The sequence below is a fragment of the Schistocerca nitens genome, chromosome 8, assembly GCF_023898315.1.
Source record: "Schistocerca nitens isolate TAMUIC-IGC-003100 chromosome 8, iqSchNite1.1, whole genome shotgun sequence".
Classification (NCBI taxonomy): domain Eukaryota; kingdom Metazoa; phylum Arthropoda; class Insecta; order Orthoptera; family Acrididae; genus Schistocerca; species Schistocerca nitens.
The window spans coordinates 556,177,285-556,465,642 of NC_064621.1; the positions used below are offsets into that span (position 1 = coordinate 556,177,285).

Genomic DNA, 288,358 nt, shown 5'->3' on the forward strand with positions numbered 1-288,358 from the left:
CATTTGCTCACTCATTGATCGTATTACTTTGTTTAATTTAATGTCAGGATTTATTTCGAGCTATGTGACATATTGCCAGATTTGCTATCATGTCAGGGTTTTCAAGGAAGGTGTTGGATTTGCGTGACACCTTACAAGCGCAGTGGCACAGCTATCAGAGTGCAGTCTGTGTCTACCCTTCAGTAGGGAATGCTGACGGAGGGCTAAGTGTAGCACAAACGTGTGAACTAGCAGGAAACCGTGCCAAGGACATGCACTCGTGTTTCCTACACCAACAGAATGAGTTTGAAAGGAGTCAAATTGTGACCTTCACAGTGGCGGGATGTCCTTCGGAGAATTGCCGCACATATTGGACGTGCTGCATCAGCTGTGGAGCGATGCTGATATAAGTGATCACGTGAAGATTCTCACATCCGTAGACGATGTTCTGGACGTCCACACAGCGCAGACGCCCGCCAGGGTCGTAGTGCTGTAAGGGCTGCAGTGGGAGGGGTTCCCCCCCCTCCCACCCCCTCTGCATCAGACCATACCTCCTCTGGTTTTAGTTTATGTATCCCAACCTGGGATGTTCGTTTCCCACGCACTGGAGTAAAACTTTACATATAATTTAAATTTGTGGAGCCGAACACTGAAAGTTTTTAATACAGTCTTACTATTAATACTATTAATATGTTTGCTTATTAATTTTGAGAAAGTGTTATGTAGTAATTAAGCACTTTAAAACATTTAGAACTAAATCATCATTCTCATGTTGTTATTGTTGCTTTCGTGTAAGGTGCGTCATCCGTTTACTTGCGAGCTTGCGAGGGAAGTCGTGTGGCAGTCATACCCCAGCAGTCGTACCGCAGTGTTGGGTGAGCTGGGGGCTGGAAGTCCCACCCCGGGCGCTGACACAGGGTGGTGACCGGCCCGGTACCTGTGCGAACATTTACCGTTAGGCCACCTTTTGGCAACGGTATGGCGCGGACTAACGCGCCTGGAACGAAAGCACACATTACTAAATAACGCACCATCGTCTGCTTCTAGTTCCTAGGATACTATTTCGTGCACCTTCTTTAAATACTCTTCTCTTCCATCATCGTTTTCTTTTCCTTTGGTTTTCATTTCCGTTGTTAGCTGCATGTCCAAGTACCAAGTAGGCCGCCGCTGCGATACTTTATCATCCTTTATACTGCAAGACCGACACACGTGTGGCACAAATTCTGCTGCTTTGGTATAAATTAACCTGCCGCATGCAACATACGCCGCAAGATGTTGCCTGTTGTAGCATGCTACAAGACGACGCACGCCACATTTCCGTAGCTTGCCACAAAGTTGCAAGACGTCGCCTCAGAGTAAACGTGGCTTTAGAGCCAGGTCTGTATTGTATGGTGGATGTGATGTGTTGCGTACGAAACTAAAACCTGCAATCAGATCCAAACGTCGTGGAAAACTGTGAAGAGGTGTCATCCTGCAGCAAGATAACGCTCGCCCACATTCTGCCAAACTGACAGCAGACGCAATAAAGGAGTTGAGATTCGAGGTGCTGGAACATCCACCATACAGTCCAGACCTGGCACCAACCGATTTTCACATGTTTGGACCCTTAACGGAAGCACAAAAGGGAAGAAGATTTGAAAGTGATGAAGACGTCATTGCTGCGGTGCAAAATTGGTTACAGATGGAACCGAAAAACGTATTTTCTGATGAAATAAAAAAAACCCTCGTAAAACGTCGGGAAAAGTCCATTGAACTCCAGGGAGTTTACGTAGAAAAATAACGCATGTTTCAGTTTTCTGTCATCAGAATAAGTGCAGCTTTTCACAAATGTGCCTTTACTTTTGAATTCCCGTCATATACCTGTATGTAGATGATTTTGTAAATAAGCTTTACCTATAATGTACTTTTAAAGATATAACAAGGGATGGCTTTTCTGATAGTGCATACGCGTGAATAGTGAGTTTCGGCATTAACATCTATTTATAAATAACTGTTTAACCATGGGTAACGCCACGGTCCAAGCTAGTAACATATGTAATTATACTAACCCCCTAAGACATCCCCCCCCCCCACTGGTAAAAGCACAAATCGCACACTAAATGCAAATGATGGTCGTCTGCGCGTAAGATACAGACCTGTGAGCGCTGGAGTGCATCTGTCCAAGACACACCGGCCCCACAGCAGGACACCTCTCGTACACCTTTGGTGTTTCTGGAGGGGCGCTAACCAGCTCTCAATACGTGCAGAATGTCGTTAGACCCGTTATTTTGCCGTTATTGCAACAGGAAGTTGCTGTGTTGTCCAAAAAGGGTAATACCGCTCACGCGTTACCCCTGAAACTCAACGTGCTCCGCAAGACGTGCAGCAACTTCCCTGACCGGCATGATCTCCGATCTCCAATCGAGCACACGTGGGATGATTATGATGGGACGAGAACTGACTCGTGTGACTCGTCAACCAACAACTTTTCCAGAACTGAGGGAATATGTCGAACAGGCGTAGCATAACTTATCTCAGGACTGCATTCGTCATCTGTAAGATCGACTGGATGTGAGAATCAGCGCCTGCATTGCCGCCTGTGGAGGCTACACCGCGTAGTTATATGTACACTACTGGCCATTAAAATTCCTACACCAAGAAAAAATGCAGATGATAAACGGGTATTCAGTGGACAAATATATTATACTAGAACTGACGTGTGACTACATTTTCACACAATTTGGGTGCATAGATCCTGAGAAATTAGTACCCAGAACAACCACCTCTGCCCTTAATAACGGTCTCGATACGCCTGGGCATTGAGTCAAACAGAGCTTGGATGGCGTGTACAGGTACAGCTGCCCATGCAGCTTCAACACGATACCACAATTCATCAAGAGTAGTGACTGGCGTATTGTGACGAGCCAGTTGCTCGGCCACCATTGACCAGATGTTTTCAATTCGTGAGAGATCTGGAGAATGTGCTGGCCAGGCCAGCAGTCGAACATTTTCTGTATCCAGAAAGGCCCGTACAGGACATGCAACATGAGGTCCTGCATTATCTTGCTGAAAGGATGGGTTTCGCAAGGATCGAATGAAGGGTAGAGTCACGGATCGTAACACATCTGAAATGTAGCGTCCACTGTTCAAAGTACCGTCAATGCGAACAAGAAGTGACTGAGACGTGTAACCAATGGCAACCCATACCATCACGCCGGGTGATACGCCAGTATGGCGATGACGAATACACGTTTCCAATGTGCGTTCACCGCGATGTCGCCAAACACGGATGCGACCATCAGGATGCTGTAAACAGAACCTGGATTCATAACACAAAATGAAGTTTTGCCATTCGTGCACCCAGGTTCGTCGTTGAGTACACCATCACAGGCGCTCCTGTCTGTGATGCAGCGTCAAGGGTAACCGCAGCCATAGTCTCCGAGCTGATAGTCCATGCTGCTGCAAACGTCGTCTAACTGCTCGTGCAGATGGTTGTTGTGTTGCAAACGTCCCCATCTGTTGACTCAGGGATCGAGTCGTGGTTGCACGATCGGTTACAGTCATGGGGATAAGATGCCTGTCATCTCGACTGCTCGTGATACGAGGCCGTTGGGATCCAGCACGGCGTTCCATATTACCCTACTGAACCCACCGATTCCATATTCTGCTAACAATCATTGCATCTCGACCAACGCGAGCAGCAATGTCGCGATACGATAAACTGCAATCGCGATAGGCTGCAATCCGACCTTTATCAAAGTCGGAAACGTGATGGTACGCATTTCTCCTCCTTACACGAGGCATCACAACAACGTTTCACCAGGCAACGCCGGTCGACTGCTGTTTGTGTATGAGAAATCGGTTGGAAAGTGTTCTCATGTCAGCACATTGTAGGTGTCGCCACCGGTGCCAACCTTGTGTGAATGCTCTGAAAAGCTAATCATTTGCATATCACAGCATCTTCTTCCTGTCGGTTAAATTTCGCGTCTGTAACACGTCATCTTCGTGGCGTAGCAATTTTAATGGCCAGTAGTGTATTTCAACGTGGGTCGATGCCTGGTACCTCAGAACCACTTGTGCTATTGATCTGTAAATGTAATCATTTCACATACTCCATATGACCTGTTGCAACAATACATCTTGAGTGAATTGGGAACGTCTGAAAGGGTGTACATTTTTTTTCAGGCAGTGTATATCATTAAATCCACCTATCGATGGTGACCAATGAAAACATGGTAATTCCATTTTGTTAAATTTTTCAGGAGAAGCAAAAACGGTTTCTTAAAAAATATATAATGTGACACAGATGATGTTGCTATATGTTCTAACATTCTGCGTGGTGTCTGTTTGTTCTATATCGTGTCTCCCTACCACTTTCGCGCAACGACGCTCTGAGCGTGTTTTTTATGGAAATGACTAGTTTGAACCTGGGACCTGTTGCTGGTAAGGAGACGCCAGACCACACATGACATGTAGAATTCAGAAGAGTTCAGTGAGACTAGCGATGATATAACCAAATACTTAATGATTTCAGCGTCAGCTCCACTGCACTCCCTGTAAAAGAATCTTCATACTAACTAAATTTAGTGGAAGGGGTTCAAGGCTTTCCTACTTTTAGTTAGCTGGTAAAATAACGTCGAAAAAGCAGTTAAGTTTACCATTGGAAATTTTATTCTACTCACAAAACATTGTTTATAAATTGCACTATGATAAAAGGAAATGTTTTAATACAGGATGATTAAAACCAACTGCGTTCAACAAAAATGTGAACGAATATTCCCTGAGTGGGTTTCCAAGTTCAACAATGGATCGAAGGATGACCTATGCCATATCACATCTATAATCTAGGTTTAAATTAAGTTTCACAAAAGAGAAAACTATCAAAATGGTCTACAGTGACCCTAAATAATCTTTAATTACTTATCTAACTTGTCGTAAATTACAGTGGCTGATGTGGCTTCTCAATAATTATATAACAGAAAAATCATCGCGTTTCAGATTTTTACTTCAAGTAGCAAATGTGAACACCATGAGCTTTAATTGACGATCGACACTAGTATTACGCAAAAAGGGGGTGTAACAGATGAGACTCCTGCAGTTCTGAGTGAAGCTTTGTGCGCTGTTATGCGGCATCGTGTGCGTTCATTACCTTCTCGGTGTTCGTCAGGGGGCGGCGGCCGGCGCAGCTCCGTCCAGCTCGCCGTCTCGGAAACAACTCTCTCCTAACTCCTCCTTACTACAAGATTCCGAAGTTGGTTAAAAAAAACTGTCTGGCTGTGTTTTCATCTGACCAATCAGGGTCTCAATGTTAACCTTAAGCTCCGCCTACAAAAATTCTGTCCATCCAATGAGAAACGTTATACTTTTCGTGGTGGGGCAATGTTTTTAAAGTTTGCAACGTAACAGAGACGCGAAACAGTCTCACGCTAAAACTTGCAGCTGGTGTGGTCCTTTTAGTGTTATTGTAAGATCTTTGCTGTTCTTCTAGAGGGCTCTATCTTTTAACATGGGCTGGGGGGTGGTCCTGACGTAACAGAGACGCGAAAAAGTCTCACGCTAAAACTTGCGGTTGGGGTGGCCCTTTTTGTGTTATCGTAAGATCTATACTGTTCTTCTGGAGGGCTCTAGCTTTTAACATGGTCTGGGGGGGGGGGTGGTCCTGACGTAACAGAGACGCGAAAAAGTCTCACGCTAAAACTTGCAGTTGGGGTGGTCCTAGCGGTTAGCTGGCGACGTGGGTGTCCGTCCCTTGTCGTAGGGCCTTCCAGCTTAACACGGTTCTGCTCTCGGCTTCTGTTCTCGTTTCTCCCCTCGGAACTGCGTCTGTCTCACGGTGGGAAGGTATGACACGCATTTAGGCATTCTTGTGTTAGTCTGTGGTATTCCATTTGCTCACCCGTTACTTGATTACTTTGGTTAATTTAATGTCACGATTTATTCGGAGCTATGTGACATACTACTGGATTTGCTATCATGTCAGGGTTTTCATGGAAGGTGTTGGATTTGCCTGACACCTTACAATGTGTAACTACGTAGTGAAAACCTAGAGACAGATTAGAGAAAGCCATGCAGTTTCAAATCTCTCTTTGATAATGAGGTTACTGTTTACTGGAATCACGAGGCTTTCGCAGAAGATGGAGTTATCATTGCCTAGCATCGATATTTGAGCGTTGGTTGTGTCTAGTTGTGTTCATGAATGAGAGCGTTTGTGTTGCAGTTGCCATGGTAACAAGAGCTTTGGTTCTCAAGTGGAGCAACTGACATCTAGTGATAAATTTGTAGCGCATAGTCAGTAGCAGGAGTACAGTCCCATCTACACTGAAGCGCCAAAGAAACTGGTATAGACATGCGTATTAAAATACAATATAAACACTCAGAATACAGCGCTGTGGTTGGCAAAGCCTATATAAGACAAGTATCTGGCGCAGTTGTAAGATCGGTTACTGCTGCCACAATGGCAGGTTATCAAGATTTAAGCGAGTTTGAACGTGGTGTTATAGTCGGCGCATGAGCGATAGGACACAGGATCTCCGTGGTAGCGATGAAGTGGGGATTTTCCCATACGACTATTTCACGCGCGTACCGTGAAAATTTCACGGGTGTACCGTGAATATTTCACGAGTGTGCCGTGAATATTTCACGAGTGTGACGTGAATATCAGGAATCCGGTAAAACATCAAATCTCCGACATTGCTGCCGCCGGAAAAAGATCCTGCAAGAACGGGACCAACGACAACTGAAGAGAATCGTTCAACGTGGCAGAAGTGCAACCATTCCGCAAAATGCTGCAGACATCCATGTCAGGCTATCAACAAGTGTCAGCGTGCGAACCATTCGAGAAAACAACATCAATATGGGCTTTTGGAGCCAAAGGCCCAGTCATGTACTCTTGATGACTGCACGACAAATGGCTCTACGCCTCGCCTGAGCCTATCAACCCTGACATTGGACTGTTGGTGACTGTAAACATATTGCCTAGTCGGACGATTCTCCTTTCAAATTGTATCGAGCGAATGGGCGTGTACGGGTATGGAGACAACCTCATAAATCCATGGACCCTGCAAGTCAGCAGAGGACTCTTCAAGCTGGAGCAGCCTGTAATGGTGTGGGGTGTGTGCAGCTGGACTGATATGGAATCCCTGATACGTCTAGATACGACTCTGACAGGTGACATGTACGTAAGCATCCTGTCCGACCACCTTCGTCCATTCATAACCATCGTGCATTCCTACGGATTTGGGCAATTCCAGCAGGACAATGCGACAACACACAAATAAAGAATTCCAGAAGGAGATTTTCATTCTGCAGCGGAGTATGCGCTGATATGAAACATCCTGGCAGATTAAAACTGTGTGCCGGACCGAGACTCGAACTCGGGACCTTTGCCTTTCGCAGGCAAGTGCTCTACCAACTGAGCTACCCAAGCACGACTCACGCCCCGTCCTCACAGCTTTACTTCTGCCAGTATCTCATCTCCTACCTTCCAAACTTTACAGAAGCTCTCCTGCAAACCCTGCAGAACTAGCACTCCTGGAAGAAAGGATATTGCGGAGACATGGCTTAACAACAGCCTGGGGGATGTTTCCAGAATGGGATTTTCACTCTGCAGCGGAGTGTGCGCTGATATGAACCGGTCCGGCACACAGTTTTAAACTTCCAGGAAGTTTCAAGTCAAGAATTGTTACGAAATGGCTCCAGCAACACTCTTCTGAGTTCAAACACTTCCGCTGGCCAACAAACTCGCCAGACACGAACATTATTGAGTATATCTGGGATGACTTGGAAAGTGCTGTTCAGAAGAAATCTCCATCCCCTCGTGCTCTTACGGAATTATGGACAGCCCTGCAGAATTCAAAGTGTCGATTGCCTTCAGCACTACTTCAGACATTAGTGGAGTCCATGCCACGTCGTGTTGCGGCATTTCAGCTTGCTCCTGGGTTCCCTGCATGATATTAAGCAAGTGTACCAATTTCTTTGGCTCTTCAGTGCAGTTACAGAAGAAAAAGCTATTGCAAGTTTAGTTCAGTTTAAAATAACCGTTAAGGTGACTAAAAGTCGTTTTTCCATCGTTCCAGAAACGTCAAGTGATCACAGTTCACTTATTTTTTTATTGTAAAAGGTATCTCTCGATTTCTGGCATATCCCTATGCACAAAGCGAGTAATATGAGGAGAACAACGTGCGCCGAGCTCGGACTCATTCCATTTTTAACGGCTCGGCCCGTCTGGCGGAATGTTGCAATTACTAGCGCCCTCGTGGGTCGGCGGCAACTGCGCATGCGCCGCCCCCCCTCCCCCCTCCCTGCGACACGTCACGGGCGGCGCGCAGTCTGGGCTGCCTGCAGACTACATCCACCAGGCCGGGCCTTCCAGAGGCGCGGCGTTGCCAGTTGTCGCGTCTGCCGCTTCCGGCGCTCAATCCCGGGCAGGCGCAAGGCGTAGCTGCTGGGAGCGCTGCGAATAGCTCGGCACGAGGGCGTTTACCCGACTGCAGGCGCGGGAACCTGGAGTACCGACAGCGTATCTTACAACATATGTCAGAAGAAGATGGGATGCTAACACACACAAGCACTGCACATTGGTTTCAGAACTGTCATTAACTTGCTCTGAAGGTGATGGCGTGAACATAACCACAAGTACGAGATCATACAGCTATGGGCATCTGTATTACTAAAGTTGACGCGGACCTGCACGAGTTTTGTGACGTCTCTTCCTACTAAATGTAACTCCGTCTTGCGTTCGGGAGCGTGGGACAGTGGCTGGTCGACGAAATTTAATAATACTGTAGTGGTTTATCTTGTAGTGAAGTCGAAGTAGATACTCCGTGCGAACTGGTATGGGTGGAGGTTATACTTAACAGCCGAACTAAGTTAATAATTGGCTCCTTCTACCGACCCCCAGACTCCGATGATATAGTTGCGGAACAGTTCAGAGAAAATTTGAGTCTCGTAACAAATAAATACCCCACTCACACAGTTATAGTTGGTGGGGACTTCAACTTTCCCTCGATATGTTGGCAAAAATACTTGTTCAAAACCGGTGGTAGGCAGAAAACATCTTCCGAGATTGTCCTAAATGCTTTCTCCGAAAATTATTTCGAGCAGTTAGTCCACGAACCCACGCGAATTGTAAATGGTTGCGAAAACACACTTGACCTCTTAGCCACAAACAATCCAGAGCTGATAGAGAGCATCACGACTGATACAGGGATTAGTGATCACAAGGTCGTTGTAGCTAGGCTCAATACCGTTTCTTCCAAATCCACCAGAAACAAACGCAAAATAATTTTATTTAAAAAAAGCGGATAAAGTGTCACTAGAAGCCTTCCTAACAGACAATCTCCATTCCTTCCGAACTGACTATGCAAATGTAGACGAGATGTGGCTCAAATTCAAAGATATAGTAGCAACAGCAATTGAGAGATTCATACCTCATAAATTGGTAAGAGATGGAACTGATCCCCCGTGGTACACAAAACAGGTCCGAATTCTGTTGCAGAGGCAACGGTAAAAGCATGCGAAGTTCAGAACAACGCGAAATCCCGAAGATGGGCTAAAATTTACAGACGCGCAAAATTTGGCACGGACTTCAATGCGAGATGCCTTTAATAGGTTCCACAACGAAACATTGTCTCGAAATTTGGTAGAAAATCCGAAGAAATTCTGGTCGTATGTAAAGTACACAAGAGGCAAGACGAAGTCAATACCTTCGCTGCGCAGTGCCGATGGTACTGTTACCGACGACTGTGCCGCTAAAGCGGAGTTATTGAACGCAATTTTCCGAAATTCCTTCACCAGGGAAGATGGTTGGAATATTCCAGAATTTGAAACACGAACAGCTGCTAGCATGAGTTTCTTAGAAGTAGTACACAAGAGGCAAGATGCTAAGTAACTCAAATCGCTTGATACGGGAAAGTCTTCAGGACCAGATTGTATACCGATTAGATTCCTTTCAGATTACGCTGATACAATAGCTCCCTACTTAGCACTCATATACAACCGCTCGCTCACCGATAGATCTGTACCTACAGATTGGAAAATTGTGCAGGTCGCACCAGTGTTTAAGAAGGGTAGTAGGAGTAATCCATCTAACTACAGACCTATATCATTTGTCGGTTTTGCAGTAGGGTTTTGGAGCATATACTGTATTCAAACATTATGAATCACCTCGAAGGGAACGATCTATTGATACGTAATCAGCATGGTTTCAGAAAACATCGTTCTTGTGCAACGCAGCTAGCTCTTTATTCGCACGAAGTAATGGCCGCTATCGACAGGAGATCTCAAGTTGATTCCGTATTTTTAGATTTCCGGAAAGCTTTTGACACCGTTCCTCACAAGCGACTTCTAATCAAGCTGCGGGCCTATGGAGTATCGTCTCAGTTGTGCGACTGGATTCGTGATTTCCTGTCAGGAAGGTCGCAGTTCGTAGTAATAGACGGCAAATCATCGAGTAAAACTGAAGTGATATCAGGTGTTCCCCAGGGAAGCGTCCTGGGACCTCTGCTGTTCCTGATCTATATAAATAACCTGGGTGACAATCTGAGCAGTTCTCTTAGGTTGTTCGCAGATGATGCTGTAATTTACCGTCTAGTAAGGTCATCCGAAGACCAGTATCAGTTGCAAAGCGATTTAGAAAAGATTGCTGTATGGTGTGGCAAGTGGCAGTTGACGCTAAATAACGAAAAGTGTGAGGTGATCCACATGAGTTCCAATAGAAATCCGTTGGAATTCGATTACCCGATAAATAGTACAATTCTCAAGGCTGTCAATTCAACTAAGTACCTGGGTGTTAAAATTACGAACAACTTCAGTTGGAAAGACCACATAGATAATATTGTGGGGAAGGCGAGCCAAAGGTTGCGTTTCATTGGCAGGACACTTAGAAGATGCAACAAGTCCACTAAAGAGACAGCTAACACTACACTCGTTCGTCCTCTGTTAGAATATTGCTGCGCGGTGTGGGATCCTTACCAGGTGGGATTGACGGAGGACATCGAAAGGGTGCAGAAAAGGGCAGCTCGTTTTGTATTATCACGAAGTAGGGGAGAGAGTGAGGCACATATGATACGCGAATTGGGATGGAAGTTATTACAGCAAAGACGTTTTTCGTCGCGGCGAGATCTATTTACGAAATTTCAGTCACCAACATTCTCTTCCGAATGCGAAAATATTTTGTTGAGCCCAACCTACATAGGTAGGAATGATCATCAAAATAAAATAAGAGAAATCAGAGCTCGAACAGAAAGGTTTAGGTGTTCGTTTTTCCCGCGCGCTGTTCGGGAGTGGAATGGTAGAGAGATAGTATGATTGTGGTTCGACGAACCCTCTGCCAAGCACTTAAATGTGAATTGCAGAGTAGTCATGTAGATGTAGATGTATATGTAGATGTATCAAAAGCCGTTATTCCAATTTTTTTATTAGACAACTAGTTTCGACCTTTCGATCACGTCATCTTGAGGCCTGTCGAATGAATGACACCGAGTACCAGTCGTACAGGCACAAGACAATGCACCAATAATCGTTTCTGGTTCCGCAGATATGCGAACTTCATAAGGATGTGTGCTCTTCACACACGTGACAGCAACTGTCAAATGAACAGTCACGCGGTCTACATCTACATCTACATCTTCATCCATACTGCGTAAGCCACCTGACGGTGTGTGGGGGAGGGTACTTGGAGTACCTCTATCGCTTCTTCCTTCTATTCCAGTCTCGTATTGTTCGTGGAAGGAAGGATTGTCGGTATGCCTCTGTGTGGGCTCTAATCTCTCTGATTTTATCCTCGTGGTCTCTTCGCGAGATATACGTAGGAGGGAGCAATATACTGCTTGACTCCTCGGTGAAGGTATGTTCTCGAAACTTCAACAAAAACCCGTACCGAGCTACTGAGCGTCTCTTCTGCAGAGTCTTCCACTGGAATTTATCTATCATCTCCGTAACGCTTTCGCGATTACTAAATGATCCTGTAACGAAGCGCGCTGCTCTCCGTTGGATCTTCTCTATCTCTTCTATCAACCCTATCTGGTACGGATCCCACACTGCTGAGCAGTATTCAAGCAGTGGGCGAACAAGTGTACTGTAACCTACTTCCTTTGTTTTCGGATTGCATTTCCTTAGGATTCTTCCAATGAATCTCTGCTTTACCGACGATCAACTTTATACGATCATTCCATTTTAAATCACTCCTAATGCATACTCCCAGATAATTTATGGAATTAACTGCTTCCAGTTGCTGACCTGCTGTATTGTAGCTAAATGATAAGGGATCTTTGTTTCTATGTATTCGCAGCACATTACACTTGTCTACATTGAGATTCAATTGCCATTCCCTGCGCCATGCGTCAATTCGCTGCAGTTCCTCCTGCATTTCAGTACAATTTCCCATTGTTACAACCTCTCGATATATCACAGTATCATCTGCAAAAAGCCTCAGTGAACTTCCGATGTCATCCACAAGGTCATTTATGTATATTGTGAATAGCAACGGTCCTACGACACTCCCCTGCGGCACACCTGAAATCACTCTTACTTCGGAAGACTTCTCTCCATTGAGAATCTCATTCTGTGTTCTGTTACCTAGGAACTCTTCAATCCAATCACACAATTGGTCTGATAGTCCATTGTGCTCTTACTTTGTTCATTAAACGACTGTGGGGAACTGTATCAAACGCCTTGCGGAAGTCAATAAACACGGCATCTACTTGGGAACCCGTGTCTATGGCCCTCTGAGTCTCGTGGACGAATAGCGCTAGGTGGGTTTCACACGATCGTCTTTTTCGAAACCCATGCTGGTTCCTACAGAGTAGATTTCTAGTCTCCAGAAAAGTCATTATACTCGAACATAATGCGTGTTCCAAAATTCTACAACTGATCAACGTTAGAGATATAGGTCTATAGTTCAGCACATTTGTTCGACGTCCCTTCTTGAAAACGGGGATGACTGTTTCGATATCTACCATTTTGTCATCTGTGCGACAATCTAGAGAAGGAACTACAGTGCAGTCTTCCTCTGTGAAACAGCTTTGGAAAAAGACATTTAGTATTTCGGCTTTTAGTCTGTCATACTCTGTTTCAGTACCATTTTGGTCACAGAGTGTCTGGACATTTTGTTTTGATCCACCTACTGCTTTGACATAGGACCAAAATTTCTTAGGATTTTCTGCCAAGTCAGTACACTGAACTTCACTTTCGAATTCGTTGAACGCCTCTCGCATAGCCCTCCTCACACTACATTTCGCTTCGTGTAATTTATGTTTGTCTGCAAGGCCTTGGCTATGTTTATGTTTGCTGTGAAGTTGCCTTTGCTTCCGTAACAATTTTGTAACTCGGTTGTTGTACCACGGTGGCTCTTTTCCATCTCTTACGATCTTGCTAGGCACATACTCATCTAACACATATTGTACGACTGTTTTGAACTTTGTCCACTGATCCTCAACACCCTCTGTACTTCAGACAGAACTTTTGTGTTGAGCTGTCAAGTACTCTGAAACATGGAACTTTGCTAAGATGTCGTCTTGCACAAATTCGCACGCTGTTGCGACGCAATGGAACATTGGAGGTACTAACAGGCCGGACCTGAACAACGGTGTCAATATAAAGGCTAGTGATCATTATGTCATCATAGCTACTATGGTTACGAAAGTTAATAAATTAGTTAAGGAGCCTAGGAAAGTGTTTCTGTTACAAAGTGCAGATAAGCAATTGTTAGCATCTCACTTTGTTCCAGTAAGCTGGACGAAGAGGAATTACGGGCAAAGCTTAAATAGATCGTAACTCATGCTCCGGGCGAGTATGTGCCCTGTAAGTGGATTAAGGAGAGAAAGGAACCACCATAGTTTAGCAACGAAATCTGGAAAATGCTGAGATGCGGCCGGAATGGGATGCTAGGCAAGCGACGTACAATGACGGCCAGTAAATTTTTTATACAATCCAGAAGCCACCTGGAATGTCTCGGGCAGTGATGCGGAAGCACCAGCCGAAGTCACATCAGCCATCTTGTTCTTGCGATTTTTAACGCGAACGTTTCCAGTGGGTAGACTTGTATGAAGCGAAAGAAGAAGAATTTGTTCTAGAAGGTTCGACAGTAATAACCAAACTTGAGTTTGTGGTTGGCCAGAGCGTTTTTAGAGTGGCAAGAGTAGGAGTAGGAACAGAGCGAGCTAAATCTATGATTTTCCCGCTATTACACAGGGAGAAGGTAACCAGAGGTGAGCTGGAGGTCCAACAGTTTCCAGCAAAGAGAGTCGTCAGAGCCACCGATCTGGAGAAATCTATCTTAGCAACCAAGCTGGCCTTGTGCTGCATAAGACTTCTGTTACAGGCAGGCATAGAGAAATTCGCTGTTCGTTTTAGACGATTCTGGACGTCGTGTCTTGGCTGTAAGCTCTTGTCTTGAGGCTGGCATACAATTTTTTGGAGACCTCTTTCTCTGTTATATACTTACGATCAAGACATTCCTGAATTTGCCTCTTTGGCTGGCAACACACGTCACATGTTGGTAGTTGGCAGTGAAGCTGTTTGAGAGATTAGCAGTTTCTGGACAGCAGTCTGCTGTCTGAGGATTTTAGTTTCAGCGCTGTAAACACTGAGAGGCCGCAGCTTTTGCTTTCGAGAAAGGTCACTGAGCGCCGCCAGCACGCTGTCTGAGATGGTGCAGTCACCATCCACTCCCGCATTCAGTGCAGAGAGTTTAAAATATTGAGATCACTTGCAAAATGTTTCTCCTCTGAGGTTTCGAGTCAAGCGCTGAGAGTAGGTTCTTCTCGTTTTTCAGTAACGAAGCAAAGGCAGTCATTCCGTACGGAGACTCTTAGATCGCGTTATTCACAACTGGGCACAGTTAGGCAGAAAATAACCAATATTAGTTTACTGTACTCACTTCATGTCTTTGTGTCTGCCGGATATTATGTAAGTTGCGGGGTGTAAAGTATTGAACTATATGAAATAAAATCGTCATAACTTCTGAACGGTTTGCGTTAGGACGTTCAAATTTTCACGGCTGGCCCGCGGAGGGAATTGGTATGGTCTGTATGTTTTGCATTAGCGACGAATCCCATTTTCATTTTGATGGGTTCGTCAATCAGCAAAACTGGCGCATCTGGGGGACTGAGAATCCGCTTTTCGTGATCGAGAAGTGGTGTGTAATGTCCAGTCACGGAATAATCGATGCTCTGTTCCTAGATGGGACGGTGACTAGCTAACCTTACGTGAATGTTTTGGAAGATGATTTCATACCTATCATCAAAAGTGACCCTGATTTCGACAAGATGTGGTTCATTCAAGACGGAGTTAGACCCCATCGAAACAGGAGAGTGTTTGAAGTCCTGGAGGAGCACTTTGGGGACCGTATTCTGGCTCTGGGGTACGCAGAGGCCACTGGCATGAGCATTCCCCGGATCTGAACACATGCGACACCTGTACAGCAGTAGCCCCAAAACCATTCCTCAACTGAAAACGGCCATTCAGGAGCTCATTGACAGTATCGATGTTCCGACACTTCAGCGGGTCAGGCAGAATTTCGCTATTCGTCTGCGCCACATCATCGCCAATGATGGCAGCCATATCGAACATGTCATAAAATAAGTTCGAATAACTTTAGTGACGTTTACAAGTTGAATAAAGTGTGTACACACTGCAGGTTGTAAGTAATTTACGGTTTTTTCATATAGTTCAATAATTGTCATTCTATGTTTATTGTTCATGTTCGCCTTCTGTGTTTTACTCCAAATGAATTGTTTTGCCAAGACTAAAATTTATCCTTTCAGTAGAGGCGTAGTTCACCTCCATTATTTAATTTGCTCTTATGTTCTGTATCTACACTGCTGGCCACCATAAATGCAACACCCTGAAGGAAGCATCCGAATCAAGTGAAATTTACACCATGGGTTTGCAGCGATGAGATATGCAACTGATTAGAATTTCAGCGCAGACGCACATCACGCGCGCCTGTGGCGCCACCTCATAGCCCCATTTAAGGCTTGGCGATTTCGACGAGTGTACGTTCGGCACGTGTGTTTACCTTGTGGTTGTTTCACAAGACGATCAGTTATGCCTCGTAGACAACAGCGAACATCGTTTGATCAAGTATCCGAGTTCGACAGAGGAAGGATATTGGCTTACCGAGATTGTGGATTATCATACAGAGAAATCGCTAGTCGTGTTGGACGAAACCAAACAACTGTAATGCGGATATGTGACCGTTGGATCGAGGAGGGTACGACGGACCGACGTGGTCGATCGCATTCACCTCGGTGCACCACTGCACGTGCTGATAGGCAAATTGTGCGCATGGCAGTGACGGATCGCTCAGTGACATCCCGAACCATAGCACAGCACATTGCGTCTGTAACGCATCATCCAGTGTCTGCGCGTACCATTCGACGCCGTTTACAGCAGAGTGGTCTGTCCGCAAGACGTCCATTGCTTCGTCTACCGTTGACGGAGAACCACAGACGTCTCCGTCGCCAATGGTGTGATGACAGACGGATGTGGACGGCAGAATGGAATGACGTTGTCTTTACTGACGAGGCACGCTTCTGTCTGTAGCACCACGATGGTCGGATTCGAGTGTGGAGACACCGTGGAGAGAGGATGCTGGACAGCTGCATTATGCACTGCCACACTGGTCTTGCACCGGGTATTATGGTATGGGGCGGTATTGGATATTACTCTCGCACGCCTCTAGTACGCATTGCCGGTACTTTAAATAGCCGGCGCTACATATCCGAGGTGCTGGAGCCAGTTGTCCTTCCTTACCTTCAGGGCTCGGCCACAGCCATATTTCAACAGGATAATGCGCGACCACACGTGGCACGCATTGTCCAAAGGTTCTTCGTCAATAACCAGATTGAAGTGCTTTCCTGGCCGGCTCGCTCTCCGGATCTTTCGCCGATAGAAAACATGTGGTCCATGGTTGCTCAACGAGTGACCCAGATTACATCCCCAGCTGCCACACCAGATGATCTTTGGCAACGTGTGGAAGCTGCTTGGGCTGCTGTACCCCAGGAACACATCCAACGTCTCTTTGACTCAATGCCGAGACGTGTGGCAGCGGTGATCTCCAACAATGGCGGCTACTCTGGCTACTGATTCTGGCAGGAACCACATGTCACAGACGTCTGTAAACGTAATCATTTGATTCTTGGTCAACATGTTATCTACAAAATAAATTTTGTTATGCTACCTCTTGTCTTTCTTGGTGTTGCATTTACGGTGGCCAGCAGTGTATTAAATATCGGTAGTTGGTCTGTGTCAGCAGTGCATGAGACTGAATATTTGATTAACCTCGTATTCGGTGGAACAATCCGTTGGATAAATTCACGTTGCAGGGTAGTCTTTCTGGACAAAAGTTAATATTTCCTATAACTTGTGCTCTAAACTTGTCTTCCAGGGTGTGCTTATGAGTCATAGGTCCACCTTTTATGATAGCGTTTTAAAAATTCCATTGCGTAATTAATATACTGATAGATACCCTTAGTTCGTACATCTCGAAACGCTACGTTAGAGAGGTATAAAATCAATATATACAGATAACTAAGTAGCCGAATGACTTGGAGAGTGTTAGAGTTGAAAGTGTCTGAGTGCCCTGATGCTCAAGTACTGCATCAACATGGTGTCCGTAATCTCTGTGCCGCGACCTATGCCCTTCGAGACATATATATTCTTTCTAACTCCAGTATTTGTCAGGGTCATATCAGCGCATCAGGAACTCAGTGCTAAGGCTGTTTGATGCATGTATCGTTGCTAACGAATGGCATTTCGAACATTTCATTTAGAGAAATGTTTAGTGCTGTAACCAAGAGGGTATTTTGAATATTTTGTGTAAGAAAGGGCGTGCCTTTGAAGAATTCAAATACCTGGGTTCCACACTGACTAATAGAAGTGAAGTGACGAAGGAAGTGCATCAAGGAATAATAAAAGCTAATCGCATGTTTTTTTTCCGTCTGAACAACTGCTTCAGGTCACAACAGATGTTGTTGTTGTTGTGGTCTTCAGTCGTGAGACTGGTTTGATGCAGCTCTCCATGCTACCCTATCCTGTGCAAGCTTCTTCATCTCCCAGTACCTACTGAAACCTACATCCTTCTGAATCTGATTAGTGTATTCATCTCTTGGTCTCCCTCTACGATTTTTACCCTCCACGCTGCCCTCCAATACTAAATCGGTGATCCCTTGATGCCTCAGAACATGTCCTACCAACCGATCCCTTCTTCTAGTCAAGTTGTGCCACAAACTTCTCTTCTCCCCAATCCTATTCAATGCCTCCTCATTAGTTATGTGATCTACCATCTAACTTCAGCATTCTTCTATAGCACCACATTTCGAAAGCTTCTATTCTCTTCTTGTCTAAACTGTTTATCGTCCACGTTTCACTTTCATACATGGCTACACTCCACACAAATACTTTCAGAAACGACTTCCTGACACTTAAATCTATACTCGATGTTAACAAATTTCTCTTCTTCAGAAACGCTTTCCTTACCATTGCCAGTCTACATTTTATATCCTCTCTACTTCGACCATCGTCAGTTATTTTGCTCCCCAAAGAGCAAAACTCCTTTACTACTTTAAGGGTCTCACTTCCTAATCTAACTCCCTTAGCATCACCCGACTTAATTCAACTATATTCCATCATCCTCGTTTTGCTCTTGTTGATGTTCATCTTATATCCTCCTTTCAAGACACTATCGGATCCATTCAACTGCTCTTCCAAGTCCTTTGCTGTCTCTGACAGAATTACAATGTCATCGGCGAACCTCAACGTTTTTATTTCCTCTCCATGGATTTTAATACCTACTCCGAATTTTTCTTTTGTTTTCTTTACTGCTTGCTCAATATACAGATTGAATAACATCGTGGAGAGGCTACAACCCTGTCTCACTCCCTTCCCAACCACTGCTTCCCTTTCATGCCCCTCGACTCTTATAACTGCCATCTGCTTTCTGTACAAATTGTAAATAGCGTTTCGCTCCCTGTATTTTACCCCTGCCACCTTTAGAATTTGAAAGAGAGTATTCCAGTCAAAATTGTCAAAAGCTTTCTCTAAGTCTACAAATGCTAGAAACGTAGGTTTGCCTTTCCTTAATCTTTCTTCTAAGATAAGTCGTAGGGTCAGTATTGCATCACGTGTTCCAACATTTCTACGGAATCCAAACTGATCTTCCCCGAGGTCGGCTTCTACCAGTTTTACCATTCGTCTGTAAAGAATTTGCGTTAGTATTTGGCAGCCGTGACTTATTAAACTGATAGTTTGGTAATTTTCACATCTGTCACATCTTTGGGATTGGAATTATTATATTCTTCTTGAAGGCTGAATAGATATGACAGAAGAATAAGATCCAGCTGTGCATCCTAGCACGGCCGGTACATTTAACAGGGGCTTTCAACAAGTGATGCAACACATTTTTTTCTGGTTTTATTCACCAATACACCGTATTATTCCCCGTTCTTTTGAGTAAGAAACCCTATTTTCTAACATAATCTCCGTTCAGTGCAACGGCTTTAACCCACCTTACAGGGAGAACCTGCACGGAACCACCCCAGTGGTCGACGCCGGAGGCAGCGCCTCGCTGCACCAATATAAGCTGCCCGCCACCCAAGTACTGCTTCCCGCAGAGTGCGTCCTTTATAGCGCGAAAGAGACGGGAGTCGGAAAGTGCGAGATCCGGTGGTTGAGGAAGAGCAGTCGAGTGAAGTCTTGTGCGCTCTTACGGGTGCGCAGACTTGCGTGAGATTTTGCGTTTTCGTGGAGAAAAACAGTTCGTTTTCATCTTTGTGGGCACAAATACACAGAAGCCGTTTCCTCGGTATCCTGATGGTGCCGCAACACACTCCCGCGTTTATCGTTGCACCGTGAGGGCAGATATCACACAGAAAAAACCCTGCTGAGCCTCAGAACACCGCCGCCATACTTAACCGGCTTTGAACTTTTTCTTCGGGGGAGAGGCAGTGCGGCGCCACTCCACGGATTTCCATTTTGTTTCCGGCTGGAAGTGATGAATCCATATTTCAACACCTGTGACGACGTTCGACAAAAAGTCGTCACTATCAGCCTCGAAACGCTCAAGCACTTCCTGACAGACGGTTCTTCACTGCTTGTTACGGCCTTCTATTAGGCGGCGAGGAGCCCACATCTGGTGCACACACCTGGTCTCAGCACTGCCGACAGAGACGTTCAGTGCAGCGGAGTGTTTTTTTGTGATCCGTCGACAACCTGGAGCGAGTGTGTCCGCACGTTCCAGTGCTGCTGGAGTCACAGCTGCGCCGGTCGGCACGCAGGAGATCGGACACGTCTGTGCGGCCTTTTGCGATGACGACAGGCACCTCGCCCGACGACTCGCCGTGCTTCTGTTGGCTTCCAGGGCTCTGTAGAAACTTTGCAAGTGCCTATGAATATCTATGATACTCTGATGAAGAAGATGTTTGGTTTGTGGGGCGCTCAACTGAGCGGTCATCAGCGCCCATACAAAGTTCCAATTTTTACACATTCCCGTTTTTAAGCAGTACAATCTAGATGTAACACCATAGCTCTTATGCTGTACGGATTTATTTTGCTTTTGTTTTATTTAAAGTTACATCGTTGATCTTCTGTAAATTTTGTTTGACTGAATAGAGAACAAGAAATTGTATACTCCTTTCTTTGTTTAAAACTTTGATGTTGTAGTTTGATTCTATGCAATGTAGTATATCTGTCATTTAAATTCTTTATCCCATTTGAAGGGAACAAAACTTACTGTATATAATTGTAATTCCTGTGTGAATAATTTTTTGTAGAAATGTCAATATGTGCAAATGTTCTGTTTTATTTAATGTATTTGGTCACTGTTATGTAAACTGCTGATCCTCGCTTAGGGTTCTTAGTTATTCTGTGTATAAGAGGTAGTGTGGTTCCCCTCGGGAACGGAACTGTGTAGCGCGCGCAAATTGTGGTTGGCCTAGGTAGAAAAGGTGGAAAAAGAGTCAGTCGGGGACGAGCTACCAAACTGCGAACTGCCATGTAAAAGTTGCATATTGTGCTGGTTCCGAGAGAGGCATTTTCTGCCACTTTCCAATGCCTCGGATGGATGGATAAATAGCTGGAACGATTCTGGAATTGGTATCCATCATCACCACCAAGAAGGGACAGAGCCCAGCAATTCTGCCTGCGAATCCACTTACCAACATGCAGTTGCCACCACATTGCGCAATCACTGTAACGGAATACTATAATGATGTACAGTAAAGGATCAGCTTATTGGATGTGTTAGTGTGCTCAAATATAACTTTTAACTGAATTTATGTACCTACCTTGATTTCTTCCCTGTCACAACACCTTTCAGGTTCCTCTCCGTTTAAACTATGATTACCGAGTGTCCTAGTTTGTGGAAAAAATGAAAGCCTCAAAACATGAAATAATGTTGTTTGATCTTTGATGAGAAGAGAATATTCAGATTTATTGTGAATTTAGTGAAATTGTGGGAGGCAGTAAATGTAGTCTTGTGAAATTTCAAAGTCACGTATTTCACCATTTACTTGAAAGTAGAAGACTGTGGTAATAAAGACAATTTGCTGTTTCTTTTATAAATTAAAGTTCTTAAAATTGAGGCTTATAAAGTTTTGCTTACTTAATGATCATAGTGCTACCTGTAGTAAATTTTAAAAGGTGAGTCAGTTTCTTGCAATTTTGTCAACATTGTGTTTCACTGTAGTAAAAGTGGAAAACTGCAATAGTAGAAAATTATACGTTCATGATTACTAAGCGTTTGTCTCTCTTGTGTATTGGAAGTGCATATTAATAGTATAACTGGATCCACAGATTGTCTATTGTGCTAATGCTAGGTAACAAGTAACGGGAAGAACACTATTTACGAAAACCTTAATTTCCTTATTCAAAAGATAGTGAGAAGCAACCTGTTAGTGGATTCCAATTAACTTTCATTTTAAATAGTAAAATATTTAACTGAGAGAGACTTAACCTATGTCCAATTTATGATTCTGCAGTGAATGTCAATAGTAATGTTATAAAGACCATTCAGTTTGAACAAGCCCTGAAAGTAATAGTATGTTTCGGTATCTATTATATTTTTGCAAATAGTTTGTGCTGCTCTGGCTGTTAGCTTCAATCTTACCATAAACATACGTATGTGTCAGAGTTCATTGCCCTCGCGTGTTGCCAACTCTAGGTTGTGTTTGTCCGTTCAAGTTACTCATACCTACTTTCTTAAACGAGAACGTTAATCTTTGTCTTGCCTAATTAGGCTGGCGACCGCTTTCCTTATTCTTTAAACAGTATAGATAGGCAAAAATATTGTTTGTTACAGTTTAAATATTTACGTAATTCTGACTTTCACTTCCGATAAGCCGCCTCCGTTAGGTACAACACGGTCAACACAACAAAATTCCTCTCAGAGGGTAACACTGCTCTGTTGCTTTATACCATAATTGCTTTAATAAGATATTTTTATTTCACGACCTGCCTCCAACTTTAAGGTTATGGTATAGCAGTAGCGGACAGGAGTGTTATATAGCCACTGTCACGAATGTTGACTGTGATGATGATGATGGAATGATGAGGACAACACAAACACGCAGTCCCCGGGCAGAGAAAATCCCCATCCCGACCGGAATTCGAACCTGGGACCCCGTGATCCACAGGCAGGCTAGCCATGAGCTGCTCTGATTTTCCGCCAAAGGGAACTCAACTTGCAGTTCTCTGTTTGGAACGCACCTCCTTTGATACGCCATTTTGAAGGCTTCGCACAACGCCGACTCTGATCGGAAATTCATGAAACTATAGGGGCTGAAGCGGGAATTTTCTACGATATCCCAAAATAAATTTCGCATTTTTTCAACAGAAACTGCCCGAGAAAAAAAAGGTGTTGCATTACTTGTTGAATCTCTCTGTTTCATGGTTCTGAAACCTGGGCGACTTCAGCGACAACTAAAGAAGCAATCTATGCCTTCAAGAGGAAGGTACTTCTAAAGATCTATGGAGCCGTCTATATTACCATGGAAGATAAATGGGAACGAAGAACGAAAGAAGCACTGCACCAGCGGTTTGGAAAGCCACACATTGGCCGAATAGTACGGAACAAGAGGCTACAGTGGTTGAGGTAGAGACCTCACGATATATCACTATCTGCGGTAGATACGTCCTTCGTCGTGACCGACTGACCTCCCTGTTGTGCTTTGTATAATGTGTTCTTTTATGTTTTTTGAAGGCCGCTGTTTCTTCTCCTTTTGTAGTATGCTTATTTCTTTAGTTTTTCTGCTGTAGGACCCAAAGGAACGTCAATGCAATAAATGATTATGATGATCTAAGAAAACGTTTCATGAGGTACTGTTATATTCTGTTTCTATGTGTTTCCCATGATTAAACTGCTTATGAAGACAAGTAGAAAACGAGCCCTAACATGAAAGTCAAGCGTTTTCTGGACCCTTGTCTATGTCACATATTTTCTCCTCTACACGTTTCCTGAAAGTTCGGTCACGCCTATCTGTTAGACATAATATGTCACATCAAAAGAATCAGGGCAACATGACTTTTAGTGTCTGCCGTTATCCACTGAGCAATAATTCAGAACTGGGTATGTTACCAAATTATACCTTTATCTTTCACAAATTAAGTACACAATAAAACTTCATTACGTCCTCGATCGTTTACATAAAAAGAACTGAAATATCCGAACAGGTGCCGAAAACAAAATGAAAAAAATCATTTATCCCGACTTTCTAGGTGCTTTTCATTGGACTTTGAGAGCTTCAACAATGTATACATCATCCGAGAGCGTTTATCACTGCCTCACATCTTCGTGGCATACTCCGTATAAGTCAACGGAGGTCCCCCTGTGGTATCCGTTCCCAGCCTTCAGTGAGAACCCACGGGAGTTCTTGGAGAGTCTGTGGTGGAAAAGGACGACCGCCAACACGTCTACAGAGAACGTGTGTCAAGCGTGTCCCACATATGCAGGATGGGGTTTAGGCCGACACTCAAGGACAGTCATATCATCACTTCAATGTCCAAGCTTTGCGAGACATCCCTGTCGGCGCCCGCCAGTGGGCCCTGGTATCAGAATGAATTCAGGGCCACCACCGCAGGCAGGATCAACCGTATGGTCCAACAGGATCTGTTCGATGTACTACCTTGCGGTAAGTGAACTAATGGACAATGAAAAGATCCGTACGGCTGGCAACACTGAAGCCTCCCCACAACATCGCAGAATCTTGGAAATTTCCAGGACAGCGTTGGGAGGCACCGCTCAGCGATTGTCTCCACACACGAACACGGCCATCACCTTGCGTGATAATATATCTGCAGCAGTCTGTGAATACCACATTTCGCCAGTCACATGTTCTAACACGCCCGTGAGTACGAATGAATGGGGTCCTTTTAACTGTTTGTCGTTCCTTGACCGTGCGCCCTGTCCACACCACGTACCTGACAATCCCGCGGCGGTCGTACTGTTCTGCTCCACACTGCTCCTGGCTTGCCTGAAATTATGTATCGAAATATACAGGCGGGTTTACGGGAGCCACTCAACGTTAAAACACAGCACTGTTCTACGTCTGGTATGAACAACTATATTCTGAGACGATAAAAGAAAATCGCAGGTTACATTGTTTACATTCTAATTCATAAGTGTTTATCCCAATTACTGGATGATTGTTGTTGTTGTTGTGGTCTTCAGTCCTGAGACTGGTTTGATGCAGCTCTCCATGCTACTCTATCCTGTGCAAGCTCCTTCATCTCCCAGTACCTACTGCAACCTACATCCTTCTGAATCTGCTTAGTGTATTCATATCTTGGTCTCCCTCTACGATTTTTACCCTCCACGCTGCCCTCCAATGCTAAATTTGTGATCCCTTGATGCCTCAAAACATGTCCTACCAACCGATCCCTTCTTCTAGTCAAGTTGTGCCACAAACTTCTCTTCTCCCCAATCCTATTCAATACCTCCTCATTAGTTACGTGATCTACCCACCTTATCTTCAGCATTCTTCTGTAGCACCACATTTCGAAAGCTTCTATTCTCTTCTTGTCCACACTAGTTATCGTCCATGTTTCACTTCCATACATGGCTACACTCCATACAAATACTTTCAGAAACTACTTCCTGACACTTAAAAATATACTCGATGTTAACAGATTTCTCTTCTTCAGAAACGATTTCCTTGCCATTGCCAGTCTACATTTTATATCCTCTCTACTTCGACCATCATCAGTTATTTTACTCCCTAAATAGCAGAACTCCTTTACTACTTTAAGTGTCTCATTTCCTAATCTAATTCCCTCAGCATCAGCCGATTTAATTTGACTACTGGATGATTATCTGTCCATAAAAATCACTAGGACGAGCGTACGCATAACCGAACACGGCGCTGATGATTGTTGATAAGGCGGAAGCCGAATGAGCGCACGAAAGTTCTTACGCTCGTCACGCATACACAGATATTTGGCACCAGTCCTCCTTGACACTAGTAATGATATAGCACTGTTCGTAAAGTTAATTTTTCACTTCTCAGTACGAGCGCGCGCGTAACCGTCGCGGCGCAGCTGATTGTTGATGATGCGAAACGCGATTGACCGAACGCACGTTCTCACGCTCGCTACAAGACACTGGCACTTGACTGCACTCTTTTATGGTAACTAATTTCTACTGATTCACATCAGTTCATTCTGGGAGACCGAACACGGCACGGATGATCGATGCTGTGCGACACGCAACGAGAGGATGCACAAACACGTTATCGACGGCACTGCTCATTTTTAATTACATCTTGACGCACTTTCCTCTGAATCACTTCCATATTTCATGATTTTACCGTAATAGCACTGGTAGCAACACTTCAAGTTCCGCACTAACAATGCCTCTCACATGCAGAGCTACACACTACACAACATATCAGTTCCGTGTCCCGTGCTCGACTCTCTACAGACGCGGCTGCCCACAAAGATACTCCACAACTAAACCAGCGATATGACAATACCCTTACAATGTGAACGACAGAACTGAATGTGAACTGCAAGATATTGTGTGAAGTGGGGTACCCAGGTAGGACATCTGGATCGTATGATTTTTTTTTCTCGTAACCTGTTCATTACAGTCTGATCAGACACACCTGCTCCCATGGCCCTTCTGAGATCGTCTTGCAGTGCTCTGGCGGTATCCATACGACACCGCAATATATCTGTATTCTAGTGCCGCTGTAAAGCGTCGGCGACCTCGCCCAACTTGCTTTGTGTTCTGACCTGTCTACTGAGGAAGTGGCGCATTCGGGAGGACGACGGTTCAAACTGGCGTCCGGCCATCCTGATTTAGGTTTTTCGTGCTTTCCCTTAATCGCTTCAGGCAAATGCATGAATGGTTCCTTTGACAGAGCACAGCCGATTTCCTTCCCCATCCTTCCCAAATCTGATGGGACCGATGCACTGGATATTTGGTCCCCTCCCCCAAGTCAACCAGCCAACCAACTGATCAGCCTCCCAGTAGTGTGTCCGCAGCCTGTGGTTGACACACGGTGGCGCATTGGCATCTGCAGCAACACGACCGAAAGTCCATCCTTTTTTGATCAAACGGACTACCCCTGCCATCTGCGATGCATTAACATGGCGTAATGCATGTGATTGGGTGAATACAACGTCGACATATGACAACTGCCATCTGTGTGCCTCACTAGAAGACAATGGGACACCAGCCCTGAGTTTCTTCTGAGGGGATCATCTACATCTACATCTACATCTATATGATTACTGTGCAATTCACATTTAAGTGCTTGGCAGAGGGTTCTTCGAACCACAATCATACTATCTCTCTACCATTCCACTCCCGAACAGCGCCGGGAAAAACGAACACCTAAACCTTTATGTTAGAGCTCTGATTTCTCTTATTTTATTTTAATGATGATTCCTACCTGTGTAGGTTGGGCTCAACAAAATATTTTCGCATTCGGAAGAGAAAGTTGGTGATTGAAATTTCGTAAATAGATCTCGCCGCGACGAAAAACGTCTTTGCTTTAATGACTTCCATCCCAACTCGCGTATCATATCTGCCACACTCTCTCCCCTATTACGTGATAATACAAAACGAGCTGCCCTTTTTTGCACCCTTTCGATGTCCTCCGTCAATCCCACCTGGTAAGGATCCCACACCGCGCAGCAATATTCTAACAGAGGACGAACGAGTGTAGTGTAAGGTGTCTCTTTAGTGGACTTGTTGCATCTTCTAAGTGTCCTGCCAATGAAACGTAACCTTTGGCTCGCCTTCCCCACAATATTATCGATGTGGTCTTTCCAACTGAAGTTGTTCGTAATTTTTACAACCAGGTACTTAGTTGAATTGACAGCCTAGAGAATAGTTCCATTTATCGAGTGATCGAATTCTAACGGATTTCTTTTGGAACTCATGTGGATCACCTCACACTTTTCGTTATTTAGCGTCAACTGCCACCTGCCACACCTTACAGCAATCTTTTCTAAATCGCTTTGCAACTGATACTGGTCTTCGGATGACCTTACTAGACGGTAAATTACAGCATCATCTGCGAACAACCTAAGAGAACTGCTCAGATTGTCACCCAGGTCATTTATGTAGATCAGGAACAGCAGAGGTTATTAAAACATAGTCAATAGGTGGCGAATGATTTTAATTGATGTCTACATTGAAAGCGAAGATCTCAAGCTTTGATGTAAGACCACACCTACCATCTGTATCAAATTAGATTAAACGTACTGTATGCCGTAACACATGTTGCCATAACTCTTTTGAACAGTTTATGTACAGGGTGTTCTCTCCTAAGAGTCGTCACGCGCTTTTTCTGTGCTATTTTGGCAGGTACTTGCAATATCGTTTTATGAATCTGTAGGTGGAGTCATCGTAAGTAAATGCTACTTATCACGTCACTCACGCAACGTCCAGTATGGACGAAAATCGTCCGTTTGTTTTCCGTTACAAATAAAAGGGTTTTAAAAGCGGAATTTTACGTGCTCATTCGATGGAGCGATCCCAGGTTAGTCTGGCACAATATTCGTGTTACCGATATGCGTCAAGATGGACAGTAAAACAAGAAGAATAACCAGAACTGCAGCAGCGGCTGAGCAGCGCTGCTACCTCAATGCGGTAGTGCGTAGGGCGGTCTAAGGCGGTGCTGCCGGTTCTGGAGTACTGCTTACCCTCCGTGTTTTACTGCCTCCCTTAATACAGGGTGGCGCACGAAATGTGTTACCATTTTGTTTTTGTATATAAAATTTATTGTCAATACAATATGAAAGGAACATATACTACAATGAAGAGCCGTCCATGGAGATTTGTTCTAGCTCAGCACATGCGTCCTAACTTCCTTCAAACGAGCACTGAAGTTAGTGATTACCCTACGGCACGTGTCTTCCGTAATTTCACTGCAAGCTTGAAGAATAATTCTTCTGAGATCCATTAAATCACGTGGACGTTTCGGGAAAATTTTTTCCTTTAGGTACCCCCAAAGAAAAAAGTCGAATGGATTGAGGTCTGGACTATTGGGGGGAGGGGGGGGGGGAATTTTATCCGTCATTGAAGCGACCTGGAAACCTGAGTGAAATGATCCGCATGTCGAAATGCTCGTGTAAAAACTCCAACACAGTGTTTGCAGTATGTGGCCTTGCTCCATCTTGCATGAACCACTGCGTGTTGAAGGGCAAGGCAGTAGCAAGTAGTTGTGGAATGAAGCTATTGCGAAGCATGCTCAAATGACGCTCGCTGTTCACAGTTTCTTCAAAGAAGAAGGGTCCAATAAGTCCGTGACTGGAAATTGCTGCCCACGGTGTAATCCTCGGAGCATAATGTTGTCGTTCGTGAAGCACTTATGGGTTTTCAGTGGCCCAAAAGCGTACATTTTTTTTAACCACACTGTCTAAATGAAAATGCGCCTCGTCTGAATACCAAACGTTGTTGAGAGTTTCTTCCCTATCCTCCGCCCACTGAGCAAACAGCAGTCTCTGCTGCTTGTGTTCTTCAGTGAGCTTCTGTGCACAGGTCATCTTGTATGGGTACATATGGGGGTCACTTTTAAGAATGCGTTGAACGGAGCGTCTGGATATTCCCAGTTGCACTGCTGCCTTTCTACACGATTTCCCGGGACTTCTCTGTGCGGCAACTCGTACCGCTTCAATATTCTCCGGCGAACAAACAGGCTTAGGCCGAGGTCGCTTCGCTTCCAATACTGTTCCTTCCTGTACAAATTTATCGTACAACCTGTGGATGGTCTTCTTGCAAGGGACCCATCGTGTGTTAAACTGTTGTCGAAAACGCCTCTGAGTCGAAGGTTTTTCGTTTCAAGAAAAAGTAACACAATTGCCGATCGTTGCTGTGACGTCAGTCTTCCATTGTCAGCCATAACTGCTTATTAGTCTCCTAGCGGCAGTATCGTGAATTATACGTCATTTCGTAACTCATTTGTTTTTCCAAGCTCTGCTGGTACTGCTGTAGAGATCCCAGCGGGATATTTAATGTGCGTCGTAAGTTGTGAAAGAAGCAATTGGTAACACATTTCGTGCGCCACCCTGTACATACTGATAAAACAAATATCGCCCTAGACTAATCTGGGACTGCTCTACAGAATAGGTATGTAAAACTTCCTTCAGAAATAATTTTGTTTGTAGAGGTAAAGGTGGATAAATGGCCCCTACTCTGTTTTTTTTTATATAACACCTTTTATTTTTAGTATAATCACCTAAAATTAACATAAAACATTTCTCTAGTATGTCCTGTAATAGTTACGACATGTTTTGGTCCAACTTTTTAATATTTAAAACAAAATTTTATTTTTTTCCTGATACTCTGCATTTTGTTGCGTCAAGAAATTGTGCTGGTAATATGGGCCCCAAGGTAGTTTGAAATAAAAAGAAACAAAAATTTGAAAAATATGATTTAATTTAATTTTTATGTATAATGAAAGAAAGATTCACTCTGAACATTGTTAATTAGTCTACTGCTGGGATGATTTTCACAGCCTACGCCTAGCCTATTTACAATAGTCACACACATAAGCATCTTTTTCGCATCCAGCGCATTCGTTTTGAGCCCACATCTCACAGGTTATACACTGGACCCAAAGTTCACCTTTTGTGTCCTTTGAAAAAAATCCCTTCACAAAATAGACATACAGCGTCATCAACATCAGGGACAGAAACACCAACTTTTTATTTCTTGTGCAAAGCTGGTAGGCCATGCGCCTGACGTCATTTCTGGTAAGGCCGTAGAATTTGGATTCCATAATGAGAAGATATTTAACCAGTTCGTCCTCAAGTCCCTGTGGTAAAACCGGTGGAGAGCCTTTGGAGCGTAGAACAAGGGACAGAGTACACTTTAACTGCTTTTTTCAACCCCATTTTTTCTCTTTAATAGCATTTGCCATATTTGCTTTGTCTCACGATTGCCGTTTCGATTTTTTTGGGGATACAAGATGTGTTCGAGGCATCTGAAACATAGAGTAGCAATATCTGATTGATTTTACGGGGCCCATAATACCAGCAGCAAAAGGGGCCCATATATCCACCCTCGCCATCTTGGGAAAAACGATCTTGCCTACGGTTAGTTTGGTTCGCAACCGACGTTAATTAACGTAAAACGGTATCCCAACAGCAAGTCAAATACGTACCTTACCTTAGTTCTACTAATAACATGTTAGAAATTTGAGTTTTATTCAAATAAACACTAACCTTTCAAACTTTTGATGACAGCGAAAAAATTCACAGCACAACTACTCACAAACCATGACAGCTTCTACGTCTGCGCACTGTACAGTGAAGTTTGGCAACTAGTTTTAGTAGTTCGTGTGCTCTCCGCTAGAATTCGTGGCCTGTACTTCCAAATATGTAGGGGGCCCATAATACCAGCAGGGGCCCATTTTTCCACCTTTGCCTCTAATAGGAAACAACCGACGATTTCCGTCGATGGTGGAAGTCGTGTGAGAGACTTGATGAGCGGTGTTTATTTGGGATGACTCCAGCTACATGTAGCAACAATAAAATTGCAAATATCTGCCGAAACACCGGAGAAAAAGCGCATGACGACTTCTGGAGAGACACGCTATACATAACGTCACCACTATTGTGGATTTTTGCCGAGGGTACTTCACTAATTTGAAAGTTAATCCTGTGGGGGCTGTTATATAACACGAATGGGAATGAAGCAGAATTTACTAGAGTTCTAACAACATTTATTTTTTAAAAGAAAAAAAAACAGACATAAATTATGCTAAACAAGTTATTGATTAAATACTGTAAACAAGTAACAGTTGGTTTTAGTGTACAATGGACAAGGATCCTCGGTGGCAGAAGTGAGTCAAGTACTCTGGCCATAAAAATGTGGATAACGCAATCTGAACTGATCTGACGCTGAGCAGACTTTGGTTGATCAAAACTACTGAAGTTTCACTACATAGGTGCAGCTGAGAGCAAGTGGCGATTGAGATCTGTACGCCCTGACAAGGCCGGAGCGGCAGTACGTTACCCTGTTTGCTTCATGCAGCGATGTAACTTGCAGCTGGCGAGCTGTGTGCGGCGGAGGTAAGATATGAGCACCTGTGAATCGATCGCGTCCACGAAAGAAATGCAAAAATCTCACGGTCTAGCGATCAGGCAGACGAATTTACTCTCTACCAGAGCCCTGAAATCGTGGTAGATTTAAGTGTGTGACACACCCGTTCGATGGTCATACCAAGGACCAATTTGACTCTCTTATACGACTGAGTGCACAAGGATACCAAACATCAAGACTGGTAAACCAAAAACAAATAAGTGTGTCCTCGGCAAATGGAGCAATCCTAGACATTTGAAGTCAAACTGTTGGTACAATAAGAACTTCACCACAGGTTCCCCAGTCTAAACTACTCACAAGCGAAGTCAGTCTTAGGACAGGTCTCAAGTACCAACCAGACGTGCCAGGGGCTTCGACAAGAAGTCCACTACCAGACCAAAGTCCAGAAAAAAAAATCCTTTTTCCCACAAAGTGCACGAACGAGACCACCTTCACGCCATCTTGAGTCAATCATAGGGCTCTAGAGGCACTAAATCTCCCCTCCCACATGACAGCACAAACTCCTGTCGAATTACGGTAAGAGTTAAGAAACCTGTGTCTCGAGAAAAAAAAAAAAAAAAAAAAAAAGAAACCGCCAATTACTGGCTTCTTTAAGTTTTCACAGAGTGGGAAGATGATCTTCTCTGAAGTCGCATCACTTCCCACGGCAACAAGCGAACACATACAATCTTAAAGATCTCTATCTAAATCACCTGTGCCTTGGAGCTTGTTAGTCCTCGCTATGAGCCATAATAAAGATTCTGTGTGTAAACGTTTCTCAGACGCTGGAGTTTCTCATACAACCAAGGTGGGTCACAGGCCTATTTGCTCCACTGTATAGATGCGTCCCTTCAGTCTGTTGCCCCCAGCGCAGTCTTCAGCTGGCGCCAATGCAGGTATCACGGCATTGTTCTGCTGGAGACCTGTATCAATGAGGGGCTGCTCTGTCTGCCCTGTATGGCTGTGGGCCTGTCTGGGAAGATTGACTGAGGGATAGGCTTTCCGTCAATTGCTTCCAACTCCCAACATGCCGTTTCTACGAGCTAAGAACCATAAAAATACCACATGCTTCTAGTGCCCTACCAGGCTCCTTCAACATCTGTGAAGGCTGTTAAATTTCTAGAGTCTTGCTCAGGGTGCATCAGGTTGTAACAAAATCTTTAATAATTTTCTGTGTACAAAAAATAGGTGAGAGAGTAAATTGTCCTCTCTCAAATTTTGTGAAATTGCAGTTTCAATGCAGTTTGACCAAATGCAGTTTGACCATAGATTGTAAACTGTCGCAGAAAGCCATGTTCAATATCTTTTTCAAAGTTTTAATGCTGCCATTTTTAGTATTTGAAAAGTATCTGAAGTAACTAATAGTTCGACATGACAAGCAGGGTACATTGCTCATTTTCGTTCGCTTATGTCATATTGTATCATATTTTTGAAGAACTATTCCCATTCTCAAAGGATATTCTTGGCTCAGAAATCGATGGTTCAGGCAATAAGTGGTGTAAGTACGCAAAACTCTTGTTGACTCCTGTTCATTAGTCTGGGTATTCCGTCATTGGCCTATCAATATATATATATATATATATATATATATATATGTTTTGCTATTGGTTCTTGTTAACAGTATCACCTTATTCCCAAGAATTAGCAGCTTTCACTCAGTTAATACTAGACAGAAATTCAATCTGCATATGGATCGTGCTTCCTTGACCCTTGCGCAGTTAGGTGCACAGTATACTACCTCATCCAATTTCAATAAGCTACCACAGGAATTCAAAAATCTTAGCAGTAATACACGCGCTTACACACCAAAACCGAAGGGTTTCCTCACCGCTCACTCCTTCTATCCTGTCGTGGAGTTCCTTGAAAAACTAAGCTGATTCCTGTGGTACATTGCTGGTTGCGTTTACATAAACTTGTGGATTGTCTTTCTTTCGAGTTGATAAACATTTTATTTGATCTGTTATTACTTTTACAGTACTGGCCATTAAAATTGCTACACCACGAAGATGACGTGCTACAGACGCGAAATTTAACCGACAGGAAGAAGATACTGTGATATGCAAATGATTAGCTTTTCAGAGCATTCACACAAGCTTGGCGCCGGTGGCGACACCTACAACGTGCTGACAAGAGGAAAGTTTACAGCCGATTTCTGATACAGAAACGGCAGTTGACCGGCATTGCCTGGTGAAACGTTGTTGTGATGCCTCGTTAAGGAGGAGAGATGCGTTCCATCACGTTTCCGACTTTGATAAAGGTCGGATTGTAGCCTATCGCGATTGCGGTTTATCGTATCGTGACATTGCTGCTCGCGTTGGTCGAGATCCAATGACTGTTAGCAGAATATGGAATCGGTGGGTTCAGGAGGGTAATACGGAACGCTGTGCTGGATCCCAACGGCCTCGTATCACTAGCAGTCGAGATGACAGGCATCTTATCCACATGGCTGTAACGGATCGTGCAGCCACGTCCCGATCCCTGAGTCAACAGATGGGGACGTTTGCAACACAACAACCACCTGCACGAACAGTTCGACGACGTTTGCAGCAGCATGCACTATCAGCTCAGAGACCATGGCTGCGGTTACCCTTGACGCTGCATCACAGACAGAAGCGTCTGCGATGGTGTACCCAACGACGAACCTGGGTGCACGAATGGCAAAACGTCATTTTTTCGGATGAATCCAGGTTCTGTTCACAGCATCATGATAGTCGCACCCGCGTTTGGCGACATCGCGGTGAACGCACATTGCAAGCGTGTATTCGTGATCACCATACTGGCGTATTACCCGGCGTGATGGTATGGGGTGCCATTGGTTACACGTCTCGGTCACCTCTTGTTCGCACTGACGGCACTTGGAACAGTGGACGTTACATTTCATATGTGTTACGACCCGTGGCTGTACGCTTCATTCGATCCCTGCGAAACCCCACATTTCGGCAGGATAATGCACGACCGCATGTTGCAGGTCCTGTACGGGCCTTTCTGGATACAGAAAATGTTCGACTGCTGCCCTGGCCAGCACATTCTTTCAGACCTCTCACCAATTGAAAACGTCTGGTCAGTGGTGGCCAAGCAACTGGCTCGTCACAATACGCCAGTCACTACTCTTGATGAACTGTGGTATCGTGTTGAAGCTGCATGGGCAGCTGTACCTGTACACGCCATCCAAGCTATGTTTGACTCAATGCCCAAGCGTATCAAGGCCGTTATTACGGCCAGAGGTGGTGGTTCTGGGTACTGATTTCTCAGGATCTATGCACCCAAATTGTGTGCAAATGTAATCACATGTCAGTTCTAGGATAATATATTTGTCCAATGAGTACTGTTTCGGAATACTGTGGACCTCAGGTGTGGCAGAGGCCCTAGTATCACCAGGGGGCATGCCGTGTGCGGTGGAAGCGTCTGCTGGGCGAAGCGGCGCATTCCGCTGCAGGCCCCGTGCCGCCAGAGTCCCGGCGCCGGCGGCGGATCGATGGGCAGCGCGGCGAGGGGCGCCTCCCCCCCCCCCTCCCGGCCAACACACCACCCCCGCCCCTCTCCCGTCACCCCCTGCCGCGCCAAGGCCGGCGCGGCGCCGCCACCGCAACTTCTGCAGACTCGCCGCCCGCCCAACGGCGCGTCGCGTCGTTTCCGCCGCCCTCGAGCGCTGGGCTGAGCTCCTCGCCCTCATTCTGCGGAGCTGGAGGCCGCGGACCCTCAAAACCGCACTCTGAGGCGAAAGCGTCTGTCCGCTCGTTGGTCGAACTTCCTCGTGTTACAAAATATCGTCGTTTTTGAGCCGCTAAAATCTAACAGCGTAGGCCTCAATAATGATAATTAAAAGCAACAGCTGTATTGTAATCCAACGTAGTTTATTCAAAATATGCTACCAGTTCCGACGCCAAAAAGCGTCATCTTTAGGTGCCAATCATAAACTACCATCAACGTACGAATCGCACTGACAAAGACCAATGGAGTCTCTAAATGGAAACAGTACAATTTACTAAGCATATACGCCGTATACGCTAGCGTATGGGCTTGGTACTACTGCTAAGATACAGAATACGGTAGAGTTTGGCCTCGCTGGACACGACTTTGATCGTTGACTTGATTTTTGGTCTGTGGGGCGCTCAACGGCGTTGTTATCAGCGCCGGTATAAAGTCCCAATCTTTCCACTGTACAGTCTCGCCATCTTCCTGAATGACGATGAAATGATGAGGACAACACAAACATCCTCTCCCCGGAAAGAGGCCGGCCGGGTTGGCCGAGCGGTTCTAGGCGCTTCAGTCCGGAACCGCGCAGCTGCTACGCTCGCAGGTTCGAATCCTGCCTCGGGCATGGATGTGTGTGATGTCCTTAGGTTACTTTAAGTAGTGCTGAGTTCTAGGGGACTGATGACCTGAGATGTTAAGTCCCATAGTGCTCAGATCCATTTGAACCATTTGAGCCAGGACAGAGAAAATCCCCGACCCGGCCAGGAATCGAACGCAGGACCCCAGAGGAAGCAATGCTAACCATTAGACCACGAACTGCGGATTCTGCTTGTTGGTTGGACACGCTGGTGTCCATGCTTAATAAGTTGTACTGTTTCCATTTGGGGACACCGTTGGCCTTTGTCACTGTGGTTCATACGTTTATGCCAGATTAGGCTTGGCACCTGAAGATGACGCTTTTTCGCTTCGAAACAGGTAGCATGTTTTGAATTAAAGACGTTTGATTACAATACAGCAGTTGGTTTTAATTGCTTATTCAGATACTTCATGTCTGGCTGCTGTACCACTGTCCTCCATAGATTACCAGAGAAACAGCATGCTTGTCCACAGTAATTCTTCCAAGAGGGGGCTAAATTCAAATATCTGGTTTTCATATAAATGATTCGCTGAGTTTCAAAAATAGTCATATCGCAAGATGTCAATTTTACAATAAGTACCTAGTGAGGTGACGCAGTTGTTACCACACTTGACTCGCATTCGGGAAGACGACGGTTCAAACCCGCGTCCGGTCATCCTGAATACTAGGTTTTCCGTGATTTCCCTAAATCGCTTAAGCCAAATGCCGGGATGATTCCTTTCAAACGGCATGGCCGACTTCCTTCCCCCATCCTTCCTCAATCCGATGCGACCGATGACCTTGCTGTTTCGTCCCCTCCCCCAAATCAACCAGCCTTTGTAATAAGTACAAAACCTTACTCTACCTCAAAATAATGTCACTTATCTACTTAGCATTTTAATGTAGATCAGTTGGTACAAACTCAGTAGTACAAGGGCCATTCAATAACTCATGGGAATTATAGTATATCTTGCGATAATAAGACAACATGAGAATTCCACGGTGTGCACTGAACTGGTACGGCAGTGTGTATCTGAATGCAAATATAAATTAGGGTTCCAGCACAGGAGGTATGAAACGTCCCCTTAGAAAAATTATAAATGACTGTGCTTAAACTGACACACAATATTTTTAGCGCAACGCAATCTGACTTTCAAGAATCCCTACAATAGAGTGGTCCTGACTAATGATAACCTATACCTTTCATGAATCAATTACCTCACAAAAATCTTCGTTACTCAAACTACTGCAATACAGCGTGTGCCAATACTGCCAGCTGAATAAAAGATTCTAACTACTGAAGGCACTAACTGATGATAGGCATAGTTAGAAAACGAAAGATTTTCATAGAGAACAAACGATGCATTTACCTTAATAGTGTTCAAAAGTCATAATATATATATGAGTTCATGACATCCAGTTTTACAAATTTAATGTCTCTGATGGACACACGTCCAGATCATCCGCTCTCAAAACTCCGCCATCTCTCTCCCCACATCCACCACTGCTGGCGGCTCACCTCCAACTGCCCAACACTACGCGCTGTTAACAGCCAACTGCCCAACACTGCAATAGCAAATTCCAACAATGCAAACCAGCCACAGACTGCACACAGCACAGTCAGTGATTTTCATATAGAGCGCTACATGGCGTTACCAACATAAAAAAGCTAAACAGCCTACTTACAGAGGTCGCGGAAAGGTTGAAATGAAGTCCACGCATTGGAACTCTGTGTAAATTCTTTTGTGCGCGTGCACAAATGAAATAAAAATAAATCAGAATCAACTACTGTGCTTCAACATAGTCCCCTAGGGCACATACACAGTGTTGCGAACGTTGGAGAAGCTGCTCAGTACCACTGGCATTGCCATCGATGTGCGCCACCTGTCACCTAAACGCGTGAAGTTTGCAAAGCGCCTCCCATGCAGAGGTTTCCTCAGTTGTGGAGTGAAGTCGAAGTCGCATCGGTTGACGTGTGGTGTGTACGGTGGGTGGGTGAGGATCCATATTGTACCACAGCCCACTTCACACCAAATGTTTCAGGTGCTGTTAGCAGCGCATCCTCGCATGCAGTGGAAAGGTATTTCACAGAAATATCGACTTTCACTTAGGTTCCGGCAGATATTTGTATTGTCTCACTTTCGGTCCCAGTAGTACTCCATAAGCTCATCACAATGACACCCGAAACAGCGCCCTAACTAAAAGCATTCCTGTTGTTGTTGTTGTGGTCTTCAGTCCTGAGACTGGTTTGATGCAGCTCTCCAAGCTACTCTATCCTGTGCAAGCTTCTTCATCTCCCAGTACCTACTGCAACCTACATCCTTCTGAATCTGCTTAGTGTATTCATCTCTTGGTCTCCCTCCACGATTTTTACTCTCCACGCTGCCCTCCAATGCTAAATTTGTGAATCCTTGATGCCTCAAAACATGTCCTACCAACCGATCCCTTCTTCTAGTCAAGTTGTGCCACAAACTTCTCTTCTCCCCAATCCTATTCAATACCTTCTCATTAGTTACGTGATCTACCCACCTTATCTTCAGCATTCTTCTGTAGCACCACATTTCGAAAGCTTCTATTCTCTTCTTGTCCAAACTAGTTATCGTCCATGTTTCACTTCCATACATGGCTACACTCCATACAAATACTTTCAGAAGCGACTTCCTGACATTTAAATCTATACTCGATGTTAACAAATTTCTCTTCTTCAGAAACGATTTCCTTGCCATTGCCAGTCTACATTTTATATCCTCTCTACTTCGACCATCATCAGTTATTTTACTCCCTAAATAGCAAAACTCCTTTACTACTTTAAGTGTCTCATTTCCTCATTTAATTCCCTCAGCCTCACCCGATTTAATTTGACTACATTCCATTATCCTCGTTTTGCTTTTGTTGATGTTCATCTTATATCCTCCTTTCAAGACACTGTCCATTCCGTTCAACAGCTCTTCCAAGTCCTTTGCTGCCTCTGACAGAATTACAATGTCATCGGCGAACCTCAAAGTTTTTATTTCTTCTCCATGAATTTTAATACCTACTCCGAATTTTGCTTTTGTTTCCTTTACTGCTTGCTCAATATACAGATTGAATAACATCGGGGAGAGGCTACAACCCTGTCTCACTCCTTTCCCAACCACTGCTTCCCTTTCATGCCCCTCGACTCTTATAACTGCCATCTGGTTCCTGTACAAATTGTAAATAGCCTTTCGCTCCCTGTATTTTACCCCTGCCACCTTCAGAATTTGAAAGAGAGTATTCCAGTTAACATTGTCAAAAGCTTTCTCTAAGTCTACAAATGCTAGAAACGTAGGTTTGCCTTTCCTTAATCTTTCTTCTAAGATAAGTCGTAAGGTTAGTATTGCCTCACGTGTTCCAACATTTCTACGGAATCCAAACTGGTCTTCCCCGAGGTCCGCTTCTACCAGTTTTTCCATTCGTCTGTAAAGAATTCGCGTTAGTATTTTGCAGCTGTGACTTATTAAACTGATAGTTCGGTAATTTTCACACCTGTCAACACATGCTTTCTTTGGGATTGGAATTATTATATTCTTCTTAAAGTCTGTGGGTATTTCGCCTGTCTCATACATCTTGCTCACCAGATGGTAGAGTTTTGTCATGACTGGTTCTCCCAAGGCCATCAGTAGTTCTAATGGAATGTTGTCTACTCCGGGGGCCTTGTTTCGACTCAGGTCTTTCGGTGCTCTGTCAAACTCTTCACGCAGTATCTTATCTCCCATTTCGTCTTCATCTACATCCTCTTCCATTTCCATAATATTGTCCTCAAGTACATCGCCCTTGTATAAACCCTCTATATACTCCTTCCACCTTTCTGCCTTCCCTTCTTTGCTTAGAACTGGGTTGCCATCTGAGCTCTTGATATTCATACAAGCGGTTCTCCTCTCTCCAAAGGTCTCTTTAATTTTCCTGTAGGCAGTATCTATCTTACCCCTAGTGAGACAAGCCTCTACATCCTTACATTTGTCCTCTAGCCATCCCTGCTTAGCCATTTTGCACTTCCTGTCTATCTCATTTTTGAGACGTTTGTATTCCTTTTTGCCTGCTTCATTTACTGCATTTTTATATTTTCTCCTTTCATCAATTAAATTCAATATTTCTTCTGTTACCCAAGGATTTCTATTAGCCCTCGTCTTTTTACCTACTTGATCGTCTGCTGCCTTCACTACTTCATCCCTCAGAGCTACCCATTCTTCTTCTACTGTATTTCTTTCCCCCATTCCTGTCAATTGTTCCCTTATGCTCTCCCTGAAACTCTCTACAACCTCTGGTTCTTTCAGTTTATCCAGGTCCCATCTCCTTATATTCCCACCTTTTTGCAGTTTCTTCAGTTTCAATCTGCAGTTCATAACCAATAGATTGTGGTCAGAATCCACATCTGCCCCTGGAAATGTCTTACAATTTAAAACCTGGTTCCTAAATCTCTGTCTTACCATTATATAATCTATCTGATACCTTTTAGTATCTCCAGGATTCTTCCAGGTATACAACCTTCTAAGCTACACTAATTTATAATCGAACACAAATTCTGAACGATCACCCTTACAGACCTACAGGGTAAACAAATACTGCGCGATGACCTATTCGTTGTGGTGATCTCAACCGCAGTGTTGGTCTAGTAGCCACAGACGTCTGCAAATGGGAGGGGGGGGGGGGGGGGCAAGAAGGGGCGCTTGGCCACTCCTGGAATCTGGGTACAGATCTTTTATTCATTATTGAATTCTCTTGGATTTCTAACACCTGTTGTCTGCGATACTACCAAAAGGGCGGATTTAACACTGACGACCGCTGCCTGAGCAATGACTGTACCTTGCGTTTTCTTGGTTGTCACTCTCTTCATGGGAAAGTATGCCGATTCCTTGGTGCGGCGGCAATTTCGGCGCTGATCTGCAGTAAACATGGACACGAACCTTTACAGAACCGTACCGAAATAATGTGTTCAATCACTTTCTGTCACTTCCTCATCCGCCCCTTGCAGAGTCGATGCAGCACCCAGCTAGCAGTAGACGCATCAGTGACGCATGTCCATATCCTCAGAAGTACGCCCCCACCGCACAGCGGAGCCACAAGAGTATTCTACCATTTGTCTATGAAAAAAAGATAACTCGTGGTGGCTTCCTTATTATGCATGCAGCTTAATATGATAGAGCTATTGTAGTGCACTCGGAAGAAAACGGCGGCGCTACGTTATACGCGAGTACGTCTACTCTTAATGCCAGGCACATCTGTCGATAAAAGAATACACAATTTTCTGCGCTAGAAGACAAGGAAAAACTGTGAAATTTCAAGGTCTAAAATAAAAAGTGCTCTCCAGGACGGGTATCTTCCCAAAGTCTACGTCAGCGGCACAGCGCCACACGCATTCACACAACTGCGAATTCTGCGTTCCACTTGGCGTGCTGCTCGGTAATGTGACGAACTGCAGAGATGGGGGTTACCTCGGTATAGTCCTAAGCCGCTAAATGCTGAGCCTACCGGCCGGTTAGAGGATGGTTTTGGGAGGTATATTGGCGCTGTGCTATACAATACTTAATCAACCCAAAAAATAGCTTTCAAAACACACTTTTTTTCAATTTCGGTTATGGCAATCAACACTAAAAAAAAAAAAAAAAATCCTGAAAGTAATGGAATAAGCAGATCATCGTAAACAGACGTGAAGTTTTATAAGCAAGCAAAGTGTTATAGATAGCATAAAGGATTAATAAGCCTTAATTTACCTTTGTTTCCTGTTTCTGCATACTGAATGAGGAAAAGGTTGGGAGTATTAATGCGACATTTTTGTTGATATCCAGCAGGATTTTCACAATCATTCTTTTTTTCGTTTTTCACATTTTTTAGTTTTCAGTTTTAATCTAAAGTTAACAAAGTGTAAATAAATTATTTTTAAGAACATTTTTTTAGGAATATTTTCTATCTTTATTTCAGAACTCGTTGAACACGCTGGATTTCATCATATGAGGACGACGTTATCGCTGAATAAAAAAGGTAGCATCTATATTCGTATGAGTAGTACTTTGCAAATGTTGTTGTTGTTGTGGTCTTCAGTCCAGAGACTGGTTTCATGCAGCTCTCCATGCTACTCTACCCTGTGCAAGCTTCTTCATCTCCCAGTACCTACTGCAGCCTACATCCTTCTGAATCTGATTAGTGTATTCATCTCTTGCTCTCCCTCTACAATTTTTACCCTCCATGCTGCCCTCCAATACTAAATCGGTGATCCCTTGATGCCTCAGAACATGTCCTACCAACCGATCCCTTCTTCTAGTCAAGTTGTGCCACAAATTTCTCTTCTCTCCAATTCTGTTCAATACCTTCTCATTAGTTATGTGATCTATCCATCTAATCTTCAGCATTCTTCTGTAGCACCACATTTCGAAAGCTTCTATTCTCTTCTTATCCAATTCCGTTCAACTGCTCTTCCAGGTCCTTTGCTGTCTCTGACAGAAGTACAATGTCATCGGCTTCACTTCCATACAAGGCTACACTCCATACAAATACTTTCAGAAACGACTTCCTGACACAAATCTATACTCGATGTTAACAAATTTCTCTTCTTCAGAAACGCTTTCCTTGCCAGTCTACATTTTATATCCTCTCTACTTCGACCATCATCAGTTATTTTGCTCCCCAAATAGCAAAACTCCTCTACAACTTTAAGTGTCTCATTTCCTAATCTAATTCCGGCAGCGTCACCCGACTTAATTCGACTACATTCCATTATCCTCGTTCTGCTTTTGTTGATGTTCGTCTTATATCCTCCTTTCAAGACACTGTCCATTCCGTTCAACTGCTCTTCCAGGTCCTTTGCTGTCTCTGACAGAATTACAATGTCATCGGCGAACCTCAAAGTTTTTATTTCTTCTCCATGGATTTTAATATCTACTCCGAATTTTTCTTTTGTTTTCTTTTCTGCTTGTTCAATATACAGATTGAATAACATCGGGGATAGGCTACAACCCTGTCTCACTCCCTTCCCAACCACTGCTTCCCTTTCATGTCCCTCGACTCTTATAACTGCCATCTGGTTTCTGTACAGATTGTAAATAGCCTTTCGTTCCCTGTATTTTACTCCTGCCACCTTCAGAATGTGCAAGAGAGTATTCCAGTTAACATTGTCAAAAGCTTTCTCTAAGTCTACAAATGCTAGAAACGTAGGTTTGCCTTTCCTTAATCTATTTTCTAAGATAAGTCGTAGGGTCAGTATTGCCTCACGTGTTCCAACATTTCTACGGAATCCAGACGATAGCAGCGTCACCCGGTGAGGAGTGACTGCTAGTCAGACACACTCACGGTGCATGTAGTATCAGTGAGCGTGCTGTCCGTGTGCAGAGTGGGAAAAGCGCGTGATCTATCTGCGTTCGACCGAGGGCAGATTGTGATGCTCTCGAGGCTCGGCACGAGCATTTCGGAAACTGCACGACTTGTCGGGCGTTCGAGGAATGCTGTGGGGGGTGTCTTCAACACGTGCAGAAACCATGGTGAAACCACGTCCAGACGTCATTACAGATGTCGGACGTCGTGGGCTGGGCAGACTGGTAAAACAGGACAGACGGCGAACAGTGGAGAAACTATCAGACTTTATTGCTGGGCAGAATACAAGTGTACCTTGAGACACAGCACACCGATCAGTCGTAACGATGAGGTTCTGCAGCCGACGACCCATGCATGTGCCGATGTTAACACCACGACATCGGCGACTACGGGGAGAAATGGGCTCGTGACCATCGGCACTGGACGTTGGCGCAGTTGTAGAGCGTTGCACGATCCGAGGAATGCCGGTACCTTCATCATATCGTCGGGAGGGCGCGAATCCGTCATGTTCGGGGTGAACAGCTGCGTAACATCTGTGCTGCGGGGAGGCAAGATGGCAGCGGCTCCATTATGCTTCGGGGAACATTAACGTTGGCATCCATGTGTCCAGAGGGGTTCGTGTAAAGCAGCATGACGGCAAAGGAGTATCGTACACTGGAGTCCACGTACACCCCTTCATGACCATCATGTTTCCCGACGTCATTGGCATTCTTCAGCAAGATAGTGCGCCATCTCACAAGGGTAGCAGTGCGATGGTGTGGTTCGAAGAGCACAGTGGCGAGTTGTAACTGACGTGCTGGTCCTTCTAATTGACATGCTGGTTCCCCAACTCGCCAGATCTGAACCCAATGTAACACACCTGGACTGTGATTGAACGTGACCGCCCTCCCTCCCGGAATTAACGAGAGTTACGTGATATGTATGTGCAGGTGTGGTGCCAACTCCCTCCAACGACCTACCGAGGCATCATTGCTTCCACGACACGATGTGCCGCCTCTGTTATCCGTGCCAGAGTTGAGCTACGCTACTGAACATTAAAACTGCTACAGCAAGAACAAATGCAGATGATAAACGGGTATTCACTGGACAAATATATTATACTAGAACTGACATGTGATTACATTTGCACGCAATTTGGGTGCACGGATCCTCAGAAATCGGTACCCAGAACAACCACCTCTGGCTGTAATAACGGCCTTGATACGACTGGGCAATGAGTCAAACACAGCTTGGATGGCGTGTACATGTACAGCTGCCCATGCAGCTTCAACACGATACCAAAGTTCATCAAGAGTAATGGCTGGCAATTGTGACGAGTCAGTTGCTCGGCCACCACTGACCAGACGTTTTCAATTGGTGAGAGATCTGGAGAATGTGCTGGCCAGGACAGCAGTCGAACATTTTATGTATCCAGAAAGGCCCCGTACAAGATCTGCAACATGCAGTCGTGCATTATCCTGCTGAAATGTAGGGTTTCGCAGGGATCGAATGAAGGGTACAGCCACGGGCCATAACACATCTGAAATGTAACGTCCACTGATCAAAGTGCCGTCAAGGCGAACAAGAGGTGACCGAGACGTGTAACCAATGGCACCCCATACCATCACGCCGGGTGATACGCCAGTATGGTGATCACGAATACACGCTTCCAATGTGCGTTCACCGCGATGTCGCCAAACACGGATGCGACTATCATGATGCTGTAAACAGAACGATTCATCCGAAAAAATGACGTTTTGCCATTCGTGCACCCAGGTTCGTCGTTGAGTACACCATCGCAGACGCTTCTGTCTGTGATGCAGCATCAAGGGTAACCGCAGCCATGGTCTCCGAGCTGATAGTCCATGCTGCTGCAAACGTCGTCGAACTGTTCGTGCAGGTGGTTGTTGTGTTGCAAACGTCCCCATCTGTTGACTCAGGGGTCGGGACGTGGCTGCACGATCCGTTACAGCCATGTGGATAAGATGCCTGTCATCTCGACTGCTAGTGATACGAGGCCGTTGGGATCCAGCACAGCGTTCCGTATTACCCTCCTGAACCCACCGATTCCATATTCTGCTAACAGTCATTGGATCTCGACCAACGGGAGCAGCAATGTCACGATACGATAAACCGCAATCGCGATAGGCTACAATCCGACCTTTATCAAAGTCGGAAACGTGATGGAACGCATCTCTCCTCCTTAACGAGGCATCACAACAACGTTTCACCAGGCAACGCCGGTCAACTGCCGTTGCTGTATCAGAAATCGGCTGGAAACTTTCCTCTTGTCAGCACGTTGTAGGTGTCGCCACCGGCGCCAAGCTTGTGTGAATGCTCTGAAAAGCTAATCATTTGCATATCACAGTATCTTCTTCCTGTCGGTTAAATTTCGCGTCTGTAGCACGTCATCTTCGTGGTGTAGCAATTTTAATGGCCAGTAGTGTTCATTCGGAATCCCTCGGCAGACATTACTGAAATAATGAAATAATGAAAGATGTCTTACTGTTTGGCTTGTAAGTATGCTCGTAATTATAGAAAACAGAAGTCAAAGGGAAGCTCACGTTGAAAGGGATCCTAAGAGCCTGAAAAGTCTAGAAATGAGCGAATGTGAGAGCTAGGTCTACATCAAAAACGAACTGAGAAAAAAAAAAAAATACTCAGACCGATTAGGCAGTTGGCCCGTCGGGCATAGAGCGGCCAGGGTCAGTACAGACTTGTGATTTGTCTATTATGGCAACATTATACTGCTCCGTGGAACTATTGTACACTGTCCAGTCACATTAATGCAACCACCTACCAAAAGCCTGAACAACCGCCTCTCTCACCACCGAAAAAATGGTTCAAATGGCTCTGAGCACTATGGGACTTAACTTCTCTGGTCATCAGTCCCCTAGAACTTAGAACTACTTAAACCTAACTAACCTAAGGACATCACACACATCCATGCCCGAGGCAGGATTCGAACCTGCAACCGTAGCGGTCCTGCGGTTCCAGACTGAAGCTCCTAGAACCGCACGGCCACTCAGCAGCGACCGCCGCGGGATGTGCAGGAAGAGGGTCAGCGAAATTCCGTGAGGCAGCGACTGGGGCGGAAGCCGTGCCGACTACCGCGCCGTGCGCAGCTGCGCCAGGTTTCTCAGTTGACGATCCACAGCGCCAACAGCCCAATCGACGTGGTCCGACAGATCCTCGATTGGGCTTAAATGCGGGGAGTTTGTTGGCCAGGGGAGTACAGCAAACTCATCCTGGTGCTTTTCAAGCCACACATGTACGCTGCAAGCTGTGATACATTGCATTGCCCTGCTGGTAGATGCTATCGTGCCGAGGGATGGATGTCAACTCCAACGATAGATGGATACTTGTGTTGATCCGCTGTGCCTTCCACAATGACGAGATCGTCCAGGGAATGACATTAAAATATCACGCAGACCGCAGTGCTTTATCCTCCGGCCGGGACCCTCCAGATGGTTGAAGCAACGTGTTTGATGTCAGTCCGATGGAGCATAAGAAATGATTCACACGAAAAAGCCACCTGTCACCACTGGGTGGACGTCCAGTTGTGGTACCCGCGTGAAATTCCAGTCTTCGTCGCAGACGAACAGCAGTCAGCAAGGATACACTAACCACTAGTACTGTGTCCCCGGACCGAGTAGGGGTCAGCCTGGCCGGTCGTCCCGGAAACACAGACGCTTCCCAGAGACCACCAGGAGGCGTCCACGGCGCCGCAAGAGGTCGCTACAGCCGCGGACCTCTTTCCTTCCGCTCGACAAGTGACTGCAAATAGAGCCAGCCATATCCATGCGCCAAGCAGTATTTAGGCTGGCGCAGGAGCAGTTCACGCCTCCCCCTCCTTTCCTCTGTCCTTTTCGCGGGCTACCTCTCCCCCCCTTCCATCCTCTTTCTTCCCCACCTCCCCTCTCTTTGCCCCCTTCCCTCCCCCGCGTCCTTTTACATTTCCCTCCTCTCATTCCCTCTCCCCCTTCTCCCCCTTTATTAGTCCTCTCCCTCCTTGGTTCCCCCCCCCCTTTTCGTTTTTTTCCTCTCCTCCCTCCTTGTTTTTCCCCCTCCTGCAGGTCCCCCCCCCCCCATCTGCCTTTGGCTCGGGAGTGTCATCTTTGTGCTGCCACTTTCGTGCAGTGTTCTCCACTGAGTGTTCTACAGTGCGTGTTTTACAGTGAGTGTTCCGTGTTGTGTTTTTTGGGACTTGTTGCGAACGGCCATCATACTGTCGCTGGGTGTGCCTTTTATCTCTTGCGAACAGAAACCAGACTGTCGCCGTGTATTTTTCTTTTTCTTTTTTTCTTTTTAATTGTGTGTCTACTATGTTACTTGTCTGATTCCTGTGTATTTTATCTACATTGCCAACCCCTTTTGCTTTCTGTTATAACTTTCCGCATTTTTACGCCATTTTACACTTTAAATCACCATTTTATCGCCTGTTTTACCTTGTTTCTTTCTTCTTCCTTTATTTAAAAAAACGTCTGTAGGCTGTAGAGCAGCGTAGTAAGCTGCAGCCAGCCCGCCCCCTTCGGGGGGAATTGAAAATCAATAAAGAAAAAAAAAACAGTTCACGCCGAGCGAGCCCACTGGTGTCATCGTAGCCGCCGCGTCATCGTCCACAGCCGCCAGCGTACCGGAGCCATCCTCGCAGGACTTCTACTCGTCCTCGGACTCAGGTGATGGCCACGTGGACTCCGCGCCGCTCTTCACGAGACGCGCGGGGCTTGGTTTGGTGAAGCTGTATGGTTACTACAGACAGTTTACGTTTGGAAGAATCTCTGATTTAGTTATTGGTAGGCTTGAAGGATCAGTCCTACCTCACGAATATTGTTTTGTAAATTTTGAAGAAAGACTTTAGTTTAAATAAAACCGCTATAACTCACACACTGAGATTTTCCTATCCGCGGACGGCGGATAGATTAACTAGCTTGCTGCGGAGGCCCATAGGCAGCAGCGTTGGAAGAATGGACATTGAGGAAACATTGTTACTGGCCACTGGGTTCATTTGGGTGGTCAGCGGCTCAACAGTTGCACGGCTATTCACTTGTCATCCGTCTCGCATGGAGCACCGCAGTTTACCGGCGCCGGTTTTGTATTTTTGCCACGCGCAGCACACTTTAACCACGGCTCTAGCGAACAGATCACGAACTTCGCCGTTTCTGAAATGATTCCACCCGTGACTCGAAAGCCAATGATTACGGCCTATTGGACGACAGACAAATCGCTCCTTTGTCGCATTACGACAACGACTGCAGTAGTTTGCGCTTCCCCGCGACGCGCTTTATGTACCCCCCGTTTCTAGCGCGCCCATCTGTGAGTGTTTACTGCATGTTAACGTCGAATATAGACGTTTGATACTGAAATTACGTTTTATTATGGAACACTGACGTTTTCACGAAAAATCTGTGGTGTGGACCTGAGCTATGCGCACAGAAATTTTTTGTCATATATTACTGTTTTCGTATCCATCAGAGCACAACAGAGTTACTAAGAAACATTCCACGTATCTAAAACATTGGTGGTAAAATCTAAAATCTTCTGAGCCGTTAGGTCCAATGTACACAGAAGTGGTGCGGCGCACACGAGCGGCGGAGCAGTGGAGGGGTCGTGGAGCTGTTCGGGTCAGCCCCGTGTTAACAAATGCCCTCCACGACATGCAGTCACTGTAAAGAAACTTCTAAAGAAACAGAGATTACCGCATAAAAGGTGTAGATAGGGAGATGCTGAATGAAACGTGTTTGGCTGTCAAGAGAGCACTGCGTCAGCCCTTCACTGGCTACCGCAGCAGAATATTGGCAAGTGATATTTTAAGAAACTCAAAGAAATTCTGGTCTTATATAAAGGCTCTTAATGGCAGCAAAGTTGGTTGAGACAGGAACTCAAATTGAGTGCAGCAAAGCCAAAGCTGAAATGCTTAACTACATTATCAACTATCCTTTTACGAAAGAAAATCCAGCAGAATTCCTCCAGTTTAATACCTGTACCACTTAAATGATGAGTGTTCTAAGCATTAGTGACAGTGTGTTGAGAAACAGCTGAAATCGTTAAAATTGAGCAAAGCTCCAGGGCCAGAAGTAATCCCTATCTATACTGAATTTGCGGTTGAGTTAGCCCCTCTTCTAACTACAATCTGTCGTAGGTTTCTCGTACAAGAAACCGTGTCCAGTTCGTGGAAAAAAGCACAGGTCACACCCAACTACAAATGATTCAAATGGCTCTGAGCACTATGGAACATAACATCTGAGGTCATCAGTCTCACAGAACTTAGAACTACGTAAACCTAACTAACCTAAGGACATCACACACATCCGTGCCCGACATTACATCATTATTAACGTCATTTAGAGACTAATAAATAAAACTATTAAAAGTTGTATATTTCTAGGTCGGGTAGTTCCTCCAAGTACATATGGCAAGAGCAAGCCATTAACGCTCGTTTTCCCCTGGGCGGTAGGTCAGGTGTTGAAGTGTGGATGTATGGATACAAAATGGTTAATCTATACAGGCAGTGGCAGTCCACTTAGTGGTGCAGTTACGAACGTGCACGAAACGTCAGGTAATGAATTATGTGACGCGTTTGTGGGAAGACTGTTTTTTCACGCAGAGAAAAAGCAACGAACACACTAATGTATGCGCTGATTAAGGGATGACATATAAGAATAAAAAAAAAACTATCAGCATGGCCTTGACATTTGACCTGCCTTAAGAGTTTGGTGAATCTTTCCCGAACCATTGTGAAGACTGAACCATGGTCTCAAGATAATAGTCGCCTACCCACGTCTCGTCAGCAGTTACGATTCTCTTAAGGAATATCTCGTTCCCATTTGCGCGATCCAAAAGCTCTTCATAGAGTGCAAGGAGAAGGTCTCCCTGGTCTTGATTCATGAGCCGCGGGGCGAACTTGGCGACAACACGATGTATTCCAAGATGCTGTGTCAGGATTTTATGATATGATCCAACTTCTTCTGCAATCTCTCGCACATTCAGTCATCGACTGGCATGCACAATGACGTTGACGTACCTGACAGGAGGGTCGCCGAAGGGCGTCCTGAACGAGGATCATCTTTAACTTTCGTCCGGCCATTTTTAAACCGTGTGAACCATTCGTAAGTCCGAGTACAGCTTAAGCATTCATCACCGTAGGCTTCCTGCAACGCCGGCCACTGTGGCCGATCGGTTATAGGCCCTTCAGTCTGGAGCCGCGTGACCGCTACCGTCGCAGGTTCGAATCCTGCCTCGGGCATGGATGTGTGTGATGTCCTTATGTTACTTAGGTTTAAGTAGTTCTAAGTTCTAGGCGACTGATGACCTCCGATGTTAAGTCCCATAGTGCTCAGAGCCATTTGAACCATTTGGGCTTCCTGCATCATTTGGTGTGTCTCTGTAAAGGTTTTTCATTTTCACGCAAAATTTAATGCAGATGAGTTGCACCTCTAACTCTGCAATTTCTAAATTCGTGAACTGTGCGACACAACGCTCTACTCAACACAGGAAAATGAAACTTCTGGCAGCTACACATTAAACACAGGCATGTGTAGGGGAGTGAAACTTATTTTGCTCCAGCACATCATTGGCGGGAAATTTCGAATGTTTCGGAATTTTTTGATCAGACTTCGTATACCCAGAGGGGTATTATGACTTGTGGTGACGCATATTGTAGCACCTCTATGACAGACAAGATATCGACGATCTGGCCTGTCACACAGTTCTCACCACCATCCAAGAATGCTTGCAAGAGGAGGATGGAACCACTCTGGAAACCTCATCCATTTTACACGAAACTGAGGAAACAACCTTCCGTGCATCTAGGAGAAAGCCACCATGGCCTGCCGGCCTCGGAGCAGGGTTCTACCAGCACCACTGAGCCACCCTCGAAGACTCCCTTCAAGCAGTTGCTAGTGACGTGCGGTCAGGCGCCATGATACCAGACGGTTTGAAAGACATAGTGGTACTCCTCTCGAAAACTGGCGCGAGTACCAATTCAGGTAACCCCCGACCTGTCACGCTGGTTAAGCAGATTTCAGAATCATCAGGCGAACGGCCAATATTCGTGTGGAACCACCAGTAGCTGCGTCTCCTTTACTTATCATCGCCAAGATTCATTAAAGACGAGAGAGGTGTAAGAGAGAACATACCTTGGAATGAGGTATCCTCGGTGATGCTGAAATAAAATCTGCGACCGCCGCCACACTGGGTAAAATGGGCGACCTTGGTAACGGCGTATCTCCAGAAGGCTGAAATTCTGCGTGACAGGCTTCCGTGCTGGAAATGCACCGTGCGACAGTTGGCGGAAAGTCTCAACAATCACGGACGTATGCTACGACGGGAACTTGATGTCCAGTTTGTGCAAAACACGACGAACACAGTCAAACATTCACGCCCGTTTCACGTTTACGATCCAGATCGACTTTATACCGCACATAAAACAATTAAAACGCGCGTTTGGCGGTTGGCTGTTGGCAACCCTAACGCTGGCTACGAGCGCTTTTCGCTTGCTGTGTTACGAGATAAGTAATTTAGCTAGAAATTAATTGTTTTTGCTGTATATTCTATAGTATTTACGTGCATTAGTGTCAGATAGACTTGATAAATTGAAGGTTACAGTTTTTATTTGGTCTGAATAGGAAAAGCGAAGTTTCTATTTAGGACAGTTTCGCGTGTACGCAAACGTTTGTTTATGTTCTTAACTGACATTAAATACGCGGGATTATCAATTAAATCAGTGTAAAATAGTATTTACGTTTACTAGTGTCATTTAGGCTCGATACATTGAAGGTAAAAGTTTTTATACGTTTCATTAGGTCATTTTACGCGTGTACGTAAACGTTTCTTTACATTATAAATACAAGGGTTAATCAGTTTAAGTTAGGGTTCAGTACCAGTATTCACGTTTATTACTAGCGCAGCGGTAGCGTTATCGTCTGCCACATAAGGGGACCCGGGTTCGATTCCCGGCAGGGGACTAGGTTTTGTGTGTCCTTCATCATCATTGACACGCCAGTCGCCGCAGTGGCGTCAACTAAAAAGATTTGCAATACGTCGGCCGAACCTCGAAGGATATCCCGGCCAATAAATGCCATACGATCACTTCATTTCGGGGTCATTTAGACTCGATACATTGTATGTAACAGTTTTTATACGTTGTATTAGGAAAAGTGATACTGACAGTGAAATCTAACCTTACTTGTATACGTTTGGCCAGCGCAACCTGCGAGCATGAACAGTTAAGCAAACGTAAAATACGTCGTAAATTAATGTTATACTACAATATCTGAGTAAATCAGTGTTATAATACAACTTCTGAGCCCTTCTTACATACGGTTTAGATAGTAGAAAGCTAAAACTCACCTCGCCGTCTGCTTAAATTCCTTAGCTTGTTGTGGGCTCCAGTGATCGTGTACTGTAAGCCCATCTGTTCCTATAATATAGAGTTCGTATTTGTGCTTTGCATTCTGAACTCCCATTATTAGCTGAAATTTTTGTTTTGTACCTGTATCTGTCAGTATTTACGTTTATTAGTGTCATTTAGACTCGTAGCAGTTTTTATAGTTTTATTAGGTCATTTTCGCATGCACATATACGTTTGTTTACATTATAAATATGAGTGATAATCAGTAGGTGTAGCTTACAATAGCTTACTGTTTAATTTGTTAATAATATTCACTAGACAGCCCCTAGCAGTTTACTGTTGGTCACTGTTTTTTTTTCCTTTGGTATTCACTAGATAGCCCCTAACACGAAAGTAAGCACCATATCTAGCTTCTACGATGCATTTTTATTGTTTTTCATTGTTGAGTGTCCTTTCTGCCAACTAGAGTGTAGCTGTTAACCTTGTGTGGCAGTAGGTTTCGATAAGTTTCTTTTACTAAATCACATATTAGTTAGATGGATAGGGCCTGTGTCTGTTGTGTGCGGGTACAGGAGGAGTTGGCCACAGTCCACACACAGCTAGAAGCTTTGTTGGCCACAGTCAAGAGGCTCCAGAGTGCCACCTTGAGGTGTGGTGGGGATAGGGTGCCTGGGGCAGCCTCTGCTGTACTAGATGTGCAGGGGGGATGCCACAGCTTTCTGTCACTGAGCCGACCTTGGGTGTGACTGAGCCGGCTGGCCCACTCTCACCTCAGTGTGGGAGGCGGACTGTGTCGACGTCTCGAGCCTCAAGGCGAAGGCTGCATGGGGGACGCAGGCTCCTGCCAAATCCCATGCACTTTGCTAATACATTCAGTGTGCTTTCCGGTGCTGGAGGGAGGCTGAGCCGGAACAGAATGCACCTTCGGCCAGGATAGTGGCCACTCCTTCAGCAAGACAGGCACGTGGGGATAGGGGTCTGTTAGTTATTGGGAGCTCCAATGTTAGGCGGGTCATGAAGCCCCTCAGGAACATAGCGGCTAGGGCAGCGGAAGAAATCCAACGTTCACTCAGTGTGCTTGCCCGGGGGCCTTGTCCGGGATGTGGCTCTTCCAGCAGCTATCGAGCGTGCGGGGTGCAGCCAGCTGCAGATTGTTGCACATGTCGGCACCAACGATGCCAGTCATCGGGGTTCTGAGGAAATCCTTGGGTCCTTTCGTCGGCTGGCTAAATTGACGAAGGCGGCCTCCATCTCTCGATTAGGACGCCCCTTGATAGATCAGGGTTGCACTAAACACAGGAAGCAGCTACATGGGTAGCACAGTACTTGTGGAGTGCACATGGGGATTTTTTTTTTTGGTTAGGTTCCTCCCCACGGGAAACAAACCGTTGGCCTGAAAAATTACCAGTTCATGATACTGATGTGGGTATGACAACTGTAAAAATTGTTAGTTCGTCTAAACAGGTCATTCCAAAGGACTGAAATATTCTAAATCTTATGTTAGTAAATTGTCGAAGTGTCTGCAGCAAGATCCGAAATAAACAGTAGTAATGCCAATATTGTATTAGGTACCGACAGCTGGTTGAAACGAGACATACACTACTGGCCATTAAAATTGATACACCACGAAGACGACGTGCTACAGACGCGAAATTTAACCGACAGGAAGAAGATGCTGTGATATGCAAATGATTAGCTTTTCAGAGCACTCACACAAGGTGGCGACATCTACAACGTGCTGACATGACGAAAGTTTCCAACCGATTTCTCATAGAAAAACAGCAGTTGACCGGCGTTGCCTGGTGAAACGTTGTTGTGATGACTCGTGTAAGGAAGAGAAACGCGTACCATCACGTTTCCGACTTTGTTAAAGGTCGGATTGTAGCCTATCGCGATTGCGGGTTATCGTATCGCGACATTGCTGCTCTCGTTGGTCGAGATCCAATGACTGTTAGCAGAATATCGAATCGGTGGGTTCAATAGGGTAATACGGAACGCCGTGCTGGATCCCAACGGCCTCGTTTCACTAGCAATCCAGATGACAGGCATCTTATCCGCATGGCTGTAACGGATCGTGCAGCCACGTCCCGATCCCTGAGTCAACAGATCGGGACGTTTGCAAGACAACAACCATCTCCACGAACAGTTCGACGACGTCTGCAGCAGAATGGACTATCAGCTCGGAGGCCGTGGCTGCGGTTACCCTTGACGCTGCATCACAGACAGGAGCGCCTGCGATGGTGTACTCACAGACAAACCTGGGTGCACGAATGGCAAAACGTCATTTTTTCGGATGAATCCAGGTTCTGTTTACAGCATCATGAGGGTCGCATCCGTGTTTGGCGACATCGCGGTGAACGCACATTGGAAGTGTGTATTCGTCATTGCCATACTGGAGTATCACCTGGCGTGATGGTATGGGGTGCCATTGGTTACACGTCTTGGTCACCTCTTGTTTGCATTGACAGAACTTTGAACAGTGGACGTTACATTTCAGATGTGTTACGACCCGTGCCTCTACCCTTCATTCGATCCCTCCGAAACCTTACGTTTCAGCAGGACCGCATGTTGCAGGTCCTGTTCGGGCCTTTCTGGATACAGAAAATATTCGACTGCTGCCCTGGCCAGCACATTCTCCAGGTCTCTCACCAACTGAAAATGTCTGGTCAGTGGTGGCCGAGCAACTGGCTTGTCACAGTATGCCAGTCACTACTCTTGATGAACTGTGGTATCGTGTTGAAGCTGCATGGGCAGCTGGACCTGTACACACCATCCAAGCTCTGTTTGACTCAATGCCCAGGCGTATCAAGGCCGTTATTATTGCCAGAGGTAGTTGTTCTGGGTACTGATTTCTGAGGATCTATACACCCAAATTGCGTGAAAATGTAATCACATGTCAGTTCTAGTACAATATATTTGTCCAATGAATACCCGTTTATCATCTGCATTTCTTCTTGGTATGGCAATTTTAATGGCCAGTAGTGTAAATAGCAGTGAAATTTTGAACTCAGATTGGACTTTGCTTAGGATGTATAGGTCTGATTCTATGGGAAGTGGTGTGTTCATTGCAGTTAAAAGTTGTTTAAACGCAGTTGAAATCGATACTGGGTCGGACTGTGAAATAGTCTGTATAAAGCTATCAGTCAGACAAGGAGTGACCATTGTATTAGGATGTTTTTATAGACCACCAGCGTCCGCAACAAACGCTGCAGAACGTTTTAGGGAACGCCTTGAGTACATAGGAAATAAATATACAAATTATCAATTAGTTATAGATGGAGACTTTAATTTGGCGTCTATTGACAGAGAAAATTACACGTTTATCACAGGGGGCAGAAGCCAAGACTTGTGTGAAGTTATTCTCAACATATAACCTGGAGCAGTTGGTTAGAAAACCAACTCGAGATGGGATCATACTAGATATGTTGGCGACAAACAGACCTGACCTTTTTGAGGAAGTTAATCTAGAAGAAGGTATTAGCGACCATAATGTCGTAGTGGCTTTATGTCAGTGGAAGTTGCAAAATAACCAAACAAACAGTGTAGAGTTTTGTTGTTTGGGAAAGCAAATAAAAACGTCATTAATGAATATCTTCATAACCAGCTCCAAGCATTCACGGCGGGACACAAATGTATTGAGCATCTTTGGTCGGAATTTATCCACCACGTGCTAGAGAAATATGTGCCTATCAAAAATATAGGGGAGGGAAAGGATCCACGTTGGTCCAACAAATATGTTAGGAAGTTGCTGACAAAACAGAGAATTTTACACAGTCGTTTTAAGTGTAGTCACTGGCCCGCTGACAAACAGAAATTATGCGAAATGAAAGCAGCTGTCAAAAGGTCAACGAGAGATTCTTTTAACGAATTTGAAACCAATATTTTATCTCCAGATTCTAAATATAAACCCAAAAACTTTTGATCGTATTTAAATCTATGAACGCTACAAATAATTCAATACCCTCTCTTGCTGACAGTAAGGGTAATATAACGGATGACGACGAACAGAACGGCGAAATTCTGAACCTAGCTTTCAAAATCTCTTTTACAGTAGAGGACTGCAGCACCATTCGCCCTTCCAATAATCGAACAAACGCACGGGTGGCTGACATAGTGTTTAGTGTATCTCGGATTCTAAAACAGTTAAGATCCTTAGACGCCAGAAAGGCATCTGGCCCAGACGGTATTTCCGTAAGATTATATGTTGACTATGCTACAAATATAGCACCATTCTCATCCATCATCTATCAGAGGTCATTGGAACAGCCGAAAGTTCCACGGGGCTGGACGAACGCCCAGTTCATAGCAATCTACAACAAGGGCAGAAAATCGGATGCACATAATTAGCGGCCAAGTTCATTGACATCGATTGTAGAATCATGGAACATATTTTGTGTTCAGACATAATGACCTTTCTAGACTCTGAGAAGCTCATCTGCAGAAACCAGTACGGTTTTAGGAAACAGCAGTCATGCGAGACATAGCTGGTCCTCTTTGTGCAAGATATAAAACAGGCTCTAGATACCGGCTCCCAGTTTTATGCCATATTCCTCGACTTTCGATAGGCGTTGGACTCAGTTCCGCACTGTCACTTGCTCCAAAAAGTGCGCGCTTATGGTCTATCCGATGACATATACGGTTGGCTAAAGTTTTCTAACAGACATAGAGCAGTATGTCGTCCTGAATGGGATGACTTCAACAGAAACAAGCGTAACTTCAGGTGTTCCCCAGTCCAGCGTAATACGTCCGCTGCATTTTACGATTTACATAAACGATCTGGTTGACGGTATTGACAGCGGCATTTGACTGTTTGCCGATGATGATGTAGTCCACAGGAAAGTAGTATCACACGAAAGTTGTGAACAGTTCAATGAGGATTTGCAGAAAATTAATGCGTGGTCTATTGACTGGCAGTTATCTCTCAATATTAGTAAGTGTAATCTACTGCGTATAAGAAGGCGAAAATCCTTATTAATGTACGAGTACAAAATAAATGCCAAGTCTTTGGAAGCGGTAACATAAGTCAAGTATTTGAATTTGACTATTCCGAATGATCTTAAATGGAACGATCAGATTACACAAGTAACGGGTAAGGCGCGAATAGTGCCCTCCGCCACACACCGCTCGGTGGCCAGCGGAGCATATATGAAGATGTACAAAAGGTCCGCTTTATTTAAGCTTTAGTCTCTACTTATACATCCTTGAAGAAAACATATCAGTTCGATACACTTCAGCATCTAGTTAACACAGTTCCTATCAGAAATTCTCACTCATAAAACTTCCAGTTGCCGCACAAATCTAATCCAAGGACTTACGTAATCTTTAGTAATCTTCGGGTCTGACGCAGCGGTAACATCCATTTGCATAATAATGCGGCGTACAAAGTTATATTCTACAGCCTCAACGCCGTCTACACTGAGCCAATTACAACTGGAAGTGTCTTTGATGGATCACCTCCGAAACAACTCAAAGTCCAAGTTTAAATCAATTATCAAAATTTCTCTTAATCAAATTAAAGCGTCCACATATCACGTCTGTAACAGGAGCGAGAGAGAGAGAGAAAGAGAGAGAGAGAGAGAGAGTCTGATACTCACATACCTGTTCGAATAGTTTATATGTGGTACTTGCATGTTTACATAAGAAACGACGAAAATGTTTTGGCTTATTACCTTTTGGCTGTACCACATTTACATTTGCTGGCTCTATCTGACTGAAAAACATATTGTACTCAGATTTGTGACTCAGTCATTTACGCATAAATTGATTTCTGATTGCCTTACTTTATACGTTTAGTGCAGTTTGTACGGCAATATGTCTCTCTTACGTTTTGTAGGCGTTGAAGATGCGTATCATAGGCCAAAATTAATAATCTGGTATAAAATTCTGTGTTTACCAAGCATCGATATCGGTATAACAGCATGATGTTTCATGAATTTGCCTAACCCTGCTTACCAATATTTGATAAATCGTGAAATAACACATGAGACAAATGTATTGACTACTGGTATTTGTGAGTTCGATTTACGGCGTTCACAATGAAAAACGTAAAGCTTATATGTGTGTTAATTTTTCACTTACTTTGGTAAATTCTTAAGATGAACCAGTTACTATGTAAAGAAAAATATTTCATATAACACGTTGTGTATTAAAAGCCAAAGAGTTCATACTAAATGTTGTGCATAGGCACTGCAAGCGAGAAGGTAAAAACACATTCTCTGTGACACGCTCATTTTTCTCGAAACAAACTATTATGTTAAGAGGACGCCTCTTCTGGTGTTTCACTTCTACTGCTATAGACGACGTGATACGAGGTATGTTTCCAGGGCTCTCTGTACATCGTACTATTTATTGAATAGCAAGCTTAATTTTATTCAAATGGTGTCTGTCTGCAAGTCATTTTTAGAATCCTGGAGTTGATCACATTAATTTATAGTGTGAGTGTCTCTGTGTTTCAGATATGTGTCATGTTTGTGCACTCATTGTTTGAGACCACAACGACTGAATGGTGTACTGCGTCGTGTCGTCTAAATATCACTAGCATACAAAGTCGAACGTGCATTCCCTTTTTCTTTATGTCTGATCTATTATTTGTTACAACTTTTTTACTTGGAAATCAATACGGTTATTTTCATGGTGAAAGAATGCTTTCAAACAGTGAAGAGATGCAATACCATGGTCTGATATATCAAAAGCAGAAAATAAATGCGTCTGTATTTGTATGGTATAGAAGAAGTTGAATAGGTTGTTAACGGTAATTCAGATTTGCTTGATGTATGTCATAATGGTCACTGCATCGTACCACCGCTCTTGTGACGTACTTTCCAGTACACAAACCATTCTTAAATGCTTTACATACATTTCTGTAACATCTAGATATCTTTTCCAAATTGTACTCTGCCAGTAAGGAAAGGGCGTTTACAAAGGCTGCGTAACAAACATACAAAACATGAAGTTCACCTGCCAACAACTCTTCATCTGCCCTGCAATGAAAAAGTGTCAGTAATAGCGCCTCGCGAGTGCCTAAGGGAGGTAACAGCAATATTTCCTTGGCTACGACTGTAACGTATCGATTCCTCGCCACGGAAATAGCGCCATCAAAGCAAATCGCGTTACTGGCAACGCAAACTGGATTACGCCAGAATACACGACGAGTGACCTTATTATATGCAGAAGTCAGATATGGCAGCTGGGCATTTCTGGTTTTCTTTTAATAAAAACTGGAAGACATCAGCATTAGAATGGTAGCAAAACTGTATCAGCTTGTGTACAAGCAATGTCGTTGCCCTAAACCTCACAGTTTCCATTCACCAAACCTTGTTCGAACTCGATAGTGTCATCAAACACGTTAAAGACTGAAACTACTCTTCCTGCTACGCAGTCTCAGCATCGAGCGAGGTGGCGCAGTGGTTAGCACACTGGACTCGCATTCGGGAGGACGAATATTGAAATCCCCGTCCGGCCATCCTGATTTAGGTTTTCCGTGATTCAGGCAGATGCCGGGATGGTTTCTACACCATCCTCCCCTAATTCTATGGGACCGATGATCTCGCTCTTTGGGCCTATCTCCCAATTCAACCATCCAACCAGGCAGTCTCAGCACTGGGTATGAAACTGACTGCTTGTTTTGAGAATTAGGTGTTATCGGTGATAAATACACTCCTGGAAATGGAAAAAAGAACACATTGACACCGGTGTGTCAGACCCACCATACTTGCTCCGGACACTGCGAGAGGGCTGTACAAGCAATGATCACACGCACGGCACAGCGGACACAACAGGAACCGCGGTGTTGGCCGTCGAATGGCGCTAGCTGCGCAGCATTTGTGCACCGCCGCCGTCAGTGTCAGCCAGTTTGCCGTGGCATACGGAGCTCCATCGCAGTCTTTAACACTGGTAGCATGCCGCGACAGCGTGGACGTGAACCGTATGTGCAGTTGACGGACTTTGAGCGAGGGCGTATAGTGGGCATGCGGGAGGCCGGGTGGACGTACTGCCGAATTGCTCAACACGTGGAGCGTGAGGTCTCCACAGTACATCGATGTTGTCGCCAGTGGTCGGCGGAAGGTGCACGTGCCCGTCGACCTGGGACCGGACCGCAGCGACGCACGGATGCACGCCAAGACCGTAGGATCCTACGCAGTGCCGTAGGGGACCGCACCGCCACTTCCAGCAAATTAGGGACACTGTTGCTCCTGGGGTATCGGCGAGGACCATTCGCAACCTTCTCCATGAAGCTGGGCTACGGTCCCGCACACCGTTAGGCCGTCTTCCGCTCACGCCCCAACATCGTGCAGCCCGCCTCCAGTGGTGTCGCGACAGGCGTGAATGGAGGGACGAATTGAGACGTGTCGTCTTCAGCGATGAGAGTCGCTTCTGCCTTGGTGCCAATGATGGTCGTACCGTCATCGAACCCATCTTTCTACCATTCCTAGACCGGCAAGGGAACTTGCTGTTCCAACAGGACAATGCACGTCCGCATGTATCCCGTGCCTCCCAACGTGCTCTAGAAGGTGTAAGTCAACTACCCTGGCCAGCAAGATCTCCGGATCTGTCCCCCATTGAGCATGTTTGGGACTGGATGAAGCGTCGTCTCACGCGGTTTGCACGTCCAGCACGAACGCTGGTCCAACTGAGGCGCCAGGTGGAAATGGCATGGCAAGCCGTTCCACAGGACTACATCCAGCATCTCTACGATCGTCTCCATGGGAGAATAGCAGCCTGCATTGCTGCGAAAGGTGGATATACACTGTACTAGTGCCGACATTGTGCATGCTCTGTTGCCTGTGTCTATGTGCCTGTGGTTCTGTCAGTGTGATCATGTGATGTATCTGACCCCAGGAATGTGTCAATAAAGTTTCCCCTTCCTGGGACAATGAATTCACGGTGTTCTTATTTCAATTTCCAGGAGTGTACATGGTCCATTCGGATTAAAGTGAGCACCGTCCGTGTTCGACGTCAACGTACAGTAACCACTCAGAAACGGCAGGTGGCTGTTGAGCAACTGGCCGCCCAGATGAACCAAGGGGCGGCTACCAACAGTGTCTATTGAACGACAGTGCAGCCAACGTTGCTGCGTGTGGGTCTCCACAGCACGCGCCTTATTCATGCACACATGCTAACTCCTGCTCAATGGCGACGGAGGCTGCAATTTGCATCCCAATGTCACAAATGGCGCACACTGAGAGGCGACAGGTGGCCTTGTCACATGAATCATAGGAGGTGCGACAATAAAGTAATAAGACTGATTTTCTGTGCAAGATGTGGCAACCCTGCAGGCTTGCGTAGGCTCAATATCTTTCACCTTGGCCTATAAGCTGCTTCTAGTCCAAGCGGCACATCGATGCAACTGCCCAGTCATGAGTTGTGCTGTAATAAGTTAACACGTGTTTGTATCTCTCGTCACGGAAATGGAACCGCATAATGTTGCGCAACGGTATGCCATTTCTTTTTGCGTTAAATTGGATGAAAACGCGACGACAACTTACGGTAAGCTTCAGAAGGCTTTTGGAGAGGAGGTTATGTCAAGAGCTCCAGTTTTTTGTCGGCATAAAATGTTTAGTGGAGGCAGAACGAATGTTGAAGATGAAGACCACAGTGGAAGTCTATCAACCTCACGGACGGATGTCAACTTCGCCAGGGTGTGTGACCTCGTACGATCTGATCGAAGGTTATCCGTGAAAATGATTGCAGAAGAACTGAAAATTAATCGAGAAACGGTTCGTCTAATAATAACTGAAGATCTTGGTATCAGAAAGTTTTGTCCAAAAATGGTCCCCGAAAATCTCACACCAAAATTGCGAGAAACACGAAAAAATGTGGCAGCCGATCTGTTAGAGCAAACGATAATCTAACCAGAATTGCTAAGCCGTGTTATCACTGTTGATGAAAGCTCGTTTTCTCAGTAAGATCCAGAGACAAAACGCCAAAGTTCGCAATGTTGCTCAAAGGGATCACCCAGACCACAAAAAACTTCTATGTCAAAGTCAAAAGTGAAATGCATGGTTGTGTGCTTCCTTGATTCCAAGGGAATTGCTCATAAAGAGTGGGTGCCTCCTAGACAAACAGTTAACCAATATTACTACAAAGAAATTTTAGAAAGACTTCGTAAAAGAGTTCCTTGTGTCCTTGCCAACTAAATCGCTCTGAGCACTATGCGACTTAACTTCTGAGGTCATCAGTCGCCTAGAACTTAGAACTAATTAAAACTAACTACCCTAAGGACATCACACACATCCATGCCCGAGGCAGGATTCGAACCTGCGACCGTAGCGGTCGCTCGGCTACAGACTGTAGCGCCTAGAACCAAACGGCCACTCCGGCCGGCCCGTGCCAACATTTCTGATAATTGGATTCTGCATTACAATAATGCGCCATCCCATACTGATCTGTCAGTATAGAAATTTTTAACCTTAAAAAAAATTTCAGTACTACCACAGGCGCTGTATTCACCAGATATCGCTCTGTGAGACTTTTTTGTATTTCCAAGAGTGAAAACGGCAATCAAGGGACACTATTTTCAAACAACACAAGATGCCCAAAAAGCTGTGACGAGGGTCTTGGAGGATATTACAGAAGATGAGTTCAAGAAATGTTACCATCAATGGCAGAAGCACTGGAAAAAGTGTGTGCAATCAGAAGGGAACTATCCAGAATGAGATTTTCACTCTGCAGCGGAGTGTGCGCTGATATGAAACTTCCTGGCAGATTAAAACTGCGTGTCGGACCGAGACTCGAACTCGGAACCTTTGCCTTTCGCGGGCAAGTGTTCTACCATCTGAGCTACCCAAGCACGACTCACGCCCCGTCCTCACAGACTCACTCCTGCCAGTACCGCGTCTCCTATCTTCCAAACTTTACAGAAGCTGTTTCTAAAAAGACTAATGAATTTATTTTTAAAGGCAAACATCCAAGAATAACATTAACAGAAAAGACTGAATTCTAGTGAGCAACTGATGGAAAACACCTCAAATGGGCAACTGTATGAAATCGCTTCGTTTCGATAAAGAATATTAAATGAAGTAAAAAAATACACTTACGTTAGAAACGGCAAAAAATCTGGTAAAATGGTTATGTCACAAATATCAACCATCGGCTATTGCTAGTAAATTATCAAAACGCCATTGTCTTCGAAGTAGCCAAAACGACTGACAAAAGTGGTTCAAGTTTATGATGATATAGGCGGTGGCAAAGGCGACGTCAGTAGCAATAATTCCTCCTTCTCTGATAACACGGGACGGCGGTTGCCGCTACCACAGTACTAGAAAGCTTCATTAAAAATTTCAGCCAAAATTAACATACTACAAATGCAGAAATTCTTCTTTAGTTTTTCTATAGATGCAAAGAATTTAGTAAACAGTTCGAGCTCTCGATACTAGCCAAATGATAACTATAGACATGTCTCAGAAATAAGGTAGCTAGATGCAACAATTTTCACTAACTATAAAGTACAATTAGTAAAGTAGAAGAATTACATCTGCATTCTATATATCCTTAGATTCAAACATAAGTTTGGAATAGTCACAGCCAGAAGCCCACACACATTGACAGAACTGAACTCTAGCAGTACTGGGCAAAATCTTCATAAATAAGACATTTATATACATAACAACGGGCAACCAGAACACGGAGTCAAAGTAGCCACCACACGACACCATGTGACGTGCACACTAATCGGATGCTAACCGTGGTTTCTCGCAAAGTCCAGCGCCCACTAACAAACGCTTGCATAGAGACCGCCAGGAGAAGCATGCAACGAAGATTACTCGTAGTCGGGAACCCACGGATATCATCCAGCAGACGCCACAGCGTTCAGTACTTGCAAAGGTCACACCGGACTCCTACCCGGCACCACAATTGACACACACTGCTTGCAACTTCAGTAGCAGAGGACACGCCAAATACTGTGCATCCTGACGAAGTGGCTCTTGACGATCCATGTTCGCAGCTGCGACCAACACTTGGACCCACCAGACCTGCAGTGAACAAAGGCACCAGTCTTGCCAGGGGGACACGGCAGACGCTCGGCCCCAACACGCCTCCCCACTCGCGATCTTCGCCGCCCGTCTCACGCCGTCTCCTTCTCTTCAGGTAGCCGCAGCACTCTACTACCTTCTTCTCCAACCTGCCCTCTACCGGCGACAGTAATACTCCATGCGCACTTGCGGCCAGAGCGATTCCACATCCGCTGGAATCGAGCGAAACTAAACACGGGCGCATGGCACAGTCCCACTTGCGATCATCGCCGTCCGTCTCACATCGTCTCCTTCTCTTCAGGTAGCCGCAGCCCTCTACTACCTTCTTCTCCGACCTGCCCTCTACCGGCGACAGTAACACTCCATGCGCTCTTGCGGCCAGAGGGATTCCACATCCGCTGGAATCGAGCGAAATTAAACATGGGCGCATGGCACAGTCCCACTTGCGATCCACGCCGTCCGTCTCACATCGTCTACTTCTCTTCAGGTAGCCGCAGCACTCTACTACCTGCTTCTCCGACCGGCCCTCTACCGGCGACAGTAATACTCCATGCACTCTTGCAGTCAGAGGGATTCGAAATCCGCTGGAATCGAGCGAAATACACGCGGGCACATGGCACAGTCCCACTTGCGATCCTCGCTGTCCGTCTCACACCATCTCCTCCTCTTCAGGTAGCCGCAGCCCTCTACTACCTTCTTCTCCGACCTGCCCTCTACCGGCGACAGTAACACTCCATGCGCTCTTGCGGCCAGAGCGATTCCACATCCGCTGCAATCGAGCGAAATAAACGCGGGTGCACGGCACAGTCCCACTTTCGATCCTCGCCGTCTGTCTCACATCGTCTCCTCCTCTTCAGGTAGCCGCAGTCCTCTACTACCTTCTTCTCCGACCTGCCCTCTACTGGCGACAGTAGCACTCCATGCGCTCTTGCGGGCAGAGGGATTCCAAATCCGCTGGAATCGTGCGAAATTAAAATCGGGCGGACGGCACAGTCCCACTTGCGATTCTCGCCATCCGTCTCACACCGTCTCCTTCTCTTTAGGTGGCCACAGCACTCTACTACCCTCGTCTCCAACCTGCCCTCTACCGGCAACAGTAACACTGCATGTGCTCTTGCGGCCAGAGGGATTCCAAATCCGTTGGAATCGAGCGAAATTAATCGCAGGCGCACGGCACAGTCCCACTTGCGATCATCGCCGACCGTCACACACCGTCTCCTTCTCATCAGGTAGCTGCAGCCCTCTACTACCTTTTTCTCCGACCTGCCCTCTACCGGCGACAGTAACACTCCATGCACTCTTGCGGCCAGAGGGATTACAAATCCGCTGAAATCTACCGAAATTAAACTCGGGCACATGGCACAGTCCCACTTGTGTACCTCGCCCTCTACTGCCTTCTTCTCTGACGTGCCCTCTACAGGCGACAGTTACACTCCATGCGCTCTTGCGGCCTGAGGGATTACAAATCCGCTGAAATCGAGCGAAATTAAACGCAGGCACATGGCACAGTCCCACTTGTGTACCTCGCTCTCTACTACCCTCTTCTCTGACGCGCCCTCTACCGGCGACAGTAACACTCCATGCACTCTTGCAGCCAGAGGGATTCCAAATCGGATGGAATCGAGCGAAATTATACGCGGGCGCACAGCACAATCCCACTTGCAGTCCTCGCCGTCCGTCTCACATCGTCTCCTTCTCTTCAGGTAGCCGCAGCCCTCTACTACCTTCTTCTCCGTCCTGCCCTCTACCGGCGACAGTAACACTCCATGCGCTCTTGCGGCCAGAGGGATTCTAAATCCGCTGGAATCCAGCGAAATTAAACGCGGACGCACGGCACAGTCTCACTTGCGATCCTCGCCATCCGTCTCTCACCGTCTCCTTCTCTTCAGGTAGCTGCAACCCTCTACTACCTTCTTCTCCGACCTGCCCTCTACTGACGACAGTAACACTCCATGCGCTCTTGCGGCCAGAGGGATTCCAAATCCGCTGGAAGCGAGCAAAATTAAACGCGGGTGCACAGCACAGTCCCACTTGCGATCCTCGCCGTCCGTCTCACACCATCTCCTTCTCTTTAGGTAGCGGCAGCCCTCTACTACCTTCTTCTCTGACCTGCCCTCTACCGGCGACAGTAACACTCCATGCGCTCTTGCGGCCAGAGGGATTCCAATTCCGCTGGAGTCCAGCGAAATTAAACGCGGGTGCACGGCACAGTCCTGCCACCCCCCCCCCTCCCCGCGCTCCCCCCTTGACCGTCCTGAGTTGGCTTATATGAGCCCCTGTAAGTTTCTGGGAAGATGGGTCAGGAAACTTACAACCGTATAAGGCCCGGCAAATGTAGGAAGCGTTTTAGCATTGGCCTTCTGAGCACCTTTACCTTGTGCCCAGAAAGTCTTAAAAAATACAGTACTACCAACCGGTAACGAGATCACACACCTTCTCTGATTGTACCCAACAACCTACTTTCTATGGGCCAGCTGAATATTTTTCTTAGGAGCCTCTCAATTTTTTCTTATGGTTTCACGATCACTATACTACTGGAGCAAATCGTTGATCCTCCATAAGTTAGAAAGTGAAGAATTGACTGCTTTTTATTCCAGTCTCTGATCACAAATGAATTCTTTAGACGATGACCGGTTTCAGTCTGTAATGACCATCCTCAGATCTTTTTTACACCATGTCCTAAAGTGATACGGCCATAACGGCATCGTCAAAACATATAAATATAATCAGCATAGCATCGTCACAGATCTAAAATAAGGTGTAGTATAGGCCACATAGTGATGTGGACGTTTCTAGCATTTGTCGACTTAGAGAGAAAAAATTGTGTGTGTGAAATCTTATGGGACTTAACTGGACTTAGAGAAAGCTTTTGACAATGTTGACTGGAATACTCTCTTTCAAATTCTGAAGGTGGCAGGGGTAAAATACACGGAGCGAAAGGCTATCTACTATTTGTATAGAAAGTAGATGGCAGTTATAAGAGTCGAGGTGCATGAAAGGGAAGCAGTGGTTGGGAAAGGAGTGAGACAGGGTTGCAGCCTCTCCCCGATAATATTCAATCTGTATGTTGAGCAAGCAGTAAAGGAATCAAAAGAAAAGTTCGGAGTAGGTATTAAAACCCATGGAGAAGAAATAAAAACTTTGAGGTTCGCCGATGACATTGTAAGTCTGTCAGAGACAGCAAAGGACTTGGAAGAGCAGTTGAACGGAATGGACAGTGTCCTGAAAGGAGGGTATAACATGAACGTCAACAAAAGGATAATGTAATGTAGTCGAATTAAGTTGGGTGATGCTTAGGGAAATAGATTAGGAAATAAGACATTTAAAGTAGTAAAGGAGTTTTGCTATTTTGGGAGCAAAATAACTGATGATGGTCGAAGTAGAGAGGATATAAAATGTAGACTGGCAATGGCAAGGAAAGCGTTTCTGAAGAAGAGAAATTTGTTTAAATCGAGAATATATTTAAGTGTCAGACAGTCGTTTCTGAAAGTATTTGGATGGAGCGTAGCCATGTATGGAAGTGAAACATGGACGATAAATAGTTTGGACAACAAGAGAATAGAAGCTTTCGAAATGTGGTGCTACAGAAGAATGCTGAAGATTAGATGGCTAGATCACATAACTAATGAGGAGGTATTGAATAGAATTGGGGAGGAGAGGAGTTTGAGGCACAACTTGATCAGAAGAGGGGATCGGTTGGTAGGACATGTTCTGAGGCATCAAAGGATCACCAATTTAGTACTGGAGAGCAGCGTGGAGGGTAAAAATCGTAGAGGGAGACCAAGAGATGAGTACCTTAAGCACACTCAGAAGGATGTAGGCTGCAGTAGGTACTGGGAGATGAAGAGGCTTTCACAGGATAAAGTAGCATGGAGAGCTGCATCAAACCAGTCTCAAGACTGAAGACCACAACAACAACAACAACAACAACAGCAACAGTGATGTGGACGGTGTGGCCTATACTACACCTTATTTTAGGTCTGTGACGATGCTATGCTGATTATACAGGGTGATTCAAAAAGAATACCACAACTTTAGGAATTTAAAACCCTGCAACGCAAAAGGCAGAGCTAAGCACTATCTGTCGGCGAATTAAGGGAGCTATAAAGTTTCATTTAGTTGAACATTTGTTCGCTTGAGGCGCTGTTGACTAGGCGTCAGCGTCAGTTGATGCTAAGATGGCGATCGCTCAACAGAAAGCTTTTTGTGTTATTGAGTACGGCAGAAGTGAATCGACGACAGTTGTTCAGCGTGCATTTCGAACGAAGTATGGTGTTAAACCTCCTGATAGGTGGTGTATTAAACGTTGGTATAAACAGTTGACAGAGAATGGGTGTTTGTGCAAAGGGAAACGTTCTGGACGGCCGAGAACGAGTGATGAAAATGTAGCACGCATCCAGCAAGCATTTGTTCGCAGCCCAGGAAAATCGACTCGCAGAGCTAGCAGAGAGCTGCAAATTCCACAATCAACTGTATGGAGAGTCCTACGAAAAAGGTTAGTTATGAAACCTTATCGTCTGAAATTGGTTCAAGCACTGTCTGCAGCTGATAAGATTAAAGAACCGATTTCTGTGATTTTATCCTTGCTCAAATGGAAACAGATGAACCTTTCGTTTCAAAGATTGTGTTTAGTGATGGAGCAACGTTCCACCCGGAGTGGTTATCCCGTACATCTGTTGTATGGTCCACTGCCTGATATGCTACAGAGAGTGTGGAACGAGTTGGAGTATCGGGTTGATATTGCTCGTGTGTCTGGAGGGGGCCATATTGAACATCTCTGAACTTGTTTTTGAGTGAAAAAAAAACCTTTTTAAATACTCTTTGTAATGATGTATAACAGAAGGTTATATTATGTTTCTTTCATTAAATACACATTTTTAAAGTTGTGGTATTCTTTTTGAATCACCCTGTATTTAGATGTTTTGACGATGTCATTATGGCCGTATCACATTAGAACATGGTGTAAAAAGGATCTGGGGATGGTCATCACAGACTGAAACCGGTCATCGTCTAAAGAATTCATATCGTGATCAGAGACTGGAATAAAAAAGCATTTTACAGTATTGGATCACTACTTGTGTACGCGATTATGTCGCAGTTGGTGAGAAGAATTGACTGTATAAGAAAACATCAACTTGACAGTAGTCATCTTGTGGGCCTCATTCAAAGCAAAATGTAGCCACCCAACAGATTGATCCCACTTGGTCTGCGTGTGCGAGGGAAATCTCTCTAATTTTACATTCATTGTCTTTTCGCGAGATACACGTTAGAGGAAGCAATATATTTGTTGACTCTTCTAGAAGCGCACGCTCTCGGAGTTTTAAAAGTAAGCCGCACCGTGATGCACAACTCCTGTTTTGCAGCGTCTGCCAGTGAAGTTGTTTAGCACCTTCACGATGCTTTCGCACTTACTAAATGAACCTGTAATGAATAGCTCTGCTCTTCTTTGGATCTGCCCTATGTCATCTATCAGTCCTATCTGGTACGGTTACCAGAATCGCGATCAGTATTCGAGTATTGGTCGAACGGGTCTTTTATAAGCAATCTGCTTTCCGGCGAATCTCGATCGGGCATGCTATTAGTTTTATGTGGTAGTTTTGCTTTAAATAACTGTGTATGTGCTCTGCTAGATGGATTTGGCTGCATCCAGTGTATTTGCTCTGCTAGATGGATTTGGCTGCTTCCAGAGCAATCGTGTAATCATACACTAATGAGTATTTCTGTCTATATACTACGCTGAACGTTACGTTTGTTTATGTTGTTGGTCAGTCGCCACCCCCTGCACCAGGCCACGATCCTCTGCCCGTCCCCCTGAATTTCGCTACAATTTTCCAGCGTTGTAACATCTTTGTATACGACAGCATCACCAGCGAAGAGCCTCATGGACCTTCCGACGTTGTCTGCTGGGTCGCTTACGTACGGTCGAACAACACTCCCTTGACAAACGCCCGAAGCTAGCTGTGCTCTGAAGATTTCCTTCCGTTCAGAATGTCGTATTCTGTCCGCTATAAGCTTTTCAGACTATCACACGTCTCGTCTGGCATTCATCTCGTATTTTGTTCATTAGGCGGCAATGCGGAACTGCATTGAGCGCCTTCGAAAAGTGAAGGAACACCGCATCTGTTGGTAAACATTTCAGGATGTGAGGTAGTGGACCAAAAAACTCCTCCGTTCCTGACGTTTCGTCCAGCACTGCGCTGCACATCTTCAGAGGCGCTCTTCCGCTGAGTCTACCTGGGTTTCAGTATCTGCTGCTTCCTGCATCTCGTGGACGAACAGAGCGACCTGGGCTGTACTCGATCATTGTTTTCAGAACACCTGCTGATTCCTACAGAGGAGTTTTTCGGTGTCCGGAAATGTCATAATCCGCGAGCGTAAAATATCTTCCAGAATTTTACAACAGACCGACGTCAGAGATAAAGGCTTGCAGTCTGCTGTTTCTTTCGATGACCCTCTTGGAAACGGGGAGTGACTTGCTCTTTTTTTTCCAATCATTTTGGACACCGCTGCTAGAAAAGGAGCAGGTTCTTTTGCATACACTTCGTAGAAGCGTACTGGTTTTCGTCAGGTCCAATGGCCTTTCCTCCGCTGAGTCATTACAGTTGCTTTACTGCCCCACGTTCACTTATTTCGACGTCTGTCAGTTTGACAATCGTGTGACAGTTTAAAGGAGGAAGTACAGTGCGATCTTCCTCAGTTTTGGAAAAAGACGTTAGCCGGCCGGTGTGGCGGGCCGGTTATAGGCGCTTCAGTCGGGAACCGCGCAACTGCTACGGTCGCAGGTTCGAATCCTGCCTCGGGCAAGGATGTGTGTCATGTCCTTAGGTTAGTTAGGTTTAAGCAGTTATAAGTTCTATGGGACTGATGACCTCAGATGTTAAGTCCCGTAGTGCTCAGAGCCATTTGAATCATTTTTTTGAAAAACACGTTTAGTATTTGGGTGTTAACTGTGTCATCCACCATTTCGATGTCATTATCGTCGCACAGTGCCTTGACATTTGGCTTCGATCCCTTCAATGGTTTAACACAAGATCAAAACTTCTTGGGTTTCTCTGCCAATTCGGAAAATAGAATTTTACTTTCGAACTCTCTGAATGCCTTGCGCATGGCTCTCCTTACGCTAATTTTGGCTTCTTTCAGTTTATGTTTGTCTGCGAGGTTTCATTTACGTTTAAATTTACAGCGAAGCTTTATTTGCTTTCGTAGTATCTTTCTAACATGGCTGACGAATCACGATTAATCTTTCCCATGGCTCACAACTTTTTTTTTTTACACATAAGTGTCTAAAGCAGGGCTTCACAACATACGTGCTCGCGGAGCAAGCTGTGAGCAGCAAGGCGCGAGCACGGAGCAGCGCGAGCACGCTACCCCCACTACCAGACCAGAGCGGAGAGTGGAGAGAGTCACGTGGGGTACACAACAGCTGCCGCCAGTCAATGTAAATCCGCGGCCACCTGCAGGGATATCACTCACGAATTATTACTGCGACAAATGAAACAAATAAAGGAGAATGTACACGTGCCACATAATTTTACTAGCTTAGTGTATGCCTCTACCATCTGTAGACACTGAAACTAAAGAATTCCACGACAATCCTATATTTTCAACACTTTCTTCAACACTACTTAAAATATCACCTCCGGTTGTAGTGTTCTTCATGGCTACTACATCGAGGAGCTCCTCCCTCACCTGAAGATCTCTGTTAACACCTCTAATAAATATGGCAAGCTGCGCTGTTCCAGTGATATCAACACTTTCGTCCAGAGCTAGAGAATACGCCATAAAATCTTAACAGATATTTGCAAGCTGGCTCTGGACGTCGTCTGCCATGTCCTGTATGCGACGCATAATGGTCATGTTAGATAATGGCACAATCCGAAACTGTTCAACTTGAGATGGACACAAATGTTCCGCTGCAACTACCAAACATTCTTTTATTAAATCGCCATCAGTTAAGGGGCGCAGAGATTTTGCTAAAAGCAAAGCAATTTTGTAACCCATTCTGAGAGCTGCCTCAGTTGATTTTTCTTCGTCGTCCAGATCTTCTTCGGATAGCTTCCTTTTAAGTTTAATAACTTCCTGTGCACGATCTGGGCAATCACATTTTCCACGTCCGTAGTCTTTCGCGTGGTACGACATATAATGTCGCTGCAAATTAAATTTCGTAAAAGAATTCAGCGTTTTGTGACATACTAAACATTTTGCAACACCATCTTTTTCAGTAAACAGATACAATTCCTCCCAATGGGGGTAGAACTGCGAAAGCATGGTTGGGGTTACACAACGGCGACTTCACATGATTCTTAACCAGCGAAGTGACTGTTAAGAGCTGATCGCAGTACTTTAAACGTTACACAGTCGGCGCGAATTCAATAGGCACGCTGCGGCCCTATTCAAACGTGCGCGCGCATTTCCCCTCCCTCCCCTTCCTCCGTACTCCTCGACCTTGCACCTGCTCGCGAGCACGTCCCTGAGCAGACGCGAGTACTCGCGCTCATAACCGGCCAGTTGTTAAGCCCTGGTCTAAAGCATACTGTACCATGTTCTTGAAATATATGCATTGATGCTTAGCGTTGTCAGCGCTGGATATGCAATTTTCATCTTGACTGCTCAGGTAATCGGAAACCTGTTTCTTGTGGTTCTTGCGAAGCTGAAACATTTCCGTACCTTCGTATTTAGCCGGCCGTTGTGACCGAGCGGTTCTAGGCGCTTCAGTCTGGAACCGCGCTGCTGCTACGGTCGCAGGTTCGAATCCTGCCTCGGGCACGGATGTCTGTGATGTTCTTAGGTTAGTTAGGTTTAAGTAGTTCTAAGTCTAGGGGACTGATTACCTCAGATGTTAGGTCCCATAGTGCTTAGCGCCATTTGAACCTTCCTATTTACAGCCTTCTTCAGTGACGCTGTGATGGCCTCAACGATGGCTGATTCCCTATTCTACGCTAACCGAGTCGCAAAGTCCGGGCCTACTGGGTCCAGGAGGTCTAATATGTCTTTCACGAGTCGGTTCTCCGATTAACTGCTCAAGGTAACTTCCAGATAAGCCATTTAGAACAATTTCTCGTGATTCTCTTTCCCTTCTGGCCGTCTTAATCACTTGAGACTCCCTGTTTGTAACTGGTAAGTTGAAATGTCCACCTAATACTATAACATGGCCAGAAAATTAACGAGAAATAGTATTTCCCTTAAATGTTCCACCACCACTGCTCCGAAGGCACGGGGTTTATGAAAATATCCAATGACCACCTCTGATCCATTTTCACACCCATTTGCTTCCGCCGTTTTTCCCCAACGTCTGAGGCTTTAATGAAACAAATTGGTTACACATGTATTATTCAAAGTATTTTACATCGCTGGCCACTACTTCCTCCCATCTTTCGGGCAGTGTACGAATTCCACGACTAAAAAATTGTTCATCTTTTGAAGCGATCCACGAATCGCTCCAATTTGTGACTTCTTCATGAGATCGGAAGTGCTGGTCAGCCAGGCCATGTGCCATTGATCTTTAGGGGTGACAGTCAGAGGGAGCAATGTCTGTAGAATACGGCGGGTGGGGTAGGACTTCCCATTTTAACGTTTCCATGTATGTTTTAAACTCTTTTGCAACGTGGTTTCGAGCGTTGTCGTGCTGCAAAATCACTTCATCGTGCCTCTCGCTGTATTGCGGCTGTTTGTCTTTTAATGCTCTGCTCAAACGCATTAATTGCGTTCGATAACGAGCCCCTGTGATTGTTTCACTTGGTTTTAACACCTCATAGTACACGACGCCGAGCTGGTCCCACCAAATGCAGAGCATGATCTTGGAGCCGTGAATATTCGATTTGGCCGTCGACGTTGAAGCATGGCCGGGATATCCCCATGATTTTTCGCGTTTCGGGTTGTCGTAATGAACCCATTTTTCGTCGCCGGTCACAATTCGACGCAGAAATCCCTTCCGTTTTTGTCTCTGAAGCAACTGTTCACAAAGACACAAACGCCGTTCAACGTCTCTTGGTTTCAGCCCGCACGGGACCCAAGTTCCTTCTTTCTGAATCCTGCCCATAGCCTTGAGACGTTTTGAAATGGCTTGCTGTCTCACTCCCACTATTCGTGCCAATTCTTCTTGAGTTTGACGAGAGGCTTCACTCAGCAATGTCTGCAAGTCTGCATCTTTGAAAACATTCTCTCTTCCACCACTATGCCCGTCTACGACGTTAAAATCACCGTTCTTGAAGCGTTGAAACCACTCACGATAAGTTCTTTCACTAATAGCGTCCTTACCATACGTACTTGAGATCATTCGATGAGACCCAGCCGCTGTTTTCTTCATACTGAAACAAAACAGTAACACCTCCCGCAAATGACGAGAATTTGACATTTTCAATCAAGAACAACTTTATGATGCAGACACAAATTGACTGATGTTTGACTGAGGTTATGTTGACCGAGGTCCAAGCTAACTGCCTGACGTCTGCGATGTTTCTTTCGACCGCTTCTTACCGTTGACGCCACCTATCGGCAAAGGACGGAAACAAAGTTGTACATCTTGTATTTCGCATTTGGTACTTGCTCCTACTTCAAAAGATGTTATCGTATTTTCTGTGTCAGAAACACGTCTCCACCAACGGTATTCAAGCTGTCTTCGCTATATACGAATACATTCCAATCTGAATTCAGAATTTCATGGCTACTAGGATCTAGTTCCAGGCACGTTTCTGTCCCTAGTACTATGTGGGCACTGTTAGTGTTTATAAATGAGACTGATTCTGGGACATTTTCGTAGAGGCTCCTGCAGTTAACTAATACTGTATTAATATCTGCCGTGACGAATGCTACTCCCTTTAATTAATGAGCATAGTATTCTTCTCTTTCTAAAATCAGAACGTATCAGTCCTTTAATGGTATTTTTCCATCTTAAAAAATCCACATGTGTTCACCACGCGTACTGTACTATCCCAGTAGCCGCTTCCTGCGTGCAGTGCACACCCTCCCTGCTACAGGTGCCGGAAGGGGGGGGGGGGTTCCTTTTCCATCCGATACCCGTTGAGAAATTCGCTTCCAAGGTCGCCACAGAATGGCCTGAGGTTTAGGCCTTCCACCCGGCTCCAAAACAGACGCGACCGGTTCTGGAAACGGTGCTCCAAGACGATAGCTCTGCTTCCACACCGCAAACGGGGCTAGATGTTTTTACCGAATCAGGCAGCCGCTTATAGGAATCGATGACAGTCTCTGAACCCATACGGCAGACATCATTCGTGCTGGCATCAGCGACGATTTGCAGCCGAGTGTAGCTAGTGTGCTCAAGTGCAGTCGGCAGTGACTCCTCCAAGCTCGGATGTGACTCCCCAACCTGCCGGCTGTATCTCTAAGGGGCACTGTCACCCGTCTAACGATGGAGCTCCCAATAACCAGTCCTACACTTTTTCGGACCTTTTAGGAAGATCGACCCCAGCATCCCCTCCCCCCACCTTTCCTGATGCGCCTTCGGAAGTGTGAAATACAGAGGGGTCCAAAAACATGTATCCACTGTTTAAAAGTCCATAACTTGGAAACTAATTGTCGGAGTTGTCTCATTTTTGGTGAAATTGCAGCTTAAACTCCAACTTAAAGATATCACTATAGGTCTACGAAATGGTCACCATTAACATCCACAGACAAACGATGCCGCCGAACTGCAGCACGAACTACTGACTGAAATGTGTTCAGTTGGATATTTGTTCATGAATGTAAGATTGGTTTCTCGAAGATCATCCAATGTGCGTGGCTTTTGTCGATAAACGACGTCCTTTAGTGTTCAAACAAATTTCGGGCTTGCAGCCGGTCGTCGTTCAAAACTTCGCACGATATTTCAACTGGGCACCTGCCAGTCATCTTCAGGTGAGCCGTCGCAGACTGGCGAAAACGTTTTTTTTTTTTTCTTTATTGTATTCCAAATCCCCATCGGGGCAGGCTGGCAGCAGCATATGCGCTGCTCTTCAGCCGAAAGACATAGAACAAACAATAGAAGACATTTATAAATAACAAAGGAGAGAATATGGTGAACATAGATATAAAAAAGGGGGACGGAGATAAAAAACTGTTTAAAGGTAGCACACACAAAAAGCCACACCGTGCGACAATTAAAAGAACACAAGGCACAGTATGACTGGAGCGTAAAAGGTATCGACGGATGGCGTAGCACATAACAAACACTGACGGCGAATCTTAAGGCAGTACACAATTAAAATCACACCTCTTGACGCACGGGAGAAACAGCACTAAACACAACACTGATGTGGTACACTGACGATGATCAAAACAGAGGATTTTCCAGGCGCAAGGAGATGAGGGAGACCGCAAGAAGGAAGGGAGGGGAAGAGATGGGGGAGATGAGCGGGGGGCGCGCTGAAGAGGGCCAGGTAGGGAGGGATGTGAGAAGGAAAGAGGCAAGTATGGGGTGGAGGGTCGCAGGGGGGGGGGGGGAAGGAGGAAAATCCGCTCTGGGAGAAGGAGGAGAGAGGAAAAAGGGGGCCCTGGGGCGGGGGGGAACAAGGCCAGGTTATAGTTGGAAGGAAGGGTAGATCTCACGGCAAAGTTCATCATCCGGGAGGGGGAGGCGATGGAAATTGCCGTGATGAAGGAGATGGAGGGTGTGGAGGTGGAGAGAGGGAGGGATACAGCGATAGAGGTGCGGCAATGGGCGGGGGGGTGGAGAGGAAGGAGGAAACCAGAGGGTGGGGTGGATCAAGCCTGCGGACAATGTAAAGGATGCGGAGATGTTGGAGGAACAGGGAAGGGGATCAGTTCATACAGGAGCCGTGTGGGGCAAGGAAGGCGGATACGGAAGGCAAGGCGGAGCGCATGGCGTTCGAGGATTTGGAGGGCCTTGTAAAAGCGGGTGGGGGCAGAGATCCAGGAAACGCTGGCATAACAGAGGATAGGACAGATGAGGGATTTGTAGGTGTGGAGGATGGCAGAAGGATGCAATCCCCACGTCCGGCCAGACAGGAGTTTCAGAAGGCGGAGGTGGGAATGGGCTTTCTGCTGGACAGTCTGGAGATGAGGGGTTCAGGTGAGGTGTCGGTCGAGGGTGAGGCCAAGGTATTTCAGGGTGGGGGTGAGTTGGATGGGACGACCATAAAGCATGAGGTAGAAATCATGGAGGCGAAAGGAGTGAGTGTTGCGGCCTATGATGATTGCTTGGGTTTTGGAGGGGTTGAGACGGAGGAACCACTGGTTACACCAAGTGGTGAACTGGTTAAGGTGGGTTTGGAGGGTACGTTGAGATCGTTGAAGAGTAGGATAGAGAGCCAGGAAGGCGGTGTCATCAGCATACTGGAGAAGGTGGACTGGTGGGGGTGGCTTGGGCACATCAGCTGTATACAAGAGATAAAGGAGAGGGGAGAGGACAGAACCCTGGGGAACACCAGCCGTGGGATAAAAGATACGGGAGTTGGTGTTGTGGAGGGTGACATAGGAAGGACGGTGCGAGAGAAAGGAAGCGACCAGACGGACAAAATTGATAGGCAGGGCGTAGGTTTGGAGTTTAAAGAGGAGACCGGGATGCCATACACGGTCATAGGCATTTTGGGGGTCAAGGGAAACAAAAATGGCGGAGCGACTGGAGTTGAGCTGGAGGGACGGAAGGTGAACAAGGTTGAGGAGTTGGTCTTCAGCAGAGAAGGAGGGTCGGAAGCCACACTGGGTAAGGGGGAGGAGGTGGTGTTGAGCAAGGTGCTGATGGATGCGGCAGGAGAGGATGGATTCAAAGGCCTTACTGAAGACGGAGATGAGGCAAATGGGACGATAGGAAGAGGCGGCAGAAGGGGGTTTGTTGAGTTTGAGGAATAAGAGGATGCGGGAAGTCTTCCACAGGTCAGGGTAGAAGCCAGTAGAGAGGATGACATTATAGAGATGGGCAAGGACAGTCAGGAAGGAACAGGGGCTTTCTCGAAGGTGACAGTAGGTGACACAGTCGTGACCAGGGGCCGTGTTGCGTTTGGACCGGAGGATAAGTTTAATGTCTTGTGCTGTGATGGGAGTGTTTATGTCGGAGAGGGGCAACTGCCCCAAGTACTGGAGACTAGGAGCAAGTGGAGCGACCGAGGAATCGGCACGTTCCATGGACGAAAACGTCCTCCGTTCCGCAATATATAGCGTACTGTAACTATTCTGCGCATGCGTCGAAAACTTGATAGTTGAACCACACTCCGCGCCGGAAGCGCCCTCGCGGGTGGAATAGCGGAACTCAGTCGCCCTCTGCGTTGCTGTTTGCCACGGCCGTCGACGCACTCTGTCGTGTTCGATTTGAGCAAATCGTGGAGATGATGGGATTCCATGCACTGTCCAGCTGGTAGCCGCTGTCACGGTTTAACAGATTTTCCGCCAGTCGTATTTCTACGGATTCTTTAATAATGGAGTCCTAGAAAGACGTTGCTGTGGACAAAATCATTGTTTTCTCATACTCCATTGAATGTCCAGTAGAAATACAATGTTCAGCAATAGCGGACTTGCTTGGCTGCAAAATGCGGGTGTAACGTTGATGTTCAGTGCAGCGTTCTTTCACGGTGCGTGTGGTTTGACCTATGTAAGCCATACCACACTGGCAAGGTATCTTGTAAATTCCGGCCTTTCGTAGTAACAGATTGTCCTTAACTGATCCCACAAGGTCCGCAATCTTCGATGGTGGGCGGAAAACCACTTTTACCTGAAATTTTCGGAGGATTCTTGCTATTGTAAACGAAAGTGTTGCCAACGAAAGGAAGAAAAGCTAAAGATTGTTCCGGCATGTTCTCATCTTTATTCACTTCCTGCTTCTTAGTTTTAACTGTTAGTGCCCTGTTAATCTGCCGGATGGAATACACATTTTCGCTGAATACTGTCTTTAGATGGGCGAGTTCTTGAGGTAAGCTATCCAGATCTGAGACAGTATGAGCTCTATGAACAAGTGTTCTAAGCAAACTCATGGTTTGCGATGGGTGATGGCAACTCGATGCTTGCAGGTACAAATCAGTATGAGTGGGTTTCCGGTAAACTGAATGCCCTAGAGAACCATCATTCTTCCTTCGAACCAGGACATCCAAGAAAGGCAAACAACCATTTTTCTCTATTTCCATGGTGAACCGGATGTTGCTATGAATGGAGCTGAGGTGATGTAGAAACTCCATTAATTTATCTTCTCCATGAGGTCACACTTTGAAAGTGTCATCCACATACCGCCAAAAAACTGTTGGCTTCAGGGCAGCTGATTCAAGCACTCTCTCTTCAAAATCCTCCATAAAAAGGTTGGCCACCAAAGGAGACAGGGGGCTACCCATGGCGACACCGTCAGTCTGTTCAAAACATTCTTGATTAAACATAAAATAAGTTGAGGGAAGAGCGTGCCTGAACAAAGCAGTGATATCAACAGGAAACATGTTACCAATCAGTGTCAAAGAATCTGATGTCCTTTAGTGTTCCCCACAGGTAAAAGTCCAAAGGAATTAGGTCTGGGGAACGTGGTGGATACTCCACAGCACCTCTACGGCCTATCCATCTTCCTAATAGATTTTCGTCGAGATACGCCATAACACGATTTTGCTAGTGGGCTGGGGCACCATCTTGTTGAAAGTAAACTCTTCGGTCTCCATACAAGTCTCGGATGGCAGGTAAAATGGATGTCTGAAGCTTCTGAAGGTACATCTCACCGGTAACTGTGCCGTCAAAGAAGAATGGCCCAATCAAGCCTTAGTAAGACAACCCACACCACACATTTACTCCTGGCAAATTCACGGCTTTGTCTACATGGACGTTCGGATTTTCGGCGGCCCAGTAGATGCAATTGTGGCGATTTACTGTACCATTGAGTTTGAACTGTGCCTCATCAGACCACACAATCATCTCTGCAAACTCTTCATCGTTGGGCACCATGTTAGTAAACCACTCGCTGTACTCCATTCTACGATCTGGGTCGTCCTCGTTCATTGCGTGTAGCAATCGTGGGATGTAGCACTTCCATTTTGTTGTCTTCAAAATTCGCCGAACACTTGAGCGACTCACTCCAGTTTCACGGGCACACTGTCTCACAGACTTCTCTGGTGAGCGAATGAATTGTTGTAACACACGACGGGAGTTAGCTGCACTTGTTACTGCTACAGGTTGTCCAGATCGTTGTTTGCGTACATCTTAAACACAGCCATCGGCTTCAAATTTGTCTCGAATGCGACGAATCGTTAAACGTTTTGGTGGCTCTGTTTGATACTCATTTTGCCATTACCGTTGAACCTCATTAATGTTTTCGTACTTAAAATACCAATTCAAAACTGAATTCCTTTCATCGAATGTAAGCCTTGCGCCAGCCATGTTTACTCGAGTAACTAGGTGCAACTAAGAACAAAACACTGACTATCTGGCGACAGTCATATGACAAAACAAAACAACGCAATGCAACGCTTGTGTGGCGACTGCCGTAACTACAAACTATTACACTACCAAAGAAGATACAACTCCGTCAATTAGTTTGCCAGTTATGGACTTTTAAACAGTGGATACATGTTTTTGGACCCCTCTGTATTTATTTATTTATTGCAAATTTTGAGACCCGCTACATGATATTTTAGTACTGCTCATACATATTACACTTTTCATCTTTTTTTCTTATTTTTTTAATCTGCAACATTTGAACTTGAATAAATACATTTTTAAAATAGCAAATAATTTGAGGTTGAAATATAGACCAAATTTTATTGATTTAAGAAGAGTGTAAAAAGATGATAGGATAGAGATGAGACTTGTTAGTGTCGCCACTGGTTGCGAGTGACGGTGAATATTTCGGAATGTTTTCTTCGAGCTGTTGACCGCCAGTCACAACAGAATAGTTTACAGTTAGTAGCAGAGAAATGGCATTCCTTATTGTATACATTAACATTAGGCATTCATCCACGTACAACAATGGCTGCTTTCGTGGCTAGATTGCCAGCACCTTACACTACATTTGCTCTAGCATTCGCTATCGTTATCTGGTAAAAAAATGGAAATGAGTGTATGGCATCGTTGCCCGTAGGCCCCTACGCTGGGAAGTTCGGCCGCCAAGTGCCACCCTTCTTTCATTCGACGCCACAATGGGCGACTTGGGGGCCGGGATGAGGAGGAAATCCCAGAGCGGAGAAAATCTCCAACCCAGGGAATCGAACCCGGGCCCGCTTGCATGGGAGGCGAGCACGTTACCACCCAGCTAAACAGGCGGACTCCTTATCTATAATTTGACTGATATGTGCAGTTTGTCAGCGCATTTTGGCATGTTATGTCTGAGTCTCTGAAAGTATTTGTATGGAGTGTAGCCATGTATGGAAGTGAGACATGGACGATAACTAGTTTGGACAAGAAGAGAATAGAAGCTTTCGAAATGTGGTGCTACAGAAGAATGCTGAAGATAAGGTGGGTAGATCACGTAACTAATGAGGAGGTATTGAATAGGATTGGAGAGAAGAGAAGTTTGTGGCACAACTTGACTAGAAGAAGGGATCGGTTGGTAGGACATGTTTTGAGGCATCAAGGGATCACAAATTTAGCATTGGAGGGCAGCGTGGAGGGTAAAAATCGTAGAGGGAGACCAAGAGATCAATACACTAAGCAGATTCAGAAGGATGTAGGTTGCAGTAGGTACTGGGAGATGAAGAAGCTTGCACAGGATAGAGTAGCATGGAGAGCTGCATCAAACCAGTCTCAGGACTGAAGACCACAACAACAACAATGTCTGAGTCATAATTACACGTGTCTTCCTCCTCCTCCGTTTCCTCGCCACTGTCACTGTTGTCTCTTTCTCTGCGGGTGTCGCAGTCCATCCTCTGGAGATTGTTGTTACGTTGCATATAGGCGTGTCTGTTATGTCGCGTCCGCAGGTACTCTTCATGCGTTGTTTTTGAGATACATTTAATTGTGCCCAATGTTCTTGGTCTCTTGTTGTCTTGTGGATATGTATTTCTGTTTCTGTGCGGTCTAAGTGTAGTGTACTTTCGTATATTGCTCGCAGAAGAAGACAATGTGTTGTGGGGAACCTTCTTCCCCGCATGTGCATGTAGGTGTCTGCCTCAGACTCTCGTGTGGGATAAGGTCCGCGTCCAGTTAAGAAACATACCACACCGCGGCTGGGATCGGTATCTTTTGTTCTCAACTGCTCCCTTACGTCAGGGAGGAAGCCGTACAGACTACGTCTCGTATCATATACCGGGTGGTCAAAAAGTCATTATAAATTTGAAAACTTAATAAACCACGGAATGATGTAGATAGAGAGGTAAAAATTGACACACATGCTTTGAATGACATGGGGTTTTATTAGAAAAAAAAGTAGTATTGCTAGACGCGTGAAAGATCTCTTGCGCGCGTCGTTTGGTGATGATCGTGTGCTCAGCAGCCACTTTCGTCATGCTTGGCCTCCCAGGTCCCCAGACCTCAGTCGCGCGATTATTGGCTTTGGAGTTACCTGAAGTCGCAAGTGTATCGTGATCGACCGACATCTCTACGGATGCTGAAAGACAACATCCGACGCCAGTGCCTCACCATAACTCCGGACATGTTTTACAGTGCTGTTCACAACATTATTCATCGACTACAGCTATTGTTGAGGAATGATGGTGGATATATTGAGCATTTCCTGTAAAGAACATCATCTCCGCTTTGTCTTACTTTGTTATGCTAATTATTGCTATTCTGATCAGATGAAGCGCCATCTGTCGGACATTTTTTGAACTTTGTATTTTTTCGCTTCTAATAAAACCCCATGTCATTCCAAGCATGTGTGTCAATTTGTACCTCTCTATCTACATTATTCCGCGATTTATTCAGTTTTCAAATTTATACTGACTTTTTGACCACTCGGTATGTACCACTCATCTTGCCATGTACCCAGACGCCAACTTTCAGGGTGATATGTCGTATGTATCGGTACACCAGTTATTGTGAAGCCTCCCCATGTTTAACCAGTACCTTGCAGCTCTGTATTTGATCGCGATGTCTATTGGGCATATTCTGAGTATCACACAGAGCGTCCACTCAGGTGGTGGCCTAAGTAGCACGCTGCTCTACCCTCGTCTGGCTGATGCTCAATTGGCGACCAGGTTCAGACGGTGTGCCCACGTGTCAGCTGTCAAGCTGACTACTGATTCAGCAATAACTAAATCCTTTTTAGGGGACAACTGGCCGACCAATACCCAGATTCACGAGAGAGTCGCGACCCCATCACTGTCTGCCATTGACGGTTAGCTAAGTGTTAGTTAGCTAAGTGTCGACCTGGAAGGTACATAGTACACTAAACAAATAACATAAAATTAAAACTCATATATACGTATATAGTGTTGGGAAAACCTGAATGACAGATAACACAGGTTGATTGAGGCTTTCCCTTTGAATTTTTGCCATCTCGGTTTGTGCGACCAAGGAATGATTGAAGTGGGTGGAATTTTTTTTCAGTTTAGCTGCGATGTCAAGGATCCCAGGCGAAGCTGTAGGCGTAGAGGAGGCGCAGGCTGTCCAGTACCACTTCAGCCCAGGCCGTAGTGATGCGGCGGAAGTGTGATAACAGAAGCAGAAGCGGAAGCAGATGTAAAAAGCCAATTTTAGCGGAAGCGCCGCGCGCGATTAGCCTCGCAGGCTAGGGCGCTGCAGTCATGACCTGTGCGGCTGGTCCCGGCGGAGGTTCGAGTCCTCCCTCGGGCATGGGTGTGTGTGTTTGTCCTTAGGATAATTTAGGTTAAGTGGTGTGTAAGCTTAGGGACTGATGACCTTAGCAGTTAAGTCCCATAAGATTTCACACACATTATCGGAAGCGGAAACGGAAATGGATGCGGGAGCGAAATATATATACACTCCTGGAAATGGAAAAAACAACACATTGACACCGGTGTGTCAGACCCACCATACTTGCTCCGGACACTGCGAGAGGGCTGTACAAGCAACGATCACACGCACGGCACAGCGGACACACCAGGAACCGCGGTGTTGGCCGTCGAATGGCGCTAGCTGCGCAGCATTTGTGCACCGCCGCCGTCAGTGTCAGCCAGTTTGCCGTGGCATACGGAGCTCCATCGCAGTCTTTAACACTGGTAGCATGCCGCGACAACGTGGACGTGAACCGTATGTGCAGTTGACGGACTTTGAGCGAGGGCGTATAGTGGGCATGCGGGAGGCCGGGTGGACGTACCGCCGAATTGCTCAACACGTGAGGCGTGAGGTCTCCACAGTACATCGATGTTGTCGCCAGTGGTCGGCGGAAGGTGCACGTGCCCGTCGACCTGGGACCGGACCGCAGCGACGCACGGATGCACGCCAAGACCGTAGGATCCTACGCAGTGCCGTAGGGGACCGCACCGCCACTTCCCAGCAAATTAGGGACACTGTTGCTCCTGGGGTATCGGCGAGGACCATTCGCAACAGTCTCCATGAAGCTGGGCTACGGTCCCGCACACCGTTAGGCCGTCTTCCGCTCACGCCCCAACATCGTGCAGCCCGCCTCCAGTGGTGTCGCGACAGGCGTGAATGGAGGGACGAATGGAGGCGTGTCGTCTTCAGCGATGAGAGTCGCTTCTGCCTTGGTGCCAATGATGGTCGTATGCGTGTTTGGCGCCGTGCAGGTGAGCGCCACAATCAGGACTGCATACGACCGAGGCACACAGGGCCAACACCCGGCATCATGGTGTGGGGAGCGATCTCCTACACTGGCCGTACACCACTGGTGATCGTCGAGGGGACACTGAATAGTGCACGGTACATCCAAACCGTCATCGAACCCATCGTTCTACCATTCCTAGACCGGCAAGGGAACTTGCTGTTCCAACAGGACAATGCACGTCCGCATGTATCCCGTGCCACCCAACGTGCTCTAGAAGGTGTAAGTCAACTACCCTGGCCAGCAAGATCTCCGGATCTGTCCCCCATTGAGCATGTTTGGGACTGGATGAAGCGTCGTCTCACGCGGTCTGCACGTCCAGCACGAACGCTGGTCCAACTGAGGCGCCAGGCGGAAATGGCATGGCAAGCCGTTCCACAGGACTACATCCAGCATCTCTACGATCGTCTCCGTGGGAGAATAGCAGCCTGCATTGCTGCGAAAGGTGGATATACACTGTACTAGTGCCGACATTGTGCATGCTCTGTTGCCTGTGTCTATGTGCCTGTGGTTCTGTCAGTGTGATCATGTGATGTATCTGACCCCAGGAATGTGTCAATAAAGTTTCCCCTTCCTGGGACAATGAATTTACGGTGTTCTTATTTCAATTTCCAGGAGTGTGTTAAGAAAAAAGTAACAGTTCTTTATCAAACGCTATTTTTTAATTATATTAATACTCAAAATTTATCAATGGTAGATTATATTTAACAAAAAGTAATTTTGCTCTTTTTCACCCTGCAATCTATTTCTGCGTACTTCTTATATGGAGCCAGCTCCATCGAGTAATTGCTCACTGGTTACGCTACTGGAAGGAGCTGATAAATACTGGCGAGCTATAAAGTGGCAATAGATGGTGGTACTTGTGTCAATTCGATTTCCATAACATCTGCGGATCATATTTTTATATTTTAGAGGAAGTCTTTTTTCCTTTTTGTTCTCCAGTAGGTTAGATTGAACATTAAAATCAGATTATCGTTTTCGTTAGTCGCAGTTGGGTCTTGCTGATCTTCGTTGATATTTAACATGAATTCTGATGTTTGCAACTCTAATTAAGAATCTGTGATTAAGTCACAACTAGTTGAAGGCTGATTTTCAGTTTCAAATCGGAACGTTTTAGAGCTAGTAGGTATGCAGTCATCTGGAGATGAGTTTGGATCTCTGGCTTTCATCAGCTCAAATTAAATATTGGTACTCTGCTTGATCTCTGACAATGCCACTGAAAACTTTTGACTTGTATCGCGGACCTAAATACATCGCAGTAGTGTACTTATCGTGTTTGGTGAGTTCTCCAAATCTCGTGCTTGAATTCAGTCCATCACGTAATTTTGTTGTAAAATTTTGGAATTTTTTCTAAAGAATCAGTTTTTGGCTCAAAAATGGTTCAAATGGCTCTCAGCACTATGGGACTTAACATCTGAGGTCATGTCCCCTAGAACTTGCAACTACTAAAACCTAACTAACCTAAGGACATCACACACATCCATGCCCGAGGCAGGATTCGAACCTGCGACCGTAGGGGTCGAGCGGTTCCAGACTGAAGCCCCTAGAACCGCTCGGCCACAGCGGTCGTCAATCAGTTTTTGTTTATCCTTGCTGTAAAGTGCTCACAATAACGTGAATTAGCGGTATCGCTGATGAAATGCTCTCTTGAGAACTGCTTAAGTTTCTAGTAATTTCTTCGAATAGTTCCATTACTTCTACAAATTTCTGAACATTTATCCAGTCTTCAGTGGAGGTCATCGTGATTAGATTTGAACATAAGTACCAAATTAGGGATCCTTGAACTCTGAAAATTGATCCATCGTACAAAACGTCGTATTCCACCTGGAAACAGAAGAAATTAAATTAATAGACAGGATTTTCATGAAAACGAAACACACAATACTTACTCAAAATTTATCAATTGAAGACATAATGTCTGCAAATGAGTCTGTGATCAAGTTTCGGCAATTTATTTTACAGGTCCGTCTTGATCACACAACTTTTACACTTCATTACTACCGGCTTCGGCTACCGCCAGCTTCAGATCATAAAATATTCTGATGTAGTATCAACGTCAAACTAAACATGTAGGTACATAGTACACTAAACATAAAATTAAAAGTTATATATATATACCGTGTTGGGCAATCCTGAATGACAGATAACGCACGTTGATTAAGGCGTTCCCTTTGAATTTTCGCCATCTCGGTTTGTGCGACCAAGGAATGATTGAAGTGGGTGGAATTTTTTTTTTCAGTTTAGCCGTAAACTGTAGGAGCGAGTCCTGTGATTCTACAGAAGCGCTAATACAAAGTTGTATCTGTTGTATTGCGCAATTCACATAATCAAAGCCAGAAAACTGCAATACTGTAATCGTATTAGGTCAACCATTACGAACAGCACATTGCAGTGCTTGGTGATTTATGCACCAGTCTTGAAGTATCGTTTCAAATTTTGTCGATATTTCGTCACCTGTACAAGCCCTAAACGTGACTTTAACATTTCAAAATTATAGACATCTTATGAAAATCCTTGGGAATACGGTGAGAAGTCAAACTAAGTAATGAAGTTCCAGAATGCAGATCAGACCATACGTCTTCAAGTAAATTTTTGATTTTTCTCGCCAGTTTATTGTACAAATTATTGCACAAATACGTAATAAAAAAATCACGAGCTTTCAACTTATACTTTGGATGAGCAACGTTCATTACTCTGCGAAAGCTGGTACCCTTGATTAAATTAAACGATAAGTTCTGGAGGGCAGTCATTTGAGCAGTCAGACGATCCATTTGTTGAGGTTTTAGGTGTGAGGAGTCCCAATATTCACTTACTTGCAGACTTTGTTTAGCATCTGTGACCAGAGTAAAAGAAACCTGTAATAACGACGCAATAAAAATAGTGTAATGCCTCAAGAAATTAAATGCTTAAAAGTTAATACAAAAATAAAATACCAAGTTGTGAGGCAGGGGACGTCAATAATTCGCAGCGTTCCCAGCCAAAGCGACAATTGTAAAATAAACATTTTTGAAGCAATTTATAAATCACGCTGCAGTTTCGAAGTAAGGTGCTAATGTATAAATATTAGATTTTATTCTTCATGTTGCATACTAGGTTTCGGTAAGTTATTTACCATCATTAATATTTATTTTAGAAAAGATGATAGTAAGGAAGTTACTGACACCTGGTATGCAATATGGAGAATAAAATGCAAAAAATAAATTAACATTCTACTGAGTAAATTCAATGTGATTGTTACTGAACGAAATTATAAACAGTTACGTGAATACCTTCAATCTTCTATAGATAAATGGAAGATAAAATTCTTAGAAACGTTTTCATATAGAGTGCGCTAACTTCTTTAAGTGCTCACTTCACATTGGATGAGAGGCAGGGATGTGAAACCAGTGTAAGTTTCGTGCAGCTCACATACTTCGATGGTGTATTTATTCTGTTCCACTGACTGTTATATGCTTATATCATTAAGTGCTGACAGGAAAGAGAAAAGGCACATTATCTACCGACTTGTACCAACACTACTCGACCAGAACTAAGGGTGGGGGTGAGCTCTTTAAAATGTTATCGTATTGTGAATCATTCGGATGAAACAGGTTTGCACGAGCAGTGGACACAGCTCACCCAACAGTAATCGAACTGTATTATTAGTACCGACTATATTATTATACGAATATTGACAAGCCTTTCTTTTTCGCCTCCACTGAAAGTTTAATAGTTTCATCTAACTTCTCAAACTCTGGAAATTTCTCGACATGTAATTATTTACGATAACCCTCAATGACGTGGTCGTGCGCCCTTTTTGCGAATACATTTTTTCACAGATTTTGTATTTGGCACTCCAATCATTAATCCCAACAAAATACACCGAAGAGTCAAAGAAACTGCCTAATATCGTGTAGGACCCACGGAGCACGCAGAAGTGTCTCTGAACGACGTGGCATGGACTCCACTAATGTCTGAAGTAGAGCTGGAGGGAACTAACACCATGAATACTGCAGGGCTGTCGATAAATCCGTAGGACTACGTGGTGGTGGACATCCCTTCTGAATAGCGCGTTGTAAGGCAACCCAGATATACACAATAATGTTCATGTCTGGGGAGTTTGGTGGCTAGCGGAACTGTTTAAACTCAGAGGAGTGTTCCTGGTGCCACGGTATAGCAATTCCGGCCATGTGGGGTGTCGCATTGTCCTGCTGGAATTGCCCAAGTCCGTCCGAATGCACAATGGACATGAATGTGTGCAAGTGATCTTACAGGATGATTACGTACGTGTCACTTGTCAGAGTCGTATCTACACGTATCAGGGGTCCCATATCACTCCAACTGCACGCGCCCCACACTACTACAGACCCTCCACCAGCTTGAACAGTCCCCTGCTGACATGCACGTCCATCCGCTCCATAAAATTTGAAACGAGTCTCGTCAGACCAGGCTACATGTTTCCAGTCACCAACAGTCCAATGTCGACGATGACAGGCCCAAGCGAGGCGTTAAGATTTATGTCGTGCAGTCATGAAGGGTACACGAGTGGGCCTTCGGCTCCAGAAGCCCATGTAGATGATGTTTCATTGAATGGTTCGCACGCTGACACTTTTTGATTGCCCAGCATTGAGATCTGCTGCAATTTGCGTAAGGCTTACACTTCTGTCACGTTGAACGATTATCTTCAGTCATCGTTGGTCCCGTCCTTGTAGTATGTTTTTCCGGCCGCAGCGATGTCAGAGATTTGATGTTTTATCGGCTTCCTGATATGGTCCACTCCTTAGATGATCGTACGGGAAAATCCGCACTTCTTCGCTACCTCTGAGATGTTGAGTCCCATCGCTTGTGCACCGGCTGTAACACTACGTCCAAACTCACTTAAATCTTGATGACCTGCCATTGCAGCAGTAACCGGTCTAACAACTGCGCCAGACACGTGTTGTCTTATATAGGCATTGCCGACCGTTGCGCCGTATTTTTCCTGTTCCAGTGTAGTTCCAAATAAGACTGTTTTTGGTTTCATTATTGCACTCTTAACTAACGTTACACCACAAAACTGTAGACTAAAAACCACTTCGCGATACAGTAATATTATACAGCAGCACAAAGTAGATTGACGAGCGAGAAAACGCTGTACTTTCGCGGTGATGGACAGAGATCACTGCGTAGTAATCTACTAAACGCGACAGTTTCTACGGGCGCATGTTGACTTGCTGCACGAGACATCCAACGAACTCCCACCTGTGCTGCAGGCGGCGCGTTGGGCCCAATAAGCGCGCACATCGACAATCTCGCCATTGCTGAAAGTTCCAGTAATCTTCCGATATGAAAATGCCTAACCGGATGTGAAAAACTGTGTGAAACTTCCTCAGTTCCAGAAGCAGAGGTCTGTCGCATCACTCCCTCAGGGTATGAGCCTGAAGCCTGTCGACTCTGGCCAACACAGATTCCAACTGTTTAGGAATGGTACCCAAGTTCCACTCACCGCATCCCATACGTATTCATCTTCAAACAATTTTCGTCCACGAGAGAAATAACTACAACCGCGCGTTTCAGCCCCGCATGATTATGAGATTAGCATCTCCTTCTACGTACTGATTGCGGTTAAGTCCTGCATTCTGGCCCCGACTGGCCAATCGGGCCCGTGTCACCCTCTTTAAATCCATCTTCTCAGAGATGGTTGCAGGATCTCCACTGTTCAACGCAGAATGTCAAATCAAACACCTTCCAGCCGCGTCAATTTCCAAACTATTATTTTATTGGGCAGTACCGTCGTCTGTTGCATTACGGAGAGGCATGTGGTCAGCACACCTCTCTCTCGGTCGTTGGCTGGTTTTTTGACATGGGACCCACTGCTAACCGGTCTATTAGCTCCCCTGTTGGCCTCACGAGGCTCAGTGCACCAGTTCAAGTCCTCCAATCACGGAGCACCAGTACTGGGAATCGAACCCTGGCCTCTGCACTGCAATCAGCCACTTACACACTCATTACTCGTTCAATATCCTCATATACTTCATCTGATCCCTTATATAAATGAATAAATGAAATAACAAAACAGGTGTATCACCTGTACTCGCCCATCACGGGACGAGTAAGAGTGATTTCAGGTGTGCCGCAGGGGAGTGTCGTAGGACCGTTGCTATTCACAATATACATAAATGACCTTGTGGATGACATCGGAAGTTCACTGAGGCTTTTTGCGGATGATGCTGTGGTATGTCGAGACGTTGTAACAATGGAAAATTGTACTGAAATGCAGGAGGATCTGCAGCGAATTGACGCATGGTGCAGGGAATGGCAATTGAATCTCAATGTAGACAAGTGTAATGTGCTGCGAATACACAGAAAGAAAGATCCCTTATCATTTAGCTACAATATAGCAGGTCAGCAACTGGAAGCAGTTAATTCCATAAATTATCTGGGAGTACGCATTAGGAGTGATTTAAAATGGAATGATCGTATAAAGTTGATCGTCGGTAAAGCAGAGATTCATTGGAAGAATCCTAAGGAAATGCAATCCGAAAACAAAGGAAGTAGGCTATAGTACACTTGTTCGCCCACTGCTTGAATACTGCTCAGCAGTGTGGGATCCGTACCAGATAGGTTTGATAAAACAGATAGAGAAGATCCAACGGAGAGCAGCGCGCTTCGTTACAGGATCATTTAGTAATCGCGAAAGCGTTACGGAAATGATAGATAAACTCCAGTGGAAGACTCTGCAAGAGAGACGCTCAGCAGCTCGGTACGCGTTTTTGTTGAAGTTTCGAGAACATACCTTCACCGAGGAGTCAAGCAGTATATTGCTCCCTCCTACGTATATCTCGCGAAGAGACCATTAGGATAAAATCAGAGAGATTAGAGCCCACACAGAAGCATACCGACAATCCTTCCTTCCACTAACAATACGAGACTGGAATAGAAGGAAGAAGCGATAGAGGTACTCAAGGTACCCTCCGCCACACACCGTCAGGTGGCTTGCGGAGTATGGATGTAGATGTAGATGTAGATGTAGATGAATATCAAGTGGCTGTTCGGGTAGCGCCTGATTCCGTGTCGAACCTTGCAGCGCACCAGAAAGTCTCTAACCAGTTCGATCGCGAATACAATTCGGCCAGCCCTAGGAGACGCTGTGTACGCCGGCGGAGCGGAGGTCCCTGTACTGCGCCCCTAATACCCCATTCCGCTAACGCGATTGATCCTCCGCCTCCGCCCCCGCCGCCCCTCCGCTCCCGCCAGGAGCCACAGCCGGGAGTCTGGCAACGCCGCCGCCGCCGCCGCCGCCGCCGCCCGCCTCGCGTATCGACCAGCCCGCGCCTCCCACCACCGCCGCCGCCGCCGCCGCCGGTTCGTTGCCCCTGGCGTCGCGTCGCGCCGGCTGCAGGGTCGCCGCTGCCGCCCCCGCCGCCCCCGGGCTCCCGCGTGCGTACGCACCCTCCGGCGTAGTAGCGCGTCCGCAGGCCCCCCTCCACCCTGGCACCCCTACTGCAGACAAACTCCGGGCCGCAGTTTCTCTCCCCCAGCTTTCTGCCGATTACCTAACAGCCTAGCGCGGCGCAGTGACGCTTCCGGACACACAAATGGGTCAAGTTCGTAGACGCAGTAAACGCAGCTACTCCGAGGACGGCGAACATTACAGACCGTCCATTTACGATCGAACTCGTTTCGAAGAAAGATTATCTGACAAAAGTATCCTGTCTAATACAGGGTGGGCCAAAATACACGAAGGATTATAATTGCGGAAATATTTTTATATGTCATTAGTCTCCACTTTCTTTCACAGACTCTCGTCTGTGAAACTCTGAGACAAAAGTAAAGGGAAAAGGATATTAATATAAATTATTCACAGTTATAGCACCTTCGTGGGTTTTCGCCCACGTCGTGTCAGTGAACATAAGTGTGGGGTGTGTGCACCTTTCGCTTTATGGCGGTTTGAACCCTGCTGGAGACAATTGAGGTGAAATGTCTGCTGTGGAGGAATGTTACCCCATTCTTCCTCAACAGCCAAAACAAGAGAAAGTAGTGATGTTGGACGCAGTGGTCTGAATCGCAAACCATATTCGAACAAGTACCAAAGGTGTTCCATTTGGTTCAGGCTAGGGCTCTGGGTAAGCCAGTTCATTTCTACATCTCCATCTACGCACATACTCCGCAAGGCACCGTATGGTGGCTGGCGGAGCATATCTTGTACCACAACTAGTAATTTTATTTCCTGTCCCACCCGAAATAGAACGAGGGAAAAACGACTGTCTATATGCTTCTGTTGTTGTTGTTGTGGTCTTCAGTCCTGAGACTGGTTTCATGCAGCTCTCCATGCTACTCTATCCTGTGCAAGCCTCTTTATCTCCCAGTACCTACTGCAGCCTACATCCTTCTGAATCTGCCTTAGTGTATTCATCTCTTGGTCTCTCTCTACGATTTTTACCCTCCATGCTGCCCTCCAGTACTAAATTGGTGATTCCTTGATGCCTCAGAACATGTTCTACCAACCGATCCCTTCTTCTAGTCAAGTTGTGCCACAAATTTCTCTTCTCTCCAATTCTGTTCAATACCTCCTCATTAGTTATGTGATCTACCATCTAATCTTCAGCATTCTTCTGTAGCACCACATTTCGAAAGCTTCTATTCTCTTCTTGTCTAAACTATTTATTGTCCACGTTTCACTTCCATACATGGCTACACTCCATACAAATACTTCCAGAAACGACTTCCTGACATTTAAATCTATACTCGATGTTAACAAATTTCTCTTCTTCAGAAACGCTTTCCTTGCCATTGCCAGTCTACATTTTATATCATCTCTACTTCGATCATCATCAGTTATTTTGCTCCCCAGATAGCAAAACTCCTTTACAACTTTAAGTGTCTCATTTCCTAATCTAATTCCGGCAGCATCACCCGACTTAATTCGACTACATTCCATTATCCTCGTTTTGCTTTTGTTGATGTTCATATTATATCTTCTTTCCGAGACACTGTCCATTCCGTTGAACTGTTCTTGCAAGTCCTTTGCTGTCTCTGACAGAATTACAATGTCATCGGCGAACCTCAAAGTTTTTATTTCTTCTCCATGGATTTTAATACCTACTCCGTTCTTTCGTTTCCTTTACTGCTTGCTCAATATACAGATTGAATAGCATCGGGGAGAGGTTACAACCCAGTCTCACTCCCTTCCCAACCACTGCTTCCCTTTCATGTCCCTCGACTCTTATAACTGCCATCTGGTTTCTGTACAATTTGTAAATAGCCTTTCGCTCTGTGTATTTTACCCCTACCACCTTCAGAATTTGAAATATAGTATTCCAGTCAACATTGTCAAAAGCTTTCTCTAGGTCTAAAAATGCTAGAAACGTAGGTCTGTATGAGACCTAATTAATATCAACTTATCTTCGTGGCCCAAAATGTAGAAAGGCAACAGTAGAATCGTTCTGCAGTCAGCTTCAAGTTTCTGTTCTCTAAATTTTCTCAACAGTGTTCCTCTAAATGAACGTCGCCTCCGCTAGAGGGGTTCCGAAACAGCTCCGTAATACCTGCCGGTGGCAAACCCAACAGTCCAGCTTTGAACTGCTTCGATGTCTTCCTTGAATCCGACCTGGTGGAAATCCTAAACACTCCAGCAATGCTCAAGGATGAGCATCTCCTCAAGAGATGAACGACATTTTCCTAAAATTCTCCCAGTGTACCGAAGTCGACCATTCACCTCCCCTACTAGAACTCTCACGTGCTCGTTCTATTTCATTTCGCTTTGCAGGAATATTATTCCCCACAAACCATTGCTTCACAGGTGCTGTTTTATGGCTGTGTGCATTATCGTGCCGATACGAATAATCATCGTCCCTAAACTGTTCATCACCTGTATGCATTACAAAGTACCTTAAAATGTGCTCATATCATTTCGCATTCAGCGTTTGCCGAAGCGCATTAAGGGGACCGCAAAGTAACCACAAAAGAACACCCTCATTCCGTAACAGCACCTCGTCCATACTTCATTACTGGCACTACTCGTGACGTCAGGCAACGTTCCTCAGGCATTGGCCAAACCCAAATCCTTCATCGGATTTCCACAGGGTGTAGCGTGATTCGTCGCTCCAAATCACTCGTTTCCAGTCACTCACTGTGCAGTGGTGTCGCCCTTAACACCACCTCAAGCGTCGCCTGGCACTGGATACAGATGTGCGAGGTTCATGAGGGGCTGATCCAGCATTGCACCCCATTATTTTTAACTGCCTACGCACAGCCTTGTGCTGGCTGGACTGCTGGTAGTACGCTGCAACTCACGAGTGATCCCTTCCGCTGATTTTACAACCACCCAACCACCCAGCACAGTGCTTAACGGTCCCTGTCCGTCAGCACGAGGTCTGCCTGATGCTCGTTGTTCTTCCACGTTTCCACTTCACAGTCACATCAACAGTCGACTTGGGCAGCTTTAGAAGTTTCGAAATGTCCCGATTGACTTGTTTCTCAGGTGAGGTATAACGACGACCCAGTGTTTCAAGTCACTGAGCGCTTCCAGAACGACCCAGTCTGCTGTTACGACTTCTCTGCAGACAACAAAGTGCTCCCCGCCTCCTTTTACACTGACTGGTCCGCTCTCGTGACATCTGGTGGTCAATTCCACATTACATAGAGATTAGATTAGTTTTTCGTTCCATAGATCCGTGCTGAGGAGATCCTCGTAGATGTGGAACATGTCAATACATTAAGCTGAAATAACAATACTACGCTACTGGCCATTAAAATTGCTACACCAAGAAGAAATGCAGATGATAAACGGGTATTCATTGGACAAATATATTACACTAGAACTGACATGTGATTACATTTTCAAGAAATTTGGGTGCACAGATCCTGAGAAATCAGTACCGAAAACAACCACCTCTGGTCGTAATAACGGCCTCGATACGCCTGGGCATTGGTCAAACAGAGCTTGGTTGGCGAGCACAGGTACATTTGCCCATGCAGCAGTAACACGATACCACAGTTCATCAAGAGTAGTGACTGGCGTATTGTGACGAGCCAGTTGCTCGGCCACCATTGACCAGACGTTTCCAATTGGTGAGAGATCTGGAGAAAGTGCTGCCCAGGGCAGCAGTCGAACATTTCCTGTATCCAGAAAGGCCCGTACAGGACCTGCAACATGCGGTCGTGCATTATCCTGCTGAAATGTAAGGTTTCGCAGGGATCGAATGAGGGGTAGAGCCACGGATCGTAACACATCTGAAATGTAACGTCCACTGTTCAAAGTGCCGTCAATGCGAACAAGAGGTGACCGAGACGTGTAACCAATGGCACCCCACACCATCACGCCGGGTGATACGCCAGTATGGCGATGACGAATACACGCTTGCAATGTGCGTTCACTGAGATGTCGCCAAACACGGATGCGACCATCATGATGCTGTAAACAGAACCTGGATTCATTCAAAAAATGACGTTTTGCCATTCGTGCACCCAGGTTCGTCGTTGAGTACACCATCGCAGGCGCTCCTGTCTGTGATGCAGCGTCAAGGGTAACCGCAGTCACGGTCTCCGAGCTGCTAGTCCATGCTGCTGCAAACGTCGTCGATCTGTTCGTGCAGATGGTTGTTGTCTTGCAAACGTCCCCATCTGTTGACTCAGTAATCGAAACGAGGCTGCACGATCCGTTACAGCCGTGCCTGTCATCTCGACTGCTAGTGATACGAGGCAGTTGGGATCCAGCACGGCGTTCCGTATTACCCTCCTGAACCCACCGATTCCATATTCTGCTAACAGTCATTGGATCTCGACCAACGCGAGCAGCAATGTTGCGATAGGATAAATCGCAATCGCGAAAGGCTACAGTCCGACCTTCATCAAAGTCAGAAACGTGGTGGTACGCATTTCTCATCCTTACACGAGGCATCACAACAACGTTTCACCAGGCAACGCCGGTCAACTGCTGTTTGTGTACGAGAAATCGGTTGGAAACTTTCCTCGTGTCAGCACGTTGTAAGTGTCGCCAGCGACGCCAACCTTGTGTGATTGCTCTGAAGAGCTATTCATTTGCATATCACAGCATCTTCTTCCTGTACGTTAAATTTCGCGTCTGTAACACATCATCTTCGTGGTGTATCAATTTTAATGGCCAGTAGTGTAATAGTATGAACATACACAATACATCATTTGTTTCTATTAAAAATTCGTCAATGGAGTGGAAGGAGTTCGTAACTAGTAAGTCTTTCAGGCTCCTTTTAAACTGATCTTTATTTGTAACTAAATTTTTTATCTTTCTGGCAAATTATTGAAGATGAGTGTTCCTGAGTAGTGGACCCCTTTTTGAACTAAAGTAAGTGCTTTTAAGTTCTTGTGCAGATCATTTTTGTTCCTGGTTTTGTATGTATGAACTGAGCTGTTTGTTGGAAAAAGAGATATATTATTTAGGACAAATTTCATTAAGGAGTAAATATACTGAGAGGCGGTAGTTAGTTTACCCATTTCTTTGAAGACGTTTCTACAGGACGTCCGTGAATTTACTCCACAAATAATACGTATTACACGCAATTGGACTCTAAAAACTCTTGTTTGACTTGAAGAGTTACCCCAAAATATTATACCATATGACATTATCGAATGAAAGTAGGCAACGTATGCAAGCTTTTTCATTTTTATGTCGCCTATGTCAGCTAACACTCGAATCGCAAATAGAGATTTGTTAAGGCATTTCTGCAGTTCTGTGGTGTACTGTTTCCATCTGAGTTTATTATCAAGTTGTAATCCCAGGAATTTAAGACTGTCAACCTCTTCTATCTGCTCTTCTTCATACTTTATGCATATGCTGGATGGAAACCTCTTACAGGTTTTGAATTACATATAGTGAGTCTTTTTGCAGTTTAATGTCAGTGAGTTGGCTTTAAACCATTTATTAATATCCATGAAAATATCGTTAGCAGATATTTCTAGAACTACACTCGACATACTATTTATTGCAATACTTGTGTCAACTGCAAACAAAACGAACTCTGCTTCTAGCAGTGTAACTGATGAGAGATCATTAATGTACACAAGAAAAATAGAAAGCACAAGAAAAGTGTCTGGATACTTGTGATCAGACAGTGCGTTAACTACAGGATGGTCCACTGGAAATAGTTCATTTTCATTTGTTTATTATGCGGTTTGAAGTATATTTATATCAATATAACTCATAGACAATTGTTCTACAAAACTTTGCCATTATGGAAAAGCGAAACACACGTTTATTTATTTAAAAGTACATCACACAAACGGTTCTATCACTGGCAATGTTTCGCTGAAAATGTTTGCGGAAGCTGCTCATTACGTTCTCCTATCTCTTCTTGGACCGCGGTTTTCATCAGTACTGTGGAGTCGCCGTGGAAGAAACTTTTTCTTGAGCTATCCCAGAGGGGGAAAAAAAGGGACGGAAAGACCAGGTGATCTTGCCGGTTATAGGATAAAATGTAATCGTGAGAGTAATCGATGTGGAAAGAAACCGCTGGCGCGTGTGACGTCTTGGGGCGTAATTCGTGACAACCTGACAACGCACGCATTCGGGTTCTTCATACGCTTTCTTATTTTAAAAATGTTATAGTCATTATTTCAATAAGTACATTCTGATGAACACGTTAATGAGAGGCTCTTTACCCTTTTGGAAATTCCTTTCGATGTGTTGTTTAGTGCAACACATTTTAATTCTCGGCCAGTTTTGGTTGAAAAAATGCGGAATTTGTTGCCGGACTTCGTGAAATGTTTCCGATTCAGCCCCTACAGGGTGGCGGCGCTGCATGTAGCCGTCAACGTGGTGTCTGTAACTAAGGTGCGTCCCAATCAAAGGCCTGTCACTGAGTTGATTTTGGCGCGAAACCGGAGCACGGCAGGTGTTCGTAGGCGCTTACAGAATGTCTGCAGAGACCTGGCAGTGAAAAAAAGCACGGTGAGTGTTTGGCCGAAGTGTGTGACTTCATCATAACAAAGTCGCGCAAACCTGTCCTAAATCCTGCGAAAATCCTTCAACGTTGGAATGTGAGGACACTTTCATTTGAGGTGATTGACGGATCACAACCAGACACCTCGCTGATTAACTGGATGTCTCTGTTGGTAGTGCTGACACACAACTCTCCGCATCGAGAGGAACACACAAAACTTCATTGGACTGTTCTTCCTCATCCTCCCTGCAACCTGGATCTCGCACCTTCCGACTTCCGTCTCTTTGGCTCAATGAAGGATTCACTCGGCGGGAAGCAATGTATCTATGATGGGGAGTTTATTTACGCAGTAAGACATTGGCTCCGACGTCGATCAGTAGAGTTTATCATGCGGGCATACAGGCCGTTCCAGTAAGGTGGCGTAAGGCCGTCGAACTGAATGGATACTATGTTGAAAACTAGGATTTTGTAGCCAAAAGAGTGGGGTATAATATGCTGTACCTGCTTTCAGAAAGAAATGTGTGGCGTTATCTATTGAACGCCTCTCGTAAATAGCACTGAATTCACAGTTGTGGCGCATAGGCTGTACCTTAGCAGCCGTTTTCGCATACCACGCTCCACAGCTATAAGCAGGGGCTCACTAACCTGGAGTACCCTGCGCAGACCGGCATGTGACAGCTTTCTTTGGTCGCAAACACCGATCAGTACCTATCTCGAGAACCGGGAAAGCATTTGATATCTGGTGCTTTGGAAGAATGTTGAAGATAGGAAGTGAGGTTGTCAGCAGGTCGGCTGGTGTGGCCAAGCGGTTCTAGGCGCTTCAGTCTGGAACCACGCGACCGCTACGGTGGCAGGTTCGAATCCTGCCTCGGGCATGGATGTGTGTGATATCCTTAGGTTAGTTAGGTTTTAGTAGTTCTAAGTTCTAGGGGACTGATGACCTCCGATGTTAAGTCCCATAGAGCTCAGAGCCATTTGAACCATTTGTTGTCAGCAGAACATGCGAGGCGCTGGAAATGTAGAAAAAATTAACAGTAAGAAGGCACAGGATAATACGACCTGCTTTAAGACATCGAGGAATAATTTCCACGATACTAGAGGGAGCTGTAAAGTATAGAACCTGTACGACAAGACACAGGTCATAATCATCAACATAATCTTCATTTCAACTATCAGATATGTTTTGTTTAGCCTGTTACGATATTCATAGCTTCCTCCTACTCTCAACTGCTTGGAGAGGTAATGTTTTCCACGTGAATCTTCAGTACGAAATTATTGTTATTGTACCACTATATAAAAATATAGTTGAGGGCATTCGTGCATGTGCTACTCTGAGATGAGGACGTTGGCACAGGAGAGGATTTCGTGGCCGGCAGCATCATACCAATCACGAGAATGATGACCCCAAAGAAAAATGTCGATGGTGCTGTTTGCAATATGTACCTCTCGGAAATTCTGTTTTCTGTGGAGGGTGGAAGCCCTTCTGGACGGCGTGCCGTTCACGTGGCCACAATTGCAACGGGAGAAACCACATATTCAATAATTTTTAATCCATCTCCTGAAAAGAGATCAACATGAACAACAGAAAAACAAGGCTACTGGAATTTAGTCGAATTAAATCGGGTATTGCTAAAGGAATTACCTTAGGAAATGAGACACTAAATGTAATAATTAAATTCTGCTGTTTGAACAGTAAAGTAACTGATGATGGCGGAGTAGAGATGATATAAAATGCCGACTGGCTGTAGTAGAGAAACCATTACTGAAAAGGAGATGTTTGTTAATATCTTAATATGAAGTTAAATGTTAGAAAATCTTTTCTGTAGGTATTTGTCTGGTGTGTAGCTTTGTGCGGAAGTGAAACATGGACGGCAAGCAGTTAACCAAGAAGAGAATAGAAGTTTTTGAAACGTGACTGCTGAACACTAGGTAGGTACCAATTACAAATGTGGAAGTAGCGAATTCTAACGGAGAACAAAGAAAATTATCAGCCAGCTTGAGAAAAGAAGGGATCGGTTGATATGGCACATCCTGACGTACGAAGAAGTCGTTAATGTCTTAATGGAAGGATTTGTGTGGCGTGAAAAGTATACAGGAAGACCAAGGGATAAATACGGTTCACACGTTAAGCTGAATCTCGTTATTCAGAAGTGAAGAGACTTGTACAGGATGCAGTCGTGTGAAGAGTAGCATCAAATCACTCTCCAAACTGAAGACCACGTGAACAATGATTTTTTCTAGAAAAGAGCTGTGTCACTGAATTTGTCTATTTGTTAATTTTACTGCTCACCAGTGTGGGATCCGTACCAGATGGGGTTGATAGAGGAGATGGAGAGGATACAATAGAGAGCGGCGCGCTTCGTTACAGGATCATTTAGTAATCGCGAAAGCGTTACGGAAATGATAGATAAACTCCAGTGGAAGACTCTGCAAGAGAGACGCTCAGTAGCTCGGTACGGGTTTTTGTTGAAGTTTCGAGAACATACCTTCACCGAGGAGACAAGCAGTATATTGCTCCCTCTTGCGTATATCTCGCGAAGAGACCATGAGGATAAAATCAGAGAGATAGAGCCCACACAGAGGCTTACCGACAATCTTTCTTTCCACGAACAATACGAGACTGGAATAGAAGGGACAGTCGATAGAGGTACTCAAAGTACCCTCCGCCACACACCATCAGGTGGCTCTCGGAGTATGGATGTAGACGTAGATGTAGATGTATTATATCGCAAAAAGTAGGTATAGCTCCATTAAAGAAAAGAAAGACAAATAACGAGGTTATCTGTGTTTCTTGGTGATTAATGGAGCTGCGAAAAGGTGTTGGTATTTGTTGCCGGCCGTAGTGGCCGAGCGGTTCTAGGCGCTACAGTCTGGAACTGGGGACTGATGACCTCAGACGTTAAGTCCCATAGCGCTCAGAGCCATTTGAACCATTTGGTATTTGTTTCATGAGCTCCATGTCATTATTAGTCAAGAAGAAAAGAGATTTAAAGTATTTTTAAAGATACAACTTATTTTCGTGAAAAGTTAGGCACCGCTCTCATTATATGGTTGAATGATAAGTGTGTACGGCGGAAGTACACCGAGATGGCAAAAGTCATGAGATATCTGCTGATATCGTGTCGAACCTCCTTTTACCCGGAATAGTGCAGCAACCCGACGTGGCGTGGACTCAACAAGTTCATTGGAAGTCCCCTGCAGAAAATTTGAGCCATGCTGAATCTACAGTCGTCCAAAACTGAGAAAGTTTCGCCGGTGCAGGATTTTGTGCAGTAACTGAACTCTCTATTATGTCTCATATATCCGATGGGATACACGTCTGACGATGTGGGTGGCCAGACCAATCGCTCGAATTGTCCAGAATGTTCTTCCAACCATCAGCGTCAATTGTTGCCCGGTGCCATGGCACATTGTCATCCATAAAAATGCATCGTTGTTGGGGAACATGAATCGCATGAATGAGTGCAAATGGTCTCCAAGTGGCCGAACATAACCGTACCCAGTCAGTGATCGGTTCATTCCATATAAACACAGCCCGCACTATTTGAAGCAACCATCGGCCTGCGCAGAACGTTGTTGACAAGTTGGCTTCGAGGGGTTTGCGCCACACTCGATGCCTGCCATCGGCTCTCACCAACTGAAACCGAGACTCGCGTGACCAGGCCACGTTTTTCCACTCGTCTAGGGCCCAACCGATGCGGTATCGAGCCCAGGAGAGGCGCTGCAGGCGATGCCGTGTTGTTACGAAAGGCACTCGCGACGGCCGTCTGCTGCCGTCGCTCACTAACGCCAAATTTCGCAGCGCTATCCTACCGGATACGTTCGTCGTACGTAGCACATTGATTTTTGCGGTCATTTCACGCATTGTTGCTTGTGTGTTAGCACTGACAACTCTACGCAAACCCCGCTGCTCTCGGTCTTTAAGTGAAGGCCGTCGGCCATCGCGTTGACCGTGGTGAGGGGTACTGCCTGAAATTTGGTATTCTCGGCAAACTCTTGACACTGTTGATGGTGGAATATTGAATTCCCGAAATGGAATTTCCCATGCTTGTAGTTCCAATTATCATTCGGCTTTCAAAGTCTTTTGATGCCCGTCGTGACGTCACAATCACGTCGGAAACCTTTTCACACGAATCACCTGAATATAAATGCCAGCTCCGCCAACGCTCTGCCCTTTTATACCTTGTGTACGCGATAATACTGCCATCTACATATGTGCATATAGCTATCCCGAGACTTTTGAAATATCAATTTTAGTGTAAATAACATGACCCTTAAACGCGACATTATCTGACATGCAGTATTACTCACAGGCGTAAATCCACTTTATGGAGGGCATCACCATTCTATGGCGTACGATGCGAGTTGTGCACAAGGCTGCTTGCCACGGCTATGCTGTCCTACAGAGCGTGACACGCATGTGGACAGATCAAACATTTCTCTGACGTATATGTTGTACCAACCGACAATTTGTAGCAGTTCGAGATTGAAACCCGGTCGACCTGCTTATTCACAACAGTCGCCCTAATCGTTTAGATCATGTCCACAGGTCCGATACAAATACAGGGTTATTACAAATGATTGAAGCGATTTCACAGCTCTACAATAACTTCATTATTTGAGATATTTTCACAATGCTTTGCACACACATACAAAAACTCAAAAAGTTTTTTTAGGCATTCACAAATGTTCGATATGTGCCCCTTTAGTGATTCGGCAGACATCAAGCCGATAATCAAGTTCCTCCCACACTCAGCGCAGAATGTCCCCATCAATGAGTTCGAAAGCATCGTTGATGCGAGCTCGCAGTTCTGGCACGTTTCTTGGTAGAGGAGGTTTAAACATTGAATCTTTCACGTAACCCCACAGAAAGAAATCGCATGGGGTTAAGTCGGGAGAGCGTGGAGGCCATGACATGAATTGCTGATCATGATCTCCACCACGACCGATCCATCGGTTTTCCAATCTCCTGTATAAGAAATGCCGAACATCATGATGGAAGTGCTGTGGAGCACCATCCTGTTGAAAGATGAAGTCGGCGCTGTCGGTCTCCAGTTGTGGCATGAGCCAATTTTCCAGTATGTCCAGATACACGTGTCCTGTAACGTTTTTGTCGCAGAAGAAAAAGGGGCCGTAAATTTTAAACCGTGAGATTGCACAAAACACGTTAACTTTTGGTGAATTGCGAATTTGCTGCACGAATGCGTGAGGATTCTATACCGCCTAGATTCGCACATTGTGTCTGTTCACTTCACCATTAAGAAAAAATGTTGCTTCATCACTGAAAACAAGTTTCGCACTGAACGCATCCTCTTCCATGAGCTGTTGCAAACGCGCCGAAAATTCAAAGCGTTTGACTTTGTCATCGGGTGTCAGGGCTTGTAGCAATTGTAAACGGTAAGGCTTCTGCTTTAGCCTTTTCCGTAAGATTTTCCAAACCGTGTACGTTTAGCTCCCTGCTTGCTTTATTCGTCGACTTCCGCGGGCTACGCGTGAAACTTGCCCGCACGCGCTCAACCGTTTCTTCGCTCACTGCAGGCCGACCCGTTGATTCCCCCTTACAGAGGCATCCAGAAGCTTTAAACTGCGCATACCATCGCCGAATGGAGTTAGCAGTTGGTGGATCTTTGTTGAACTTCGTCCTGAAGTGTTGTTGCACTGTTATGACTGACTGATGTGAGTGCATTTCAAGCACGACATACGCTTTCTCGGCTCCTGTCGCCATTTTATCTCACTGCGCTCTCGAGCGCTCTGGAGGCAGAAACCTGAAGTGCGGCTTCAGCCGAACAAAACTTTATGAGTTTTTCTACGTATCTATAGTGTGTCGTGACCATATGTCAATGAATGGAGCTACAGTGAAATTATGAAATCGCTTCAATCATTTGTAATAGCCCTGTACTCAATATGCCGGCCGGCGTGGCCGAGCGCTTCTAGGAGCTAGTCTGGAACAGCGCGACCGCTACTGTCGCAGGTTCGAATTCTGCCTCGGGCATGGATGTGTGTGATGTCTTCAGGTTAGTTAGGTTTAAGTAGTTGTTAGTTCTAGGGGACTGATGACGTCAGCAGTTAAGTCCCATAGTGCTCAGAGCAATTTGAACCAAATACTCAATATCAACTACGTTTACCTCCTACTAAGCGTTAATCCTCCACCATACATTTGGCAAATGGTGTCTATCCCAGATACACAAAACATGTTTTCCAAGTGGTGTCAGTCCCAAGAAACCAGAACCAGTGGTAGCGGTGTTCTACAAGTGTTGTCGACCCCAAGATGCCAGAATCTCTGGTGGTAGTGTTCCCCTCGTAGTGCCAGTCCTGAATACCCGGAACCTCTAACAGTGTTCCCCAAGTGGTGTCAACTCACGTTACCCAGAACCTAGGGTATAAGTGTTCTGAAAGGGTGCCAATTACAAGTAGCCAGAACGTCAAATTGATACATATATAAATATACAGAACCTATGCTAGTAGTGTTCCCCAAGTGGTTTCAGTCCATTGTTCCCTCAAACTCTAGTAGCAGCGTTCCCCAAATTTTGCCAATCGTAAGTCCAACAGTTGTCCGCAAATGTGTCAATCCCAAGTACCCACAATCTGTGCTACTAGTGTTCCCAGGGTAATGTAACTGATGATGATAAACAGAAGGCTGAAATTCTAAACCTAGATTTCAAAAACTCGTTTACGGTAGAAGACTGCACCACCATTCCCCCTTTCAACTATCGAACAAACGCAAGGATAACTGACGTGTTCAGTACGAGGTGTGGCTAGAAAAAAAACCGGACTAGTACTGGTGAAACAATAAAACGAATGCAATAAGGCTAAAAGTCGCGTGGCCTGTCACGTGACTCTCGCTCCGCCTACTGCTCGAGTTTCATCTGCCTCCTACACTCAGTCTGCCCGTGGCGTCTGTTTTAAGTAGTTGACGTTTTGTCTGTGCGTCGGAAAATGTTGAGTGTACAGAAAGAACAGCGTGTTAACATCAAATTTTGTTTCAAACTAGGAAAATCTGCAAGTGAAACGTTTGTAATGTTACAACAAGTGTACGGCGATGATTGTTTATCGCGAGCACAAGTGTTTGAGTGGTTTAAACGATTTAAAGATGGCCGCGAAGACACCAGTGATGACACTCGCACTGGGAGACCATTGTCAGCAAAAAATGATGCAAACATTGAAAAAATAGGTAAACTTGTTCGACACTTTCCTTGTCAACTCCTGTTAACTCAGACACTGCTCTGATTGTTAAACGGCGATCTTGTCGAACAAGTTTACCGATTTTTTCAATGTTTGCATCAGTTTTTGCTGACAATGGTCTGCCAGTGCGAGTGTCATCACTGGTGTCTTCGCGGCCATCTTTAAATCGTTTACACCACTCAAACACTTGTGTTCGCGATAAACAATCATCGCCGTACACTTGTTGTAACATTACAAACGTTTCACTTGCAGATTTTCCTAGTTTGAAACAAAATTTGATGTTAACACGCTGTTCTTTCTGTACACTCAACATTTTCCGACGCACAGAGAAAACGTCAACTACTTAAAACAGACGCCACGGGCAGACTGAGTGTAGGAGGCAGATGAAACTCGAGCAGTAGGCGGAGCGTGAGTCACGTGACAGGCCACGCGACTTTCAGCCTTATTGCATTCGTTTTATTGTTTCACCAGTACTAGTCCGGTTTTTTTCTAGCCACACCTCGTATACCTGGGATTGTAAAACAGTTAAGATCCTTAGACGCCAGGAAGGGATCTGGCCCAGACGGTATCCCCATAAGATTATATGTTGACTATGCTACAAATATAGCACCATTCTCATCCATAATCTATCAGAGATCATTGGAACAGCCGAAAGTTCCACGGGACTGGAAGAAGGCTCAGGTCATAGCAATCTATAAAAAGGGTAGAAAACCGGATGCACATAATTATCGGTCAATTTGACTGACATCGATTTGTTGTAGAATCATGGAACATACTTTGTGTTCAGACATAATGACCTTTCTAGACTCTGAGAAGCTCATCTGCAGAAACCAGCACGGTTTTAGGGAACAGTGGTCATGTGAGACATAGCTGGTCCTCTTTGTGCATGATATACAACAGGCTCTAGATACTGGCTCCGAGGTCGATGGCATATTTCTCGACATTCGAAAGGCGTTCGACTCAGTTCCGCACTGTCGCTTGCTCCAAAAAGCGCGCTTACGGTCTATCTGATGACCTATGGGGTAGGATAGAAAATTTTCTAACAGACAGGGAGTAGTATGTCGTCCTGAACGTGGTGACTTCAACAGAAACAAGCGTAACTTGAGGTGTGCCCCAGGTCAGCGTAATAGGTCCGCTGCTTTTTACGATTTACATAAACTGTCTGGTCGATGGTATTGACAGCGGCATTAGAATGTTTGTCGATGATGCTACAGTCTACAGGAAAATAGTATCACACAAAAGTTGTGAACAAATCAATGAGGGTTTGCAGAAAATAAATGCGTGGTGTAATGACTGATAGTTATCTCTCAATATTAGTAAGTGTAACCTACTACGTGTAACAAGGCAGAAATCCCTATTAATGTACGAGTACAAAATAAATGCCCAGTCTTTCGAAGCGGTAACATCCGTCAAGTGACTGGGTGTGACTATTCGAAATGATCTCGAATGGAATGATCAGATTACACAACTAACGGGTAAGGTGAACTGTAGATTGCGATTTATTGGGAGAATCCTGAAGCGGTGCAGTCCTTCAACAAAGGAAGTAGCTTACAATACGTTAGTTCGTCCAGTCTTAGAGTATTGTTCGTCTGTACGGGGCCCTTACCAGTTGGCTCTGGTTCAAGAGATTGAGAGGGTCCAAGGAAGACCGGCAAGATTCGTGACTGGTACATTTAGCCATCGCGAGAGCGTTACAAATCTCACTGTTAGTTTGAAGTAAGACACACCTGCATATGTTGTTGTTGTTGTGGTCTTCTGTCCTGAGACTGGTTTGATGCAGCTCTCCATGCTACCCAATCCTGTGCAAGCTTCTTCATCTCCCAGTACTTACTGCAACCTACACCCTTCTGAATCTGCTTAGTGTAATCATCTCTTGGTCTCCCTCTACGATTTTTACCTTCCACGCTGCCCTCCAATGCTAAATTTGTGATCCCTTGATGCCTTAAAACATGTCCTACCAACCGGTCCCTTCTTCTTGTCAAGTTGTGCCACAAACTCCTCTTCTCCCCAATTCTATTCAATAGCTCCTCATTAGTTATGTGATCTACCCACCTTATCTTCAGCATTCTTCTGTAGCACGACATTTCTCAAGCTTCTATTCTCTTCTTGTCCAAACTATTTATCGTCCATGTTTCACTTCCATACATGGCTACACTCCATACAAATACTTTCAGATACGATTTCCTGACACTTAAATCTACACTTAATATTAACAAATTTCTCTTCTTCAGAAACGCTTTCCTTGCCATTGCCAGTCTACATTTTATATCTTCTCTACTTCGACCATCATCAGTTATTTTGCTCCCCAAGTAACAAAATTCCTTCACTACTTTAAGTGTCTCATTTCCTAATCTAATTCCCTCAGCATCACCCGACTTAATTCGACTACATTCCATTATTCTCGTTTTGCTTTTGTTGATGTTCATCTTATATCCTCCTTCCAAGACACTGTCCATTCCGTTCAACTGCTCTTCCCAATCCTTTGCTGACAGAATTACAATGTCATCGGCGAACCTCAAAGTTTTTATTCCTTCTCCATGGATTTTAATACCTACTCCGAACTTTTCTTTTGTTTCCTTTACAGCTTGCTCAATATACAGATTGAATAACATCGTGGAGAGGCTACAACCCTGTCTCACTCCCTTCCCAACCACTGCTTCCCTTTCATGCCCCTCGACTCTTATAACTGCCATCTGGTTTCTGTACAAATTGTAAATAGCCTTTCGCTCCCTATTTTATCCCTACCACCTTTAGAAATTCAAAGACAGTATTCCAGTCAACATTGCCAAAAGCTCTCTCTAAGTCTACAAATGCTAGAAACGTAGTTCTGCCTTTCCTTAATCTTTCTTCTAAGATAAGTCGTAAGGTCAGTATTGCCTGACGTGTTCCAATATTTCTACGGTATCCAAACTGATCATCCGCGAGGTCGGCTTCTACCAGTTTTTCCATTCGCATGTAAATAATTCGCGTTAGTATTTTGCAGCTGTGGCTTATTAAACTGATAGTTCGGTAATTTTCTCATCTGTCAACACCTGCTTTCTTTGGGATTGGAATTATTATATTCTTCTTGAAGTCTGTGGGTATTTCGCCTGTCTCATACATCTTGCTCACCAGATGGTAGAGTTTTGTCAGGACTGGCTCTCTCAAGGCCGTCAGTAGTTCTAATGGAATGTTTTTTACTCCAGGGGCCTTGTTTCGGCTCAGGTCTTTCAGTGCTCTGTCAAACTCTTCACGCAGTATCGTATCTCCCATTTCATATTCACTTATGCCCTCTCCCATTTCCATAACATTGCCCTCAAGTACATCGCCCTTGTCTAGACCCTCTATATACTCCTTCCACCTTTCTGCTTTCACTTCTTTGCTTAGAACGAGGTTTCCATCTGAGCTCTTGATATTCATACAAGTGGTTCTCTTCTCTCCAAAGGTCTCTTAATTTTTCCTGTAGGCAGTATCTATCTTACCCCTAGTGAGACAAGCCTCTACATCCTTACATTTGTCCTCTAGCCATCCATGCTTAGCCATTTTGCACTTCCTGTCGATATCATTTTTGAGACGTTTGTATTCCTTTTTACCTGCTTCATTTACTGCATTTTTATATTTTCTCCTTTCATCAATTAAATTCAATATTTCTTCTGTTACCCAAGGATTTCTACTAGCCCTCGTCTTTTTACCTGTTTGATCCTCTGCTGCCTTCACTACTTCATCCCTCAGAGCTACCCATTCTTCTTCTACTGTATTTCTTTCCCCCATTCTTGTCAATTGTTCCCTTATGCTCTCTCTATAACTCTGTACAACCTCTGGTTTAGTCAGTTTATCCAGGTATCATCTCCTTAAATTCCCACCTTATTGCAGATTCTGCAGTTTTAATCTACGGTTCATAACCAATAGATTGTGGTCAGAGTCCATGTCTGCCCCTGGAAATGTCTTACAATTTAAAACCTGGTTCCTACATCTCCGTCTTACCATTATATAATCTATCCGACACCTTCTCGTATCTCCAGGATTCTTCCATGTATACAACCTTCTTTTATGATTCTTGCACCAAGTGGTAGCTATGATTTATGCTCTGTGCAAAGTTCAACCAGACGGCTTCCTCTTTCATTTCTTACCCCCAATCCATATTCACCTACTATGTTTCCTTGTCTCCCTTTTCCTACTCTCGAATTCTAGTCACCCATGACTATTAAATTTTCGTCTCCCTTCACTACCTGAATAATTTCTTGTATCTCACCATACATCTTATCAATTTCTTCATCGTCTGCAGAGCTAGTTGGCGTATAAACTTGTACTACTGTAGTAGGCGTGGGCTTCATGTCTATCTTGGCCACAATAATGCGTTAACTATGCTGTTTGTAGTAGCTTACCCGCACTCCTATTTTTTTTATTAATTATTAAACCTACTCCTGCATTACCCCTATTTGATTTTGAATTTATAACCCTGTATTCACCTGACTAAAAGTCTTGTTCCTCCTGCCACCGAACTTCACTAATTCCCACTATATCTAACTTTAACCTATCCATTTCCATTTTAAAATTTTCTAACCTACGTGCCCGATTAAGGGATCTGACATTCCACGCTACGATCCGTAGAACGCCAGTTTTCTTTCTCCTGATAACGACGTCCTCCTGAGTAGTCCCCGCCCGGAGATCCGAATGGGGAACTATTTTACCTCCGGAATATTTAACTCAAGAGGACGCCATCATCATTTAACCATACAGTAAAGCTGCATGCCCACGGGAAAAATTATGGCTGTAGTTTCCCCTTGCTTTCAGCCGTTCGCAGTACCAGCACAGCAAGGCCGTTTTGGTTAGTGTTACAAGGCCAGATCAGTCAGTCATCCAGATTGTTGTCCCTGCAACAACTGAAAAGGCTGCTGCCCCTCTTCAGGAGCCACATGTTTGCCTGGCCTCTCATCAGATACCCCTCAATTGCACCTACGGTATGGGCATCTGTATCGCTGAGGCACGCAACCGTCCCCACCAACGGCAAAGTCAATGGTTCATGGAGAGGGGGGAGGGAGGGGGGATAGACGGCACCTAAACGGAAGGGGCTGCTCAGTAAGTTTCGAAATCCGATCTTTACCTAGGATGTAGAGCATATATTATTATCACCAATTTTAAAATGGCGCAATGATCACCATTCAAGGGTAAGGGAAATAAGAGCTAGTACTGAGGCGTTCAGACAGTCATTTTTCCCTCGTGCGATCCGCGAGTGGAAAAGAGAGTGGGTAATATGACTTTGGCGTGAATAGTGCCCTCCGCCACACACCGCTTGATGGCTAGCGGAGTATATATGTAGACGTAGATGTAGACGTGGTGTCAGTTCTAAATCCCCAGAACCTCTAGCAGTAATATACCCCATGAGTATTCAAAGTACGCAGAATTTGTAGTAGAAGTGTTCTACAGCAGTGTCACGCCCAAGTACCCAATACCTCTGGTAATAGCGTTTTGTGAGTGGCGTCAATCCCAGATACACAGAACATCTGATACTAGTGTTCTCCAAGTGGTGTTAATCGCAAGTAAACAGAGCCCCTTGTAACAGTCTTCCCAAAGTGTTGCCAATCACAAATACATAGAACCTCAGGTAATAGTGTTTCCCAAGCATTTTTAGTCCCAAATGCCCTAAAGCTGTAGTAGTAATGTTCCACAAGTGGTGTCTGTCCCAAGAACCCAGATCAAGTGTTGGAAGTGTTCTGCCATTGTACCAACCTCAGGTACCCAGAATCTCCTCTCTAGGAGCAAGCTAGAACCACATTCTATGCATATTTTTATTCTTTGACACTCTCTTAAAGAAGTTTTCGGTTCCATACAACTAACTGAAGACAGTTTATTCCCATACGCGTTTCGCTTCTTTTATTTGTGAAGCATCATCACTAATAAAGGAAGCGAAACGCGTATGGCAGTAAACAAATTTGGTGCTGCAGTTCGCATGCGCGGATCTGAGGCAGATTACATTTCATTGGTTGGCGCGAGGAGAACTGATAACAGTGTTTCAGTTCAATAGTACCGTTCGGCATCGCTTTCGAAATGCTTACAGAATAATATTGGGGCTCTGTTTCGAAAACAAGACCGTTCGGTGCGCTCACGTACCGAACCGATCGGCAAAATGGCGGAAAGATACAGAATAGGGTCCCAGGTTCGAAGCAAGTACTGGAGAATATCGCCCGTAGCACAATACTGCTCCCACCAGCCTGAGTCAATCGCATGCTGCACACTTCGAGGTGTTGTTCATCTCGATGGCGGCATAGCATAACAAAAATATGATTTACACAAGCAGCTCACACGTTTCCACTGATCTCTGGTCGAATCCTGATGGTCCTGTACCCACTCCAATCGTAACTGACAGCATCATGGGGTCAAGATGTGAACACGTAGTGTGGTCTACTGTGGAACTCTTTCTCCAACAATATATGATCAACGTTATGCTCTGTGCATCAGCATTGTGCTCTTTCAGCAGAGATATCACAAATCGCCATCTATCCTACTTTACAGAGCACACAAGTCTCCGAACCCCACGTTCTGTGAAGAGTCATGGACATCCAACCATTTAGCACCTAACGGTAGTTTCACTGTCCTTCCTTATTTTCCTTTATTGTTATTTCACTCCCTATAATGGGGCAGGCTGGCAGCAGCACAATACGCCACTCTTCAGCCAAGAGAGTTACAACAACAAAAACATAAGCATATGAGAAAACAACACATAAGAAAGAATGGTAAAAATAGGTGAATAAACGAGAAGAAAAACAGATGAGTATAAATGGTAGATTAAAAGACATAGACAAGACCCACACACACGTGCTGAGAATGATCACTGTAAGTTGACACAAAAACAAAGAAGCACCACAGTGGGAACACAAATTAATGATATTGGGGGCACTGTTGTTTGTGATGAAAAATGACACTGCATATGGTACTGGAGAAACACTGACACCACAACAAAAAAGTTAAAAAGCACTGCACTGAAGGGGACCTACCACCGGGTGAAGGGTAGGGGGGGCAAGAAAAGGGAGGGGGAGACGGTAGGGAGAAACCAGGAGAAGGAGGAGGGGGCAGTGGAGGGGAGAAGGAAAGGAGTTGGAAGCCTGGGGCGGGGTGGAAAGAAGAAAGAAGGTGGGTGGCAGGGGAAAAAGGAAAAAGAAGGGAAGGGGGAAAGGGAAAGAGAGAGGGACCTCTGTGGGGTGGGAAGAAGGGGGGGATTAGATCTGGTAGGAGGGATAGATGGAAGGCACGAGGACATTATCTGGGAGGGGGAGTTGGCAGAAGCCACCTTGCATGAGGGTATGGAGCGTTTGAAGATGGAGACCAGGTGGGACAACATGGTACAGGGGCGGCAGCAGCCTAGGGTGGAAGAGGATGGGGGGAACCAAAGGATGGAGGGGATCCAGTTTGCAGGAGACGTAGAGGATTCGTATTCCTTCAAGGGATAGGAGGAGATGGGGATCAAATCATAGAGGATCCACAAAGATTTGGAGGGATTTGTAGTAGGTGGTGGGGGGGCAGAGATACAAGTGGGTTGGGCATAGCATAGGATGGGGCAGATGAGGGACTTAAAGGTATGTAGGATAGTGGAAGGGTCTAATCCCCATGTTCGACCAGAAAGGAGTTTGAGAAGATGGAGACAGGTACGTGCCTTGGCTTGGACTGTGTGGAGATGGGGGTCTAGGAAAGGTGGCGGTCGAGTGTGATGTCAAGGTACTTGAGGGTGGAAGTGAGGGCAATGGGGCAGCCATAGATGGTGAGATAGAAATCCAGGAGGCGGAAGGACAGGGTGGTGTGGCCCACAATGGTTGCCTGGGTCTTGGAGGGATTCATCTTAAGGAGCCATTAGGTCAATTTGGGACTGGAGGAGGCGCTGGGAACGTTGGAGGGAGGGGACAAGAGCAAGGAAGGCGCTGTCATTGGGATATTGCAGGAGATGGACGGATGATGGGCGCTGCAGCATGTCTGCCAAGTATAAGAGGTAGAGGAGAGGGGACAGGACAGGGCCTTGGGTCCTGCCTGCAGAGGGGTAGAAGGTGTAACAGTTGGAGTTGTGGATGGTAACATAGCAGGGGCAGTGAGAGAGGAAGAAGGCTATCAGGCGAACATAGTTGATGGGGAGGGCGTAAGTCTGGAGTTTGAAGAGGAGGCCAGGATGCCATACATGATCATATGCATGTTCAAGGTCAAGGGATGCAAAGATGACGGAGCGACGGGAATGAGTGGAAAGGAGGTGTGTCAGGTGGAGGAGGAGATCATCGGCAGAGAAGGAAGGTCGGAAGCCACATTGGGTCAGGAGAAGGAGGTGGTGCTGGTGAAGGTGGTGGTGAATGCGGCACATAAGGATGGACTCCAGGACCTTGCTGAATACCAACGTGAGACTTATAGGGTGATAGGAGGAGGTGTCGGAAGGGGGTTTATAAGGTTTGGGTAACATAAAGATCTGGGAAGTCTTCCACAGGTCAGAGTAGAAGCAAGTGGGGAGGATAACATTATAGAGGGTGGCTGGGACAGTAAGGAAGGAAAGGGGGGCTTCTTTGAGGCGGCGGTATGTAATACGATCGTGACTGGGAGCTGTGTTGCATATGGTATGTAGTGTGGTGATGATTTCTTTTGTGACAATGGGGGTGTTGAGACTGGACGGAGGTGTGGCCCCTAAGTACTGGAAGCTAGGAGCAATTGCAGGGAGAGAGGTGTCAGTGCGGTGCTAGATGTCAGGGAAGAGGAAGTAATCAAACAGGAGATTGGAAAGTATGTCAGATAGGTGGGAGGCAAACTGATTGGCCTTACTGGTATCATCTGGGAGACGGTGGTCATCATGTAGGAGAGGATAGTGGGGAGAAGGTTTCGTGCCAGTAAGGCGGTGGAAGGCTGACCAGAACTTGGAGGAGTTAATAGGCAGTGAAGAATTTAGGTGGATGCATGTCTGTCGCCAGGCCCAGGGTTTTTAGCCACGAGCAAGTTTCTAATATGGCATTGGAGTTGGCGGTGATGAAGGAGTGTGTCCTGGTTCTGGGTAAGGAGGAAGGAGTGGTAAAGTCGATGGGATTCGTGGAGGAGGAGTACAGCCTGAGGTGGCAAGGTAGGATGGTGAGGGTGGATGGCTTTGGTGGGGACATATGCCTCAACAGCCTCTGAAAACGTCCAGTGGAGAAACAAGGTGGCATGGGTGACGTCGTCAGGGTGCTGGTAGGTGAGAGGGTGGCGTGCGACCTGGGTGTCTATGGTGTCCCAGTAGGCATCCCAGTTGGCACAGGAGTAATCATGGATGAGCCTCGGGGACAGGTCTGTGTGGGGGCAGGGTGAGGGTGAGGTTCGCCTGATATGGTGAGCAGGATGGGAAGGTGATTGCTACCTGTAGAGTCAAGGACATCTGCAGTAACGCACGCAAGGAGGTTTGGGGAGGCAAAGACAATGTCAGGAGTGGTATTGGATTTGGGGCTGGTATGTTGAGGGACCCCCCCATGAACCATGGACCTTGCCGTTGGTGGGGAGGCTTGCGTGCCTCAGCGATACAGATGGCCGTACCGTACAGGGGTGCAACCACAACGGAGGGGTATCTGTTGAGAGGCCAGACAAACATGTGGTTCCTGAAGAGGGGCAGCAGCCTTTTCAGTAGTTGCAGGGGCAACAGTCTGGATGATTGACTGATCTGGCCTTGTAACATTAACCAAAACAGCCTTGCTGTGCTGGTACTGCGAACGGCTGAAAGCAAGGGGAAACTACAGCCGTAATTTTTCCCGTGGACATGCAGCTTTACTGTATGATTAAATGATGATAGCGTCCTCTTGGGTAAAATATTCCGGAGGTAAAATAGTCCCCCATTCGGATCTCCGGGCGGGGACTACTCAGGAGGACGTCGTTATCAGGAGAAAGAAAACTGGCGTTCTACGGATCGGAGCGTGGAATGTCAGATCCCTTATTCGGGCAGGTAGGTTAGAAAATTTAAAAAGGGAAATGGATAGGTTAAAGTTAGATATAGTGGGAATTAGTGAAGTTCGGTGGCAGGAGGAACAAGACTTTTGGTCAGGTGATTACAGGGTTATAAATACAAAATCAAATAGGGGTAATGCAGGAGTAGGTTTAATAATGAATAAAAAAATAGGAGTGCGGGTTAGCTACTACAAACAGCATAGTGAACGCATTATTGTGGCCAAGATAGACACAAAGCCCATGCCTACTACAGTAGTACAAGTTTATATGCCAACTAGCTCTGCAGATAATGAAGAAATTGATGAAATATATGACGAGATAAAAGAAATTATTCAGGTAGTGAAGGGAGACGAAAATTTAATAGTCATGGGCGACTGGAATTCGTCAGTAGGAAAAGGGAGAGAAGGAAACATAGTAGGTGAATATGGATTGGGGGGAAGAAATGAAAGAGGAAGCCGCCTTGTAGAATTTTGCACAGAGCATACCTTAATCATAGCTACCACTTGGTTCAAGAATCATAAAAGAAGGTCGTATACCTGGAAGAATCCTGGAGATACGAGAAGGTATTAGATAGATTATATAATGGTAAGACAGAGATTTAGGAACCAGGTTTTAAATTGTAAGACATTTCCAGGGGCAGATATGGATTCTGACCACAATTTATTGGTTATGACCTGCAGATTGAAACTGAAGAAACTGCAAAAAGGTGGGAATTTAAGGAGGTGGGACCTGGATACACTGAAAAAACCAGAGGTTGTAGAGAGTTTCAGGCAGAGCATAAGGGAACAATTGACAGGAATGGGGGAAAGAAATACAGTAGAAGAAGAATGGGTAGCCCTGAGGGATGAAGTAGTGAAGGCAGCAGAGGATCAAGTAGGTAAAAAGACGAGGTCTAATAGAAATCCTTGGGTAACAGAAGAAATATTGAATTTAATTGATGAAAGGAGAAAATATAAAAATGCAGTAAATGAAGCAGGCAAAAAGGAATACAAACGTCTCAAAAATGAGATCGACAGGAAGTGCAAAATGGCTAAGCATGGATGGCTAGAGGACAAATGTAAGGATGTAGAGGCTTGTCTCTCTAGGGGTAAGATAGATACTGCCTATAGGAAAATTAAAGAGACCTTTGGAGAGAAGAGAACCACTTGTATGAATATGAAGAGCTCAGATGGCAACCCAGTTCTAAGCAAAGAAGGGAAGGAAGAAAGGTGGAAGGAGTATATAGAGGGTTTATACAAGGGCGATGTACTTGAGGACAATATTATGGAAATGGAAGAGGATGCAGATGAAGATGAAATGGGAGATACGATACTGCGTGAAGAGTTTGACAGAACACTGAAAGACCTGAGTCGAAACAAGGCCCCGGGAGTAGACAACATTCCATTAGAACTACTGATGGCCTTGGGAGAGCCAGTCATGACAAAACTCTACCATCTGGTGAACAAGATGTATGAGACAGGCGAAATTCCCACAGACTTCAAGAAGAGTATAATAATTCCAATCCCAAAGAAAGCAGGTGTCGACAGATGTGAAAATTACCGAACTATCAGTTTAATAAGTCACAGCTGCAAAATAATAACGTGAATTCTTTACAGACGAATGGAAAAACTGGTAGAATCGGACCTCAGGGAAGATCAGTTTGGATTCCGTAGAAATGTTGGAACACGTGAGGCAATACTAATCTTACGACTTATCTTAGAAGAAAGATTAAGAAAAGGCAAACCTACGTTTCTAGCATTTGTAGAATTAGAGAAAGCTTTTGACAACGTTAACTGGAATACTCTCTTTCAAATTCTGATGGTGGCAGGGGTAAAATACAAGGAGCGAAAGGCTATTTACAATTTGTACAGAAACCAGATGGCAGTTATAATAGTCGAGGGGCATGAAAGGGAAGCAGTGGTTGGGAAAGGAGTGAGACAGGGTTGTAGCCTCTCCCCGATGTTATTCAATCTGTATATTGAGCAAGCAGTAAAGGAAACAAAAGAAAAATTCGCAGTAGGTATTAAAATTCATGGAGAAGAAGTAAAAACTTTGAGGTTCGCCGATGACATTGTAATTCTGTCAGAGAAAGCAAAGGCGGAACCTCTTACAACGTCGATATCAGTTCGTAGAAATAAATAGCTCCACGCTGAATGGAAAGAGTCGGACAACAAACTCATTCCAAATCAAGAGACAAACGACTTATGAAAAGGGTCCTCTTTAGGTGCCGAGTGGCAGAGGTTTATGGTCGGGTAGCGAGTCGGAAGTTTCAGTGGAGAAAAGGTCGTAAAAGGAGGAAGCTGGATTGACCTGTGCTCTAACGAAGCACGTGGCGCGGCATGGTGCCTCGCCGATTCTCCGTAACACGCTGCCGTAGACTTTCATTACGGCAGAGGTTTATTTTCTACCCACGTTCGCTGCGTGAACTTGTGAAATTGTACTCATGGGGGAAAACTTTTGTGACCTCCGGAAGCAAGGTAACGAGAAAAAATGAGAAGCCGATTATGTAAACTTTCACTCGAGACATAAATTCCTCTGACTCGTGTACACACGCAGGAAATGAGATTTCCTTTTTTTAAATTTTGAATCCCGTTTTAAGTGACAGTGTGACACCACTAAGCAGTCTTCTTTCTCTCACGTTATGCTCTATTTGTAAGGAAATAAAAGCACAGTAGTTTCCCTGTAAGTCTGGGAGACTGCAGCGTTACTTACCCGTGCCAATGCTAAGACTTTTAATACTCACGTGGACACCACTTCATCAAAATAAGTAAACACGTAAACTAATCTCTCAAAGCAGCAAGCAACCTGCATAGCTCAATAAGATAAAGTAGGGGGTCGTTTTGAACCAATACAAGGAAGAGTTTAATGATAATAACATATCCTCTCTGTAAAATTAAAACAGGCGATAAATAATACAGTAAAATGAAGAACAAACCGCCTTCAGTCACAAGTTGCGTTTATTTATTGCACTATGCATTTCGAGCCGTGGAGGCTCATCTTCAGGTGATTTGTAGTGATTTACATCAGGTTTTTTAGTTGTTAGACTGTTGATATTACATTTTTGTGTTACAACATGGTATATTGTAGATATAAGTTAAACTTTTTAGTGATTTACGTCAGGTTTTTTAGTTGTTTGCCTGTTAATACTACATTTTTGTGTTATAACATGGTATATTGTAGATATAAGTTAAACTTTTTAGTTTAACTTATATCTACAATATACCATGTTGTGACACAAAAATGTAATATCAACAGGCAAACAACTAAAAAACCTGATGTAAATCACTAAAAAGCACCTGAAGATGAGCCTCCACGGCTCGAAATGCATAGCGCAATAAATAAACGCAACTTGTGACTAAAGGCGGTTTGTTCTTCATTTTACGAAAGTAAAACAGTCGCTTACGAAACACTGAAAAACATTGGATAAAATAAAAAAAAAAAGTAATGCAGTACTGAGGGCATATCAAAGGATACATTCCACCGGCGCCTACAGTATTATTCCTGAGATCTCAAAAGCACTATCTGACAGGCAACTACCTTGACGAATATTAACGCAAATAGTAACAAAGGAAAGGCACTGTTTTTACCACCAGCTGAAATTATTCTGATAACAAAGAAGTTTAAATGAATGAAATCGGAGATTACGTACTTTTAAGCAGCGTACCAGGACAAATACGACCACACCTAACCAAGCATCGTGGTGTTCAAAGCATCCTTTGCAATGATGACAACTTTGCTTGCTTAAAGTTTTTTGAGGCCGCGCGGGATTAGCCGAGCGGTCTAAGGCGCTGCAGTCATGGACGGTGCGGCTGGTCCCGCCGGTGGTTCGAGTCCTCCCTCGGGCATGGGTGTGTGTGTTTGTCCTTAGGATAATTTAGGTTAAGTAGTGTGTAAGCTTAGGGACTGATGACCTTAGCAGTTAAGTCCCATAAGATTAAAAAAAAATTGTAATCTACTTGGCCTAGATGAATAATAAACAGAGATTCAAAGAAGGAAGGCAATTGTGCTTTCGCGACTTTATTAATCAACGAGATAAAGACAGCAACTCCAGTTTTTTAAATTCCATTTTATGAACGTATTGTTTGTGACAGAATGGCAAGTATGTTTGAGAGAAATTCAGTGATATAACTATTGCAGACCTGTTTAGATGTTACAGCGAGAAAATACAGCCTATACAGGGATTTTTATGCTGTTGTTAAGACCATTTGAAGGGCGTGATGCTAGAACGTCTTCTCCTGCCTCAGTAAACATCACGAATCGCTGTCGTTGACGGTGCTGGTTTCCGGCAACGCGCCATCCCGTCGGTCTCCACAACAGCATAAAATTACCCATCTTCAAGCTATTTCCACCCCGTGTTTGATTCATGGGCGCCTCGTTACTAGCAAGAGAAAACAGATCACAAATACACTGCCTAGCAGAAAGAGTAAAGCAGCAAGAAGAAGACATGGTCGGATATCAATATAGCTTCGCTCGGTATTGAACTGCACTGGAACGAGAGGGGAAGGCAAAGTCATCGTCAAGGTTCCAGCCGATCACATCTGACCAGCACAACATAAGATTGCCGCAATATGCACGAAAAACATTGTAACGTCTTCATATCAGCGGTCGCTATCCGTGAACAAGTAATACAGGGTTATTCTAAATGATGGACCCGTTTTCGAACATTCGTATGTATTCCTAGTACAAACACAAAATAAACAAGCTTCATACCAGTGAATAGAGGAAGTGTTGAAGTTTTTGGCGGGCGGCGGCGGGACGGTGGTGATGGTTTCAGAAGCGGCCGGTAGAGCTCGCGCAGCAATAGGACCGGCATTCTGTTTCGCTGTCAGTTGTGAGTGAGACGGCGACTGTGCAGCACAACGTTTTCTGCGCTCTTGAGTTCGCGGAAAGTGAATCGCAAATTGCAGTGCAGCGGGCATTTCGTACTAAATTCGGTATTCAACGACCAACTCGCAAAAGTATCAGCCGTTGGTCTAAGCAGTTTAAGCAAACTTGGGAGTGTGTGCAAAGGCAAAAGCACAGGCCGACCGCGTGTGTCAGAGGATTCAATAAAGTTTGGTGCGCAGCCCCAGTAACTCTACCAATAGAGCCAGTTGAGAACTTGGAATATCCCAACCAACTGTATGGAAAGTATTGAACAGCGTCTGCTGTACAAGCCGTACCGATTACAACTTGTGCAGGCTCTCAACCGCAATCACAAAAAGAAGCGTCTCGCATTTTGTGGTTATGTGCTAGCAAAGATGGAGGATGACGCATTTATACAGCGTGTAATTCTTAGGGCTGAATCGAATTTCCACCCTAGTGGAAAAGTCAACAGACACAATGTTAGCATATAGGGTTTGGAAAATGCACATTCACCATTGCAACACGAAAGAGACTCACCAAAGATCAACATGTTCTGTACCGTATCCTGTACAAAGGTTTATGGACCATGTTTCTTTGCCGAAAGAACTGTAATGGGAATCACGTACCTGGATGTGTTGGAACAAAGGCTGTTCCCTCAAGTTATGGAAGATTCCCAGTACTTCATTTTCCGACAGGATGGAGCTCCACTCCATTGGCACCGTGATGTACGAGGCTTTTTGAACGATTCCCTTCCTCAGTGTGGATCGGTTGCAGGGGATTTCAGGACCTGGCTCTGCACTTCTGGCCACAGAGATCTTTTGATCTCTCACCCTCCATCTATTTCTTATGGGTTTATGTGAAGGAAGTTGTTTACGTCCCGCCTCTTCCAACCACTCTGTACGATCTGCAGAACCGGATCGCTGCTGCCGTGCACTCAGTAACAGCAGACACGCTTTCGCGTGTGTGACGAGTTTGGCTACTGTGTCGATGTTTGCCGTGCAGCCAACAGTGGCCACGTTGAACGTTTATAACATTTATCACGTTTATAATTATTAAATAATTATTAAAAATAATTAATTACATGTTATTAAGTTTATTAAATTGATATCAAATATTTAAAAAAAACTGTGAAACTCTCTCTTTCCATTAGTATAAAGCTTGTTAATTTTGGATTTGTACTTGAATAAATAAAGTTTTGAAAATGGGTCCATCACTTAAAGTAAACCTGTAGATTCCCTGCAAGTTTTCGTGTCATCCCGCACCATTGGTTGGACACCGGTAGCAGCTGGACTGGGGAACTACCGGCGCACGTCTCAAATCCCGCTAACACCACAGCACGCACGAAGGTGTTTGGAGAGGCGCCCTGACAGGGAACCGTGGATTGTTGACGAATGACGTTGCACTGTGTTCAGCTGTGGATCGCGGTTAAGCACTGCCCCGAATCACCTTCATCGGCGAGTATGGCTCCGGCTGGACTGAGGTCCCAGTCTTCCAATGTTTTTGGGAAGCAAAACAGCTTTACTCCTGGCGTCATAGGGTGGGGGAACCATCGGTATGACGTAAGGCCTCGGCTGGTACTGAACGATGGCACGACGGTATCTCACGGGTGTCCTGCGTCTTCGTGTGTCGCCCCTCATGGGACAGTATTGTGATACAATTTTTCAATAAGACAAACCTGGTCTATAGATGGCACATGTTTATACTAACTGTTTGCGTCATGTTGAGGTAATCCTGTACCTTCAGCTTTGCCCGCGATGGAAAATATCTGAGGCCAGGTCGCATTTCCAGGTTATGCCACATTTAAAAAGGACGCAAAATCCCCAAGATTGGCAAAGTTTTGCAGAAGTTAGAAATATAGCGCGTACTTCAGAGCGTGATGCGTTTCATAATTTCCACAACGAAACTTTGTCTCCGAATCTGGCAGAAAACCCAAAGAGATTCTAGCCATACATAAATCACACCAATGGCAAGACGCAATCAATACCTTCATTGCGCGATGACAATGTTGAAGTCACTGATGACAATACCACTGAAGCAGACTTATTAAACACGATTTTCCGAAACTCCTTCACCAAAGAAGACGAAGTAAATATTCCCGAATTCCAATAAAGAACAACTGTCAAGATGAGAAACATAGAAGTATATATCCTCGGTGTAGCAAAACAGCTTAAATCACTTAATAAGGGCAAGGCCTCCAATCCAAATTGCATACCAGTCAGGTACGTTTCAAAGTATACTGATACAATAGCTCCATATTTACCAATTATATATAGCCGCTCGCTCACAGAAAGATCCGCACCTAAAGACTGGAAAATTGCTCAAGTCACACTAATGCCCAAAAAGGGAAATACAAGTAATCCGCTGAATTACAGGCCCATATCACTAAGGTCGATTTGCAGTAGGGTTTTGGAACATATACCGTGTTGGAACATTACGAAGAAAACGACTTGTTGACACATAGCACCGATTCAGAAAATATCGTTCTTGCGAAACACAGCTAGCTCTTTATAGTCATGAAGTAATGCGTGCTATCGACAGAGGATGTCAAATTGATTCCATATTTTTAGATTTCCAGAAGGCTTTCGACACCGCTCCTGAAAAGCGTCTTCTAACCAAACTGCGTGCCTACGGAGTATCGCCTCAGTTGTGCGACTAGATTCGTGATTTCCTGTCAGAAATGTCACAGTTCGTAGTAATAGACGGAAAGTCATCGAGTAAATCGGAAGTAATATCCGGCGTTCCTCAAGGAAGTGTTATAGGCCCTCTACTGTTCCTGATCTATATTAACGACATAGGAGACAATCTCAGTGGCCGTCTCAGATTTTTTGCAGAAGATGCTGTCATTTACCGTCTTATAAAGTCATCAGATGACCAAAACGAATTACAGACTGATTTAGATAAGACATATGTGTGGTTCGAAAAGTGGCAATTGACCCTGAATAAAGAAGAGTGTGAAGTTATTCACATGAGTAGGCCTACTAAAAGAAATCCGCTAAATTTCGATTACGCGATAAGCCACACAAAATTGAAGGTTGTAAATTCAACTAAATACTTAAGGTTTACAATTACAAATATCCTACATTGGAACGATCACATAAATAATGTTGTGGGAAGAGCAAACCGAAGACTACGATTCATTGGCAGAACACTTAGAAGGTGCAACAGGTCTGCTTACACCACGCTTGTCCGCCCTATTCTGGATTATCGCTGTGCGGTGTGGGATCCGCATTAGGTGGGACTGACGAATGACATCGAAAAATTTCAAAGAAGGGTGGCTCGTTTTGTATTATCGCGAAATCGGGGAGATAGTGCCACAGGCATCATACGTGAATTGGAGTGGCAATCTTTAAAACAAAGGGGATCTTCTCATGGAATTTCAATCACAAGTTCTCTCCTACGATTGTGAAAACATTCCGTTGGTACCAATCTACACAGGGAGAAATGATCATCGCGATAAAATAAGACAAATCAGGGCTCGCAGAGAAAAATTTAAGTGCTCGTTTTTCCCGCGCGCCGATCGGGAGTGGAACGGTAGAGAGACAGCTTGAAGGTGGTTCATTGAACCCTCTGCCAGGCGCTTCATTGTGAATAGCAGAGTAAACATGCAGATGTAGATCTCTATCTCTGGGACGGAGTTCACGTCCCTCCGTCAGTGTCCAGGATGTGAAGTGACAGTTATGGCAGGTTGTCTGAGGAGATGATCCAGCTGCTTTATGACAACCTTCCCAACCGAACCAGTGATAGCAACCCGGTCAGAGGGGTTGCGACGTCATTTAATGCTAAGTTGGTTCATAATGACCAGTTCTCTGCAAATTTGGTTCGATTTTGTAATCACTGCAATAATGTCACACACCCTCTCAACATATGAAGTTTCGTTTCATTTACTCCTCCCCTTTAACATACTTCATTCACACTTTTTGTCAGGTAGGGTACCCTTTGATTCAAAAGTAGCTTAGGTTCAAGAGTCGTTAGTGGTATTTGAGATGGAAGACACTAATAATAACTTAGTAATAGGCTACTGATAATTTTTCCGTCATTATCTCACATTTCTCGGTGGTGATATTTAGACAGGAAATACAAGAATGGTACTAAAAGTACAGAATGTTGATAATATTCTCTATAGGGGCGTGTTTCGATACTTTTAAAAGGTCTTAGTTATCACAGTAAAAGATCTGATTCAAATAAGTTAGGTTTCTGTGTTTCGTCCCCACCACCATGAAACTCGGTGGTGGAGTTAGACAGTCTCTATGTTCACTTTTCAGTGTCACAAATTTTCCCAAATATAGATGCCTTCCGAATGCGTTGTTAGTTCTCTCCTTGGTTGTACAAATCTGCAGGAAACGTTATGCCTCGAAAATAAACTCGTACTCATTCTGGAAAAGCCAACCGCATCAGAGAGGGTTACTTTGTACGGAGGAATAAACGAGGAGTTACTGTGTACCATGTCAGTGGACTACGGGAACTGAGGCAAAGTTTGATAGTCCACATAAGTGGCATGGCAAGTGTGTCCTGTACCGAATGAGATCGGGCGTAGTCGTGGAGCGGAAACACCCACTCGTACAGCTTCCCGCTACGCTTCCTCTCGACAGATTCCCGTATAACCTCAGATTACTGTGATGGTCTGCCCCTTTCAAGTATAGATTGTTCTCACGACGCCGTGGCAGTCCTAATAAACACTGTGCATCACTTTGCTCGCTGATGGTTGGGTCCTTGCCTTGCTTTGTTCCCTTGCCATTAGATTAATATGATACATCCTTGTCTATGGTAATTAGGTGGCTACATAGGTCACCTGAATTGGCCTAAAACAGCTGCACCATTTCGGCAGTTACCTCCCTGCCGAGGGTTTTTCGTACGGGTGTGAGCAGTCGCAGAACCTAGCGCACGGCGACCTTTACGTTCGAAATGTCGTGCGGAACGTTGAAAACTGATCGACGATGAATTTTCACTTTTCCACAATCACCTCGATTGTGATACGTCGGTCTTCTCTTGCGATGCTTGTTTGTTCATAAAGAGATGGTCCGTCACTTGGTTCTTCGCCATACAGACTTGTCCGACTGCATTGGAATTGTCTGCGCCAACCAACCACTGTGCCGTATGATGGTGTATGATTGGCATGGATTTCAACGGACTCTACATCGATTGTTGCATTGTTGTTCCATTTAAAATGCTGAATAAAAGGAATAGCCGCACGATACTTCACTGGTTTGTGCCAGTGTGTTACGGTACTGAGGCATGGGAATATCAGGAGTACAAACCCGTATCTGAAAACAAATGAAACGTTAATTACATCTCTTTATTTTTTTCGAGGTGGTAAGTGAAACATTATCAGTATCCCCCGTATGCGGTGTACTTCTTCCACAGAAAACTGCTGCTACCAAATGGAGAATTTCGGTGCATCTTATCTGTGTTGCAGGATTTCTGACTGACCTGCGGAAGAGCCAACTGTAAACCAATTCTTAGCGGCCAGCTGACGTGTGAAAATGGTTTTATAACCCACGCTACTGATGACTCTGGACGAGTATATGTGACCATTACTCAGAAAAGACGTAAACTTAGTTTTTCTTAGAAAAAAGTGGTATTAGAAACTAGCCATCCACAATCATAGTTTTTATTAGAAACAAACAGCGCCATTACAGAACCGACAGGTTCATCCTCTCTCAGCTTTAACCTTTACGTAATGGACAGTCAAAAGAAAACAAAAGAGATGGAAAAAAGTAAGTAAAGCGTCTATTATTTCAAACGTAATCGCCATAACTGTCAGTATATTGGAGACAAGACGATCAGTCCTTCATGAAAAAATGTTCTCGGTTCCCTACGTAACCATGATTGTACCAACGCGTGGACTTCTTCGACCGAGACAAATCGACGGCCACCAATGTGTTTCTTCACAGCTCTAAAAACATGGAAATCGCATGGCAAGAGGTAGGCCTATAGAGAGGATGTGTAACGGTTTCGCAGCGAATTTCCTGCAGCGTAGTCAAAAGCTACTTTTTTGTAATTTACTGGCTTTCGGAACGTGTCCATACAGTCATCTCATCACTGGAAATGTTGCACTACAGTTCCTTTTGACAGTACAGAGTACACTTTAGTTTAAGTAGTACCCTGGTATGAAGTTACGTAGACTTAACAAAGGACATATTCTGGTATAAAACAAATTTTACATCCACAGTACAGTAAAACGAGTAAACAAGACGACAATGTAACGCATGATACATAGAGGTAGTGTGCTGTAAAAATCCTACTGGTGACACAATGAGATTTGAAAAAACGCAGTTGGTACTAATTTGGACATTCCCAATTCGACCTGTATTAAAGACCATGTAAATAAATTAGCAATAAAATGTTCTTTTGTATGTCCTGTAAGAAATGGGTCGAAAGCTCCGGACAGAGAATTGAATAAATGTGTAGATATGTAAGTCCTATCTAGACAAGAGGTGAGAACAGATCCCGGTACCAGATTTTGGTATCACAGCCATATTTATACCAGTGAAACAATCTTGGCAACGTGTGTGCCCGCCCCAATACGCTAATCCGGGCGAAATGTGCAGAATTAGATATAGTCATGATTCAGCAGGCAGCCGCAAATAGTTTTCCAAGAAGGAATTGACCGTCTTGTTTCACAGAGTGATGTATATATTAACAGTTATAGCGACAACTTTTGAAACAACAAACAATTTACTTACTCTCTTCATTCTTCTTGTTTTCATTTTACTGCCCCTTATGATTACTGTATGTTTACGCTGTACGTACGATGTGAGTTGTTTTCTGTTGTCGCGAAAGTTCCATGGGGTGGTGTCACCATCCAAAATAGCGTTTCATTTTATAACAGTGGAAGCCCAACAAGACATATGGATCTTGTGACGTGGGTCACAGCACCTGACATTGCAAGTCTTACGAGTTCCAGGTACCATTTCCGGTGGGCAGCGAGTTACTATATCAGTCGAGATTAATAATTCGTACGTTGGCTGGTTTGTGGGGTTGAAGGGACCAGACTGGATAATTCGTACTGCACGTTTAAATATATGCAAGCTCTCGATAACACACAACAAAGTTACGAGTTTTAATGCATTCCTTTTCATTGACATGTTGATTCCCCGTAGAGCCTGCATGGAGCGTTTGCGATGTATTGGGGGCAAGGCGACTTGCGTGATATCGTTAAGTTCGTTGAGGGGCACGTATTTCCCGTGGGCCCCGATGGCACTCTTGATTGCTTTCGAAGATCATTTTTGTGGAATAGTAAACAAGAGTAACACATGCAAACAGACACGCATGCACATACATACATTCACAATCAAGCATTCTTCGTCGGAGTATGTTTATACTGTATAAACATCCGTGTCTCCGTAGTCTAATCTGTATTTATTATGGATGTTTCTATAAACACCAGTGTAAGCGACGTGTCTATTACTCGGCAAGGCGAATTGGTTACCAGAGTGAGTTGGCAGTACTGCCGCGTTTACGCCCAAAAAACAGGGATGGGAGGCACCAAAAACTAACAAACCAGTCCTTTTACAAGTAGAGCGCTATCGCTTGGTACCCGTCTGTACGCGCCACTGAATGAAGTGGCTATTAATGATAAGAATACAACCACTGCGTACAGTATATCTCACCCGGGTTGCTCACTACTCTTCCTTACCAATATCTGTAAAATTAACTTCCCCAGTAACGTCGCTATTTGCCACAGATATGAGTGTTGTTTCGTAGTCTGCTATTTTATTCGCGGATGATGATTGCGACTCTTCAAATTCAAATGGCTCTGAGCACTATGGGACTCAACTGCTGAGGTCATTAGTCCCCTAGAACTTAGAACTAGTTAAACCTAACTAACCTAAGGACATCACACACATCCATGCCCGAGGCAGGATTCGAACCTGCGACCGTAGCAGTCGCGCGGTTCCGGACTGCGCGCCTAGAACCGCTAGACCACCGCGGCCGGCTGCGACTCTTCGTTCGAATCCAAGCCTACTGCTTTTATTATATTTTCAGTTTCCTCATTCGTCAGAGTATCTTCCATTCAGTAATGGTTACACACTTTTGTGGAGCGATACACCGTTCTTATGGACGTCTAATGTCGTAACAGTAAAAGCTGATGTCACAGAAATCTGCGTGGGCTATTGGTTAGCGTTTTTGCTAGTAACGTGAAAGTCCAGCGTTTGATTCCTGATGGACATCTCAAGTCTTTCAGTGTTGGAAATTACTGGCAGGAGGTTCACTCAGTCTCGTGAGAGCAACTGAAAATCTGCCTGAATATAAAAGCAACGAAATTGAGGTTGAAGTCACCGAATTAGAGTTACATCGAATTGCTCACATCAGCCTATGTGACACAAAACGGTTATTTATTAGTACAAAAAGCATCAGCTGTTATTTTGTCGAGTTAGGGAGTGAGATTCTAGAAGAATTATGACTGCAGGTCCTATTTTTTGCAAGATCCCGGACAAGATTTGTAGGATTTAGATAAAGATATTATGGCAACAGAAAGGAGTAACTTGCAAAATTTTCTCATAAGGATAACAGATAGAATATTGGTAGTCCTTAATTAATACCAAAAGATCGAATTTCCTGTCTATAATCATTTGTAAATCTTTCTGTCTACTGTACACGATAGTCCGAAGTTTTCCGGTAAAATGAAATGGAACTCTGGATTCACGACAGTGAAACTTCGTCTGCAGGGTCAGTTTAAGGCGCCAAGTTCATAGGGCCGCCAGAGGCGTCACAATTATACGATTTGTACGCAGGACATGCCGCAGTTAGTAGTGGCCTCTTGGGGCGCCCATCTGAGAGGGGGTCCGGGACACCCAAGTGCAAGAGTTGTACATGGTGTGTATCACAACTAGTAGCGAAAATTGACACGGGTGAAAGAGTGCTAGGGGAAAGTGGGCGGGGGTGGAGGGCAGGGAAGGGGGTCCATATGATAGGTCAAGTGGTTGGAAAAATGTTCTCGAACCGGCCCTGGTTGCCTGGCACTGTTATATGACTTCACACACTGTCACTACGCCACGGTGTAATGTGCGAAACCATGGTTCATCTAAATAAATATCTGGTCGTTTTACTCCTGATGCTTCTTTTTGCAAGTCTACCGTTAATGACTCGTTCATTATGGCACCTTTTAAAACCAAATCCCACAGGCTGAACAGTTTTTCTCTCTTTGCTAATTTGGACGTCCAGTTCTCAATGTCAAAAGCTGTGAAGTTTATGCAAAGATGGTATTGCCTCTGTTGTACACAACATGGCAGAAATTGCTGTCTTATGTTCCATTTATCTATACTATCAATAAAATACTTGCAGCGAGGTGACAAAATCCATGGAACAGATATACATATACAGATGGCAGTGATATCGCGTACACAACGTATAATAGGCACTGTATGGGCGGAGCTGTCATTTATACCGATGATTCGTGTGAAGTGGTTTTCCAACGTGATTATCGCCAGATGACGGGAATTAACAGACCTTGAACGCCGGTTATTAGCTGGAGCCAAAGTCATCGGATATTCAATTTCCAAAATCATTAGGGAATTCAATATTCCGAGATACCTCGCAGGAGAGCTTCTGTAAAGTTTGGAAGGTAGGAGACGAGGTACTGGCAGAAGTAAAGCTGTGAGGACGGGGCGTGAGTCGTGCTTGGGTAGCTCAGTTGGTAGAGCACTTGTCCGCGAAAGGCAAAGGTCCCGAGTTCGAGTCTCGGTCCGGCACGCAGTTTTAATCTGCCAGGAAGTTTCGAGAGCTTCTGTGTTTGCGTAGCGTTCTCAGTGCTAACAGAAAAGTAACACTGTGTGAAATAACCCAGAAATAAATGTACGACGTACGACGAATGTACCCGTTAGGACAGTACGGCGAAATCTGGCGTTAATGGGCTATGGCAGCAGACGATCGACGCTAGTGCCTATGCTAACAGCACGATATCGCTTGCAGTGCCTCTCCTGGGTATGTGACCGGATCGGTTGGACCCCAGACGACTGGAAAACCGTGTCCTGGTCAGATGAGTCTCGATTTCAGTTGGTAAGAGCTGATGGTAGGGTTCGAGTCTGGAGCAGGCCCAACGTATCATGGACCCAGTTTGTCAACAAGGCTCACAAGCTGCGACGTTGCCGCGAATAAAACAGTGACCCGTATATACTGTAGGGAAGCAGCCTACTCACGACGTAGTAAATTCACATCAGTCTTTGCATTGTGTGCCAGCCTAGTCTGCTGTAACTAGCTCTGACGTCATAAATGTTGCGCAATACTATAAAAATCAAGCAAATAACCTAAAACATTTCTAGCATGTCAGGAGTAATACTAAATTAATGTGTGTTGAATATCAGTTCGATAACTTTAGCCACTTTCGAAATTTGGACGTTTTTCTGTAAAAATCATTGGCGCAACAGAAAAGAGCTAGAGACTTCAAAATTTATAATTAGATTCCTTTTTCATAATAATTTAATAAAAAAAGTGCTTTGGGTTTCACAAATTAAAATTTTAGTGGAAATTCATGATTTTCTGGTTTTCGTCTTAAAACTTAAGGAAGCAAGATAGATTAAGTAGCCTAATAAATAAGGCTAGGATGTTTATATTTAAGTAGGTTGGAGATCCGCTATAACTATGAAGATGTGAGAAGTTTCATTTGAATACCTATAAAATTATAGCAATAGCGTACCTCCAAAGGGCCAGTTCAGAGCTCGTCTACTGTGTGTAGTGTAATTAAATTAATTCTCTCGCCCAAAATAGTTAACTTAGCCACGTCAAAATTTTATTATCAATACTTACCTGCGTGCTGAATGCACATTTAAATTAAGAGCTTCATCGGCCATTAGCAAGAGAACCTATGATTTATTAGGTAACTTAAAGTGGTGCATTACTAGCCCAGCGGCTAGTCGGGAGAGCCGATTTGATCAGGCGTTCCCTTAGCCGTCCGCACCGCGGCTTTATATATAAGAACGCTGCGCGAGGAAAAAAGGCCCCAGTTCTCTCCAGACGCTAAATAGCACGCCACCTGTGTCGGGAGTAGCGTCGCATCGGTATCATTGCTATAAACGGCCTCGGATGCCGTATTAAGTTACTCGAGATACGCGTAACCATGAAATCATTTTCGAGTGAAGTGTTAATTCTGGGTTGACTTTAATTATCGAGGTTCAGTTTGCGTATTGTCGTATTTTCACGTGCCGCCGCCGGACAAACATTCTACCATTATTTAGCGTGGCGTTTGATGAAACATTATCATCAAATTATGGCGAGCATTCATTTAAATATTTAATTTGGACAGTTATAGTGGTATCAGCGCATTAGACTCTGAACTGCTCTGTTAGTTAGATTGTGTGGATTCTTTTGTTTTCATCTGTGACTTTCAGATTACAGAACGATTTTTTTTCACGACCGTTTTTGATTATAAATCCCGGACAATCTCCTAAATTCCTCAGAGCTATAAGCTGTAACTATAAGTGTATTCTCAGATGAAGTGGGCACTAGGAATTCTAATTACAGGCTTCACGTTTTGCTAATGACTTTGTGGTTGCCAATATTGTAGTTAGAGAGCCAGTGTTGAGAACGGCGAAAGACAACATAAATAATAGGAACATTTTTAACAACAATAATTCCACCCGCTGCCGCACATATGGTTAATCGGCCGGAAAATGAAGGGTTTCTACATACAAACATAAAATATAACAATTTCTCCACCTGCCGCCCCACATATGGTGAATCGGCCGGGAATTGCAGTGTTTCTCCATTCAAACAAACATTTATGCAACAGTAAACAATTAAATTCCACCCGCCGCCCCACAATACAATAAATTTCCTTTAATTTACGTCTATGGTCACAAACTTTTTGTTAACAGATTACAGGTTTCGGTCTATAATTACCATCATCAGATCTGTTTTGTAAAAACAAAGTCCTAATGTACTGCAGCCATAGTGGCATCGTCAAATGTTAAATGCAAATGTTTTTATAAAACAAACCTGGTGATGGTCATTATAGACTGAAACCGGGAATCTGTCAACAAAAAGTTTGTGACCATAGACGTAAATTAGAGGAAACTTATTGTCAACTAGGCACACCATATCGGTGTGGACTGTGTTTACACAGAACGGTCTGGGTGCTCTCATCCAACTGAACCGATCGTTGACTGGACCATTTGCAGCCAAAGAGTGAGGGAATGTGTATGGATGATAACGCGCCTTGACAGCCGGACACAGTTGTTCGCGATGGATTTGAAGAACATTCTGGCTGATTCAGGCGAATGATTTGGCCGCCCAGATCATCCGACACGAATCACACCGAACATTTATGGAATTTAATCGAGAGGTCAATTCATGCACAGAATCCTGCACCGGCAAACGCTTTTACAATTACGGACGGCTGTAGAGGCAGCATTACTCTGTATTTCTGCAGGGGACTTCCAACGACTTGTTAAGTCCATGCTATGTCGAGTCGGTGTACTACGCCGGCAAAAGGAGGTCCAACACTATGCTGGGAGGTATCCCATCACTTTTTTCTCCTTAGGGTAATGTGTCAAATATCTTTGTCCTCCTCTTGGACGGATAATTCAATCCTCTTACAGTTGGGAGCAGTTTTTTACACGACTGACTTGCTTCACTTCTGCTTGTCGACATTTGTTAGCACATTTCGGCACGAAGTTCTCAAGGCTTCTCGCGAAATAATTTTCCACAGTCACTCTACCTGCTCGCACTGTCTGGTAACAACGCACTCTACTTTGAGAACTTGACTGCACCTAGTCGCATGACAAAGTTGTTGCCTGCTACAGCCGGGTTAGCAATTTGCCTTGCCAAGTAATAGTTGTATGTTGTGTTCTGTGCTGACTATGTCAGCTTTTTGTCAAGTGAGCAACGAATGCCGGCCAGGTTGGCCGAGCGGTTCTAGGCGCTACAGTATGGAACCGCGCGACCACTACGGTCGCAGGTTCGAATCCTGCCTCGGGCATGGATGTGTGTGATGTCCTTAGGTTAGTTAGGTTTAAGTAGTTCTAAGTTCTAGGGGACTGATGACCGCAGAAGTTAAGTCCCATAGTGCTCACAGCCATTTGAACTATTTGAACCTTCAAAAGCAACCAACAATGCTGTCAAATGACACGGGATTCTCGATAGCACCACCATCCCAGTGAACGTTCCCCACAACTTAAAACAAACAACATCGATCGTACAATATAAAGTAAATGTAATTGTAATCAAAAAGAGCCGAAAACCAGTAATGGGCCTATATGTTCTTACTAAATAGCATTATAATGGTGGATGCTTCCTATTTTTATTTTTTGTTTTGTGAGAATTAACCAGTATTTCTACGCAGTTACGGTGTCATCATGTCAGCTACCAACAAAACAACAAGGTGAAACTTGTTGGCCGTCCTTGCAGTCGCTATATCGAATTGCATTTCTTTCTGCTCAGGCTGTGATGGTATGTTACACAGAAAAATAAATTTAAATGCGCCGCGTAATGACTGCCAATTGTTGACAGTCAAAGATCACCACGGCTCGCTTCGCAGAAACTGAAGAAATGCTACATAACTTCTTGCAATTATTAATTCAGGAAGAATTGTTTGCTTGGGTTCTTTAAGTAACACAATGCACTCACTTTATGTAAATATATTTCCACAAAGCACAGAATACACACTTGAATTATTTGCTACGTACGAGAGCAAATAGAACAAAAGCTACCGCTTTACAATTGCAAGCGTACCTTATGTACAGCAGAAGAAGTGATCTGACTCGAAGTGATTTTAAATACCTTTCTTCTCTTATATATAATGACAAAGATAATAATGTTAGTTTCGAGAACGTTATGCACAACGATCTCATCTAATGTAAATAATGTCTTTTTATAATATTGCAATCGATATAGTCTTTCTTTGAAGCTAATTTAATACATTTTCATAATTAATTTGTCGTTTCTGTCCATATAATATTATTCAGAGTCCTTTTAATATTTACCTCAAATATATCGGCTTTTTTTCAAAAGGGACACTATACATGCTACAAAAAATAATTAATTTTGTCTGAAGGACTATCATTTCCATTTTTCCTAATTTTGTGTAGTTTTATTCGTTGAAGTTCCAACCAGCACATTCAATGCAGCAGAGATTTCATTACTGTACTGTGTTCATTGCAGCTACTATATCAAATGATGAAAACTGTACCCCCTACCCAATCATACATCTAAATCCTTAAATACAGCATTATGTTGATGATCAGACTTAAACCCATTAAATGTCTCAAATGCGCCAGTGATGTTTACTATGAATAATATCTTCTAATAGTTCACATGTGATCGTAATTACGGAACGAGCAGCAGGGGTGCACTTAGATATGAGCCTCCTAAGGTCATGATGTAGCAGTACGTGAAGTTATGACACAAAATCAGGAGAGAGTAGAAAGGTAACGATTGTATCGGATAATAGTCTAGAGTAGAGAGACTGACGATGATGACATAACTGTAGTTTGGTGCAGTTAGTACTACGAGCCCAGAGAAAGAAGTTATGCGCTAACTGCACCGTAGAACTACAGCGCCAGTCCACCTTAGCGATGTATGTAGTGGCTGTTCCGAGTTAGCATCGAAGGGTACTAGTGTCCTAGACTGGTGTCCTGAAGTAACCTAAAATGAACAGCTCCTCCTAGACCATGAATAGGGGAGTTGCCTGCATGAACTTTGCTCGTTCCATCAGGCTGTGAAGCATGGGAACTTCGGTAAGAGTCTCATACATTTTTCACTCATATGACGCCGAGCTGAGCTACCGTGTGCCCGTTGGGACGTGTATCATCGTAAAATAACGTAGTCATCAAATCCTCGAACATGTAAAAAGAAAGACATAGAAACTATTTCTTCAGTCACTCCAGCATCGCATCACAGGTATAATAGCGCACTCTTGAGTTAGCCATAGTTTTGAAATCGACTGGAGAGAAAATTTTTCTTATCTACCCATAAAAATCTCTTCAAACTTCACAATTCTTCGTTTTGATCCTTGGTTACTAGTTCACTGTGATAGGCGGCGCAGTGGTTAAGACAGTATAACTTACCCCTCGTTTCTGCTGATTAGGTTGTCAGTGACTTTGTACAGTCTGCTGCACTGATACGAGATGAAGCACTTATTGGGACAGTATGATGTACTGCACGTCACAAATGATTGCTTATATACGCCTTAACAGGGTCGCAATATGAAGTAGTTTTATTACTGTTTGTACAGCCAAACACTACTGATATAGAGTGACATAGAAAATGTCTACAACTCGGTAACACAGTATTGAGTCAATTAATTAAAACGGTTGTCAGTCCACGTACACAAAAGCTGTACTTTGACTGGTGCTTGCCTTAACACGATGCGTGATCTAATGTGCGATTTATACAACGTAGATAACCTGATAGCCAAACATTCACCATAAAATTACAAACTATTGCCTAAGGGGTTTGAGATTACAGGGTATCTACATGAAACCTCCCTGATTTCCAAATGTAAGTAAAAAAAAAAAAAAAACCGACATGAATACTCGGTTCTCGGCATCATGTGAAGCAGCTCAAAAGTTCTGTGTAGATTTTTTCCAAATGGTTCTCTTTGCTTTTTTTTCAAGTGCTGTATAATTACCAGAAACGACTACGCTGTGGGATTTGTGCGAAATCAAATTGCAAATGTTCTGCCTGTTAACCTTCCCATGTACGTGGAAGTTTCTTGGCCGGAGAAAACGACATTTACTACATAGTTTGGGTTTTGTGCGACCCTGACCAACAACACAACAGCAAATTTTGGAGAATCTGCAGGTCGTTTCGCTTCAGTGCTTGCACAACTGAACTTCGTAACATAATAAGCAAAGCTGTTGATTCAGTACCCTGTAAACTGTTGCGCGAAGGATGTTTGGCTCTCGTGATGCTCCGTGACTTTTATGGACTTCTTCGAAAGATCTCACTGAAGTCCTCTACTATTTCAGCAGATGTATGTTTCCTGTCAGAATCTGTCTTTTTAAATTAAAAGTGGGTAGGAACTCGTCATACAAAGCCTTAACCGTCTTAACGTCTGGTGGCTCCCTCTGAAATTCACGTCGGAAACTTCTTTGGACTGCAATGGGTCATTTTGTTTCCCCATAACCCACCATGCATTGACGTCTCTGTCTGCAAGTGTATTCATCCCGCTAATTATGTAGTACCTCAAACAAAAGAAAAGGAGTCGTTTGAAAAAAAAAATGTACCCAAAACATTTCCTGTCTACATTGTCGGCATTATGTAATTGCTATTGGCCCGCCTGCGATCAATACCAACTGGTGGCATCTCCCTCCATATTATGGCCTGCAGGAGACTGGAACGTAACCGCTTGCTGTCTTATTGGAGGCAACTATGAGGGGTGTTTCGACGGAGGCAGTACGCAGTCGTCTCCACGCGGTCAGTTTGGTATCTAAGTCTCTAAGGCTTCCCAATTTCTTGTTTAGCTCTACAGTGAACATTCCGCGGCAAAACGGCAATGCACGAAAACAGCGCTCCCACATCGTGATTCTCTTTCTCCAAGAGTCAGGCACAAACGGAACGAGATGACCTGCAGTGTCTGCCGACATACGCTCCTTTGTTGATGCTTACGGCAAGTCGAAAAATTCCGCTGTGTCGTCGCAAGAACCTTCCCTACACTCTTTTCAAACCCATGAGGGTCGTTGTCAAAGAATGGAAATGAATTGAGCGGCCAAGTCTCAATTGCTTTGTGGACAGCATGTCAAGTGGAAGTCAAAGTCGTTAAAATGCATGCTGTGGAACAGCACGACATTTGAATATTACCCAGCAGCAGATGCCAACTTAAAGGCACTGCTCACTCTTCTGATTGGTTTGATGCAGCCTGCCACGAGTTTCTCTCCTGTGCCAACATCTTCATCCAGGATTGCACCTACCACAAGCGACCTCCATTATTTGATGGATGTATCACAATTATTGTCATTCTCTACAATTATCGTGGTCTGCTGCTACATACAGTACCACGGAAGCTATTTCTTTATGTCCAGTCGTCCTGTTCCTTCTTCTGATCAGTGTTTCCCTGCCGGTCGTGGAGAGCACCTCCACATCGCTCCACTTAATTTCCAGTTTCGTTCCACAGGGCCACACTCTAGACGCTTCGGATATCTCCTTGTCCGGTCTTCCTGAACCTTATAGTCCACTTCCATACAATGCTGTTCTGCAGACGTACTATCATGCTAAAAAGTATCCGAACGACCTCATCTGCGTTTCAGCTGATGTGTATGCCACACACATTGTTGTGTCTATTTCAGAAAGCATAGACACAATGAGGTAGCTAGGTGCACGCTAAACTAACGCAGACGGGCTTGAAGTTCTGGAACATGAGACTTATTAATGAATAAGAGGAAAAGTACGTAGATGCGTTTAATACTTATCTTTATTCTCTTGTTGCAATACATCTCTCTTGAATATTAGTACGCTATAAGCACTGATACAAATGGCGCCTTGCTAGGTAGTAGCTATGGATTAAGCGGAAGGCTATTCAATCTGTCTCTCGGCAAATGAGAGGAAGGCTTCGTACGTCTGGTCGCAAGCTATATCGTCCGTACAACTGGGGTCTGGTCTAGTCCGTGTCTTGTGACCTGCCATGTGGTGGCGCTAGGTTTGCGATTACACAGTGGCGACACGCGGGTCCGACATGTACTACAGGACCGCGGCCGATTTAAGTTACCACCTAGCAAGTGTGGTGTCTAGCGGTGACACCACACACATAACGTAACTCTAGCAGGTGATCTGCTCTCTTTTCGGTACAGTCGTCTGACTATACAAAATTGTCACTGCAAGAGGCTTAAGAGATAATTTCTCTGTATGGCTGTTAGTCCGGAAATGAATACCACGGTAATACAAATATCAGAAAACAGGTTATTAGAGATGATACAGACACTACGCTTGTAAACTCAAATTTATTGCAATAAATGACATTTCAAAAAGCGACTCCCATCTTGATATTATATGACGAAGGTTTTGTACTGGACTGGGATCCGGGACTCTAATCCACGAACTATTGTTCCTGTTAGCTAACCACGAAAGATCTTAAATATAGTTTCAATCAAAAGTAACAAAGTACGCGCACGTTTTAATTTGAAATGACATCGCACAGAGTTTTGTGTTGGATAGAGATTCGAACCCAGCACCTAATCGGATGTTAAGTAAGCAAAGTCAAATGTTAGAAATCGTAATTATTCACCAATAGCCGGCCGCGGTGGTCTCGCGGTTCTAGGCGCGCAGTCAGGAACCGTTCGACTGTTACGGTCGCAGGTTCGAATCCTGCCTCGGGCATGGATGTGTGTGATGTCCTTAGGTTAGTTAGGTTTAAGTAGTTCTAAGTTCTAGGGGACTGATGACCACAGCAGTTGAGTCCCATAGTGCTCAGAGCCATTTGAACCATTTTATTCACCAATAGCGACGTGACTGAAACTGAATCGACGAGAAAAAAGTTTTACCTTACTGGGATTCGAACCCGGCACCTATCGTCGTTGACTTCTAGGAATAGTCCTTAAATACTGGTTTATTTCACTGGTCGAGAGCTGTGCACCTGTCTCAAACGAACATGACAAAAAGGTCTATGCCGATTGTTGTAGACTACACACGAAGAGACATTGACTATCGAATGCTTTTTCACCAGAAACTAGGTGTAGCATCTTTGAACCTGAAATGATGTCCCGAAATGCTCTGTTTCTGACTGGAAGTCCAAACCAGTACCTATAGTTAATGTTGACAAAGTGCGGAGAGGGGTTAAAATCATAATAATTTGTCGCCTGTAGTTTGGTGTGCGCATGTTATAAATTGAAATGACAGAATAGAAATTTTTGTGCCAGACCAGGATTCGGACCAAGACAGTCGCCTTTCGTGGAGATCTTGAGGATTTTGGAAGCATAAGGAAACAATGAAACGGTGGAAATGTGTCGTCTCAAACGGGTCAAACCTGGCGAAAACAGAGATCTGAGTCTGAATCGCTTATTGCTACCAATTTTTTAAGTGTTCTGTGACGTCACATGACGACTGGCTCAGTAATTACAAAACTCTCGTGTAATGAAGCTAACAGGTGTCAGCGTTTCAACCTGGTGTGACTTCCGCGTCTTTCATGATCCAACCTACACCGACTCACCTCGAATATATGCATCCCTGTATTGTTCAACTGGCGTTAAGAGAGGTGAAAGATTGGTGGTACTTGTTAACAATGGTTAGCTGATGTGAAAATTAAACCCAGTCTTAACCTTACGGAGCTGGAATCATTCCAACATACCACCAGCCTACAGAGAGCAGCGGCTTCGGGTCGTTTCGTAAAGAAGGATGCTCCATCCGGAAGGAGAATTCTGATTCGCTGGAGACTGATTACAACCTGTTCGACATATTCATTTCCTTTTTCATCCACATCGATGTTCACTAGCTGCCTTCTGCAACCCAATGCGTGATTTTGACTTAATTTTGTAATCACTGAAGTAACATCACATATCAGTCAGCTGCGTGAACTGACAACGTGGCAGGATGGAGATGTTTCCGCTGAAAGTGTTCCTTTCCACTTGCAATTCTGTGCTGATGAATGTGTTTATGGTCGGTTCACAAATATGATACACTGTAAACGTAAAGGCTACTTATAGAGTACACCCTCATGGTTACGTTTTTAAACCGTTAGTTGCATTGGCAAGGGTGTAGTGATATTTTCTCATTCACCATTTTATTTAAAAAATGTTGATGTTTATAATCCACGAAGGGCAAATTTACCCGAAAAATGTAGGTTGGTGTATAATTTCATAGAGATTTTGTTTGCCGTTTTGTTAGTATATTTAACAATTGTCATTTTTTACCATATTGTTCTTGCCATGAATTATTTAAACTTGCCTATTTGAAGGTTACGAGGATTGTAATTTTAGCTTTAGAAGTGGAGCGTGAAACGGGGAAAATTCTAATATTTGTAATTTTTGTTCCCTTAGGATTTAATAGACGGTTGGAGACATTAGAAGCAGCTGGAAAGATTTATGGCGTGTATGGGATAAGTTCATAGAAGAAACAACATCAAAAAATTGAAACTCATATCAAATAGAATCGCTTCGCAATGAATTATTTACCACATTCAATAAGACCTACAGTTTTTGTCGAATGACGTTGTTATGGTTTACCAATATGGATTTCCCGATTACTGGATACTGTGATGAACTGCAACCATTTAAAATCCGTTGGACATCTGCTCTCAAAATAGGTGATGTTGGGTGAAAATGAAAACAGAAAGCTTAAGGTCAAAGATCCCGTAAGGTATGAGGTCATTAGGGACAATGCAGAAGCTACGACTGGAAAAGTTGAGGAACGAAATCGGGTTTGGCCGATGTAGGAGAGATCCCACCATTTGCCTTAATCTAGTTAATGAAATGACACAAAACATAAATCAGGATCGTTAGGCGGGAATTTGAACCACTGTTCATAACATGAAAAGTATGAATTAGCGGTTGGCCAGTGTGAATGCTCAGAATGTTTCGTTATGATTATGGTGTTGAGAACTGCATCCCAGGGCTGTGTCCATCGCAGTTGTGACCTGTTAACAGAGGTGCAAGATCACAGTTTCTTAAATTTTAGAGCTTTAGACCGAATGTGGTACTAAAACGAAAATGCTATGAGACTTAAGATGGTGAAATAAAGAGTTCCTTAATGGTTCTCGATCTGGAAAATGATAGCTCCGTAAGAGAAGAAATAAAAAGCCGACAAAATGCTTAAATCTCTAGCGAGGTTAGAACCTAGATTAAAGGCAGCATTTTCTGCACAAATCAGCCACGTTATCGCTTAGCTAGCGAGCCAGTCGCGCTCAGAGTCCACTCTCAGTATGGCGTTCTTCAGTAATGGAGACAATTCGTAACTGAAATTTGAGATTAGTTATAGGTCTGTGTGGAATCACGTTTATGAAATTAAATAATAAATGTGACTCCCCAATGTTACACTTTAAGTAAGATACAGTCAGTTGTTCTTGTTGGTGTTGTGGTCTTCAGGCCAGAGACTGGTTTGATGCAGCTCTCCATGCTACTCTATCCTGTGCAAGCTTCTTCATCTCCCAGTACTTACTGCAACCTAAATCCTTCTGAATCTGCTTAGTGAATTCCTTGGTCTCCCTCTACGATTTTTAACCTCCACGCTGCCCTTAAATACTAAATTGGAGATCCCTTGATGCCTCAGAATATGTCCTACCAACCGATCCCGTCTTCTAGTCAAGTTGTGCCACAAATTTCTCTTCTCTCCAATTCTATTCATTACGTCCTCATTATTTATGTGATCTACACATCTAATCTTCAGCATTCTTCTGTGGCACCACATTTCGAAAGCTTCTATTCTCTTCTTGTCCAAACTATTTATCGTTCATGTTTCACTTCCATACATGGCTACACTCCACACAAATACTTTCAGAAACGACTTCCTGACACTTAAATCTATACTCGATATTAACAAATTTCTCTTCTTCAGAAACACTTTCCTTTCCGTTGCCAGTCGCCATTTTATATCCTCTCTGCTTCGACCATCAACAGTTATTTTGCTCCCCAAATAGCAAAACTCATCTACTACTTCAAGTGTGTGAATTCCTAATGTAATTCCGGCAGCATCACCCGATTTAATTCGATTACATTCCATTATCCTCGTTTTGCTTTTGTTGATGTTCTTCTTATACCCTCCTTTCAAGACACCGTCCATTCCGTTGAGTTGCTCTTCCAAGTCTTTTGCTGTCTCTGACAGATTTACAATGTCATCGGCGAACCTTAAAGTTTTTATTTCTTCTCCACGGATTTTAATACCTACTCCTAACTTTTCTTTTGTTTCCTTTCCTGCTTGCTCAATATACAGAATGAATAACATCGGGGATAGCCTACAATCCTGTCTAACTCCCTTCCCAACCACTGCTTCCCTTTCATGTCCCTCGACTCTTATAACTGCCATCTGCTTTCTGTACAAATTTTAAATAGCCTTTCGCTCCTCGTATTTTACCCCTGCCACCTTCAGAATTTGAAAGAGAGTATTCCAATCGACATTGTCAAAAGCTTTCTCTAAGTCTACAAATGCTAGAAACGTAGGTTTGCCTTTCCTTAATCTATCTTCTAAGATAAGTCGTAGCGTCAGTATTGCCTCACGTGTTCCAACATTTCTACGGAAACCAAACTGATCTTCCCCGAGGTTGGCTCTAGCCTCTAGTTTTTCCATTCGTCTGTAAAGAATTCGCGTTAGTATCTTGAACCCGTGACTTATTAAAGTGATAGTTTGGTTATTTTCATATCTGTCAACACCTGCTTTCTTTGGGATTGGAATTATTATATTCTTCTTGATGTCTGAGGGTATTTCGCCTGTCTCATACATCTTGTTCACCGGATGGAAGAGTTTCGTCAGGGCTGGCTCTCCCAAGGGCATCAGTAGTTCTAATGGAATGTTGTCTACTCCCGGGGCCTTGTTTCGACTTAGATCTTTAAGTGATCTGTCAAACTCTTCACGCAGTATCATATCTCCCCTTTCATCTTCATCTACATCCTCTTCCATTTACATAATACAGTCCCCAAGTACATCGCCCCTGTATAGACCCTCTACATACTCCTTCCACCTTTCTGCTTTTCCTTCTTTGCTTGGAACTGGGTTTCCATCTGAGCTCTTGATATTCATACAAGTGGTTCTCTTTTCTCCAAAGGTTTCTTGAATTTTCCTGTAGGCAGTATCTATCTTACCCCTAGTGAGATATTCTTCTACATCCTTACATTTGTCCTCTAGCCATCCCTGCTTAGCGATTTTGCACTTCCTGTCGATCTCATTTTTGAGACGTTTATATTCCTTTTTACCTGCTTCACTTACTACACTTTTATATTTTCTCCTTTCATAAATTAAGTTCAATATTTCTGTTTCCCAAGGATTTCTACTAGCCCTCGTCTTTTTACCTACTTGATCCCCTGCTGCCTTCAATATTTCATCCCCCAAAGATACCCGTTCTTCTTCTATTGCATTTCTTTCCCACATTCCTGTTAATCGTTCCCTAATGCTCTCCCTGAAACTCTCTACAACCTCTAGGTTTGTCAGCTTATGCAGGTCCCATCTCCTTAAATTTCCACCCTTTTGCAGTGTCGTTAGTTTTAATCTACAGTTCATAACCAATAGATTGTGGTCAGAGTCCACATCTGGCCCTGAAAATGTCTTACAATTTAAAACCTGGTTCCTAAATCTCTGTCTTATAATATAGATTATATAATGTATCTGAAACCTTCCAGTATCTCCAGGCCTCTTCCATGTATACAACCTTCTTTCATGATTCTTGAACCGAGTGTTAGCTATGATTAAGTTATGCTCTGTGAAAAATTCTACCAGGCGGCTTCCTCTTTCATTTCTTACCTCCATTCCATACTCACCTACTACGTTTCTTCCTCTTCCTTTTCCTAATATCGGATTCCAGTCGCCCATGACTATTAAATTTTGGTCTCCCTTCACTATCTGAATAATTTCTTTTATCTCATCGTTCATTTCATCAATCTCTTCGTCATCTGCGGACCTAGTTGGAATATAAACTTGTACTAGTGTGTTAGGCGTGGGTTTCGTGTCTATCTTGGCCAAAATAATGCCTTCACTACGCTGTTAGTAGTAGCTTACCCGCACTCCCATTTTTTTTATTCATTATTAAACCCACTTCTGCAGGACCTCTATTTGAATTTGTGTTTATAACCCTGTATTCACCTGACCAGAAGTCTTGTTCCTCCTTCCACCAAACGTCACTAATTCCCACTATATCTAACTTTAACCTATCCATTTCCCTTTTTAAGTGATCTAACCTACCTGCCCGATCAAGGGATCTGACATTCCACGCTCGGATCCGTAGAACGCCAGTTTTCTTTTTCCTGTTAACGACGTCCTCCTGAGTAGTCCCCGCCCGGAGATCCGAATGGGGGACTATTTTACCTCCGGAATATTTTATCCAAGAGGACGCCATCATCATGTAACCATACAGTAAATCTGCATGCCCTCGGGAAAAATTACGGCTGTAGTTTCCCCTTGCTTTCAGCCGTTCACAGTACAAGCACAGCAAGGCCGTTTTGGTTAGTGTTACAAGGCCATATCAGTCAATCATCCAGACTGTTGGCCCTGCAACTACTGAAAAGGCTGTTGCCCTTCTTCAGGAACCACACTTTTGTCTGGCTCTCAACAGATACCCCTCCGTTGTGGTTGCACCTACGGTACGGCTATCTGTATCGCTGAGGCACGCAAGCCTCCCCACCAACGGCAAGGTCCATGGTTCATGGGCGTCAGATTACCTATCGGTAATGGCATGAATTTATCAAGTGAATTTCGCAGGACGGTGCTGAACCACACCGGGAAGTAAATCGACGACCACACGGTTAACAAACGTATTCTACAACTTTAGCGACACGAAGGATACGTTAAGGTGCCGGGCTGGCCACCACCTGCGAAACTGTCCTTGAGAAGGCGCGATGATCGTGGCCGCCACCGCGTCGACTGGCAGCTGGAACGTCTGCAGCGCAGTCCAGAGGTTTTTGCATTTCGGTAACAATGATTCTGATCTAAAGCATAACTACGAATATTATCTAGTCTGACCGAGTGCAAATCGAACATCATAAATAAAGGGCAGCGAATTTTTTCTGCATGGTCCTATTCTTGAGTAGCTGTTGCCGCTGATTCTGTTTTCCTATGTCTTAGATGTTTTGCGAACACACAGCTTATTCACCGGAAGTGATCCGCTTTCTTAGCATCACCTGATACTATTAACATTATGACTAAATAACGTTCTTTTTAATATTATTCACTTAAAGAAATTTTCCTTAAGAAATCTTTTCTTGGTACTATCTCTAACATATAATAACACAAACGAAGAGACAGCGTATCACTGATTAGAAAGCACGTACATCAACAAAGATTTTTTTTGTAAGCTGCAAGTAATAATCAGTTGCAAAGCAGAAAAGCAAACAGTTCAAGGAAATCTTTTCAATGACCAAAAAACAGGACCCAGAAAACTATGAAGGAAATGAAACAAGGGAATGAATAAACTGCTAGTTCGATAACGTTAGATAGTGCAGGAGACCGTATTACTGATGATTATCTATTTTTTTTACTGATCTGTTGTGTTCAAGAAACTAACGAAAAAAATCCGATAAAGTATACACTGTACTAAGACAAATGAATTGCAACTTATAATGATAACATTACAACTATAATAAAACAAAGTACCCTTAATACAAACACCCCCCAAATCGTCATGAATTAGCAAAACACTATGCATTTTTGGCATAAAAGCCACCTGTGACTATGTGCAGCCGACGGTCGTACTGAAGTAGCGTCACAGGACTGCCACCAAAGTGTGGGGCAGACACATAACGAAATGCAATTAAAAAATTGGTCAGTGCCCCAATTATGTCACTAAAATTATTTTTTCATACAATTTTTCATAAAAAACTAAAAATTATCTTTGTACAAGCAGAGAGCGCAGCAATAACAAGTGCGCAAATGTATAAGTTTTTCACTTTTAGATCTACAGTGTACTGAGCCAAAGTAGAAAAAAATCTAATGAGGGAGAAGTTTTCTTAAGTTTTCTTAACCGATTGTACATTTCTGGAGGATAATTTTGTCACAGAAGAAATAAGAGTCTTCCCTCTGAAGGGTGGAAACTTTACCTCTGAGTGGATTAGCACACTGTACTCGCATTCGGGAGGACGACGGTTCAATCCCGCGTCCGGCCGTCCTGATTTAGGTTTCGTGATTTCCCTAAATCGCTCCAGGCAAATGCCGGGATGGTTCCTTTGAAACGACACGGCTGACTTCCTTTCCCATCCTTCCCTCATCCGATGAGACCGATGTCCTCGCTGTTTGGTCACTTCCCCCCAAACAACGAAACTAAACTTTACCTCTGAGCTAGTGGGCAACTTTCCGATAGAACTCTCTCTTTGTCTATTAATAGCCTACATGGATAGTTTGCAATGTAAAAGACGAGAGTAGTTGTACTTTAAGATTGGAACGAGCTTCCTGGTCGAAAAACATAAAGTTTCTAACTCATTGCAATTACTTTCATGAGAACCATTCAGAATCTTTAATCAAAATGGCAGGTAAATATTAAGTGGATGTAGCAGGATAATTCTCTGCCAATCCAGGAACTAAGTCAAAGGCCACAGTGTTGCTAAATATAGTTCGGCACGTTGTCACATCCCTAGTTAGTTGCAGGAAAAATGATTCCACAGCTTAGTTGTATCTTGAGCGTCTCCTATTTGCTTTTGAAAGACAGGGAACAGGCACGAATTTTATTTGCATTTCTGTTACTAGGGGTCGAAGCTTAATCTTATGATTAGTTTTCAGATTCACTGATATCCTAAATAGCATATATTAAGATAAGGGGGAATACACTGAAGCGCCAAAGAAACTGGTATAGGCACGCGTACTGAAATAAAGAGATACCTGTATGTAAAAAGGCACAATACGGCTTGTCGGTCGGCAATGCCCATGTAAGATAAGCGTCTGGTGCAGTTGTTGGATTGGTTACTGCTGCTACAATGGCAGGTTATCAAGATTTAAGTGAGTTTGCACATGGTGTTACAGTCGGCGCACCAACTATGGGACACAGCATGTCCGAGGTAGCGATGAAATGGAAATTTTCCCGTACCACCATTTTACGATTGTGCCGTGAATAACAGGAATCCCGTAAAACATCAAATCTCCAAAATCTCTGCGGCCGGAAACAGATCCTGCAAGAACGGGACCAACGATGTCTGAAGAAAATCGTTCAACTTAATACACTCCTGGAAATGGAAAAAAGAACACATTGACACCGGTGTGTCAGGCCCACCATACTTGCTCCGGACACTGCGAGAGGGCTGTACAAGCAATGATCACACGCACGGCACAGCGGACACATCAGGAACCGCGGTGTTGGCCGTCGAATGGCGCTAGCTGCGCAGCATTTGTGCACCGCCGCCGTCAGTGTCAGCCAGTTTGCCGTGGCATACGGAGCTCCATCGCAGTCTTTAACACTGGTAGCATGCCGCGACAGCGTGGACGTGAACCGTATGTGCAGTTGACGGACTTTGAGCGAGGGCGTATAGTGGGCATGCGGGAGGCCGGGTGGACGTACCGCCGAATTGCTCAACACGTGGGGCGTGAGGTCTCCACAGTACATCGATGTTGTCGCCAGTGGTCGGCGGAAGGTGCACGTGCCCGTCGACCTGGGACCGGACCACAGCGACGCACGGATGCACGCCAAGACCGTAGGATCCTACGCAGTGCCGTAGGGGACCGCACCACCACTTCCCAGCAAATTAGGGACACCGTTGCTCCTGGGGTATCGGCGAGGACCATTCGCAACCGTCTCCATGAAGCTGGGCTACGGTCCCGCACACCGTTAGGCCGTCTTCCGCTCACGCCCCAACATCGTGCAGCCCGCCTCCAGTGGTGTCGCGACAGGCGTGAATGGAGGGACGAATGGAGACGTGTCGTCTTCAGCGATGAGAGTCGCTTCTGCCTTGGTGCCAATGATGGTCGTATGCGTGTTTGGCGCCGTGCAGGTGAGCGCCACAATCAGGACTGGTTGGTTCAAATGGCCCTGAGCACTATGGGACTCAACTGCTGAGGTCATTAGTCCCCTAGAACTTAGAACTAGTTAAACCTAACTAACCTAAGGACATCACACACATCCATGCCCTAGGCAGGATTCGAACCTGCGACCGTAGCGGTCTCGCGGTTCCAGACTGCAGCGCCAGAACCGCGCGGCCACTTCGGCCGGCAATCAGGACTGCATACGACCGAGGCACACAGGGCCAACACCCGGCATCATGGTGTGGGGAGCGATCTCCTACACTGGCCGTACACCACTGGTGATCGTCGAGGGGACACTGAATAGTACACGGTACATCCAAACCGTCATCGAACCCATCGTTCTACCATTCCTAGACCGGCAAGGGAACTTGCTGTTCCAACAGGACAATGCATGTATGCCGTGCCACCCAACGTGCTCTAGAAGGTGTAAGTCAACTACCCTGGCCAGCAAGATCTCCGGATCTGTCTCCCATTGAGCATGTTTGGGACTGGATGAAGCGTCGCCTCACGCGGTCTGCACGTCCAGCACGAACGCTGGTCCAACTGAGGCGCCAGGTGGAAATGGCATGGCAAGCCGTTCCACAGGACTACATCCAGCATCTCTACGATCGTCTCCATGGGAGAATAACAGCCTGCATTGCTGCGAAAGGTGGATATACACTGTACTAGTGCCGACATTGTGCATGCTCTGTTGCCTGTGTCTATGTGCCTGTGGTTCTGTCAGTGTGATCATGTGATGTATCTGACCCCAGGAATGTGTCAATAAAGTTTCCCCTTCCTGGGACAATGAATTCACGGTGTTCTTATTTCAATTTCCAGGAGTGTAGAAGTGCAACACTTCCGCAAATTGCTGCAGATTTCAGTGCTGGGCTATCAACAAATGTCAGCGTGAGAACCATTCAAAGAAACATCATCGATATGGGCTTTCGAAGCCGAAGAAACACTCGTGTGCCCTTGGTGACTGCACTACACAAAGCTTTACACCTTGCTTGGGATCGCCAACACCTACATTGGACTGTTGATGACTGGAAACATGTTGCCTCGTCGGTCGAGTCTCGTTTGAAATTTTATCGAGCTGATGAACGTGTGCGGATATGGAGACAACTTCATGAATCCATGGACCCTGAATGTCAGCAGAGAACTTTTCAGGCTGGTGGAAGCTCTGTAATGGTGGGGGCGTGTGCAGTTGAAATGGTATGGGACCCCTGACACATCTAGGTACCACTCTGACGTACGTAACCAGCCTGTCGGATCACCTGCCTCTGTTCACGTTCATTGTGCATCCCGACGGACTTTAAGTCCAACTGGACGATGCGACACCCTACACGTCCAGAATTGCTAGATTGCTACAGAGTGGGTCAAGGAACACAATTCTGAGTTTAATCACTTCCGCTGGCGGCCACTCCCCATACACGAACATTATTGAGCATACCTGGGACGTGCTGTTCAGAAGAGATCTCTATCACCTCGTACTGTTACGGATCTATGGACAGCCCTCCAGGATTCATGGCGTCAATTCGTTCCAGCACTATTTCACACATTAGTCGAGTCCATGCCACGTCGTGTTGCGACACTTTTGCGTGCTGACGGCGGTCCTACACGACATTAGGCATGTGTACCTTTATCTTTGGCTCTTCAGTGTATTTGAGTGGTCCAACTCTTCAGTAGGTGTTGTAATTATTTTTGTCTATTTTATGTGAGCGACAAAATGAAAATCTCCTTTGCTGGGCACAATTAATCAGCAGTTCTTTGTTACGCCATTATAAACCATACTTCATGTCTGATACAGGAAAAATTTGCTCAAATATATGCTAATTGGTATATTGATAATTTTGACTTTATGCACCGTCTGACTACAACTGAATGAAACACAATTTTCGTGCCAGACGCGTTTCGCCTTTATTCCCTGCAAGGCATCTTCAGTGGCAGGTTGCGTGGACGTTTACGCTCCTGTTCAATTTTTGGTGTCTTTCCTCTTCTTATAAACGCCACTTGCGGTTTTATTCCACATTTCACAGCACTAGGAACTGAACATTTGTTTTGATGCAAAACATTATAGTTTGGTTGCCACTTCCCTCAAGACTTTAGGAATTTCAAATCAATGTTATTCAGGTCTTCTGCCTTGTTTAATCGCAAGTCTTCCAAAGCTCTCTGAATCTGTGATTCTAACAATGGATCCCTTATATCTTTCAAATCGTCATCTATTTCTTCTTCTCTCATGTCGAAGACAGTTCCTCCTCCGCATACAGGCTCTCAATACACTCTTTCCACCCACCTGTCTCTTAATGTTGACAATCTCGCTTTTAATTTTACCAAAAGTTATTTTAACCTTTCCATATGCTGAATCTGTCTTTCTGAAGACAATTTGCTTTTTGATTTCAACACATAGTTCACAGATCTTTTTCTCGTAAGACTTCGCTTCTCACCTTCAATATAAGCCCCTCGGATATTTGCAGTTAGACATACCTTTTTGGAACAGTTTACTAGTACTGACGTTCACTTTGAAAATCGTTATACACGTCTTTACACATGATGTAAGTGAAAGTTAGTGTGCCTGGCGGTGTTGGGAAGTTGCGACAAACAGCGACGACGATATTGCTTGTTTGCTCCACAATGAGAAGTGCTCCCACTACACACATCTCTCAGGCGGCTTCAGACTTTGCGACGCCTAATTGCCCTGCCACTCCAAATCTGTGATATGGACCATTGGGTACAGTATTCTTAGCCATCCATTGAAGGTATTCCTTCTTCACAGCTCTCGTCACAGCGTGTTTACTGTTTCGTACCGTTGACATGCGTCTTTCCTACATTTTGGCTGCCACGTAGTCAGCAGGCTGCGCTGCAACGTCGCGGTTACTGCATGCTCGTCCTACAGAAATGATGTTCACTTACCTTGCAGTGATTTCTTCTACTGTCGTCTGTGTTTTTTTAAAAACGAATGATGGTCCTCTACTGGAAAATCTGTAGTAGCATTATTCGAATCTAACGGGAGCAACAAATGTTATCAGCAATTGGCTGAAAGATAGTTTGTGAGCGATAAATTTCGATATTTTGTTACTTATCTGATATAAAAACACTGCCAAGCCCATACTTTTTTTAAGTCCTGGTTTTAATTCTCACATGCCGTCACTCATAGCCAGCTTATGATAATTAACTGAATCCGTTACCAAAAGGATTATCTAACGGGTTGTTGTTCTTGTCTTCAATCCAGAGAGTGGTTTGATGCAGGTATCCCTGCTACTCTGTCTTGTGGAAACTTCTTCATCTCCCAGTACCTACTGCAACCTACATCCTTCTGAATCTGTTTAGTGTATTCATCTCTTGGTCTCCCTCTACGATTTTTACCCTCCACGCTGCCCCCCAATACTAAATTGGTGATCCCTTGATGCCTCAGAATATGCCCTACCAACCTATCCCTTCTTCTAGTCAAGTTGTGCTACAAATTTCTCGTCTCTCCAATTCTATTCAATACGTCATCATTAGTTGATCTACCCATCTAATGTTCAGCATTCTTCTGTAGCACCACATTTCGAAAGCTTCTGTTCTCTTCTTGTCCAGACTATTTATCGTCCATGGTTCACTTTAACAAATCCTACACTCCATACAAATACTTTCAGAAAAGACTTCCTTACACTTAGATCTATACTCGATGTTAATAAATTTCTCTTCTTCAGAAACGCTTTCCTTGCCATTACCAGTCTGCATTTTATATCCTTTCCACTTATTTTGCTCCCCAAATAGCAAAACTCATCTACTACTACAAGTGTCTCATTTCATAATCTAATTCCCTCAGCATCACCAGACTTGCTTTTGTTGATGTTCATCTTATATCCTCCTTTCAAGACACTGTCCACTCGACTACATTCCATTATCCTCGTTTTGCCTTTGTTCATGCTCATCTTACATCCACCTTTCAAGACATTGTCCATTCCGTTCAGCTGCTCTTCCATGTCCTTCGCTATCTCTTATAGAATTACAATGTCATCGGCGAACCTCAAAGTTTTTATTTCTTGTCCATGGATTTTAATTCCTACTCCGAATTTTTCTTTTGTTTCCTTTACTGCTTGCTCAGTATACAGATTGAATAACATCGGGGATAGGCTACAACCCTGTCTCACTCCCTTCCCAACCACTACTTCCCTTTCATGTCCCTCGACTTTTATAACTGCTATCTGGTTTCTGTACAAATTGCAAATAGCCTTTCGCCCGCTGTATTTTACCCCTGCCACCTTCAGAATTTGAAAGAGAGTATTCCAGTCAACATTGTCAAAAGCTTTCTCTATACAAATGCTGGAAACGTGGGTTTGCCTTTTCTTAATCTATTTTCTAAGATAAGGCGTAGGGTCAGTATTGCCTTACGTGTTCCAGTATTTCTACGGAATTCAAACTGATCCTCCCCGAGGTCGGCTTCTATCAGTTTTTCCATTCGTCTGTAAAGAATTCGTGTTAGTTTTTTGCAGCCGTGGTTTATTAAACTGATAGTTCTGTAATTTTCACACCTGTCAACAGCTGCTTTCCTTGGGATTGGAATTATTACATTTTTCTTGAATTCTGAAGGTATCTCGCCTGTCTCATACATCAAACTGGGTATCTGTGACAAAATGCGTTCTCAAATATTACTCAATTTGACCACTACTAATGTCCAGTTTGCGGCTGCGGATTGTATAACATGTGATGTGCATTTTAGTTACTCAAAGCCACAGTTTAAATATTAAAATCGGAATTTCGTGCGTTCGTTTTTCTCACACGTTCGCATACACATTGTAGCACTCCGTGGTTACGTTTTTATCATTATTTAACAGAATTATCACACATATTCAGAGCTCCTTATATCCGCATCTTGATGGCGGAACTCCAAACTCAACTCTTTAGACTTCAAGAAGCAATTCTTTTGCCCGCAAAATACACACGAATGTACTGTACTCTGATTGGCTGACATTCATCATAGCCAGTCCGATATTATCATCAAACCCCGCAGTTCCACGTCTTTTACTTTTGACCAATCACAAAATTAACAGCTTTAATTAACAATTTACTAAATGAACAAACTTAGACACTGCACAAATATCAAAATAACTCCCTCTTTAAATAACACAACTATTGTATAATGTTTCTTGTTTTCCCAATCCCATAAACTGGAAACTCGTACATCATAGAATTCTCTGGAGAGTATAATTCACTTTCTCTGTGCAATTACAGTTTTCACACTAACGTGTACTCAGTTAATAGACATAACAATATTCATTTAATACCTTATCTGCCATTCACACCATCGTGTACGCTAATAAACAATTTATCAACAGTTAAAACAGTCATAATAATCACAGTAATTACAGTTTTGTTTCGAAAACATGTTTTGACTACTTGATAATTTCATAGTCCGTAGGAAGCTGACATCTTTCGGCTACATTCGTAACTACCTGCAGCTAGCTACTGGCTCAGCTCGTCTCCGTCATGCGATAACCATGACTCATTGTCTGAAGCTGTCTGCCCGCTACTGTCTCTTGCTTTACATGCGCGCGGTATGAAGCGTTACGCCTCACCGCCCCCCTACGGTACTTCCGCTGTTTAATGGACAATGTCCACAGGTGATGCGTACTTCGATAAATTTGGTTTTTCTCTGCTGCTCGATAAAAGCAATATCCTGGCGTGATAATGGTTTTAAAAATACGTCAGAGGATGATAAATTATTGCTGGTGGGGACATCCGCAATAGTTATGTGAAATGTTCATGATTAAAACATGCGCTACGGTTGTACAATTAATTACTGACTGAAGTCTTTAGACTCTCAGGTGTCAGGGACTCAGTACCATCTTTAGGTGTATCTGTAACATAAAACAAAACAATACCTCTAAACTGCAAGACCAAAACAAGCTAACAATACTAGAAGAAAAAACCTAATTGAGGTCACATAAATCCACTCCATTGAGCATACCAATAAATAGTAGACGTAACGCCCTTATCCAAACAAACTTCCGAGGCAACACATCTGCCTTCTGCGCGAACTCATTTGGATATTTTATCCGACAAGCCATCCACGGCAGAAATGTTGTCTTGGAAGTTAGTTTGGACGTGGATGTTGCCTCTAATATTTTTTGTGGATTTGCAGAATGTAGTGGGTTTATGTGATCCCAGTTAAACTTTTTTTCTCTAGTAGAGATATTGTTTCATTTCATTTTACGGTACATCTGAAGATGGGGGCGGGCCTCTAAACCCTAACAGTGTAAATAATCCAGTCAATAAATAGTTGTCCAACTGTAATGAACGTTTAAATCATGAACAGTACACATTAGAGGATGGCCTAAACTCAAAACCTTGTCGCTAAATAGATAATTACACAAAAATCTGTTCCTAAAAGTGGAAGTTATGTAATGATCTCAGTTTTTAAACAGTAGCTATTGTTTTTATTTGTTATGATGTCAATATGAGTGGTGGGTGAATGCAGCACGTATGTGATGAATGAATCTTGAAATTGGTTAATTATTTATGATGAAGTAGCGTGTTAATTACATTGTGTAACGGAGCAGTGAGTCACGTATATGGTATGATCTGTTTAATGTAAAGCAGCCAGTTTAAGAATCTCAAAAGCAAAATCTTAACTTTTGTTCTTCAGACAAGAAAAGAGGAGATTATTTTCAGATTATTTACTTTCAGGAAAATATTGAGTTGGAAAACAGATTTAAGTAAATTAGGAGTTGAAGACTGGTTAAGGTGTGGAATTACCAAGAAGCTATGAAGCTGACTGGCTACATTATGTCCAAGACGATCACAATAGATAAGGTTAGCGCGTTCTGGAGGGAGAAATTTGTGGGCGCTTGTCTCGGGGAGTCTAATTTAGCTGTAGTAACGAGTGGAACTATGTTTACGTCTATTATAATAATGTTATAATTTGCTTATGTCAAGAAGCAGAGTAGTTCGAGGAATGACATTGGACGTAAACTACTTTTCCGGAAGTTTCACAGCATTTATAGAATTTTGTGAATTTCTTCTCATGGGCCCAAAAGTATCGTCTGGTATACTGTGCAGTCGTAATTCCGTAAACTTTAGATCACTGAATATTGGTGAACTCTGTAGTACTGTGCGAACATTGGTAGCAGTTCGTCTTTTGTTAAACTGAGAATATAGGACGGACATTTTAGACAAGAACCCAGTAGAGGTAAACAATGTGAGACCTTAAGTTTTCCCGGCGAATCGAATGTTCAATATTCAGTTCACTATGGAGGGCCGGCCGCGGTGGTCTCGCGGTTAAGGCGCTCAGTCCGGAACCGCGCGACTGCTACGGTCGCAGGTTCGAATCCTGCCTCGGGCATGGATGTGTGTGATGTCCTTAGGTTAGGTTTAAGTAGTTCTAAGTTCTAGGGTACTGATGACCACAGATGTTAAGTCCCATAGTGCTCAGAGCCATTTGATTTGAACTATGGAGGTGGAAAAGAATGGATGCCTTCCCTTCCTTGATGTGTTGGTCAAAAGGAAGACTGATGGTACGTTGGGACATTTTGTTTATAGGAAGCCCACCCACACTGACTTGTTGCTGCGAGCTGATAGTTGTCACCATCCAGCTCAGCGTGAAGGAGTACTCCGCACCTTGGTTCACAGGGCCCACGTTATCTCAGACCCTGAAAGTTTGGCTGCTGAGCTAGCACATCTCGAAGTCACCTTTCGTCAGAATGGTTATAGTGAGAGGCAGATCAAACGTGCGTTGCACCATCAGCCTTCTGTGCAGCGAGTGAGTGACGATAACAACGAAGTGGCCCCTAAGTCTACGGCCTTTTTGCCTTACGCAGGAAGCATTTCCAACAGGATTGGCCGTATTTTGCGGAAATATGATGTGAAATGTGTTTTTCGACCACCTTCTAAGATTAAGGCCCTGTTGGCGTCCGTAAAAGATGATCTCGGTTTGCGTAAGGCTGGGGTGTATCGTATTCCTTGCAGTTGTGGCATGTGATATATTGGTCAGACAATCAGGGCTGTGGAAGACCGGTGTATTGAACATAAGCGTCATACACGCTTACAACAGCCGAGCAAATCCGCTATTGCAGAACATTGCCTTGACACCGGTCATCCTATGGAATACAACAACACGGAGATTCTGGCTTGCACGTCAAGCTATTGGGATAGTGTTATTAAGGAAGGTGTTGAAATGAGACTATCAAGCAACCTTATTAACAGAGATGGTGGATTTTGTTTAAATGCTACTTGGAATCCGGCTCTGTCTCTCATCAAAATACAGAGGGACAGAATTAGTGCTACCTCACCTGTTGATTAATAGTAACTATCGATATTTCTGATGTTGGCTATCTTTGGTTGTGTTGACACTTGTTCTGTGTGTGTTGTCTTCCTTGTTTCTCCTCTATGAACCGAGGTATTAAATTTGCTTGCACATTTTCTCTTTCTTGCATTTGTGCCTTGAGAATGGCAGGGTGTGCTCCTGTCGAAATATCGGCGGTGTTCGACGACGTCACCCGGCAGCAAACCCGTAAGTTATTTGAACATTCAATTCGCCGGGAAAAGTTAAGGTCTCACATTTATAAACTACATTGTGTAATGTTGTCTAATTTCTAATGATCCAACAATCATAATCAAATGTAACTCATAATCTGGTATGTCCATTTTGTTTTAATGCCATTTACGGAGGATGTCCATGATTAAAGTTCCAGTTTAAAAACATTTTAAAAAGAGAACCACTTCTCAGAATGACGTCAAATTTGAACAGCTTGTTATTGACGGGGGGTGAAACGTCATGGGAAGAACTGATCAATCGATACCACTTTAAGCGTCAGAATATGCGCACGGCTGTTCCTCTGTTTGGGTCCGAGGAAGCCGACACGATTGTCTCCATGAAGGATAGCGCGCTGCTGGTGAAGCTCTTTTGCAAGAACGGTGCCTGTGGGCCAGCTGAACTGCAGAAGTCTGGACACTTCAAGGGTATGAAAAAAGGCGTTGGTGCGATGTCCGCTAAAGGTCTGGGGAAAATGATTGCCAAATTCGAAGGTTCTTTTGAAGTACAATGTGGCAGAGGGAGGAAAGCAGCTGATCCGACGTCTGTCGAAGATGTGCAGGAGTTGTCGAGCGGTGGTGTGCAAAGTTGCAGTAAGAGGGGAACTGCCCGAACGCTGGACTTGTCTGCTCGAGCAAGGTGCATTTAATGCTACGAAACGCCCTGTATTGCTATCGATAAAAAAGAATCACCCATGTTCAAGGGTTGCTTCCTGCTGACCTGGCAGCAAGACAAACGTTCGCTCTGGAATTTCTTGCTCGCATGAATGGGCATGAGACTTTATGTGGAGAGGCGAAGACCATTTCCATCTCCAAGGTCATGTCAATACGCAGAATTGCAGAACATCGGGAACGAAGCAGCACTTCATTCTGCAAAGGTGCAGGTTGACGGCATCGTTTATCGTAGCGCCGTATTTTCTCGAGGGGATGAGTTGTGCTTGTCATGTTACATGTACCGTCACTGGTAAAAGCTACGAGAATCTTTTGCACACGTACGTCATTCCAACCCTTCAACAACTTGAAATTATGGGTAGGATTCTTTTTATGCAATATGGCGCTCCTCTGCACGTTGCACAGCCAGTGAAGCGGCGACTGCAGAGGTGTTTCTGAAATGCTACAATTATCAGCCGTCATTTCCCTTCAGTCTGGACGACCAGGGTACCTGATCCTAATCCGTGTGACTGTTTGCTGCTGGGTTATCTGAAAGATATAATGCTCACTGCTCCAATTATGAACGTAGCTGAATGCAAAGCACGCATTACGCATCGCATTCGGAACGTGAGCCCCGAGACACACTGATATGTTGTGGAACATGCTGTTTCTCGATTTAAAATTGTAGCAGAAAACGGTGGATAGCATGCCGAAGGACAATTAAACATCGATATCACTTTGCTTCTTATGCTGTTTGTGGCCTCGTGATAGTTAAAGACCGATGTAATTTTGATTTTATGCGGTTTTTGGTTTCAGGTAATTAAAAACCAATTTTTCCATCCGATGTGGTGCGACCTTGCCATGGCGGACGGGCACACGTAACTGACACTACTGTTGACCGCTCATTTTGGGCAGCCATGCACATTGAAGAGTACAGATAATGTAATGTGCTAAAGCCGTCATTTGCAGCCGTCCAAATTTACTTTAATATTTCCAGAATGAGATTTTCACTCTGCAGCGGAGTGTGCGCTGATATGAAACTTCCTGGCAGATTAAAACTGTGTGCCGGACCGAGACTCGAACTCGGGACCTTTGCCTTTCGCGGGTAAGTGCTCTACCAACTTTTTTTTTTGCCTTTCGCGGGCAAGTGCTCTACCAACTTTTTTTGTTTTTTCTATTTTTTTTACCATCTTTTTTATTTTTTTTGTTTTTTTTTTAAATGAAACAGAAGAAAAAAGTGCTGGAGGAGGAATCGAACACGAGACCTCTGGTGTAAGAATCCGAGCCCTAAACACCTTTTTTTTATTATTATTATTTTTTTGTTTGGTAAGTGCTCTACCAACTTGTTGTTTTTTTTCCGCTGCCAACCTTTTATATATATATATATATATATATATATATATATATATATATATATATATGTACACACATATATATACATATATATATACATATATATATATATATATATATATATATATATATATATATATATATATACATATAATTACATATACATACATGGACAAAAGGCGTCTTTCAGTTACAACAAACAAAATTAGAAAATTACAGCCGTAGCAACAACAGAACAAGAGTTCCTTCTAAACTATGAAAAAGAAATTGAAACTAATAGTGTGAAGATAGATAATAACGAAAGAAAAATGTAACCAAATCCCGCACGCCATTCCATGTGCATGGCCCCTCGGCGTACAGATACCATGTTCCAAATTGTTACAACATTTCGCGGCGTGTGGAGCCCCATGTCGGCGGTCATCGTCTGCCCGGTACTCCCCAACTGTGAGGGGGGTTGTCGAAGATACTGCGCAAATAGTTCGCAAATAGCTGTCGGTATCGGGGTGTACACTCAAGTGTGCTATGACTGTCCTGGAGAAATTTCCGGTAATCAAGCACCATCTTCTCATCATCGCCTTTAAACCATGTGAGAGCGTGAGTCTTCGCAGGTGAGAAATAAGTATCCTTTGGACAAAGGAGGAGCCGTGGCTCAATTGTGCGATGCGCGATACGTAGGTAGCAGGCGAGGATCTTCTGCACTAGCAGCCATACCTCTAACGCCGATCCACATGTTAAACGGTGTTCGTCAGTATCCACGAGGTGGCAACGTGGGCAAAGGGGGGAATCCGTCATCCCAATAGCGTGCAGCGGTTGTCGTGTTACAACCTTCCCGTTCACCACCTGGTACCACGCGGCTCGTACCCGCATGAGGAGGAACGGCTTCTGGACCGCTCTCCACACCGCCGGCCATAGGGTCGTAGGGCTCTTCCTCTCAATCACATTCCGAGGTATGGACCTTAGCAGCAGTCTGTAAACGTCTCTCGCCTTGGGAGTGCGAGTGTTGGGAAGGTCTGGGTGCACGTAACTATATTCAAGAATAAATGCCGAGAGGTGCGAGAGTGAAGGTGTAATGTGCGCAACCGTGACAGGTGGCAGAAGAGACGCCGGCAGCAATTCCTCTAACAGACGTCCCGTAAGGGAAGCATCTTTGTGGGTCCACAATTTCATCATTGTGCACAAGTATAACGCTGTAGATCTTGCTCGTACATTTATAAGTCCCAGTCCGCCATCACGCGGAGGGAGGGTGAGTGTTTCGTAGCGGACTTTGAATAGGTGTCCGGCGGTAAGGTAATATCCAAACGCAGCTTGCAGTCTGTGTGCCATCGCTGTCGATATCGGTAGGACCTGGGCCATGTGGATCATCTTAGTCGCCACGTGAAGGTTGAGGTATTCCACACGCTGTAGGAGGTCCATCCGCCGAAGTAAGTTCCGGCGAACTTCTGTGCGTATGGCCTGTAGTAATCGTGCATAGTTCATTGCAGCCGTGCGGCGCACATCCTGTGTAAATGTTATGCCCAAGAACCGGATCTTGTGAACTAGTGGGAGTGGGGCTAAAGCGTCCTCCTGTAGACCTCTCCCAATCGGCATCGCTGCCGACTTGGCCACATTCATGAGGCTGCCCGCTGCCAATCCATAGCGATTGATCCATTGTATCACCGATCGTACCTCGTCACCAGATCGGACAAGTAATAGAAGGTCATCGGCATATATCCTGCAGTGAAAGGTGTGATCCCTCAATGACATTCCCGAGAGCCTGTTTTTCAACCCTCCGACAAGTGGTTCGAGTGCGATCGCGTAAAGGATCATGGAGAGTGGGCATCCTTGGCGAACTGACCGTCGGATCGGAAAGGGACCCGCAATCCGTCCATTCACCAGTACACGGGATGCAGCTCCACGGAAAAGGCGCTGAAAGATGTCGAGAAAGTCAGGCGGGAAGCCCATACGGGCCATAACGGAGAGAAGGAACTTGTGGCGAACTCTGTCGAAGGCGTGGTCGAAATCAATGGAGATCAGAGCGGCTCGAAGGCGACAGGATGTGGCGATGGCTATTAAATCCCTGCATTCGCTGGTTGCCGTTTGCATGGTGGTCACTCCGCCCTGTGTCGTTTGCTCCATTGAGAGGAGTAGGGGCAGAACCTGCTTTATGCGGCTGGCGAGTAGTCGGGCGAAGAGTTTATAGTCCGAGTTGAGCATTGTAATGGGCCTGTAGTCCTCGACCGTCCGACCTCTGGAAGACTTGTGTATCGGTATAAGGAGACCTTCCACGAATGCAGGTGGCACGTGGGAACCGGGGGTCATCAGTTCTTGGTACATGCTGATCCATCGGGGCATCATTAGATCGCGGAAAGTCCGATAAAAACTCGAGCGGCAGTCCGTCTGGCCCGGGAGATTTGTTGAGTGCTCCCTTGTTAAGCGCGTCCTCGATGTCGTCCCGTGTAATTCCACCTAACAGCGTCGCCGCTGCTGCATTGTCGAGGGTGTGCGACACGTGCTGCAGTATTTCGTGATCGTCCGCTTCCTCTTCCTCTGTATTCACCTCGTCGTAAAACTGGCGATAGTGATCTGCAAAGGCTTCTGTAACCGCGGCCTGAGTCAGTACGACCCTACCACCCGGCAATACGAGGTCCGTGATCAGCTGCTGTCGGCGTCGGCGGCTGTCGAGCACGATGTGATGCATAGACGGGTTTTCTCCTTCCGCTCGGTCGTGACGTCGCGATCGCACGACGACCCCCTCCAAACGTTTCCTCGTAAGAGACAATATTTGACCTTTAATTCGGCGGCTTTCCATTTGTCGGTTTGGAGATGGTGGTTGGCCGTCGAGTTCGCGAAGCATCGTCTAATAAAAGTCCAATGTGTGACGATGCCAAGCTGCGATATCTTTACCGAATTGAGTTAGCACACGCCGAAACGCTGGTTTTGCACAGTCCACCCACCATGCTAGAGTCGAAGGATATCGGAGAAGACGACGTTCGCAATCCAGCCATGTGTTGGCGATAATTCGACGGCATTCCGGGTCTTGAAGATGTGCCACATTCAGCTTCCAGGGTCCTCGGCTGCGCCATATTCGCTGCTGTTGTAGAGTGAGTGTGCATATGAAAGCGCTATGATCGGAGAAGGCAAGCGGCCAACGTTCGGCGTCCAATACTCCCGGCGCTAGAGCTCGTGAGACATAAATGCGGTCGAGGCGACTGGCCGAGTGACTAGTAAGGTATGTCGTCCCGGGACGGTCACCGTGCACTGTCTCCCACGTGTCAGTGAGAAGCAGATCACGAACCAGGAGCCGAAGTTCTTGACAAGTCGAGAAGCGTGGGACTTGGTCTTTGGGGTGGAGCACACAGTTAAAGTCGCCGCCGAAGATATATTGATCGTAGCGGCTGATGAAGAGGGGGGCGATATCCTCCGAGTAGAACAGCGATCGTTCGCGGCGTTGGTCAGTTCCTGATGGAGCGTAGATGTTAATGATGCGTGTGCCCAGTGCTGTGATCGCCAGCCCCCTTCATGACGGAAGGTAAGTCACTTCTTCGATGGCAATTCCGTCGCGCACTAGGATTGCCGTACCGCTGCCATTCCGGTCCGCCGGTGACATATGTGTCACGTAACCGTAGAAAACGGGGAGGGCCGCTATATACACTTCTTGCAACAGGGCAATGTCAACATCCGAAGAACGAAGCATCTCACGCAGCAACTGGATCTTCACTGCTGTTCGTATCGTGTTGAGGTTAAGCGTGGCGATACGATATGCTTGTTGCCGAACCGCAGATGTTAAGTTATCCATTAAGACTGGAACTGCCTATGGCGCTTCTGACTCTATTGACACCTCCGCATCCCCACAAACCTCACCTGCCGTCCTTTCTAGAGAGCCGGCGCCAATGGCGTGGGCCCTGTTGGCGTAACTTGCATGGTTTCGTCGTCGTCGCGGTCATCCGCCCACGTCGGGGAACTCAATGCAAGATCTGCTTCCCTAGCGTCCTCAGGACTCGGCATGGGTGCTTGCACTCCAGAAGGTGGTGGGCAGCATCTGTCCTGCATATCGGCATCCGATGTTGCCACTGTAGGTATAAGTGGTTTGTCCTCAGTTCCGTTCGGTGGTGCCACACTGCAGCAAATGGCGGCTGCCTCTGTGGTAGCGTCGTCATTGAAGGTGGAGTCTTCGTCCTCTGGAGGCTGCGTCGCATCCCGTTCGGAAGTTGCTCTACGCCTCCGCTTCCGCCGCTTCGGGGAGCGTTGCTTCCTGGAGTGTCCTTCTGTGTCAGACGACGGCAAAGATTCCCGACGTTCCGGCACAAAGGCAACTGTAGGCACAATAAGCGAGTCTACGGCCATGCTATCGTCATGTGTGTTGTTATCCGTCGACGGGGGCGGCGGCATCGGAATTGAATCCGGAGCCTGTGGAACGGGTGTGTCGTCATCGCCCTGTATTGGAGGATGGAGCCGCGACCCAACAGTGGATGTCGGCTGTCGTGGTGAAGTGGTAGCTGTCGTGAGGGCTGCTGCATAAGTCACGGGAAGCAGCGTCGGCTGCGATGGCGGGTCTGCGTCAGCCGGCGGCAGTTGCGTGATTCGACGTTGGAGACATTCTGATCTAAGGTGTCCCTCCTTCCCACAACCAGAGCAGGTCTTTGGTTGCCCATCGTAGATGACGATGGCACGGCAGCCACCGATAGTCAGATATGAAGGTACATGTCTTTTAAGTTCTATTCGGACCTGGCGGACTCCATTCAGCACAGGATATGTCTGAAATTGCGTCCATTTTTCCGCAATATGATCATGGACCGTGCCGTAGGGGCGCAGCGCTGTCACGACGTCCTCCGCCGGTAATTCGAAAGGAAGTTCGAAAATTCTGATCGTGCGAAGTCCCATGCCAGAATAATCGACGTGTACAGTCCCCACATTGCCATCAGCATGGCAGAAACGGAGGCCCTGTTTCGTGTCCCGAAGGATCCGTTCACATGTTGCGTCGTTGATGATCTTGACATATACGATACTACTCACAATGGACAAGTGAATGCCGAGAATGTCGGTCGCCGGGATTTTAACTTCTTCTCGTAGAAATCGTTCGACTTCGAGTGCTTTGGGCCGTGCAAATTCGTTGCGGAACGTAAATTTGAGCGTCGATTTTCTGTATTGGTGCGCCATGGTGATCTATATGCTGAGTACGGCACGCGCGAAACGGCAGAGTACGACGTAAACAACACAAGCGCTCGCTCCGCGGCAGGAACACAAACAGCGCGTCCTCACCGCAGCACAGCCAAAGGCCAACTTACCCAACTGAGCTACCCAAGCACGACTCACGCCCCGTCCTCACAGCTGGCAGAAGTAAAGCTGTGACGACGGGGCGTGAGTCGTGCTTGGTAGGATTGAAGAATTGTGTACTGTCTTGCTTGTCTCTTCACTTTACTGGTTTTATGTATCCTATATTTAATTTTATGTCACACACAAGAGCAAGTTATTAGCTAATAGGCAATAAAGATGCAAATTTTCTGAAGACTTCTTGTTCTACTCGTTGCAAACAATTCCATCCAGTATTAATTGTGAGGGTTTTTTTTTCAAAAAAAGAGGAGAAGGATGTCAAACCGGCCGACTGGGAGCAGGAGAGGCACCACAGGACATTTTCATTTTCTCTGTCCTGGATATAGTTTGATGGCACTTATTACAAAATATTACACATTTGAATTCCACAGAACGAAATACAGTGGTGTGCAATAGGAAAATGCTGTGTGAAGAGGCCTGACACTGTACTTTGGCACACTTAAGACCAAATAGCCTGTCTTATATTTCCTCTAACACACATATTTTATGTATCAGACTCTTCAGAAAGAGGTGTGCTACAAAATGAACATATTTTTGAAAAGTCACTTTTTTAAAATTTTTGCTCAACGGAGCTGTAGTGGGAGGTGGGTAGTCTCCATGTGGGCCTTGTTTACATTTACTGATTTTGCTGTTTCCTCTTCCTTTATTCCTCTCACGTCAAATGAAAACAAAACAGATTTCTATGGCGGGGAGCTATCAAGTGAATTAAAATACACTCACATAATTACAGAAGGCTAAAATATGTTATTAGTTTCAGATTTTATTTCATTTCCACCTTTCTGACAGTCGAGCATTAATCGCCTTGCAGTTATTTTTGTTGGTTTGCTAAAGAAATTTGGCTTTCATTAGTTTTTTCTACTGAGGCAGTCAATTTATTTGAAACAAAGCGTTTAATTCCACACTGTTGCCTACTTTCAACTGTTTGCTGCATTTTAAGTACACGTTTTCAATAAATGTAAATTAATGCAGACGAATAGGAAAAAGAATCCTGTAATGTTTGAATACTCCATTAGTAGTGTAGCGCTTGACACAGCCACATCGATTAAATATTTGGGCGTAAAATTGCAGAGCGATATGAAGTGGGACAAGCATGTAATGGCAGTTGTGGAGAAGGCGGATGGTCGTCTACGGTTCATTGGTAGAATTTTGGGAAGACGTGGTTCATCTGTAGAGACCGCTTATAGAACGCTGGTGCGACCTATTCTTGAGTACTGCGCGAGCGTTTGGGATCCCTATCAGGTCGTATTGAGGGAGAACATAGAAGCAATTCAGAGGCGGACTGCTAGATTTGTTACTGGTAGGTTTGATCATCACTCGAGTGTTACGGAAATGCTTCAGGAACTTGGGTGTGAGTCTCTAGAGGAAAGGAGGCGTTCTTTTCGTTAATCGCTGCTGAGGAAATTTAGAGAACCTGCATTTGAGGCTGACTGCAGTACAATTTTACTGCCGCCAACTTACATTTCGCGGAAAGACCACAAAGATAAGACAAGAGAGATTAGGGCTCGTACAGAGGTATATAGGCAGTCATTTTTCCCCCGTTCTGTTTGGGAGTGGAACAGGGAGAGAAGATGCTAGTTGTGGTACGAGGTACCCTCCGCCACGCACCGTATGGTGGATTGCGGAGTATGTATGTAGATGTAGATGTAGAGTTGCTGAAAGCAATAATGTGGAATTTGAAAAGCTGTAAAATGAGCGACCTGTTATAAGGCAACAGATCTCTAAATGAGCAATAAATCAAATCAAAATCAGATCAATGGCTGGATCACGAGCCCTAGACGTTCGACACGGGTAGGTTCACCACCTCGCCTACTGCAAACACGTTAAAGTGCTTGAATAATCGGTCGAGTGGTAAGTACTTTGCCAGCGACATTACTACAGTTCTTCATCTTTTCAGTTCTTGTGACAGCCTGCATACAACCACAGAAACATTCCAGGTTCTCGTATAAAGGCCGTGTCCTACATGAGCGACAGAAGCGAGCGACAGCGCGCGACAGCTTCAGGTGACAAAACACAACCACAGGTGTAGTTACGGAAGTGTCCTACGTGAGCGACATCTGTATCTCTGCCTGTCTCCCGCTGCAACTGGCAACGTTTGAATTCAAACGTGTTTTAATCTTGTCGCTGCAGCACGCGCGACACAGAGCGACAGCCACGTGTCTTTCCGGCAAAGCAGTGGAGCGGACGCGACGCCAGCTATGAATTACTTAACATCCGATTTTAAGAAAACTATTCGGTGAAAACATTTGATTCTTCCACATCTTATAGCTTGATATCTTTAAACGATAAAGGTCTGAATTTATTTTCGTTATTCGTCATAGTTACTGTGCTGCACGAAATTGAGTACATGGATGCACGAAATTTTTAAGAATTTGCAGAGGTAAAAATCACATTGCGTAGACATTCCGTATAGTTCATTTAAGGCCATACACCATTGCGTATGAAATGTAACCAATATATCTAAATTGGATTTAAAGTTGAGACCGGTATGACATCTCTTTTCATTCTTGAGATATTGGTTGTTATATCCGCGGACGGGTCGCTCGCGGCGAGTCCGAACCTTTCCCGCGCTTCGGGAATCAAATAGTCGTAAAAATCGTCGTATCTCATAAACGGTTCAAGGTATCTAAACTACGAATTTTGGGAATGACAGCACGAAGAAAGGCCTATTTTATCATATGATTAACACTCGATACGTTTTTGTAAACGCGTGAGGAGAGGGAAAACAAGTCGCCCTATAACTTACACCATGAGGTTTTGTCCAAATTTTCATAGCCAAACAAAGGGAGAGAAACAGGTAAATTGGGTATCAAAGTGAGCAGCATGAGATCTAGTTTGGCATGAAAATATTTAACTGCTTGAAAGTAATCAGGGTAATTAACGAAAACGTAATTAATAAGTTGAGGAAAAATTAAAATATTTCACGAAAAGCTGCTGCCAAGCTATGTAAATGAAGTGTCAAAAATTTCATCTGTTCAAGACCTAGCTATTTTGCACATAAAAAGATACATTGGTGTGGTATTTAAATGTCAAAAAGGCTTTCTTCGAATCAAGTACAGTAGGGAGGCAAACGAGGAGTCAGTAAGATCATACTTTCTCAATAACATTTGAAATTAAAAAATGAATGAAATCAGTCAAGTATTTTATGAAATTATTTTGTGTAAAAGAAATAAGTAGATGAGAGAAACGTTCTACATGCCTTTGACTGATGCTCGAAATCATGGACAGACAATGAGGTGCCCCAAACGTTTCCATAATATTTTTTATTTCATACACTTACAAAGAAAAATCATTACACAAAACGTTTGACTTTCTTTTCAAAAATTTTGTAAGCTTTACTTTTACTGACGATTTAGAGTAATGGAAACGGTTGGCCTTAACATAGACTGCTGATGAATTACGTTCACAACATGAAATATTTGTAAAATTTCATGCTTCATTGTAATTTATTAGGAATTAAATGTGTATGATATACTGGGATAGGTGTGAAGATCAAGTTCTTTGGAAAGACCTTAAAATATACTTAGTGATGCAATGTATACAGTATACATAAAATTTAGTATACAGAATTGTAACTGAGTGAGTAAAAATACAATAACCACCCGGAATAGGACCCAGGACATTTTCCTTGTACTCAGTCACGAACTGTGTTGAGTTCAAATGTGTGTGAAATCTTATGGGACTTAACTGCTAAGTTCATCAGTCCCTAAGCATACACATTACTTAACTTAAATTATCCTAAGGACAAACACACACACACACCCATGCCCGAGGGAGGACTCGAACCTCCGCCGGGACCAGCCGCACAGTCCATGACTGCAGCGCCGTAGACCGCTTGGCTAATCCCACGCGGCCACGAACTGTGAACGCTACCCCTACACCACAGCTAGGTGCTGACTACACGCATCGTCTGTATTTAGCACCGTTAGTCATGTAGTAGTCATTCCTCCGCATTTATTGGCTGTTAAAAGTTCTTGATAATGTTAAAAAACATTCGTATTTAATTTATTGATGAGATAGTCAAATGCTCCTCTGCCCATTCACGTGTATTCGAAGAAATGGTCCGGTGATTTTAGTAGTTGATTTTATGAAATTCTCCATGGAGATTCCACCCTTCGTAAATTTCATGCACAGTATTCCTTTTCGCTTTATTTTCTTAACTAAACCTAATTCTGAAGCCTTACTCTACAGCTACAGCATTCTAAAGGTTACGGACGCCGTTTTACAGAAACAGCCGGTTGGCTCTAAGCAGCGATCTTGTAGCGCGACATGGTCGCTCGCACGCAGGACACCCAAGCCTTTGGGCCGATGCTGCTGCTAGTCGCTGGAGTGTCGTGTATCCAGAACACAGTCTTTTTCTGCGGGCAATACGCGAACAATAGACATACATTACACTTAGACTACACAGATACAGACATTATATACACATCAATAAGAGACGAAGAACAATGGGCACAATTAAACGCACTGACAAACAGTATTTCAAAAACAACACATGAAGAGTACATGTGGACACGACATTACACACATGCCTATGTGCAGCGTAACAAGAATCTCAAAAAAAAAAAAAAAAAAAAAAAAAGGTTCAAATGGCTCTGAGCACTATGCGACTTAACTTCTGAGGTCATCAGTCGCCTAGAACTTAGAACTAATTAAACCTAACTAACCTAAGGTCATCACAAACATCCATGCCCGAGGCAGGATTCGAACCTGCGACCGTAGCGGTCACTCGGTTCCAGACTGTAGCGCCTAGAACCGCGTGCCCACTCGGGCCGGCACAAGAATCTCCAGAGGGTGGACAGCGATACCCACAGTGACAGCGAAAATAGTGACAATGAGGATGAACAGGAGGAGGAAGCTGAGATGTGACAGTAAATAAGCAAAAGTGCTGGCGTTCTAGCCAAGGAAACACCAAATGCTGTAAATGGATGGGCACCTACAGTAGTTAATACATAGGATTAGTAATAAATAGGATAAGCAACATTATTTCTCTACTAATAACCATTTGTGTGTGTGTGTGTGTGTGTGTGGTGTGTATGGTGTGTGTACTGTAAGAGCTTCGGTACACACACCATCAGATTATTTGACTTGTCACTCTAACGAAGTAGGTGAGTGTCAGCAATATGTCTCGTGGTCTTATCGTGGCGTATTTATCTTCTGCCGTTAGGTCAGACGATAGAAATGCCACTTGCACGCTTAGAGTAGCAGATTGACGGTGACCAACTTTAAACAGAAGTTGATTAATTTTCACATACATTTATTAAAATAATTACAAGCATAAACATTACGTAACTTGACTCTGGATGCTATTTACAATTGACAATCTGAAGTTCCTTTGGTCTTGGTACGTTAATCTTATTCTCACATATCTCTGATACTTGACAAAGTGTCTATATATTTATCTTCATGGCTATGTACAGGAATATGGTAATCTTATTAGGCGCAGACTGAAACTTGACTATAGACCGGTACAGAGTAATGCAGACTCGTATGGACTGGTGCAGACAAATGCAGACTGAGTCATCAGAGGTCTGTACACTCGTTATAATACCTCGCGCATTCATGTATCACTGCGTGTGATCCACGAGGAGAAAAGGTTCTACGTTAACAGCAATCTCATTGGCTGCGTTACATATTAATATGCGAATCGGCGGAACCAGAATTTGGTCCGTGTCTAAGGCAGTGCCATCTCGTAGTGTGGAGACGGACGAGTGCTGCGCCTGCGCTGTTGTGCTTAGCGGGGCGCACTCTAGTGGGAAAGTTGTGTACACGCTGACTACGCGGAACTATGTACACAACAGTGTGTGTGTGTGTGTGTGTGTGTGTGTGTGTGTGTGTGTGTGTGCGTGCGCGCGCGCGCGTGTGAATGGCGGTCAACGGCTCGAAGAAACCATTCCGAGGTATTCACCATCAGTCACATTCGGTGATGGTACTAACAAATCTCTCCTCTATCCTGTCTCCTTTTTATGTTCTTCCTAAAAGCAACAAAATTTTATTTATATTTCAACCTTAAATTATTGTTATTTTGAAAAGTATCATTCTTTGTAAAAAGATGAAAAACGAAAATTGTAAGATGTACGACCTGTTTTAAACATCAGGTAACAGGTCTATAATTTGGCAATAAATAAAAAAATATATATATTCAGAAGCCGCTCGCTTGTGCCGTTCACGTAGGACACAGCCTAGTGTTCAGGCGTCTCGTGTGGTCCCTCCTCGTTTCTTTGATCTTCAGCTGTCGTTCCGTGCCTTCTTTGCTCTCACCGGTCTCCCTTCTGGCTTCTCCGGGCTCCGCAGGGGACACTGGAAGGCTGGCCGGGCACGAGTTTCTGCAGAACGTACAGCGAGGGGGCGACGCGCGCCGTTTCCACAGCCAGCCCGCCGCTGCCTGCGAGGAGTTTTCCCTGGGAGCGCTCGCGCCCTCCACGGGGACGGAAGGGAAGGCCGGCCTGCACCACTCCCCCCCCCCCTCCCCCCCAGAGCCCAGGGGAGCAGCCGGCACTGCTGCCGGAGCGCCATTTGTATTCTTTCGCACGCGGCCCTCGGCCGCGCCGCGTCCCGGCCCTTTCCTTATTGATCCACTTGATCTCCCGGCGCGCTCCACACAGCCCGGGAGCTCCCAGCATCCACCCGACCACCTCCGTTCTCCAGACACTGGATTGCTCGGGGCAGCCGGCCAATGCGAAGCGCCGACAGTGCATCGGCCGAACTAATTGTGAACTCCGCTTCTGATTATCCGTCAGCGTACATTTTAGTGATCCTATCCCCACACCTATACCGCCAACAGCGGTGAAACATCATTGTCAGACGACAATCCCGCAGGCCTTTCGATGTGATTTTTCACTGTTCCGCATGTTGTTGTTGTGGTCTTCAGTCCTGAGACTGGTTTGATGCAGCTCTCCATGCTACTCTTCCTGTGCAAGCTTCTTCATCTCCCAGTACCTACTGCAGCCTACATCCTTCTGAATCTGTTCAGTGTATTCATCTCTTGGTCTCCCTGTACGATTTTTACTCTCCACGCTGCCCTCCAATACTAAATTGGTGATCCCTCGATGTCTCACAACATGTCCTGCCAACCGATCCCTTCATCTAGTCAAGTTCTGCCACAAGCTCCTCTTCTCCCCAATTCTATTCAATTCCTCCTCATTAGTTATGTGATCTACCCATCTAATCTTCAGCATTCTTCTGTAGCACCACATTTCTAAAACTTCTATTCTCTTCTTCACTAAACTTTTGATCGTCCATGTTTCACTTTCATACATGGCTACACTCCATACAAATACTTTCAGAAACGACTTCCTGACATTTAAATCTATACTCGATGTTAACAAATTTTTCTTCTTCAGAAACGCTTCCCTTGCCATTGCCATTCTACATTTTCTATCCTCTCTACTTCGACCATCATCAGTTATTTTGCTCCCCAAATAGCAAAACTCCTTTACTACTTTAAGTGTCTCATTTCCTAATCTAATTCCGGCAGCATCACCCGATTTAATTCAGCTACATTCCATTATCCTCGTTTTGCTTTTGTTGATGTTCTTCTTATACCCTCCTTTCAAGACACTGTCCATTCCGTTCAGTTGCTCTTCCAAGTCTTTTGCTGTCTCTGACAGAATTACAATGTCATCGGCGAATCTTAAAGTTTTTATTTCTTCTCCACGGATTTTAATAGCTACTCCTAACTTTTCTTTTGTTTCCTTCATTGCTTGCTCAATATACAGAATGAATAACATCGGGGATAGCCTACAATCCTGTCTCACTCCCTTCTCAACCACTGCTTCCCTTTCATACCCCTCGACTCTTATAACTGCCATCTGCTTTGTGTACAAATTTTAAATAGCCTTTCGCTCCCTGTATTTTACCCCTGCCACCTTCAGAATTTGAAAGAGAGTATTCCAATTGTAACGCTACCGCCCTATATCGGACGTACGTTAGCTGTATAAAGCCTGTACTGTAATAAGTTCACGGGCTTCACCTTATAACTAAGGATTTTAGTACATAAATTGACCGCGTGTACCTAATAGAAGCAAGATCGGACTTGTAATCAGTCAATAACTACAGTGATTCATCAAGCATATGTACAGTATAATTGCTCGTTCGCATGGACAAGAAGTATACACAGTAGATGCTACCTATAATTAATGATTCGGTCGCCAGCCTACTTAGGCAATGAGTGAGCTTTTCCTTGTACAAGTGGGTGCACGTACAAGCATATTAACACGTAGTAATGATGCGTTATATAGCAAAGTTTAGACCCGAAAAAATCCACTGAACTAAAGCTTTCTCTTTTTGTACTAATTTGGACGAGCTAAATTCACACAACACCACACAGCAATGATTATTACGAACTGCATTTCGTATATTGATCAGACTGAAATCGGGCATAGATTTTCCTAGAGTGCACAGTTTTGAAAACATACATACAATGTCACTATTGAAATTGGGAAAACAACACTAATACACTTAGGTTCAGTAAAGGACTTTAATTTACTGGTCAAATATGATCAACACATTTCAAGGTCTGAAAGAATGAACAAGAGAAGAGGGGGGGGGGGGGGGCCTGAAACTGTTATGGTCGTTATACTGAAACTGTTAAGTACTAAAAGGCAAATTAACACTCAAATTTATCAATCAATGGATAACTACTCTTTTGTCTTACTTCTGAATAATTTAACTGTCATTAGTTCTGTCTCAAGTTAATTAAATAGCATCGCTAACTCAATTCAAAAAACTCTCTTTCAGTTTAGTCATACTTTTGTCTTTTAGCAACATTTGCAATAATTCACAGAACTTTTAAATTTCTTTATAGCAAAAGTTTGACTGCCGATAATTCTCATTTACACTAATTATAAACTTTCAGTTCAGGATACTCGGGTTGCACAATACAAGGTAAGGACCCTGTCTAGGTCAGTGATCAGGATAAGTCATGGCTAAGGCAATTCTGGTAAAAGTCACGTTATTATTGAGCAGTTAGAAACAGTTTCGACACTGGTCCACACAGATACACTTCTAAAGATGAAATAAATGTTTGACCTGTGCAAGTCGGTGCGGCGGTTGGCGGGCAGCGAGGTAGCGGGCAGCACGGCACACATACAAGCGCGGCTAAGGCTCACGCTACATAGGCACTTTCCATCTTCTTAGCGTCGTAATCTTTCCAATTTTGTGCCTCAGAATATAGCCATGCCAAGTAGTCGTCGGAATCGGTGTACCCGAGGCTCAATGGAATCCACTTTTCCTAGGTAGCCGCCTCGGTACAGTACGTGTTCCTCTGACCAATTCACCACTCCGACTGTTACTGTTGCTCGCCTCCGACTGACTACTGAGCCCGTTGTGCCGAACCGCGCCCAGTGTGCGTTTTCCCGCGCTCGCCTGCCTCCACCTTTTCCCGCTCCCCTACAGGTAGGGTATTCACCACAGGTTTTCTACTACACATATCCTAATGCATTACCTACGTATGGACCAAGTGTTTAAATTACAATTTCCATATTTTACAATAGTTTTAACATTAAGTACACTTTCTTTTGATTATCACATCATTTGAAATCTTACATAAATAATAATATTCATTTCAAAAGTTGCTCACTGTTTCTTTAACATGACACGAAAAGAGCAAGAAATTAAATCAACCATTTTCACACTAATTTAGAGAAATTCATACAGAAAAAAATTATTGTATGTACAGTTGTCGTTACACATGCCCCTGTTTCCAGAAAATTTTCTTAAGTCCAAATTTTATGGGAACACTAAATCTTACAATTATACAGTGGTTCTGAATCTTTACTTAACTGTCCAAAAGGTTTACACTACATATGTCCTTCTACTCACTGTATATAGGTTTACACTCTTTTAACACATCAATAATAATTATTTGTTATTTACTCCAGTGCCTTTTGCACAGTCCAACTTCCCATCATAACATTACTAAAATAGCAATTTAATCTTTTTTTTCCAAAGAAATACTTTAAAACTCTGGAATACAAACATTTAACTATAAAAACAATAGCATATTTTGTACACACTATAAGATAATTTGTCGCTGCTTGCTTTGAATAGCAGTTCAATTCCTTACTTACTAAACAAAACACACACACATATATTCAGAAAATTAACTACACATATTTGCTGCCTATCAAGCAGATTTGGGCAGTCCTTTTCACTTCATATTGTCACATCTCCTGAATCACATTTATAATTTTCCATCGACTATTTATCTGCCCTCATTGGTATTTGGCAGTCCTTCATATTATGGTTCATACACTGCCCATTTTCATTTTTGACAGTCCCATCTTTTATCTGGCTGATAGCATTTATCCTTTCTTTTCAGTCCCTTTCTCCATACATTTTTACAGTTACAGTACAATTGGTAATCTGAAACTCACATAACTACATTAGCACACTTTCAAGGGTATACAGACATTTACAAAGATCAGTTACATTTAGAATAACTTGGGTTCAGCATAAGATACAGCACATTTACTGCAAGTCGCTTTCTGATTATCCTTATATCACTCATTTCTAGGAACATACAGTTTCAGGTCCACAATATTTCTTACACCTAAAGGTCTTTTGGATTTTGGGTAGATCAGGTAGTAAGCATTGTCGTGTGGAATATTCTGTATTATATATGGTACATTATAAATATATTTAAATTTTGAAATTTCATGGTTTAGTTCACTAGACTTTTCGTGGGTTTTTAAAAGAACATAATCTCCAATTTTAAATTTTGAAACTTTTAAATTTTTATTGTGTCTTTTAGATCTATATTCAGCTTTTTGCTTTGCCCTTTTTATCACCAATTCTTTCTTTTGATCCAATCCCAAACTTGTACAAGGTGGAAACTCTAGTTTTTCTTCAATTAAACTTTTACTACTTCTGCCTAACAAAATTTCTTCCGGTGGAAATCCTGTAGTTTCATGATGTAATGTGTTCATGACATTCTCAAAATCCGATATAAATCTGCCCCAGGCTCTATGATTGTGACTGCAGTATGTTCTACACAATCTCCCGATTTCTCGCATGTACCTTTCAACTGGGTTGCTTGCAGGATGGTAGGCTGAGATATATTTAACCTCCACCCCAACTTTCTCCATTCCTTCCTTCCAAATTTTGGATATGAACTGGGGTCCATTGTCAGATAGTACTGCTTTGGGTTTCCCGATGGTCCTGAAGTATTCGACCATCCTACTAAATACAGCTTTTGCTGTCGCTTTTTTCAAGGGGTATAACTTCACAAATTTTGAAAATACTTCCAAAATCACCAAAATATATGCACAATTTCCCGAAGTCTTTGGGAGGGGACCATATAAATCTACCGATAGCAATTCTAGGGTGTTTTCAGGTAATGTGCTTTGCATTGGACCTCTATTAGTTTTATTCGGCACTTTGGCCTTTTGACAGACATCGCACGACTTAATTCGTTCCTTTACCTTCTTACTAACACTACCAACAATCACTACTACATTATTCAATTTATCCAAACACTTCTTTGGCCCACTATGCCCCAATGCTAAATGAAAGTAGTCTATGACCTCGGTATCAAACTGGTGTGGCCAACATACTCTCCATTCCTCAGTGGCTAAATCTTTCCTCCTATATAAAATGCCTTTAAAGATTTTGTAATACTTCTTAATTTGAGGATACTGCACACTGTCAAAATTTACCTTCACTGATTTCCAGGTCGAATCCTCATTCTGATGGTATCTCATATTTTTACATATCTGCTCAATTTTTCTCTTTCCTGAAACCTCTTTTATATACCTTATCTGAAAAGTACCCTCTTCACTATTTTCATTTGGCACTTCACTCATACCATTAGGCAATCGAGATAAGGCATCTGCCACATAATTCTCAGTACCTTTAACATAGCAAATATCGTAATCAAATTGTTGTAGGTATAAAGCCCAATGAGTTAGCCTGCCATTAAGTAAACGGCAATCTTTAAGAAAAGTTAAAGCTTTGTGGTCAGTATGTATGATGAGCTTATGACCCCACAGATAATTTCTAAATTTCTTTAGCCCCCATATAATGGCTAAAGCTTCCTTTTCCGAAATAGTGTAGTTTCTCTCGTATTTTGTTAGAGTTCTACTTGCAAACGCGATAGTCCTGTGTTCGATTTCTTTACCTTCACAGATTTCTTGGAAAACTTCTATACCAATTCCATAAGCACTGCTGTCAGTACTCATATGGAAAGGTTCTGATAGTATGGGGTGATGCAAAATATTGTCATTCAAAAGTTCGTTTTTTAATTTTTCGAAATCCCTCATACACCCTTCAGTCCACACAAAAGCACTATTTTTCTTGAGTAGATTATTCAAATGAGGACTATTAAAAACTTGCCCCTTGACGAACTTTCTATAGAACCAACATAAACCTAAAAAGGCTTTCAACTGTTTTCTATTTCTAGGAGCTTGGCATCCTGATATTGCACTTAACTTTTCCGGATCCTTGCCAATGCCGTTTGTAGTAATAATGTGCCCCAGAAACTTTATTTCCGATTTCACAAATTCACATTTCTTCCACTTAAGCGTCATGCCCCCTGCTTGTAGAGCAACAAAAACTTTCCGCAATAACTCGCAATGCTCTTGCCATGTTTCTGTAGCAATCAGTAAATCGTCTACATAAATGGTTAGCCGGGAACTCAGTTCTCTCCCTAACACAAAGTCCAGTGCCCTAATAAATACTGCCACAGATGTGCTAAGCCCAAATGGCACTACTTTATACTGATAGCATTTCCCGGCGAATAGAAAAGCGGTATATTTACGGGATTCTTTACTTAATGGGATTTGCCAGTATCCGGCTGTCATATCCAGACTGGTTAAATACTTCACGTTATAAAATTTTTGGAGCATTTCGTCCAGATTTTCAGGTCTGTCTATTTCCTTCTTTACAATTTTGTTCAAGGTCCTGGCGTCGATAACTACTCTCACTCCCCCATCCCTTTTGTTCACTATGATAAGGGGACTATTATACTCGCTGCTACTTCGTTCGATTACCCCCCACTCTATCATTTTATCTATTTCCACTTGAACAGCCTGCCTCTTTGATATGGGTATCGAAAACGGTCTTACGAAGAAAGGTTTATGCTCTATTGTCTCAATCTGGTATTCAAAGTTCTTAACTAGGCCGGGTTTGTCCGAAAATACGGGGCTGTTACTATCTAAAATTTCAAGCAATTCTGCTTTCTGTTCGGGAGATATTCCCTCTAAATTTTCCACCATTCCCATAAATTCATGCCCCTGCTTGTCACTCTCATTTAATAATCTCTGGACATGGTACACCTCGTACTTGTTTGTCAACCCATCATTCCCTTGGTCGATCTCCAACAACAAAGAACCGATTTCTGAATCAAACACTTTCCCACTTTCCTCAAAATTTAATTCCAAATTGCCAAATATACTATTAATTTTGATCACTCCCTGGCTACAATCAATAATAACCTTTTCTTTATCCAACCAATCTATCCCCAAAATCATTTCAGCACTCAAGTCTGGCACAACCAAAAAATCGTGTTCAAATTTTTGTCCTTTTATACTAAATTCAACCAAAATCTGGTTCTTTACCGGCTTACTAGCCTTACCAGTTGCACCAACAATTTTTACACCTGTCACTGACATAATTACTAGCCCAGGCTTATCACAAATGTGTTCGAAAAATGACTGAGAAATTGCACTTATCTGAGACCCAGTATCAAGAAGTACTTGCAATTTCACGTTATAAATTTCAACTGGTATTATAGTTTGTTTAACCATCGAATGTTTGTCATTACCGTGGTCTTCCTTGAGCAAATCCGGGTCGACAATAACATCGTCCCAAGATATGCTTTTAACATTCATTTCACATATATCTGGCGGTTTCTTGGGTTCCGGAAATTCAAAGTTATTAATTACCTGAACTCTTTGCGAAATAAACCCTGAGTCGTCTGGTGGTTCTTTCTTTCTTTGTTCTGTTTCAACGTCTGGATTTTGTTTTGATACGTTGTCATCGTTAGGTACAATATCGACATTAACTACATCCCCTTTATTTTCACTGATCTTCTCATATCCTCTTTCAGTAAAAGTATATTTACTTTCGTCTACACCTAAAAATTCATCTTCACTAAAGTCATCACTACTATCTTCCTCAGCATCAGATTCATTTAAGTACGCTACTTTTGAACAATAGGTAAAGTTAGTGCATTCATTTTCGTCAGTATTTGCGTATCTTTCATCATCTGAACTATCGTCGGAATCCGACCATTCCGGATCGCTTTCAGGTTCTAACATAAAAGCTTTTCTGAGACAGGCACTAAGTTCCTCCTCTGTATTGTCGTCAGGCTTGGATTTTAACTCAATCTCCTCTTTTGGCAATACGGCCTCATCCTCAGTTTTATTCACTTCCACAGTGATTTCATATTCGGTGTAATCCTCGTGGACTTTGATTATTTTCAGGTAATCATCTGCCCCTTCTCCACGGTGCCTCTCGGTAGCAGCTTGTACTATTGGCGGACTGTTAGCAGAAGTTATTTCTTCGTCAATGCTGAGGATTTCATCCTCCAAATCCTTCCTACCCTTAATCTGCGTCCTATCGGCGGCACGCGTACTTTGCGCGGTGCTATTTATTCTCTCCTCTTCCAATTCGGGCCACGTCACCTTATCGACGTCCCTACTATCTCCTTTTCCAGTAACTAATTTCTTTGCCTCATACTCCTTCTTAAAATCCTCCCACTCACATTGCTTCAGGCCCTTGTACAGATCGTCGATCTGCACACGCCAATCAGTTACTTCTGCTAATTCATCCTCGCCTTTTCTCTCATTGCAAACACTGCTAACCGCACCTCTCTGTGTATTCACAGTTTCCTTTATTGTTTCCTTTGCCACGGAATTATCATTCGTAAAATTTTCATTAGCCCTAATGGCTATGTTCGTATCTACTGCTGCCGTATTTCTAGCGGCTTCTTTCCTAACAGATGTTCTGCTAGGCTGGGCCGTTGCCCTCTGATGCTCCACTCGCCTGTTAACATGTAGCGTTCTGTGCGGCAGAAATGACTCATTCTGGTTCGCAGCTGACGCTTGTTTCGCCACAACACGTCGCGGCGTTCCGTGCCTGTCCCTAGCCTGCCTCATTACATTACGGTCGGTCCGGTATCTTTTTTCAAATCGGGGCCGGTATGTACTGTCCGCTTCCGTTTGGCCCGCAACGTTCGCGGAAATTAGTTTCCCGCGTCGTTATTATTTTGCGCGGTATACTCTCTACCGCGACCGGAATAATTTCCTCTTCCTCTACCTCTGCCTCTACCTCTTTGTAACATATTGACGCGAAATCCATCGCCGTCATTTCGTTCGTCACTGTTTCGGTTATTACGGTTACCAAAGTTTTGATAATTAGCACGACTTTCGCGCCAATGATCTTCGTCTTCGACTCTTTCGAGAAATGCTTGGAAGCTGCGATGATTGCTTCCTACATACCTCTTTGAATCTTCTGGGAGCTTTTTATATAACTCCCAGATAATTTCAGAATCTGATCTTCTGCCTCTTAAATGCGTCAATTTCCGGTACCAATGCTCGCAGAAATCTTTCAAAGAATTCCTGCCCCTGTTATCATGCTGTTTGGCCATGATGAACTCCCGCCATAAATGGTCCTGCTTTTGTTCAGACCAATATTCTTCCGTAAATCTCTGCCTAAATTCTTCGAACGTCATTCGTTCGGTGTCCAAATTAATTCCCCAGCGCTTAGCATCACCTGCTAAAGCGCTAATTACAACATTTATCTTTTCCTGATCAGACAAGTGCCCAGGAAATACTCTCTCGCAATTTTTAATGAAATATAACGGATGCCACCCGTTATGTTTCTTGGCTGGATCGAAGCGTTCCTCGCCTTCTAACAGCTTCGTAATCGGTGTGCCATTACAGACAACACCAGGCCTATCTTTAATTTTGCTCTCCAGATCGAAAATTCTGCCTTGAATTTTCGAAGAATTTTGTTCACATTCGGTAACTCTCTCGCCTAAATCTTTTTCAGTGTCTGAAACTGCCCTTTTCAACTGTGAAATTCCGTGTTGACATTCGTTTACGATCTCAGATTTGAGACCGAAAACTTTTTCGTCTACCTTAGATTCAACCAGAGGTTCTACATTCTCTTGGATGTTGAGAATTTCAACATCAAACCTACTGTTAATGTTAACAATTTCCCCCTGCATAGTATCCATATTCTTGTTAATGGTATCAACTTCAAGTTTCAGAGTATTTACCACAGAATTTAAATTACCCACTTTTTGTTCTACCTGTTCTATTTGTTTACTAGTTTTAATTCCCTGTCCTTCAACCTGTGCTTTAATTCGATCCACGTGTGTTTTAAGTTGCTCATTCTGTGTTTTGAGTTGCTCGTCAACGTGTGTTTTAAGCTGCTCGTTCTGTATTTTGAGCTGCTCACTCTGTCCTGCGATTTGTTTGGTTAATTGTTCAAATAAGTCGTTCATACTTAAAATTTTTATACTGTTTTGTTCTACAGGATCGATGTGTTCCGATTCTACTTCAGAAGTTTCTCTCGGTTCTTTCTTTATCTGTGGTGAATCAAACATGTCAGTGGATTCGTTGACGTACCCACTATCATCTACAAAGTCACCCTCTACTTCCTGTTTTATCCCTTGCTGTATTCGAGACGATCTCGACATTTCAATCTGTTCGTTGACGTGTTCATGGTATTGTATGTACGCCAATTGTCTTCCGCTAACGCCATCTGTTATCTGTCCACGTAAACTCCTGCTACTGCCAGCTGCATTCTCCATTTCGCTTGGCGCATCTATCCTGCCTACGTTCCTGTCCATATTAAATGCCAACTATACCACACTATTATACTTGACTCCCACTGCAGTTTATTTTACTAACTTTTATTGCTATTCGTGCCACTGAACATCCACTGTTCGATCTTTACGTTAATTTGTAATCGACAACAACTGGATGTCCTGTCACCGGGAAGCCACGTGTAACGCTACCGCCCTATATCGGACGTACGTTAGCTGTATAAAGCCTGTACTGTAATAAGTTCACGGGCTTCACCTTATAACTAAGGATTTTAGTACATAAATTGACCGCGTGTACCTAATAGAAGCAAGATCGGACTTGTAATCAGTCAATAACTACAGTGATTCATCAAGCATATGTACAGTATAATTGCTCGTTCGCATGGACAAGAAGTATACACAGTAGATGCTACCTATAATTAATGATTCGGTCGCCAGCCTACTTAGGCAATGAGTGAGCTTTTCCTTGTACAAGTGGGTGCACGTACAAGCATATTAACACGTAGTAATGATGCGTTATATAGCAAAGTTTAGACCCGAAAAAATCCACTGAACTAAAGCTTTCTCTTTTTGTACTAATTTGGACGAGCTAAATTCACACAACACCACACAGCAATGATTATTACGAACTGCATTTCGTATATTGATCAGACTGAAATCGGGCATAGATTTTCCTAGAGTGCACAGTTTTGAAAACATACATACAATGTCACTATTGAAATTGGGAAAACAACACTAATACACTTAGGTTCAGTAAAGGACTTTAATTTACTGGTCAAATATGATCAACACATTTCAAGGTCTGAAAGAATGAACAAGAGAAGAGGGGGGGGGGGGCCTGAAACTGTTATGGTCGTTATACTGAAACTGTTAAGTACTAAAAGGCAAATTAACACTCAAATTTATCAATCAATGGATAACTACTCTTTTGTCTTACTTCTGAATAATTTAACTGTCATTAGTTCTGTCTCAAGTTAATTAAATAGCATCGCTAACTCAATTCAAAAAACTCTCTTTCAGTTTAGTCATACTTTTGTCTTTTAGCAACATTTGCAATAATTCACAGAACTTTTAAATTTCTTTATAGCAAAAGTTTGACTGCCGATAATTCTCATTTACACTAATTATAAACTTTCAGTTCAGGATACTCGGGTTGCACAATACAAGGTAAGGACCCTGTCTAGGTCAGTGATCAGGATAAGTCATGGCTAAGGCAATTCTGGTAAAAGTCACGTTATTATTGAGCAGTTAGAAACAGTTTCGACACTGGTCCACACAGATACACTTCTAAAGATGAAATAAATGTTTGACCTGTGCAAGTCGGTGCGGCGGTTGGCGGGCAGCGAGGTAGCGGGCAGCACGGCACACATACAAGCGCGGCTAAGGCTCACGCTACATAGGCACTTTCCATCTTCTTAGCGTCGTAATCTTTCCAATTTTGTGCCTCAGAATATAGCCATGCCAAGTAGTCGTCGGAATCGGTGTACCCGAGGCTCAATGGAATCCACTTTTCCTAGGTAGCCGCCTCGGTACAGTACGTGTTCCTCTGACCAATTCACCACTCCGACTGTTACTGTTGCTCGCCTCCGACTGACTACTGAGCCCGTTGTGCCGAACCGCGCCCAGTGTGCGTTTTCCCGCGCTCGCCTGCCTCCACCTTTTCCCACTCCCCTACAGGTAGGGTATTCACCACAGGTTTTCTACTACACATATCCTAATGCATTACCTACGTATGGACCAAGTGTTTAAATTACAATTTCCATATTTTACAATAGTTTTAACATTAAGTACACTTTCTTTTGATTATCACATCATTTGAAATCTAACATAAATAATAATATTCATTTCAAAAGTTGCTCACTGTTTCTTTAACATGACACGAAAAGAGCAAGAAATTAAATCAACCATTTTTCACACTAATTTAGAGAAATTCATACAGAAAAAAATTATTGTATGTACAGTTGTCGTTACACAATCGACATTGTCAAAGGCTTTCTCTAAGTCTACAAATGCTAGAAACGTAGGTTTGTCTTTCCTAAATCTTTCTTCTAAAATAAGTGTTCCAACATTTCTACGGAATCCTAACTGATCTTCCCCGAGGTTAACTTCTACCAGTTTTTCCATTCGTCTGTAAAGAATTCGCGTTTGTATTTTCCAGCTATGACTTATTAAAGTGATAGTTCGGTAATTTTCACATCTGTCAACATCTGCTTTCTTTGGGATTGGAATTATTATATTCTTCTTGAAGTCTGAGGGTATTTCGCCTGTCTCATACATCTTGCTCACCAGATGGTAGAGTTTTGTCAGGACTGGCTCTCCCAAGGTTGTCAGTAGTTCTAATGGAATGTTGTCTACTCCGGGGGCCTTGTTTCGACTCAGGTCTTTCAGTGCTCTGTCAAACTGTTCACGCAGTATCATATCTCCCATTTCATCTTCATCTACATCCTCTTCCATTTCCATAATTCCATAATATTGTCCTCAAGTACATCGCCCTTGTATAGGCCCTCTATATACTCCTTCCGCCTTTCTGCTTTCCCTTCTTAGCTTAGAACTGGGTTTCCATCAAAGCTCTTGATATTCATGCAAGTGGTTCTCCTTTCTCCAAAGGTCTCTTTAATTTTCCTGTATGCAGTATCTAGCTTACCTCTAGTGAGATAAGCCTCTACATCCTTACATGTTACCAGTTTCTAACCACGACCAACGCGCGATGATGCAATTCAAGTGTATCTGCAGGTAGTAAGGAAAGTTGGCTGAAATACGCCGTTTGAAAGTTTCTAAGGTAACGAAGGTGTAATGCAGGGACGGAAAGGTTATTCACAACTCGTACAGGAACCGACTGCAGTTCTAAGAGCCGAGGGATGTGAAAGGGAGACAGTAACTGTCTAGGGAGGCAGACTCAGTTGTAGGCTATCCGCAACGTTATTCAATCAGTGCATTGAGCAGGCTTTGAAGGGAACCAAGCGAAAATTTGGAGTGGTAATTAAAGAGAAGAAATTAAAACTTTAAACTTGGGCGATGACATTGTAAATCTGTCAGAGATCGCAAGACGGTTGCAACATCACTTGTTCTCTTGAAAGAAGATTATAAGATAAATATTTTAAAAATGAAACAAGGATAATGGTATGTTCTCTAGTTTAGTCAGGTGATGCTCAGGGAATTAGATTTGGAAACAAAACAAATGCAGCTGGAGGATTAGTATTGATATTTGGACAGCAAAATAGCTTGTAAATCCCGAAATATAAAAGACAGACTGCTGGTAATAAGAAAAGCACTGCTGAGAAAGAGGAATCTGTTGGCATCGAATACAAATTTAAGTAATAGAATGTCTTTTCAGAAAGAGTAGATCATAAGAGTAGCCTTTTACGGAAGCGACACATACTCGATAAGCATTACACATAAAAGAAGAATGGAAGTTATTGAAATGTTGTGCTACGGTAGAAAGCTGAAGATAATGTGGATAGATCGGATGACTAATCTGCAGGCAGTGAAACGATATCGACAAAAAAGGGAATTTGTGGCACAATTTGACTAAAAGGAAGGGATCGATTGATACGACACATCTTGAGACTTCAAAGAATGGTAATGGAAGGAAGTTTGTGAAGCTAAAATTGTAGAGGGGGCCAATTTTTGTATTCGACGTAAGTTTCAGTAGTGATTCAGAGATGAAGAAGCTTGCACAAGATACACTAGCGTAGAGACTTGCATGAAATCTGTCTTCGAACTAAAGACGACAACAACAATAACAACAACAATGTGTGAAAAATGCACTAAGTTTTGTTGGTATACCTTCAGCGATTTCACACTTATATTTTATATCTCCACTGCTGTCCCATACTTACTGCCACACCCACCCTACGAATGTTTCTTCTCAGTCCAGGAACCCCGAATACTACGGTTGTCACGGTGATATCCGTTCTCTTCGTCTACTATTACGTCAGTCACATCTCAACCTTACCTAGATCCATACCAACCCCATAGGGTGTAACGGTAACGAAGCAGTCACTAAACAACGTAGGAAAACTGAAAATTATCGATTCGATAGTAAATCGATAGTATCCAACTACACTCCTGGAAATTGAAATAAGAACACCGTGAATTCATTGTCCCAGGAAGGGGAAACTTTATTGACACATTCCTGGGGTCAGATACATCACATGATCACACTGACTGAACCACAGGCACATAGACACAGGCAACAGAGCATGCACAATGTCGGCACTAGTACAGTGTATATCCACCTTTCGCAGCAATGCAGGCTGCTATTCTCCCATGGAGACGATCGCAGAGATGCTGGATGTAGTCCTGTGGAACGGCTTGCCATGCCATTTCCACCTGGCGCCTCAGTTGGACCAGCGTTCGTGCTGGACGTGCAGACCGCGTGAGACGACGCTTCATCCAGTCCCAAACATGCTCAATGGGGGACAGATCCGGAGATCTTGCTGGCCAGGGTAGTTGACTTACACCTTCTAGAGCACGTTGGGTGGCACGGGATACATTGCATTGTCCTGTTGGAACAGCAAGTTCCCTTGCCGGTCTAGGAATGTTAGAACGATAGGTTCATGACGGTTTGGATGTACCGTGCACTATTCAGTGTCCCCTCGACGATCACCAGTGGTGTACGGCCAGTGTAGGAGATCGCTCCCCACACCATCATGCCGGGACCATCATTGGCACCAAGGCAGAAGCGACTCTCATCGCTGAAGATGACACGTCTCCATTCGTCCCTCCATTCACGCCTGTCGCGACACCACTGGAGGCGGGCTGCACGATGTTGGGGCGTGAGCGGAAGACGGCCTAACGGTGTGCGGGACCGTAGCCCAGCTTCATGGAGACGGTTGCGAATGGTCCTCGCCGATACCCCAGGAGCAACAGTGTCCCTAATTTGCTGGGAAGTGGCGGTGCGGTCCCCTACGGCACTGCGTAGGATCCTACGGTCTTGGCGTGCATCCGTGCGTCGCTGCGGTCCGGTCCCAGGTCGACGGGCACGTGCACCTTCCGCCGGCCACTGGCGACAACATCGATGTACTGTGGAGACCTCACGCCCCACGTGTAGAGCAATTCGGCGGTACGTCCACCCGGCCTCCCGCATGCCCACTATACGCCCTCGCTCAAAGTCCGTCAACTGCACATACGGTTCACGTCCACGCTGTTGCGGCATGCTACCAGTGTTAAAGACTGCGATGGAGCTCCGTATGCCACGGCAAACTGGCTGACACTGACGGCGGCGGTGCACAAATGCTGCGCAGCTAGCGCCATTCGACGGCCAACACCGCGGTTCCTGGTGTGTCCGCTGTGCCGTGCGTGTGATCATTGCTTGTACATCCCTCTCGCAGTGTCCGGAGCAAGTATGGTGGGTCTGACACACCGGTGTCAATGTGTTCTTTTTTCCATTTCCAGGAGTGTATTTTAGCATCTCATCGTCTTCTCATCCCCACCTCCTTACCTACTGGTACCTCACAATTATTTTTCAGATATAGTATGTCACATATTTACCAAATTTGGTTGAAATTTCTCCAGATGTTCCAGACTAAAGAGTACAATTACAACTTTCCTGTCGCAAGAGAGACTGTTTTACTTCCACATACTTTTTTCGTAGATAGTAACTCATACGCGAACCAAGTTTGATTAAAATATTTCCAAGTGCTACAGAAGTACACTCTACATATAACGTCTTCCTACTGTCACTAGGGTTAAACGTTATCGGAATTATTACCAGTCAGCGTAGGGAAAACTATGTGGATCATTTTTCTCAATTTCCACACATCACTCCATATACACAACCACCCCTAATGGTCAACTGCGTCTCATCAAACCTGTATATTTTTACCAGATAGTAGATCGAAAGTGTACCAAGTTCTATAGTCTGCAAACTGAAGAGCGAGCAGAGAATGTGATGGGGAAAGTGCCAGAAGAACGCTGCAGCTGTCCTGCAGGCCACATTAAAAGTCAGTTTCCTTCAGTGAAAAATAAAGACTACCCGGATGAGTACTGATTTGAAAAACGGACTGAGGAAATGTCGGTGTAATCTTGCGAAACAGCCTGTACAGTGTGTTGAGAGTAAGTTGACTGATCGGCTCCCCAGACCTCAATCGGCAGAAGTCGGACCGCTTTGGCAGGTAGTCATTTGTTTCTCATTGCAGCCAATCTTACCTAGCCACTGTACCCTTTGACTCACCCATTGTTGTCTGAATTGCTACGTCATTGTTCGGTACTTCACTCTATTCCATTTTCGTGTAATACGTGTATGTAATCGTGTCATTTATCATCTTTGTTAAACCTTTCAGTGCATAAAATGAATTCACTTTTGATTACGAACAACATTTAAGCGCTTTTTACGGAAGCATCAAGCACATTTAAGGAAGCTACACTACTGGCCATTAAAATTGATATACCACGAAGATGACGTGCTACAGACGCGAAATTTAACCGACAGGAAGAAGATGCTGTGATATGCAAATGATTAGCTTTTCAGAGCATTCACACAAGGTTGGCGCCGGTGGCAACACCTACAACGTGCTGACATGAGGAAAGTTTCCAACCGATTTCTCATACACAAACAGCAGTTGACCGGCGTTGCCTGGTGAAACGTTATTGTGATGCCTCGTGTAAGGATGAGAAATGCGTACCATCACGTTTCCGACTTTGATAAAGGTCGGAGGATAATACGGAACGCCGTGCTGGATCCCAACGGCCTCGTATCAGTAGCAGTCGAGATGACAGGCATCTTATCCGCATGGTTGTAACGGATCGTGCAGCCACGTCTAGATCCCTGAGTCAACAGATGGGGACGTTTGCAAGACACCAGCCATCTGCACGAACAGTTCGACGACGTTTGCAGCAGCATAGACTATCAGCTCGGAGATCACAGCTGCGGTAACCATTGACGCTGCATCACAGACAGGAGCGTCTGCGATGGTGTACTCGACGTCGAACCTGGGTGCACGAATGGCAAAACGTTATTTTTCCGGATGAATCCAGGTTATGTTTACAGCATGATGATGGTCGCATCCGTGTTTGGCGACATCGCGGTGAACGTACATTGGAAGCGTGTATTCGTCATCGCCATACTGGCGTATCACCCGACGTGATGGTATGGCGTGCCATTGGTTACATGTTTCGGTCACCTCTTGTTCGCAATGACGGCACTTTGAACAGTGGACGTTACATTTCAGATGTGTTACGACCCGTGGCTCTACCCTTCATTGATCCCTGCGAAAGCCTACATTTGAGCAGGATAATGCCCGACCGCATGTTTCAGGTCCTGTAGGGGCCTTTCTGGATACAGAAAATGTTCGACTGCTGCCCTGGCCAGCACATTCTCCAGATCTCTCACCAATTGAAAACGTCTGTTCAATGATGGCTGAGCAACTGGCTCGTCACAATACGCCAGTCACTACTCTCGATGAACTGTGGTAACGTGTTGAAGCTCATGGGGAGCTGTACCTGTACACGCCATCCAAGCTATGTTTGACTCAATGCCCAGGCGTATCAAGGCCGTTATTATGGTCAGACGTGATTGTTCTGGGTACTGATTTCTGAGGATCTATGCACCCAAATTGCGTGAAAATGTAATCACATGTCAGTTCTAGTATAATATATTTGTCCAATGAATACCCGTTTATCATCTGCATTTCTTCTTGATGTAGCAATTTTATTGGCCAGTAGTGTACATTGGCAAGGGATGTGGGTCTTGTTCACCACACACGGCTGATCACTCCGTGGCGGTCCACGCTTCCCAATACCGTGTCGGGCCTCCTTTTACCCTGTGTAGTACAGCAACTCGACGTGGCATCGACTCAACAAGTCTTTGGAAGTTTTCTGGAAAAGTGTTGAGCCATGCTGCCTCTATAGCCGTTCATAACTCCGAAAATGTTGCCGTGCAGGATTTTTTGCACGAACTGACCTCTCGGTTACGTCCCGTAAATGTTCGGTGGAATTCCTTTCAGACAATCTGGGGGCCAAGTCATTCGCTCGAACTGTCCAGAATGTTCTTCAGACCACTGTGTCCCAGTGACATTGGGGCATTGTAACCCGTAAAAACTCCATCGTTGTTTGGAAACGCGAAGTCCACGAATGGCAGCAAATGGTCTCCAAGTAGCCGAGCATAAACATTTCCAGTAAATGATCGATTCAGTTGGACTACAGCATCCATTCCATTCCACGGGAACACAGACCACACCGTTATGGAGCCTTCTTGACAGCTTGGGACCATGGATTCTTGGGATCTGCACCACACTGAACCCTACTATCAGCTCTTACGAACTGAAATCGGGACTCATCTGACCAGGCCACGGTTTTCCAGTCGTCTAGGGTCCAACCGATAGGGTCACGAGCCCAGGAGAATTTCAGGCGGTGTCGTGCTGTTAGCAAAGGCACTCGCGTCGGTCGTGTGCTGATACTGCCTATTAACGTCAAATTTCGTCGCACTGTCCAAACGGATACGTTCGTAGTACGTGCCACATTGATCTCTGCGGTTACTTCACGCACTGTTGCTTGTCTGTCAGCTGTGACAAAACTGCGCAAACGCCGCTGCTCTCGGTCGTTAAGTGAAGGCAGCCGGCCAGTGCGTTGTCCACGGTGACAGGTGATGCCTGATACTTGGTATTCTCGGCGCACTTCTGACGCTGTGGATCTGATAACACTGAATTTCCTAATGATTTCCGAAATAGAATGTCCCATGCGTCTAGCTCCAACTACCACTGCTAGTTCAGATTCTGTGTTTTATTGGAGTTTTTTTTTAGTTTTAAGTGTTCCTTTATTGATATAATTAATTCATTCTTTTTTTCACTCTTTTATCTCTTAAGTCTGAATCCCAACTGTTTTTTATTATTTTATAACAGTTGTACAACATTGTGTTTCAACACTGAAGTATGGTTCAAAATATTTTTTCGAGCTCAGTTTTTCTTCGACGTTGGTTGTTCTAAAAATTTCGGGGATGGTTGTCACATATGAAGGGCTTATTTCAATTGTGGTACAATTCCATTTGTGTTCATATTGAGATGCAGAGTCCTAAAGTTAAATGAGCGCTGAAAAATCTGCAGTTGAGGTACCAGAAATATTCAAGCATATGGCTTCTTGCTAGAGATGAACCATTTTTTCTGTTTATTTGGATCATTAATTTCAGAAGCATTATAGGCAGAAAAGTAGAGGTAATGGACTTGTACCACTATTGAAATAAGCCCTTCATATGACATCCAACTGCAGCAGGCTCTTTTTCAGTACTTTCTTTCTCCCTTATCAGTAAATGTTGCGGAACCCATAAAAAAATAGAAACCGAGGAGAAATTCTTCCACAAAAATTCGTAAAGTTGAAGCTGATTACCAAACCAGTCATCTAACTTTATCAAGATATTGTGAGAAGATTATCTGGGCTCAATCTGACGATGAAAAGATAGTCCGACGTTCCGCCAAAATTGGTTATTTTTCAGATAGAAAAGTTTTCTATGAAAAAGCAAAAATAAGACGGAATGATAAATCTCAATTTGTGGATAGGAGGATAATGATGCCTGTTTTTGTTTAGTTTGTCATTAACCATTTTGTAACAGCGAAGCTAAGCAAAAATGGATCCAGTGTATAAAATGTAAGAAGCGGGCTCGTGATTTTCTGAAGAAAATGGAATTTGTGGTAAGGACTATGAGACCAAATTGGTGAGGTCATCGGCCCCTAGACTTACACATTACCTAAACTAACTTAAACTAATTTACGCTAAGGACAACACAAACAGCCATGCCCGAGGGAGGGCTCGAACCTCCGATAGGGGAAGCCGTGTGATCCGTGACAAGTCGCCTCAGACAGCTCAGCTACCCCACACGGCTTTTCTGAAGAGCCAAATGCTATTTGGGCTGACGTTTCTGTGAAAATGTAGCCCAAGACCGACATTACGAGATGCACTGATGATAGAGAGTGAAACTACGAATACTGTGGCATCGAAAGTCGTAGATTATGACAGTTTGACCCGGTCTCCGCTGCTTCCTTCGTGAAAACATTATCGACTAAAATGTCGAAACGGAACAACGAATAAAGCCTGTGTTGACATGTCACGCGCTCCTCTCAAACACTGCACTAACCGCTATGTTCACAGGCAATACAAAGTGCATAAACAGCAAGGAGCAGCTGCCCCCTTACAAAAAGAATGATCTTTGAATATCAGAATTGCATTCTGTTCCAACACACAGAGCCGGCCGAAGTGGCCGTGCGGTTAAAGGCGCTGCAGTCTGGAACCACAAGACCGCTACGGTCGCAGGTTCGAATCCTGCCTCGGGCATGGATGTTTGTGATGTCCTTAGGTTAGTTAGGTTTAACTAGTTCTAAGTTCTAGGGGACTAATGACCTCAGCAGTTGAGTCCCATAGTGCTCAGAGCCATTTTTGAACCAACACACAGACGAACTAACAAATCCAGTAACAATTTGAAGAAAGTACAAGATGAAATGTATATTGACTAACATCAAGTTTATCCAGAGCCATCTGTTGTGAAGTATGAAAACTCTTTCGCCGTTTGGCGCTATTCTCTTGTAACTGAAATGCAAAATTGCTCTGGGCTCTGTAACTTTCCAATAGCATCAGTCAACTGTGTTCATTTTCCCTGTTCCCGAACATGTTAAATTTACTAAAGATGTGGATAAAGGAAGTATTCGCATTTATTAGGACGCAACCTGCCCGGCAGCAAAATAATGCGTACAAATCTCATAAAAATAGTCTCCCCTAGCTGAGTACTCTTCAGGTACTAGGTACCTGATGTAAAAATTATAGTCTCCTGATAATGGCGTGCTTGTCCACATTTTGAGTGAAATACAGCAGCGAGTCTACTTGGCATGGATTCAACAAGTCCACTGTTAGTTTCTGGAGGTGTGTGTTACCAGATGTCAGTTCCAGTAAGTTACGAACCACTGATCTGAGAGCGCCCGATAGCGTCCCAGATGTGTGCGGTGGAAGCTCGGGAGAATGAATCCCTAGCCTGATTCTGTTGTGACGAGAACCGCCATTTATGGGGCTAGGCGAAGCTTTTCCACTGATCCACGGCCAAGTCTCGATGATTTCGTGCACCCAACCCCGTACGGATCGTCTACAGTGGAGCTCCATGTTAACCAACAGTTACTGACCAGTGTGCTCCGAAACACTTGTCCGTGCACCAGAACTATACTCTGCCGTATATCGTGTTTTACAGAATGGGCAAGCCTCCGAACTCCACGTCCTTTAAAGAAGTGTGGACGTCCAACACCGTGTCACCGACTAGTAGCTTCAGCGCCTTTCAAGCACTTTCCATGCATGCTCACGACAGTAGCACGTGAGCAGCCAACTAGCTTCGCCGTTTCCGAGATGGTCGTTCCCAGGCGATGGGCCATAGCAACCTATCTTTTGTCAGACTCTCTCACGTCAGTGGATTTCCACATTTACGGCCCGTACTGTCACTAGAATGATTCCCTATTTGTGTCTGCTTTGTGACGCTAGAACGCAGTCCTTGCTATGAATTTTTTCGCTTACTTAAGACATGAAACAGTTTGTATACGATGTTTTGCCTAGTGTAAATATGTATTGTAAATACTATGTTTCAATTATGTAATATTTAACACTGGCAAGTCAGGGCATATTTAGTAAACGTTGTTTTGTCGCGCCTCTGGGCGCGGGAGCGCGCCAGCGGGTAGTACACTCCTGGAAATGGAAAAAAGAACACATTGACACCGGTGTGTCAGACCCACCATACTTGCTCCGGACACTGCGAGAGGGCTGTACAAGCAATGATCACACGCACGGCACAGCGGACACACCAGGAACCGCGGTGTTGGCCGTCGAATGGCGCTAGCTGCGCAGCATTTGTGCACCGCCGCCGTCAGTGTCAGCCAGTTTGCCGTGGCATACGGAGCTCCATCGCAGTCTTTAACACTGGTAGCATGCCGCGACAGCGTGGACGTGAACCGTATGTGCAGTTGACGGACTTTGAGCGAGGGCGTATAGTTGGCATGCGGGAGGCCGGGTGGACGTACCGCCGAATTGCTCAACACGTGGGGCGTGAGGTCTCCACAGCACATCGATGTTGTCGCCAGTGGTCGGCGGAAGGTGCACGTGCCCGTCGACCTGGGACCGGACCGCAGCGACGCACGGATGCACGCCAAGACCGTAGGATCCTACGCAGTGCCGTAGGGGACCGCACCGCCACTTCCCAGCAAATTAGGGACACTGTTGCTCCTGGGGTATCGGTGAGGACCATTCGCAACCGTCTCCATGAAGCTGGGCTACGGTCCCGCACACCGTTAGGCCGTCTTCCGCTCACGCCCCAACATCGTGCAGCCCGCCTCCAGTGGTGTCGCGACAGGCGTGAATGGAGGGACGAATGGAGTCGTGTCGTCTTCAGCGATGAGAGTCGCTTCTGCCATGGTGCCAATGATGGTCGTATGCGTGTTTGGCACCGTGCAGGTGAGCGCCACAATCAGGACTGCATACGACCGAGGCACACAGGGCCAAGACCCGGCATCATGGTGTGGGGAGCGATCTCCTACACTGGCCGTACACCACTGGTGATCGTCGAGGGGACACTGAATAGTGCACGGTACATCCAAACCGTCATCGAACCCATCGTTCTACCATTCCTAGACCGGCAAGGGAACTTGCTGTTCCAACAGGACAATGCACGTCCGCATGTATCCCGTGCCACCCAACGTGCTCTAGAAGGTGTAAGTCAACTACCCTGGCCAGCAAGATCTCCGGATCTGTCCCCCATTGAGCATGTTTGGGACTGGATGAAGCGTCGTCTCACGCGGTCTGCACGTCCAGCACGAACGCTGGTCCAACTGAGGCGCCAGGTGGAAATGGCATGGCAAGACGTTCCACAGGACTACATCCAGCATCTCTACGATCGTCTCCATGGGAGAATAGCAGCCTGCATTGCTGCGAAAGGTGGATATACACTGTACTAGTGCCGACATTGTGCATGCTCTGTTGCCTGTGTCTATGTGCCTGTGGTTCTGTCAGTGTGATCATGTGATGTATCTGACCCCAGGAATGTGTCAATAAAGTTTCCCCTTCCTGGGACAATGAATTCACGGTGTTCTTATTTCAGTTTCCAAGAGTGTAGTAGCAGTGACGCCATGCTCGGAGTAAGACGTACAGTCGAGTGCTGCTAGTCTTAGCTGTGTTACATCCAACGGCTAGTGTGTGGATCTAAGTACGACGGGAAAGTAATGGTCGGCATATCTGGAAGCATGGCCGGGCAAGTTATTATGGATTAATGGGCATAGTGCTGAAGAAACGAGGGCTTAAATGGGAAGCGCACTGTCGCCCCAAGTCGCAACGGTAAAAGCCCGCTGCCACATTGTGTCTCCGCCGTGGACTTCCGTCGATCCACCGACAACGAGGGAAGTAAGATCTACGTAATTTTCGTAGAATAAAATTGTAGAAGGCTTGCCAGTGACTGTGCTTTTCTCTGAAGTTGAACTATTAATAACGAGCACTTTATAATCGAAGTGTTGCAGTTGCATTCCACCCGACAATAATACCAAGTAGGTTCCTTCCAATCCTTACCTTATTAAACCTAGTGTGTTACGCCATTATCAAGAGAAAATATGTTAATTATCAAATTATTTGCATAGACGGCGAAGAGTAAATTTCAGACTGGTTATCATAGTTAATTGTTGCACTTAATAAGCTTACGCCAACCGTAGTAACTTAATAATAGACTGAAGTAATAAATTTAATTATCAAGATTTATTTCAATGCATATTCAGCTGAAGTTAATTCAAGGATATTTCATGAAACTATAAAGCTTATTCCACCTAACAATCCCCCAATTAATGAATTATTATCATTCAAAACATAGTTAATCAATTATTGGCAATATATTTCATTATCAGTAGATTAAACTGTGCAAAGTACCTAATTTTAAAGACAGAATGACAGTCCATTATTCAATGTTGTCAGCATTGCACTTAGCTGACAAATTACGAACAAAATAAGTGTAGTTGGATTGTTTAATATGACTACTGAGCCTGACACAGCACTTACGTAAAAGTTCCTGTTCCACTTGCTGCGCTACAAACAGGTAAACTTTATTTTTGACACAATTATTCACGTACTTAACAGTACTGTCGCTCATCAGTCGAGCTGGCGACCGATTTTTTAATTGCTTTTACAACTTAATCATTTCTTTCGGCAAAATTTCCAATGGCAAAATTTATTTACAAATTATTTCCATTATTTCATTTACCGATCGTTATTGAATGAAATTACTCATTCAATAACGATCAAGTAAATCATTATTTACTTCGGATTCGGATGCCTTATCCCGACGCGGGTCAAAATTCGTAATTCACGGTCATTGTCAACTTGTAATTTCGCAAATCCCGGGAAGCAGGGGGGGGGGGGGGGTGTTACAGCTTCTCTTGTACACTTCCCTTACCGTGTCACGTGACCGCAGCGTCACCAGGCGGCACTCGAGACGCACGAAAGAGGACAGCCGCGGCGCGTACGTGGCAGCGCGTTACACTGCGGGTCTTACGGGTAGCAGTAGCCGTCTCTGGCGGGGAGCGAGTAAGTATTTCAGATTTGACTGCGCGTTTAAATGCATCCAAGTTCCCGACAGCACACCACAAAATTAAAACTTTCAGTCGGTACCTTTTCAATTAAATATGAATTTCCCGTGGGCCCCGCACGGAGCCGTACGTTCACGAAGTGTGGCGGGCAAGCCTACCAGTGTGACATCACAAGATCGTTGCAGGGCCTATATATCTCGTTGGTCCCTTGGCACTCAGTCTCGCGTTGTGCGGTGGTCTTGAGGTTTTGGGTCAACAGTGTGTTGTAGAGTGGTAGTAGGCCAGAATCTTTATTTTATACGAAATTGTGCTTCGTTAGTGGAAGGAATGAGATTAGAAATAAATTTAACGTAAAAATTGCGGACCACGAAGCAGACGATATGAATGAATTCTACTAGTTTGGAAGCAAGATAACACAAGACGGACGAAACGAAGGGGATATAGCAGTCAGACTAGCTCAAGCAAAGAGAGTCTGCCTGACCGAAATAGGTCTGCTAGTGTCGAACGGCAGTCTTGAGGCAGAAATTCCTGAGAATGTGTGTTTGGAGAGCAGCGTTATATAGAACTGAATCGTACTCTGTGGCAAAGAGATGCGATCCTATAGAAGGGTGTAGTAATCTAGGTTGACTGGAAAGATAAGGAACGAGGAGGTTCTCTAAAGAATCGGCCAGGACTGGAATGTGTCGAAAACATTGGAAAAAAAAGGAGGGGAGTCAGTATGATAGGACATGTGGCAAGACATTAGACCAGTCGGAAGAATGGTGACGTAAAAAAAAGCTTTAAATTCACATATTATTTTCGTCACAACATACAGGCGGAAAAAACAGATTTTAAACTATAGCAGGAGTGAAAGCGGAATTGAGGAACTGAATAAAGTTCGAGCATGGTTACAACGAACATTGGCTGTTGTAGAAACGATTGTAAAATGCATTGCTACACGTAAGTAGGGCCAGTCACCTCAATGACACATTATTTCTTGGTTGAAGAATACGTCCATTTTATTTAATTGAAAGTTAACCATGTGTTATTTATCTTTCATCAATTTAAAACCAGGCGCCTTGAACTTTTTTCTTAAAATGTAGTTCGGTGCTAATCTTTTTTGCGAATGTTGACTCACGTCTGTTTCCTCTCAGCGCAAATGGTTTCATTGTCAGAAAAGCTGGTAACAACTACTCTAAAAGTAGCCCACGGTCTCACAAGACTCAAATTCGCCGCAAACTGCCGAATCCGCGAGCAGGCCGCTACCTGCCGCTATTTGCACGGCTGGCCTGGTGACGTCACGGCAGCTACACAGCCCCCCCGGAAGCGCCGGGGTCAGGCGGTCAAAGCCAAAGGTCGCGACCCTTCCGCCGTGGCCTCGCCCCGGTCACGCCCCGCATTCTGACCTGCCGGGGTTCCGCCGGACCGCAGAGTTATCACTGCCGAGCGCAGCTGGAAATACTTTGTTTTAGCCGTCACCGTAGAGCTTAGGTTTGCTTGTCTGCACGGCGTTCACGAGAAAGTGTGAGCTTTTTCGGTGTGACGGCGGGCGGTGTCCCGTCAGGAATTGCCTCACCAGTGCGTCACAAATTAAGGACCTTGCCTCGACAGACGGAGAAAGGAAATTCTAAAACGAAAATTACTGTATCTCTTCCAACGAGAAAAGACAGAGATCTTTATCTGCGTGTGGCATCCCACTCTTGTGCTTTCTAGGGAGGCTGCTGGCCACAACAACTAAATTCTATAGCGTCGTGCTTTGATCGAAATGCTTTGGCTTGTAAAAATGAACAGTATTCTGCACAGGGTCAAGTTTTCGTCACGGCTCATTACACCGACGTTTTATGGTAGGAACAATGAACTTGCATTCTGTACTGACCATCGAGCTCACGGAAAACGCCCAAGACCACTGGCGATCGGTACCGGCCCTGCACGGGTACTCCTCTTAGAAACGGAACCGACCCTCTGGGGACTACCCTGGAATCACCGAACCTCCTACCTCTGTCATTATGTGACCCAGCTACAGAAAACTTCCACATGCAACAGCTACCCAGGGTGGTGAGATTATTAAGATGGGAACGGCCAGTTTAATGTTTGCAATCACTGAGGCTGCTCATATTCGGCACCAATAATACTCATGTCGAGAAAAAACAGAACACCTTGTACGAGTAGAGATAGGACGTTCATATCCACAGGACATGTGCATTAGTATGTTCGGCAGAAATGATTAGCGTTTGAACCGTGTCGCCTCGCGCGTTCAAGGTCAATATCGACATCGCGGCGCAACTCCACTTGCCGCTAAAATGTGCCTGCAGCTCTCGTTGTCGCTGCCAACCGAAGGTAATGGATCAGAGTGACTTGAGCAGACGTGAAGGAAGCCCTCGCAGACGTATGCGCGAACCGTACCGTCAAATTAGTGGGTCTTGGGTCTGAAAGGATGTGATGCATCCATCCAGGAAACTGCCCCTCCTGGGGAACGAAGTATTTTAGCAGTGCAACGGCTGTGTGCAGAATGGTTCACGGAGGGCCGTAGAACATGATGAGATGGGTCAGGTCGCACCACCCATATCACCCCCCCCCTCCACCCTCCGCACCACTCCGAGAAGATCGACACCTCATCCCAACGGCATTGCAGGACAGATCTGAGTCCTCGGCTCTGGCGCAATGGTGGACACAGTAACACACAGTTCACTACCAGGTTTGACAGACCGTCGCCGTTTATTAAGGCGTGCGTTACGTGCGCGACGTTCACTTCTCGGCATACCTTTGACGAAGATGCAGAAACATGCTAGATGGCAATGCTGAATGGTGGAACCTTCCCGTCTCCTCTACATCTCTTTTGTTACTGATGACCTTCCCTTTTACAGTAAACTATGAAACCTTTCCTTAGGATTTCTATCTCTTGCTTACAAGGGAACCTCCCCATCGCACCCCCCTCAGATTTAGTTATAAGTTGGCACAGGGATAGGCCATGAAAAACTGAACGCAGATCAATCGAGAAAACAGGAAGAAGTTGTATGGAACTATGAAAAAAAAAAGCAAAATATACAAACTGAATAGTCCATGAGCACGATAGGCAACATCTAGGACACTGTGTACTGAGGAGCGCCGTGGTCCCGTGGTTAGCGTGAGCAGCTGCGGACCGAGAGGTCCTTGTTTCAAGTCTTCCCTCGAGTGAAAAGTTTAATTTTTTATTTTCAGACAATTATCAAAGTTCATGCACTCACACATGATCAACTTCGCTCTCCAAAATTCCAGGACATGTTCAGATTTGCTTGGACACATGCAGGATTTGACGGTCTACACACGGAAAAACTTGAAAACGTTAAAAACGTATGTTTTGACAGAGCACAGGGAAAACTGTGCGACTGTGAAACTTGCATTCATTTGTTGCAGTTTATGTGACAAACTCTTATGTCTTCATCACTTTTTTGGGAGTGATTATCACATCCACAAGAAAACCTAAATCGGGCAAGGTAGAAGAAACTTTTTACCCATTCGCCAAGTGTGCAAGTTAGGTGGGTCGACAACATATTCCTGTAATGTGAAGCACATGCCGTCACCAGTGTCGTATAGAATATTTCAGACGTGTTTTCCTGTGGAGGAATCGGTTGACCTATGAATTTGCGATCAAATGTTTTCGGTTCCTATTGGAGAGGCACGTCCTTTCGTCTACTAATCGCACGGTTTTGCGGTGCGGTCGCAAAACACAGACACTAAACTTATTACAGTGAACAGAGACGTCAATGAATGAACGGTCATATCGTAACTTTGCGAAAATAAAGTAAGTAAAATTTTTACTCGAGGGAGGACTCGAGCCAAGGACCTCTCGGTCCGCAGTTACTCACTCTAACCACGGGACCACGGCGCTCCTCAGCTTACACAGTCCTTGATGTTGCATATCTTACACTTGAACTACTCAGTTTGTATAATTTGCTTATTTTTTCATAGTTCCACACAACTTCTTCGTGTTTTCTCGATTGATCTGTGTTCAGTTTTTCAAGGCCTATCCACTGTGTCAATTTATAACTAAATCTGAGGGGGGTGCGATGGGGAGGTTCCCTTGTTAGTAATGACAAATGAAATCTTCCATTTGAAATTTATTCTCTTTCTCTATCTTCGCATACAAAGTTAATTGCTGCTTATTAAAAGTGATTTTCTGATTATTTCGACGAAACATAGAATGTGTCGTCGTCGTGGCCCTCAGTCGTTATCTGCAATAACCCAAAACTGTTCCTTACCTTTTTTACTGTTACTGGATCGCCATCTGACTGCTACATCGAATTGCGACATGAATATACTTACTCTGGTTTACTATATTAACTGCTGGTGGGCTGTCATAATAAGTGGCTGTATTTATTACCAAAGCTGACGTTATTCTTTAAAAGCAAAGCTGACGTTATTCTTTAATTAATTTGACTGAAGTTACGTAATTCATAGTTACACTTTTTCTTGATAACAATAAAATTTTGGCGAAGTTTTATGTTGATGGTTTTTGGATGGACTATAATCAGTAATGCAACACTGCTGGCAAAAATTAATTATATTCTGAAAACGCTTCAAATATTTACTGTTGGTAATGAAATAATTTTACAAACGTTCAAATGGGACTTACTTTTTACAATGATCTTACAACTAGCATTGCGCAAACATACCTTCAGTAGTCTTGAGTTTCGCAAAGAAAATAATTCAATAATATTAGTTCCTCTTATGATAATAGTTAGTTGATGTCTCTGTACATCCGTTTATAATCTCTTGTAAATCATAGCTGGTGGCTGGCAGGCACACCGCTCCTCTCAACCTCTCGCTTCAGACCTGCTACCGACTCGCTTCACATCTTGCTTACTACTGACTTCCTACGAACGCTGAGTGCTGTCTCTGCTGCCAACAATGCTTTCTGGTGCAGACAATCCCTGCTACCATTACAAAATGTATCAAAGCGCGTTCTTTCCCGCTCTTTTCTTAAAATGTATCCGTACGCGGTTTCTCTCGCCCTTTTAAAGTTATGTCAACAATACTTTGGTGCAGACATTCCCTGCTACCACAATTATTTCCAACATGAGAAATATTAATTTTCCTACTTAATCCTATTAATAAAATATAAACATCTTTCATAAATTGTGATTTGACAATAGACAATAGAAATATACACGTCTTACAATGGAACAAGGTCACTGGGGACAGAAATGACATCAGGTAGTATTTTCGAACGAATACAGGTTCTGTTTGTTTGAAAATGATGGTCGCATTTTGGTTCGCCACAGACAAGGGAGCGGCATCTCTGCATTCACATAAGACAGACAGCACCAACTCACGGCCTTATGGTGTGGGGTGCTGTTGGGTACGACCGCAGATCACAGCTGGTGCGTATGCAGGGCACTGCGACCGGTGTGACCTATGTGAATGACATCTTGCGACCCATAGGCGTAGCCTTTCTGCACAACCCCCCAGACTCCATTTTTCAGCAAGGCCACACGTTGCTGCCTTCTTGGTGTCACAGGATGTCAACCTTTTACCCTGGCCCATCAGATCACAAGACTTGTCGCCAGTCGAAAATATGTGGGCTGTGGTAAAAAGGACAGGTGCAGCACTGTGACCCAATGCCAACCAGCACAGATGAACTTTGGAATCAGGCGAACGCAGCATGCATGGCTATACCATAGGACGCCATTTTTGCCTTATAAGCGTCGATGTCATCATGCATGGAACAAGCTATCATGGGCCACTGTGGACCCTGTGCCTACTAGGCCACAGGACACATACTGAACCGAGGTGACTGAAATGCTAACAATTTCTTCAGAACATACTAATCTAGTACCTTCCGCTGTGGAAGTCGAACACGCGCCAGAAAAAATGGACGTGGTCAGCCCATAGAGGGCTCCGCCTCCGCGGCGGCTATTCCACGCAGCGGCTCTCGCGCAGCGAGGACGCTACCGCTACACCACGTGCAGACAGCGGCCAATAGGCGCTCCCTCCGGTTTCGTATATAGGGACCCGCTCTGCCCTAGTCCAGTTACAAGGCCCTCCAAATCCTTGAACGCCATGCGCTCCGCCTTGCCTTCCGTATCCGCCTTCCTTCCCCCACACGGCTCCTGTATGAACTGCTCCCCTTCCCCCACCTCCTCCTGTTCCTCCAACATCTCTGCATCCTTTACATTGTTCGCAGACTTGATCCCCCCCACCCTCTGGTTTCCTCCTTCCTCTCCACCCCCCGCCCGTTGCCACGCCTCTATCGCTGTATCCCTCCCTCTCTCCACCTCCACACCCTCCATCTCCTTCATCAGGGCAATTTCCAACGCCTCCCCCTCCCGGATGACGAACTTCGCCGTGACATCTACCCTTCCTTCCAACTATAACCTGGCCTTGTTCCCCCCCCCTCTCCCCAGGGCCCCCTTTTCCTCTTTCGTCCTTCTCCCAGAGCGGATTTTCCTCCATCCCCCCCTCCCCTGAGACCCTGCACCCCATACTTGCCTCTCTCCTTCCCACATCCCTCCCTACCTGGCCCTCTTCCGCGCGCCCCCCGCTCACCTCCCCCATCTCTTCCCCTCCATCCCTTCTTCAGGTCTCCCTCATCTCCTAGCGCCTGGCAGATCCTCTGTATTGCTCTTCATCAGTGTGCCACATCAGTGTTGTTTAGTGCTGTTTCTCGTGTGCGTCAAGAGGTGTGCTTTTAATTGTGTCCTGCCTTGAGGTTCGCCGTCAGTGTTACGTTATGTGCTATGCCATCCGTCGCTACCTTTATGCTCCAGTCATACTGTGCCTTGTGTTCTTTTAACCGTCGCAGTGTGTGGCTTTTTGTGTGTGCTACTTTTAAACAGTTTTTTTCATCCCCATTTTACAGTCACCCCGTTTTTTGTCTATTGTCTTCCATTATGTTCCCCTTTTTTATATCTATGTTCACCTTATTCTCTCCTTTGCTGTTTTTAAATGTCTTCTATTGTTTTGTTCTATGTCTTTCGGCTGAAGAGCAGCGCCTATGCTGCTGCCAGCCCGCCCCGATGGGGAATTAAAAATACAATAAAGGAAAAAAAACCTAGTCCAGTCAGTCTGGTAATCGCTCTGGATTGCGTTTCTGTCTCGGCGGTACTACGTTCTGGTCGTTGCTCGTTGTTGACATTTGCCTGGCTCTCGTTCCGAGTGGATTTACTGTTGGTGTTTGGTGTTGTGGTTTCCACACGTCTCCGTTGGTTATCTCTTCCTTGTTGTGTCGGTCATAGTCAGTCGTGGTCGGTTGTTGTCGGTTGTCGTTGGTCTGTCGTCCGACTCGTCCTTGTGTTTACCCGGTGGTGCGTGCTCCACAGTCGGCGGCTTCCCCGCCTGGCGGCTCCGATCCGCAGCCCAAGGCGTTCCCGCTGTTGATTTTGGTTACTACAACTAACGTACATGTCCTGTGAATATGAACGTCCTACCTCCAGTCCTGTTTTTTCTGAACGTAAGTGTATTTAATCGGTACAAAAATGCCTCAGATGAGAAAATGAAATAAAGAAATGAAATAAAAATGAGACGACTCAGTTCAGAAAAGACTGATGCGGTTCAGTTTTTCCACCCACACAGTGAAGCGAATGTTAGGGTGTGTGAATTCTGATGTTCTAAAAAGCTGCGACAATTCACTCTGAAATGGGGCCGAACAACGAAAGTCTACATGTCAGAAAAAGAGTGGAGGTGTCATTGCCGCCGACTCCTCGAAATCTTCGATAGAGGGATTTTCAGAAATAGCTGAGAAAAAGATCCACTTTGCAACTCCGTCTGTCTACACGTAGAACTAGTTGTCGAATAAAAAGTGGATATCAACACATGTCGAAGCAAGTTTCCTACCTAAGCGCTACCGGCACTAGAGGAAGTACCAAACTGAAGTACGCCGATGTATATGATAAAATGGCTCTGAGCACTATGTGACTTAACATCTGTGGTCATCAGTCCCCTAGAACTTAGATCTACTTAAGCCTAACTAACCTAAGGACATCACACACATCCATGCCCGAGGCAGGATTCGAACCTGCGACCGTAGCAGTCGCGCGGTTCCGGACTGTATATGATATCAGCTCTACGGGTGCTCATAAAAACACACACACACACACACACACACACACACACACACACTGATGAGACAAAGTATTATTACCATTGTCCTTCACGAGATTTAATGTCCTTGTTTGCGTTACTAGTACGTGGCGTGGTGAAAGTATACAAGCGAAACAGAGACATATTTGGTAGTCATTTTAGCAATACTACGTGCCGTGATTCACTAAATCCATTGATGCAAGTGACTTTGACAGAGGGTAAACGGTTTTGGCCCGGCGTCTTTGGCTAAGGCGAAGCTGGCTGACTGTTCGTAGTGGGCGACCTGTACGTGTTCCCACGTTGACCGACCGACATCGTGAGTTAGGACTGCAGTAGGCTCGGAATCATCCACAATGGAACGTGAATCAGTGGAAGCCGTATCGCCTGATCTGATGAATCACGATTCTGCGAGAACAAAGTTAACTTTCTTCCAAGGATTCCTAATTAATTTCTCCAATCATATAAGCAATTTTATGAATTCGTTGAGTTTTGCTCTTGTTTCTGCCTCATAATGACAACATAAGCTGAAGCAATACTCTGGAGTTGGAAGTGCTAGAAGCCTCTACGAAATTTTCTTTACTTATGTACACCACTTTCTCAGAACTCTTCCGACAAGTGGCCGAGCGGTTCTAGGCGCTTCAGTCCGGAACCGCGCTGCTGCTACGGTCACAGGTTCGAATCCTGCTTCGGGCATGGATGTGTGTGATGTCCTTAGGTTGGTTAGGTTTAAGTAGTTCTAAGTTCTAGGGGACTGATGACCTCAGATGTTAAGTGGTGGTGGTGGTGGTTAGTGTTTAACGTCCCGTCGACAACGAGGTCATTAGAGACGGAGCGCAAGCTCGGGTTAGGGAAGGATTGGGAAGGAAATCGGCCGTGCCCTTTCAAAGGAACCATCCCGGCATTTGCCTGAAACGATTTAGGGAAATCACGGAAAACCTAAATCAGGATGGCCGGAGACGGGATTGAACCGTCGTCCTCCCGAATGCGAGTCCAGTGTGCTAACCACTGCGCCACCTCGCTCGGTCAGATGTTAAGTCCCATAGTGCTCATAGCCATTTGAACCATTTTTTTTTCTTCCGACAAATCCAATCCTCCATTCGCTTTCCTGTTAGCTATTTCCGTTTTGTCCCATTTCATGTCGTTTCTTAGTGTACCCCCGAACACACTCTAAGAAAGAAGAATGAAAAAACGACGCAGCACGAAGGATTTATTCGACGGGGTACAACTCGGTAGATGTACATGTGCAGATCAAGAAATAATTGTAATTTCAGAAAAAATATGATGATTTATTCAAGAGAATGAGCTTCACAAATGAGCAAGTCAACAATGAGTTGCTCCTCCTCTGTTTCTTATACAAGCAGTTATTCGGCTTGGCCCTGAATGACAGAGTTACTGAATGTCCTCCTGAGAGATATCGTGCTAAATTAGGTGTAATTCGCTCGTTAGATTGTCAAATTCCCGAGATAGCTGGAATGCACTGCCCATAATGCTCCAAATTCCTCAACTGGAGAGAGATCTTGCGACGTTGCTGGTTCAAATGGCTCTGAGCACTATGGGACTCAACTGCTGTGGTCATAAGTCCGCTAGAACTTAGAACTACTTAAACCTAACTAACCTAAGGACATCACACACATCCATGCCCGAGGCAGGATTCGAACCTGCGACCGCAGCAGTCGCACGGTTCCGGACTGCGCGCCTAGAACCGCGAGACCACCGCGGCCGGCGCGACGTTGCTGGACAAGGTAGGAAGTGAGAAGCACGAACACAAGTAATAGAAACTCTTGCCGTTGTGCAGTTTGGCGTTATCTTGCTGAAATGTAAGTGAAATGCTTGGGGTAGCAGGACAGAGCGGATTATGTTGTGGAAAGGGGCCAGAATAAGGTTGCTGTCAGTTGCACTCTAGATACAAACTTTATTTGTCCACACACATAATATTACAACAAGAATGGAAAACATTCAAAGTTTTAATCGACCTCCTACGATTAACTTTAGACCGGCTGAAGGCCACACTGGAAATCCAAGATGCAAGGCCTAAGTACGAAATTGACATACAATGTTCTTCTTGAGATGTGACCCAAAAATATTTTCTCTCTCAACCGGCTGAAGGCCTTAGTACTTCAATTTTAATGGAACTCGGCTGGAGGCCGCATGCTAAGCAATAAGAAGTGTTTCAATCAAACGGCAGATGGCGTTATCTTAAAACAATTGAAGCAAATTCCGCTGAAGGCCCCATACAAAAACTTCACAATCGTATGCCTTAAGGGCATGACAAGAACATTAATTTAACAGGTATCAAAACTCGGCTGAAGGCCGCACATCAGCAAATAATTTAACGGCTTAAGCTCTAAAAGAAAAGTTTCAATTTTAAAGGCAGAAGGTCGTACCATAAAACATTTCACATAAAATAAGGAATAACAATCTCTTGCCTTAAGGGCAAGACAGGAAGATTAATTCAGGATGTATTAAAAGTCGGCTAAAGGGCACACATCAACGAAATAACTAAAACTCAGACAGGGAAGTTACTATGTAACACGCACGGGGCGGCGCTCAGAAGTTTCCAAGGGTCGGCCTCGAATTGTAACACTAACATCCGTTTAAGCGAGACAGGCAGGTTGACCAACAATCTCTCAGTCGGAAGGCAACCCAACCGACAGACAGCCGACGAAACAACCAAATACCTGATTTCGGCCACCAGACCAACGGCACTGCAACCAAAATGCCAGCGAGGCAAAGAGACCAGTAACACTGGTCTTCAAATATTGGTGTGTTAATAAGCCAAGGCACAATAGCTACACGAACATCGCTACGGTTGTGGAACTACACGCCGTGACGGACAGCATGAACACGTAAGAAAACACTCACTAGCTGCTCTGTGGCAACCGGCCATCTGGCTACTGCAGTACGTAGCCAGCATTACAGCATTTAAAGCATTGCTCAGTGGAACTGATACAGGGTACACAGTGTTCTACGAAACGCTGCCACAAGAAACTCGAACACTCGTAAAACAGAATCACTGATGAACAACTAGAACAAATCACAGGCGGACACACACACAAAACCGAAAGACCGTCGGTGAGAAAACACATGTCGTCTGACCAGATGACCGACCAACAACCAACCGAAGTCGTTGCTACTCGAACCATGTGTGTCACGAACGGTTGGCGAGTCTTCACTGTCCGGGCACACTGACTCGGAACCAATCGTGCAGAGGTAACTCTTGCCGACTGGCCACGTCGTCTCCGCACAAGAAAGAACCGAGCCACGTCCAGCAAGATGACCCAGTAGCGAGGCCCAGAAACGGTGAAAATACCAAACACACGTCACCCAAAGAGGCGACTAACTGGACGTCCGACCAACGGTCGATCCGGCTGCCATCTCCGTCCGTCGGACAGTTCATCCTGTGTCGCGAGCGGTCGGCCGGTGCTGGCTGTCCGCGGCTCCCTAGCGCTCCGTCCCGACTGCAGGCTGCTACGTCGCGACTGGAGTTCTGCTGCATTCCAACTCAACGACTGCCAGGTGCGATCTCCACTCGACGACCGGGAAGTAATAGCCGTCCAGCAGAGATAATAAGGCGGGGCTAATATCGATACGCGCTGCTGCTGCCACTCACGGGCAGGCAAGACAGCAATTGAAATTAAAATGACGAGGCGGCCGTACGGTAAAAACAAGATGTTAAATAATATATGGCACGAATTTGAGCCACGCACGGCTCAGTAAGCGCAGAATGGTTTGCCCTGAAGGGCAGGAAAACGAGACGTAGAATATCGTCGACGTACCAGTGTGCTGTAAGGGTGCCGTGAATGAGAGCCAGCCGTGTGGCAGGCGACAGTGAGGCTGGTGTCCAGCCACTGTGCGGGTCGTTCATTTCCCTTTGGCTGTTACTTGTGGCGCCCGTCTAGCACAGTGTCACGTCGCCCACATTGTACGCCCCGTTTTGTTGCCCTTCGTGGCAACTCAACCCGGACTTACATTTCAGCAAGATAATGCCCGCCCACTCACAGAGAGGGTTTCTGCTGCTTCTGTTTGTGCTTGTCTGCCTTGGCCAGCAAGGATCGCTCCGCAATTGCGAACGTGTGGAGCATTATGGGCAGGTGTCTCCAACCATCCCGGGATTTTGACGATCTCATGCGCCAATTCGACATGATTTAACACAATATACCTCAGAAGGACACCCAATAACTCTATGAATCAATGACTACATGAGGGCCAGAGGTGGAGCAACATCTTATTGACTTCCTCAGTTTGTCAAGTTCTTTGCCTTGAATAAATCATCCAACATTTCTGAATTAGTAATCATTTGTTTCTCTGTGTATGAACATCATATCTATCGATTTCCATCGATTCGGATAATTGCTTCGTCGTACGTCGTTTATTTTTCTCTCAGTGTATTTCGAAGAAATTATGTAATCCAGATAATCTACTCTAAATACACTACTGGCCATTAACATTGCTACACGTCGAAGATGACGTGCTACAGACGCGAAATTTAACCGACAGGAAGAAGATGCTGTGATATGCAAATGATTAGCTTTTCAGAGCAGTCACACAAGGTTGGCGCCGGTGGCGACACCTACAACGTGCTGACATGACTAGCGGTTCTAGGCGCGCAGTCCGGAACCGCGCGACTGCTACGGTCGCAGGTTCGAATCCTGCCTCAGGCATGGATGTGTGTGATGTCCTTAGGTTAGTTAGGTTTAAGTAGTTCTAAGTTCTAGGGGACTGATGACCACAGATGTTAAGTCCCATAGTGCTCAGAGCCATTTGAACCATTTTTTTTGCTGACATGAGGAAAGTTTCCAACCGATTTCTCATACACAAACAGCAGTTGACCGGCGTTGCCTGGTGAAACGTTGTTGTGATACCTCGTGTAAGGAGGAGAAATGCCTACCATCGCGTTTCCCACTAAATGATTGGAACAATACATTCCAAAATGTCACACTAAAAGTAAGTAAAACAAAGACAGTAGAAATGACCATCAACAGGCAAGGAACAATCTCAAATATATTTCTAGAAGGAGTCAAAGTAGAATCTGTTTCCCATATCAAGTACATAGGAAGCATGATCACGAAAGGCAACACCTTTAAGCAGGAAATACTCAGCAGGTCACAGAAAGCATCCAGATTCTAGTCAAATCAGAAATATTCACTGGGACGATAAAATGACACTAAAAGTAGAAGCGACCATGTACCAGCCCTATTTCGTACCAATCATTACGTAAGGTTTAGAAACTCAACTAAACAAAAAACCCAGCAGAATTCAGGCAATAGAAATGAAATTTATTAGAACTATGAACCAAACTATTACTAAGGACAAAACCAGGAATGAGGTGAACGGAGAAGTAGCTGGTACTGAGTTTCTTGTTACCAGTGTCATAAACGAACGCAGGCTTCAGTGGTATGGACACACAAAGAGAACGAACAGCGAAAAACCTGCCAAAAGGTATTTCAACCTGAACCTCGTAGGAAGAAGACCACGGGGAAGACCAAGAAAACACTGGATAGAGACTGTAAGATCAGATGTGGAGGAGTAAGGATATAAATCGGAAGTTGTCCTGGAACAGAAGGTGTACGAAGACAGAAGGAGATGACGAGCACTTGTACAACACAGTAGCTGCCAGACGATGGTGACCCTCTCATGTTGTCGACTTTCATTTCATTTTCTCCTTCCCTCTCAGGTGCTTCACTTTCGTTGTCAGGCAATGTAGCACCAGCACATAGGTATACTCATTAACTACATTTTTTTTAGTCATCAGTCTTCTGAATGGTTTGATGCTGCACACCCCGAATTCCTCTCCTGTGATAACCTTTTCATCTCAGAGTAGTACTTGCAACCTCCAGTTATTTTCTGGACATATTCCAATCTCTGAATTGCTCTACAGTTTTTACCCTCCACAATTCCCTCTAGAACAATGGAAGTTATTCACTGCTGTCTTGACAGATGTTCTATGATCTTGTCCCTTCTTCTTGTCAGTGTTTTCAATGCATTCCTTTCCTTGCCGATTCTGCAGAGAACCTCCTCATTCCTTATATCTGAGTCCAATTAACTTTCAACATTGTTCAGTAGCAGAATTCCTTTACTTCGCCTTCTTCGTAATCCCTAATTCTGTTATTAAGTCTCTCGCTGTTCTCATTTCTGTTACTTCTCATTAATTTCGTGTTTCCTCGATATACTCTCAATACATATTCTTTACTACCCGTTCTGTTATCCATGGTTTCTTCGTAGTTATCTTCCTTGCACCTATGTTTTTTCACTCCAGCTTCTGCGATTGCCCTTTATAGAGATGTCCCTCCTTTCCTCTTCAACTGAACTGCACACTGAACTATAGCCTCACGGAACTTCAACCGTATGTCTTCAATCCCTGGTATTTACATATCCCACTTCTTCGCCAACTATTGCTTTCTAAATGGTTCAAATGGCTCTGAGCACTATGGGACACAACTTCTGAGGTCATTAGTCCCCTAGAACATAGAACTAGTTAAACCTAACATCACACTCATCCATGCCCGAGGCAGGATTCGAACCCGCGACCGTAGCGGTCTCGTGGTTCCAGACTGCAGCGCCTAGTACCGCACGGCCACTTCGGCTGGCTATTTCTTTCTGATTAATCTTTTAAAGGGGACCAGGACCTAATGGCCTGTAGTTTTCACTAGTATTTCGAAATTTAATAATTCCAAATCTTTAATAGATATTGGAATGAAACTTTAACCGAATACACTCCTGGAAATTGAAATAAGAACACCGTGAATTCATTGTCCCAGGAAGGGGAAACTTTATTGACACATTCCTGGGGTCAGATACGTCACATGATCACACTGACAGAACCACAGGCACATAGACACAGGCAACAGAGCATGCACAATGTCGGCACTAGTACAGTGTATATCCACCTTTCGCAGCAATGCAGGCTGCTATTCTCCCATGGAGACGATCGTAGAGATGCTGGATGTAGTCCTGTGGAACGGCTTGCCATGCCATTTCCACCTGGCGCCTCAGTTGGACCAGCGTTCGTGCTGGACGTGCAGACCGCGTGAGACGACGCTTCATCCAGTCCCAAACATGCTCAATGGGGGACAGATCCGGAGATCTTGCTGGCCAGGGTAGTTGACTTACACCTTCTAGAGCACGTTGGGTGGTACGGGATACATGCGTACGTGCATTGTCCTGTTGGAACAGCAAGTTCCCTTGCCGGTCTAGGAATGGTAGAACGATGGGTTCGATGACGGTTTGGAGGTACCGTGCACTATTCAGTGTCCCCTCGACGATCACCAGTGGTGTACGGCCAGTGTAGGAGATCGCTCCCCACACCATGATGCCGGGTGTTGGCCCTGTGTGCCTCGGTCGTATGCAGTCCTGATTGTGGCGCTCACCTGCACGGCGCCAAACACGCATACGACCATCATTGGCACCAAGGCAGAAGCGACTCTCATCGCTGAAGACGACACGTCTCCATTCGTCCCTCCATTCACGCCTGTCGCGACACCACTGGAGGAGGGCTGCACGATGTTGGGGCGTGAGCGGAAGACGGCCTAACGGTGTGCGGGACCGTAGCCCAGCTTCATGGAGACGGTTGCGAATGGTCCTCGCCGATACCCCAGGAGCAACAGTGTCCCTAATTTGCTGGGAAGTGGCGGTGCGGTCCCCTGCGGCACTGCGTAGGATCCTACGGTCTTGGCGTGCATCCGTGCGTCGCTGCGGTCTGGTCCCAGGTCGACGGGCACGTGCACCTTCCGCCGACCACTGGCGACAACATCGATGTACTGTGGAGACCTCACGCCCCACGTGTTGAGCAATTCGGCGGTACGTCCACCCGGCCTCCCGCATGCCCACTATACGCCCTCGCTCAAAGTCCGTCAACTGCACATACGGTTCACGTCCACGCTGTCGCGGCATGCTACCAGTGTTAAAGACTGCGATGGAGCTCCGTATGCCACGGCAAACTGGCTGACACTGACGGCGGCGGTGCACAAATGCTGCGCAGCTAGCGCCATTCGACGGCCAACACCGCGGTTCCTGGTGTGTCCGCTGTGCCGTGCGTGTGATCATTGCTTGTACAGCCCTCTCGCAGTGTCCGGAGTAAGTATGGTGGGTCTGACACACCGGTGTCAATGTGTTCTTTTTTCCATTTCCAGGAGTGTATTTAGTACATTGTGACCTCTCTGTGAAACAGATTTAAAAACCGTGGAGCACATAGCAGAGTGAATACTGAATTCTATCTTTGCAGCATAGTCGACAGGGCCGATTGCGGACCTCTGGTACAGACCCGAGCGGAGGGTCTGAATCAGAGACTCAGACGGTTCTGCGACCGTGTAGGCTGCAGATTCCTCGACTTGCGCCAAAGGGTGGTTGGGTTTCGGTTTCCGCTGAATAGGTCTGGTGTCCACTATACGCAGGAGGCGGCTACACAGGCAGCAGGAGCTGTGTGGCGTGGACTGGGCAGTTTTTTAGGTTAGAGGGTCTCGGGAATACACAAGAAGGGCTTCAGTCACAAAGGGTGCAGGCTGAACACAGGAAAAACATAGATACAGGAACCAAATGTATAACAGTTGTAAATTGTCGAAGCTGTGTTGGAAAAGTACCAGAGCTCCAAGTGCTAATGGAAAGCACTGATGGGGGCAGGGATTTTCTCTGCCTCGTGATGACTGGGTGTTGTGTGCTGTCCTTAGGTTAGTTAGGTTTAAGTAGTTCTAAGTTCTAGGGGACTGATGACCATTGATGTTAAGTCCCATAGTGCTCAGAGCCGTTTGAAAGCACTGATGCTCAAGTCGTTATAGGCACTGAAAGCTGGCTAAAACACAGCTGAAATTTTTGCGAAGAATCTAACGGTGTTCCCAAAAGGATAGGCTAAACACAGTTGGCGGTGGCGTGTTTGTTGTTAGAAGTAGTTTAACTTGTCGCGAAATTTAAGTAGATACTTCCAGTGAGTTATTATGGGCAGAGGTCATTGTTGGCAACCAGAATAAAATAATAATAGAATCCCTTTACCGACCTCCTGATTCAGATGCTACAGTTGCTGAAAGGTTCAAAGAAAACTTGAGTTTGATTTCAAAGACGTACCCGACTCATACGATAATAGTTGGTGGTGACTTTAATTTACCCTCGATATGTTGGCGAAAATACAGGTTTAATTCTGGAGGTACGTATAAAATATCATCCGAAATTGTGCTAAACGCATTCTCTGAAAATTATTTCGAACAGTTAGTTCATGAGCCCACGCGAATAGCAAAAGGGTGTGAAAAACACTTGACCTCCTAGCAACAAATAATCCTGAGTTAATAGCGAGCATCAAATCCGATACAGGGATTAGTGAACACGGGGTTGTCGTAGCGAGACTGAATATTGTAATCCCCAAATCCTCCAAAAATAGCGGAAAATATACCTATTAAAAAAAGCAGATAAAAATTTGCTTGACGCCTTCCTGAGAGACAATCTTCACTCATTCCAAATTAATGATATAAGTGTAGACCAGATGTGGCTTAGATTCAAAGAAATAGTATCGGCAGCAATTGAGAGATTTATACCAAATAAATTAACAAATGACGGGGCTGATCCTCCTTGGTACACAAAACGTGTTAGAACACTGTTGCAGAAGCAATGAGACAAACATGCCAAATTTAAACAGATGCAAAATCCTCAAGATTGGCGATCTTTTACAGAAGCTCGAAATTTTGCGCGGGCTTCAATGCGAGATGATTATAACAGTTTCCACAACGAAACTTTGTCTCGGAGCCTGGTAGAAAATCCAAAGAGATTCTGGTCGTATGTGAAGTATGTTAGCGGCAAGAAACAATCAATGCCTTCTCTGCGCGATAGCAATGGAGATACTATCGCAGACAGTGCTGCCAAAGCAGATTTACTAAACACAGCCTTCCGAAATGCCTTCACAAAAGAAGACGAAGTAAATATTCCAGAATTCGAATCGAGAACAGCTGCCAACATGAGTAACGTAGAAGTAAATATCCTCGGAGTAGTGAAGCAACTCAAATCACTTAATAAAAACAAGTCGTCTGGTCCAGACTGTATGCATTAGCTCCATACTTAACAATCATATACAACCGTCCGCTCGACGAAAGATCAGTACCCAAAGACTGGAAAGTTGCACAGGTCACACCAATATTCAAGAAAGGTAGTAGGAGTGATCCACTAAATTACAGGCCCATATCGTTAACGTCCATATGCAGCAGGATTTTGGAACATATATTGTGTTCGAACATTATGAATTACCTCGAAGAAAACTATCTATTGACACACAGTCAACGTGGGTTTAGAAAACATCGTTCCTGTGAAAAACAATCAGCTCTTTATTCACATAAAGCGTTGAGTGCTATTGACAAGGGATTTCAGATCGATTCCGTATTTCTGGATTTCCGGAAGGCTTTTGACAGCGTACCACACAAGCTGCTTGTAGTGAAATTGAGTGCGTATGGAATAGCGTCTCAGTTATGTGACTGGATTTGTGATTTCCTGTCAGAGAGGTCACAGTTCGTAGTAATTGACGGAAAGTCATCGAGTAAAACAGAAGTAATTTCTGGCGTTCCGCAAGTTAGTGTTATAGGTCCTTTGCTGTTTCTTATCTATATAAACGATTTGGGAGACAATCTGAGCAGCTGTCTTAGGTTGTTTGCAGATGACGCTGTCGTTTATCGACTAATAAAGTCATCAGAAGATCGAAACAAATAGCAAAACGATTTAGAAAAGATATCTGAATGGTGGAAAAATTGGCAGTTCACCCTAAATAACGAGAAGTGTGAGGTCATCCACATGAGTGCTAAAAGGAATCCGTTTAACTTCGGTTTCACGATAAATCAGTCTAATCTAAAAGCCGTAAATTCGACTGAACACCTAGGCATTACAATTATGAACAACTCAAATTGGAAAGAACACACAGAAAATGTTGTGAGGAAGGCTAACCAAAGACTGCGATTTATTGGCAGGAGACTTAGAAAATGTAACAGGTCTACTAAGGAGATTGCCTACACTACTCTTGTCCGTCCTCTTTTAGAATACTGCTGCGCGATGTGGGATCCTTACCAGATATGACTAACGGGACACATGGAAAAAGTTCGAAGAAAGGCAGCACGGTTTGTATTATCGCGAAATATGGGAGAGAGTGTCACAGAAATGATACAGGATTTGGACTGGACATCATTAAATGATAGGCGTTTTTCGTTGCGACGAAATCTTCTCACGAAATTCCAATCACCAACTTTCTCCTCCGAATGCGAAAATATTTTGTTGCCACCGACCTACATAGGGAGAAACGATCACCACGATAAAGTAAGGGAATTCAGAGCTCGTACAGAAAGATATAGGGGTTCGTTGGAATAATAGAGAATTGTGAAGGTGGTTCGATGAACCCTCTGACAGACACTTAAATCTGATTTGCAGAGTATCCATGTAGATGTAGATGTACTGAATTACGTCTCATTTTTATTTTTTTTTATTTTTTTATTTATTATTTTAGGTATACTGAACTTCCGAACTATTCAAAATAGAAGATGAAATCAAATTTTATTCTTTTCATTATTTACTTGTGGAAACAGTAAACGAGGGATATTTACCATTTTGTTGTTCTGTGCATTAAAAAAATATTTTAGAAGTAAATTTTTTCTCCTAATAATGTAAGAATATACGACATGCTCCAGTTTAAAATATGTAATACTTTGTCGAATAATGTAGTTCACTGTGTTGGGAAACACTATATTATATCGTATTATTCACGCAAAAAAAATTTTGGTTTTGTACGTTTAATATTGGATAAGTTAATGATACCTAAGTATGCAAAAACTATACGAGAAATTGAAACTGAAGATTAGCATATCATTTTTCCTTCTCAATGGTATAATGTCAAAAAATTCCAACTCCTCAGTCCTGACGATTCTGAGTAACCTTTCCATCCTCTCTAGTATTCTTTCTTTTCTTTGTTATTCTGGCCTCATGCTTTCAGTAGCTCTTTCAGCTTCAGTGTTACTTTGCCTGTCGACTCGTAGCTGCCTAGTTTTCATGTTTTCACCGGTTTTGATGCCTAGTCTGTTCATCGTTTTTAATCTGCTTGTTACTCCATCATTAAAACATACACTCCTGGAAATGGAAAAAAGAACACATTGACACCGGCGTGTCAGACCCACCATACTTGCTCCGGACACTGCGAGAGGGCTGTACAAGCAATGATCACACGCACGGCACAGCGGACACACTAGGAACCGCGGTGTTGGCCGTCGAATGGCGCTAGCTGCGCAGCATTTGTGCACCGCCGCCGTCAGTGTCAGCCAGTTTGCCGTGGCATACGGAGCTCCATCGCAGTCTTTAACACTGGTAGCATGCCGCGACAGCGTGGACGTGAACCGTATGTGCAGTTGACGGACTTTGAACGAGGGCGTATAGTGGGCATGCGGGAGGCCGGGTGGACGTACCGCCGAATTGCTCAACACGTGGGGCGTGAGGTCTCCACAGTACATCGATGTTGTCGCTAGTGGTTGGCGGAAGGTGCACGTGCCCGTCGACCTGGGACCGGACCGCAGCGACGCACGGATGCACGCCAAGACCGTAGGATCCTACGCAGTGCCGTAGGGGACCGCACCGCCACTTCCCAGCAAATTAGGGACACTGTTGCTCCTGGGGTATCGGCGAGGACCATTCGCAACCGTCTCCATGAAGCTGGGCTACGGTCCCGCACACCGTTAGGCCGTCTTCCACTCACGCCCCAACATCGTGCAGCCCGCCTCCAGTGGTGTCGCGACAGGCGTGAATGGAGGGACGAATGGAGACGTGTCGTCTTCAGCGATGAGAGTCGCTTCTGCCTTGGTGCCAATGATGGTCGTATGCGTGTTTGGCGCCGTGCAGGTGAGCGCCACAATCAGGACTGCATACGACCGAGGCACACAGGGCCAACACCCGGCATCATGGTGTGGGGAGCGATCTCCTACGCTGGCCGTACACCACTGGTGATCGTCGAGGGGACACTGAATAGTGCACGGTACATCCAAACCGTCATCGAACCCATCGTTCTACCATTCCTAGACCGGCAAGGGAACGTGCTGTTCCAACAGGACAATGCACGTCCGCATGTATCCCGTGCCACCCAACGTGCTCTAGAAGGTGTAAGTCAACTACCCTGGCCAGCAAGATCTCCGGATCTGTCCCCCATTGAGCATGTTTGGGACTAGATGAAGCGTCGTCTCACGCGGTCTGCACGTCCAGCACGAACGCTGGTCCAACTGAGGCGCCAGGTGGAAATGGCATGGCAAGCCGTTCCACAGGACTACATCCAGCATCTCTACGATCGTCTCCATGGGAGAATAGCAGCCTGCATTGCTGCGAAAGGTGGATATACACTGTACTAGTGCCGACATTGTGCATGCTCTGTTGCCTGTGTCTATGTGCCTGTGGTTCTGTCAGTGTGATCATGTGATGTATCTGACCCCAGGAATGTGTCAATAAAGTTTCCCCTTCCTGGGACAATGAATTCACGGTGTTTTTATTTCAATTTCCAGGAGTGTATTAAGGCGTCCATCACACCAATCTGAGAAGCTGACATGCCAACAAAAACAGTTTTTTACAACACATAATTGAATGACCAGTGCGTACTTTAAATCACGTATTTACCTATAGGTCTTAAAACTACTAAAAACTGAATGAAAATTCCAATTGTACGCTGTAGCAGTATTTATTTAAGTTGATTAGAGACGCACACAATTGGTTTCGCAACTTTTAAGTTGTATCTTCTGGTTTATATAAATATTACGTCATATGGTACAGTGAGTTGTTACAGAATGCCGTAGAACTGCAGCTGGCCTGGCTAGGCAGAGTTCTCAGCCTTCCTTCAATTGATAAACACCATCATCAATGATGAATGTCTAGTCTGTGTTAAAATCACGAACTGTCTTCACTCTACCGATGAAAATATGTTCCTGTGGGCCTATGTCAAGCAACAGACGATGCCTTTCGTACATGTTATCCAGGAAAATATTAGTCGCAAGCACACATAAGCTTGTCGGCTTCCGGACCCAATATTTTCCTAGATAACATTTACAAGAGACAACGTCTGTCTCTTAACATAAGCCCACAGGAACATATTTTAACCGGTAGGGTGTTGACAGCTCGTGATTTTAGTATCGACTGGACATTCATTATTGATCTATTGAAGGAACGCTGAAAACTTTGCCTTGCCAAGCCAACTATTACTCCGAGGCATTCTGTAATAACTCACTATACTACGTGTATGACATAGCAGGTGTAAATAACCTTCTTTTGGTGTGAAATTACAAATCTTATCTATTGAATATGTATAGGCCTGTTCTTTGTGGAGCGTATGTGATCCACACCTAGTTTTCTAAGTTGATGCATGATATTTTCTTCCTCGTTTAATTCTATTCATTCAGTACGTTAAGACACTTCAGATAATTTCATTTCCCCGTTATCAAAGTGTTGTCTCACTAAATTTTCTGCACAGATATACACCAGTAGATTCAACTTCAAAGTTGTGAAACGTATTGTGTGAGTTTCTAATCGCTTTAAACAAATACCGCTATAGCGTACTATTGGACTTTTCATTAGGTTTTATATGTTAATAGTTTCAACACCTGCTATACTGCATGAATTGGTCAATCAATTATGTATAACTACAGGCTGACAATTATTGAACTATACGAAACGAAACATAAATTAGTTACAACCTACGACGTGCGCAGCCTTTTTTCAACAAGTAAAAGTAACTACAGATATCCGTATTTACGTTCGATATGCCTGCCATCATTGGCGATGATGTGATTCAGAGGAATAGTGAACTGCTGCATGACCCGCTGCAGTGTCGGAACGTAGATGCTGTCGACAACCTCCTGAATGACTCTTCAGCTCAGCAATAGTTTTTGGTTTGTTACTGTACACCTTGTCTTTAATATAGCGCCACAAAAAGGAGTCCGATTTGTTCAGATCCGGAGAATTTGCTACCAATCGAGGCCCATGCCTGGGGCTTCTGGGAACCCCAGAGCCAAAATGCAGTCCCAAAGTGCTCCTCCAGGACATCAAACACTCTTGTGCTTCGAAGGGGTCAAGCTCCGTATTGTATGAACGACATCTTGTCGAAATCAGGATCACTTTGGATAATGGGGATGAAATCGTCTCCCACAACGTTCACGTACCGTTCGGTAGTCGCCGTGCCATCAAGGAATGTCGCACCGATTATTCCGTGACTGGACGCTGAACACCACACGGTCACCCATTGCGGATGAAGAGACTTCTCAATCGTGAAATGCGGATTATCGGTGCCCCAAATGTGCCAATTTTGCTTATTTACGAACCCATCCAAAAGAAAGTGCGCTTCGTCGCTAAACCAAACCATACAAATTCCCATCATGCCCCGCAGCCTACGGTGCAGTCTGGACGTACTAACGCAAACCGTTCAGATTTTATTTCATATAGTTCAATAATTGTTATCCTGTACTTTGGCTGTGGCTGCCCTAGTTTTAAAAGTATCTTAAAGTCTTTGGCAAGCCTTCCCAGATGCACCTATTGAAGCTTTCATTGGGATTCTGTGTTTTGCCATACAAACATTTTCCAGGAGTTTACAATCGGAAAGATCTCTATATATAGACCTTAGTTCTATCATAACAGTTCTATCATAACAGTTTCTGGCATGGGGTGTGCATGTAGCGAAACATTGCAGGCATTTTTTTGTATTTGACAGTAGGCAATCACGTGCCGCATCTGCTTCAGAAAGGCATTTAAACATGAAAATGATGAGGTGGTATTCTTAAAGAATATACAGGGTGTTACAAAAAGGTAAGGCCAAATTTTCAGGAAACATTTCTCACACACAAAGAAGGAAAATATGTTATGTGGACATGTGTCCGGGAACGCTTACTTTCCATGTTAGAGCTCATTTTATTACTTCTCTTCAAATCACATTAATCTTGGAATGGAACACAGCAACAGAACGTACCAGCGTGACTTCAAACACTTTGTTACAGGAAATGTTTAAAATGTCCTCCGTTAGTGAGGATACAGGCATCCACCCTCCGTCGCATGGAATCCCTGATGCGCTGATGCAGCCCTGGAGAATGGCGTATTGTATCACAGCCGTCCACAATACGAGCACGAAGAGTCTCTACATTTGGTACCGGGGTTGCGTAGACAAGAGCTTTCAAATGCCCCCATAAATGAAAGTCAGGAGGGTTGAGGTCAGGAGAGCGTGGAGGCCATGGAATTGGTCCGCCTCTACCAATCCATAGGTCACCGAATCTGTTGTTGAGAAGCGTACGAACAACACTTCTACTGAAATGTGCAGGAGCCCCATCGTGGATGAACCACATATTGTGTAGTACTTGTAAAGGAACATGTTCTAGCAGCACAGGTAGAGTATCCCGTGTGAAATCATGATAACGTGCTCCATTGGGCGTAGGTGGAAGAACATGGGGCCCAATCAAGACATCACCAACAATGCCTGCCCAAACGTTCACAGAAAATCTGTGTTGATGACGTGATTGCGCAATGGCGTGCGGATTCTCGTCAACCCACACGTGTTGATTGTGAAAATGTACAGTTTAATCACTATGGAATGAAGCCTCATCAGTAAAGAGAACATTTGACCTGAAATGAGGATTGACACATTGTTGGATGAACCATTCGCAGAAGTGTACCCGTGGAGGCCAATCAGCTGCTGATAGTGCCTTCACACGCTGTACATGGTACGGAAACAACTGGTTCTCCCGTAGCACTCTGCATACAGTGACGTGGTCAACGTTACCTTGTACAACAGCAACTTCTTTGACGCTGACATTAGGGTTATCGTCAACTGCACGAAGAATTGCCTCGTCCATTGCAGGTGTCCTCGTCGTTCTAGGTCTTCCCCAGTCGCGAGTCATAGGCTGGAATGTTCCGTGCTCCCTAAGACGCCGATCAATTCCTTCGAACGTGTTCCTGTCGGGACACCTTCGTTCTGGAAATCTGTCTCGATACAAACGTACTGCACCACGGCTATTGCTCCGTGCTAATCCATACATCAAATGGGCATCTGCCAACTCCGCATTTGTAAACATTGCACTGACTGCAAAACCACGTTCGTGATGAACACTAACCCGTTGATGCTACCTACTGATGTGCTTGATGCTAGTACTGTAGAGCAATGAGTCGCATGTCAACATAAGCACCGAAGTAAATTGGGCCAACTGGCGGTGAATCGAGGAAGTACAGTACATACTGACGAAACTAAAATGAGCTCTAACATGGAAATTAAGCGTTTCCGGACACATATCCACATAACATCTTTTGTTTATTTGTGTGTGATGAATGTTTCCTGAAAGTTTGGCCGTACCTTTTCGTAACACCCTGTACTTTTAAAATCAAAAACAGTCACAGAATTTTATGAAATGAAAGGAATTCCACTTTTCCGTCTCCATGACGTTCAGGTACCCTCAAACTTCAGCCTCCTCTTCATCATTACTAAACTGCGATCTGTATCTGTTCCTGGATACAATTTACGCTCCCATGACGTTCAGGTCCCCTCAGACTTCAGCCTCCTCTTCATCATTACTAAACTGTGATTTGTATTGCTCCTGGGTACACCTGACAATCGAGTACCTGATTCCGGAATCTTTTCGTTCCATAATCAACCAGACACTTAATCTCCACGGACAACACGTCATTTTTTGGCAGAGCTGACGATAGTGCTGGTACCCGGATAGGTACGTTACAGTGTGCTGGGTGGTACCGGTGGAGCTGTCGGTCTGCAAGAGGCTCCAGCGGCGCGCGCGCTCGATAAGCGCGGGAAGGGGGGTCGCGGCCGCTGTGCTCCGGTGTGGGTGGGCGGTCTGCTCTGGTGTGGGTGGGGCGGTGTGCTCGCCACACACACGCGCCGCCGCTCGCACGCCACACGTGCTCCGCCTGACCTTCCGGGCCAAGCGGACGCCGACCTCAGGGGCCGCCCTCGGTGGCAAGCGGCTCGTGCAAAACCAGCGCTCTCGCTCTTGTCTGGTAGACAACTCACTAGATTCCAGGCTTACTTCGGCCGGTGCTAGAAATCACTTTGTTGCTGCTCGGTAGTCGATCCAGCGCCGTATTTAGGATCCATTGACGCCTAGGCTCTGACGTTGGAATTCAGTGTTAAGGAAATGTTCAAGGGCGTACCCAAGATCTGAACTGGGGGGGGGGGGGGGCAGGTCATACTAGTCTCAGGAAACAAGGACTCGAGAAAACATACAGCACTTCTTATTAAATAAAACAGTAAACCAGTGAAAAACTGCTTTTAATTAACATTTGAAATACAAGAATGCACTTGTACAATCCGAGAAAACATGCAGCATTTCTTATTAAATAAAACAGTAAATTAGTGAAAAACTGCTTTCAATAAACATTTTAAATATAAGAACAGTAGCATAGCGAGGTGCCCGTTTAGACTGCGGGCTGAGCAGAGCGATGCAGAATAGTGCTGCAAACCGAGCGAGGTGGCGCAGTGGTTAGCACACTGGACTCGCATTCGGGTGGACGACGGTTCAATCCCGTCTCCAGCCATCCTGATTTAGGTTTTCCGTGATTTCCCTAAATCGTTTCAGGCAAATGGCGGGATGGTTCCCTTGAAAGGGCACGGCCGATTTCCGTCCCCATCCTTCCCTAACCCGAGCTTGCGCTCCGTCTCTAATGACCTCGTTGTCGACGAGACGTTAAAACAACACTAACCTAATAGTGCTGCACGGTAGCTCCGAGTTTTGTTTCGTGCGATCGCTGGATGCGATTTCTTGCGATGGACATCGAATGTCCCATATGTACGTCAACATCCCGTGTTGTGGGATCAGAAGAACAAACACTGCCACGACAGAGGTCTGGTATGCCAAGCTTGGAATGACCTGTATAAGTACAACACTATAAAATAAATAACTACCAAAAATAGTACAGACAAGAAACGCATAAACTTTGGTATATTATCATATTTGAGTTACGTACAAATTTTATCATTTTAATAAAGAAATGATAGCCCCAGTTGTTACAGTATTCAATAAACGATTCATGAGGTAAATTTGCAATAATGACAGTTGACAGGTTTTGAACACCTCATCCTTCTTGAAGCTCCACTGTTTGCTTCTGAAAGCATGCTTCAAAGCGCTGTTTTCGATCATGTCCTGGTAAAAACTCAACTAAAGGGAGATTTTGGGTCTACCTTTATGGATTAATATGTTGTGAAAGAAGGAGATGTACTGAATAACAATGTCTTCGTGTTCTAAAGGAGATTTTTTTCTTTGGGAGAAAATGCAACTTGCTCGTCAAAAATCCGAACGTGCGTTCCACTAGCACACTAGCCGCCAATAATTTCTTGGTAAATAATCTTTCTTCGTCACTTACAAGGGAACCTCCCCATCGCACCCCCCTCAGATTTAGTTATAACTTGGCACAGTGCATAGGCCTTGATAAACTGAACACAGATCGATTGAGAAAACAGGAAGAAGTTCTGTGGAACTATGAAAAAATAAGCAAAATATACAAACTGAGTAGTCCATTGGCCACATAGGCAACATCAAGGAGAACGTGAGCTCAGGAGCGCCGTGGTCCCGTGGTAGCGTGAGCAGCTGCAGAAGGAGAGGTTCTTGGTTCAAGCCTTCCCACGAGTGAAAATTTTACTTTCTTTATTTTTGCATAGTTATTATCTGTCCGTTCGCTCATTGACGTCTCTGTTCACTGTGATAAATTTAGTGCCTGTGTTTTGCGACCGCATCGCAAAACCGTGCGATTAGTAGACGAAAGGACGTGCCTCTCCAATCGGAACCGAAACCATTTGATCGCAAGGTCATAGGTCAACCGATTCCTCCACAGGAAAACACATCTGATATATTCTATACGACACTGGTGACTGCATGTGCGTCACATGATAGGAATATGTTGTCGACCCACCTAACTTGTACACTTGGCGAATGGGTAAAAAGATTCTTCTACCTTGCTCGATTTAGGTTTTCTTGTGGATGTGATAATCACTCCCAAAAAAGTGATGAAAACAAAAGAGTTTGTCACATAAACTGAAAATAAAAAGTTAAAGTTTTCACTCGATGGAAGATTTGAACCAAGGACCTTACGTTCCGCAGCTGCTCACGTTACCACGAGACTACGGCGCTCCTGCGGTCCCAGTGTCCTTGATGTTGCCTATCTTGCCATGAACTACTCAGTTTGTATATTTTGCTTATTTTTTCACAGTTCCACACAACTTCTTCCTGTTTTCTCAATTGATCTGTGTTCAGTTTTTCAAGGCCTATCCACTGTGCCAACTTATAACTAAATCTGAGGGGGGTGCGATGGGGAGGTTCCCTTGTTAGTAACAATCCAGAAAATGGACTCATTAAATTATGCAAGGGAGCAAGGGCTTCAGACAGCCCTAATGGGGCTTTTACTGAAGTGCCCGATAGTTTTTTCGGTGATGACCAGGTTTGTGGAACGTTCTAAAATTTATTTTATAAGTCACTTGCACTAATTGTCTCGCCATCTACTGCTTGTCATAACCTGCACGTCAACTGCTATTAATCTACAGTTAGCGTCAGATGTAACTAAAAAATTAATAGTTTAGGAGCAGAAAAGCATTTTACATTTAAATATGGTAGGCGAAACGATGTTGTTCGTTAGAAACTTCACACAGTCATGATCCCTTATTGCCTACGAGTGAATACGCTGTTCCTTGGCGACGTAACATGCCTGCGAACAGCAGAGCGGATTGCTTATCGCTAAATTTATTCTTTCTATAAACTTCCCTGCCGCCAGTAACGTGCCGAAGACTAAAAAATTACTCCCCGATCTGCGCGAACGAGTTCGAATATCTTCTGGGGGGGGGGGGGGAGGGGTGCAGCTGCTCCCCCCTTGACCCTCGCTGGGTACGCCAATGGGAATGTTGCGTAAGACTGTCACGTCGATTAAATATCTAAGCGTAACGTCGGAAGCAGGAATGTTAACGATGGTACAAACATACGGAATAGATTGACAAGTATGTGAGTGGCTCGATGACTTCAACAGAACCCAGTATGTTGTCCTCGACGGCGAGTGTTCGTCAGAGGCAAGGGTACCATCAGGAGTGCCCAGGGAAGCGTGAGAGGACAGCTTTTGCTTTCCATGTACATAAATGATCTGGTGGTCAGGGTGGGCTGTAGTCTGTGGCTGTCTGCTGGTGTACGGGAAGGCGTCGTCGTTGATCAACTGTAGGTGGATACAGGATGACTTAGGTAAAGTTTCTAGTTGGTTTGATGAATGCCAGCTAGCTCTAAAAGTAGAAGAATGTAAGTTAATACAGCTGAGTAGGAAAAAAAACGCAAAATGTACGACTACAGCATTAGTAGTATACCGCTTTACACAGCTAAGTCCATTGTACACTACCGGCCATTAAAGTTGCTACACCAAGAAGAAATGCAGATGATAAACGGGTATTCATAGGACATATATTATACGAGAACTGACAAGTGATTACATTTTCGCGCAATTTGGGTTCATCAATCCTGTTAAATCAATACTCAGAACCACGACCTCTGCCCGTAATAACGGCCTTGATACGTCTGGGCATTGAGTCAAACAGAGATTGGATGGCGTGTACCGGTATAGCTGCCCATGCAGCTTCAACACAATACCACAGTTCATCAAAAGTAGTGACTGGCGTATAGTGACAAGCCAGTTGTTCGGCCACCATTGACCAGATGTTTTCAGTTGGTGAGAGATCTGGAGAATGTGCTGGCCAGGGCAGCAGTGGAACATTTTCTGTATCCAGAAAGGCCCGTACAGGACCTGCAACATGCGGTCGTGAATTATCCTGCTGAAATGTAGGGTTTCGCAGGGATCGAATGAAGGATACACCCACGGGTCGTAACACATCTGAAACGTAACGTCCACTGTCCAAAGTGCCGTCAATGCGAACAAGAGGTGACCGAGACGTGTAACCAATGGCACCCCATACAATCACGGCGGGTGATACGCCACTTTGGCGATGACGAATACAGGCTTCCAATGTACGTTCACCGCGATGTCGCCAAACACGGATGCGACCATCATGAAGCTGGTCTGGATTCATCCGAGAAAATGACGTTTCACCATTCGTGCACTCAGGTTCGTCGTCGAGTACACCATCGCAGGCGCTCCTGTCTGTGATGTAGCGTCAAGGGTACCTGCAGCCATGGTCTCCGAGCTGATAGTCCATGCTGCTGCAAACGTCGTCGAACTGTTCGTGCAGATGGTTGTTGTCTTGCAAACGCCCCCATCGGTTGGCTCAGGGATCGAGACGTGGCTGCACGATCCGTTACAGCCATGCGGATAAGACGCCTGTCATCTCTACTGCTAGTGATACGAGGCCGTTGGGATCCAGCACGATAATTCCGTATTACCCTCCCGAAACCACCTATTCCATATTCTGCTAACAGTCACTGGATCTCGACCAAGGCGAGCAGCAATGTCGCGATACGATAAACCGCAATCGCGATAGGCTACAATACGACCTTTATCAAAGTCGGAAACGTGGTGCTACGCATTTCTCCTCCTTACACGAGGCATCACAACAACGTTTCACCAGACAACGCCGGTCAACTGCTGTTTGTGTATGAGAAATCGGTTGGAAACTTTCCTCATGTCAGCACGTTGCTGGTGTCGCCACCAGTGCCAACCTTGTATGAATGCTCTGAAAAGCTAATCATTTGCTTATCACAGCATCTTCTTCTTGTCGGTTAAATTTCGCGTCTGTGGCACGTCATCCTCGTGGTGTAGCAATTTTAAGACATCGAAGCAATTCAGAGGCTGGTTCCTTGATGTGTTACCGGTAGGTTCGATCAACAAGCGAGTATTAAGGAGAAGCTTCGGGAACTCAAATGGGGATCACTGGAGAGAAGGCGACGTTCTTTCCGAAGAGCACTGTTGAGAAAATTTAGGGACCCGGCGTTTGAGGCTCACTGCAGAACGAGTCTACTGCCACCAACCTAGATTTCGGGTAAAGATCAGGAAGATAAGATTATAGAGACTAGGGGTGGTACGGAGACGTAAGGGTAGTCATTTTTCCCACGCTCTGTGTGCGAGTGGAACAGGAAAGAAGTGACTAGTAGTGGTATCCTTCACCACGCACTTTCCGGTGGCTTGCGGAGTACGTATGTAGACGTGGACGTAGATATAGATGTGGCAACGGAACGAGCACGTAAGGCCGGTAGGAGGGAAGGTGAAACGTCGACTTCGGTTTACTGGAAGAATTTTAGAGCTAGGGAACAAGCGAGAGTTTTTTTACCCTTAGACAATTTGGTAGTTAAGCATAGCAGCCACAGAATTGTTTACACTAGGAGCGAATTTTCGCTAATCTTTACTGTCTGATAGTTACTTGGGAGTTCCTTCTGTAAATATCTGAGTCTCTTGCGAGAGAAGATGTCTGAACTGTTTATGCACAGAAGGCTAAGAATATCTGTGAGAAATCGATCTGAGCGAGATTTTGTCCCTCGTTGGACCCGTGGTCTAGGGTTAGCGTCTTACATTCATAATCAAAACGTCTTCTGTCCCCGGTTCAAATGCCGCTGCTGCTCAAATTTTGATTAATAATCAGCATTGGCGGCCGAAGACTTCCAGCATAAGAAGTCACCCCTCATTCTGGCAATGGCCTTGTAAAAATAAAGAAGGGCGGAGGAGCGGACAGAGGTTCAGGGCACTCTCTCGTCCTAGGGGTGGGAAACTGCCCTTATAGGCGGAAGAATCAGCAATGATCAACTGCATGAGGATGCAGAAGGCAACGGAAACCACTCTATTAAAGACATGTGACCTGTAATTGAAGAAGTGTTATGATGATCTCTCCATTGGCAAAAGATTCCGGAATAGTCCCCCATTCGGATCTCCGGGAGGGGACTCGCAATGAGGAGGTTACCATGAGAAAAAGGTTCAATAATCAACGGAAGAATAACGTTCAACGTGTCGGGGCGTGGAATGTCAGAACGTTGAACGTGGTAGGGAAACTACAAAATCTGAAAAGGGAAATGCAAAGCCTCAAGCTAGATATAGTAGGGGTCAGTGAAATGAAGTGAAAAGAAAACATGGATTTCTGGTCGGATGAGTATAGGGTAATATCAACAGCAGCAAAAACTGGTAAAACGGGAGTAGGATTTGTTATGAATAGAAAGGCAGGGCAGAGAGTGTGTTACTGTGAACAGTTCAGTGATGGAGTTGTTCTTATCAGAATCGACAACAAACCAACACCGACTACGATAGTTCAGGTATACATGCCGACGTCGCAAGCTGAAGATGAAGAGATAGAGAAAGTGTATGAGGCTATTGAAAGTGTAATACAGTATGTAAAGGGATATGAAAATCCAATAGTCATGAGAGACTGGAATGCAGTTGTAGGGGAAGGAGAAGAAGAAATGGTTACAGGAGAATATGGGCTTGGGCCAAATTGGTTCAAATGGCTCTGAGTACTATGGGACTTAACTTCTGAGGCCATCAGTCCCCTAGAACTTAGAACTACTTAAACCTAACTAAGGACATCACATACAGCCATGCCCGAGGCAATATTCGAAACTGCGACCGTAGCGGTCGCGCGGTTCCAGACTGTAGCGTCTAGAACCGCTCGGCCTCCACGGCCGGCGGCTTGGGACAAGGAATGAGAGTGGAGAAAGGCTAAGTGAGTTCTGTAACAAGCTTCAAGTAGTAATAGCGAATATTCTGTTCAAGAATCACAAGAGGAGGAGGTGTACTTGGAAAAGACCGGGTGATACTGGAAGATTTCAGTTAGATTATATCATGGTCAGACAGAGATTCAGAAATCAGATATTGGATTCTAAGGCGTACCCAGCAGCAGACATTGACTCAGATCACAATATAGTAGTGATAAACAGCAGGCTGAAGTTTAAGACATTAGTCAGGATGAATCAATACGCAAAGAAGTGGGATACGAAAGTACTAAGCAATGACGAGATACTCTTAAAGTTCTCTAGGGCTATAGATACAGCAGTAAGAAATAGCTCAGTAGACAGTACAGTTGAAGAGGAATGGATGTCTCTAAAAAGGGCCATCACAGAATTTGGGAAGGAAAACATAGGTACAAAGAAGGTAACTGCGAAGAAACCATGGGTAACAGAACAAACACTTCAGTTGATAGATGAAAGGAGGAAGTTCAAAAATGTTCCGGGAAACTCAGGAATAGAGAAATACAAGTCGATGAGGAATTAAATAAATAGAGAGTGCAGGGAAGCTAAGACGAAATGGATGCAGGAAAAATGTGAAGACATTCAAAAAGAAATGATTGTTGGAAGGACAGGCTCAGCATATATAAAAGTCAAAAGAACCTCCGGTGACATTAAAAGCAAGGGTGATAACATAAAGTCTGAAACGGGAATTCCACTGTCAAATGTAGAGGAGAAAGCGGATAGGTGGAAAGAATACGTTGAAAGCCTCTAATCTCTATGAGGGGGAACATTTGTCTGATGTGATATAAGAAGGAACAAGTCGATGTAGGAGAGATAGGAGATCCAGTCTTAAAATCAGACTTTAAAAGAGCTTTGGAGGACTTAAGATCAAATAAGGCAGAATGGATACATAACATTCCATCAGAATCTCTAAAAATCATTGGGGGAAGTGGCAACAAAACGAATATTCACGTTGGTGTGTAGAATGTGTGAGTCTTGCGACATACCTCTGATTTTTAGCATAGTATCATCCACACATATCCGATGACGGCAAGAGCTGACAAGTGCGAGAATTACTTCACAATCAGCTTTACAGCTCATGCATCCAAGTTGCTAGTTGTTGTTGTTGTTGTTGTGGTCTACAGTCCAGAGACCGGTGTGATGGAGCTCTCCATCTACTCTATCCTGTGCAAGCTTCTTCATCTCCAAGTAACTTCTGAATCTGCTTAGTGTATTCATCTCGTGGTCTCCTTCTACAATTTTTACCCTCCACATTGCTCTCGAATACTAAATTGGTGATCCCTTGGTGCCTCAGTATGTGTCCTATCAACCGATTCCTTCTTCTATTCCAGTTGTGTCACAAATTTCTCTTCTCCCCAATTCTATTCAGTACCTCCTTTGTAGTTACGCCATCTACCCATTTAATCTTCAGAATTATTCTGTAGCACCGCATTTCGAAAGGGTCTATTCTCTTCTTGTCTAAACTATTTATCGTCCATGTTTCACTTCCATACACTGCTACACTCCATACAAATACTTTCAGCAGAGACTTCCTGCTTAAATCTACACTGGAAGTTAACAAATTCCTATTTTTCAGAAACGCTTTCCTTGCCATTGTCAGTCTACATTTTATATCCTCCCCACTTCGACCATCATCAGTCATTTTGTTCCCCAAATAGCAAAACTCATCTACTAATTTAAGTGTCAGAATCACCTGATTTAATTCGACTACATTCCATTATCCTCGTTTTGCTTTTTTTGATGTTCATCTTATATCCTCCTTTCAAAACACTGTCCATTCCGTTCAGCTGCTCTTCCAAGTCCTTTGCTGTCTCTGACAGAATTACAATGTCATTGGCAAACCTCAAAGTCTTTAATTCTTCTCCATGGATTTTAATTCCTACTCGAAATTTTTCTTTTGTTTTCTTTGCGCATGCTCAGTGTATAGATTGAATAACATCGGGTATAGGCTACAACCCTGCCTCACTCCCTTCCCAACCACTGCTTCCCTTTCATGCCCCTCGACTCTTCTAATTGCCATCTGGTTTCTGTACAAATTGTAAATAGCCTTTCGCTCTTTGTATTTCACCCTGTCACCTTTACAAATTGAAAGAGAGTATTCCAGTCAACATTATCAAAAGTTTTCTCTAAGTCTACAAATGTTATAAACGTAGGTTTGCCTTTCCTTAATCAATCTCCTAAGATACGTCGTAGGGTCATTATTGCCTCACGTGTTCCACCATTTCTACGAAATCCAAACTGATCTTCCCCGAGGTCGGCTTCTACCAGTTTTTCCATTAGTCTGTAAATAATTCGATTTAGTATTTTACAGCCGTGACTTATGAAACTGATAGTTCGGTAATTTTCACATCTGTCAACACCTGCTTTCTTTGGGATTGGAATTATTACATTCTTCTTGAACTCTGAAGGTATTTCGCGTGTCTCATACATCTTGCTCACCAGGTGGAAGAGTTTTGACAGGGCTGGCTCTCCCAAGGCTATCAGCAATGCTGATGGAATATCTTCTACTCCCAGGGCCTTGTTTCGACTTAGGTCTTTCAGTGTTCTGTCATACTCTTCACGCAATATCATACCTCCCATTTCATCTTCATCTACGTCCTCTTCTATTTCAATAATATTGCCCTCAGGTACATGACCCTTGTATAAACCCTCTATATACTCCTTTCACCTTTCTGCTTTCCCTTCTTTGGTTAGAACTGGTTTACCATCTGAGCTCTTGGTATTCATACAAGTGGTTCTCTTTTCTCCAAAAGTCTGTTTAATTTTCCTGTACGCAGTATCTATCTTGCCCCTAGTGATACATGCCTCTATATCCTTACATTTGTCCTTTAATCATCCTTGCTTAACCATTTTGCACTTCCTGTCGACCTCATTTTTGAGACGTTTGTACTTCTTTTTGCCTGTTTCATTCACTGCATTTTTATGTTTTCTCCTTTCGTCAGTTAAATTCAATATATCTTCTGTTGTCCAAGGATTTCTACTAGCCTTCGTCTTTTTACCTACTTGATCCTCTGTAGCCTTCATTCCCCCGTATTTGTCAATCGTTCCTTTATGCTCTCTCTGAAACTCTCTACAATCTCTGGTTCTTTCAGTTTATCCAGGTCCCATCTCCTTAAATTCCCACCTTTTTGCAGTTTATTTAGTTTTCATTTACATCTCGTAACCAAAAGACTGCGGTCAGAGTCCACATCTGCCCCTGGAAATGTCTTACAATTTAAAAGCTGGTTCCTAAATATATGTCTTACCATTATATAATCTACCTGAAACCTTCCAGTGTACCCAGGCCTCTTCCACGTATATAAACTTCTTTTACGATTCTTAAATCCAGTGTTAGCTATGATTAAGTTATGCTCTGTGCCAAATTCTACCAGGCGGCTTCCACTTTCGTTCCTTACCTCCATTACACATTCACTTACTACTTTTCCTTCTCTTCCTTTTCCTGCTATCGAATTCCAGTCCCCCATGACTATTACATTTTCGTCTGTCTTCATTGTCTGAATAATTTCTTTTATCTCATCATACATTTCTTCAATTTCTTCATCTGCTGAGTTAGTTGGCATATGAATTTCTACTACTGTGGCAGGCGTGGGCTTCGTGTCTATGTTGACGTCAATAATGCGTTCACTACGCTGTTCATAGTAACTTACCCGGCTTCCTAAGCCCTGTTACATTTAGCACGCTCTTATGGAAACACCATGTAGATACATTTGTATTATTTGAAGTTTAATGGCTATTTTCCGACTTCCAAAACGATTACTTTCATACATGACTCCACTTATTTGTCTATGTTAATTAATGCCATTAAACTAGAGTGCCTGATTCATTAAATTCTGGTAAATTTCTTTTTTGATTTGCAACTATTTCAACCAAAAACTTTGCTTCTCATCTCAGTTGCTATAGTCCAGTGATACATTCATTAACTCAGGCCTGTCCTCATGCAGACTAAGTAAGTCCACTTCCCGGCAACATTCTTTATTAATTTTTTGCCGACACATCGCTGACGTCCACTTCAGAGTGCGAATCCATCGCGACAATAGCTGTCGCTAAAGTCCACGTCTAGGAAACACGCTTTCTAGTGTTAATGTGGCGCAGGAGGCAATACGCCAGTCGCTGATTCGTATATTCGTATTAAAGTGGGATCGAATCTTTTCGGTGATAATTACTTTTTTCGTAAATTAATTCTCTATACTGTGTCTACGATGATATTATATGCTCTTTTCTGCGTTGCGTTGTTTATGTCTAGAATTTTCGAAATAGGCTAACTCCTCTTGGTGTTCTTATAAGAGGTAGAACGGGCGATTTCTTCGCTCAGAGACATGCCACGCCGCAAATTGTGGCTCGAAACTCACCGTTTCGCGGGAACTTTTGTTTAATGTGTGTATGATATCAGCGAAATATATCACCACAATGTGGTAGCGAACAAACTGCGAAATACGTCACAAATCTGGGGCTCAATGTGGCTGTCCTGTAATCTCCAAGTACTGTCAGCTCTCCCGACAATGCCGATATAAACTGACGCTCCTAAGAAACTGGTATAGGCATGCGTAAGAAGGCAGAATACAGCGTTACAGTGGGAAACGCCTGTATAAGAAAACAAATGTCTGGCACAGTTGTTAGATCGGTTACTGCTGCTACAATGGCACATTGTCAATATTTAAGTGAGTTTAAACGTGGTGTTACAGACGACGCACGAGCGATGGGACACAGAATCTCTGAGGTAGCGATGAAGTGCGAATTTTCCGTACGACCATTTCAAGAGTATAACGTGAATTAAGGAATCCGGTAAAATGTCAAATCTTCGACCGCTGCCGTCGGAAAAAGATCCTATAAGAACGGGACCAAAGACGACTAAAGAGAATCGTTCAGCGTTACAATAGTGCAACTCATCCTCAAATTGCTGCAGACTTCAATGCTGCTCTATCAACAAGTGTCAGTGCGCGACCCATTCAATGAAGCATCAACGATATGGCAGCCGAAGGCCCACTCGTGTACCCTTCGTGATTGCACGACACAAAGCTTTACGCCTCGCCTGGGCCCGTCAACAGCGACGTTGAACTGCTGATGACTGGACACATGTTGCCTGGTCAGACGAGTCTCGTTTCAAATTGTATCGATCGGATGGAAGTGTACGGGTACGGAGACAACCTCATGAATCCGTGGACCCTGCATGTCAGCAGGGGACTATTCAAGCTGGTGGAGGCTCTGTAATGGCGTGGGGCGTGTGCAATTGAAATAATATGTGACCCTTGATACGTCTAGATACGACCCTGGCGGGTGACACATACGTAAGCATCCTGTCTGATCGCTTGCATCCATTCATATCCATTGTTCATTCCGACAGACTTGGTCATTTCCAGCAGGACAATGCGACACGTCACACGTTCCGAATTGCTGCAGAGTGGCCCCAGGAACACTCTTATCAGTTTAAACACTTCCGATGGCCACCAAACTACCCAGACATGAACATTATTGCGCGCATCTGGGATGCCTTGCAACGTGGTATTCAGGAGAGATTTCCATCCCCTAGTACTGTTACGGATTTATGGAGGGCCCTGCAGGATTCATGGTGTCACTTCCCTCTTGCACTACTTCCGACGTTAGTTGTGTCCCTGCCACGTCGTGTTGCCGTACTTCTACCTGCTCGCGGGGGGCCCTACACGACTTTAGGCAGGTGTATCAGATTCTATGGCTCTTCAGTGCAAAAAAAAATGTGTGTGAAATCTTATGGGACTTAACTGCTAAGATCATCAGTCCCTAAGCTTACACACTACTTAACCTAAATCATCCTAAGGACAAACACACACACCCATGCCCGAGGGATGACTCGAACCTCCGCCGTGACCAGCCGCACAGTCCATGACTGCAGCGCCTTAGACCACGCGGCTAATCCCGTGCGGCTCTTCAGTGCAGTTTTCCTTGCTGACAGCAACGGCGAGCAGCTCTCTAGAGACGGAGGTTGCCGTCAACAAGAGAGGGCTAAACTCTCAGAGTGCGACGAGCTGTGATCTTGTCCCGCTCTCGGACATTGCCGGCGAGTTGACTCGGCGCTGTTAACGCGAAACTTGTTAATTTCCAAAGCTCCGTGAAAGTTAAAAACTCACATGTATACCTAGCTTCAGATAATTTTAGTTCATCTATAACCGAGAGCGCGTATACAGGGTTTTTCTGTAAGGGGCGTTCAAAAATTTAACAGGACACAGAGGATGCTCCACGGAACGATTTGAGGTAGGGAACCTCGAGTCGGGGAAGCCAACTTAAGGAGATAATGGGAATAAAATCACATTACCGTTTTTTTTATTTACATTAGCTACAGTTAGCTGCAAATACCATCATTGACACAATGAAAGTAACATTTGTACTGTATCTTACAAAATGTGCTGAAACTGACAGTCTTCAACCTTAGTGCAAAGATGACAAGATTCTGGCGGACCCTGACAAACAACCCTGCTGTGTTTCGAATGGCATGGCAGGCAGCTACAATTCTGGCAACTAATTCCATCTCCGTATCCACTAGGGCTCATGCGCAAATGACTTTTAATACGCGGGGCAGGTGATCTCGCAGGCCATGGAATAGGACCTCTCCTTCCTGTCCAGCGAACAAGAGATATATCACTAGGATGGTTGCGGATATCCACATTGAAGTGAGGCTGTGCCCCATCATGTTACGAGGGTTGCCCAGAAAGTAATGCACCGCAATGTTTTTCAGCCGAAAACAATTCTACGAATGCGATGCGTTACGTATGTGTTATTTGATGTCTCCTGATGAGCGCGCCAAGCTTCCATCATTTCCGACAAATAGCGTTGTTGTGTACGTAGTTCTGCGTAGTCAGCGCGTACACAACTTTCCCACTAGAGCGCGCCCCGCTAAGCACAACAGCGCAGACTCAGCGCTCGTCCGTCTCCGCACTACGAGATGGCGCTGCCATAGAGACGGACCAAATTCTGCTTCCGCCGATACGCGTATTAATATGTAACGCAGGCAATGAGATTGCTGCTAACGTAGAACCTTTTCTCCTCGCGGTTCACACTCGCGCAGTGATACATGAACGCACGAGGTATTATAACGAGTGTACACACCTCCGATTAGTCAGTCTGCATTTGTCTGCACCAGTCTGTACCAGTTTGCATTAGTCCGTACCAGTCTGTACGAGTTCTACATTGGTCTGTACCAGTCTATAGTCAAGTTTCAGTCTGCGCCTAATAATATTACCATATTCCTGTACATAGCCAAGAAGATAAATGTATAGACACTTTTGTCAAGTATCACAGATATAAGTGAGAATAAGATCAACGTACCAATACCAAAGGAACTTCAGATTGTCAATTTTAAATAGCATCCAGAACCAAGTTAAGTAATTTTTATGCTTGTTGTTATTTTAATAAATGTGTGTGAAAATTAATCAAGTCCACCCAAGATCATCCTGCAGACATTTATTTAAGGATCTAGGGATATTCACAGTAGCTTCTCAGTATATATACTCTCTTATGAAATTTGTTATTAACAACCAAACCCAATTCAAAAGTAATAGCAGTGTGCATAACTACAATACTAGGAGAAAGGATGATCTTCACTATTCAAGATTAAATCTAACTTTGGCACAGAAAGGGGTGAATTATACTGGCACTAAAGTCTTTGGTCACTTACCAAATAGTATCAAAAGTCTGACAGATAACCAACAAGTATTTAAGAAGAAATTAAAAGAATTTCTGAATGACAACTCCTTCTACTCCGTAGAGGAATTTTTAGATATAAATTAAGAAAAAAATATTAAAAAAATAAAAAAAATAAAAATAAAAAATAAAGAAAAACAAAAAAACACAAAAAAATAAAGTTGTTATATTAACTTAAGTATGTTGTTAAATTAACCTAATTATGTCATGTATTGGAAAATTCGACTCGTTCCACATCATTACGAAATATCGTATTCATGATCCATGGAACTTGTATTAATCTAATCTAATCTAATCTAATCTGTTTAAAGTTGCTCACCGTCAATCTGCTACTCTTAGCGTGCAAGTGGCATTTCTATCGTCTGACCTAATGGCGGAAAATAAACACGCCACGATAAGACCACGAGACATATTGCTGACACTCGCCTACTTCGTTAGAGCGACAAGTCAAATAATCTGATGGTGTGTGTACTGAAGGTCTTACAGTATGCACACCACAAGCGTAGCTGCAGGACAGTTTCAAAATGGTGGTGTGTAGGTGATGTACCTACTTTACAAGCAACGTGCCGTCATTGAATTTCTCACTGCAGAGAAAGAAATTGTGGGGAACATTCACAACGGGTTGTGCGAAGTCTATGAAGTTATGCTGTCGACAGAAGTACAGTTAGTCGCTGGGCACGGAGGGTGAGGTCATCAGAAGGCGGTTTGGCGGAGCTCCAAGATTTGCAGCGGTCGTGGAGACCATTCACGGCTTTCACACCTGACATGCTGCAGTGAGCTGATGTTGTCATTCGCAAGGACAGACGCATTATGACTCGGCAGTTGGCGCTGCTTCTGTCAATCAGCAAAGGAAGTTCACACAGTGAAGCACCAGGGCAAGGATTGGTACCGACACAATCAGCAAAGGAAGTTCACACAGTGAAGCACTAGGGAAGGATTGGTACCGACAGGGCATACACGCCTTGTTTCGAGCTGGAGGAAGGCAATAGAACGGAATGGAGATTACATGGAAAAATAGGGTGTGTACATAAAACACCTATCTTTCGTGTGTAAAATTCTCATTCTGTTCAACAAAGAACTGTTGAAAAAAATGCGGTGCATTATTCTCTGGGCCACCCTCGTATATCCACATCCTCTCACGAACGGTCAAAGGTACTTCTCCAACAACTTAGGTAGAACTCTTTCCACGAACCTTATGTACAGGTGGCCATTCACACGGCCAGGTAGCAGGTATGGTCCAATAAGATTGTCACCTACAATGTCACCCAACAGCGTACATGTAAATAAACAGCGCAGTACTTGTAAACTTGTACACTTGTTAGTTGTAAATAAACTGGAAAACAGTAATGCTGGACAAAGCGAGAGAAGTTTTACTTCCCTGGCTTCTCCGGCCCCAGGTTCCCTACTTCAAACTGTTCTGTCGAGCATTCTTCATGTCCTGTTACATTTTTGCACCTTCTTACGGAAACACCTAGTAGAACACTAGTGGAACCCGTTCTTGAGTACTGATCGAGTGTTTGGGATACCCATCAGGTCCAAGCAATTCAGAGGCATGCTGCTAGATTTGTTACCGGCAGATTCGATGAAAACGTTAATATTACTGTTATGCTTCGTTAACACAGACAGGAATTTCTGTTGGGAGGAAGACTGTTTGTTCGCGAAACAGTACTGAGAGAATTTGGAGAACTGACATTCGCGGCTGACTGCAGAACGACTCTCATGCCGCCAACATACATTTCAAGTGAGGATCGCAGAGACAGCGCAGAAGAAATTAGGGCTCCTCCGGATGCAAGCAGATAGTAAGTTTTTCCCTCACTCCATTTGCGAGTGGAATAGATAAGAAATTAGTATTGGTACTTGGTATCCTTTGCCATACATTGTAAGGTGTCTTTCCGAATGTGTATATACATGTATGAAAGCGTGCTGAAAAGTAATGCTCCGAATTTTTTAAGTGAAAACTCTTAAAGATTTTTAAAGAAAACGAACGTTACTGGGGTTCTACAGCTATATCCTTCATGTCAACATATTTGCAGTCCTCTGCCCCTACAGGGCTCCGAATTGTAGCGCGTAACATGGCGGCGGTACGTGACAAACAGCGTGCTGTAATCACTTTCGAATTCGCAGAGTTGGTCAACACACGGAGCGCCCTCTCGTTCGGCGTGACAGCATTAGACCACACACGAGCGCTGCGACACCTGCAACAATCCGACCTCTTGGATGCGCTGTTATCAGTCCTCCTCCATACAGTCTCGGCTTGGACCCATTCGATTTCATCTGTGTCCAAAACTTAAACAACACCTGCGAGGGCTTCACTCTGACAGTGGTTAAGCGATGCAAGCAGACGTTCTAACAATACCACCACTTGCGAAGTAGATTAGAAATCAGATTAACGATGTTGCTCACGCAGCATATGTTCGCTTTATCGGGCAACAACAAAATTACTGACTGTGGATGGAAATGCGTTTTCAGGAAATTCTTAATGATCAAACAATCCCAGATCAGAACAATGGCATGGTAGAAGTAATTTTTGACTTGGTGTTCACGATCCACATTTTTAATAAACTTCTTGTAAATTCACATATACTTCTTCTTAATTGTCACATCATCAAGAAAACAGTTTTGTATCAATCTTCATATATTTAATTTCCACTTTAACCAAAGACAAGACTTGACTGTTCTTTTAAAAAGCGTAATAACAATTTAACTTCTGCAAAGTGAAACAAAGATTGCTCTGTGCGCATTTACCCCAAAACGGTTACAAGTAAGTCAAAGATTATGACAGTCTCACAGAAATGAATACACAAGAACCATATCACTGTAATATATCGATACATCGGAGTACCTATACATTAATAAAACCAAATGTGAATATTGTCACAAAAATATGTCTGTTACTTCGCAGAAAAGTAGTTCGATATTACTGGTATCGAGAACTGCGGTTGGAGTGCCGTAATGGTCACGTAAATAAAGAACCATTACAGCGTGACGTGGTGGTCCCGCCAACAGAGTCAAATATTCTGCAGTGACGGCATCAACACACTGGTCTCTCTCGTTGGGAGAAATGCGTTCGTCGCCAGAGTGACTATGTTGATAAATAAATATTCATACAAGAAGAATAAAGATGTAGAATGCTAATAACGTTTGTTTCATTTAAAAAGCTTCAGGAGTTTTCGTACAAAAAATTCCGAGGCCTTACGTTTCAGCACGCACTCGTAGACATACATATAGGCTGAACCTATGCTGCAGGGACTAGCAGGTGAAATTTAGTGATGACCAGTAGAAGTAGCATTTTAGAGCACTACCCGTATTAAAACCCTGTAACGTAGCATTTAAGGTTTATTATTCGATTCTGTAAAAATTTACTATACAATCTGGGATGCAATGAAATGCTGAGCTGAAAAAATGGAAGGATTCTCATTTCAAAGGCGTCTTATTCGTTATGGCAATTCCGTTGCATCTGGCGGTCCATAATTACTACAGATCTGTCCCAGCTTCGGACGGGTATCACTTGATTGGCGCGAATTATACACATAAACCCTCCGCGTGAATCAGTCTATCTATTGGTGAAAACCGTATCAAAATGCTAACAGTGGTGTTTGAGCTTAACCTTCGCAGTCATACAGGAAACACAGCGAGGGGCTTTAATTTGTAAAATTGCATAGATACGAGAAGAAGTCTTATTACAGTGACAGTTACACTTCTCTCTTACATCACTGTTGTTCTCCTGCTACGGCAGTTCTGAAAATTACGCTACAATGACAACTAAGGGCGCCATATGTTGAAAAAATTCTCAACTTACTCCTAATTGGTAGTTTAATTAGCATGAACAAAAAATTAGTTTATTAAAAATTCATTAGTATATTCAAAACCGCGTTTCTTTTTTTATTCTCGAATTTCCCACTTAAACGCGTACAGTGGTCGCGTGACATACCTAGTGTCATAAACCGTTAAGGTATCCGCACACGCTATAAACCTTAAGATGTAGTGTACGTTTCCGTAAAAAATAAACTTATCGGAAAATGATTTTACCTAACGTCTAAAGCTCAGCAACTTGTGTCTGCTGCCGGCCGGAGTGGCCAAGCGGTTCTAGGCGCTACAGTCCGGAACCGCGCGACCGCTACGGTCGCGGGTTCGAATCCTGCCTCGGGCATGGATGTGTGTGATGTCCTTAGGTTAGTTAGGTTTAAGTAGTTCTAAGTTCTAGGGGACTTATGACCTCAGCAGTTGAGTCCCATAGTGCTTAGAGCAATTGAACCATTTGTCCCTGCTGACGGGATTAAATTTTTTATGGATTCTGTTTAGGATGAAGTGAGGTATGGCTTAAATTTGATTTCCGCAAAATATCACTTAAAGCTGCTGAAATTCCGTTTGCCCAGATGCCATTGGAAATTGGATGACAATTTTGAGAAGTAAATGCAGACATGATTCGACTAAAAAAATCGAATCGTCCAAACAAAATAACAGTGCCTCTGTATTTTACGGTTTTAACGGAGCCTAATCCTCAGTTTTAAAACAATGACTTTCATTTTAAGTTTTTTGATGCGGACCCCTAGACAACTTACACCTAAATGCGGCTCTGAGTCTATGCTGAATAGGTTTCTTCAACGCTACATTACTCCTGAGACTATTCTAAATAAGTCCCTTAATTTTTACATCATTTATGAGTCTTTCGTCACTAAGTCTCTTCATGTCTACATTATTCCAGAGTCTATTCTGACAGCTGGCTAAAACGAGAAGTAAATTCAGCCGAAATTTTTACAAATGACCTGACGGCATTCATAAAATTAAATACAGTTGGTGGTGACGTGTTTATTGTCGTCAGAAATAATCTATCTTGTAGTGACATTGAACAAGATGGTTCCTATGCGTTAGTATTGGCAGAGATTATACTTGTCAACCGGAGTAAATTAATAACTGGTTCCTTTTACCAACCTGCCGACTCGGATGATACAGTTGCTGAACAATTCAACGAAGACTTGAGTCTCATTTCAAACACATTACCTAATCAAACAATTATGATTGGTGGTGACCTCTACCTCCTCTCGATACTTCAGAGAAATTACGTGTTTAAACTCGGTTGTTGGCATAAAACATCGTCCTAAATCGTACTAAGCGGCTTCTCCAAAAATTATTTTGAACAATTAGTTCAGGAGTCAACTCGAATGGGTAAATGGTTGCGAAAACATACTCGACATTTTAGCAACAAATAACTCCAAGTAAATGGAGATAATTATGACGGTTACAGTGCTTAGTGACCACAAAATCTTTGTAGCGTAATTGAATACTGCAACTCCAAAACCCGCCAAAAATAAACTCAATATATATCAATTTAAAAAAGGAGACAAAAGTTCGCTTGACGCCTTCCTAAAAGCAGACAAAAGTTCACTTGGTGCCTTCCTAAGAGACAGCCTCCATTTCTTCCGAACTAACTACGAAAGTGTAGACTAAATGTAGCTAAATTTCAAAGAAATATTGCTGATAGCAATGGCGACATTTATTCTAAATAAATTAATAAGAGATGGTACTGACCCCCCTAAGGTACACAAGGTGAGAACACTGTTGCAGAAGCAACAAAAAAAGCATGCTGACTTTGAAAGAACGCAAAATCCCCAAGATTGGCAATATTTTGCAAAAGGTCGAAATTTAGCGCGAACTTCAGTACGGGATGGTTTGAATAGTTACCACAACGAATCTTTGCTTCTAAATCTGGCAGAAAATCTGCAGTGATTCTGGTCGTGTGGGAAGAAAAAGCACCAAAGATCTTGGTAGAATTTTTCTGTACTTCAGAAAGTGAGTCTTACTTTTGGTTTATTCACAATCACTTAATTTTTTAGTAACCAAGCAAAGAAAACTAAGAGTAGTAACGTACCTATGATTGGAGTGAAAGTCATTATTGAGAAAACAATAACTTTATTACAAAAGTAAGAAAATTGTTCTTGTTTGGGTATGAGAACTAAAGAAATTTTAAGAAATACAGAAAATCTTTAATGTGGATTAATGTTGAAAAATTACTCAGTGATGTAAAAAAATTTGTGAAATTGGCATTACTTATCTTACCGAATGGTCTCTTCAACTATCAGGTTTTGACATTTTTGAGTGAATGACTTAGAATAAACAAGTGGACTGGGAAGACGTAGGCAGGACATTGCTTTATCTAAAAGAAAAGGCAGTAGATATTTGAAGGGCTTATTTCAATAGTGGTACAAGTCCACTTTTGATCATTCTGAGATACAGAGTCCTAAAGTTAAATGAGCGGTGAAAAATCTGCAGTTGAGGTACTAGAAATATTCAAGCATATGGCTTCTTGCTAGAGATGAACCTTTCTTTCTGTTTGTTTGGACCATTCATGTCAGAAGCATTACAGACAGAAAAGCGGAGCTAATGGACTTCTACCAAAATGGCTCTGAGCACTATGGGACTTAACATCTGAGGTCATCAGTCCCCTAGAACTTAGAACTACTTAAACCTAACTAACCTAAGGACATCACACACATCCATGCCCGAGGCAGGATTCGAACCTGCGACCGTAGCGGTCGCGCGGTTCCAGACTGAAGCGCCTAGAACCGCACGGCCACGAAAGCCGGCGACTTGTACCGCTATTGAAATAAGCCCTTCATTTATGAGTCAGCAATGTTTGATCAGTATCTACATTTAAAGAAGTTTCTGGCTTCAAAAGTTACAGAGCATAATTGGAAGTCAGTATTCCTGCCCAGAACAAATGTCTGGAATCTTTCAGAAATACAGAGTTTACCGTTCAGCAGTCAGAAATGCTAAAGATATTCCGTTATATGTATTCAGTTGTAGAACAAAATTCTAATGTTGAGACAATTTTTCATTAATGGGAGCTCAATGGACTGAAGAACGGTACCGTTTGGATTTATTAACAATTATAAGTGCCTTACAGTGTGCTTGTAAGCTTCAAGTGAGCTGTGCAGAGTTTTAAAATTATTAAAGTCAATAAACTGATGTTTTAGGAGGAGTATGACTGGTCCGTGAAATAATCTGTGTAAAAATCGTGTACATAATAAATTACTTATGTCGTACTTTGTTCTTTTCAAATACATTGGTACAAGTATTATGTCCAGTAGTAACGTTTAGGTTAATTTTTCCAAGTATTTGACGTTTCTCCTCACCTTCATCTTATGATCGGATTTCTGTGGATTTTTTGCCTATTTTACTACCAACGTTTATGGCAACCCCATCCATGACAGGGTTCGAGTACCAACCATCAAAACACTAGAAGGGATCTGCGATTCCAATAACCATTACGTCAGTTGTGCTTTCGCAGATACACAGAACATGTGTTTAGGTTGGCAGCCCTGCCAGAGGGAGGCGGAACTTGTTCCCCTGCTCCGCTCCTCAGCCCTCGGGAATTCTAAGTTCTCGTTTGTTTACGTTCACGGCCGACTGCCATGTTACAGAATCCGCACTCTAATTACGTCTATTTCGTATCTGCTGACGCATAGAAACAGCAGTTAAGCATCGTTTATGTTTGCGCATGTGCACTGTTGTGTAACGAATGTTTAACGAGTGAAATTTGACGCAGAAAGAAACAGTACGTTCTCGACGATCTGTAACAGTTGACCGTGCCGTGAAAATGGACAGATGCGACTTGATTTATACCGGAACAGACTGTAAATTTACAACAGAGTGACGATAATAGCATCCAGTGACACTTCAGTGAACTGTAGAAAATATCTAGTGCTCTCAAACATTTCCGTAAATTACACAAAACGCCGACAGTGCAGCAGCGCATTAAAAACCGACTGGCTCACGGTAGTTTTTAATAACATTAACCGTCTATTAAGGTACGAACAGACAGATACATAACCTGTGTTTATTCAAACTATACATTAGTTTGCCTTTAAATGGTGGCTGATAAATCTGCATCTTCTGCACACCCAGTCCTAGTGTGTATGTGTATGACCACTGCAATCAGGAAGGACAACACAAACAATACAGGATGCAACAAAATTTGGCCAGTCTTTCAGGAAACATTCCTCACACATAGAGGAAGAAAATACGTTACATGGATATGGGTCTGGAACACTTTATTTCCATGATAGAGCTCATTTCCTACTTGCCTTTACAATCGCGTTACTCATGGGAAACACAGAGAAACGGAACGTACCAGTGTTACATGAAACATTTTCTTGCATGAAATGTTCAAAATACCCTCTTGACTATGCTACGAAACACTTTCCCAAACGAAATGTTCAAAATTCTGTTAGCAAGGATGCATAAGTAAATCCGCTTCTCTTTGAATCCCTGATGGCTGTGTGTCCCTGGAGAATCAAATCATCACAAGAAAATAATATGTCAAAGTTAGGGGATGGATTGTAGGTGACTGGTTGTTAGGACCTCATTTCTTCCATCCATGCTCAAAAGAGAAACTTACAATGCCTATTAGAGAGTACTTCACCTATTCTGATACAATATGTGTCTTTACTAGTGCAAGATATGGTCAGAAAGGAGAGCCAGAGGAAATGGACAAACAAGATAGAAGGGGAGGAGATGGGCATGGGGAAGTGGGAGAAGGAGATAAACAAAGAGAGGGGGAAGGGGATATGGACAGACGCATAGGAAAGAATATGTCATCAGAGAAGGATGGAGGAAATGGGCATGGGGAGGGGGAGAACGATAGAGGGAGGTGCAAGAGGATATGGACAGGGAGAGGGGGACGAAGATGTGGTCAGAGAAGGATGGAGGAAATGGAGTGGGGCGACGATAGAGGGAGAGGGAGATAGAGGAAACTGGGAGGAAGATATGGGCAGGTAAATGTGGGAGGAAGAGGTGTACAGAGAGACAAGAGAGGAAGAAGTGGATACAGAGAGGGGAGACATGTGCAATATATGTGTGAAACAAGTATGTGAATGAAGCTGTGAGGAAAAGGCAATTTTTTATATATATATATATATATATATATATATATATATATATATATATATATATGTGTGTGTGTTGTTGTGGTCTTCAGTCCTGAGACTGGTTTGATGCAGCTCTCCATGCTACTCTATCCTGTGCAAGGTTCTTCATCTCCCAGTACCTACTGCAACCTACATCCTTCTGAATCTGCTTAGTGTATTCATCGCTTGGTCTCCCTCTACGATTTTTACCCTCCACGCTGCCCTCCAATACTAAATTGGTGATCCCTTCATGCCTCAGAACATGTCCTACCAACCGATCCCTTCTTCTAGTCAAGTTGTGCCACAAACTCCTCTTCTCCCCAATCCTATTCAGTACCTCCTCATTAGTTATGTGATCTACCCATCTAATCTTCAGCATTCTTCTGTAGCACCACATTTCGAAAGCTTCTATTCTCTTCTTGTCCAAACTATTTATCGTCCATGTTTCACTTCCATACATAGCTACACTCCATACAAATACTTTCAGAAAAGACTTCCTGACACTTAAATCTATACTCGATGTTAACAAATTTCTCTTCTACAGAAACGCTTTCCTTGCCATTGCCAGTCTACATTTTATATCCTCTCTACTTCGACCATCATCAGTTATTTTGCTCCCCAAATAGCAAAACTCCTTTGCTACTTTAAGTGTCTCATTTCCTAATCTAATTCCCTCAGCTTCACCCGACTTAATTCGACTACATTCCATTCTCCTCGTTTTGTTTTTGTTGATGTTCATCTTATATCCTGCTTTCAAGACACTGTCCATTCCGTTCAACTGCTCTTCCAAGTCCTTTGCTGTCTCTGACAGAATTACAATGTCATCGGCAAACCTCAAAGTTTTTATTTCTTCTCCATGGATTTTAATACCTACTCGAAATTTTTCTTTCGTTTCCTTCACTGCTTGCTCAATATACAGACTGAATAACATCGGAGAGAGGCTACAACCCTGTTTTACTCCCTTCTCAACCACTGCTTCCCTTTCATGTCCCTCGACTCTTATAACGCTATCTGGTTTCTGTACAAATTGTAAATAGCCTTTCGCTCCCTGTATTTTACCCCTGCCACCTTCAGAATAGGTGTATATATTTATGTCCAGGATCTACCTTGATTAATTTCAACCAAATTTGGCACACAAGCAGCAAACTTTTTATCAATGCTGTAGGAGTTTGTAACATCCTAGCACCAATAACAGAGGAGACAATGGCAGAAATGTGTTTTTGAGCCCCTGCCATGTATATTGTCCTACACAAAAGACATGTTGTGTGTTATGGTCTTAGCCTGTCTTATCGACCAGTTCAGCAGGGCAGCCTACATCTCAGAGCAAGAAATAATTTTCCAGCCCCAATACATAGGTTGCCCTGCATGACAGGTACGTTGTGTTGGAGTAATATTGGTCTAAAGATTAAAAAACAGCCGACCAGTTGCAAAGGATAAAGTAATCTTTACCTAGGTTTCAATAGATATAAATCTATCTTCTTCAGAAGACGGCAATATTATAGTAACATGGAGTGAAGTATCCTAGTCATTTTTGCAAACATTTACATAACTCAGTTAATCCAAATAAAACATAGCCCTGAGAACAGGGTTTGTCAGACATATAAAAATTAAGAACATAGTAATTGACAAACCCTGTTCTCAGGGCTATGTTTTATTTGGATTAACTGAGTTATGTAAATGTTTGCAAAAATGACTAGGATACTTCACTCCATGTTACTATAATATTGCCGTCTTCTGAAGAAGATAGATTTATATCTATTGAAACCTAGGTAAAGATTACTTTATCCATTGCAACTGGTCGGCTGTTATTTAATCTTTTGACGTGGAACCGTTGCTGTAGCGCAGCTATGTTTAAAATACTAATATTGGTCTGCTATATCGACCTGTTTTGCAGGGGCTGTACAGTTGGATGGAATATCGACAACACTGCAACACCTGGAATCCCACCAAAATGAAGAATATCGTTTCCTGTCCTGTATTGTTGTACGAGATGAAGCATGGTGTAATCATTTTGAGCTAGAGAGGAAGCATCAGAGCAGACAGTGCAAGCACATAGATTGACCCCCACTGAAAAAATACTGACTTTCAGTAACACGACACCACAATTAACGCGCCGCAGTAAGTGGACAATTTGCAAAAACTGAAGCGCGCCATCAAATCCAGGCGCCCTGGAATGTCGACAGGCAATATCATTGTGTTGCAGGATAATGTCCGCTTCACGTTTTCTAGGCTGTTACGACTATGTTGCGGAAGATTCGCTAGAAAGTCCATTCACATCCTTCATACAGTCCCGATCTCTTCCCACGCCATCTCCATATTTTTGGAGTCCTAAAGAAAAACATTCATGATCATCGATTTGCTTCGGGCGAAGAGGCGGAGCGCTGGGTACAATCATGGTACAAATATTTTCCGTGCAGCACGGACCGTCTTGCCTCAGAGTGGGATAGTTGTATTAACAGTTATTGTGATCAGTTTTGAAGTAATTAACAGTTTACTTACTTTTTCCCCGTCTGTCTCGTTTTTACTTGACTGTCCATAACACTTCAAGGAAACTTCTCCATACTTTAAGGAGAAAAAAGCACGCTTGCAGTATATCAGCCACAGCAATCGATCCCGTGCGATAACGTGGGCCACAATATTCTGGTAGCTACTACGCAATTACGTCCTTCTGAAAGTACAGATTTAAAGTTCCTCGCACAGCAGTTGTTTATCACCTGCTGCGCCCCGTTGCAGCCGCGTAGTGCTCGAGCGCGGAGTACTGCACAGTGGAGTAAGAGATTTGTGAAATACTGCTGTGGCATTAATAACACGTTTTGTTCATTCTGTCAAAGTGAGCGTTTGCTGAGGTGTAGCTGTTGCAAAAGATATCTTTGCACTGAACATTTTTAAGTTGCGCCATAAGTGCGTATCATCAGAATTATGACCCAAATATAAGAGCGAGGTTAGTTGCTGGGACTGATATGTTGTAAATACGCTTCTTTCTCCATATAATATGACGTCAAGTAGGTGATGTTTCCCTGCTAATTCAGTTACAAAATAGTGTAAGAGCCTTGCACCTCTATAGTTTAATAAAATGATGTGTTCTATCTGCTAAGAACATACGGTTGATCTGATACTCTGAGCCTTCGTTCTGTAGCTTGTCTATCTTCATCGTACCACTGACCTGTGGGGCGGGGCGTACTCGTTCGTTGAACTAACTTTACGCCAAATCATCCCTAACTTCTATTTGCTCAGAATCCTTGAACATATTCTCAGTTCGCATATAGTAAACTTTCTTGAGACTGAGAAGTTTATGTCCACGAATCAGCATGGTTTTAGAAAGCATCGCTCATGCGAAACTCAGCTTACCCTTTTCTTACATAATATGCTGCGAACTATGGATGAAGGGCAAGAGGCTGACTCCATATTTCTAGATTTCCGGAAAACATGTGACACGATCCCCCTTTGCAGGCTGTTAACGAAGGTAAGAGCATATGGAATAAGTTCACAGATACCTGAGTAGCTCGAAGCCTTCTTAAATAATAGAACCCAGTACGTTGTCCTCGATGGCAAGTGTTCATCAGAGAAAAGGGTATCGTGAGACGTGCCCAAGGGAAGTGCGATAGGACTGCTGTTGTTCTCGATACAGGGAGTTACAAAAAGGTGCGGCCAATCTTTTAGATAAACGTTCCTCACACACAAAGAAAGAATATATGTTATGTGGACATGTGTCCGGAAACGCTTACTTTCCATGTTAGAGCTCATTTTATTACTTCTCTTTAAATCACATTAATCATGGAATGGAAACACACAGCAACAGAACGTACCAGCGTGACTTCAAACACTTTGTTACAGGAAATGTTCAAAATGTCCTCCGTTAGCGAGGATACATGCATCCACCCTCCGTCGCATGGAATCCCTGATGCGCTGATGCAGCCCTGGAGAATGGCGTATTGTATCACAGCCGTCCACAATACGAGCACGAAGAGTCTCTACATTTAGTACCGGGGTGGCGTAGACAAGAGCTTTCAAATGCCCCCATAAATGAAAGTCAAGAGGGTTGAGGTCAGGAGAGCGTGGAGGCCATGGAATTGGTCCGCCTCTACCGATCCATTGGTCACCGAATCTGTTATCGAGAAGCGTACGAACACTTCGACTGCAATGGTTCAAAATGGTTCAAATGGCTCTGAGCACTATGGGACTTAACTGCTGTGGTCATCAGTCCCCTAGAACTTAGAACTACTTAAACCTAACTAACCTAAGGACATCACACACATCCATGCCATAGGCAGGAGTCGAACCTGCGACCGTAGCGGTCGCGCGGTTCCAGACTGAAGCGCCTAGAACCGCTCGGCCACACCGGCCGGCGACTGCAATGTGCAGGAGCTCTATCGTGCATGAACCACATGTTGTGTCATACTTGTGAAGGCACATGTTCTAGCAGCACAGGTAGAATATCCCGTATGAAATCATGATAACGTGCTCCATTGAGCGTAGGTGGAAGAACATGGGGCCCAATCAAGACATCACCAACAATGCCTGCCCAAACGTTCGCAGAAAATCTGTGTTGATGATGTGATTGCACAATTGCATGCGGATTCTCGTCAGCCCACACATGTTGATTGTGAAAATTTACAATTTGATCACGTTGGAATGAAGCCTCATCCGTAAAGAGAACATTTGAACTGAAAAGAAGATTGACACATTGTTGGATGAACCATTCGCAGAAGTATACCCGTGGAGGCCAATCAGCTGCTGATAGTGCCTGCACACGCTGTACATGGTACGGAAACAACTGGTTCTCCCGTAGCACTCTCCATACAGTGACGTGGTCAACTTCCCTGACGCTGACATTAGGGTTATCGTCAACTGCACGAAGAATTGCCTCGTCCATTGCAGGTGTCCTCGTCGTTCTAGGTCTTCCCCAGTCACGAGTCATTGGCTGGAATGTTCCGTGCTCCCTAAGACGCCGATCAATTGCTTCGAACGTCTTCCTGTCGGGACATCTTCGTTCTGGAAATCTGTCTCGATACAAAGGTACCGCGCCACGGCTATTGCCCCGTGCTAATCCATACATCAAATGGGCATCTGCCAACTCCGCATTTGTAAACATTGCACTGACTGCAAAACCACGTTCGTGATGAACACTAATCTGTTGATGCTACGTACTGATGTGCTTGATGCTAGTACTGTAGAGCAATGAGTCGTATGGCAACACGAGCACCGAAGTCAACATTACCTTCCTTCAATTGGGCCAACTGGCGGTGAATAGAGGAAGTACAGTACATACTGACGAAACTAAAATGAGCTCTAACATGGAAATTAAGCGTTTCCTGACACATGTCCAAATAACATCTTTTCTTTATTTGTGTGTGATGAATGTTTCCTGAAAGTTTGGCCGAACCTTTTTGTAACACCCTGTATAGATAAATGATTTGGCGGACAAGGAGAGGAGCAACTATGCTTGTTTGCTGATGATGCCGTGGTGTGGGGAGATACAAGACGATATAGACAAAATTCACAGTTGGCGTGATGAATGGCAGCTAGCCCTAAATGTGGAAAAATGAGTTAATGCGGATGAGTAGTACGATCAAACGCGTAATGTTCGGATATAGTATTAGTAGAGTCTTTCTTGACACGTATAAATATCTGGGGGTAACGTGACAAAGCCATGTAAGATGGAACGGGAATATTAGAACTGTTGTAAGGAAGGCGAATGGTCATCTTCGGTTTATTGGAAATAAGTGGTTCACCTGTAAAGGAGACTGCATATAATACTCTGGTGCGACCTATTCTTGAGTACTGCTCGAGTGTTTGGCATCCGTAACAGGTCGGATTGAAGGGAGACGTCGAAGCAACTCAGAGGTTGGCTGCTAGATTTGTTACCGATTGATTCGAACGAAAGGTAAGTGTTACGGAGATGCTTCTGGAACTCAAATGCGAATCATTGGAGGGAAGGCGACGTTCTTTTGGAGGAACACTATCGAGAAAGTTTAGAGAAGCGGCATGTGAAGCTGACTGCTGACGACTCTACTGCGGCCAACATACATGGCACTTAACCACCATGAAGATGAGATACGAGAAATTAGTGCTCATACGGAGGCGCATAGACAGTCGTTTTCCCCTCGCTCTATTTGCTGGTGGAACAGGAAAGGAAACGACAAGTAGTGGTACAGTGTACCCACTACCACAGACCGTACGAAGTATTTGTGTAAATGTAGATGTGGACACTAACAACCATATATTGATACCTGCAGAGAGGCAGGCGATCAGCTTGCCTTAATATTGTTATTTTTCGTGTCCCACTAATGTGAAAGAAATTACACTACTCGCCATTAACATTGCTACACCAAGAAGAAATGCAGATGATAAACGTGTATTCATTGCACAAACATATTATACTAGAACTGACATGTGATTACATTTTCACGCAATTTGGGTGCTTAGATCCTGAAAAATCAGTACCCAGAACAACCACCTCTGGCCGTAATAACGGCCTTGATACGCCTGGGCATTGACTGAAACAGAGCTTGGATAGAGTGTAGAGGTACAGCTCCCCGTGCAGCTTCAACACGATACCACAATTCTTCAAGAGTAGTGACTGCGGTATTGTCACGAGCCAGTTGCTCGGCCACCATTGACCAGACGTTTTCAATGGGTGAGAGACCTCGAGAATCTGCTGGCCAGGGCAGCAGTCGAACATTTTCTGTATCCAGAAAGGCCCGTACAGGACCTGCAACATGCGGTCGTGGATTATCCTGCTGAAATGTAGGGTTCGCAGGGATCGAATGAAGGATAGAGCAACGGGTCGTAATACATCTGAAATGTAACGTCCACTGTTCAAAGTGCCGCCACTGGGCACAAGAGGTGACCGAGACGTGTAACCAATCCCAAACCATCACGCCGGGTGAAACGCCAGTATGGCGATGACGATTACACGCTTCCAATGTGCGTTCACCGTGATGTCGCCAAACACGGATGCGACCATCACGATGCTGTAAACAGAACGTGGATTCATCCGAAAAAATGACGTTTTGCCATTCGTGCACACAGGTTCGTCGTTGAATACACCATCGGAGGCGCTCCTGTCTGTGATGCAGCGTCAAGGGTAACTGCAGCCATTATCTCCGAGCTGATAGTCCATGCTGCTACAAACGTCGTCGAACTGTTCGTGCAGATGGTTGTGGTCTTGGAAACGTTCCCGTCTGTTGACTCAGGGATCGACATCTACATCTACATGATTACTCTGCAATTCACATTTAAGTACTTGGCAGAGGGTTCATCGAACCACAATCATACTATCTCTCTACCATTCCACTCCCGAACAGCGCGCGGGAAAAACGAACACCTAAACCTTTCTGTTCGAGCTCTGATTTCTCTTATTTTATTTTGGTGATCATTCCTACCCATGTAGTTTGGGCTCAACAAAATATTTTCGGATTCGGAAGAGAAAGTTGGTGACTGAAATTTCGTAAATAGATCTCGCCGCGACGAGAAACGTCTTTGCTTTAATGACTTCCATCCCAACTCGCGTATCGTATCTGCCACTCTCCCCTATTAAGTGATAATACGAAACGAACTGCCCTTTTTTGCATCCTTTCGATGTCCTCCGTCAATCCCACCTGGTAAGGATCCCACACCGCGCAGCAATATTCTAACAGAGGACGAACGAGTGTAGTTTAAGCTGTCTCTTTAGTGAACTTGTTGCATGTTCTAAGTGTCCTGCCAATGAAACGCAACCTTTGGCTCGCCTTCCCCACAATATTATGTATGTGGTCTTTCCAACTGAAGTTGTTCGTAATTTTAACACCCAGGTACTTAGTTGAATTGATAGCCTTGAGAGTTGTACTATTTATCGAGTAATCGAATTCCAACGGATTTCTTTTGGAACTCACGTGGATCACTTCACACTTTTCGTTATTTAGCGTCAACTGCCACCTCCACACCATACAGCAATCTTTTCTAAATCGCTGGTCTTCGGACTATCCGTTGCAGCCATGCGGATAAGATGCCTGTCATCCCGACTGCCACTGATACGAGGCCGTTGGGATCCAGCTCGGCGTTCCGTATTACCCTCCCGAACGCACCGATTCCATATTCTGCTAACAGTCATTGGATCTCGACCAACGCGAGCAGCAATGTCGCTATACGATAAACCACAACGCGATAGGCTATAATCCGACCTTTATCAAAGTCGGAAACGGTACGCATTTCTCCTCCTTACACGAGGCATCACAAGAACGTTTCACCAGGCAAGTCCGGTCAACTGCTGTATGTGTGTGAGAAATTGGTTGGAAACTTTCCTCATGTCAGTACGTTTTAGACGTCGCCACCGGCGCCAACCTTGTGTGAATGCTCTGAAAAGCTAATCATTTGCATATCACAGCGTCTTCTTCCTGTCGGTTAAATTTCGCGTCTGTAGCACGTCATCTTCGTGGTGTAGCAGTGTTAACGGCCAGAAGTGTATTAAGTCGCCAACGGTTTTGGACGGCTTGTCTGGAATGCAGTGCATGACCGAGTAGAGCGTCCGAATTGCTAGAGATGTTCCGCTGAGAGGGAGACAGAGAGAGACAGAGAGAGGTGACAGAGGGGGTGGCCGTGGAGTGGACGGGGTGTGGCCGGCGAGTTTGCGTTGCGGGTGGCGTCGCCCGCTGCCCGCTGCCCCCGTGCTCCGCCGCCCCCGCCCCCCGCCCCCCGCCCCCTCCGCTCGTGGCGCTATTGATCTCGGCCGTGGCCGCAGCATCAGCGGCAGACGCGAGCAGCGGGGCCGCCGCCGCCGCCCTGCCCCAGGCCTGGAACAGCCGCACGTGTCGCGGGGGTGGGCACAGTGCCTGATAACGAGGAAAGAAACACCGGGTAGAATACCAACTGCAGTCGCTCAGTACTGGAAAGGCATCTGGATATATAAGATATCTGTCAGATTCTACAGAGATTATGCGAAAGAAATTGCTTCCCATCTGGCAATATTTATTTACTCTATTCAGGGGTATAACTGTACGTTATTATGGGATGTAACACCCCAACCGTCACTTATCTGGTTTTGGCGTGTGTTCACCCCAGCTAATTGACTAACAGATCAACAGAGAGTGCAAAACTGCCGCAATATCGGATAACGCAAAGAAAGTAATAAAGCCCTGTGACTCCTGATTGAACTGCGGTGGCAGTGTTGACATTAGTTGATTCAGAATTGATCACTTTTAATTAAAAAGGGGTGCACATTGATGTTATATTCAGCTATTCAGCACCAGATGCAAATGTTGAACATAAAAGTAATTAAGAAAATTGCTTGGGATTTCAACTACTTGATTGAAACCAGATGCAGTCGACTAGCACAAATTTATTTTAACTCCCGACCTTCAATCATCACATTACATGACTCTCCTATCAGGCAGTGGTAATAAATTGCGTTTACGTGGAGCAAAGCGCGATAAATCAAAATTAATTCCTATCCACTGACCCAGGCGTAATGCGAAGTGCGAGAAGAATACCCCAATACACGGCCCATGATATCCTCGTGGAAACTTTGCCGACGTGATCCAACAAATTAATGTGGCCTAATTCAAGCCGAAGCGGGTGCAATATCACCGAATTCAGCGTGGCGGGGTGGCGTCGTTGTGAGGCAAGCTGAGTCAAGAACGCCACGTCCGCACTCTAGGCAAGCTGGGAACGGCAGACCACTGCGGAGACTTCTCCCAGTCCACTCTTCACCTCGGTTTCCTCTCCAGCAAAGTTACTAACGCCCATTGCAGCGCAAGTCGCGTTAATTATTCGTCGCTTCCCAGCGCCGACCAATGCCTGCTCTGGGAAGTGAACAAATTCCCACAAAATTTCCCTTCCTCTCAACTTCTGGTATTTAGCTCCTCCCAGGCCACCCATCAAGGTTAGCGTTTGCACAAAACACCAATTTTTCCGGAATTCTGACTCCAGCATGGGGTCAACCTCCCACTCATTGTCATTCATCTGAAGGCAGCTGGAGACCGCACCCCGTTACTGCTTTCTCAGAGCTTGAGCCACCCTAACCTGTCTATTGTCGCTTCCCTTCGCCGCTCCCCAGTCGGCCACGGTCAACTCTGTATACTTCCCTGGAATAAACTAGCCTCCAGTAAATCAACGCGTTTCCACAAAGTTTTCATGTCGTGTGAATTACTTTAAAACCATCGCCCGACGTTAATTATTCCAATACGTCCATACTATACCCTCTACAAGATGCATTGTGCCTTGTCAATAATTTTTGTTCAGCGCTGCTGTTCGCTCAACGTGAGTTAGGTGATCTTTAATGACTTCATGTAAGGGGCATAGTTCCTGCCATCTTACAGGGACATAACTAAAACAACAATTAAAGTAATTTAAAATTTACATACACTTCACAACACAGTTAAAAGATTTTTCTGTACACCATAATTGTCTCCGCTTGCGACACAGAGGTTTGAAATTTGGACCGGTGGTGCAAAAGCTCGGCGGCCTGCGACGTCACGCACCATCTCGATGACGCTTCGAACATCAGGTTGTCGACACAGGCCCAACAGAGGCCAGTGGTCAGAACTTCGTGTGACGTGTCAGTTAGGTTAACCTCGCCGCATTGGCATCGAATGTCACCACAATTCTGGCCGACACCACCGTGAACGTATTACGCGATGGGAAGGTGGTCACACTTCCTCTTATCCCACATGTCACCCCTTCTTTTGACGCCTCTACGACGATGGTCAGAAAACCGACGCAAAGCGTCGAGAAACAGCGAGTTTTTCGCTTGGTTGGCTGAGGAACACATTTCAGGCGCCTCGTCGCTTAGAATCGGCACGAAAAGCGCTCAGGACGTCAGATAAAGGGCGCCGATGAAACCACCCGTTTCATTCAGTCGTTGATTCCTGCGCGTCTCGTGCCGAAAAAGACAGTTAGACGTGCAATGGGCAACAGGACAACGTTCTTAACAACCTTTGGCACTGTTGACACTCCCCGAACGATTCGACTCTTCTCTAAGGACACCGAGGTCCTACAACGCCACTGAATGTGAGCGCACGCCTATGGCGTGTAGCGCGATCGCAAATTTTTGGACTGGTGTGCAGGGTACAGCCATTGTTCGAAGAAAATTTGAAAGTCATACGAAGCGGCAATGAGAGATTATATTTTTTCAACCTCCTGTTTCCGCCAGAGCAAGAGTTAGGTTTCGCTATACTCCAAAGGCGTGCGATCGCGTTCGGTGGGGCTAGAGAAGGGTTGAAACATTCGTCGACGTCAGCAGTGTCGAAGACTGTCAAGAACATTGTCCTGTTGACCACCACACTGCGAACTGTCGTTTTCAACGCGAAATGTGTAGGAATGAACATCCCAAGGAAAGGGGACGTTTCACTGACGCCCTTTATGCCACCCCCTCAAGCCGTTTTGAGTCAGTTCTGAGCAGTGGTGTATCTGAAATGTTTTCCTCGGCCATTTGTACGAATTCCGCGTGGTTCTGACCCCCTTCGCAGAGGCGTCAAAATAGGGCGTGACATATGGGTAAGAGGCATTGGGCAGGGCAGCGTTGTAGTGAAATTTGGTACCAATGTGACATCGCTACTCTGCCTTACATCTCAAGTGAACTTCTGAGCTGCAGTCTCTCTTTTTTTTTTTTTTTGCTTGTGTCGGCATCTCGCTGTTTGAAGCGACGCCTAGCCTCAAGATGACGTCGCAGAAAGCCACTCTTTTGTACCATTAAAGAGTAAGGGTATAGGCACCTTTGGCCCACATTTCAAATTTCTGCGACGCAAGCGGAGAGAGTTACGGTGTTTCGAAAATGTGACCCTTTAATTTTGTGTTTCCACAATTGAAGAAAAGAGGAGAAAAGTAAAAAGATCAACGCCCAGTATTGGGCAACAGCAACTGCACCGCCTTCATCCCTCGACAGCTCTTCGTCACAGTATGGCGCAGGCCGGAGTCGACAGTAACACAGGTGATGTGTTGTTTCTTCTCCTTCGCAGTCACATTGTATCGGTCCTCTGGGAAAATCCCATTGGAGAAGGTCGTCCCTGCATTTACCAACACCTGATCGCAGCCCGTTCAACAATCGGCAGGTAGGCCAGCTTATAGTACAACCAGGGGTTAGACACAGCAGGTTTCAAGCGCGTGTCAAGGTCGTATCTAGCTGCCCAAAGCGGTTCTCTGGTAGTTAGTGATGACGTCGAACTGAGGGAACTTCGTCTGGATTCCAACCAAAATCTGGTTGTTGATAGTCATGGAGTGGATCTAAATGGTTTACCTCATCCATATTTGTTAGAACGTCTGTAGCGACTTTACGACGTATATCAGGAGCTGCAATACCTACCAAGCAATAAACTTTGTCTGTGGGTCTCAGACATCCAGTGATCATTCGTGCAGTTTCGTTCAGTGCGACGCATACTGACTTTGCACGGGAGGAGCTGTACCATACGCGACACGCAAACTCTCCTGCAGAGAAACAGAGTACCATGACGGAGGTTCTATACTCTCGCAGTTCGATTCCCCAGTTATTGCCAGTGGATTTTCGAATGATGTTGTGTAGGGATGACACTATTATATTGGTTTCGAGTCAGTTTTTGCATTATGTTAACCTATGTAAAGTTGCGCCGGGATATTTAGTTGTACATCAGTATTCCAACTTGACGCCCTTCCACTTAACTTTTTTCTATACGTGAAATCTATTCACAGCTGCGAATATGAGCAACCATCAGCTGTGTAAGGAAATAACGAAGGTGAAAATTTGAGGCGGACCGGAATTTCCCGCTTTAAGCGAGCAGTCGCCTTACACGCTTCGGCTACCCGTCCACGACTCACGGTCAGACACAAATTTCCATATGTCTTCGTTCCCGAGTCACAATCTGTACTCGTACACATTAGGGAATTCCCGTACAGTGGGGTGGTCATTTTAACTGAAAGCCGCCGTCTGGTACTGGCGGATAAACACGACATTGCAGTGCCTGTGTCGTAAGAAGAACGATGGTGCCACTACATCCGTTATGAGATACATGAAAAGTATTCGCTGTTGAGAATATGAACAGCTACGAGCTGTATAACGGAATCACGACAGTGAAAATTTTTGGATTTACCGCTCTATGCGAACGGTCGCGTTACCTGTTTTTTTTCTTTTTTTTTAGTTAAGGTTTACGAGAACAGTTTTCCAGCATTAAAAAAATGCACTACCTCAGCTGGGAATGCTGATAACAAAACAAATTTAGATATATGAACATAATAATCATAGCTCTTACATGAAACAGCACTTACTCTAAAATTAACGTTTATACACTGACTAGAAATTCCAGAATACAGGTACCTAAGGAAACAATATTGTGCGGGTAGTTTTTAGTCATACAGAGCAAAAAATAACAGAAAACTCCTTTATTTAATATAGGATGCAGGAAAAAATAATTTAAAGAGGTCCTGTTGTGCGAAACCGAATCGGCGACCGTTCGTTTTGAAGGTACCGGTTGGAGACATGCCTTTCGAAACCGAAAGCCGAGCCTTTGATGGTTATCAGAATATAGCTTCACCCGTCAACCCCGCTCACCGGGGAGATTCCAACTGCGGGGCGGGTTGGAGAAAATGCTGCCTAGATAGTTACCTAAAGTGAACAGGTGTTTAACGTGTCATCGCTTAATGTGGTGCCGTGTCAGCAAAAACATCCAAAAATCGATCGCGTTCTTGAGTTCTAACTCAAGAGATTCAAGATGAGTCAATGTAAATAAATGAGTACAAATCTGTCAGTACCAAGAATATGGATACAAAACCTCGATAATCGTTACTGATCACATGCTACAAGTCCGCAATGTTGTATTACGTCCATAATGTTTACATGTATATCGGAGCAATTTGTGCAGTGAATTACGTCGGAAATCAGTGACAAAATACAATGTGCAACAGTGTAATGTTACTCAACAGCTCCGTCATTACACCAGCGATGCAAGTGAAGCTACAAGATGATGAAATCGTAAGTGATCAACTGTCATATAAAAGCTTTTCACGCTATTTTCGCAAAAACAACTGATGCAAAACTATCTGCATACTAGACAGGCTGTAATATCATGCATAGTTAACCAAAAGGGAATCAACCAGCAGAAGACATCACTGACATCGATTTCTGGCCACCCACTCCCCCCTCTCCCACCCCCCAAATGCCACACCAACCACTACAGCAACAAACAATGGACAAAGAGTTCTAGGTTAATCTAGTTTAAGACGGTTTATCTTTAAGTAACATTTCTCTGTATGTGTGTATGTATAAAGAAGATGAACAGAACATGTCAGAAACGCGTTGTATTATGTTACATTAAACATAAAACAAAAAATAAATAAAAAAATAAAAAAGTGACTGGTAACGGAAATTACAAATAAATAATTATCCAGTACAGTCACGCTTCACAAACGTAGCCATTATGGAATCAAGTATATAACACGCAGCAACTCAAAATACGCTCTTGTGGATTAACGCTTTCTTCCGGCGACCCCTTTAATCATAGCCGTATGTCATCGACGCTAGCTTATTCCAGAATTATGGAAAATGTTTTCTGCTCACGTCCTATATAGATAATCTCCTCTATAAGATCGAAACGGATTTCGCAAACAGAGATCTTGCAAAAAGCATTCCACTGTGTTCACACGTGAGATCCAGAGCGCAGCACACACCAACGTCTAGGTCTAAACCTTGTTCCTTGACTTCAGGAAGGCATTCGATACAGTCTCGCAATGCTGTTTATTGTACAAAATACGAACTTACCGAGTATCGTGTCAGATTTGCGATTGTAGTCGAAACTTTCTGGTAGACAGAGCCCAGCCCTTCGTTCTTAATGGAAAAAATGAACAGATGTAAATTTCAGGTGTACCCCATGGAAGTGTAAAGGATCGTTACTGTGTATAACACACAGACTCTAAGACAACCTTGAATAAATAAAAAAACAAAAAAATAAAATAAAAAGTAAAAAATACAAATAAAAAATAATCAGAACTCGTTAGATGGTTCAAATGGCTCTGAGAACTATGCGACTCAACTTCTGAGGTCATTAGTCGCCTAGAACTTAGAACTAATTAAACCTAACTAACCTAAGGACATCACACACATCCATGCCCGAGGCAGGATTCGAACCTGCGACCGTAGCGGTCGCTCGGTTCCAGACTGTAGCGCCCAGAACCGCACGACCACTCCGGCCGGCCAAGTCGTTAGATGTGAGGTGTATGTACATACAAACAAGTCATTACAATTTCGGAAAAAACTGGATGACTTAGTCAACAGTAAGTGCTTCACAAACTGAGCAAGTCAGCAACACGTTGGGCCATCTCCTGCCCCTGTGCAAGCAGTTGTTGGGCTTAGTATTCTCAGTTGGATAGAGATCCGACGACTTCGCTGGCCAAGGTAGTGCTCGACGAGCGCGAAGACAAGCAGTAGAAAGTCTAGCAGTGCGCGGGCGGGCATTATCTTGCTGAAACGTAAGCCTAGGATGACTTGCCATGAAGGGCAACGAAACGGAGCGTAGAATATATTCGACGTACCGCTGTGCCTTAAGGGTTCCGCAGATAGGGATCCTGCTATAAAATGAAATGGTCCCCCCCGCCCCCCCCCCCCCCCCCCCGACCACGACCATGACTGCTGGTTGTCGGGCCGTATCGCAGGCAACAGTGTTGGTATCCCACCGCTCACCAGAGTGTCTCCAGACACGTCTCCGGCCTGGAATCTCATTGACTCGGGTGGAATTATCTTCAGTGATGAGTCCCGCTGCGAACTGAGCCCCGATGACCAACGAAGTAGACCCAGAAGAGGTCTCTCTAACCGTAACGTTGGTTTCTCCAGTGCAGCATTCTCCACTATGATGCGGTGTGATAGTCAGAAAACTATTGTGGCATCTATATATAAATGGTTTGGCGTAGGATATCGGAAGCTCCATGAGGCAGATTGCAGACGATGCTGTTGTATACGGGAAGGCACCAACACAAGAAGACAGTAGTAAATTGCAGGAAGACCTGCTGGGGATCGATTATCAGTGCAGGAAGAATAAACCCCGAATGTTCGATTAGACTATGGGCAAAAAATCACTTGAAATGGCAATTGCCGTGACAGAACCCAAAAGTAACAATCTGGAGAGACCACAAATGAGATGACCTCACAAACAAACTGTAAAAAAAGCGTATGGCTGGCTTAGACTAACAAGAAAAATTTCACGGAGAAACAAACCATCCACGAAAGAATGAGATTATAAAACACTTTTCCGACAATTTTTGGGAATTTCTCATAAGTCTAGGGCCCTTACCAGTCTGGATTAATGGAAGAGAGAGACAAAAGATAACGACGAGCAGCCGTTTCTTTAAGGTTCGTTTAGTCATCACGAGAGCGTTTCGGGGGAGATCAACATACCTCAGCGACAGAAGCTACAAGAGAGGTGTCGTGCATCATGTCGAGGTTTGCTATTGAGACTCAGAGAGCACGTTCTATTGATTCTGTGTAATGCCCTGATAGAAAATTTGTGTGCGAATGACATTTTACATCGACAGATCTAAACCAACAATTTGCATAGCGGATACATGTGGAGATCTACTATGGGACAGCTGCACGCTGAAATGCGACTACCTGTTAGCTGAAACGCACCCGTGCGCATATCTCAATCATAGTCTTAAATAAAAGGAAGACGATTGAACAGTGAAACAGTAGCAGTGAAAATCTGGAACGATAGTGACCTGTCATCGACGTTATATGAAAAACTAACGCTTCCTATTCGTGAACGTACCGGGTGATCAAAAAGTCAGTATAAATTTGAAAACTTAATAAACCACGGAATAATGTAGATAGAGAGGTAAAAATTGACACACATGCTTGGAATGACATGGGGTTTTATTAGAACAAAAAAAAAAAAACAAAGTTCACAAAATGTCCGACAGATGGCTCGTCGTTTGGTGATGATCGTGTGCTCAGTCGCCACTTTCGTCCGTGCGATTATTGGCTTTGGGGTTACCTGAAGTCGCAAGTGTATTGTGATCGACCGACATCTCTAGGGATGCTGAAAGACGACATCCGACGCCAATATCTCACCATAACTCCGGACATGCTTTACAGTGCTGTTCACAACATTATTCCTCGACTACAGCTATTGTTGAGGAATGATGGTGGACATATTGAGCATTTCCTGTAAAGAACATCATCTTTGCTTTGTCTTACTTTGTTATGCTATTCTGATCAGATGAAGCGCCATCTGTCGCACAAATTTTTGAACGTTAGTATTTTTTTGTTCTACTAAAACCCCATGTCATTCCAAGCATGTGCGTCAATTTGTACCTCTCTATCTACATTATTCCGTGATTTATTCAGTTTTCAAATTTATACTGACTTTTTGATCACCTGGTATATTCAAAAAACCCGTGGTTGTATTATGAACCCACACGTAGTCTCAGGAAATTACAAAAAAGATGTTGTAAATGAAAAAGACACAAATTAAATCAATAGGAAGTTAGATAAAACTTTTCACATCACATGGGCTTTCACGCAAGATAAGAAGGCCAAACAACGAGGATATCTTATCGCGGTTACAAAGTTTGGAACAACATGATCTTAAGAAATAGAATGAAGTGAAACCGTCATAACACTCGTGAGTATTGGCGACGACTTTAGATGAAACTTTATTAGTTTGAAGCAAAACATCGCCAGGAACAGCAAGTAAGAGAAACCAACAAGGCAAGTTTGAGAAACGTAAACTACAATCGAATACCGCCAAATAAAATTTCTTCACCTCAAGTGTCAATATCTCCCGATTTTTCTTCATTAAAGACAATTATTCTGTGATCACGTGATATTTAGTGGATGCTACAACCTATGACTGGCGCCGATGGAAATCCACACAACAGTATCGTTGACCAAAGTGTTCTGTTTAACCTGTGAACGGGGCAGAAGTTCACTGACGTCACATGAAGTGACCCACCGAATAGACAGAATTTATGCCCAAGTGTTTGGCATTACTGGCTACTCCTTTGAACTCAGCAAAGCTGCACCAAGCTTCACAAAGGTACAGAATTAAGAGATCCATAGCTATAGATATTTGTACAGCAGTAGTCGATTGCGACTAGGCACAGAGACGGAGATGTGTCTATGTAAAATATGTACAAAATAACATGCGGCGTAGCAGTGCAAAGGAGAATGGTAGGGACTGGGGTTCCGCTGCATGCGGCCGCAGTGCAGTAGACGACGTGCAGTTAAACACCTGAAGGCAACGTAGTCAGGAGCAGAACTACTGAGGAGGACGAGATTAATGTTTAACGTCAGGTCGACTACGAGGTCATTAGAGACGGAGCACAAGATCGAATTAGGGAAGGATGGGGAAGGAAATCGGCCGCGCCCTTTTAAAGGCATTTGCCTGAAACGGTTTAGGGAAATCAGGGAAAACCTAAATCAGGATGGTCGGGGACGGGTTTGAACCGTCGTCCTCCCGAACGCGAGTCCCGTGTGCTGACCACTGCGCCACCCCGCTCGGTCACAAAATTACTGAGCTGCAGCTGATGAGTATGTACATCTACATTTATACTCCGCAAGCCACCCAACGGTGTGTGGCGGATGGTACATTACGCTCCACTGTCATTACCTCCCTTTCCTGTTCGAGTCGCGTATGGTTCGCGGGTAGAGCGACTGCCGGAAAGCCGCCGTGCGCGCTCGAATCTCTCTAATTTTACATTCGTGATCTCCTCGGGAGGTATAAGTAGGGGGAAGCAATATATTCGATACCTCATCCAGAAACGCACCCTCTCGAAACCCGGACAGCAAGCTACACCGCGATGCAGAGCGCCTCTCTTGCAGAGTCTGCCACTTGAGTTTGCTAAACATCTCCGTAACGCTATCACTCTTACCAAATAACCCTGTGACGAAACGCGCCGCTCTTCTTTGGATCTTCTCTATCTCCTCCGTCAACCCGACCTGGTACGGATCCCACACTGATGAGCAATACTCAAGTATAGGTCGAACGAGTGTTTTGTAAGCCACCTCCTATGTTGATGGACTACATTTTCTAAGGACTCTCCCAATGAATCTCAACCTGGCACCCGCCTTACCAACAATTAATTTTGGTCAACGTCTTACAATCAACTGAGTATTTGATTTTAAGACCTTGATCAACTCACGTTCGTTTTGTATGAAATGTGAAACTAACGTATTTTATTGTGATGCACGTATTTTAATGTGGAGATAAAACCCACACAAGCGTTCCATTTTTACAATTTTTCATACGCAGTTCACATCTGCGAAAGTAGTACGCGTTACTACCCTGATCATACCAAAACTTAATTAAGGACGCCATTAGATGGAGCTTCCTTCACACAAATACGTGCCAGATAAGATATTACACTGAAGAGCCAAAGAAACTGGTACACCCGCCAAACATCGTGTATGGTCTCCGCGCGCACGCAAAAGTGCCACAACACGAAGTGGCATGGATTAGAATAATGTCTGAAGTAGTGCTGGAGGGAACTGACACCGTGAATACCACATGTCAGTCCATAAAAATATAAGAGGAGGAGGGGGTGGCGATCTCTTGTGGACACCACGTTGTAAGGCATCCCAGATATGCTCAATAATATTCATGTCTGGGAAGTTTGGTGCCCAGCAGAAGTGTTTAAACTCGAAAGAGTGTTGATGGAGCCACTCTGTAGCAATTCTGGACGTGTGGGGTGTCGCATTGTCCTCCTGGAATTCCCCAAGTCCGTTGGAATGCATAATGACCATGAACGGATGCAGGTGACCAGACAGGGTGATTACGTACGTGTCCCTGTCAGAGTCGTATCTAAACGTATCAGGGGTCCTACATCACTCCAACTGCACACGGCCCACACCATTATAGAGCCTCCACAAGTTTCAATAGTCTCCTACTTACATGCAGGGTAATGGATTCATGAGGTTGTCACCATAGACATACGCTTCCATCCGCTCGATACAGTTTGAAACGAGATTTGTCCGACCAGGCAACTTGTTTCCAGCAATGAACCGTCCAATGTCGGTGTTGATTGGCGCAGGCGAAACGAAAGCTTTGTGTCGTGCAGTCACCAAGCGTACACGAGTGGGCCTTCGGCTCCGAAAGCCCATATCGATGATGTTTCGTTGAATGGTTCGCTCGCTGATACTTGCTGATTGGTCCAGCACTGAAATCTGCATCAATTTGCGAAAGGGTTGCACTTCTGTCACGTTGAACAATTCTCTTCAGTCGTCGTTGGTCCCGTTCTAACAGGATCTTTTTCCGGCCGCAGCGATGTCGGAGATTTGATGTTTTACCAGATTCCCGATATTCACGATACACTCGTGATATTGTCGTACGGGAAAATCACCACTTCATCGCTACCTCGGAGACGCTGCGTCCCATCGGTCGTGCGTCGACTTGTGCAAACTCACTTATATCTTGATAACCTACCATTGTAGCAGCAGCAACCGATCTGACAACTGCGCCAGACACTTGTTGTCTTATATAGGCGTTGCCGACCACAGCGCCGTATTCAGCCTGTTAACATTCTCTGGCGCTTGAGTGTATGTGGCTACAGATTTTCATAGATTCAGTAGTAGCTTGAAAATGCCCAAGGGCGCGAAATTAGCTAACACAAAAAGCACGAAATGAAATTTTTTCATAAATAAAACCAGTCTACGCAGGAAAATGACGTACCTCAACAAATTAGCAGCGGCTGTAGACCCAGCTATAGCAGCCGTCTTCAAAGTGGTGGGAGGGGGGGGGGGTCCTCTTCCCCTCTGGGGGGCGCCGAGAGTAATAGAGGGAGCCGCACGGGTTTCAATGAAATTCAATATTATGCAAGGAAAAGACTTCCAACGAGCAGATATTGCTGGCGTCAGATTCAGATTTCCATGAGCCAAATATCGTTAATTCGCTGTCTAATGTCGCAAGAACTGACCAGCAGTTTCTGTCAGCAGGCATGGTGAGAAAAGTGACGAGTCATATTTCATGACACAGCCCTGCCACCGAGCACCCGCTCGGTTTGCTACTTACAAACGCTTAACAACCAGTAACGACACTAAAGTGTTTGCTAATATGACGCCGGCGACTGTGGCCGAACGGTTCTAGGTGCTTCAGTCTGGAACCGCGCGACCACTGCGGTCACAGGTTCTAATCCTGCGACCGCAGCTCGTGGTCGTGCGGTAGCGTTCTCGCTTCCCGCGCCTGGGTTCCCGGGTTCGATTCCCGGCGAGGTCAGGTATTTTCTTTGCCTCGTGATGACTGGGTGTTGTGTGATGTCCTTAGGTTAATTAGGTTTAAGTAGTTCTAAGCTCTAGGGGACTGATGACCATAGATGTTAAGTCCCATAGTGCTCAGAGCCATTTGAATTTTTTGATAATATGATGGCCACTTCCTTGCAAAACTGACTGCATGAATAGATTGTTATTCACAGCCAATTTGACTGTCCAATCGATTTCAGTTACGTTTCCGAAGTCAGCTCAAAGGCAATGAGATAGATAGAGATTCATTTCTAGTGCGCGTTGAGCAGACGTAGTTAACCGGATTTAAAATAAAGTGATACAAGCTCCTCCCTTATCCTGGATAAGTGGCTGATTCGCAGTGATAACAAGAGGTCTGACAGAAGAGATTCGCTAAGTGTCTCTTTTCTTCAAAAGAAGTTCTAATAAGGATAAAAATCGAATTTGTTTTACATCATAATTTTTCAAGTATTAAAACTTTCTAATTGAACTGAAAGTGTCAGATGTTTCTCAAAAATTAAAACTTTCTAAATGAACTGAAAGTACTAGCTGTAGTAAAAGTTAAATTTTAAGTAATTGACGAATTTGTGGACTAATTTTTAAAAAGAACCTATTATTATTATTACTGTTATAATTGATAGTTGTAATAAATAGACTGAAGTAAATAGATATCATGGGCCGTTTACATGCTACGTATGAGAGGTGCTGAGGAAGAAAGGTAAAATAAGAGGATGGGGACTTAAAATATACTATGTGATCAAAAGTATCCGAACACCTGGATGAAAATGATTTACAAGTTCGTGGTGCCCTCTATCGGTAATGCTGGAATTCAAGATGGTGTTGGCCCACCCTTAGCCTCGAAGACAGCTTCCACTCTCTCGGGCATACGTTCAATGAGGTGCTGGAAGGTTTCTTGGGGACTGGCAGCCAATTGTTCACGGAGTTCTGCACTGAGGAGAGGTATCGATGTCGGTCTGTGAGGCTTGGCACGAAGTCCCAAAGCTGTTTTACAGGATTGAAGTTAGGACTCTGTGCAGGCCAGTCCATTACAGGGATATTATTGTCATGCAACCATTCCGCCACAGGCCGTGCCCTATGAACAGGTGCTTGATCGTGTTGAAAGATGCACTCGCCATCACCGAATTGCTCTTCAATAGAGGGAAGCAAGAAGGTGCTTAAAACATCAATGTAGGCCTGTGTTGTGATAGTGCCACGCAAAACAACAAGCGGTGAAAGCCCCCTTCATCAAAAACACGACCATACCATCACACCACTGCCTCCAAATTTTACTGTTGGCACTAGACACGCTGGCGGATGACGTTCACCGGGCATTCGCCATACCCACACACTGCCATCGCATCGCCACATTGTGTACTGTGATTCGTCATTCCACACAACGTTTTTCCACTGTTCAATCGTCCAATGGTTACGCTCCTTAAACCAATGGAGGCGTCGTTTGGCATTTACCGGCGTGATGTGTGGCTTATGAGCAGCCGCTCGACCATGAAATCCAAGTTTTCTCACCTCCCGCCTAACTGTCATAGTTCTTGCAGTGCATCCTATGCAGTTTGCAATTCCTGTCTGATGGTCTAGATAGATGCCTGCTTATTACACATCACGACCATCTTCAAATGACAGCGGTCTCAGTCAGCAGACGAGGTCAGCCTGTATGTTTTTGTGCTGTACGTGTGCCGTCACGTTTCCACTTCACTATCACATTGGAAACAGTGGACGATGTTTAGGAGCGTGGAAATCTCGCGTACAGACGTATGACACAAGTGACACCCAGTCACCTGGCCACGCCCGAAGTACGTGGTTGTGCGATGCTATACAGCCGCGCGAAAAATATGTCTGTCCTCTGGAACGCTGCTTGCACGTTGAAACCCTGCACGGCGGTGAGTATGGTCCTCCTGTACATATCGATTCCGTATTCGCTTGAAAGTCGACATATCTCGACTAACACGAGCACTGATACCTAGAATCGATAAACCGCAGTGTCGATAGTCCATGATTCTGATGCTGTCGCAAACCGACTGGTGCTGGTACTCGTCTCTGGTTTTCGTATGAGCTACAATGCGGTCTCGTCACATAGAACCAATATTCAAATTTGACTTCTGAATGAAAAACCGGCAGTTTAATCTTCACTTATACACCGAATATAGATTGCGTTACTCCTATTTTGTGTGATTGCGCTCAAGTTATAGCCCTTCTGATATCGAAGCATATACTACACTTTATGGTAATTCGACGTCTCTTACATGCCTTCTTCGTGGTGTCCCAGTTTTAATTGCTAGCAGTGTATGAATTCAATTCACTGCTAAAGGCCTGTGTGAGTGTGTAGAATTCTTAAACCTGTCTTTTGAATCTAGCAGTTCCTGGCGATACTTACCTCATTAACAGAGCACTGCAGAGACGTCATGCACGTCGGCTGGGAACCATTTCCTCTGTAGAGAATCTTGTTTTATATAAATGAATTTGTATACAGTACTAATAGTAATCTCAGACTTTTCCCAGTTTTACAGGGTATCGCAGGAGGAATGGTCAGTATGAAGGGATATGACAGGAACATTCAAAGCATACCTTAAGAGATATCGGCACTTGTTTAGCGGAAGAGATGCGATTCATTGTAGGACAGATGACCAGGTAGTGACAGCTCTGAAGGTATGCATTTTAGAGCCCACATATACCGGAAATTGTGTCGCGCCATACTACCACCTCTCAAAGTATGGAAAGCAACGAGCTTGCAGTGGAAGATAATTGTTTCACAGTATCGAAGATGAAGACCCGGCGAGCTGGCGCAGTCATCCAGGACACTGGAATCGCATTCGGGAGAAAGATGGTCCAAATCCGCATCTGGCCATCCTGATTTACGTTTTTGGCGATTTCCCTAAATCGCTCCAGGAAAATCCAGGAAAGCGCAAGCCCCACTTCATTAACCATCCTAGAATAATTCCGACCCCGCATCTCGTGGTCGTGCGATAGCGTTCTCGCTTCCCACGCCCGGGTTCCCGGGTTCGATTCCCGGCGGGGTCAGGGATTTTCTCTGCCTCGTGATGGCTGGATGTTGTGTGATGTCCTTAGGTTAGTTAGGTTTAAGTAGTTCTAAGTTCTAGGGGACTGATGACCATAGATGTTAAGTCCCATAGTGCTCAGAGCCATAATAATTCCGATCTCATGCTCCGTCTCTTAGGGATTCGATGTCGACGGGGTGTTAAACTCTGGCTTCCTTCCTTCGAAGAAGAGGAAGTGCTCGAAGTGCTTAAGGTATGCATTTTAGAGCCCATTTTTAGTCGAGTTTTTTGCTTCGATGATCGTTCCTGTCATATCGTGGAATACTGACAATTTCCCTGGGGACACCCTGTATATAATGAACCGCAGTCTGAAAGAAATCTGTAATTAAAAGTAGCATGAAAAATTGGCCACTAGCTATAAATGTTCATAAATGTTAAATGCTGCCCTTCAAAAACCATAAAGCGTAGTATCGTGTCACTAACATATCGACTTACAAGTGGTATCGGTCAGTTTACACATACTTTCCGGTAACATTTAATAGGTATATGAAATTTAAAGATAACGTAGCTTCAGTCCTAGAAATAAAGCGGGTGGCAGATTTGAGTTCATCGACAGTGTTCACGCGAGATTGCATACAAAACATTGTAGCTGCTCATCGTAGAAAGTTTTGCTCAATTGTATGGTACCCGTGATAAACTGGACTAAAAAGCGATACTGAACTTATACACAGAAGGGTAGCACGATAGGTTACAGGTTGGTTTATCCACTGCAGAGTCTTTCGGAAAAACTCAAGATACTCAACTGGCAGATACTTCAAGACAGACACAAACTAACCCGAGAAAGCCAATTACAAAGTTTGAAGAACCGATTTAAATGACGTACTTGTATATTCCAATATACTAAAATCTTGGTCTACCTGTCACTCCTGTAAGGATCTCAAGGAAAAGGTTAATTACAGCACCCACAGAATCGTTTAAACAGTAATTCTTCAAGCGCTCCATACCTGAATGGAACAGGAAGAAACGGTAATAACTGTCAGAATGGATAGTACCCTCAGACATGCACTTCCTAGTGGTTTGCCGAGTGTGGATGTAGATGTAGATGAAAATTTCATGACATACTGTTTACATAGATTCTAGCACTAGTATTACATGAGAAATCTAAGTATTCACTACGGCCCCTATTTATCACTCTCGCATGTGCCATGGAGATAAGATTAATCAGAGTGCACACACAGACACTTAAATACTTACTCTTCCCGCTCATTGCACGGAACGCAATAAGAAGAACTCTTAATACGCGGTTCTGTGAGAAGCAGCTTGCATTTATCGTGAGCCTCTCCCCCAGCACAAGGTCCCTAGCGACTGCAAAAAAGCGCAGGTGACTCGAGTGTACTAAAAAGGTAAAAGAACGGACCCGCAAAATTACAGACCAATATTCCTAACTTCTGTTTGCCACAGAATCCTTGAACATATTCTCAGTTCAATTATGATAACTTTCTTGAGACTGAGAAGCTTACGTTCACGAACCAGCATGGTTTTAGAAAACATCGCTAGTACGAAACTCAGCTTGCCCTTTTCTCACATGATACACTGAGAACTATGGAATGAAGGTTAACAGACAGATTCCATACTTCTAGATTTCCGGAAAGCATTTGACGCGGTGCCCCATTGCAGGCTGTTAACGAAGATACGTGCGTATGGAATAAGTTCACAGATATGTGAGTGACTCGAAGATTTCGTAATTAATAGAACCCAGTATGTTGTCCTCGACGGCGAGTGTTCATCAAAGACGACGTTATAGTCAGGTAAGGTGTCGAAGTTGTTTGACTGTAGGAAGAAACATGACGACTTAGGCCTAATTTCCAGTTGGTGTGGTGAATGGCAACTAGGCCCAAATGTGGAAAAATGTAAGTTATTCTGGATGAGTAGGAATAAAAAACCTCCAATGTTTGGTTACTGTATTACAAGTTTCTTGATTGACACAATCAGGTCGTTTAAGTATCTGGGCGTAACGCTCCAAAGCAATATGAGTTGGAATGAGCATGTGAAAACTATGGTAGGGAAGGCGAACGGTCGATTTCGCTTTATTGGCAGAACTTTAGGAAAGGTTGGTTCGCCTGTAAAGGAAACCGCATATAGGACGTTGGTGCGACCCATTGTTGATTACTGGTAGAGTGTTTGGGATCCGTACCAGCTCGGATTGAGGGAGGACATCGAAGCAATTCAAAAGGCAGCCTACTGGATTCGTTACCGGTAGGTTCGAATGTCACGTAAGTGCTACAGAGATGCTTCAGGAACTCAAATGGGAATCCCTGGAGGGAAGGCTACGTTCTTTTCGAGAAATGCTATTGAGAAAATTTAAAGAAACAGGATCTGAAGTTGACAGCCGAACGATTCTACTGACTCCAGCATAAATTGTGCCTAAGGTTGTAAGGAGTCCGTGGGCCCTTACTATAACTTTGCCCTCGGCACAGCTCGATAGGGAAAACAATCGATTGTGATGTGTTGCGAGAGCGAGTGTCGAGATGCGCCAGAGTGGCTGGCGGGAATGGTGTGTGTGTGGAGGCCATTATTGGAATACAGGGTTTTTAACCGAGAAGGGTGTCACCATCACCGTGGTTAGACCCCTAAATAATAAATAAATACCAGGAGAGTGATGAAGTATCGTTATAAAAGTGATCGGTGACGTTACTAGTGCCGATATTTAGTTTCGCGTCTACCGCGCCGGCCTAACCTTGGATTGCAGTGTTGGATGCAGTGATGGATTAGCGTGTGACGATAATGGCAAATGAAGAAAGCCAGTGCTGAAATTAGCCGTAATTAGATATGTATGACGAAGGCAGTGGCTGTCTCCTTCTTGTGTTTTGAGAAGAATATAAGTTCGTAATTAGTAAAACTGTCTTGGCGTTCCTTATTACCATACATTCAGTATTATAGTATTGAACAGGACGAACAGGAAAGCAACAACTTCCGTAGCAGTCAATTCCGATTACCAGCCCCCTCAGGTTCACGCTCATGTTGCTCATGTTAATAATAAATATTGGGCTGCTATTCGATCAGATCAGGTCGGGATGAAAACGGAGTTGTTAAAAGGTCCACGAAGATAAGATACGACAAATTAGGGCTCATACGCAGATATACAGACAGTCATTTTTCCCTCGCTTTATTTGCGAATGGAACAGGAAAGGAAGTGACAAGTAGTGGTACAGGGTACCCTCCACCGCGCACCTTACGGTGCCTTGTGGAGTATCCTCGTAGATATAAAGGTAGATGTAGAAGTACCCACCGCCCTGCACTTGATAGCGATCTGCAGTGTTTGGGCGTAGATGTACATATAAACGGGTCCCCATTTGGCCCCCGCCTGGGGTAGAGCGCCTAGTGGCTGGCAACCCTCGCGACGGCGGAGTGCGCCGGGCAGCCGGGCGGCAGGCGGCCGGATCAATACCCGAAGCGCGGGCAGGGCGCGGCGCGGCGCTGGCGCTGTCGCAGCCTCCCTGCGACCCTCCTGCCCTTCAGCCCTTCTGCCACGGCCGCGCCCACGGCTGCCCCGCCCAGCGCCCTGAGCCCTGAGGCCGGTGCGGCCCAAGGCCGCTAGACGACTGGCGCAGGCGGCGCCCTTCAGCAGACCCGCCTCTGTTCGCCACGCGAGACTCGTTTTGCGCAGCATTCCCTCTGCTCTCTGTCGCACCCTGTAGTGATGTTTGACGCTACGGCACGAAATACACGGAACAGTGATTTTCAGCTCTTCTGAGACTATTACCACCGTATGAGATCACTCTCGTAACCTTATCACGTAACTAGACTTAACAATCACAAATAAGTAAAGAAATAGGTAGACACACTGTTTTTAAAATGACGAAAGCTGGCCGGTGTGACCGTGCGGTTCTAGGCAGTTCAGTCTGGAACCTCATGACCGCTAAGGTCGCAGGTTCGAATCCTGCCTCGGGCATGACTGTGTGATGTCCTTAGGTTAGTTAGGTTTAAGTAGTTCTAAGTTCTAGGGGACTGATGACCACAGATGTTAAGTCCCATAGTGCTCAGAGCCAAAATGACGAAACGTAAAAGATGTTTACTTAACTTCTCTATCGCCGTCGGTATAACCAGCAGGAGTCCGTAGTGCTTGGAGTGATGTTGTTGTTGTTGTGGTGGTCTTCAGTCCTGAGACTGGTTTGATGCAGCTCTCCATGCTGCTCTATCCTGTGCAAGCTTCTTCACCTCCCAGTACCTACTGCAACCTACATCCCTCTGAATTTGCTTAGTGTATTCATCTTTTGGTCTCTCTCTACAATTTTTACCCTCCACGCTGCCCTCCAGAACTAAATTGGTGATCCCTTGACGCCTCAGAACATGTCCTACCAACCGATCCCTTCTTCTAGTCAAGTTGTGCCACAAACTCCTCCCCAATTCTATTCAATACCTCCTCATTAGCTATGTGATCTACCCATCTAATCGTCAGCATTCTTCTATAGCACCACATTTCGAAAGCTTCTATTCTCATCTTGTTGCATGGGGGCTTAATTAAATAAAAATGCAAATAATTTTAGTAGCTGTATGTCCGGTTACGAAGTCTCGTAACCGGTTGGCCCTGAGTAGTACTAGTGCGTAATCTGAGTGCATAGAATAACAATAAAGAATGAAAAGAAATTTCCATCAATGGCACCCAGTAATGTTGAACAGGTGCAGACAGCAACAAGCGACATTATTTCAGTAGAAGCAGTTCCATCAATGGCACCCAGTAATGTTGAACAGGTGCAGACAGCAACAAGTGACATCATCTCAGTAGAAGCAGTTCCATCAGTGACACCCAGCAATGTTGAACAGGTGCAGACAGCAACAGTCCATAATATTCACTATCACTAATGAGACAGTTCATCAGAGTTTATCAGCAGAAATTAAACATTTCCAAGTGGCACCCATCACTGAAAAAGTGCAGGTAATAGTTCATAATATTCACTATCACTAATTAGACAGCTCATCAGAGTTCATCAGCAGAAATTAAACATTTCCAAGTGGCGCCCATCAATGTTGAACAAGTGCAGGTAACAGTCCATAATATTCACTATCAATAATTATACAGTTCATCAGAGTTCATTAGCAGAAATTAAACATTTCCAAGTGGCACCCATCATGTTGAACAAGTGCAGGTAACAGTCCATAATATTCACTATCACTAATCAAATAGTTCATCAGAGTTCATTAGCAGAATTTAAACATTTCTAAGTGGCACCCATCAATGTTAATACGTGTAAGCACGAACAACAGTTTGAATGCACACACAATTGCTTTTCCAAAATTATTATCAATGCTCTTATACTAAACATACAAATTATAATAAACACACAAATGATATCAGATAATTGTCATATTAACTATTACAAATACACAAATATCAGTAAACCTATAATATTTATGGGTGTCAGTGCAAGCCACAACAAACAAGTAAAATAATATTTAGGAGGTAGGTCGGTACCAATTATTTGGGATTAGGAAAGGAACCAAAACTCCAATAATCATCAACTTCACACAATCTCAATACCTCAATAATACCTCTTCAATACGTCGATACATATAAACCTTATCGCCAATATCATTTCACTTCCATAACAACTCTTTCCTCTAGTCAGTCTCCTCGAACAAGTACAGATAAAATCCTAGTGCAAACTTCAATTCATCATCCCATACGATACGAAGACACAATGTCCACACACAACCTCTGTGTAATCCATCTGACCCAAATCTTCTACTCATTATGAATTATAAAATACATTTTGGTTACCTTGTCCATCATTAAATAAAAGAAATGCATACATGACCTCTAACAGCCTTTAGTTTGAATAACTTTCAGTAAGTAAGTACGAGTACGGAATGTGAATGATCGTAATATTTCACTGTGTGTACACCACTTCAAGAATCATGGAAAAACAGAAGCAAACATGTGGAGTAATTCTTATGTCAAGTGTCACTTGCTATTTCAATTGCTCACGAAGAATGCAGTGTAATAACTGTCAATGGTCTAAACCTAGTGTTGGTATGTCATGTCGTTAGCTTCCTTCCTATTAGTATAAATTTATACAGCTTCCATCTCCAGCTCGTGTGACTTCAATGAAGTTTCTTGTACCAATGTCGTTCGTAGAATTATAACAGTTCATTTTCTTATCTTAAAATATAAGGCACTGAGCGTAAGCAAAACATGCAATAGCGAGTAAATATACCAGTAGAGAACAGAATGTTAACAAGTGGATGTAGCACAATCCCTATAACAAGGCTCTGCCAAGCGAACAATCTATAATCAATACCATAGTGTGACCTAAACTCCATGTTCGTACACCGTATATCAGCACTTCTATATACCAAATTAAAGAGTAGTTATGACAACAAAACAGAAATGTGTAAATATGCAATGCATACGCAAAGCAGCAAATATATATCTTACATAATAAACAGGTCATTAGCATCATATCACCATAAGCAAATAAATGTTCATATGTAATCTTAATAAGTAAACATAAAGGCGCAAGCAGATAAATCACAAAGTATAACTTACATACATAACCATATCAGCACAACTAATCAGGTGACAATTATAATTTAAATAAATAAACACAGCAGGTACATAATTAAAAAAAAATGTGACATCAGTGAAAAAGCAGTGCAGCCAAGCAATGCATAATATACATAAGTAACAACCCTGTTCATTAATCAATCATTGCCAAAATCAGTTAACACAAAGTATAAATCACGTAATCGCGAGCAGCAAATTACGTCTAAAGTACGTACCTAAGTGGAAGTATGTTACCTGAAAAATAAACTTAATTAATAGTTACCTTTTTAGTTTATTACTTTCTTCTTCGAAATTACATTCTTCCTGAAATTTTCTCGATAGCAAGTCCTCTTAACGTCGGACACACACAGAATTTACCTGCAGTTCTTAAATATTTTATACAACTGTATCCTGAAAAAAACTGAACGTTAATAACACAATTTATCAAGTCACTATAGCTTTATACTGAATTTAATCAGAGAAATTAGCCTGTGTATTTGTTTACGGCTGTCAGTGCATTCGCACTGAGCGCTCGATCAGCTGTAGGTACGCGTGACGTAGGGAGTAATTGTTTGCGGTCAACGGCTGCCTTGTGGGGCGCGCAGACTTGACTGTTGCTTTGGGTATGCGCCGCCGCCAGAACACGGCGCGGTATCCTTGCACTCTCTGCGTGTATAACTGTTAGTTTCTCAAAAGTATGTCATTCCACAAAAATTTTAACGTTCGACATATGATGTATTCCCTTAGAGCGCCGAGAGTTAAGAGTTTCTACTTCGACAGTGTTATCATGAATAATTTTGCAAACTCTATATGGACCGTTATAAAGCAGAAAAAATTTGCGACTCAAGCCTTTTCCTTTGTGAGACAAACGGTGAGACTTAACTAACACCTTTTGACCAACTGACAAGGCTTTTAAACAACCAGGACGTTTAGCTGATTTCTCTCTTCTAGCAGCCGCAGATGCAATATTTTGTAGAGCCAGGTTGACAACTTCAGAATGCCGCAGTTTCCGTGAAGGCGGAAAAGGAACGATTTCAGAAATGCGATTTGTCGGTGCTTTATTTTTTAATATCAATATAGGCGGTAAAGAAGTTGAATCGTTAGGGAGTTCATTCCGAATGTTTTGAAAAATATGAAGATACTGATCCCACGTTCTGTGTTTCTGATAACAATAAAGTCGGCACAATTTATTGATTTCCTTCATTCATCTCTCTGAACCGTTAGATTAAGGGTGAAAAAGTGAAATGAAAATTGGTTTCATCTTACGACGCCGTAGAGTATGAAGCTAAATTTTAGAGCGAAACTGTGATCCATTATCTGATATAACCTTATCAACATATTCCACTTCTTTAAGAAAATGTTTGATGAAAGCATTAGATACTGAACGAGCTGTTGCTTTGCGTAAAGGTGTAAAACACACGTATTTTGATGTCAATTCCACTGCTACCAAAATGTACGCGAAACCATTAGTAGAACGAACCACTGGACCGAACAAATCGACTGCAGCCATCTCCTTTAATTTCGCTGGAATGACAGGAAACAACGGTGCTCTGTGAGAAATAGTTGGCGGCTTAGCCTTTTGACATAATTTGCATTTGGCAAGAACAGATCGAATACGTTTTTCCATATTACTGAAGTAGCAATTTTCTCGTAATTTATGAAAGTATTTTCTGGGACCAAAGTGTGCATAACTGAAATGTGTATACCAAATCAATTTATTAACCCACTCATCAGGAATTCAAACTAACCAAACAGAGTTGTAGACCGATTTTCGTTTAAAAAGAATATCATTGCGAACTAAATAATACTGTCTAATTGCTACGCTTTCCTTTCTCCTCCACTTCTCCTTAATGTCCTTCCAGATTGGATCCTTGTTTTGCTCCTTAGCGATGTCCTGGAGCGACGACGAAATAAAATTTTCAAACGCAACACCTTGAATATACATCAAACAATAATTGTTTTCTTTGCAGTCTTTCTCAGCACTTTGTTTCAAACCCATAGGTGCACGTGATAAAGCATCAGCAATAATATTTGAAGAAACCTGTACGTAAACAATACTAAAATCAAATTCCTGTAGATACAGCGCCCATCGTGACAATCTTCCATGTGTTGACTTTGTTGACATAAGAAATTCCAGAGCTCGATGATCGGTGTAAACCTTAGTATGTCTGCCATACAAAAATATGCGAAATTTTGTGAAAGCCCAAACAACAGCCAAGGCTTGAAGTTCCGTAATCGAATAATTCTTTTCTGATTTAGAGAGAACACGACTTCCAAATGCAATAGTTTTCTGTACTACAACGCCGTTTTCTTCTATCTCTTGAAATAAGTATGCACCTAGGCCTTTGTATGATGAGTTCGTCGCCAAACAAAAATCTTTAGATAAATCCGGATACGAAACAAGTGGAGCAGCAACTAAAGCATCATGAAGTTGTTCAAATGCTGATTGAGCTTCCTCATCCCAACACCAATTAGAATTCTTTCCAGATAGTTCACATAAACGAGGTGTGGCCAAATTGTTCAATCTAACAAAGCGTCTAAGGAGATTACAGACACCAAGGAAACTATGAACATCACGTGTTGTGGTAGGAACAGCATAATTACGAACAGCGTCTAGTTTCTCTGGATCAGGAAGAATACCTTCTGTAGAAATAATATGACCAAGAAATTTCACCTGAGAGCGACCAAATTCAGATTTTTCCAAGTTCACTGTAATGCCAACTCTTGCAAAATTACGTAATAATGAATACAAAACTTTGTTATGCTCACTCCAAGAACGTTTAGCAATAAGAATATCGTCAACATATGAAGTAATATTGTCACGAAAATAAACAGGTAACATTTCGTTTAAACTACGAATGAATGCTGCTGAAGATACCGTAAGTCCAAAAGGTAATTTCCGAAATAACTTTTGGATAAAATAGTCATATCCGGTTATTCTTTACCGACTCTCTAGATAGATCGATAGTTCAAGAGTTGTTTTGATAGATACAAAGAAAAGTAAAACAGTAGGCAGCGGTGCAGAAAACTAATCCCCTGAGGACATAAATAGCGGCACATAAATTCCAGTTCGTGACTTAGTGGCCAATTTGGTGGAAGTGCGTACATAAATTGATTCAACCATCTACATGGATGTATGTCATTCTTAGAATTGCGAAAGGTCTTAAATTTACGAACAGTTAAAAAGTGTTTATAGTCAAAGTTTTCGCCTCGTGGCGACAAAGACGTACCGCGTCTGTCCCAGTCCGAATGTCGATTTTTGTCAAGTTCGCGCGCCTGGCGCTCTCTTGTTGCATCTCGTAAATGAAATAAATTATTTTCTTCAAAACCCGCTGCTATCGGTGATTCTAAATTTCTTCTCCTGTCCTTTCCCACGATTTCGCTTTCAATTTCTTTTACTTGCTTTCGTAACGCCTCAAATTCCCTTTTAACGCGTTCATTAAGTTTTCCCTGATTTATATTCTGGTACTCCGGTTTCTGCAAATGGCAATGGAGCTGTATCATCTGAATCTCTGTCCCCATTTAAACTGAGACTTGTCAATTTATCTGAAATCTCCTCAACTCTTTCCGATAAGTCACCTATTTGTTCTTTCTGTTCTTTCTGTCGCGACTCGGGTTTCAGTATTGACACATTTAGTAGTTAACTGTTCATATTGTTGTGTTAGGTTATTTATTCTGTCATTTGGTACTGATTCCTCAATTCTTTCAAATATTTCTTCCTTATCGTGTGCACGTTGTAAATTTAACTCTGAAAATTTTTGTACTATCACGCGATCTCTTTTTTCCTGTCCTCTATCCTGTTCCTTTTGTGTGATTTCTATTGAAATTAATCTATTATTGTGAGCATTCAAAATCGGTTGTACTTCTTAATTTCTTTCTTTAATTCATCTTCCACGTTTTTAAAACATGTCTCCATTCGTGAGTCTAACCGAGTTTCCGTTGTTTCCATCTCGGTTTTAATTGTTCCTATTTGTGATCCCAAATTTAATATTGCACTCATCAACTGCTCCATATTAACTGGTTAGAAATTCTTTTCGCCCCTAAAATTTCCCGTAAAACTAACTTCCTTCGTCATAGCTGTAACGCTATCTGTGTTCGATACTATTTCAGAATCTTCTGTCGTTAATCTCATATTCTGAAAATTTTCCGATTGTGAAAAATTTTGAACTGGTTCCGGACTATTTTCCCGGTTTATTAAATTGTTTTCTACTTCATTATTCATCCTACTGTTCTCCTGTGTTGGGGAGTTCGCCATGTTAACAATTTCGTTATTCTGACTATCCATCATTTTTGCCATTTTCATCGATCGCGTAATCATTTACAAAACATACAAAACTCTTCACTATACGAAAATTACACACAATATAACACTTTATCACCAGCAATACTATTCACACGAAATGCATCCGGACAAACACGCCTAACGAACAATTAAAACCTTCACAATTGCATAAAATTGTCAAACCCGTATACGACTCATCAAAAATTAAATTCCACAAAAATACCATCAGAAGAATGACAAGACAACTACAAATGTTCAATTACAAAATCTATACGTGCAATATAGACTACAATTACTATACTACAAGTCACTACAACAGTCCTACTGTCTGTTATTTTTACTATCAAAAGAATTCCAAGGGACTATCCGAAGCAGCGGTCACCACGTGCATGAGGGCTTAATTATTTTTAAATGAAAATATTTTTAGTAGCTGTATATCCGGTTACGAAGTCTCGTAACCGGTTGGCCCTGAATAATATTAGTACGCAATCTGACTGCTTAGAATAACAAGAAAGAATGAAAAGAAATTTCCGTTAACACAATTGATTAATTAAGTCCCCAGCAACTATAAAAGCTACGATACAACAAAGCACAAATGTAACTGTTCTGTGTGTGGAAGTGTGATTCAACGTACACGTATCTGGCTCGGTTGTTCCTCAATACGACAAGATATTTTAAATACCATTTACAATGAAGTAATTAAAAAAAACAGAGATACTATAATTGCACATAGAAACCAGAATTACAGTCTAATACATGAACACAAGCCAGATGCTTTGTTGACTGAACCTGTGATCAAGAGGCATTGTTATTTAGGAAATTTGAAATAAAAAGTTTTTTTCTTACCTTTATATATATTTACGAAAAATACACTGTGATCATTGCAACATCCCCAATCAAACAGCATCTGCTGTCTCGTCCAACAGAACAACTGCACACGTCATGCCCTCAACTAGTACTGCTATCGACAACCTCTCAACAAGCACAGCCTACGGCAACCTCTGAACTACTACTGCCCAGTGGAGGCGGTGGAAAAATACTCTTTGGCGCAATCTCTGGCGCTGTGACTCAGTGTAGCCACCTTTCATTGTCCAAACTATTTATCGTCCATGTTTCACTTCCATACATGGTTACACTCCATACAAACACTTTCAGAAACGACTTCCTGATACTTAAATCTATACTCGATGTTAACAAATTTCTCTTCTTTAGAAACGTTTTCCTTGCCATAGCCAGCCTACATTTTATATCCTCTCTGCTTTGACCATCATCGGTTATTTTGCTCCCCAAATAGCAAAACTCCTTTACTATTTTAAGTGTCTCATTTCCTAATCTAATTCCCTCAGCATCACCCGACTTAATTCGACTACATTCCATTATCCTCGTTTTGCTTTTGTTAATGTTCATCTTATATCCTCCTTGGAGTGATAAACTTCGTTTTATAAGCTATCTGGTGCAAACCGTGTATGATCAAAAGTACAGTAGGGACCAGTCTAATGAGGTAGTGCAGTTGTTAAAACGTTATCCTTATGTTGAGGGGGATGAAGTTTGCTGTACCCAGCCATGGTGAATAAGATTTTCTGTGGTTTTCCTAATTCATTTCAGGAAAATTAGAGATTTCCTTCAGCAAGGCCACGGCTGAACACCTGTGCTAACAGCGTAAAAAATATATTTTTGTGTTCTGTGTGTATGTATGTTTTGAAATATAAGTTTCCGTTATGTTGTGATGGTAAATTCTACATCATTGCGAGATGATACCTGAATTAATAAATAAATAAAATCAACGTAAATGATTACTATTGTTAAGATTGTTCCGTTTAAAAAAAAAAAAAAAAACAAAATTGGGTCTTCGTTCTCATTTGTGGTCATTCTCTACTGTGTTTCGTAATGGAATTGTAATTACACTCTATTTTAGAGAAAAAGAAGAGAATAATAACTGCACCCATATAGTGTCTTTCAGATTATATGAAAGCATTTGTCCGCATAGATAGGCAAATTCTCTAGTGTGTAGTGGGGAAACAAGATGTGACGAAACAGTACCCCCTCGCATATTAACCTAACTAGAAGTGACAGTGCTCACCTAATAGGGCTATGATACGTATCCCCTCAATTCTCACACATGTAAGTTTTCAGATCATTTAAATCAAGAATATTTAACTTTTCCCAAGTTTAACTGAATATTAAGCTCACCCACCCAAGCAGTGCTCATAAAACTACAACATGTTGAGTATTCACACATCTATCAAAATCAAAAGTTCCACCCAGCCAAAATATTTCACCAAGCGCAATGATCAAGTCTTGGTGGGGTACTATCTACTAACATAATGGTGGACACTGCACAACACAGCGACTGATGACCTTAATTCCTTAGTCCCTTTAAATAACAAACGAACTAACCAGCACAACGAACGTATTTGACCAACACAGGGCAATAATTCAGACACAAAAAGCAAGTCAACATGCAAATGCAGATATACAGTTACAAATACAGTACATATGTATAATGTACGAGTAAAAAATGAAAGAGATATAGCGGGTGAGGACTTTGGCATCTCTGCTAAAATTACAAAAACGAGAACAGCCCAGTTGATTTAATGATCAAAAGTGATTTTAATCTTTAACTTTGAAAGTAAAAAATGGAATTCAGCGTTAAGTACAACTTCAGTTACACGAAATATTGACCATGAAAAGATAGTATAACTTTAATACAATTAATAATTTGAATATAAAGTTATTTTCAGTGACAGTTCGCGTGGGTTGAGCTTTTGTGTGACAAGTCAGTCGTGACTTAGCTAATGCTGTTAGCGAGTCATCAAGTCCATGTTGTTGGTCCCCTAATCCGTGAGCGTGTAGCACGGTAATTATCCGCCTCTCGCTGATCCTTTTGTTTGTGTCTGCCCGTTGTGGATACAACAGGAACGCGCAATGTTTGTAGAATTATCTCATTTAGTGCCTCTGCTTGTAACGACGAAAGTAAGACCCACTTCATTCAACTACCGCATGATGTGGTCGGATGTCATAATGTTTCTTAACAGTTAACAGTCGCAGTTTTAAATTTATGGTTTCCTGTTCGATCGCGGCTCGGCACGTTTCACAGTACGTTCGCAATAAGAAAGAAAATTAATGTATTCGTAATTCGAATTAACAGTCCATGGCACGCGCCGAAGAAGTCAATGATGCGCACAACAGTCACCATGCCTCCACGTTAATAGCTTAGCGATCGGCACACCGTACATTCAAGATTAATGTTCTTGATATCAGTTCATGGAAGGAAAATGCTTTACCGTATTCCAATTTAATTTAACAGTTCACGATATGCTCTAAACCGTCCAGGCTCTGTAATGTCTCTTGCAGCGGTCTCTCCGCGATATTTTCAGAAATTTTACAAATTATATAACTCAGTACATATCTCGAAATATCTCTTCTTATCTTACCGATTCCTAAGCTTTAATATACGATGATTATCAATGCAAAGTAGTTTCAAGCCCTATTATTCCTTGGAGCGTCCATTTACTCCATGGAATAGCTTCTCTGCTATCTATGTTTTCTCTTATTAAAGAATGAAGGAGATCTTGCCGATTAGCCGTGAAAGAAGGAGGATGTACGAGTATATGTATGTATTGTTGAGCTAGTCGCCATCTTGATGAGATTCTGTATGAGAAGGAATTTAATACATGAACTAAACTAAAGTAAGTGTGTTCGCGTTTTATTTAACTGATTATTATTGACAGTGTCTGCTTACTACGCTGTGTTGCACGGGATCAGTGGGGAACGTCTGATTTACACTGGACGAACCTGCCGTTTTGTACGCTCAAGATATCCAGTTACTTCAAATAAATAGGCTAACACGATCTTACCAGCAGATCTCCGGTCTTCCCCACGCGATCACCGAAAGTTAATTATTATTACAAATGTTTCCAGGAGATCGACTGACAATTTTCGTCGCACCGAGACTTCGAAATTGCTTCACTGCCTTATGGAATTTAAGTTAAGCTCAATTTAATCAGGATAGAACAGTATTGAACTGTGTGAATGTGATAAGCCTGCCGGCCGAAGTGGCCGTGCGGTTAAAGGCGCTGCAGTCTGGAACCGCAAGACCGCTACGGTCGCAGGTTCGAATCCTGCCTCGGGCATGGATGTTTGTGATGTCCTTAGGTTAGTTAGGTTTAACTAGTTCTAAGTTCTAGGGGACTAATGACCTCAGAAGTTGAGTCCCATAGTGCTCAGAGCCATTTGAACCATTTTTTTGTGATAAGCCTGCTTTGTGAATGAAAATTCCCTTAATATACGCATGCTTTTACTATCCTGATCAGTGAAGCTAAATAAGGCCGGTGTGAGAGAGGTTTTTTAAATTTTAGATCCCACAAAAAAAAAAAAAATGAAGCTTTCTTCGGTCAAAACCACGTGCTTAGGGAACCCTCCTGCAGCTTTGAGATCTGCAAATTACAGTCTTAAGAGTAAAGCTAAGTGATACGTACAGTTATTAGTTCCCTTTTCACGGTACGCACCGAAATCACAAAGCGTATCACTGCACAAACAGTGATTTTATATCGGCCACGGCACGCACTACATTTGCACTAACTCAGCATTACAATCACCTCCTTGCTCTCACTTCAGACCCTTTCCTGACGCTTTGGTTTATCGACTTATCGATGTGTGTCTATACCGCTCAGCAAATATCGCTCAGCACTACACCTGGTACAACTATTTACCGTTTCAGACACAATTACTTCATCACATTATTCTGTTCATTGAAAATGACTTTAAAGAACATGTTAATGAAGACGATTTACGGTTTCATAGAAAATTGCATCACATTACTCTGTTCATGGAAAATGAATTTAAAAAAATGTTAATAAACTTACGAACGCAACGCATCAGGAAAATGAAGGTAGCAGTTACATTCATAACAACTGCGTGATGTAAACAGAAACAAAAATGTACAAACAATAAAGTTCCAAAACTTATCCTAAAATAATTCTTTCGATGTATGGAAGGCACAGGAAAAAGGGGAAAAAGATAGTGTAATACTGTTATCTCCACAGAGGATACCTCAGATAGTGATGTATCATGATTATATTGAAATATATATGGATATAAAAAGCAGAAAACTTATTCACAAATATCCGATGGAATTCAACTAAATCATGGGTTAGACCAGGGTATATGCTAACGCCGGCCACGGTGTGCCAAGCTGCATATGACCCACATATGCAGGTCGTGGGCGGACCGAGCCTTAGCCCGTCTGGGTTTTGTTCGATTCTTCCCGGAAGCACTCGCTACAGCGTGACATTTGGCTTAGTGTTTCGGTGCAGCTTTTTTCGTTTGGCACAGCTCTCTTCAGTTTGGCAGAATAGTGGTGTCGACGCTTTTTGTCCTTTGATATTTGTTCGTGTTATGAACGACGTTCACAGATCCTGTGGCTATTTGCACAGAAAGACGCAGCCTAGGGATCCATTGTAATAAGCACTTAAAAATCCAAAGTACTTAGGTTGGATCAAGAGGCATACCTGCAACTATTTTTCTATATAAAAGATACGGATGACGATTCTCAATACCTATTGTGTGGTCGCATTATCGACGGGTGCTGAAAATTCGATATGAAACGAAATTATACCATGCAGAAACAAGAGCAGAAACAATTTAAAGGTTTAGTTGACAATGAAAGAGTAAAACGTACCACGATCGATAGGTGGTATTCATTGTTCCGTACGTTTAGAAGCACTATGTGCTAGATTTGCAGGTGTGGAGCGCGCGGGGAAGTTGGTGGTACGAATAACAAAAGTTTTGAAGTCGAAAGCATTATTTCATTGCAGTTGCAATAGTTTTCGATGAAACTGAACGAAGAGAATGGACGATTTATACACTACTGACCATTAAAATTGCTACACCACGAAGATGACGTGCTACAGACGTGAAATTTAACCGACAGGAAGAAAATGCTGTGATAGGCAAATGATTAGCTTTTCAGAGCATTCACACAAGGTTGGCGCCGGTGGCGACACCTACAATGTGCTGACATGAGGAAAGTTTCCAACCGATTTCTCATACACAAACAGCAGTTGACCGGCGTTGCCTGGTGAAACGTTGTTGTGATGCCTCGTGTAAGGAGGAGAAATGCGTACCATCACGTTGGTCGAGATCCAATGACTGTTAGCAGAATATGGAATCGGTGGGTTCAGGAGGGTAATACGGAACGCCGTGCTGGATCCCAACGGCCTCGTATCACTAGCAGTCGAGATGACAGGCGTCTTATCCGCATGGCTGTTACGGATCGTGCAGCCACGTCTCGATCCCTGAGTCAACAGATGGGGACGTTTGCAAGACAAGAACCATTTGCACGAACAGTCGACGACGTTTGCAGCAGCATGGACTATCGCTCGGAGACCATGGCTGCGGTTACCCTTGACGCTGCATCACAGACAGGAGCGCCTGCGATGGTGTACTCAACGACGAACCTGGGTGCACGAATGGCAAAACGTCATTTTTTCGGATGAATCCAGGTTGTGTTTACATCATGATGGTCGCATCCGTGTTTGGCGACATCGCGGTGAACGCACATTTGGAAGCGTGTATTCGTCATCACCATCCTGGTGTATCACCCCGGGTGATGGTATGGGATGCCATTGGTTACGCGTCTCGGTCACCTCTTGTTCGCATTGACAGCACTTTGAACAGTGGACGTTACATTTCAGATGTGTTACGACCCGTGGCTCTACCCGGCATTCGATCCTTGCGAAACGCTACATTTCAACAGAATAATGCACGTCCGCATGTTGCAGGTCCTGTACCGGCCTTTCTGGATACAGAAAATGGTTGACTGCTGCCCTGGCAAGCACATTCTCCGAATCTCTCACCAAAAAACGTCTTGTCAATGGTGGCCGTGCAACTGGCTCGTCACAATACCCCAGTCACTACTCTTGATGAACTGTGGTATCGTGTTGAAGCCTCATGGGCGTCTGTACCTGTACACGCCATGCAAGATCTGTTTGACTCAATGCCCAGGCGTATCAAAGCCGTTATTACGGCCAGAGTTGGTTGTACTGGGTACTGATTTCTCAGGATCTATGCACCTAAATTGCGTGAAAATGTAATCACATGTCAGTTCTAGTATGATATATTTGTCCAATGAATACCCATTTATCATCTGGAGTTCTTCTTGGTTAGCAATTTTAATCGCGAGTATTGTATATAACTGCAAAGTTCGTTGATTGAGTCAAGGGGAATGCCTGGAACTAGTTTTCTATTTAAAACACCCTATTGTTGAATTTATGAAGGAGAAATGACTGCAAGAAAGAAGATTAGAACATCTGGAATAGATCGCAGACCTCGCATTTTAAGTGTACTTGACTGCCAATTGACCCCGGTAAGACACTACAATGTGGGAAACAACTTATTTCCCATGTAACGGGGACCCATTTAAAAAGAAAATCGCATTGAGGGGGTAACAAATTTTGACAGATGACAGTGCAATATTTTACGCTGAGTGGGGTTAAAGGAAACGCCAGGTCTGAAAAATGCATTATGGCCTCGGAGGAATTACAAGGATAGTTGTCTAAATGTTTTGAGGACGCTGCCAGTCTGACGTCTCTTTGCATATGGAGATGTAAGTGATTGATCTGCGGTACAAATTCCGTTTTAAAGACAAATCCTTTTACGTTAAAACTGTCCAGAAAGTCTACATTGTTTTCCTCAGGTAGAGTTTCCAAGTCTCCATAATGCAGCTGCAGAAGTGCTACAGTGTCTTCATTAACATGTGTGTGTGAAACACCTTTTTTAGATTATTAAGCTAAATAAGTCAAAATTACGAGGCAACCTGAGTGCGAAAACTTGTGAAATTGTCAGCTTCTGTACTAGATAAAAATAATATTATTTCTTTAGTGCGACAAAAAAATTGAATACTACTGAAAATTTGTTTCGTTTACATCTACACCGACTTTTATACATACACTCCGCAAGCCAACGTACAGTGCGTGGCGGAGGGTACCCTGCACCGCTACTTGCCATTTCCCCTCCTGTTCCACTCGCGAGAGGAAAACGACTGTCTGTACGCCTCCTTATGAGCCTTAATTTCTCGTATCGTATCTTCTTGGTCTTTACACGCGATGTATTTTGGCGGCAGTAGAATCGTTCGACAGCTTCAAAATAACGGTTCTCTAAATTTTCTCAGTAGAGTTTCTCGAAAAGAACTTCGCCTTCTCTCAGGGATTCCCATATGGGTTACCGAAGCAACTGCGTAACACTTACGTGTTGTTCGAACCTACCGGTAACAAATCTAGCAGCCCGCCTCTGAACTGCTTCGATGTCTTTCTTCAGTCCGACCTTGTATGGATCCGAAAGACCAGCAGTACTCAAGAATAGGTCGCACTACTGTCCTATATACGGTCTACTTTACAGGTGAACCAATCTTTCCTAAAATTCTCCCAATAAACCGAAGACGGCCATTCGCCTCCCCTACCACATTTCTCACATGCTCGTTCCGCCTCACATCGCTTTGCAACGTTACGCCCAGATACTTAAACGACTTAACTGTATCAAGAAGGACTCTACTAACACTGTATCCAAACATTGCAGGTTTGATCTTCCTATTCATACGCATTAACTTACATTTTTCCACATTCTGGACTAGATGCCATTCATCACACCAGCAGGAAATTTTATCTACGCTAATGGTCATTAAAATTGCTACACCAAGAAGAAATACAACTGATAAA

The 288,358-nt window shown here is 44.2% G+C and overlaps 1 protein-coding gene across 1 annotated transcript; it reads right to left on the reverse strand.

The window, feature by feature from the left end:
* Positions 1–35,031: 35,031 nt before the first annotated feature.
* On the reverse strand, positions 35,032–162,857 carry LOC126199673 (RNA-binding protein cabeza-like). The gene is made up of 3 exons (XM_049936601.1): positions 162,727–162,857; positions 92,177–92,481; positions 35,032–35,168 (listed from the first exon to the last, which is right to left on the reverse strand). Exons 1-3 carry the CDS (start codon positions 162,855–162,857, stop codon positions 35,032–35,034), a joined length of 573 nt encoding a protein of 190 aa, XP_049792558.1.
* Between the last annotated feature and the right edge of the window lie 125,501 nt (positions 162,858–288,358).

What these genes read in the sequence shown, in the direction of transcription:
- LOC126199673 (XM_049936601.1), bottom strand. Translation starts at nt 162,857, where the DNA reads ATGCAGGACAGATGCTGCCCACCACCTTCTGGAGTGCAAGCACCCATG. An exon ending in CGCGACGACGACGAAACCAT is followed by an intron (nt 92,482 to 162,726) that starts GCAAGTTACGCC and finishes TGTCTGCAGTAG; the next exon opens with GGGTGCCAGGGTGGAGGGGG. An exon ending in AATCGCGTTAGCGGAATGGG is followed by an intron (nt 35,169 to 92,176) that starts GTATTAGGGGCG and finishes CGCGGCCTCCAG; the next exon opens with CTCCGCAGAATGAGGGCGAG.